The 288358-nt window shown below is 39.5% G+C and overlaps 11 protein-coding genes and 1 pseudogene across 24 annotated transcripts; 2 read left to right on the top strand and 10 right to left on the bottom strand.

Annotated features, from left to right (window-relative positions):
- Positions 1-23141: 23141 nt before the first annotated feature.
- LOC122824333 (C-C chemokine receptor type 1-like) lies at positions 23142-31597 on the bottom strand. Its single transcript, XM_044104805.1, has 3 exons — positions 31409-31597; positions 31090-31287; positions 23142-26259 (listed from the first exon to the last, which is right to left on the bottom strand). The coding sequence occupies exons 2-3, from the start codon at positions 31272-31274 to the stop codon at positions 25323-25325; spliced, it is 1122 nt and encodes a 373-aa protein (XP_043960740.1). The 5' UTR covers positions 31275-31287; positions 31409-31597; the 3' UTR covers positions 23142-25322.
- Positions 31598-61259: 29662 nt separating this feature from the next.
- Positions 61260-63454, bottom strand: LOC122824187 (C-C chemokine receptor type 8-like). Its single transcript, XM_044104482.1, has 3 exons — positions 63105-63454; positions 62829-63002; positions 61260-62130 (listed from the first exon to the last, which is right to left on the bottom strand). Exons 2-3 carry the CDS (start codon positions 62978-62980, stop codon positions 61260-61262), a joined length of 1023 nt encoding a protein of 340 aa, XP_043960417.1. The 5' UTR covers positions 62981-63002; positions 63105-63454.
- A 3623-nt stretch (positions 63455-67077) lies between these two features.
- Positions 67078-70816, bottom strand: LOC122824682 (annotated as a pseudogene).
- Positions 70817-71145: 329 nt separating this feature from the next.
- On the bottom strand, positions 71146-75793 carry LOC122824358 (C-C chemokine receptor type 3-like). Its single transcript, XM_044104866.1, has 3 exons — positions 75620-75793; positions 75284-75466; positions 71146-74333 (listed from the first exon to the last, which is right to left on the bottom strand). Exons 2-3 carry the CDS (start codon positions 75451-75453, stop codon positions 73466-73468), a joined length of 1038 nt encoding a protein of 345 aa, XP_043960801.1. The 5' UTR covers positions 75454-75466; positions 75620-75793; the 3' UTR covers positions 71146-73465.
- Positions 75794-78177: 2384 nt separating this feature from the next.
- On the bottom strand, positions 78178-83429 carry LOC122824360 (C-C chemokine receptor type 3-like). 3 transcript variants are annotated; one of them, XR_006369485.1, is made up of 3 exons: positions 82741-83071; positions 79687-81003; positions 78178-79616 (listed from the first exon to the last, which is right to left on the bottom strand). XR_006369485.1 is itself a non-coding variant. In XM_044104870.1 (3 exons), exons 2-3 carry the CDS (start codon positions 82908-82910, stop codon positions 80142-80144), a joined length of 1032 nt encoding a protein of 343 aa, XP_043960805.1. In that variant the 5' UTR covers positions 82911-82923; positions 83094-83429; the 3' UTR covers positions 78180-80141. The 3 variants fall into 3 exon arrangements, 2 of the variants coding, with proteins under 2 accessions (XP_043960805.1, XP_043960804.1); XM_044104870.1 differs by adding an exon at positions 83094-83429 and having other exon boundaries at positions 78180-81003; positions 82741-82923; XM_044104869.1 differs by having other exon boundaries at positions 78180-81003.
- A 2176-nt stretch (positions 83430-85605) lies between these two features.
- On the bottom strand, positions 85606-91283 carry LOC122824364 (C-C chemokine receptor type 1-like). Of its 3 annotated transcripts, none has more exons than XM_044104874.1 (3): positions 91111-91283; positions 89667-89839; positions 85606-85939 (listed from the first exon to the last, which is right to left on the bottom strand). In XM_044104874.1, the coding sequence occupies exons 1-3, from the start codon at positions 91278-91280 to the stop codon at positions 85893-85895; spliced, it is 390 nt and encodes a 129-aa protein (XP_043960809.1). In that variant the 5' UTR covers positions 91281-91283; the 3' UTR covers positions 85606-85892. The 3 variants fall into 3 exon arrangements, with proteins under 3 accessions (XP_043960809.1, XP_043960811.1, XP_043960808.1); XM_044104876.1 differs by having other exon boundaries at positions 89676-89839; XM_044104873.1 differs by lacking the exon at positions 85606-85939 and having other exon boundaries at positions 86313-89839.
- Positions 91284-99764: 8481 nt separating this feature from the next.
- On the bottom strand, positions 99765-105091 carry LOC122824257 (C-C chemokine receptor type 1-like). The gene is made up of 3 exons (XM_044104635.1): positions 104728-105091; positions 104396-104578; positions 99765-102585 (listed from the first exon to the last, which is right to left on the bottom strand). Exons 2-3 carry the CDS (start codon positions 104563-104565, stop codon positions 101682-101684), a joined length of 1074 nt encoding a protein of 357 aa, XP_043960570.1. The 5' UTR covers positions 104566-104578; positions 104728-105091; the 3' UTR covers positions 99765-101681.
- A 1525-nt stretch (positions 105092-106616) lies between these two features.
- si:dkey-225n22.4 (collagen alpha-1(XXI) chain) lies at positions 106617-158366 on the bottom strand. The gene is made up of 32 exons (XM_044103884.1): positions 158337-158366; positions 151148-151266; positions 150882-151018; positions 150589-150708; positions 149594-149710; positions 149311-149497; positions 148111-148276; positions 147810-148032; positions 144218-144391; positions 143331-143408; positions 143215-143226; positions 141780-141875; positions 140749-140802; positions 140581-140634; positions 139106-139159; positions 138970-139023; positions 137562-137615; positions 136907-136960; positions 128503-128556; positions 124970-125014; positions 124832-124885; positions 123064-123117; positions 121848-121901; positions 120689-120760; positions 119584-119619; positions 118484-118528; positions 117478-117510; positions 116771-116917; positions 115759-115813; positions 111782-111976; positions 109949-110026; positions 106617-108729 (listed from the first exon to the last, which is right to left on the bottom strand). Exons 2-32 carry the CDS (start codon positions 151224-151226, stop codon positions 108542-108544), a joined length of 2823 nt encoding a protein of 940 aa, XP_043959819.1. The 5' UTR covers positions 151227-151266; positions 158337-158366; the 3' UTR covers positions 106617-108541.
- A 4524-nt stretch (positions 158367-162890) lies between these two features.
- Positions 162891-178857, top strand: zcchc2 (zinc finger, CCHC domain containing 2). Of its 2 annotated transcripts, XR_006369421.1 has the most exons (15): positions 162891-163852; positions 165753-165873; positions 165994-166064; positions 166326-166397; positions 166474-166574; positions 168525-168610; positions 168930-168992; positions 169509-169563; positions 169639-169762; positions 171921-171988; positions 173237-173316; positions 173422-173538; positions 173846-175216; positions 175912-176023; positions 176831-178857. XR_006369421.1 is itself a non-coding variant. In XM_044103878.1 (14 exons), the coding sequence occupies exons 1-14, from the start codon at positions 163067-163069 to the stop codon at positions 175971-175973; spliced, it is 3177 nt and encodes a 1058-aa protein (XP_043959813.1). In that variant the 5' UTR covers positions 162891-163066; the 3' UTR covers positions 175974-178857. The 2 variants fall into 2 exon arrangements, 1 of the variants encoding a protein (XP_043959813.1); XM_044103878.1 differs by having other exon boundaries at positions 175912-178857.
- Positions 178787-190041, bottom strand: ift74 (intraflagellar transport 74). 3 transcript variants are annotated; one of them, XM_044103880.1, is made up of 21 exons: positions 189963-190041; positions 189796-189853; positions 189427-189560; positions 188891-189026; positions 188703-188751; positions 188469-188567; positions 188310-188370; positions 188143-188202; positions 187988-188049; positions 182770-182908; positions 182611-182673; positions 182399-182542; positions 181440-181480; positions 181239-181318; positions 181068-181121; positions 180724-180821; positions 180522-180648; positions 180281-180444; positions 180078-180203; positions 179899-179959; positions 178787-179091 (listed from the first exon to the last, which is right to left on the bottom strand). In XM_044103880.1, the coding sequence occupies exons 3-21, from the start codon at positions 189553-189555 to the stop codon at positions 178976-178978; spliced, it is 1809 nt and encodes a 602-aa protein (XP_043959815.1). In that variant the 5' UTR covers positions 189556-189560; positions 189796-189853; positions 189963-190041; the 3' UTR covers positions 178787-178975. The 3 variants fall into 3 exon arrangements, with proteins under 3 accessions (XP_043959815.1, XP_043959814.1, XP_043959816.1); XM_044103879.1 differs by having other exon boundaries at positions 189796-189980; XM_044103881.1 differs by lacking the exon at positions 188143-188202 and having other exon boundaries at positions 189796-189980.
- LOC122823886 (leucine-rich repeat-containing protein 19-like) lies at positions 184241-187625 on the top strand. Its single transcript, XM_044103882.1, is given in 6 exon segments — positions 184241-184354; positions 184828-185075; positions 185166-185277; positions 185680-185767; positions 185868-186074; positions 186267-187625. Coding segments are annotated over 6 exon segments (1092 nt in total). The 3' UTR covers positions 186590-187625.
- Positions 190042-190628: 587 nt separating the features above from the next.
- LOC122824689 (microtubule-associated protein 4) lies at positions 190629-287412 on the bottom strand. 7 transcript variants are annotated; one of them, XM_044105568.1, is made up of 16 exons: positions 287291-287412; positions 263964-264152; positions 260023-260079; positions 239414-239500; positions 236893-237081; positions 230819-232270; positions 211733-212751; positions 209655-209912; positions 207553-207745; positions 207390-207455; positions 204361-204659; positions 199900-199992; positions 198697-198778; positions 197788-197897; positions 196753-196942; positions 190629-195700 (listed from the first exon to the last, which is right to left on the bottom strand). In XM_044105568.1, exons 2-16 carry the CDS (start codon positions 264148-264150, stop codon positions 195693-195695), a joined length of 4290 nt encoding a protein of 1429 aa, XP_043961503.1. In that variant the 5' UTR covers positions 264151-264152; positions 287291-287412; the 3' UTR covers positions 190629-195692. The 7 variants fall into 7 exon arrangements, with proteins under 7 accessions (XP_043961503.1, XP_043961497.1, XP_043961498.1 ...); XM_044105562.1 differs by lacking the exons at positions 199900-199992; positions 287291-287412 and adding exons at positions 202303-202359; positions 287114-287249; XM_044105563.1 differs by lacking the exons at positions 199900-199992; positions 287291-287412 and adding exons at positions 202303-202359; positions 287114-287249 and having other exon boundaries at positions 190629-195514.
- Positions 287413-288358: the final 946 nt, after the last annotated feature.

Here is a 288358-nt window from a genome sequence, read left to right as displayed (position 1 = left end):
TCAGAAGATTTCAGAGTTTTGAAAGTTGAAAGTTTGCTAGGCAAAACTCAGAAATTTGTAGATTCATCTTAGAAATGTTCTACAAAGAAATTGGAAATTTCTGAGCTTCAAATGACATAAAATTTTGACTTCTAGACAATTTCTACGATTAATCTGAAGATTTCAGGGGGGGTTTCATGCAAAGTTTAAACTTTTGTACCTCAGAACAAAAGTCTTTTCTAGAAAATTTTTGAGATTTCCAAATTTTTTTGCAGAAATTTACTCGTACATGTTATGGTACAATGCTCTGTCCTCATAACAGGTAGCAAAAGAGTTCCTGTGGACTCATCCAGATCAAGTGTCTCCTTATTAGAACTTGTAGATAAGTAACTACATTAACCTCAAGCCAGATTTGTGGGAGAAAGTCTCCATCTGTCAGAGTTCTACGCAGTGAGGCAGCACTGTTTGTCGTCCTCAGTGTCTTCCAGGCGCTGCTGCATCTGTCATAGTTCTCACTAAAGGCCAGCATACCTTTAGTCTGTTGGTCTGCAGCATGGTTAAATTCCCTGTTGTCCTGGATGCGCTGCCTTCACCAGCCTGTCTGATCAGAACTGAGTCTATCAACATGAAGACGAAACTTAAGCCCCGAGCTTGAAAGCAATTTGTCTTCCTCCCTCCCTGCATCAGTGTATTACCAGCAGAGACTTTTGCTGCTGGAGCAGAGCGCTCCCCTTACAGTCATCATCATGTCTTATTTGGTTGTTCTACTGCAGTGAGAGATGTGACGACCCCACTGATCTGGGGTCAGTGCGGCCATTATGAATCCCCATTAAAGGTGTACTTCGTGAAATCCCAACAGAAGACAACGATACTTGATGACAAACCGAAGTGGCGAGCTAACAAAAGTGCAAAAATGGCTCCTTGGGCCAAACAGGCCGCATGCGAGCTTAATTATTGTTCCAGTCAAACACTCGTCCCACCACTTAATATTTGAAGGGTTCTATAAAAAAGTGTGTGGTAAATGGTGCTCTACACAACTTCTCCCATTCTGATGATAACAACATACTATTATCTGTAGTGGGGTTTAACTTCCTAACGGTCCAAAGTTTCCCTTTTATATTAGTTATAAAGATTTTAGGATCTAAATCTGAGGAGAAACAACATGAGCAGCACATAAATCTCCTCCAAAAAATACCAGGAAAGAAACTGCATTAGCTGCCACATAACGGTAAAAGTACTGCATGGAACTGGGGACCAGACTCTTGGGTAAGAGTTTAGCAACAATTAGCTTAAATTTGAAAGTTCACATGTAGGTGTGAACGAAACCTGCCAGTCACTCTGAGACAAGCATTGGCAAGAAATGTCACATAGCTCATTATATCGGCTGAGCCTTTCCATTACATTCAAAACAAAACAGAGATTGAGAGCATGTACTTTTGGACTAGTAGTGTGGTGTTTAAAATTATTAATAACCCTTGAAAACTCGAACGTTTTGTCATGTTGCAACCACAGTCCTCATTATATTTAGTTGGTTCTTTATGGAGCAATACATAGTAGTGCTTATGTGGGAAGTAGAATGAAAAGTTTCCACCTGCTCCCAGTGGTCCTACAGATCAGGAGCTGATTTTTTATTTTTTATTTTTTCCCCACACATTGTCTGTCTGATGCTTTACTATCACAGCATAGTGACAGTTTGAACAAATGTAAAAGAACGTATTGTTGTGTAAAAGTTTCACATTAATCATCCATTAATTGCAGCTTTAAGCTTTTGATTGTAGCATCGAACATGATTACCAAACTGCATCATGCTACACGCAAAGCAGATTCCATCAATTCATTTTGTAAAAAAAAAAGAAAGAAAGAATACTATAAATCAATAATGACTGTGGGATAAAATTCAAATAGAACCACAAGTTTTTATATATTTTTTATCTGTGTTTACATACTTTTTTAAATTTGTGATTGGATGCCCCACTGCTTCAGGCTATCAGGAGTTGATCCAGAACTTTGTCAGAGGCACCAAATAAGTTTTTGAAATTATAAAGCAATTTTTTTAACTGAAGTGCATACACTGGTGCATAACTCAGAGAGTAATCCTTGGTTTCCACACATCTAGGGAAATTACTTCTACTTGTGCTAATTATTATGAAGCTACAGCTAACATGAACAAAACGTTTATAAGCCATTAGCCAAGCCACCAATATGACTGGCTAATAATCCAGGACATCCTTTCACAATAAGACACACATCAGTTGTCAGAGTTGTGTTCTCTGTTGGCTTCCTTTCACTTTTGATTACATCAGGTAAAAACTGTTGAGTTAAAACTCAAACGTGGAGTCCAAGTAGAGTCTAAAGTCACTGCTTTTGTCTCCTTCTCTGTTACATGCTCATGTACAAACACTTGCATGGATTTCTTTTACAAGTATATGTTTAAATCCCAAAATCTTCTTATGCAGTCCCCATGAATAAAAGTGTGTGTAGGGAAGGATTTAGACACATTTCTTTTGTGCTGTATATCCGCCATGTTCACATGCGGGATTACCAGACACTTCCACCGACACGCCTCCATTTACATGATTAAATAGATGTAAAACAAAACCCTGCAGGTGTGACGCTCTTCTCTGTACAATTATGTCTGTGTGTGAGAAGAAAATGGCATTTATAATTCTAATTATTAGGCAGCCCGAGTATTTATTTGGTGACAGGTTTATCACTCCACCTGCTGTATTAATGCCCAGGTCAGACCCAGGAGCAGTGGACGAACTAGACTTCTGTACAAGTGACCTCATACTTACAGAACAGGCTTTCATCAAAAGTCTCTGACTCTACTCGGCATTGGATCATATGTCAAAGCATGACTTCCCCTACTCCCCTCATAGTCACGCTTTGAAATATGATCAAAACAATCAAGCAAACTATCGCTATTGTCAGTCACAGTTACCTGATATAAGTTTCAGTTAAACTTAGAACCTGTTCATTAGTTTATATGTGGCTTTGATTTAAATTAAATTCAATTTTGTCAATTCAATTTTTTCTACTCGCAAGTGGAGCACAACAAATTAAGAGTAATTTGTTCCTCTAGCAGGTCCTTTCTGTATTCACCCGAGGCATAAAGACTTTAATTATTTTTGCTTTGGTTATGCATCTGCTTGAGGCACTGCAGATAAAATCTGCTTGTACTCAACAACTAATAAGAAGAGTCTAAAGAGGAAGTGCATCTGTAGTACATTCACAGCTACAAGCCCTGGTATTCCAGCCATATTCTAGCAGTTTTAGAAAAGCATTTCAAACATTTAGCAGAAATCATTTTCTCTGGGTTTTATTTCAAACGTACAAATATTGGTAAAAACAGAGTTTGTTGAAATAAGAAGCATTCATTTGTCCAAATGAATGCTTCATATTTAAAAATTTTAAACTTTAAAACGGGTCAATTTTGACCCGGAACATAACAGGAGGGTTAAGTGTGTTTAAGTAGTGAAACAACACCAAACTGTTGGTGTGAACGCCTACTCTTCATTCAAGACTAGGAAAGTCCTGCAGTCTGTCTCCAGCTAAAGGCATTCATTTCCCCTCCAACCATGAGTCAGGTCATGGAACGTATCAAATCCACTCTCTCCTGTTGAAGTGAGGGAGGATTGGGTTTGTTAGAGCAGAGGGGAAAGTCCCCTGCAACCCAGTCAGGCCATAACCCACACCTAAGTAGCTTAGTATGCTATGATTGCTTAATGGGAATTCTCAATAGGGTTCTGCCCTTTAGCTCACTCTCTCCTCACCACAACAGATCAATGCAGCTTTTGGATTACGTCTGTCTGTCTACTCATCCGTCCTCCTGAAGAACCACCTCATAATGCACTGGATGAAGTCTTCTCTAAAGATCTGATCCATTGCTCCATTAACATATAAACATCCAAAGCATTTTTTTTTTCTTTAACAAAATAAAATATATGTTTTCACTGTGCTTGGATTCCAAAATACTCAATTTAAGACCTTGTTTTTAATCACTGCCATTTCAAGAATTTCAAGTGAATAAAGAAAAGCAAACAAAGACGGAAAAAAAAGAGACAAGTCAGCAATGCTCAACTACCTGTGAACTTAATGAGAGCATTGCTGAGGAAAAATAAAAAAGGGTTGGGTTGTTTATTTCAGTTCTAGTAAAGCAATAAATCCTGTGTGGTTTCAGCTTGACATGTTGGTTTTCACACCCTTTGACCTGCAGCTTCTGAAGAGCGTCACTGTGGTTAAAGCTTTATGAAATATTCAATACAGAGGTCATGCCCCTTATGAATTCTCAAAGGTTCACTTTTTTTTTTTTTTTACTGAAAAAGATGGTCAACAAGACAAAGAGCAGAAGTAAAAAATTCACTTTTATTATCTTACATATGAACAAGGAGTTCAGTGCAGTAAAAAAGTTATCTTGTAAATTTCTTCTGTTTTTGCTTATTTTATAAAGCAAGCTCATTTTAAAAACTTAAAGATGACAAAAGCCATCTGAATAGGTTTGAGTTTATGGTTTTATTTCTTAGTTTTATGAGTTTCTTTGGTGCATTTCTCATAACAGAGCTGAAAGTCTCAAAACTACTTGTTCAGTTTTCAAGTCATTGAGACCCCTGTGGACATCAAAGAAGCAGTGAAACCGCTGCCAACACTTTTGCACAGTCAAAAGCAATTATTGAACGAAGGAACCTTATGAGTTATTGCGGTGGACACGCACCTGAGGAGATCCTGTCAGTCTGGTGTGTGTGTTGTGTTAATTTCCCTCTCCTCATCTCTTTTTCTAAAACCGGCCTCCTCTGTGGAACTTGTGATATTTGCTGACGACACCACTGTCAGTCTGATCCAGGAGAACGATGTGTCTGCTCTCTGCATACAGACAGGAAGTAGTTTTTGACTGGTCTCAAGCTGTCACTGGCCCACAGATCAGTGAGCTGAAACAACCAGAGCCAAAACATTTAACCATAAAACCCGTCTGTACTTTCAATGTTACCAGAATATAAGGCTAACAATAACAATGCATCTCTCAGACAGGAAGTGACAAGCCATTGTCTATGGTGTAGATGTGAACCTTCTGACTGCTATCCAGTAGATTTCCAACATGGTCAACGTTAAACTGCATTACCACATCTTACACAATGAATGGAAACATGCAAGGCTTTATAAAATGAATTGCCTGGTGTGCGGATTTTTACAGTTCTGCATTAATAAACAGGGACTGTAGTGTATTTACGGCTCAATCCACGTCCCAGCTGAGTGTTAAAAACGTAGATGCCCAGTGGAAGTGCTCATTAGAAAACACAGAATTTCTAAGCAAGTACCATTAAATGGAAAAGAGGGGAAATGGGCCCATTTGCATCAACGAGCCAGCAGAAGGCCTGCCAAAGTAAATTTGGGGAGTACACAAAGCGTATTCCCCCCGTCTCTGCTTCCAGGAACACAAATGTCAGAATGCCTGCAGTTGATGCACTGAGAGCAATCAGGAGAGGTAGTCTGGGGAAAGGTGACAGAAATGTCCTTGTGAGTGGAGAGAAGTGTAGATATGAGCTTATGTGTCCCAAAAAATATCCTGCATTGCACAAACCTGTCATGATCCACACCCCAGCATCAACTTCCTGTTGTGAAAGGACTCTGACTTGTCCTCAGTGAAAAGTCAGCTCTCTATTCTGCTCACAGAACATGAGATTACCACACAACCTAAATTGCTGTGGCACCAAAGGGGCTTTTAGAAGTGGATCAGGACCATTTTTTGTGTTTCTTGTACTTCGTTATTATGAAATAAAGCCTATATAATGATTAAAAAAAAAATTAAAAATCCAACAAAATGTAAACACACAATGTACAATTTAATCATCTCTAGCAATATGGGCAAAACAGAATCCCAATACTGTTGAGGAAATGCAACACCTAGGTATGGTTTTATGTCCCTGTTAGGGTCACCCGCCTCAAGCAGATCCCAGATGTGAGGTTATGGTGAGAAATATGGATGGGAACTGTGTTCCCTCGCCGGAACCTGGTTCACTAGGGCCCGCTGGAGGTTGGGCAAACTGGTGAGCACATGGTGGCAACTGATCACCTCCTGGTGATGAGGAGGCTCTAGTGGTCAGACCTGGAGAAGCCAAAAGTATTGCGAGGGTCTGCTGGGAACATCTGGGAGAAGCTTTGACTCCCTCCTCAGGCAGAACTTGAGTCTGAAAGCGCGTTCCTCCATTCACCACCTTGCTACAGGAGCCAGCTCCTCAACCCTCCAAGCCACTAGTGGATACCTTCAGCCTCTCCAGAGTGACCAATGGCCCCTTGGTAGATACCAACTACTGTCATTGTGCAATCACTACTTATATATTTTATTGTTAATATTATTCTATGTTTCTGCATTTATTACCTTTTGCATTAAGTGTAAAGAAAAAACTATCTAAATCTGCCAGGGTTATGAATAGTTTAAGCCATAAATTTTGCTTAATATCCTGGTAAAAAAAAAAAAAATGTCCACAACTCCTGCTTCTGTTTGCTGATAGACCAGGATGTAATTCAGCTGGCGAAATCAAGCTTAATGAGAGAAATCCCAGATGGAGCACTGAAGGGAGATGAGAATCGAGCTGAAGAAGGCGATGGCCAGGCGCCATGGGTAGATAAAACTCCTTCACCTCCTACTGATAGCTAACTGTGTTAACCATCTGTTGACTGTTGTGTTGATGGCATTTTCTGAACTCGCGTGCAGAGATTACTCAGGAAGCACAACTGCAGCTTTTAAGAAAGGTTCTTTTCCCACAGTGAATGTTTAAGCTGGTCTAAGGCGGCTTCTATTAATAGTTTGGAGAAAGCAGCTCGGATGGGAAAAGGAGCAGAGAGGATACTGTTGAGCAGCTGGTGAGATTTAAGAGTGGTCGGGGTGACGAGGTGTCTTACCGGTCTGAGGATGATTATGGCTCAGAGGAGGGGAAGATGACGAGCGTTGGCGAACGGCAGGCAGGTGTAGGTGGAGGGAGCAGAGAGGAGCTGCTGAGGAGCAGTCATGGCAGTTGGTGAGTTTCCAGAGTACAGCAGCAGAGGTTTGATTCTTCATAGTGATTCATAGAAAAGGGATGGGGTGCCTTAAGAGAGTTCCCATGAGTGTTCCCTTACAGGAGACAGAGCAGAGACTACAACACACTGTGTCTTACAGAAAATGAGCTTGGAGAATGAGAATATCTTTTATTATTTAGTCCTCATTTCTTCACCGTTTGAAAATTCCTTTTTGGTAACACTTTAATAGGGGTGTGCATAAAACTGTCATAAACATGACATAATACCTGATATGAACGTGAAGGACACTTCATAAATATTTATCACTGTTGTCATGAAGTGTCTTTTGATAAATAATTACACTTAAAAGCATATTTTTTGCATTATTTGGTAAATGATGAAACGTTTTATTAAAAAGTACCATTAAAAGTTCAACTTTGTATTTACTGTCACTACTGAATGACCCTTCATGACAACAGTCATAAACATTCATGAAGATTCCTTCGCATTCATATATATAAAATTTATCTTGTGGGAGCTTCAAATTTTGTTCTAGATTCTTAGAACCAGTAGTTAAGCTGGTTATTCGGAATCAAGAACTAGTTCCTGTTAACGACGAACTGCCACAGTATTGTATTGATTATGAAATGTAGTTTCACATGCAGAAGGTTCTCTTACTATTCAGGTCTACATGGAAAAACTCTGCCTGGTGACAAATTACCATAAATATGTATCACCTTAAATCATTATGAAGCACGGCAGAGGAGTGAAAAGACTTTAAATCTAACTGAAAATCAAAGCATGACTTTAAAACTCCTGTTCAGAGACACTCAATCTCAATACTCAATCCATCCAATCTGAGGAGTGTTAGCTAAATTTTAAAGAAGAATGAGCAGTACATGAGTAAAGAGGTTTGTAGGTGCAGTTTTTACTCAGTGGGTTGAATAAAAATTATTTTCAGATGTTCATTTGTGAGAGAAACCACACATCAGTTTTCATCCATGTCACAATATATACTCTAGTTTGTGGTGATCTTTCACATAAAATCCTAATGAGTCCCATTGCGGCTTCAATACTTTAGCAAAGCGCTAGCTCTGATGTTGTTAAAATTCTCATCATGCAGTGCTATCAGGTCACATTAGGTCGTTCCTATTTTCATTCTGCAGAGGGAAAAAGCTCAATACCCAGCCAAATGCATGAAAGAGGAGCAACAGTTGGTCTGTTGCCCACAGAGCTGAGTGCGCTCATTTAGAAAGCAGTGCATACGATCCATAATAACACATCTACATTTGCCAGTAGAAATTCAGATTTGTAAAGCCGAGAACTTGACCACCTGCCGGCTGTGTTCCCTTTATGAATCACAGTCCACTTACAAATAAACACGGTTCATTTCCATTCTCTAAACACCAAAGAGGGACCATGAGAACATGGCCGATGGAGACCGACTTTGTGAAAGTTTCCAGAGTCGTCAAGAGGCACCGGGAATCATCCAGAGGAGGAGGAAGACGACAAAGCAAGGAAAGGAAGTTGTAGGGGAGGGGTCGCCTCAGAAACAATAGGAAACCGTAGAATGCTGTTAATGCAAAAGAGGACAATGTGAATTATAGAAATCTGAATTGTCTCTGAAAAAAGCTGGTGCTAGAACATAGGGAGAGAGTAAAAAAGACAAAGTCAAAGCAGCAGCTGCAAACTGAGTACAATATATTTCAGATAAGATAAACATGCACCTTGATTACTCATGTTGACTCAGTACATAAATAGCCTAGAAAAAACCTGCCGCTAGTTCTACACTTTGCTTTGTTCAGACACTCTGGACCCTCTGCAGTTGAGAAACCATTGCCTCCAGGAGGCGTGAACTCTGTTGAAGTTTCAAACAGTCGAATGTGATTTTATGTTTGATGTTTGGCTAATGAAGTTTTATTGCTGTGTTGATGGTTTCTTTTGGGACTTAAACCTCCAGAACGAGGATGAATCTTCCCAACGTAAAAATGCTTCCATACATGTTGCCATCCTGGAATAGTGGCCAAGAAGTACAAATGAGCTGCGATGGGAACAGAGTTAATGCTCTCCTTTTTTCATGGCTGCATGCAGCCTTCCACATAAAGCCAGAGTCAGCAGTGAGGAGAAGCAGCCCTGCAGACCCTACAGCCATGTTAGGAGTCAGGACAGGGTGCAGGGTGCATGTAGCTATAATCCTCCAATTAATTCTCATTCCCCACAAGTGGAGCACCCCTGAGAGCTGCTTGACACTTCTATTAAAAAGCAAAAATGAAACACAGCATGAAGGTGAAGCAAGACCGATCTCTTTCTGCAGCCCATCTCCACGGAGAGCAAAGTTTTCCAGCCTTTTGGGCAAACAGTTACATTTTCCTTTCCCTTCCCTGCTCAGAAGATGAAGAGTTCTTGTATCACTCTGAGAGACGAATGGTGCAGAAAGAGATTCAGTTCAGGTTTGCATCCTGAATGTGTTTGTTGCAGAAGAAATAATGCTGCTCGAACACAGTACAGCAGTGCAACAAAGCAGTGTTTCCATTAACCACAGAATTACACAAAGTGAAATTGTGGCAACAGTTTCACTTGATGGAAACAACAATTTTGAAAGGAAAAAAAAAAAACACAATTCGATAAAAGGCGTTTGAGCTTGAATGAGATGGTTTACTAGCTGTATTTTGCAAAACTGCACTGTAAATACTTTTTTGCACCCCACCAATCACATGCTCAACAACTGGATGTTACTACAGGTGGAAATGGTGAAGAAGTCGACTGGAAGTGGCAGCAGGATGATGGTTTGTGTTTGGGTTATTTGGACAATGTGCAGATGGCTCCAGCAGAGCTCTCACAGCATCACAGTTCATAAAAGGTTGTGTGTCATTCCAACGTGTTGAATTCATAAATCTTCTATAAAAATTCTCCCCATAAAAAATCCTCCCATATTCCCTTCCACATTGATAGTTAACCAATGCTTTTGTCTTTAGTCTATTCTTGAATTCCTTTAGATCGAGGTTTGAAATGTTGCTTTTTGAGCTCGTTATCCTTTCAAACTTCTTCTGTTTAAAGGATTTCTTGGTCATTTTTGTTGTCAGTACAATCAGATCTGTTGTTTTTATGTGTAATGTGTCAGTCTCAGCCACTAAGCACTTAATGCACAGATTAGCTTTTGCTATGACTTACTGACAGCATATTGTTTGTCACCTGCTCCTTCAACCCTTGGTGTGTTTCCAGCAGTGAACCGAAGGCTAACAGCCTGACGAGATCCCAGACCTCCTCCTCCTTCTCCTCTCTTATCTCTTCAGGCTCTGCCAGCATGACAGCCTGCAGATACAATCTCTCCAGTGTGTTCTCAGTGTGCCCCCATTGACTCCTCTAGGTGGGACATATCCCAAACCCCTTCCTGAGGAGACGTCTTTATCAGATGCTACAGCTAACCGGGCTGGCATTTAGCAAAGCAGCAGCAGCAGGAGTTTGCTTTCCACTCAGAGTCCATCTTCAGCAGCTGAGCTCCTCAGCTAGTAAAGCTAAAAGTCATTAAAGGCTGCTCTGAAAATCTAAATGTGTTTTCTTCCATTTGCCATCAAATGATCTGCTCAATATTTATAGCAAATAATCAAGTTAAGGGTTGGATGGCAATTTACTGTCCACGCTGCAGCATTTCAGATCTGCTTTATTTAGACTGATCAAAAGTAAGAACTGTATTGAGGTTTAATATGACACAGTTTTGTTAAAGTTCTAAGTTTTATTTTATTCTAGAACAATTTTGTTTTAATTGTTGAACACATTTGTATTCAGACTGAGTCTGAGGTTTATAATAAAATCCCGGAAGACTCACAGAGCCTCTATTAGTCTTTATCTTAACACATTTATCAGCAAAATAGACTGTTTTCAGATTTATATTGTGCTATAATATTATTCCTTCATCACATATCTGAAGTGTTTTGACTCTTTCATGTATGTTTGAGAAATCCTTGAATTTCCCAGTCCAGTCATTGAGGAATGCCTAAACACTTTCTCCAGTAATACGGTGCAGTTTCTTCACCATAGCAACAACCTTCCACCTGAGTGGAAGCACAGTCAGCTCCTTCAGACTAGCCAGCAGCAATTAGCAAACACCTGGAGGAACTGATATCATTATAGAAACTACTTCTAAGAATAGTTGTGAACCGCATAGTGAGGATTGTTGTGATGTTTCTTTTTTATTTACACAGCATTTTATAACCACTTATGCTAAGAAAGTTCCTGGTTTGTGCTACGAAATGTCACAATGTACAAGGAAAACCCATAATACTGCCCCTTTAAGGAAGAGTAGTAAGAATAAACCTTTGGTTGAAAGAAACTCATAACAAGTCTCCTTTACGGATCTCTTAAAAACAATGTGTGGCAGATCAAACATGTGGAAGAAGTTCCGTTCAGACAAGGCCAAAACGTTCTTGAATATCTATGACAAGATTTAAAGTTAGTGTTCACAAAATGCTTCCATCCATTTTTTACTGAAATTGAGCTGTTAGTAAAGTAAGGAATCAAAAAAGAGCAGAAAAAGGTTTCTGGAAAGTACTGTTTGAAGGATGAGGAATACACACTTCTCACTGATGTATTCATAAAAGAGTGAAAAACTACGTATTTCATGCACAATGTGTGTGCTGATCACATGAAATTCCAACTAAATACACTGGTTATATAACTTGAAGAAATATACTAAACCAAATACATGTGCAATAAACTTTGTTACAAAGCCAGGTTAAATAAAATAATTTAATTCATACTTTACCCCAAAACCCACCACCCAGATGCATTATGGGTCAACCATAAAGCTGTTAGGTGTGTTGTCCATAGCAAGAATCTCTGCTGCTGTTTGAGGAGATCGAACCCCGTTGTTTCTATGGACCTTTAGACTCCAAACAGAAGAGTCCGGTGGATCAGGGAGGGGTCACCTTCAGAGTTAATCAATGCTTCCATCATGAAAGAGCAGCTTGAGCAACTGCAGCAGCTCACAGGCTCCGACATATCCAGAGGCTTTTAGTTGCTGCAACAGCTTAACTCGGATCATTCAAACACGCACCAAGTTAATGCACTGTTAAAGCTCCAGGTTTTTACTTTATAGTCGGAGAAAAAGAACCTTATCTGAAAGGAGACTTTGGAAAAACCTTTACTGTTGTTTATTACATAAGAAACTGGCTGATTTGTGTGATTAGGACACTATGGGCAGAACTTGGAAAAAAAAAAAAAAAAAAATAAAAATATATATATATATATATATATATATATATATATATATATATATATATATATATACATCATATTTGAAAATAAGTTGGTCTGATTGATACAATGACGTAATATGGCCATTATAGATTGGAGGGGAAAAAAAGAAAATTTTTACAAAAAAAAAGTTTTCTAGAAAACACTTGGAAATTTCAAAATTTCAAAAACTGAACATTTTCTAGAATAAAATCAATTTTTTTTTTTAGAAAAAGACAAGGAAAACTCTCAGCTATAAAAGTCAATAGTTTGCTGGTGAAAACGTGAAAATTTTCAGCTTTTGAAACTAAGAGAATTTCCAAAAGTCGCACATGGAGCAGATCTGAACTCAAATATTTACCAAAGTTTTTATCATAATGATGATGATCGGTTATTGAAATGCTTTAATTAGAAGCTTATGTCGGCTGCTTTTGCTGTGGAGACACCCTGAATGTACTCAGGATTTATCTTTACAATAATTAATGTGAAATCTGCTGTCTGGTTAAGAACATTTGAACTCTAGCTCTGGTAAAAATCTGACAACTTTTAATATAAATTAACAAGTAAAAGTCTTAAACTGACAGATGGTGTTCTTTCTTTGCCGTGAACAAAACGTGAAAAGTCTCCTTCCAAAGCAGCCCACACTGTGACTCACCTCAGTGTGAATAATTATATTAAGAGAATGTATAGCTGATGCCAACTCATTAACAGCAGTTCTGCATGGTGGAGAGGGTCTTCTGATAATGAACACTTGATATTCAGTTGTTGATGGTTAAAAAAAAACAAGCAAAAAAAAAAAACCATTCATGCTGAAAATGAAGAGCAGCAGTTAGGAGGAGGAGCAAAGCAAGAGCCGGAATAAGAAAAGAGCTGTTTATATCTAAAAGTTGGATAAAAACACACTAATTGCTGTTGTAAACATAAAATTTCATCTTTCTCATCCTTTATATAATGATGACAAAAGTAGACTTATTTATTTTGAAAATCTAGTTCCAAGTGTGCTAATTTAATTTTTAGAGTAGGATTGTCAAATATCCCTGGTACGTTTGAAGGGGCAGTATCATGTATTTTCCAGTCACATAATGTCATTTTATAATGCAATCAGTTATTATAAAATACTATATATGTCACGGAGATGGAGATTAGACTTCCTAATTGAACACCTTGAAATTGGGTCTCTGTCTCTTTAAGAAGCTCTTGCTCTTTCTGAAACTCCTTCTTCAGGGAGTCATCATTGTCTCTGTGTTGCCCCTGTGTTGTCATGGAGATTAATTGTTTGTATCTTCCTACATATTTCTATTTTAATGTAAAGCAGGTTTTGAAATGTGCCATAGAAATAAAGTTGATGGATTGATAAAGATTTCTCAAACATCCATGAAAGAATGAAGGCAGCACTCCAGGAATGTTTTTAATGATAGAATAACATTATAACAGGATGTAAAGCTCAAAAAAGTAGACTTGACATAATACTGTCCCTTTAAAAAAAGAAGAAAAAATAATGTCTTGGTACCTTTTTGCACATAAAAAAAAACTTAAAATAAGTTATTAAAAATTTTATACATTCAAATAAATTGAAATTGGTAAATGACATTTTATGAAATAAATGTTAACGTCATGGATACTTAAGGCAAAAGATGACTTTAACTTTTTAACTCTTACCAAAGCCACAGCAGCCACAGCAGCTGTGTGCACACAGACTTGGCAGGCAGCCGGTGTGGTTCCCTTTCTAATGCAGCCCCAGTTTATCCCTGGAGAGGGAGACAGAACAGGAACAGTAAGATCTGGAGCCCCAATTTCAGGGACAGATAAACTGATTAAATACAGATACAGAAGTTTGAAAATGATCATTTCATTTGTTAATAATAATGATAGCTGGTTCAGAAATGGCAATCAGTTGACAAATCATAAATTAACAGCATTTGTTTTGTAAAGCTGAGTTCAGTCTCAGGCCAAAGCACAGTCTGGTTACTTCACAGAATCAAGAACCAACAAGAGAACTGAACGCAACTGACAACATGAAAGAGGAACAACGTCTCAGAAAGAAACACAACAAGTGTTACTACATCTGGTTTAGACCTAACAGAAAATGAACATCATGCTGCCACATGGTGGTGGTAGTGTAATGCACTGTATGGTTATCAGTTAGTGGACTTCAGTAAATCATATAAAGGAGGAAATACTTCATTGTAATATTTTATCTTCTAGCTGTAAGATTTTTTCTTTGGCCAACTGAGTGTATGGTAACTGTCATGATGTCAGTGTTTTGGGATGTGCTGTGGGGTTTTTTGTTTCATAGGTTTAGTTTTCTGTCTGATTTCAGGTTTTATTTCTTGTCTATATGGATCCAGGGATGTGTTGCTTCTTCAGCTCTATCTCCTCTGTTAATTTAGCTCATGTTTTTCACCTGTGTCTCCTTATTGGTTATTCCCTTCACCTGTTTCCAGTGGTATATAAGTTCAAGTAACGTTAATCTGTTGCTGGATTCTTGTGTGTCTCACCTTTTGTTTAGCCTATTCATGTCTGAAAAATCAGTAAATAAACTGCAAGATTCCACGGCGCCGTTCATCCTTTGGTTTGCCTTCACTTCCTACAACACCTTACCTGACAGTAACATGTGAAATAGATAACTGGCTCTGTCAGACACATGATTAAAATATTTTATATGGGAATATAACATTCAAGACAATAATAATAATAAAAAAATTGCCACATCCATTCCTTAAAAACAACCATAATGTCTCTAGTTTGTATAGATCCACTTAAGTTTGTATTATCATTTTAACTAGAAAATGTACGTGGGTGGGGGAAAAATCCACACAAAATAGCAGAAATCGAAAGTTCAAGAAACTGTTTAGTAATATTTCTCAGTTTCAGCTGTACGATAATCAGTGATTACAAAAATCCCTTTTATGGATTCAGATCTTGGGGAGTTATTGGCTTTCAGATTAATACAGTATGGTGTAAAATATGAGTGATGTTGTGCTGTTATCAACATTATGACGTCAGATTATCACTCTTGCCCTGCAGTCTTGTGGTATGTAATTTTCACACCCGCGTGGCTCTGTGATCTGCTGTGGTGGGTTAACTTCAACCCCCCGGTTTGTCAGCATGTGCAGAACACTTTACAGACTGAAAATATTCAGAAAGAAGATGAACCATGGGAATATGAGTTCAAACGGGCCATGCTGGTACCAGCTCAGGAGGGCGTGGCATCACCTTGTTGGGCCACAAATACTTTCACTAAGATTCAGTATGGTGGACTATTGTGAAAAGAGGGACACGTTTATTGTTCAAATGGAAACACTACCAAATACTAAAAAAACATTCCTCGATCATTCTCACATTAAGCAAAGTGAAATAATATTTATAATCCTATGAAATTGGATACATAAACTGAATTGAACAGAAGAACTTGACCCACAGTTGAAAAATTCAGCATGATTCAGACATGATGAAGTGTTATAAAAAAATGTGTTACAATGTGTTATGATAACATTTGTTTCAGTTGTATGGTTATGCTTTTTTCTTTTTCTTTATTCTTTTTTTTCTGCTTTATGGAAGAAAACAGAGGAAGTCAAAAAATTATAGTACTCTGATTTAATGATTGAAGCTTTTAAGACTTTCCTTCATTAAATAAATGTTATTTTCCACTGTAGGGAGTGTGTGTGTGTGTGTGTGTGTGAACCGCGGCGGCTGCAGTTTGCACACAGGTCCAGAATGTTTGTGCGTCTCAGATCATTAATCATATCAGTCACTTCCCATAGCACCGCTGCTGTTGCTGCTGTTTGTTAACATGCGGGTCACACACAGCAGCCGACCTTAGTTTGAGTCTTTATTTTTGCCAACAGCAAATAACATTTTAATAAAACCTTTACAGCGGAAACATATTGTATTGTTGTATGTCACTTAAAAAAGTCTGTTCAGGAAACAGCCTACTAAATCATTTCTTCTTTCCTCTTTTTCTGTGCACTTCTACCGGAACTGTTGTGTAAGATGCAGCTTCCTCTTTCCACCCTGCCATTTATAAAACATGTCTAATCTATGTGTGATCTTCATGTGAACCAGCAGCTGCAGTAATAACAGCACCCTCTTTAAACTTCTGCCTGGCCTTGACTTTTTCCCAATATGTTGGAGCAAAAACGGAGAAAAGACCTCTGAGCTAAAAGTATTGCTTCCTGCTGTCCCTGACAAGAAGATTTTTCTCCTCCTTCTTCTCCCCATCCTCCAGAAGAAAGAATGGCATAAATGTAAGACCGGGCAGCAATTTGTCACACATAGCAGCGTACGGGGAGAATTTTACAGGTGTCGGAGGAGGAAAAAATGAGGCACAGACAGGAAGGCAGTTTGGTGTTGTCACAGAGATTCTTAGCCCAGAGGACCACACTACTGGAAAACGTCACATTTTCCTCTGGATTGGGGAGAAGTACAAAAAGTTCCACTTTTTATACAAACAATTGATTTAAGTTCCAGAAGAAACACAAAGAGAGGGATGACAAGCAGAAAACAAAATCTGCTCCCCTGTTTCTACTCTGAGTTGTTGCTTCATAAATCAACATGTCCGGTCTCTGAATGCATTTAATTCAACATTTTCTTCCCTTACAGATTTGGGGTTTTTTTCTCTTTCTTTTGTCACACTTAAGTGTTTCAGATGAAACTGATTTTTGAAATCATCAAAGCAAATACAAAACACAGTGTTCAAATCATCCATTCATCCATCCATCTTCTATTCACCCTTGTCCCTGATGGGGTCGGGAGTGTTAGAGAATTTTCGGAATTATCATTTTGTTTTTACTTTAGGTGAAATTCAGTCTAATTAAAGTGTTCTCTTTCCTTATGTGTATTTTCTGACGTGGAGGTCAGGATGTCTGTTTATCTTCATGTGAGCAGTTGAGTAGTTTTCTAGTTGATTAGGTTACATGTTGATTAGGCTACACGTTTACAACCTCTGTTCTTTTTATGACCTCTGCCCCTTTGACTGTTTTGACTGTTTTTTGTTTGACAATAAAACAGGAGCTCGCGTAAAAGGAAATCAGAACTCTCTTTGTAAGCAGCTTGGAGAAGCTGTTTCGGAGACTTCTCCTTTTGCTAAAGCTTTGTCATAAAATTCATATTACGTGTCTGTAGTTCTTTTATTTAGGTATATAGGAAAAATACCCATCATTTTTTGGTGCCGAAACCCGGGATCTCTCCTCCCCCGCTGCCAGGCAGAGGAAGACGCGCTGAATCCGTGCACGACCAGAAGTCAACTGGACCTGGAAAGAAGGACCCAGGAAGCAAATTCTTCGCTGGGCCAGCGACGCATGTCCGACTTTGTCTGTCAACGGCGGAGAGACGAGATCCGACTGGACAACCAGACAACTACAGAAACGTAGGTGAATTTTAAAAAGCAAAAGAAGTTGTAAAGGTTTGAGTCCTTGTCAAATTTTAGTTTGACTAAATGAAGGTTTGAGTCCTTGTCATATTTTAGTTTGACTAAATGAAGGTTTGAGTCCTTGTCAAATTTTAGTTTGACTAAATGAAGGTTTGAGTCCTTGTCAAATTTTAGTTTGACTAAATGAAGGTTTGAGTCCTTGTCAAATTTTAGTTTGACTAAATGAAGGTTTGAGTCCTTGTCAAATTTTAGTTTGACTAAATGAAGGTTTGAGTCCTTGTCAACTTTTAGTTTGACTAAATGAAGGTTTGAGTCCTTGTCAACTTTTAGTTTGACTAAATGAAGGTTTGAGTCCTTGTCAAATATCAGTTTGACTAAAGAAAGGTTTGAGTCCTTGTCAAATATCATTTTGACTAAAGAAGTAGGGTTAGTTTCAACTAAAGGCAAAAGGTAAGGCTTTTAGAGCCTTCTTATTTACAGGACACTCTTTAAGAGTAAGTCCTCGCGTAGATAGGAAGTTCGTAATACTGTTTTGTTATTGCTGTGTTGATATTGGTGTTTTTGTCTGCTGCTTTGTTGATGTGTGTGTGTATGAAGGAGTGAATGGTGTTTCTCTCTCTGGGAGTAAAACTCTCTGCCTTCGGAATTAGGATCCAAAGTGAAAAACCGCTTGGAAGCTAGGCTCCAAGTAGAAGCCTGTTTTTCAGGAGGCACTGAGCGCTGATTTACAGCACTTTCTCTGAGGAAGCACAAAATACCAAAAATTTTCAAGCTAAAATTGCAAGTGATTTAAATAATGGGAAACAAAAATTCTTGTAATTCCTCACTCGCTGAGGGTCTCAACGGAGATGAGAAATACATGCTGTCCAGATTTCCTGGTAGCATTGTACACATAAAAAATGGAAAAAGAAATATAAAATAGATGGGAAGCTGAAAATTTATAAATGGCAAACAATTGTGGGAATTTTGGAGAGTAGTGTAGCAAGAAAAAAGGGGATGAAAAAGGCTAAAAAGGAGGATGAACTAAGATGTGCTAAACTATGGTTAAAAGCAGCCATAGACCGTAAAGAACAAATTAAAAAGGTTAAAGATAAAAAGCTAGTAGAATCAAATAACTTATTTGTAAGGTCAGAAGAAAATGAAATGGTGTTAACCAGATGGAATACTTCGGCGGGACAGAGAGAGCAGGTACGGCCGACTGCTCCTCCCCCGACCGCTGCAGCAGCTCTGCCTGCTTCTGTCTCAGTATCAACAGCTTCGACAAATACTTTGTTTGTAAAACCAGTAGATAATGAGCCCATATTAGCTGCAGTGCAGGACCCTCCCTTGCGTGCGCGAGCCACACTGCCCTCAGTTTCTCCAACTCTCATTCCTGCAAAATCCCCACCAGCTGATCTAACTACAGATCCACTGTCAGTTCATACTCCAACTAAACTTTACCCACCCCTGCCTGTCTCCCCACCACCGTTATATGAGGAGGAAGGTGCAGGTCCCAGCGATCAGGGACATTCATATAACCTGAGGCAGAACAGGAAGCCAAAAGTTTCGTACAGCCTTGAAGGGACGGAACAATATCCAATGATCCAGGTCCCAAACCCAAATCCTAGAGATGGCCAGCCGCCACACATTTATGTTTTCAGACCCTGGACCTTGAAAGAGGCCAGAAAGGCGGTAGAAGGAATAACTCCTGTATCAGAAGATCCTGATAAATGGATAGAAGACATGACGGGATTAATCCATTCATATAGATTAAATGGAGTGGAAGCAGGAGAAGCAGCCATGTCCTCATTAGGAAAGGATTGGGCAAAAGTGAGGGGAAGTTATACAGGGAAAGTAATTAATAATAATATTTTAATTCCAATCCCATACCCTCCAGGAGCGAACCCGCTCTCTCTGATGATTTTAAAGCACAATGGGATCCGTTGTGTGAGAGAGTTAGAACAAATTTTTAGTAAAAGGGCAAATTATAGTCATCTGTCAGGAATTAAACAAAAACTGGAGAAGATGTGGACGACTTTCGTCTACGATTTGAGAAGGAGTTCAAAGTTCACAGTGGGATCACTTATGATGAAGGACCAGAAAGCGTATATCAACAACAATTAAAAAACGCTTTAATGTCTAGTTTCCGCCCTGAAATTGAGGGCTGGATTAAAAAACACTTGGTTGAATATGATGTTGCCTCAGTCCCACAGCTGATGACGTGGGCACGTCATGCAGAAAAAGTAGTAAAAAAACCAAAAACAGGATCAGATGTTTTTCATCTGGAGGATTTTGGAGAAGTAGATACCTCTGTCTTGTTCCGTGGCTCCTCAAGAGGCCGAGAGAGAAATAGCGGCAGAGGAGGTCACTATGAGCAACCACTCCGAAGTTATACCTCAAATAAACCTCAACGCCCAGATGGATGTTGGCATTGTGGCCATCCTGACCACTGGGCAAGACATTGCCCAGAAAACAAAATAAATCATCGAAGGGGTGGCAGATGGGAGAAAAAACAAAAGCCTAACTCTTCAACATGACTAGACTCTGCCACACCCAAACAAAACATACCACCAGATAAAATTGATGAAATGGTGGATATATGTGCAGCTTGGGATATGTTAAATGCATTAAAAGAAAAACCCTACATTACACTGATTGTTTGTGGGGAAAAAGTTGAATTTCTATGCGACACTGGTGCATGTAAAACAGTTCTAAAAACTAAAATAGAAGGGATAAACCCTACAAATGAGTCCATTTGGGTGAAATCTGCCAATGGACAAATACATAGAGAACATATGTCAAAAAATACATCTTTTAAAGATCCTGAAACAGGAATTAAAGTAAAAGCTTCTGTTGTAATGTCGTTTCAATGTCCAATAAATCTGTTAGGTAGAGACCTAATGACAAAATTAGGGATAGCAGTAGTCCCTGTACAAGATGGCATGAGAGCTGTCAGACTAAAACATTCTGATCTGTATACAGTTCAAAAAGATGAAAAAATCTACTGTTCATATGATCTAAAGCCAGTTGACAATCCTCATGTTCCAGGAAAGCTTCTCAGAGAAGCTCGAGGACAACTGGACTTACCTGAAACAGAAATGAACTACAATCAGTTGCATGTAACAATGAACATCCTAAATGATCCACAGGATGATTATGTGCAAAAGTTTTTAGAAACAAATCCTGTGACACTTGCTGTGACTGAAATATTCACAGACCGTCGGTCTTATGCAGCTGTGACTGTGCTCCTTCCGACAAGTCAAACAGAGCTGTATAAGTTGCCTGCAAACCCACACATCTCGCTTTTTAAACCACATAATATTACATGGGCAGATGTGGGTAACAGAACCAAAATGGCTTCTGAAGCCACTGATTACAAAGAAAGTGAAGATGGCTGGAGCTACAGCCCCAGTTGTGATGTCTGGAAACAATCACTTTGTGAAGTTGTTACAGGCACAGCTCAAGTTCATGTATTTGAGTGACACATGAACATATTCTGAACTTTCTCAGCACAGACTGAAGGAGAACAACAAATGATAGACAAAGCAGTGATAAAAGACATGCAGGATAACGCACCGAAAGTTGAAAAAAGGATGTGGATAACTAAGGGTGCGAAAATTAATGATGAGAAAATTTTTGAAGTCAATAAGAAACCAGTCCTTCCTAAATCTTTATTTAAAGCTGCAGCAATTGTGACACACGGGCGCTGCCATGTGTCAACAGGGGGGATGGAAACCATAATACAACAGCATTTCACGACATATGGTTTAAATTCATACTTAAAAAATTTTTGTACTGCATGTCCAGTTTGTGTGAAATATAATTCTCAGGGAAACATAAGGCCAAAACGAGGCAGGTTCCCGAAACCATCTTATCCATTACAAGTTCCCGAAACCATCTTATCCATTTCAAACTATGCATATGGATTTTGTGTCCAGTGCAAGTTTACTGCCTTCTGATTCTCTTCCTATACAGGAGGCCACTCCAATCGAGCAAGGTGATTGGGTCTACATAAAGGTCATCAAACGAAAGAACTGGGCGAGTCCACGGTGGGAAGGACCGTTCCAGGTGCTGATGACCACACCAACAGCTGTAACGATTGCTGAAAGACCCACATGGATACATCTCAGTCACTGTAAGGTACAGAGAGTGTTAGACCCCTAAATCAGAGTGACGGGGAAGTCTGATTTACAAAGGGGTTCTGTCGTTTAGGACAGTTCGTCTCAAGGTCAGCAGAAGAATTCAACAGATCCTCACTCTGCTAGGCTGGGGGTCCTGACATCTCTGTATTCTGAGCAGCAATGGAAACTCCATATGCCAGATGGATTTTCTACTGTATTGTGACTGCTGTATGTTTGATGTTTGGAGAAGGAAACGAGCCTGAGCTTCATCCGCATGACTACAGTACGAATCTGTGGTGGAAGCTGATGAATAGAACCGCTTATGAGGGACATGCTGTGAACTGCTACGTGTGTGCGCAGATGCCGGTTTCCATACATAACTCAGGTCTACGACCAGGTAACATTACTGACGACAAACAGATGTGTCTCTACGTTCTAAGCACCAGACCACGGCGTATCCCACCCCTAAGAGGAGACAGACCACGTGAGGAGGACTATTCAGTTGACCTCCGGATGGGAGAGGCTGTGCAAAGCCTATTTCAATCTTTAAATTGTTCACTTGCAGATGATGTACTTCCTTTGCCGTCATCTCAACAAACTGTATGGAAAATACCAGAGATCATTTCGTTAGCAGGAGCTAAACCAGGATCTCTAGGGAACTGTGTTTATAATAATGGACATGTTGTTCTAGGGACGGTGCCCTGGAATTTGTGTAACAGAGTTTACACCTACTGCGAACCGACACAGGATTTCATCACCTGCACAGGGAGGGTTGCTGGTGTTTATCTCCAGCTACGTTCCGGGCGAGAGGCGGGGTTCACCCTGGACATTTCGCCAGTCTGCCGCAGGGCAGCATAGAGACATACAGGACAAACAACCATTCACACACACACTCACACCGAGGGAGAATTTAAAGAAACCAATTAACCTGACAGTCATGTTTTTGGACTGTGGGAGGAAGCCGGAGGACCCGGAGAGAACCCACCATGCACAGGGAGAACATACAAACTCCATGCAGAAAGATCCCCGGCCGGGAATCGAACCCAGGACCTTTTTGCTGCAGAGCAACAGCTCTACCAACTGCGCCACTGTGCAGCCCGTTCAAATCATTATTTTTCTTATTAAAGGAAAAAAAGCTGATTTTGCTATTGTTTCTGTTCATCATGTGAAAACGTTACATCTGTTCTGTATTTTGTTGATACCCATAAACTATATTTAAATTCTGTCCTAAATAATTTAAAAAAATTCAACAAAAATGCCTAACGGTCAGAAGTTTCACATATCTTAAATATTGTATCGTGATACTGACATAGTATTTATTTGATGTCAGATCAATATCAAAATATGCACATGTGTAGTATCCTCTTAAATGTCAGAAATTGAGTTCTAATTAAAGCATTTTACTGAAACTAATATTTTCATTTCACATTCAAATCTGACAAAATGATTTATCCACAATCAAAATATTTTGAGTTGTTTTTATTCCTGAGCACAAAACAATCAACTTTAAATGCAAAATCCAAACTGGATGGCAACTGACAACAAAAAAATGTTTTTTGGAAATACAACAAATTTTTGCACACAAAAAACAAGCTAAGTAAAAAAAACAATAATAAACAACACATTATAATCCACAACACTACAAACGTGTAAAAGATTCAACTTAATGTTGAACTGTTGACTGTTGAATTACAACTGAGTCATCAGACTCAATGTAAAAAGAAAAGCTCTACAACTACAATCACAAAGTACTTACAGATGTAGCACGTCTCAAAGTGCTTTACAAAATGAAACCAAAGAGTCAACTCAATCAAATCGGAGATGTCAAATATATACGTTCTAAATGGATCCTAGTTACCAAACAAGAAAGTCAAGATCAGTTTAATAAAGAGATCTCTCTACTGTCATTTCAGTCAGATCAAACCAAAACACTGAAAAAGAAACCAGAATCACAAACTATTTACAGATCTATTCACATATGTACATTCGGGATGTTAACCTTCATCGACTCATACTGGTATCGGTACAGCAGGTGTAATAATAAATGACAGTTTCTAAATTATCTCTTGAGTCATCAGCTTTTAAAGGTTGGCAATTTTTTGTCCCCGTGAACGTTGACATTTTGATTTGAGAACGAAACCCTGTGCTGTATCAATGGCGACGCCTTTTTTTTTTCAGACTATGTAGAGTCCCCCAATGATTGGCAAGTTGCCTCAATACGCAGAGGATGTAAACGGTCCATAACTTCTCATGTGAAATTTATCATAAACAAATCGACTGAAAAACAAATCTGTCAGAGGAAAAAACATAAAAACAAACTTTATATTTCTTCTTGTGAAACTTTTCTTGATACGGCTTCTTGGAGGGTTATTTTGAAACTAAAATCTTCTGACAAATTTAGGTGAAAACTGACAAATATTTACAACTGGTCATAATTTCATCCACTTTGGCAAAATGTTTAGCAACGTCGGAGAGAAGGTAACCCCCGAACAAGATGCCATGGTATTCTTTTAGTAGTATGCTGGTGTTTTTGAGCTAAACTTATTTTTTGTAAATAGGGCATAAAGTTAAAATTTGGTTTACTTGGACTTTAATACAGTCTTCTGAAAGACTTTTAAGTGATTTTTAGGAAGAAAGGGCTTCTTGCTACAATTTAGGGCCCAATTAACCCAACAGCAAAGTTTTTGGACTGTGGGAGTCAGTTGTAGTACCAGGTGGTAACCCACACACGGACTGATTCTGGTTTCATTATGAATCAGTGCTGCACTGAGTATAAACGTGCCTTTTCACTTTGAGGGTAATACCAGTGCTACAACAAAAACCCAAGCTTTCTCCATTGTCAAGTCTCAGTTAGTTCTCTAGCCGAGAACTAACCGGGCGGGTTATGCGGTAGAAGTTCTAATGACGTCGTCCGCTACCCTTGGACAGCCAGTGTCTGTGGAATCTCTCTGAATATTTTGTTTGTTGCAGGTTGCCCCGTCCAGTTGTCATACGCGCTCACGCAGTTGGCTGCATTTTGGATAAGCATCATAAGGCAGAGGGGCCAACGCAGATGGATGTATTTTGCAAGGGCATTTTACACGTAATATTACTTTAAATTTCTGCTGCATGTTTAGGACCATTTTGAATTATCCATCCATCCATCCATTTTCTGTTCACACTTGTCCCTAATGGGGTCAGGAGGGTTGCTGGTGTCTATCTCCAGCTATGTTCCGGGCGAGAGGCGGGGTTCACCCTGGACAGGTCGCCAGTCTGTTGCAGGGCAGCACAGGACACACAACAATTCACACACACACTCACACCTAGGGAGAATTTAGAGAGACCAATTAACCTGACAGTCATGTTTTTGGACTGTGGGAGGAAGCCGGAGAACCCGGAGAGAACCCACCATGCACAGGGAGAACATGCAAACTCCATGCAGAAAGACCCGGGGCCGGGAATCGAACCCAGGACTTTCTTGCTGCAAGGCAACAGCTCTGCCAACTGCGCCACTGTGCAGCCCTATCATTTTGAATTAATATAATTTATTTTCTGGAAGTTATTAATGAAAATCAACAGAAGGTCTAGAATTGCAAATTCATACCAAGACTGTATTATTACAGCCAAGGTTAGCAGATATTTTTTCTTATGCATACGCTTTCATCAAACTAATGCTTTTCATATACATTCTCATGTTTATTTGTCATATTATCTGTCTGATGTCTTAGTAAGCTCAAGCTTCCCCTCCCATCGCTAGTGTCAGTCCCTGTCACTTTAGTAGACATATTATTTCTGCTGATTTCAGTAACAGAAATGTACTTCTTCAAGCTTGGGAAACGAGTAACCACAAGATGTCTGAAGTAGTTCTGGAATTTTCTCCCTACGAATGTGTAAAAGATTGGACTGATGCAGAAGTAAAAGTATGCCATGTTCCGGGTTACCTGAAGAGCGAAATTGAGTTTCTGTTTAGCCTCACAGCTTTCGAGTTCACCGTGCAGGAGCTCTATTATGTTGAAAGGAGTCCAGCAGATAAAAAACAGCAGTACAATGACAAAGATCAGTCTGACCGTCTTGAATTTAGTAGCTATCTTGGATGATATGACTGTGATTGCGATCCTGATGTAACAGTAGATAATAACAGCCAGAGGGAGGATGAGGAATACAAAAAGTTGAATAAAAAATCCTGCATTTCTCAGCGTTATCACATCTATATTTGGGAGGATATGGGGATACTCTTCACAATATGTCTTGTTAAAGCTTTTAAATTTGGTCATGATGAGCATTGGCCTAATGCAAGCCAAACCACTCACCAGCCACACCACCATACAGGAAATGACTGCATAACGTCGATTCCTCACAGGAGTGGCAGTCAGCGAATACACAACAGCCAGGTGTCGGTCAAATGTCAGCAGAGCTAAAAAGAAAACTGAGCTGTAGAAGCCCAGGTAGTAGGCACTGAAGACAATCTTGCACATAGCTGAGCTGAAAATCCATTCAGAGAGCTGCATATAGACGGCCACAAAGGGAAGGCTGCTCATGAAGATGAGGGAGGACGCCACCAGGTTCAGCAGCAAGATGTTGGTCACAGTGGTCAGCCTCTCAAACCTGGAAGGACGTTGGATAGGAGAGAGTTAACATAAAAGTTAGAGAAGTCTAACATAAAAGTTAGACTTCTTATGTTTACTTTTTTTTGTCTATTCAGAAGCTAAAGGGAACTCTGTAACAACAAATCCATCACAGGAAGGAGGTAGGAGATTTAGGACTAGGCATTAAATTAGACAGCAGAAACATCAGGTTACACCAACATTCAACTGAGATCCTTCAGAGTTCCAAGGAACAAAATCAGTTAGCATGTAATACACTTGATACTCCCCCCAAAAAATTTAGAGAATCTATCTACGGCAACAACTGCAGGAACCTTGACACTGGAATTCAAACCAATACTTATGCAATACTTTGTATTGGTTTTGCAAAAAGCTATAATTTCACAAAAACAATGTTTTTTTAACATGATTAACGTGGTTATGAAACGTATGGGTGTGTGTGTGGGCGTTTGCATGTATACTGTATGTGTATGTATTTTTTTGAGTACACCCATGAAATTGAAACGTCTTTCAAGCTTGACTTTGCTGTTCTTTCTGTTTTGCAACATTTGTGGAAATGTTCATGACTAAACAAAGTCTCTGTTTCAAAACAAGTTGCACAGTTCAGCATTTAAAAAACAAATGCACTTATTGGAAACGCAATCTCTGAAAAACTAAATTTTTGATTGAAAGTTTGGGCACCAAGTTCAGGTGTGTTTTTTTTTTTTTTTTGCAGATCTAAATTGGTTTATTTTGCAGAACAGCTATGGAAACAGTTTTGTCCCATAACATGAATCACCTGATCGACAACCAGATATTGGCTCTGGCACAAACCACAAAGAAGACGGCAATAAGCAGTTGGAGGATGTTTTTTGAAGATTTATTCACTTGCATTTCTGCATTTACACACTGCATCAGTGACAATGTATTGTTCACATTAGTGAATGTTAAGGTTTTGCACACATTTGTAATGGAAATGCCGCTGATGACCTTCAGTAAACCGTCCTGCTGGATGAACATGTAGCGACATCGTATTGTTGACTTAACAGCAATCTCTCATACTGATCATGCATGTAGCGAGAGTGGAAAGGAAAATCCCCCATTTTGGTAAATAGTAAACTGTCTGTATTTGTAAAACACTTTATCAAGTCAAAGTGCTGTACATTGCATTCAATCATTCACACATAAGAGAATGTCATTAGAGAGCTGCGAAACCAGACTGAAAATAATTTATGTGCAGAGACTCACACACCTGATTAGAAACTATTTTCTCAAGAGTTTCATATAAGAAAGGAAGATGAATCTTAACTCTAAGAGATGGTATTTATATGCCATTGTCTGGGCTATTGCATTTTTTTTTTTTTTTGTAAGTGCTTGCAGTTCTTCAAATTTCTGTAAGTGAAAGGAGTCAGATAACTTTGGGCAAAATGGTCATTAGGACAACTTGAACGATTTAAAATGTACTGCATGAATCATTTTCAGTCCAAAGCCCACTGTGTCTTTTTTTTCTCCACTTGGTGTCTGTCATTGTCATTTGAGTTTCCATGAGAACAGAAAATATCCTCACACTCTTCTTCTGGAGGTAGAGCTGTTGAAGAGGCTTGGTGGAGCAGTGAAGACTCTTGGGGGTTGAGATAGAAGCCTTCAACCCACCCACTCCTCTCTACCTACTGTACTTCACTCTGTAGGAGTGAAAATAACAAGCTTCCACAGAACCATGACTTCATCTTACAGTCTCAGTGTTTCTTTTTTTCAGACAGCCTCATTACATCCCCTCACAAGTCTGTCTAAAATGTTCTCGTCTCTTGAGCCACACACACTCTGACTGTTTAAAATGGCAGAATAAAATGTTAATTTTTTTCTTTTTGTATAGAAGGGTGTTTTCTAACTCTTTCCCTTTGCAAATTTGTTGTCCAGTTTTTGATCAAACTTCAGAAAGGGCAGGTTTTTTTTTTTTTTTTCATTTGCTTCATCTAAAGTTGCAGTTTTTCTGCATCTCAATTAGTGAAATTAATGGGCTCCCTGATTTCCGCAGTTCTGTTCATTTCATTGCCTTCACACATTTGACTGTCTGAAAATAATTCATGTTTACATTGTACAAGGTATTCCATAGAAGAAATTTAGAAAAGGGGACCATGGTGACTGAAAAGCCCAACTAGGGACATGTGCGATAAATTAGCTTACGCTGTCAGTATTTCTCAAATATTTTTTTTTCCACAATAAATGTTAAAAACTTTATACTTTGTGAAAAACTAAACTGGGGCTGCACAGTAGCGCAGTTGGTAGAGCTGTTGCCTTGCAGCAAGAAGGTCCTGGGTTCGATTCCCGGCCCGGGGTCTTTCTGCATGGAGTTTGCATGTTCTCCTTGTGCATGTGTGGGTTCTCTCCGGGTTCTCCGGCTTCCTCCCACAGTCCAAAAACATGGCTGTCAGGTTAATTGGGCTCTCTAAATTCTCCCTAGGTGTGAGTGTGTGTGTAAATGGTTGTTTGTCCTGTCTGTTTCTGTGTTGCCCTGCGACAGACTGGTGACCTGTCCAGGGTGAACCCCGCCTCTCGCCCAGAATGTTAGCTGGAGAGGCACAAGCAACCCTCTCGACCCCACTAGGGACAAGGGTGTTAGAAAATGGATGGATGGAAAAACTAAACTGTAGAAGCTGGCAAGTAACCAATGCAGTTGTAAAAAGTTTTACTGTATCAAGTCTAAAAATGCACATCCCAGTGAATCATTTGCACTTTTTCTCTTTCAAACTGAGTAGGTTTGATTAAATGTTACTGATTCACTTAATAAACTGATTTTGGAAATTATTTTGAGACTTAGGACAATAAAACAGCAGTTTTGATAATAAGGTCATACAATACTGGAGCCAGTTGTTCGTACAGATAAATTATTAAATATGAACACATCCCCAACAGTGTTGAAATTCTCAGAAGGGAAGGACGCTGGAGGGGCGTGACAGAAAATAATTGAGAAATAGTGCACTATAAGCACCATGACACAGGCAATGGGACTGCTGTTTAAGTCAGTTTATCTATAACTCTGTGTCTGTTCCCATGAAATAATCCTGAGATAATTAAAATAGGACTCGTTGTGCTTTGGAAGAGATAAGACAAGTAGATATTTGTGGGTGGCGTCACCACAAGATCTAAGATAAGAGAGGTTGTTGACAACCTCAGCTCTTTGCAGTGTTAACAGTCTGTGTGTTTTCGCTAACAACCTTTCAACTTCAAACCAGGAAGTGATTGAAACATATCAAAGGTTTTGTTCTGGCCAAGGAAAACTCTGAGGAAATTCTAGTCTATGGAAATGAGACGATGTTGCTCTGCAGAGGTTTCGAGTGGCACAAGTGGTTCAAAGAGGTACGAACGAGAAAGACTGTTCCCCATGTTAAGTACACCAGATATCTGATGCCTCTATATCAACTGACTGATCCAAAGTGAAATCTGGAATATTTGGGCAGGTTCAGGGTCTGTGTAGAGATAATGTCAGTATTACTGAATGAGTCAATACGGGTGTGTCCGGGCATCCTGGAGTGATGATTCACACAAGCCGGAATCTTAAGAGAGAGAGTCATCACTATTGATGAGTAATGAATGTTTGAGGCTACCATAGAGACCAAGCACCACAGCTTTCAGTGGAACAGTCTGCTGTGAGGACAGCAAGATAGTCAAAGTCCAAAGTCATCCTCATGTTACTTGTGATTTCAATACCAGAGGCATCACCCATGCAGAGCTGACCACTAGCTGTGTTTCCATTGACCATCTAATGCAGTTAATGGAAACACAGCAATTCTTAAAAAGCTAATTATTTGATCAAACATTTTAGCGCAAGGAAGAAGTTTTTTTTTTTTTTTTTTTTTTTTTGTGTTGTTGTTGTTTGTTTTGTTGGCCGTATTGAAATTGGCTCATTTCACAAAACATTTTCACAAAACACTTTTTGCCTCATGATCAACAACCAGATGTTGCCATCATGAAGAAGAAGAGGACAGGAAGCCGTTAAAGGATGACAGTGCAGATGTTTTTAAGAACAAACTTATTCATGTGTTTTTTCAATTGCGTTTTTTATTTAATGGAAACACGCAACTGCAAAATTGGGTGGCGGGAGGGGTTACATTAGCTGACTATTGACAACATTTTGCCTAAATGTGTCTTGGAAATGCAGCTAGGAAGTCTGCAAAGAGGCGATATACTCTCTACTGCATGGATGTGCTAATACGAGTCAGAGTTGCATCAGGAAAATTTGTGTCCACTTTATGACACTATTGCAGAAGCTCACAATGTTCTGAGCATCGGACCGTTCCTGACCCACAGCATGGCTGTGCTGGACCAGCCTCTCTAATCATAACCTGGTATTGTTACCAGGGAGCTGTAGAGGAATGAGGACGTGTGTTAGACTGAACAGGAATTAATTGGAAGAGTAAAAAATGTGGTTTGTTTTATGTGAACACTTTGACCCCCAGTTCTGTTCTTTTTCTGACACATCTTGTGGTTCTGTGTGACTCTTCTATGATCCTGACTCAATGTAACTTTATGGATTTTGGACAAATCAGGTTTAATCAAGATCATGTACTGTAAAATCCGACATATGAGCTCAACTACAAACATATTGTTTTATCTTTAAAATTTATATTTAAAAAAAACTTCAAGAAATATCTACAGCCCACTTTTAAAATCGAGCATAAATGTTTTTGCTCAGCAGTGGGTAAACCTGCTGTTTTCTGCGTATGCTTTATTAATAAATAGAACTTAGAAATTACATCTCGGATTTGGATGAACATAGATTATTTATTTAAGATAATTTCGTATCTTATTTCATAAGAGGTCTGACTAGAACTTGGCTTTTATATGCACTTACCGATAGATGATGATCAGGACCAGCCCATTACCAAGGAGGCTGAAGACAAACATGAAGTAGTAGACGACTGATAGCTGAGCTCCCAGGAGGTTAGAACTGTCGTGGTTGCATGGTCCGACTGGTTCTTCTGTCCCATTAATTGAATAGATGTCATATTCATATTCAGGTGTTGTTGTGTTTTCCATCTTTGTGTAAATTCTGTCAAAAGCAGAAATAAAACACAAAACATTCTCAAGGTCATCCTGCAGTAAAGGACCTAGTAGCAATTACAAAGAAATCCAAGCAACTTAAAGGAATAAAAAGGAATAAGATGTCTTACTGCGGCTGAACAGCGCCAACTTTTCACTCTGAACTTTGGTCCCGCTACAAACCCACTTCAAGTCACTCACTTATAAGTCAGCAAGCCAGAGGAAGTTCCAAAGAAGTGTGGGGCTTCTCCGAATGTGTGTGCGTGCCTGTGTGTGTTGCAACAATGTCTCTGCATGCAACAACCACACAGCACTGTTCACCTTCTAAAGTCGCCTGCACTCAGACAGAAACCGCTCACATGTGCAGCATGTTAATATCACAGAGTCATCATCAAAGATAAACATCTCTGAACACTTTCAAAATGACTGCAGAATGAAGAGAAAAACAAAAACAAGAAATGGGCTGGATGCATAACTCAGATAGATAGATAGATAGATAGATAGATAGATAGATAGATAGATAGATAGATAGATAGATAGATAGATAGATAGATAGATAGATAGATAGATAGATAGATAGATAGATAGATAGATAGATAGATAGATAGATAGATAGATAGATAGATAGATAGATAGATAGATAGATAGATAGATAGATAGATAGATAGATAGATAGATAGATCAGGGTTAAAGTAGAAAGTAAAGTAGAAGAAACTGCTTCTACTTAAAAAAAATTTAAACTGGAAAAATGGCTTACTATTTTCTACACTTTCAGGGTATTACTGATGACAAAGCTACACTCAGTATTTCATAAAACATGAGGCTCAGTGCATCCAGACAGGAAAAAGCTTTGAGCCTGATGACGACAGCCTTTAACCACATTATTCTGGTAATTCTGCTGCATCATGTACATCAAACATTTACTAATGATATCAACAAGGCTGCTGTTGCTAACATTGATAAAGATGCACATACTCTTTGAGTGCCTCTTTATCACTAATCATTTTTTTTATTTGGCAGAATGCATTGTATTTTGTTGTACTGCTGGAAGGAAATTTTCTTTTTTTTGTTGGTATTGCCCTTTGCTAAACAATATGCTGTAAATTTCTCTCGAGGTGGAAGTCAGGGTAAGCAATTAGAAAACTGGAAAAAAGCTCATGGAAGAAATGTTCATTTCAGCTGCCTGGATCTGGGATCTAATTGTTTTGGTCATGACCAAAGTCTTATGACCAAATATGGGGAAGAGCCTGGAGGTGGACTGGGAAATCCGAAGATTTGCTGTTTTTGAAAGATCTGTATTACTGGAGATGAAATCCCAATCTGTTTGCCTATCGCCCCCTTCATTCTACCATCACTTAAACTTCTCCGCTGAACTCAAGCCCCAAAAAGAGAAGTCCACCAACAGAACCACATCATTTCAAAAAGCAAAATTAGGGCCTGAGTTTCTCACACTACCTGCCCACCAGTTCACCACTAAGTCTTGAGATTCTGTCCATAAACATCACAAACAAGCCAATAGGTACCTCTGGTGAGTTCACATGCACTGGGAACATGCTTGACTACATGTCAAGAATGAGGATGAGCTCTTTCTTTTATTCACTTGGCCACCCATGCAACACAGAAGAAGCCAGTAAACATCAGTGTCCAACGATTGCAGACTTCACGTTCCTCCTGGACACCTGATGCGAGTTTGTGATTAATTGTTTTCTGCAAACAAAATATTGTTGATATTGTTGGAGGAACGGAAAATGATGTTTTTAGGGTCAGGGTCACTAACCCTTTCCTTATTAAGTTAATCCTAAAAATATATAGTAAGTTTTACATCCTGAAATAAGATGGGTAGGATCTGACATGAAATGACTCTGTCAGTGTGAACAGAGGAGCATTAGTGGAGCGAGATATCAGAAACTGGAGTTGCTCAAAGTTGAGGACAAGTGTCATGGCAACCAAAACATTTCACCATATGGAGTATCCAAAAGCGATACATCATTCAACCGATAAAAATAACACTTCCATGTCAAACTTTTGATTAGTATGTTTTGTGGGGTGGGGGGTTGCAGAAGGAAGTGGGATGTTCAGAAAGTTGCAGAGTGTCAGGAAGTGGAGGTGAAATAGATAAGAAGTAATGAGCAGTCAGTCCCATCTGTCATAAACATGCTGACATTATGGCAGCACAGAAATGCTCAACTAGAGCAAAGAAAAGGAACATGTATGTTTGATATTGGCTTGAATGACATTTTTTTTGTGGAAAAAAAAGGGCATACATTAAATGTTTAGCTCTTTATTTAGGTGTTTTTAATCTTCTCTATTATATTTGTAGCCAACAGTTAACCAAGCCACTGTCACCTCAACATACAGCAACAAACTAACCTGAATGTTCAAACTTTCAACAGAACAGTCCTCCTTAAAAGATGCATAAAGATGACGTTCTAATGTTTTCACCAGATGTTACAGCTTTATGGACATTATTACCAATTTTTAGTAGCAATTAAAGTGGTGCTGCACTTCATTTTTCCTGAACTGACATTGCTTTAAATATAAATTTTTCTGAAAGTTTTTAAAAGTTAATTTACCAAGCTTTAGTTTTTATTTTATTACTTGACTTTGTTTATTAAATATAAATATCCATGTGTAGAAATAACACACTGGCTGTTGGAAGGGATCCTAATCCATTCATTTTTAAGTGACTTTATTAGATTTGAGCTGAAATGAAAGAGTTCATCTTCATTTTTGCCAGCATCACTGGCAGGAAAATAGAGCCTCAGCATGATGCAGCCACCACTGTGCCTGTCAGCGTTTGAAAGCTTCTGCTGTCAGGATCCTGGGCTGTTTGAGCTTTTAGTGTTTTCAGCTTTGATCACCTGTTCATGTGCACTCTGCCTCCCTTGCTTTATTATATATCAGTCTTTTTCGATCTGACTTTGGTGAGTCATTTGTTTGTATTTAGCTTTTTCTTTCTCACTGTTGGATTTGATTTGCTTGTCTCCTTTGTTACGATTACTCCCCTCTCTGCTCCTCTCCTGCCATCTGGTTGTCTCTCCCTCAGGAGGCTCTTACTGGAGAAAGACCCTCCTGCTCTTTCTCCAGTAATCAAACTCTAACATTTAAGCTCCACACTTCCTTTCACTTACTGATGTATCCTACTGTTGCCTGCCTTATGTTCCTGTGTGGTTTTCATATATCTCAGGTTCTGGTATTCCTCTGACTAGTTAATTGGAAGTCACTTTTTTTTTTTTTTTCCTCAAGGGGCTCTCCTTTATTTCCGCAGTCATTAATTATTACTAGCAAATGGTTTAGTCCTCATCATGTCTGACCATAAAACTTTTCTCAAGAAGACAAGAGGAAGTGAGCAGTGGCAATAGTTGGAAATTTGAATCATTCCTCAATGTGTGGATTCTGTAACGGGTTATTTTTGTGTCCAGTGCTCTCTCTTCCCTGAGAACAGTGACATTGGTGAACCAGTGACTTCCTGTTTATGAAAAGTGTTCCCATGCTTATAATATTTATACCATTTATGGATTTATATGACACTTCACAAAAAAGCAAACAGTAAAGTTCTGTTTTACAAAGCAGGCAAAAAAAAATAAAATAAAATAAAATCCTGCCTTTATTCCTAGAAGCAAACCAGACATTTTACTTCAGACATTTGTTTGAAATTCTAAGTAATATGTAAAAGTGTTACTGTGTATTAAAAGGAACTTAAAAAAGAAAGCTTATACTTAAATAGTCCCAGGTCAGAGATTGAAGCTGGTTCCAGAGTGTGGGTGCTCTGACAGAGAAAGCCCAATCACTTCAGTGTGCATACACTAGTTATTTCTGGAAACATAGAAAAAGAACAGGAACCATGAGCTCCGGGATTTGCAATGGACACAGAAACTCTATAAATCTGAAAGACGGGGTGGGGTTAAACATTGAGCTTTAAAGGTAATACAGGCAGCCTGAGGAGGAAGATCATGACAGATGTGATGTGCTGACATGTGGAGGTATCAGTTACTGTGGAAGGCAGGTAGCCACATTTTGAAGCAACTGAAACCGTTTGAAGGATAATGGTAATAATAAAGAGCATTATGATAATCAATTCATGACTTGATAAAAGCATGTGAAGCATTCTAAAGATTAGCACAGTTTTAAAAAGGTCTAACGTTAGCTAAAACACAAAGGTGGCAAAAGCTCAATTTTACAGCTTGTTTGCTAAATTCAAAATCCTTTTTAAAAACAATCGCATCCAGATTTGTTACAGTGGCACTAAGCTTAAAATTCAGAGCGCAGGCATCAATGGTGGCATTCTCACCGAACAGGATATAGTTGGTCTTCTGTTCAGTCAAAAAGACATTTAATACTTAACCGCTGTGGAGTTACAATCAGAGAGGAAGTTTTAAATGCAACCCAGACAGGTAAACCTGAAGAGTTGGAATGTATGTATACATTTCAGCCTATATGTATAATCATGAATAAGAGCAATATCACAATAAATAGAACATATTTACTTATTATGGCTTATCAGTCCACCATGGAAAAGCAATGGTTCATATGCATCCTTCAAAGCAGGAGTTCATCCTCTAATCTGTGGGTTGCTAGTTCAAACCCCTACTGTCTGTCTCTGTTGTGTCTTTGGGCAAGACCCTTCACTGGCTTTACCTGCTGCTGCTGGTCAGAGGGCCCTTTGGCTCCAATATGGCTGCCTCACTTCAGACAATTTAGCTTAGCACCATCAGTGTGTGAATGTGTATGAATGGCATGCTTTAGCATCCTCTGGACTAAATAAAGTGTTATCCAAGTACAGGCCATTTACCATATGGTTCAAAATGAACATGACATCCAAATGAATGTAATCTTCTGACTGATTCCAAACTTACTCAAGATCTTTATCAAGTCACTGTCATGAAATGGTGTTGTGGTGGTGGTGAGGCAAACGCAGCAGACCCAGATGATGTGAGATGAGGAGTTTAATGGAACCGAAAAAACAGAAAACACAGTCCACAGACCTGGCAGCACTGCTGAGCGGAAGGCTGAAGCTCACTACAGGTAGCAACAAGGCGTCTGAGGACTCGACATACACAGACGTACACAGACTGACGTAGACGTAGGACCCGACGAAGACAGACACACACAGGTGACGCTAAATACACAAGAGGAAATCAGGGAACGAGATACACCTGGGGACTAATCACGGGGAGACAGGACAACACAGAGACTCAGACACACAGGAAACTAGAAATAAACATACAGAAAAACACAGAACACAACAGTACCTCCCCTTAGCAGGCGGCTCCCAGACGCCCCAAAAACTGAAATACAACAGGGTGGGTGGAGGGGAGATGGACGGGGGGCCAGAGTCTATGGAAAACGAAAAACAACCTATCAAATAGGCGGAGACACGAGGGTCCAAAGTCCAAAAAACAAAAACAAAACAAACCCAACTCGGTGGGCGGAAACACAGGAAGGCGGGAACCAAGGAGACGGTCCGGCGGCCGTCCGCGGCGCAGGAGGCGGGAACCACGGAGGCTGTCCGGCGGCCGTCCGCGGCGCAGGAGGCGGGAACCACGGAGGCTGTCCGGCGGCCGTCCTCGGCGCAGGAGGCGGGAACCACGGAGGCGGTCCGGCGGCCGTCCGCGGCGCAGGAGGCGGGAACCACGGAGGCTGTCCGGCGGCCGTCCGCGGCGACGAGGAGCACAAGGAGTCTCTAGGGCCGCACGGGGGCGGCGACGAGGAGCACAAGGAGTCTCTAGGGCCGCACGGGGGCGGCGACGAGGAGCACAAGGTGTCTCGTGGGCCGCACGGGGGCGGCGACGAGGAGCACAAGGAGTCTCTAGGGCCGCACGGGCTGACGAGCGACAGGAGCACAAGGAGTCTCTAGGGCCGCACGGGGCGGCGAGGAGCACAAGGAGTCTCTAGGGCCGCACGGGGCGGGCTGAGAGCACAAGGAGTCTCTAGGGCCGCACGGGCGGCGTCGAGGAGCACAAGGAGTCTCGGGGGAAGCACTAGGAGTCTCGGGGGAAGCACTAGGAGTCTCGGGGGAAGCACTAGGAGTCTCGGGGGAAGCACTAGGAGTCTCGGGTCGCCCGGCTGGAGCGCGGCAGGAGCAGCTGGTGCGCCGGCTGGAGCGGCGCAGGAAGCAGGCTGGGTCGCGCCGGCTGGGCGGCAGGAACGGGCAGGCTCAGGCGCCCGGCTGGGAGCGGCGGAGCAGGCTCGGGCGCGCCGGCTGGAGCGGCGGCAGGAACGGGCTCGGGTGCGCCGGCTGGAGCGGCGGCAGGAACGGGCTCGGGTGGCGGAAGTGTTGCTGGCGGCTCCGGCTGCGGAGGGTCTGCTGCTGGCTCTTGAGACGGCGGAACGGGGGTGGTGGATCGGGAGGACAGAGTTTGGGGTCTGGGAGGCAGCGGTTCTCCAGCCATGACAGCTAGCGCTGCCTCACGCTCCCACTCTGCCTCCCTCTGCAATGCCACCAGCTCAGGAAGCGGAAAACGTGGAACCCAGTAATCCAGCAACAGACCCAACCGGATGGCGAATCAAGCCGTCTTGTGCTGGCTTTGGCCATGGCAGCCTCATACTCCCGTATGGTCTCCAGTAATTCCTGCGTTTCATCTGGGTCCATGGTGGTTTGTGCGTGCCTCACCGTTCAGCTTGGTCGGGTCCTTCTGTCATGAAATGGTGTTGTGGTGGTGGTGAGGCAAACGCAGCAGACCCAGATGATGTGAGATGAGGAGTTTAATGGAACCGAAAAAACAGAAAACACAGTCCACAGACCTGGCAGCACTGCTGAGCGGAAGGCTGAAGCTCACTACAGGTAGCAACAGGCGATACGAGGACTCGACATACACAGACGTACACAGACTGGCGTGAGCGTGGGACCCGGCGAAGACAGACACACACAGGTGACGCTAAATACACAAGAGGAAATCAGGGAACGAGATACACCTGGGGACTAATCACGGGGAGACAGGACAACACAGAGACTCAGACACACAGGAAACTAGAAATAAACATACAGAAAAACACAGAACACAACAGTCACATCTTCAACAAAAAAGGTTTTCCACACACTTTGCAAGCTATTAGTTTCAGCTGGACCCGGTCATGGCGCTACTTGTATCAGTTAACTAAATATTAAGTTAATCAGTAAGAAACAATGTGCTATTGGAGTCTCTTACTCCAACAGCTGACAATGATATTTCCCCACAGAAAGTTTATGGCTTTTAGAGGAAAAGGAGATTAACAAGATTAGGAAGATTCTGTTCAGGCTGAACTGAGCTAGTGAAGGATTTGCACACTAAGTATTGTTTGAAAGGTACATTTGCAGTCGCTAATGCAGGAGCAAAGACGCAAACGTTCACTTGCTAAATACCTCACTGATTTGTGTCAGTGAATTGAAACCAGAAGGCTTTCTCGTCTGTTCTTAATTGTAGCTCAGCATGTAGTCTGCTTATGGTGGAAATATTGAGAGAAATGTGTGCTCCTGCTGTTCTTCCAACTCTATATGCATATCCACATCAGGGGAAACCGGCTTATTCTCTGCTGCAAAAGACAAGAACAGAAAGTATTTACGGTTCTCTTCAATTAACATGGCAGAAGAAGAATAGATGGTGAATTGCACTTAAACAACTCAACAAATTGACTCAATGCAGACGCATAATTTAGACAGGTTCACCATAGGCGATGTGTGCCTGGAAGAATGAACCTGTCCGCTGGCTACAGTCACATGGACCTTTAACCTCCACAACACTGAATTTCAGTCACAGGAGCATCAAACTGCTTAGAAATGGTCTCATAGCCTTTACCCTTAACATCTAAAGGAAATTTTTGATTGCCAATTTATTAAAATCTAAAAACAGGCTTTGTCTTACTTTCAGCAGCCACAAACACGAAACAGGTGGCGGAAAATGACAGAGGAAGGAAAGGCAGGGGCCAGACGGGAAATCCCACTTCACCCAGCCGCCGAGCTTACCAACCAGAACGGTTTCTAAGCAAAGATCTGCTGCTCAGAAAACTCCACTGTGTAATTTCAAAGAAAGACACTGTTGATAAACTGACTGGTGAGATGAAATGTTTGATTTACTTTCTAGTTTGAAACATCTTGAAACTAATACACAGATGCAATATGGACGATTTAACCTCCCAAAACAGAACTAAATGCCTTGTCTGTCCCAGCCTATTTAGGGCATTAGCTTACTCGTTGTGATCAAATTTACTTTGTTCTTAACAGGAGAAATCCCCTTCCGGCCCACCACCTGAATTTCGCGCATCATCCGAGTCACCTGTCTGAAACCCAGCAATTGGTCAACATCGAGATCCAAGCTCTTTTAATTAAAAGTAAATTTATATGACAAACTAAACACCACAGTGGGTTTGATGTGTAACTTAATCCAAAGCTGTGCCAAATCTTCTTCACTATTTGTAGTCGAGGCCTAAGGCTTCCTTATATGGGTTTTGCTTAACCCCTGCACCACCACTATTATTTAATGAAGTATATTTTTAAGCTGTGTATATGTTAAATATATTTAACAGACTAAAGAAGTTGAAACAACTTTAATTATCATAAATATAGCTCTTACAACTAGACACTCTAATGCTATGCTATATACTTCAGCACTCACGTGGGCAATGACAATGAGAATTTAAGGGACGTGGTTGGGAGGACAATCTGAACTCAAGCGTTGTTCTGTTGTTGGACTTCTGTGCTCATCACGGATTGTCCATAACGAACACCATGTTCAGGCATAAGGGTGTCCATATGTGCCCTTGGCACCAGGACATCCTAGGCCGCAGTTCAATGATCAACTTTGTCATCGTTTCGCCGGATCTGCAGCCACATGTCTTGGACACTCGGGAGAAGAGAGGTGCGGAACCACTACCTGGAGATGAGTTAGCTCTGAGGGTGGGGGAGGATGCTGGTCAGACATGGACATCGACAGGTGGATTGGTGCAGCATATGCAGTGAAGTGGGCGCTGTACCTGTCCATCGTGGTGAAGAGAGAGCTGAGCTAAAAAGCGAATCTCTCGATTTACCAGTCAATCTACATACCTACCCTCATCCATGGTCATGAGCTTCGGGTCATGACTGAAAGAACAAGGTCGCGGATACAAGCGGCTGAAATGGGTTTTCTCCGTATGGTGTCTGGGCTCTCCCTTAGAGATAGGGTGAGAAGCTCAGTCATCGGGGAGGGACTCAGAGTAGAGCCGCTGCTCCTTTAGGGAGCCAGTTGAGGTGGCTCAGGCATCTGGTCAGGATGCCTCCTGGACGCCTCCCTGGTGAGGTGTTCTGGGCAGGTCCCACCGGGAGGAGGCCCCGGGGAAGACCCAGGACACAGCAATTGGCTGGCGTTGGGATTCCCCTGGAGGAGCTGGAACAAGCGGCTTGGGACAAGGAAGTCTCCCTTCTTAAGCTGTTACCCCCGCGACCCGATCCCGGATAAGCGGAAGAAAATGGATGGATGGATGGATATAAAAATTATATCACAAGTAAAATGGGGAAGCTCTGATGCACTTATCTATTTTTCTGCTTTTATTTTTAAGTTTGTCAGTTTCAGTCCTCCATAAACATGGGCCAGATTTTCTAAACACAATTTTCACAAATACACTTTGTTTTTTCTTTAAAAGTTTATAATGTATGTAGCCAAAAAAAATTATTTGCGGAAGCATATTTGAGCGCTTATTTCATCTCTCACTACCCCAGCCCTGGAGCCTGGCTGTGTTTTTTTTAACATTTTTAAATCCTGTTAATTTGATTGGTTGTGCTGCAGCTTACGCATTCATACATACGGAGTGTGGAAAAACAGAGGGACGGTCTGCGTCTGTTAATAAGGAATGAGTGAAATGAATTTATGGGGCCCACTTTATAAATAATATTTGGCTGCTAAGTTATTTGGAGTCGGTGTTTCTAGACTACTTATTACTCTGTTGTTCTGAATTAGCAGCTGACCAGTTGCTGTTAGGGTGGCAATAAATCATAAAACTCTCCTTCAGATGAGTTTGTTCTACCAACTCTCTCACCTTTGTTTTATTGTTTAACAATCTATATTATGTGGTACAGCAAACTAATTTGTGTTGCTTTGACTCTATTTTTTGAGAAATTAGCAGTAAAATTAGTCAGAACTCTTGTGTATGATGAAACATCGTAATTCACTACATTCCAAATAGTTTTAGAATTCTCTGTACAGCTGATTAGGCAACACTTCCTTGGGAGGTGATGGAGTTAAATCAGGAATGATTCATTTCCCTCACTGAATGTGGTTAAAAACTATACAGACCAAAAAAATTATTTCTGATGGGATGAGATAAGCATTTCTCAAACCGTAATGAAAATACAAGAGTATCAATTTTGGAAAAACTGCATTAATTTGTTTTCATTCGATTATTAAGAAACTGCCTTACTGAGAATAATTTATGATCTTCCATAAACTTTTTATTTACATTACAGCAATCAAGCTGTTCTTTTAAAAGCTATAAACTTGTTATATTGTATTTTGATGATTATTTCAACTTTCTCTAAGATGGCCATCAGTTACAGCTGACTAATGGCAACAGAAGCTAATCATCCCTTTTGTGTAGAGGACTTCATGCCTTTCTGTCTGTTACACAGGCATTCATCACATAATAGCTCCTTAGATTTTATCAGCAGTAATTGATTGAGGGTCCTAAATGCGTAGCCATGCTACAGCTGCTTTCCCTTCTAGATACGTGTAGCGAGGAACCAAAACAAAACCGATAGCAAAATGACACGGAGCTGGAGACGACGATCGTATGAGGAGGTTTTGCTCCGCAGCGCATGATTACACCCAGATTCAGCCGTATCCTCACTGGGACTGGGAATCCCGCCTTCCACTGAGTCCTGCCGTTTACAGGAACTTCTCCGTAGGCCTGCTCCATCTTCATGTAACCCCCACACACACACACTGACAGCCGCTTCACTCTGGAACATAAGTCATCCAGCGCTGCCACTAGATAAGTGACTGTAGTCAGCCCATTTGTCTTGCTTATTCCAACATCTATGGGAGCATGTATACAAGGATGAGTTTCAGCTAACGCTTTCTGGGTAACCCATCATGGCGAAGAAACGCAACTACGCCCATTAAGCTCATGTCCCGTCCATCATGTGGAGGCCCTGGAGGCTCCTTTCACTCCTACTCTGAAAAAAAGAATGAGTAAAAAATATATGGGATTCATAAAGATATCAGTTATGTTCAAAATTAAAAAAAATCCCATATTTGTCATATTTTGATATAGAAAGGGAGTGAGAATCATCCCCATTTCCATGTTTCAAAGTTAGATTTTTTTTTTTTTCCATTTTCCACTGAAACAGCAGAACACATCACAGCAGCCACGTCCAGCTTGAGGCCCGATGGCCACGTCCGACTCACAACTCGATTATAAATGGCCCAGCAGATAATTTCGTATATCTATTTTTAATGGCCTGCCAGTAGGTTATATAGTGCCTGCACCAATCACAGCGTATGTTCAATAATGCACAACAGCTACTCACGGCTCAGACTGTGTGCTCAAGCTGCACTTCAGGGTGAGATTCAACGCCGTCGCCAAGTAATGACAGAACTAAGAGAGCGCTGCCGGGTTCCCCTGTGGACATTTTGCTTAAATACAGAGTTTCTGGTTTTCACAAGCTGACATTTGATAATTTTAAAAAAATAAGTATTTTTCTTTTTCCTGGCAACATGCTCTAGCTCTTTGGAATCATTGCACTGTAGAGGTTTTTAAATTACCCACAGCTTAGTTTGGAAGACTAACAATGAACATTAGCACACTGCAAAAAAAACAAAATAAACTTCTCTAATATACTGTAAAATACCAGCAGCTGTGGATGCCAGTATTTTATCGAATTCATATGGTAAAATTTTAAATATTGCCATTATCACAAATATTCGGTCCTAGATTGATGCAAAAGTCCATTCAGTTTTCTCTACGCTGTATTTAACGTTGTTTAATGAACTTTGTGCTAACCTTGACCACTGCTTTCATTTATAAATAACTTTTAAGTCATTGGTATGTCATTTATAAAATAACTGAGTGTAATGGAATCCAGTCGATAACTTTACTAGATTATATTAACTTTACTGGACTGTAGTATAGTATATTGGTACATAGCCCCCTAAGTGAAAAATGTTTATTTTGCGTTCCTTACAATATTTTTACTGAAACATTTGCTTGTCTACTTTGTATACAGTCACAAATGTTAACTTAAAATTTAAATATATACACATTTAAAGAGCCTCAGTGAAAACATGTTTATTATTAACTCTTTGGTGCAAAACATTGATTGGAAATGTATTTATTCAATGAATTTTTATATAGGTTGGTGTAAAACTGAGGTTCAAAGGGATGTTTTCATGTGCAGTTCCATCTATCAAACCAACCCAAAAGAGACACAATCAGAACCTTCAGCTGACTTATTACCCCATGATAATAACTCAGAAATAATCCAAATGGTTTGGATGAATTTTCTTTTCTTTCTTTCCTACTTATGGAAAGTTTCTGTTGATATAATAGGTTTGTGGTGCATTCCTATCCTATAGACAAAAAATTATAAAACTTCAGCTATTTCACAACAAGATATTAACATACATGGAAAAACTTCGCAAACACCTTTTATAATAGCAGCTTACAGTATTCAATTATGCCGCATGAACGAAAGAAAAATCATCCATGTCCGCTAGGGGACCCCGTATACTGGAAATAACCAGAGCATGTAGACTTTTAACACTGTTCTACAGTAAATATGCAATTCAACAAAGTATGGAACAGTAGCACGAGCCACACAGGCTTAGCATACAGTCAACTAAGCATTATTCTGCTCTGCTGGTTTCTCACAAGAGATCAAAATAGTATGTTAAGTCAAGCAACACTTTTTTAACTTCCTTTAAATGGCAGCAACTTTGTGACTCTGCATTTCTATATGTTTCTGCAGACATTAAAGTCTTTGACATTTTAGATGTCTGCAAAAAAGGACGACTCTTGTGATGTACATTTTCTTTCTTTTTTTTTCTTTTTTTTTTACCCCCGGGGCCAGATTTCCCCAAGCATAGAGTATTGGCTCAATAAGTCTTCTATAGCAGCCATGCAGGCTTGACAGGGCTTCTCACTGCGGCACAGAATAAGACAGAATGGATTATATCTAATACCGCAAAGTCTAATTCGACAAACCTTTCCTTTCCATCCCCTGGGTCCCGCTTTGCCCTGACGAAAAAAGAAAAGAGAGCAGGAAGGAAGGGGGTGGGAGGAGAGGAAAGAGACTGTAAGAAACTTCTTACATATGAAAGGCTGAGACAGTATGTCAGAGGAGCTATTCTTGCTGCTCTGCATTGCTGGGGCTGAACCATTCTTTCAATCAAAACTGGTGACATTCAAAACATTTCAGTTTTTTTTTTTTAAGTGCATTCACTGATGCTTGTTTCCCTTTTCTCTCAAAAACACTGATGTGTCGCTCTCCTGCTCTCGTTTACGTGGGCACATTTACCAAAAGTTAATTGAAATAGTGAGAGTTATGTAAGGTTTAGAGTGTATTCCATTTTCAATAAAACATTTTCTCTTTTTTTTTTTTTTTTCTTCAAACGTCTTCCTTAACCTGGCAGCCTTTAACCGCTTTTAATCATTTCGGTGACGGAAACAAATGATGAGGGTCGAGACAGAGTTCTGCGTCTGGCTTTGTTTTGTACAAGCTGCTGTCACAGAATGGCATGTAAAATAATAAATCATTTGATAAGTCAGATAAACAGCAAAACTTAAATGATGTTATGCACATGGAATTGGATGGCTTGTTTAGTGCTCACATGCCACACTGTTAGAACACAAAAACTTTATCCTTCATGTTCTTATCAGCTTTAAAATCAGAAATTATAATTTCAGATATCTTCTTTTATTATCTAACATTCTTATATCAATCCTTGTGGATCAAACTGCCTCTGGAGGCGAAGATGGATGGGTGGAAGGAGTTTTTTCTTATCTATGTTACTTGATATTGTACTGAAGTTTAAATGTTAATTATTGTAATGAAATTCAGAACACATCAAAACTTTAAAAATGTAACATATAAATCGATGAGAGTCAGCTGTTTGATTTTTCAAAGCAGATAGTCATTTTAAATCACACTTGGCTCCCAAAAATATCAGTTAGAAACACAGTTATAGATGGATGATGACATGTCCTCTCGAATGGTTATGTATCCATCCTCCCTAAAACTATAGAACAGACAGTTACTCCCTAGGCTTTTTTCTAATTTTTCTTTTTGGGAAGCTTTTAAAAATTTGAAAACAGATGCCAAAAGTACTACTGTTGGTCCTGGACCTCCATTTAGCTCAAGCACCAATATGGCGATGTCCATTAAACAACCATTCCTTCCTGAAATATGGCAGTAACAGAGACTAACCAGATAAGAAAAGATATGAGCAGATGTGGACTTGGTGTAGCGGAGAAACACATAAATTCTTCTCTGCTCTTTCATGATAATTCCTTTGTTTGCTTATCACACTTTGCGATCACAAGACTGTCAAAATGACTAAATGCTTAATCTAATCTCTTTGTCTGTTTGCCACAGTTTACAAAGCTCCGATGGTATATGGTTAAAAAAAAACAAAAAACACCAGTTTTGTTGATCAACTAGCAAAGTCCAATTGTTGTTATATTACATCCTCCGGTGAAGCAAACAGGAAGTTAACCACTATAGTCTGCACTACTGCATAAACTCTTTGAAATACTGCACAAAAAATAATGTTACAAAATATTTTCACGCACTAGTTTATTTTTGACATTACACTACATTAAACTTTGTCAGACTCCTAAATAGGAAGGAATGTTATCATGTTCCTTTAGCGTGGCTAGGTTGTCTCCCTCACTTTTTTGAATAAACCAAGATGCAACTTATTATGTCCTACATTCTATAATCTCTAAGCAAATTGTTCTTAAAACAAAGACACATGCTGTAAAAAACAAAGACACATGTTAGTCACTATGTATTATTTCTCAACTGAGCTAGCCCTAGTTCTGAACGCTAGATGCTGCATGTAAGACAGTTATTACTTATAAATTCTTCATAGAACCGTGTAAGGATTCTCTGAAAGGTGAGTTTGAAGGACCTACATGTGAATAACTTATTACGTTACATGTGAATGTCTTATTACATTACATGTGAATAACTTATTACTTCCCATTGGAATACAAGTGGTGAAAAGGAAGCTGCAAGTGTAAACAAGCTGTCATCTGCACAAGCCAATAGATTGTTTTTGGGTTTTTTTGTTTTTCTCAGCAGGAATTGGGAAGTCAGTCTTTGGACAACATCTTGTCTAATTTATTTTGAGCGGTGACACACAGAATGAGTCGCTGCTGATGCCTTGAGCGCATGTCACATGGAGGCTGGGCTGCAGTCAACGCAGTGGAATTAAAGAGCGTGAACATTAAGCTGCATATTCAGAGATTTGATTGTTGTATCTGTCTTCAAGCAGCACATACAGGATGACAGGACACTCAGTTGTTATTATCATGCTGGCATGCAAACACACGAGACACACAACTCTTTTCGTCTAATGTCAGCCTAAGGATCTACACATCAAAACTCGGTGAAAGCCAAACGGCTGGTTCTATTCTGTTGGTACGGATAGTTCTGATAAAACAGTTTAAGAAGCTAACCGCAGAGGCTGCAAAATTAGTCTCACCTTCCTTCACACAGTTCCATCGAGTTCTGATCGAAAGCATCTATTCAGCATCATTTAGTTTCAAATTGAGCAGATTGTTGCTTCAATCATCTGAACATCAAAGTGAACACATTTGACCACATTTGTGTTGCAGAGCAGGTATCTGTCAAACTGACATAAACCATTCAGGATTGTCAAATACCCAATTCCACCCACTCATTCTTCATCTCTTTGAACTTTGACCCTAAAAAAAGTCATGGCATCTCAATTGTTTGTGTGATGTAGGGAGAGTAACACTACTTTACTTCCTTCAATGCCGGTGTGAGGCTGTTTCAGGGAAGACTTGTCTGACAATAGAGGATTTATTTCAAACAAGCCCCTCATGGATTCCCCACAACCTGGGGAGACTTCTCAAAGTCAAATTGTGAAAGAATCTCAAAAGGAACTTTGACCACAAGCTCTCTTCAGAACACACCCATTCAGTATCATTTTTGGTATTCCCCAACACATGGCCCTAGCTTTAGCATATTTTCCCCCTCAATCTGTCTTTGACCATCTTTAGGCACAGTTACACTGTGACTCTCTCAGCATGGCTTTGTCTTAGGAATGTACTCCAAGTCAAAGCTGAAACCTCAAGATCTTAATGTTAATCAAAAACAATACTTTGTTAGGTACTATAGTCAGTTATTTTACCAAGTCTCTGAAAATGCATTAAAAAATATTGCATTCCTACATTAATTGCCACAGAGTAAAGACCCCTTAATCTCTAACTTAATGTTCTCAGTATGTATTATTTCTTATGGGTTTTTTGTTGTTGTTGTTATTGTTGTTGTTCTATCCCTAATGAGCAACATAAAGCCTTGGTGACGACATCTTCTGCAAGACTGATGACTATATGCATGAGCTAAATGGGTGTGTTGATTTTGTGTATGCATTGCATGTACACACCTAATAAAACAGTAAAAAGGAGACCTTGATCAATGACTGTACAGTGATCAGAGAGCAGAGTTAGAAACACCTCAACTTCTGACAGTTTTTCTTCAGGCTTATTCTCAAAATTTTCTACCTTTCTGTTCCCTCCATGCTGAGATTTGGACTCATTGCCTTCAGCACGTTTCCTCAGGGTGCATTAAGGACTGGGAAGGCAAGCTCAGCATGGAATGACTTCTCAAGATGGTGGATGGTTGAGGTATGGGCCATTAGGCTTTCTAGTTAAGCTTAAAGTGAGGCTAAAAGGCTTTATCAGTATTTTAAAGTGAACACATTAGAAAACTGTGAAGCAGCATTTCAATTAAGAATGCACTTCAAGAGAAACTAAAGGCTCCCCAATAGGTTCACACATGCATAAAGCAGGCTAAAAGCAGACGTCCATGTTTTTGCATGCAACAGCAAACTAATAAACCTGTTGTATGCTTCATGTTCAGTTCAACATTGATGCCATTGTAACATATTTTGAACGGGATCTTCACACTAAAGAAGATACCGTTCTTTACTGTGAAGAAAGAACATTGCCACAGTAAATGCCTTTTGAGCAAGACTTGGACACATTTCACAGTTGCAGGATGATACTGACCATCATCTCTCCCTTTCTGCTTTTGAGCTTTCAAAAGCAAAACCTTTGTCACCACCTAGTGGAAGCACACACATACTCTCTCTCTGTTAAGGCCAGGAGTCCCTAGCTCTCCCTTAGTGCCTCACTCCCCCTGCAAAAAGACATCATGATTGCCTTGAGGTTTGTTTAAGCTTGTTTACACACATGCTGGCATGAATCCTGGTTTGTGTGCAAGGTTAGTCTGGTGTGTGTAGCGAATCTATGCGACTGGCCATCTTGTGTATTGGTCCATGTCTTCATTCTGTGTGTGTGTGTGTAAGTGGAGAAAAGGTCATGATTACTCTTTGCAGCCAATAAGAGAAACCCAAGGAGAGTGGGGATAGGAACTGGCCAGAAGTGACCTTTAACAAATCTGACGTTTTACCTTGTGTGTAAGGCTCTCCAGTCACATCCTGCAGCTCTGGATCGTACAAATTGTCTTTCTCTGCTCCTCTGGGCCTTCACACTGCCTCCAGTTTGTGGGAAGAGTAGCAATTGTAGCATGTTTCATTTGTGGCTAAAGTCGGCTTCGCAGAGGGAAATGTACAGCAGGTGTGCTCACACTGTGTTCATGGACTACTAGACAAAGTTAGACATAATCTAATACAGTTAATGTGGAATTTAGATGCTGAACACTATACTGTATACAGTTCAAACGAGATATTTACACAGACTGCATAAAAGGGCACATAAACATATTTTTTCTCAATGTCTAACATTAAATCATTCTGAATTTTTTCTGTTTTAGGTCAGTTAGCATTATTACAATTAGTTACATTTACCAAACACCAGCATATTTTTTTTTCAACTTTAATGCATTTAAACTTTTTTAAAAATAGTTTTTTATTTGTCTGATGTAATATTCCCATTTTAAATGTTATCTTTTTATCAGCTGTAAGATGAAAATTATCATAGTAGACAAAAATAAAGCCTTTCACACATCCATCTGCGAGTGTTTCTGTCTGTTGATCACAAACTACGGAAGAAAGTTCCAAAAATAAATGTGCCTTTACATAATATTCTAATTTGTTGAATGGCCCTACAAAAGCAAATTCCTATCCTTACCTCAGCGTCTAGATCACTTTACCTTATGTAACCTACCGTTATGTAAAGTGAAGTCTTTATTGTCATTGTACATTTCTCTTCAGTGTACACAAGCGCAACAAAATGTTACTGCCCACGTAGAAGCCACTATTGAAGTGCAGTAAGCCGGGGAAAGGAATAATCAGGATCTGGCCAGAGGGTGCATCCTCAGCACTTCAAGACTGTTTTATAAACACTGAATGGGAGTTTTCTAAGACTGCAGCCTCTCCAAGGGATCAAACAGCACTGAGGAGTTTGCTGAGGCAGGAACCAGAAAGTGTACAAAGGATGTTACTGTAGCTAAGATCCTTACTGCACACATGGTAACCACAAACCCTGGATGACTTCTCAGGTGTGCCTGCTGCTGATGGCCCAAAGTGAAGCCATCCAGTGGACTGATCAATGCTGTTTAACGTTCCTTTGAAGCGACATGTCTGAGACAGAGGAAACACCAGGAGGATGTGGTGGGGAGTCCGAGTGCCAATGGACTACAAGATTGAACAGAGGGTTGATGAAAAAGTTTCTCTTTTAGACAAGCTTTGCACCTTTGAGGCATCAAACCTGACAACCAGCGAGAGGATCAGTCCTGTCCCTCCATTAGTTGGGCCAGCCCTCATCACCATTAGAGCTGACATGTGGGTGACCTCAACCATGGTCAAACCACGAGAAGCTCCAGGTCCGGATGATATCCCAAGACGTGCTCAGAGACGGCGCAAGTGAGATGGCAGATGTTCTGACTGATATCAACTTCTCTTTCGGTCAGTCCATTGTCCCCAAATGTAGCTGTATCCTGTCTGAACGACTGCTGCCCTGAAGCACTGATGTCAATAGTGATGAAATGTTTTGAATGGCTTGTTACAACTCACCGCCAGCCTTCTTGCATCACAGGCCCCCTTCAGTTCCCTTATCGTCCCAACTGCTTCACTAAGGACACCATACCCACCCTACACTCAGTCATTTCCTACTTGAAGACAGAGACACTTACCGTACATTTATTTCAGTTCAGCGTTTAATACCATAATTCTCCAAAGCCTAATGAACTCCTACTGGGCTGAAACACCAACACATGTCTCTGGATCCTGGACTTTTTGACCCTCTCTGTTGCTAAAAAAATCTCCAACACCATTACTCTGAGTACTGGATCGCCTCAAATGTTACTGTGCAGTCAGATTATTAAGTTTAATGACAAACTTAGAAATGAGGAATCATTGTCAGGGGATAGGTTAAACTCTTAGAGGGTCAGTGAAACAACAACAACCTGCTATTCAACGAGGACCAAACACAGTAGGAGTAGGAGAGAGGGCAGAAGATCAAGTTCCTTTGTGTGCAAATTTTGCAGGAGGTGACCTGGAATAAGAACACTTAAGCAATTATCAAACGGTCCCGGCACAGACTACATTTCTTGAGGAGGCTGAAACAAGCCTCACATGTTGTCATGACCTTCTATAGAGGTGTGGTTGAGAGCATTATTGCATAATGTATCTCAGCATCATTCTCAGGCTGCATTTTGTCAAACAGAAGAGCATGGCAGAGGCTAGTCTGGGGTGCTGAAAGGGTCATGGAGTTTCCCTTTTCCCCTCACAAAGATCTTTTTCAAAACCATTGTAGGAGGACGGCACAGAACATTGTTAGGGGCTCTTCATACCCTCCCATAAACTATTTGAACTGCTGCCATCAGGCAAAGGTTACAGGATCATAACAGCTAGAACCACCAGACTGATCAACAGCTTCATCCCACAAGCTGTTAGAATGCTAAACTACTGATCTGGTTTTGCACCCTGGAGCATGTTGGGCTTGTATTTAGAGTAATTATTAATTTTTGGTAACTTTATCTGGCATGTTACATCACAGCTGGCTGTTGTCATGGTCACTTCAAATAACTAAATATCTGGGCAGTTTGTGCCTCCGGGATTAGGGAGCGTGTGTGAATGTGCTAGATTGTTTGTGTGGGTGTGTTTCAATATGTAGTCTTGCCACAGTTAAATGTTCTCCCATTAGCCCTCTGCTCATCTGAATGTCCCTAAACATCTGAGGGGAACTTTGGAAATGCTTTTGGGTGTGAACGAACCATTAGAATCTTGCTCACTCCAAACATTTTTTTTGTAATAGTTGTTCCAAAATTTCAGCACGGCTTTAGACATAAAAATATAAAACATATATATGAATTTATGATGAAGCCTTCTCTTAACATATCTTGCAAAGCGTTTTTTATAATGTAAGGTGAAAGAAAATCACCCTGTATGGTTTTCTGTTAAAAAAAAAAAAACATAAGAGATAATAGAAATATACAATTAGTCTCAAGATGTTATTATGATGCTGATAATCAGGAGTAAATATCAGAAAAAGCATCTTAAATAGGTCATTTATTTTAACTGTCAAGTGTACAAGTAAGCTCACATAATCCTGGGAGACATCAGTTAATCATAAAGTGTCAGATGCCATTTGAAAGGTGTGTTAAGTGCAGATCAGATCATGCAGGTCATGACATTTTCCCTTCGTTAATATGTCCAGGTTTATGAACTAACTCCAACTTCATAACCTTAAAAGCCCACCGCACAGAGCCTGGCTCCCCCACTGAGCCCTGGGACCATCAAAGGTTGCTGAACTTTAGAGAAAGAAAATAATTTTCAGGATGTCGAGTCTGTTTTACCGGAAAAAAACACAAAACCATCCTTTGAATCCATAAGGCTGGGTGTTTTTCTAAACTCTAACTGTATTCAAAAGTAAGTTAGGGTTAGTTGAAATGTTGTGAGGTTGAGTTTGACAAATGATGATGATTGCTGCATGTGTTGCTGATCGTCTGGTAGTTCTAGCATGGGAAAGGTGGTTAAATGTGAGCGCCACAGTAATGTAGCATGTCTGGGAAAAACAAAACCACCACAAGCAAACGTGCAAAGTTTTTTTGTGAAATTGAAGAAGTTATTTTGAATTTTGTTGTTTCCATCAGCCCTTTCTAATGTAACGTATCAAAACGTGTGCAGAAAATGTTTATGGAAACACGGCTAATGAGATTGATCATCTTTAATTAAGGTAGCCTCTCTCACCCTGAGAGGAAACCTGCAGCTCTACGTTAGGCAGCCCTGCAAACTCATGTCACCAACCACCAAAATTGTATTTAGGACTTTATCTGCGCCACTTTAACACAGGAGTATGGTTTGATATATTCTACACCATACCATTCTGACTCTTCCTGTATTTTTAGTCATCCTGTTGGAACCTCTGCCCCAGCGCCCAATCTTTTGTCGGCTCTAATGGTTTCTTCCTGGACTGCACTGAACTCAGCGCCATTCATCTTCCTGTCAGTTGTGACCAGCTTACACTTTACCAGCTAAAAGAAAAAAATCATGAACCTGTCACAGCCATGTTTCACAACAGCCATGTCTTGTCATTCAAACTTTGAGAAAACTTTTAAAATGAAGAATAAAAGGACAATGTGAATTAAGGGCATTTCCATCTGAAGGTTCAAAGCAAATCAGTCGTGATTCCATCAGACGTTGACACTATGTATGGCTGTAGTAGACAGGAAGTAATAATAATGATAACAAGATGGACTCAAACTTATACAGTGCCTTTTAGGACCCTCAAAGATGCTAAGTAGAGGTTCCATCAGCCTATTCTATTGCGATAATTCACAAAGAGAAACATGGTTATTGTCTTGTCGGTGTATTGATGGTGAATTGTGGTGTTAGTTTCCTGCTACATATTGTATAGAGGCCAGGTTTGATTGGGACCCCTATACACACAGATTTTCTTTCCATTTCTGGACGATGGATTGATCAGACCTATGATGTCGATGTTTTATTCTCCATAGCTTTGCTGCTGAAATGTCAGGTGTGATCCGTGGTCAGCTGATCTTCCTGACATGTATGAGTCCACTCTTAAGGCTGTACTTAAACATCTCACTGGGCAGTGTGCTGCTCCCTGAGACGGTTAAATACAGCCAACCTTAGCTCCATTAGCATTTATATGGATCCAGCCAGCACACACAAAGGAGGTAATTGGGAATATCATCACCTTCATTATCTTCTCAGTGTGTCCTAATGTCCGTGCCCTTATAGTCAGCCAGCTGTGCCCATCAAAACAGTTAATTAAGAGGACACAAATTATTTAAGCAAGAAAGCAATCAATGCTGGAGTCTGAAATTTAGAGTATTACATATTATAAATAGATCGCAAGCTGGGCTTAAATGCTGCAGCTATTAGGTTTTTAGATGATTTCTGATGTTTGGTTTTGTAAATCTTTGATCTGCCAATACCATTAGGCACATCACATCTCTATAAAATATAATTGTGATTTAGGAAATGTGAGAAAAGGGCCTCTTTTTCCCATGAAGCACACACTGCATTGGGAAGAAGTCATTTTCCCAGCTGGCAGAGTAAACAAACTGTGGTATAAATATTTGTCTATAAAGTTAATGACCGGTAAGAAGTCACTTTGCTCATGAAATGTGAACTGACTTAAATTTTACTGAGTTTTTCTTTCCTCTCAGTAATCTGCATTTATCTCCATCGATCTTCCCTTCAGTTACAACCAGCTTCCCAGTACAGTATGATGCACAAAACTGAGCGTACAATTTCCAAAGGCCCAGAAAATATACATTACAGAGTTAGAAAAACATCCTCAGAAACTCTGTTGGTGTGTGGAGGAAAAGTGGGATTAAAAAGAAGCACTTCTCTGTTTTCATACAAGGTCTACTTAATTATATTTGATAGAAAACCTTTATATCTGTTATTTTCTGTTAATCTCATTTGATAAAGCAAGAAAGAATCTCTTGTTTAATTGGTATCTTGCTGTTGATTAAAATAAAAAGTGTCAGACATTTTGAGTATAATTAATTCTACCTCTTTTGTTAAACAGAAGTTATTTAATTATGCTCCATGAACTATGAGCTATCCACTGCATAATGACATTTATCACATATTCAGGGACATCAACATATTGACTCCAAGCAAGCTGGAGCTCTCTGAGAACCATCGGAGGAAGGGAGAGGGAGTCTTAGTTAGCATAACGGCTAATTATAACGTTGAACAGAATGACCTTGGGAGCATCTTGGCTAATCGCTCCGAGTGGACCCGAGGGTCTCTGGACGGAGAGACGGAGAGAAGGAAGAAGAGAAGGGACGAGAGTGGGAAAGAAAGAGAGAGAGCGAGAGAATGAGATGAAAGAGGCAGACACATCGCTTTGGGCTTGGTGTGGCAGAGTGTGTGACGGCTCAGTCAGGAGGCACTGAGGGAGAAATGAGATGGCTCGGGTCCACTCACAGCAAAGTACACACACATAAACATACACAGATGCACACAGTTTGCATATCCAACAAAGCAGTCTGCTCCATGAAGGGTGTATTTTGAATGCTGTTTGTGTCCTCCCACATGCCTCAGTATTCCACACCAAATTTCATGTTAAAGACAGTAAAGTAAATTCAGAGACTGGATTGACCGGCTGTGTTTCCATTCACCATGCAATTGCACAAAAGTGGAATTACATAAATACATTTTGTTTAATGTAAAGATGGCAATTGTAAAAAATAAAATAAACTCACGTTGTTGGATATAAAGTTTTTATGCTAGGATGATGTGGTTTAAAATTGGTTTCTTTGGCAAAAGTGTTATGGAAACACTCTTTTTGCATCTCATGAGTCACATGATCAGCAACCAGAGGCTACTGCTGGCAATAAAACAAAGACGACAATGACAGTTGGAGGATCATGGCGGGCCGCATTTTTTATTGACTTATTGCTTGAGCAGAAGTATTCATGCAAAATTTGAATTGTGTTTCTTATTTAATGGAAAAAATGCAATTGCCAAAGTGTGTTATTTCAGGATTAGCAGGCATTTTGTGAACATTTGTTTCCTTCTCTCAATCATGTTAACACACACAGCAAATTATCTGCAGTGGAGCAGCTCTAAGAAGGAATGCTTGTTGAAGATGGTCGGCTGAAGTCAAAACTGAGAACAAAAAATGAAAGAGAAGACGTTAGTGCTGCAATGATTTTTTCGGGGGGATGATGGGCAGGGGGGTTGTTACTTGGAGTTTTCAGTTTCTTTTAAAAAATAATGACGTCACAATCTCTCTCCGTTAGGTTAGCGTTCCAAGCTTAAGTGTTGTGGATGTGTGTTTTGGAGTGAGGAATCATGCCTCTCTGTGAATATTAGACAACTCAAGGTTAGACAGGACGACGACTGTCTGGCTGTACTGTGTAAAGTATTGTGCAGTAACATGGATTATGGTAGGTGGCTATTTTTGGGGGGTTTAATCTCTTAATCATGCATCATACTAAAACATTTTTGGACCAGTCCAAAATTACCACACAGGTCCATCAGGACATGGAGAAACAGGTTCGGTGTGGAAGATCTTGGAACCGGGTTGAATGAAGGCAACAGAAGGATACAGTGAGGAAGGAGTGGGGAGAGGAGGTTAAGTACTGGGAGTTTGATGTCTACCAAATGGACTGGTACTAATTATGAGGCAGGGTTCAGCTGTGAGGGGTGAGCAGGAGGAGAGAGGGAGAGAGAAAGAGGTGACACAAGCCTCAACTTGAGCAGAAGTTTGTCAATAATCAACAAATGTCAAAAAACCAAAAAAAAAATGCAGGCGTTTCCATTAAGTAAGAAATGCATTTAAAATCACGTGAATAAATGTGTTCACACAATAAATTATTAAAAAACGTATCACGTCGTAATCCCCAACTACTTCCTGTCCTCTTCTTCATGGTTTGCGTCAGTGGAAACATCATGCTGCTGACGGTTCTTGATCATGTGCCAGAAAAATTCTGTTTTGAAAAAAAAAAAGAAAAAAAAAAACAATATTTCAAGCAATTATGACTAAATTATAAAATATTGATCGTCATGTCAAAGTTTAGGATTTTATTAGAAAAAAAATTGTGCATAATGTTTTGTGTGAATATTTTACCTTTGCATTTTATTTTAGTTTATCCAGAATAAGCTACCATAAGAGGTAAAAGAAGTCCAATAATAAATTCTGACATAGGTACAATTGAAATGCCACAGGTTCTAAAAGGTCAACAGACAGCCATTTTGAATCTTAGGTTTATGTATTTATCTTCCCAAAGCTGTATGTAGTTGCATTGATTCAGAGGGTGTAGACTGCCCACAGACAGACTGCCACGGGGATCTGTGTTATTTATACAAGCAGGCGTCTTTTTGGTGTTCACAGGAGTAATGCTCTCTGCTGTCAGCCGAGAACCGAAAGAGGAGGAAGGAGGTTGTATTTGCAGTGAACCTGAGTCCAACAGGTTCACAGAAAAAAACCGAGCTGATCTATGATCTCACTGATGTCATCAGAATGCCTAAGAGTGTTTCATCATTTTCTGTTTGTCTTTTTTCAAAATTCCTCCATCATACTGTTACACCTCGAAAAATGTGAAAATTACGTAGAAGTGCAAAATTTCACATTGAATAAAATGTTTAAACTTTTTTTGTCTTATTATGGCTTACAAGTATAGTAAACCCCGAAATTCAGTGTCTCAGAAAATTTAAATATCACATTAGACAAATCAAAAATGTTTGCTTTAAGCACAAATTTCAAGTATGTAAATTTTTATTTGGCTGGGGCTCCTCTTGCATGAATTGCTGCCTCAATGCTGCCTCGCTGCATTTGGAAATCAAATGAAATGGAGAATTTACTTTTGTGATTCTGGATCTTTGTGCCACAGTCCACTTCCTTTTATCCTTAGCCCTGATCAGACACCTCTGACATTGTCTCTGGTTCAGGACTGGATGAGTCTGTTTGCGGTGGCTCTTCTGGAATGGATTTCACTTGACAGTCCTCTCTAAGCTACTCCCGGCCCACTTCTCTTGAGCTCAACTTTCTGTTAACATGCTTGGATACAGAACTCTGTGAACAACTACAACCAGCATCTTGACCTTTTGTGAATTCCCCTCCGTGTGAACGATGTTGATGACTCTCTCTGACATCAGTCCAGTCAGGAGATTGTGTAGCCGACTGACCCAGAGGGAGAGACTGTTTAAAGGCCCAGGAAACCCCTGTAGCTATTTGGAGTTAATCAACTTATTAAGACACGACACCATGAGTTTCCATTAGTAACTTTTTTATATATAGTTTTCTGACACACTGAATTTTGCTTTTTCTGTAAGCTATAATTATTGACAAAGTATGTCAGGAATACTTTGTGTTCCTGACATTTTTCTTTGTGGGAAGATTTAAATTTGTCACTAAACATTTTGCTCTAAATGTACACAAAGTCTCCGTCTGCAACACTCCAAAACAATTTTGCACTATATCTTTAAGATGAATGACAAAAAGTATTGCACTTTTATGCAATAGACCATTTTTTTTAGATATTCTAGTACTCTCGTGTTGATGTCCCTTTATTATTGTAATCCACTGTTATAGCTGTAATGTTTCATTAGGACCACCAGAGGGCAGCAGAGCTCGCTGGTGTCTATAAGCTCCCTGACGTCTCTAAACTCTGTTGCAGATCGATTTATCCATGTGTGATTTGGTTCAGAGGGTTTCCCACCCTTGTGTACAGCCGTTATATTACCCTAACTCATACACACTGAACTGACCTTTGACCTGAATTAACAAACACCCATTAACTCGATGGCTCTCCAACATTAATCAGACGGACTCGTAAAGATGCTGGCCTTTAATAAATGATCTCATTACGCTCCTGCTGTGGTTAGTAAAATTTATGCATTCACACATAAAACTGTGCAAACAAGACAGCTGGATCTTGATGCTGTGCTATATTTCCAGCTTTTTATTATGTAAAAATTGCGAGGTCATGATAAATGGCTTCAAACCTGTGTTTAAAACACAACTTTTATCCAGTAAAATTTACCTAAAACAACGAACAGATCTTTTAAGGTGAAAATTTATATACATATAAAAGCAGATAATCTGGCTGCAGAAGTATGCTCTGCCTTAAATTAATACATTTGTTTCAGTTCAAGCATTCAGTATTTCTTTGACAGATTTCTATTATTCGACATCTTGACCAAATGTCTGCCCTATGAACTTTTGAAAATGATCAGAATCATCCAGACTCTTGAGACGTTTTTTGTCTGCAGATCTCCTCCGAAAATTTTCAGTCAAATTTTGTCGTAGGATCTAATCTTGTCTTTCCAAATTTTAATTTGACCTCTCATGAGGTCCATCAAGTCACATGATTTACTCCCAGTGAAAATGAGTAAAGAAGATTCTTAGAAGATGCCTAACGGTTCATCCACCTTTATAAAAATCCAGTAAACCAGAAAAGAAAAGCAGAAGATGTGAACAATGACATTGATTTTCTGCCTGTAGTTTTTACAAGGCCAGTGAAGGAAATGAACAAGGTCATTGAGTCCATTAATTCTAAATATTGAAGTAACTTTAACAGTCGCCTTGTTCGGCTCGGCACTTCTCTCTTCGGAATGGGGGATTGTCATTTACAGTAGTGTCCATTTCCTGTAAGCTTCACAGTGTTACATATGTCACACCACCAAACTTTAGTGATTGGGTAACAATTAAAACTTCAACAGAATCCACCCCTCCAGCAAGCAATCATTTCTCAATAGCTGAGGGTCCAGACCCTTTGGACGAAACAAAGGCTAGAACAGGCTGGTTTTCATCAGGCTAATTTGGTACTTCAGCCTTAAGAGGAACATTACCAATTTAATCCACCACTATGATGATAATAGTAGACAAACCACCAATAGTATGTAAAACATGCAACATAACAAGGCCTGATATAGCATTCCTGCTGCAATACATGGACTATAACAGCGTTTGTCCTCCTGGAGCTGCTGCCTGGTGGCTGGTTCGGAGTGAATGAAGGCAAAGTGCCTAGCGGGTGTAAGCAAACAGGTGGAGCAGATAGAACCATTGATTACTGGATTGGAAATCACGTGACTCAAAGTATGCCACACAGGCCCTTTTGCCATGAAGTTAGACATAAAATGATAAACGCCTGGTTATCGAAACAAAAATACTTTGTGTTTCTGACATTTTTCGTTGTGGGAAGATTTAAATTTGTCAATAAACATTTTGTTCCAAATGTACACAAAGTCTCCATCTGCAACACTCAAAAAGGATTTTGCTCAAATTTATTTGCAATGCACATTTAAAACAGCCGTTGACCATACTGCTTCACAATTTACACCATCATAAAACAAACATTAAAACAATAAAACAGTGTCAGAAAAACATCTATATCGATTATGTTGATAACTTTGTGAGATTTTTACAGCAGAGATACATGATGCCAACTCGCCTGCAGGTAGGGTGCACATGCATTTGCACCACATAAATTATATACATGCCAAAGGAAATGGCCATATGCTGATTAGAGATTGCACATAAATTAATTACATATTAAGTTAATTTACAACATCTGAGTTAAATGGAAGCACGCCTGAGGATGCCTTTTTAAGGCAACAAATAAAACCTACTTCTTAATCGTGGAACATTATGGAAAACGTTTTTATAAGTAAACTGAAAAACCACGTTTGGTTCATCGTTAGATGCAATTTCCAGACACCTGAAGGTGCCGTGTTTATCTGTGTCAACAGTTGCATGTAAGGCTATGTAACTAGAAGTAAAACACAGCATGGGAATGTCCAGCAATCAGGTTCTGTGTTTCAGAGATTAACATGTTTTGGAGTGAAATGTATGAATCATCCCCACAATCTAACCTAACAATCTGACTGCAGCTGGTAAGAGAGCTCTTTTTCACACTGAAACAAGTTCTGTAGCAAAACATGCTGAAAGGCCACTCGGCAATGAAGACAGTACTTTTAACTGGTCCTGCCATCATAACAAATTTTGCTGTATGATAAATCGCCCCAGGAATTATTGTAAGAAACGATAACATTGTTGTCTTGACCGTTTTAAAATAATATATTGATAATGTCAAAACAATGCAAGTTTGCTCTCTCAAGACCAATTAAGGATTAATTTTGTACAGAACGCTTAACACTCAAACTGGAAAAGGTTTTAAATAGGCAAAATAAAGCACAACCAGAAACAAAAAATAAATAGAAATAAGAACACAAACACACAACAGAAGCCATAAATAAAATAAATTACAACATCTGTGTAAACAAAATGTCCCTGCTAAAAAAACAGAATGAAAGTCACAGAGCTCATTTTAATTTGATTTGCTTCTTGTGATAGGCTTAGTTGTAACAATATAAACCAGGTCACAGATGAAAATGAACAAAAAGATTGAGTGATGAAAATAAAATAGAAAGGATAACGAGATAATAACATTCATTATACTTGGAAAATAAAAAGGCAAGCTTGCAAGCCTTGGATCATAAACCCGACTTTAAAGTACAGGCTTGGTAGCATTGTGTTTTGCTGCTGGAGAGACTGGTGCACTTTACAAAATAAGTGGCATCACACTCAAGATCAACCAGAAAGCAGGAGCTTGTCTTTGAAATCAGTGAAATAAAGCCTGATGACCATAACCTACTAAACTTTTACAGCAAACAAAACCACCGTATTTTCTAGACAGAAATTGAACAGATGTACAGTGATTAGGCATTTTTCCTGTCTACCATCTTGTTCTTGTGTACATTAGCTTTTTGCATTTGTTCTGGATACACTGCAGCTGAGCTGTGGCCATACAGGCTTCGAACTTTAGGAACCTGGTCAGAAACTCTCCTGTTATAGAGCTACTGATTGGTGGGACACAGTGGTTGACCCTAAAACCTAAGCATTGCTGTCCAAAGTTTTGTCTTTTGTTGGATGTTTTGTTGGCAGGGTAGCTGGGCTGCATTCAGCCAGAGAAATATCTGTCTTCAATCGTGGGAAACATTTCACCAACAACTGTCTGACATGATCTTGGAATTTGGCCCCGAGCAACGTGTAGAAGAAAGGACTGATGCAAAAGTAAAAGTATGCCATGTTACGAGTGATCTGAAGGGCGTAACCGAGTTTCTGTGATTCCTCACAGCTATTGGGTTCACGTTCCAAAAGCACTACAACAACACTGAATGGAGTACAGCAGATAAAACACAGCAGTATGATGACTAAGACCAGCCTGACTGTCTTGAATTTAGAAGCTATTCTTGTTGATAGGACAGTGATTGTGATCCTGACGTTGCAGTAGATAATAGCAGCCAGAGGGAGAATGAAGAACACAAAAAGCTGGATATAAAATCCAGCAGTTACCACTACATCCATATTCGGGAGTTCAATGGGATAATAATCACAATGCATTGAACTGTTTAAATACGTGAAAGTGTTGAGGGAAAGCATCGGCCTGATGCAAGCCAAACCACTCACCAGCCACACCACCACACAGGAAATGACTGCGTAACGTCGATTCCTCACATGAGCAGCAGGCAGCGAATACACAACAGCCAGATGTTGGTCAAACATCAGCAGAGTTAAAAAGAAAACTGAGCTGTAGAAGCCCAGGTAGTAGGCACTGAAGACGATCTTGCACATAGCTGAGCCAAAAATCCATTCAGAGAGCTGCATGTAGACGGCCACAAAGGGAAGGCTGCTCATGAAGATGAGGGAGGACGCCACCAGGTTCAGCAGCAAGATGTTGGTCACAGTGATCAGCCTCTCGATGCTGGGATGACAGACAGAGTGAGATAAACATTATTTATAAGTAGCTTTTTAACAGATTTGGTCTGATTTGTCCGTATATAAAAACATAGCTACGACTTCATCACCACACTACTGATGGGACTTCTGGCTCTTTGAAACGAAACAAATCTTCAGGATCCGTTCACTTCAAAGACCTGGTGATGTGACCCATTTTTAAAAATGTACATTTTTCTGAAAACAATACTATTTTACTGTCTTTCCTTCTTCCTTTGTATTAAATGTTTCTTCAAGTACACAATGGAAATGAGCTCTAAAGCATTTTTTGTGTGTTTATATATTTATGTGCCATGTTTTCCCTTTTTCCATTAAGACACAGATGTAATTCATTACATCTCGCCTGCTAGAATTCTGCTAAAGTATTTCTTAAAAGTGCAGCCAGTCTCCCTACAGGGATAGATCTGTGAAAGTCTTACAAATGTCAGACTCTGGACCTTTTTCTCAATTCACATCATGTCACAACCATTGCTGAAGAGTAACTTGAACTTGAAGTGTCCAACTTCTAGGCAAAATGTGTCAAACATATTCATTGCGTCAGGTCCTAGATTGCTTTTCAGTTGTTTTAAGGTTTGATGAATTGATTCTAGTTCCATTATTATTCTGTGTTCTTTAGACTCGTTATTTTGATGAGATCTGCTTTGTTTCTGTTTTACTTCGACTCACCGGTAGATGATGAACAGAACAAGCCCGTTGCCAAGCAGACTGAAGAGAAACATGAAGTAGTAGAGGATGGACAGCTGAGCTCCCAGCCTGTTGTCACCGTCTCTGCTGCATGGTGGAACCTCTTGACTTCCATCAGTACTGTTTGGTAACATTTCTATCTTTACCTAAAATCAGCTGCAAATAAAAACAAAAAGTTTGACATCCAGTGTCATACTTATAGGAAAATATGAAATGATTAAAAAAATATAAATGTTGGAAATTAAGTAGTTGACTTACGACTTGAAGAGTTGAGAAGCTTCAGATTCTGTCTGATAACTAAAACCCTCAGTAACAAGTTACCAAACTAGAGGAAGTTCATCACTTTTTATTGTATGCAGCTGAAACCTGATATTTACATGCGCTGAATAAAAAGACACACCTTTTTGTACTCACTGTCTGAAGTTAAGTCAGATCTGTGTTTTTAAATACGTGTTTTTAGATCAGTTGGAATTACTAAAATTATTTTTATTTATTTACATGCCAGAAAATTTGGCCAAAACATTTTTTCAGAATTTTTTTGTGACTTTCGTTGAATTTACAGTCTTACATACGTTTTTGTCAGCATCAGGGATAAATGTATTTTGAATTGTCTGACATAGTTATAAAAACATTTTCTAAAAAAAATGTTCCAAATGAGTTTTCAGTGTAAGTAAATATCTGGTTTCAGTTGTACTGTATGTACAAAAATGTTGAAAAACAGCAGAGCCTGTCAACACAGCTCCTTACAAGGAAATTATTGTTCTAATAGTTCACCTGCTCAGAGGTAAGCAGACTACTGGGGATAAATGTCAGTGATGAGGCTGTAGCTACAAAACTGACTGAAAAAACACAGAATTATCAATAAATTTACAATAACAAAAGCTTCTGGTGAGACTGTTAAGAGGACATCAGAGGGCTAAGTGTTCTTAAAACCACCATTTCTTGTGTCATACAGTTAACCATGAGATTGACCAATATCTGGTTGCGGATTTTGTAACCTTCTGATTTCTCAATACCAATTCTTGTCTTTCAAAATATACAACAACAGCAACAGCAAGTCAAAATTGTTTTTTTGTTTTTTTTCATTTATCATTTATCTCTCCGTTTTAAAAATGTACAAATCTGAAATCATCCAGGCTATAAAGCACGGGTATATGTGCAGATGAAACATGAAAAGTAAATGCCTAATTGATTATATTTGTTCAAAATATGACAGCTGTCCTCTTGTGAAAAGGGATCACCTCAGACATTTCAGTTCTGCAGGATCCTGGATGTCCCAAAGCACCTTTTACTTTCCTTCGGGAAAACTAGAAGCTCTGATTTTCTCTTTGGGGCCTGGTGCTCCAGGCTCACCTGAAGGTTCCTCTGTGCTTTTACTCACCCTTAGGTTGGAGCCGGGAGTTTTGTGTAGGACGCAGTCAATAGAGAATAATGAATATGTTTTGGTCTTAAATGAGTCAATCCGGACTCTTCACAGAATCTTCTGATAAGTTCTAGTTCACAGAACTCCTCACCAATTAGTGTGGTCTGTTTAAGCTCTGCATTATTCTGTATATTAAGTTTTGTTCCAGCTACTGCTGCTGCCTCACACACTGATATGTGTCTGGTTATACTATTTAACCACTCCATGTCTTCATTCTCTGTGTGGGTGTGTGCGTGTGTGTGAGAGAGAGACAGAGCCAGAGAGAGACTGAAAAGGTCATGATTACATCTTGCCTTCAATAAGAGAAACCCAAGGACATTGGGGAGAGGAACTGACCAGCAGTGACCTTTAGCAGTCCCATGATCCTCCATGTCTGTCCGGACCTACAGCCCCTTCATGCAGCAACTCAGCTGCTTCTATTACTGTAAGGAAAAGGAAGTGAATCTCATTGTGATTGACAGCAGCTCCTTGGCGATAATGAACTTTTAAAGTGCCAAATATGATTAGTCATTATGTTTCAGTCAACGTAGCATATGAACGCTACAGTAAACAACAGTCTACGCTGAAGTAGACTGTTGTTTACAATACAACACAGAGCCATCGCACTGCAAGTCTGGTATCTAACAATATTGTTCAAAAAGGTAAAAGAAAAAAAAAAGAATTTTCAAATCCTGTTCTTTTTAAAGATGCATCAAACTAATGCAATCTGTATCTAATCTGTATTGGGCCCAATATTGACAAAGATTAACACAAATAATTAATGGCGAGAGGGAAAAAATGAGAGAGAATGAGATGAAAGAGGCAGACAGAGTGGCAGACTGGATGACGGCTCAGTCAGAAGCCACTGACGGAGAAATGAGATGGTTCAGGTCCACTCACAACAAGCTTCATAAACCTACATGTTTCCCCCAGAATGCACCACTTAAATTCACTTTACATACATTCAACAAAGAAGTCTGCTGCAATGGAAAAAAAAAAATCTCCTGACTCTGCCTTCATGTCTGTCATATGTTGGTCTGTATGTCTTCATATTTGAAACACTTGGGTTGAACTAAAAGTTTTATATGCCAGTTTTATTTACCATTTTTGCTAGTTCCAGGAACAGGAGATAGAAGTCAATTTTTTATTTAAATATCAAACGCCATTACACACTTTAACTTTCATATTCAAGATTGTAACAGCTAAGTATGAGCACCAGGGGGCAGCAGAACTCTAAACACTGGCTCACCACCCTCTATTGGCTGTGCTGGAGTTGTATATCTTCATGGCTGATTCGGTGGTTAAAGGGCTATTCCACAATCTGTGTGACTCACCATAATGGTCTTGCTAACACAGTTAGGTGAATTCATAATAAAGTGAAGTTGAACTAACGATCTCATAATGCTCCTGCAGCAGGAAAAATACAGTCCTGCACACATGCACATAAAAAACAAGCTGGAGGTTGGAATGCAGACGTACCTGTATAAATCAAATATGACGTCAGATTAGATGAAAGTACTAATGGATTGTAGAGGGGAACTAAGAGCAGTAATATGACTGTTGTTGGAAGCCCTCATGTTTAAGATTTTGGAGCTAATTTAAGTTTTACTTCTAAGATTTGTTAAAAAAAAATGACAAAGCTAGTAAGATAAATAATTTAACCAAATATTTCAAAAGTATTTTTCAGTATTAACATGTGAAAATATGAAAAGTGGAACTGTAGGAACAATGTAAGGACATATCAGTTTTTTTCTAGAGTATTTTCTTAAAAACAGCCTCTTAAATTTTTTTAGAACCTTCCCAAGAATAAAATAAAAAATAAAAAAATCTTTATTGGCACCTTCTTGTTATTTCTGCAAGGTTCACACATGTCTCTGGTATTCTGATGTCTCATGTAGTGGTGAGCTCCAAACATGTTGGCAAAATTAAAAACCAATTTTTTTTCCTTGCTGTGAATCACTAACTTCTGGAAAAAGAAATCATCCTTCATAAAAGAAAAAAAATAAATGATTCGTGAGGAGAGAGTGCTATTTGGCTGTGGCTGTAGAGATTGTTCTATGCTGACTTTTTATCGCCGTTGTGTCCAGGATTCACAACAGAAATAAGACATACATGCTTGGCCTATGTAGAAAAGAACTATTCAAACGCCTTGACAGCAATTTAACATCCCAAACATGTTTTTCTGCTGCTTCTACCATCTGAAGGATGTCTTCTTCCAAGTTATCAGAAATCATCTTTTAGCTACAAAAACAACAGTCAGGTTGCAGTGCAATAAGTGGTCTGTATTGTAAAGCCACTCAGTGGTTTTTGTGACATGTGAACTAAAACCGAATACCTGAACTCATCAACAACAACAAAAAGAACACCAGCTGCAGAATGTTAGGCTTACACAGACAGTCTGGTGAAACCACAGTGACATGAGTTCACCTGAGCTGCTTCACATTTCTGATGAAATGGAAATAATAACCTTTGCTTTGCAGAAACGAGAAAGAGTTGCAATCAGCCGTTCAATATCAGCATTTCAAACCTGCTGGGAGAGCAGCAGACTCACCGAGCAGAAGGACAGGGCCGTAACGATTCATCGAATGTCTCCAGTACCTCAATTATTACAATTCAATTATGCCAAAGTTACATTTATTTCAATACTGAAATAAATGTAACCTCTTGTTGCTACTTGTATCACTAAGTAGCAACGATTATAAATGTACATAAATTTATCAAAACGTACTAACTTGTGATGCTCGATATGTTAGTAAATGTACCACAAATTTGTACCAGGATTGGTCGGTAGGCGATGTTCACCTTCATTTGTTGGCAAACAATACATTGTCATGCCTGAGATCAAAAAAGAACCATAAAACCAAAATAAACATATTTCTGTTCCCTCCTCTTCACAACATCGTAAGCATCTTTATGACCCTTTAACTGTCACCCCAAATACTGTCACATGCAGGTCAATGGGAACACCAGGGTCCTCATGGCAGTTAAAGGGATAAAGGCAAATTACAATGAAAGAAATAGGTAATAATAATCTGTTGTAAATTAAGTTGCCTGTAAAAATGGAATCTTGTGTCTTCCAGAAATCCATTAATATGAAAACAGTATTCTCTTAATGCTGTCACATGTAAACTTGAAATGTAACATTATTAACTTTCTGTTAGGATCTCAGTTTGTTTTGTAGCTGTATTTGATTCTAGTTACATTGTAATTTTGTGTTAATTTCTTGTTGAGTCTTGTTCCTGTTTTGTTCTGGGTGTCAGATGTTTGCAGCAGTTTTGAAAGCATTTTTTAAACTAGATTAAAAGGCAGCATCTTATTTGCAATTAAGCAAATTATCTTTCTGCGCGCTTTTTTGCATTTTGCGTTGTTTTTATCGATTAAACACTCGAGTGATTGTCAGTAAGATGGAGACAGGGGAAGTTGCAAGGAAACAAGTCAAAATGTTTGGATCTACCATATATTAACACACAGGATTCCTTACATTGTCCCCCAGGATCAAAGTGTTTGGACAAATGTTATTTCTGTTGTAAATGTACTCAGATCAGTGGGCAACGTCCCACTTGTTTGTATGAAGCACTTAAGGAGGAGAGCTTCAGCAACCTCCACCATTATGAAGAGGAATTTTCAGAAAGACTGACTGAAGCGTCGTTCCTTCTCTCCACAGAAACGAAGGACTCTGCAAAACTGTAAGCTGTTAATAACACTAAAATGACAATAGAGCTTATTTCAGACATAAATTTTGTGTGTTAATAATGGCGTCCTGGCCATTGGTTAGATAGAAACAATGGGGCCTTCTGCTTCTGTTAGCTCTATGTACTAGTTCTTGCTCTTTGGTTGTCGTCATGGACAAAAATAAGCTTAAACCTTGGAAACATTTCACCAGCAGCTGTCTTAAGAACTCCTGGAATTTTCTCCCCACAAGTGTGTAAAAGACGGGACTGATGCAGAAGTAAAAGTACACCATGCTACGGGTGATTTGCTACAGTTTCAGTGGAGCCTCACAGCTTGTGAACTCATAGTGCAGGAGATCGAGATCTACAATGTTAAGAGGTATATAGCAGCTAAGGAAGAGCAGTACAATGACAAACACCAGCTTGACTATTTTGAATTTAGAAGAAACTTTGGATGATTTGACAGTGACAGCCAGATGGAAGATCAAAGAAAGAAAAAACTGAATATAAAACCCATAATTTTTGAGCATCTTTACATTAATACCCTGAATATGAGCAAATTCTACACAGTGCTCACTGCTCAGTGCCAAAATGCCTGAAGGTGCCATGGAGGAGCATCGGTCTGATGCAAGCCAAACTGCTGATCAGCCACAACACTACGCAAGAAATGACTGCGTAACGTTGGTTTTTCTTAGTATCAGAGGGACTGAAAACACAACAACATAACAGCCAACAGTCTACCTTCATCTGCTGGGGATAATAATGACAATAATAATAATAAAAGAAAAACAGAGACTGGAGTAAACAGTAATGTGACCTTTACTGCTTAATTCAGACATGTAATGAATCATTCTTTATTCAAGCCCTCCAAAATGTGAAGTGAGTTAAAGAACTGAACAGCTCCTGCCAATAAATTACATCCCCAATCCAGATCAGATATTGAAAAGCGAACATGAGAGCTGCACAGACGAGTTGCTTAACAAGACGGAAGTCCACAGGGCAATGAGATGAGTTTTCAACTTGTGGCCTGCACAAACCAGGAGAGAATTCTGAAGAATGTGTGTTTACAAGAAACAGGGTCATTAATGAGCAGCTTCTTTCCCGCCACATGGGAGCAGAAATGACAAAACCAAAGTAAAGCTCATCAAATTTGGAGATGGGACGTGTCAGCTAGCCATCAAACCTGCGACGGCCACTTTGATCACTAAGGTCTCTTTATGTGAGTTGTGTTTAAGCCCTGAACCACCACAGGAGCGGTACAGGATCTGTCCCCGGTGAAGCTTGCATCATGACATCAAAACTAGGATACAAACACGGAATTGAATTTATTTGTTTCAAAAACACTTTTTAGAGGATTCTCTGTTTTTAGAGTACAACAACAGTAGTGTCACAGCATCATAACAATACAAGTGCAGCTAGTAAAATGAAAGCACAATTTCTGCAGAGGTGTCTGATTGGATGTGAAGTTGGAGAGGGAGTGGTGATGTGATGCACTTCACTGACACACACTTTACTTGAATTTCATTTTCTGGCTCAAGTTACTCAACAGGTTGTTGATAGGTAACTAAAGAGTGAGAGCGTAAGTTGATGCCATCAACATTGCTTGGTTGAGGCTCAGCGGCTAAAGCTCTTTCTCTGCCTACATCCTCCAGAATGCGGTGCACTTCTGGATCTGAGTTCAGTGAAATTACGGAATAGCTTGTCAGCTCTATTGATATTGATGACCTGTCTATCGTAGTACATATTGTTATTGATTTATTGCCCATGCAGTCATGCCTTGTTGTCGGTTTATGTATGATAGTTCTTGTCATATTCAGTTCATTTCTATGTGTTTGGGTTTATTTCTCTTTGAATAGTGTTCGTCTTTTCACCACAGGTTCCTTGAGTTTTAGTTCAGTTCCCTTTGTGTTAATTAGGCCACATTCACACTGCAGCCTGAAGTGACCCAATTCCGACTTTTTTGATGTAATGCAATATGTATCTGATCTTTTCATAACAGACTGAACAACACAGGACTGATTCTTTTTTTAATGCGACCCGGTACGTATCGGATTCACATGTGACCTAACATCCAGGTCGCATTCATCCCATCCTGAACGCCATTGATACTCGACAAACGTCACTATTCTCCATCCCGATATGCACAAGCGGGAAGAAAAACAACAACCATGGCGGACTATAACAAGGATTAAGTTGCTAATATACTGCACAACAACTTGGCAAAACACTGAGAACGGTGATGATATTGCGCCCTCTACACGTTCACACTGGAGAACAGTGTGAATGGGCATATATTTGGAAGTGTGAACAGCAGTGGCAAAAAAAGTCTGATTTGACAAAAAATTGGAACTGGGTCACTTCAGGCTGCAGTGTGAACACAGCCTTAGTCTTCCTCCCTCTGTTCCCATGCTCTCATTCTGCTAAAGCTGTTCCACTTCTCCTCTGATTAGTTCATCTGGTTCCTCTGTCAGTTTTTAAAGGTTTTTCTTTACACCTAACATTACTCTTGTTAGAATAATTATGTTTTGTTATCATTCTTACATAAGTAGTTACTAGTTTGCTTTTCATTTAAAGGTGTAGTATTCACACACCCCAGAGAGGAAGGATATGTTAAACCATGTAAAAGACAAAACTTCCTTTTTCCATAAACCTTGAAGCTGCCAATGCTTCTTATCTTGGGATACTCCTTAAACTGCTTGTGTTCTTCCTTGCTTCAGAATAGCCTGCAAATCATCAAAGGCAGCAAAGCCTTTAAGCAAACAAAGACATCCCTGCTCTTGTTCTCCACTCAGACATAACGTCTTCTCATGTCATAAAACTCCAGAACTCCCAGGATGTCAATCTTCTTTAGTTCTGTTTTTATAACTGTTGTTTTTATTAATTTCTCACTGCTCCATGTATAACACTGCTGCCCTTAGGAACCTGCTGTTAGAATGTTGTATGTTTCTTCCTAATAATTTTCACATTATTTACTGTTCTGCTTTGACCTCAAATGTAATGTCTGCTAAGATACACAGCTGTACTTTCAAAGAGTTTCAAGCTGAAATAACTGCATAAACATTGTGAGTCACCAGAATCTGATTTATTTTTAAGCGAGTTTATGTGGTTATGTGGTTATTTGACTGTGAAGCAGGTCAATGTGGTCTGTTCACCAGATCAGACCACATTGCTCAGGCAGCATGTTAATAAATATGTACAGAAATGCACTAAACTTTTAAATCTTCCCTAATTTCTTTATTGTGTTTATAATTCATTTTCAGTTTTTACATTTGAGCAACAGAATAATAGTAGTTATCTTCTCCTGGAATCCCCCATATGAATATGAAAAAGAAAGCAAGTCATGGTATAGGAATGTTTTAAAGCCATTCATTTAATGTTCAATTCTGAACATGAATTCTATCCTTACATATTAATACTTTTGCAGGATGTCAGGCCAGGTTTTGATATATTTACATGTTCATTTGTTATACACGGCATACAAAAAAAAATAATAAAAAATACAAATACAAGACTATGTAATGCCATGTTGCAAATTGTCCAGCACAGTAGAGAGAAAAAAACAAAAACAAAACAAAACTTGAAACATCCTGATCATCTGACAAATATTAGATTAAGTCTGTTAAATAATATACATAATAGCTGTTTTCCTAGAAAGACTTGTGATAGAATTGAATTTTAATTCAATAATTCAATCACAGATTCTCAGTAGCACCCATTCCGCTCAGTCGTGTTTCCTCTGCCTGTAAAGTCATCCCAGTAATTATGTAGCTTTACTTTTGCTTTTCTTTTTTTCAAGTGCAGAGGGCCCCAAGTCCATGTTCAATATCTAGCAAACTTTGAAATACATCCCTGGTCCAGCACACCTGAATCAAATGGCTGAACTCCCTCATCAGCAGTCATTCAGCTCCCTAATGACTGCTGATGAGTATAACACTGCTGCCCTTCGGAACAGCCCTGCAACAAAGACAACAAACTGACAAAAAAACGCACCGACTTCTCATCTGTGAATGAAAGGATGACAAACAATCGCTTCATTCACAGGCCTCATTACCAGGGGTAATGAGCCATTGATTTGATTCAGTTATGTTGGAGATGGGATGTATCTGAAAGTTGCAGGATGGTGGATCTCAAGAACTGGACTTGGGCACCCCTTATCTAGAGTGTTGGGTCTCCTCCACCACATCTTTAGTGAGAGACCTTTTGGGTTTTTTTTTTTTTTATTGTTGTCGTTGTTAGCTTATGCTGTCACCCTCTTCTCCAGAACCTCTAACAGATGTTGTACTACTTTAAATCCTTTTCAAATAACGATGTTAAAAAACTATTTTGATAGATTTGGCTAACATATTTACAGAGACTCTTTTTTTTTAAATACTGATTCTACTCTGTACCTATTCTACTCTACAGAATACATGTCACTCTACCAAGTGGATACACTTTTCTCTAAGCCATGCCATCATGTGGTGTAATAGCAGAAATACCTTTATGGAGTTGTTTCTAATCTGGCTCTCTTAAAGATCAATTTGACCTGAACACTCTTACCCCTGTTTATGTGCAAAGCACAAACCTGGACCAAATATGGCTTAGGAAGCAAGATGTTTGGATAGATAAGTATAACAATTGTGATGAGTTGGCTTATTTGGCAACCCTGAAATGAAGCAGATGTGAGGTCAAAAGGTTTGAACATTCCCAAAAAGGAACCCCATACACACTCAATTTAAAGACTGCCAGAAAACCTACGTAAGAGTATACGCAAAAAAATGAGCAGCAATATTGTTGGTCAAAACTTACCAAGCCACACCAATGGAATTGAAATTCTATAAAAATATATTGTACCTAGAATACTTTGAGATTTTTGGGGATTTGGGGAACTTTCGTTTTCGAGTTGATGTAATTGTAACATGATCTGTGGAAAAGTGTAATAAATCTCCACCCGCCGTGACCTGCAGTTAAGGGACTCGTCTCTGAGTATTATTTCTTATTTTATAAAGTATAATTAAGTGTTTAGACCCTTTCATTGCCCTCTGGAAGGTGAACTTGAGTCCTTTTGATTCTGTCCTCAAGTCTTCAAGAGCTCCTGTTCTCCAGATTTTAGACACATTGCTGCTCAAACACACCGGAGTCAAATAATTGAATTATGCCTTTAGAATGCTGTTACCTTTGACCAAGGCTTGGTACCGAACCATAGATTTGATTCAGTTGTGTATGAGCAGGGATGCATCTAAAACTTGTAGATGCAACTGTAGTCTTTCTTTTGAAGACTAAAATTGGAGTTCCTCACTCTAATAGGTTTTCCTCCGCAATCACCCAGCGTTTACCTTAATTCATCTTCCCATCCAAAATGTTTCCCTGTGGAAACCCCTCTTCAGGGTGTTAGTTGTTTTCCTCACAAACTGTTTTTGATGTGGGTAAAATAAATAATTTTATCCATCTTATTCCGTTCATTTGCTTTGTGTCCCACATGACATTTTTGGTAAACTGCATCTTTGGGGCTTCCTTTTACAGCCATCCACCTTGAAATTCAGGTAAAGCCTTGTGACTCGGTGGTCTTATAAGACACTGGGAAAAGCTATTTCATTTCTTGATATAGGTGTTGTTGTATTGTGTATGTTGGAAGAAATATGATTTTGTAATCTTGGGAAACATTTCACCAGCAGCTGTTTGAAATGGTTCTGGAATTTGTTTCCTACAAATGTATAAAAGATTGGACTGACGCAGAAGTAAATGTACGCCATGTTGCGGGTGACATGAAGAGTGTAACCGAGTTTCTTTTTATCTTCACAGCTCAAAACAGACTCATATTCATAATGCAGGAGTTCTACAATGTTAAAAGGGATCCAGCAGATGAAGAACAACACTACGATCATAAATATCACCCCGACTGCATGGAATTTAGAAGCTGATTGGGATTTTTTAATGGTGACCACAATCCTAGTATAACAACATATGATAACAGCCAGAGGGAGGATCAAGAAGACACAAAGCTGAATATAAAATCCAGATTTTTTGAGCTTCTCTCCATTCATACCATCAATATGAGCAAGTTCATCACAGTACTCAGTGCCCCAATGGCTATAGGTTCCATGGAGGATCATGGGCCTAATGCAAGCCAAACCACCGATCAACCACACCACTGCACAGGAAATGATAGCATTGCGTCGACTCCTTATATGTACTACTGACATAAAATGTACAAAAGTAAGGTAACGGTCAAATGTTAGCAGAGTTAAAAAGAAAACAGAACTGTAAAAACCCAGGTAGTAGACGCTGAAGACAATCTTGCACATTGCTGAGCCAAAAATCCATTCAGAGATCTGCATGTAGACGGCCAGGAAGGGAAGGCTGCTCATAAAGATCAGGGAGGACGCCACCAGGTTCAGCAGCAAGATGTTGATCACAGTGGTCAGTCTCTCGAACCTGGAGGGAAGCTTGGTTTAATTCAGTTTTGTTTAGGTTGATAGCAAAAACATGTTTATATGTTAAATCTTTAATACATTTAACACAAAGGTGTGTTTCTCCATAGTGACAAAATAGGTGCAAGTTTTGATATACCACATTACAATGAAATAAATGATTCCTTGGCTACCAGCTCCAAAATATTACAGGTAGTTGTCTCAAAGCAGTCTGCAGTTGGCATCAAGTTGTGGTTGGAAGAGCATATTTGTGGAGAATGGTGTCTTCAGGAATCATCAAATGTGCCTTTTATCATACGGATTGATGTCTTTTTGTAGTTTTAGAAGCAAAGCTATTAGAAATGTCTCAGCTGAAAATGCTGCTGATAGCTGAGGTTCCTTAGCAAGTGCAGATCTACTCAGGATAGTTCTCCGTATCAATTCTCCAGCAGGACATAACTGGTAACTCAGGCCAGCTTGGTGAAAGTAGCCATGATGCATAGCCCTAGATCCCAGTTAGTCACTACCAACTCATCTGTACATTTTTAACAGTTTTTTCTCCCTCAGCGACACAGCACAGGACATATGAAAGAGCAGCAACCATAGTGAAAAGCATTTATTGGCCAGACAAGTTAACGTTTACTCCTACTCCAAAACAGGATTGTGATAATTTATTATTAGGAATTCCAAAAGAAAATAAAAGTTTTCACTTTACAGATTTTCCAAAATGCTGGATGATCGGTAAGGTTAATCCTTCACTTAGCAACTAGAAATAAATTTGGTAACCCTAAGTGACACAAAACTGGAAATTTATAGTCTGATTTAAGATCACAGAGAGAGGAAAAAAATTATAGGTATTTTTTACCACGACATAAAAAAAATTACTCTGTTCTTTACATGTGAATGTGTATTCCTTAAAGATTTTTACAATTAATAACAATCAGATTCTCTGCTCTAACAAGTTGGTTTACTTACTGGTGGATGATAACAAGAACCAGCAGGTTGGTGATAACATTGAAGACAAACATGAAGTAGTAAATATAAGACAAATTTGCTCCCAGTTTGTTATCATCATCCCTGAAACACAGTTCAACCGGCTTGTCTGTGAAATTCCAGGAATCAGAAGTGGAGTTTGTTGGTGTCATCTTTGTGCAAAATCTGTCAAAAGCAGAATTCACAATGTCAAGTTGTCAGATGGAACTTAAAAAACAGTTTTTTATTTGTAGTGAAAATTAAAAACAAGTAGCTCAAGAAATATATGCCTTTAACAAATAAAAGGCATAAACAAAAAAATGGAATGATTCTCCTTACCGCTTGACCAGCTGAGGCACTTCAGGTTGTGTCCCCTCACACAGTGAACAGAGTCCTCAGAGTAAATGAAGTTTATGGATCACAACACAGTCTGGTCAAACAGGCTCAACAACACAGAACTGGTTTGGGGGAAGGATGTTTGCTCAAAAGCACAACCACCCAGCCAGGTAGTTATAATTAGATGAGGAAGGATGCCAGTGATCATAACATGTTTGTCTATAAAGAAAATGAACTGGGAAGAAATATTTTTTGTTTGGTTCCATTATTCTTGAATTTCACCTTAATTTCAAGTCAGTTCAACTCAGAGCAGCCATTTGCTTTCATCTGCTGGCGACAAGAGGACAGAAACACACGAGGTCAAAGCACGAAGATGTTGAATAAAAGGAGTCCCAGGATTGAACCTTGGGGTACCCCATATGCTGCTTTTGTCCACTAATACGAGACATTTCCTCATGAAAAACAAAGAAATCCCTGTTCTTTATGTAAGATTTGCACCAGGTGAGTACTGGACCGGAGAGTCTGACTCTACTCTCCAGTCTTTTCACTCAGTGTTAGGGCAGTCTCTGTACTGTGGTAGCCATGGAAACCATGGAAAGACATGAAAACAGTTGGCTAATTGTTTAAACACAGCTTTTTCAATAATTTTACTGATGAATGTGAGATCAGAGGTCGGCCTGTACTTCTGGAGCAGTGATTTGTCCAAATAGTATTTTTTGTCAGTGTTTTAATGATTGCTGTTTTTAAAGCTCCTGATGGAAGCGATGAGTTTACCATTTGAATCAGATCTGATACCATGACAGGCAGGACTTTCTTAAAGAAAACTGATATCAAGAGGGCATGAATGTGAGTTTAATTGATTTATAATTTCTTCCAGGCTTTTATAGTCATATTTTTCTGCATTTGTTATGCTTGGACATGGCATTGATATTGGATTTAGTGAGGATATTCAGCTTAACACTGTAATTATTTATTTATTTACTCTGCAAAGAAGAGGCAAATCCAAGAAGCAGTGGTTGAGTCACAGGAGGATTTTTGATCCTGTCAGCTGTGGTAAATAAAGCACGAGGATTAATGTTTTTGTTAATGACTGCCGCAAACAATAGAACCGAGGTTTTAGTGTTGCATGATCGCTACAGAACCTTTGAAGATTTCATAATAAACATGAAGTTGAGTTTCATGCCTTTTACAGTCAGCCCTATGACAAAGGTTTCTTGCAAATCTAACTGTTTGTTCATGTCTCCATGGAGACTTGTTCCTACCAGACATGACTTTCACTTTAACGGAAGCGTGGAATCAGTGAAATCTGAAATTGTAGCGTGGAAGTTATCTACTCACTCATCTACAAGGTTGCAACATAGAGGCAAGGTGTAAGAGTAGATTTGATCTTATCTTTCTGCTGTGTTGTCTGTGACATTTTGCAATGTCCTTTACATTACAAAATGTATGTAAAGGACATTACAAATTAGACATGGGATGAGACTGAGGTTTGATTTTAGACTAAGTGAGTCAACAGAGAAAGTATTTTCAAAGAAAATAGAGAAAAGATCCAACAGGGCGACATCAGTTAGAGACCACAGAAATGTTCACTGATAACCAGCTCAGCAATCGTGTCGTCGATTGTGTGTTGCTTGTTTGACATGTTGAGTGAGACCAAGGTTTTCAAGGATATCACACAACTTTTCTGCCCCTCTGTCGTCAAGCTTGTCAACATGGATGTTGAAATCTCCCACAATTATTAAACAGTCATAATCAATGCATATAGCAGATAAAAGATGATTAGAGTCAGTATAGAAATGGTCGACATATTTTGAGGTTTTGTAAAGGGTTAGTTTAAGTAACTTGGTGGCAGGTATTTCATGAATTAGACATGGGATGAGACTGAGGTTTGATTTTAGACTGCTGCATTTAGTATTTCTGTTTTTTGTTTATACTCTTTTAGTGATCCGGACAGGTACTGTCCTACTTGGCACTGCCGGAGAATCAGATGCATTCTAGAGGAAGACAGGTGTAAAGCTACTGCCTGGAGCCTGGCCTCAGACCTCTGAAACGGAGAGTGGAGGTTGCTTTGGGTAATCCCAGCCAGGTGGTTGTGATGAAGTAAAGTCTGCTTTGTGAGCACTAAGAAAAGAAGTGCCCAGCAGGACTTGGTCGTTCATTTTAGTCATCATTTTAAAAACCTCAGGTCTAGGAGAAGACATTTCTTCTGAGGTGTCTGGGGATTCTAATGAAGGGGACTCAGAGGGACCATATGGGATAAGACCCGGGGGACCAGTCACTCTGACTCCTGTTGATATTTTGAGCATTTTATACTTGGATTTATTTTTAAGGAAAATCTGAGGACAAATTTATTTTGTGATTACAGCATCGTATTTGTGAATGCAGTATATTGTTTGTGGTTGCAGCATGATCGGGTTGCATTTGTTTTGCTGATTGAAGGTTTTTGCTTCTATTTTCTGTCTATTGCAGCAATTTTTTGTTTGCAGCATTTTCTGTTGCATTTGTTTGCTTGTTTGTTTTTTAATGTGTTTGCGGCACCTGACAGCTAGCATAAATTTCTCCTGGAATCCCCAGTGATATTACTAAAAAGAAAGCAAGTCATGACAAAGACAGTTTTGAAGACATCCATTTAATGTACAGGATAGAAAAATAAATGAACATAACTTATATCCTTATATATTAATATTTGTATAATGTCAGGTCAGTTTCTGATTTAATTAGATCTTCATTTGCTATACATGGCATACCATGCAAAAAATAAACAAACTACACGATACAACGGGATGATATAATTTGTCCGGCACACACAAAAACAGAAAAACAGAAGCATCCTGATCACTGGACAAGTATTCTGGTGGTATCTATTTTTTGTTAATGATTTCAAATCTGTTAAATAATACAAGAGTATAGATTACAGTTGTCTGCTTATAAAGGATTTTGCTATGAATTTTTTTATAATACAGATGCAACAGACGTTTGTATCACTAATATTACATAAAGTGTGCACATGTACATAGCACAAGTAACATAATATACAAGATTTTTGTTCCTTAAGCTTTTTTTTGTTGCTGATTTCTTTGTGATTGTTGATGTCACTTAAAAAAAACACTCTAAACAATACATGAAAAGAAAAACACATAGATTCATAAGATTATATTAATGAATGAAATCATCACTGTACTGGTAATGTTACAAAGTAAGCATGTTAACTACAACAGTTATTGGAGTTTGTTGTTTTGATCAGATTTGAACTGGAGTTACAGCAGACTGTAAGCTGCCCATCTAAACCCCCAATCCAAAATGTCCCTGTGTGTAACATGGGGAACTTGACAACAGAGTTCAAAATCTAGCAAACTTTGAAATACATCTCAAGTTCAGCACACATGAATTAAAATGGCTGACCTCCCTCATCAGCAGTCATTCAGCTCTGTAGAAGCCTGGTAATGAGCCAGGAATTTGATTCGGTTGTGTTGGACATGCAATGTATCTGAGAGTTGTAGGATGGTGGATCTCAAGAAGTGGACTTGGGCACCCTTTATCTAGTGTGTTGGGTCCCCTCCACCACATGTTTACTGAGAGACTGCTTGTTTTTTTTTGTTTGTTTGGTTGGTTTTTACATTTTAGCTTGTGCTATTGCCCTCCTTTCCTCAACATCTGCTTTGCTAAATTTATCACCACATTAAAGTACTGTGGTGAAAAATTTGTCTGACATACGTCCACTGAAGCCTTTCAACTCTGTTTCATCTCATCGTACCTATTCACTCTGAAATTAGCTGGAAATTTGCAGCTAATTTGTGTTTGTCCATTTCTTTGCATTGTCGAAAATCACAATCTATTGTGCACTAACAATTAGACACATTTTGTTCTAAGCCATGCCATTGTAGCTATGGCTGTATTGCCCTCCTGGATTCAGTCTGTTTGCAGTCTCAGGTAGTCTCCAACTCCTGTGTTGGTCCTCAAGTCCTCAAGAGCTGCTGTCCTCCAGGTTTTAGATACTTTGCTGCTGAAACATACTGAAATCAAATGAATGGCTCTAATTATCGCTCTTCCTGTTGGTTTAAACTGATCACCTTGTCTTGTTAGGATTGCAGGTGTGCCACGTTCCTTTTTCAGATGATGGACTGAACAGTTCTTTTTGACATGCTCAAAGCTTGGAAAATTATACGGAACTGTGCAAAAAAAACAAAAAAAACACAGAAAACTGTCACTGGCTCGCCCAATGTAAAAAGTGTCCTTTCAGTTTTACTATAATAGAAATACTAACACAGGGTCTACAGCAACAGCTGAATGAAAAAATTCAAAAGGCAGCATCTGTGGATTTAGCTGTCCGATACTAGAATCTCTCACACTCAACAGCTTAAATAGTACGAATATCCACAAATATTTTTCAGCATGATGACAATACATTAGGTCAAAGTGAGGGTTGTTGTAGCATGAAAAGACGGCCTGAAGTTTAAAAAGCATGAATGAAGAATGAATTTGGTTTAACTCAGGGTGAATGATGACAAAACTCACAAAGATAAACTCAGTTCTTAAGACCAAGTTCAGTTCTTAAAGTGTGTGTTGTTGTAATGTTTGTGTTAAAAGAAATATGATCCCGTAATCTTGGGAAACATTTCACCAACAGCTGTTTGAAATGGTTCTGAAATTTTTTCCCTATAAATGTATAAAAGATTGGACTGATGCAGAAGTAAATGCACGCCATGTTGCGGGTGACATGAAGAGCGCAACCAAGTTTCTTTTTATCTTCACAGCTCAAACCAGACTCATATTCATAATGCAGGAGTTCTACAATGTTAAAAGGGATCCAGCAGATGAAGAACAACACTACGATCATAAATATCACCCTGACTGCATGGAATTTAGAAGCCGATCGGGACTTTTTGATAGTGATCACAATCCTAGTATAACAAAATACGATAACAACCAGAGGGAGGATCAAGAAGACACAAAGCTGAATATAAAATCCAGCTGTTTTGACCTTCTCTACATTCATACCATCAAGATAAGCAACCTCCTCACAGTGCATTTTGCCCATATGTTTAAAGGCATCATAGAGGATCATGGGCCTAATGCAAGCCAAACCACTGATCACCCACACCACTGCACAGGAAATGATAGCATTGCGTCGACTCCTTATATGTACTACTGGCATAAAATGTACAAAAGCAAGGTAACGGTCAAATGTTAGCAGAGTTAAAAAGAAAACAGAACTGTAAAAACCCAGGTAGTAGACGCTCATGACGATCTTGCACATAGCTGAGCCAAAAATCCAATCAGCTTTCTGCATGTAGATGGCCAGGAAGGGAAGGCTGCTCATTAAGCTCAGGGAGGACGCCACCAGGTTCAGCAGCAAGATGTTGATCACAGTGTACAGCTTCTCAAACCTGGAGGGATGAAGGAAAAGTATTATTTTAGTGTAAGTATAAATTCTCCAACAGTCAGAGCACAAATTGTTATCAGTAGCTTTAATTTTATGCAAGTCTGTGAAAGGTTTTTCAAAAAAGACTTGTGAGAGTGTTAGCCAGAAATTTTTGGTTTTTTTACTTTTAATATTAAACCAGCATATTAAAAGTTATGTACAGTACAGACCAAAAGTTTGGACACACCCTCTAATTGAACTCAGTTAGAAAGTGTGTCCAAACCTTTATAAGCAGACTTTTTCCAAGTCTCAGCTTCGGCCGGATGGATCTTTAGAATGCCCTCATTCATCATTCATCATTCCAACCGAATGAGCAGGAATGGTTCATGAGTCTGTCTTTGTCAAACACTACTCTACAGACTACTCTTTTCTGTAACCACATACCACCGTGCTCTCATCCATATCCACACTCTTTAGCAAGAAATAATTTTGGTAATCAAAAAAAGAAAAGATTGGGCTGATATCATGTCATAAAAACAAAATATTTTTTTTGTTTCTTCTTACACAGCATGTCTAATGCTGGACTGTCCAGCAAACATATTGCTGCAGGATGCTGCTGGCTGAAAACTGACAGTAGCATGTTTTCTTGATGACAACAGACCACTGTAAGTCATAATCTTCAGCCCGTTGTATCCTAATAATATTTGTTCGTTTGCTGCTGATGTTTTTTCCACTATAAGAGTTTTGTAATTTAGAGCCATTTCTGCCACTCAGTCTAATCTGGAAGCAACGCCCTTTCTTCCAATTAGCTTGCGAGCGAAGCCTGATTCAGTCATTGCTAAAATTGCTATTGTGCTTCCACACAGAATCATGTAAGAGGATTTCTTGGTGGCTACAAAAAAATGTGAGGTTGAGGTTTGATCTCATGTGGACTCCAGTGAGACTCCACTCTAAATTTCATCAAAGATTTTTCTCTACAAATATGCAACAAGCAAATAGGATATTTATTTGATCCACATCCAAAAAGTAGAATTATATCTATGCTCAATAGTAATGTTTTGATATTTGCATAATCAAGTCAGAAATAATGAGATAAAAGATTGAAATGTAAAAAAATATATATACCGTACTTACTTTGTTAACAAAACATCCTAAATGACAATATTTACTGCACATGTATTTAGAAAGCCATGCTGCTGTCGCAGTGTTAATAGTGTAGCAAAGCTTCTTTAGACAACCTGTTGCATTTTTCAGTGCAATACTCATCTGTTTGAATCAGAAACTGCACGGCATTTACCTTTGGCATCAGAAAATAAATACTTAAATGTTCACATTTTGCTAAAAATTGTGTTTCAGTTTTACTACTTCAGGTGCAGCAGCATTACTGGAAATTAGCTCATATTTCCTAAGAACCTTGCCTACCCTGAAGGAAGCATGCTCCTCTCTGCACCACAAAAGCTGAAAATACTATGTGGTTCCATTGAAAATAAAAAAATAAAAACTTATTTCAACTGCTTGCAACTGTGATTTGCAAGCAGAATGGCAAACATTCATTTAATTTCTTCTTTTGTAAAACTGCATTTTATATTTTGTCAGGCTGTCTTTATTGGATATTAACATTTATAAAATTTCTTAAATATTAGATGTAGCAAAATAATAATAAAAAAGAGTTTGTAAGGTTTTGCAGTAGTGTCTGACAAACTCATTTCAACATTTATGAAGGCCTCAAGTTCAACTCATTTTAATTTGGTGCTTTACTCACCGGCAGATGATGACCACAACCAGCAGGTTGGTGATAACACTGAAGACAAACATGAAGTAGTAAATGTAAGACAGATTTGCTCCCAGTTTGTTATCATCATCCCTTCTACACGGTTCAATCGGTTCTTCTGGGAAAATACTGGAATCAGAACTGGAGTTTGTTGATGTCATCTTTTGGCAGAATCTGTTAAAAGCAGAATACACAATACACAACAATGTCATGTTGTCAGTTAAAATACAGGTTTTACAATATGTCATGGTAATCTACAAAAAGCAGACCATATCTAAAACACCACTGTATGGAAGAAAATTTTATGTAAAGATAAAATCCAAATCCAGAAAGAGTTTTCTTACCTTGTGTTTGACAGCAGCTTCAGGCAGTGACTCTGAACGTCTCTCTGAGTCTAACGGAGCTCTGGTACTGAAATGAAGGCAGTTGGACTGAAGTGTCTGTTTTGTGTGATGTAAAAGCTATAATGAGATCAAGATAAGGGCATGTACAAACAGCTCAGAAGAGATCAGCTTTCATCAAAAATCCCCTGGGGCATTTAGTGAGGAGGACCAATCCTGCCATTACCATGCATATGTTCAGAAATAAATAGCCTAATAAATGAATTAATACAGCAATAAATAATTTAGCAACATTTTAATTTGCAATTTAATGTAGCAAGTAAAAACACAAAACCTTTACTCAAGATAAGATCAAAAGCTAATTTCTTTCTTTAGCTATTGTAATATATCCCTGGCACATTAAGATGTGAATTTGTTATTTTCTTCACCTTTTTATTGTTTTCATAAGTGTTCCTTCACAAATATATTTACGAAGAATACTTTTTTTTTCTTTGATTTTGTTCATCCCATTAAATCTTAAAAAGACATGTATTCTCTCTCCCAACATATGACCTTGTTATTTTTTTCTCCAATGTATTTCCCTGAGCCCATTTTTATATGTTGCACATTAAAGAAAGATTAGAGTGTGAATCTGGAATAGAAATTTCAGAAGAGGACTGGCAGAGTATATGCTGCTTTCACTGTTCCTCTACCAACTAGAGTGGTGAGAGCATTGTTGAAAAAACATTCTAATATATTTCAAGACTCACTGTATCAAGGCAAGCATAGGGAAGCAAACTCAGAGTGCTGGAAGCAATCTGGCTTGACCGACGCAAACCACCATCAAATTTTCTGGGATTGCCCCAAACTAAACAGTTACTGGGCTTGTTTAGGCAACATGTTAAATAAAGTGTTTAAAACCCAAATTAAATGCAATTTTCAAAATGTATATCTTAGTCAGGTAACAAAGTAGCAAAAAAGGAAGATATTTAACTTTTTCAGGCCAACTTAGCCAGCTAGTAAGAAAGCAATTACAAGAAGGTTGTTGAGCCCAACCCCACCACAAACAGAAGAATGTTTCCACATTATTATGGATCTCTATAAAATGGAAAAGAATCCAAAAACACCTGTGGCATTTAAGCTAATAGAGTACTCTATTTTATGCCGGAGCTCAACTGAGACAGTAGCTTAGTTAAAATTCAGCACATTGGAATCATGAAAATAAATGAAACAAGAACAATTTTGAGAAAATTCATGTTTTTTTTACAAAGAATACTTTTTTATTTTATATACATAATACAACAATGTAAAGGTTATTTTATTAAACATGATGTTGAAAAGCTATTTATAATTTTTTAATAATTACTGTTGTAATCGTTATTTTTACATTTGGTGATGAGCTCTAATGGTTTAATTGGAACTCAACACCCCAATCTTTCACGCTCTCCACAGATTCCCAATCCAATCCAAGTCGAGACTCCAAAATGTTCATATAATTTCCAGGCAGAAGAAACAGGCTGGAAAATAAAAATGAATTCATACCCAGCATGCACCTAGACGTGGCATCAGATAGAGATTTGAGTGCATGCAGGAAAAGATTGTTGTCTCAAGTACACCTCACTGCAGCAAACAGAAAGGAGCGGGACGGACCACTGTCAGTCTCATACCTTATTTGGAAATGGGACCATTGCATTCCAGAAGTGAAGGAGGCGCTATTTCCTGTACTAGGAAATAGCGGCCTCTCATTTTTATTTTCTTTTGAAATCTGTGATATGTCTTCACCTTTAGGAAGGATTTTCACTCTCATCATGTACTTGAACTTCTCTCTTTTATTTACTTCATCACAGCACACAGTTTATAACAAATTCTGTTGCTTTCGGTGCACTTCTAAGTCTGCTCCTTAGTCTCATCTTTTCGGGCCTGATACTGCCTTTAGTGGCGTGGGGGTGGTAACACAACTAATTACATTACTAAATCAGAATACCACAAAGTCTTTATTATTTATTATTAATTTTGGCATTACTTGACATGTAATTTATAAATTCCCTCACAAAAGAACATATCTTTTTATTTTCTTAAGGGTGTAGAGCTAATTAAATGAGATAAACAAGACCTGAAAGTGATTCTGGTTTCACTTGATGGCCACCCTGTTGAAACTGTGGCAAATTTTAAATTCCTTGTGTCATTCCTGGACAGTCAGCTCAACTTTGCTGAAAACACTGTATCTTTAAGAACTGCTAAACTCTATCTTTCAGAAAGATCTAGTGATCTTGCAGTTATCCATCTTGATGTTGGGTAACCCTCTACTTAACCTCTAGGTAGAAGAGCAGGTAAATAGTAATGAGACCACATAATTTCATCCAATAAGGCAAAAAATGTATCCAAACCAATCTAGATGAACAGCAAAAGAGTTTATTCTTTTCCCAGTGAATTTATTTGAGTGTTTTTGTCCAAAACAACACATTATACCTCATTTAGCCAATCCCCATTACCAAAGCCCTTTGTTTATCTATTGCATTAAGACTGAGGTCTGAGATCAAATGAACGTGGGTAGCAGCATAACACAGCACTGCTTCACATATGTACTTGTAAGGTCCATCATCCAACCCCAGGGCTTTAGTTTTGTATTGTATTACCTTTGGAAGGAAAGAGAGGTGAGGACTAGTGAAACCTCTGGTGGTTAGCTCTCCGATTCGCTAAAGTTGTCTCCCACTCCTTGGTCATCGGTCATCCCCAGCAGGAGAGCCATTCCTTCAGCCAGAGCAGACCGAAAAATACAACAATCATTTGTTGTATTTTTCACCCATGTAGGTCACCATCTGTTCACCTGCTGGGTTGATAACTCGTTTTGGTCCGTTCTGTACTGCAATCTACAAAGTAAACACAGGAAGGCTAACTTTACCTGACTTGCTGTTTATCATGTCGCATTTGACTGTAATTTTAGATAATGCCACACTGTCACTGTTGGCTGTTATTTAAAAAAAATAGCCAGTGGTGAGTCCAAGTCACTTTCCACATGAAAAGAAAATTAGAGCACAGTGGGATAGAGCTGAACACAACTTCCTAAAGATCTATTTGTCCCCTCAACATTTCTCTCCAGAAGACAGATTTGTATGAGAAAAACTGACAATGGATCTAACAGGTCATTGTTATGTTAATGAGCTAAAAACAAATGCAGTACTGACAGATTTTAAGGTGCCTAAACCCCAACAGTGGCCAGCGAGTGAAAAATGCTGGGAGAAATATCAGAGACAGGCAGCGCTGGGAGCTCTTTTAAATGTTAAAGGAACTATTGCCAATGCCGCCAGTACTGAATTTGAAACCACGAACCAACACTGAACTGAAGACCGGACCTTAAACAGCTGGTTTAGGGTCTGGTCTGTCTGGTGTGAGACCAGACCAGACACATAGGAGTGGTTTCCTATGTGTCTGTCTTATTTAACAGATAAGCAGCGCTGAGAGCTCATTTAGACGATTACGAAGCTTTTGCTACAGCCACTGGGTAGCGCAGACCATCAGAACACTGGTACTGAATGTGAAATCCCAGACCGACAATGGACAAAGACCAGACCCTAAACAGTTGTTACCGGACTAGACACAGAGCTAAAGAACTACTTTACAGATCACACAGTCCCACCAGAGGTAAGTGTCATTCATTGATTCATTTATGAAGCTGAAGGCAGCAGCAAAACACCAGAGCCTACTACCACCTCTCTCCTCTTCCTCCATTTGGTTCTCCTCATCTTCATCATTTTGTGATTTCTGCATTTCTTTTTTTTCTTTTTGCATTAGAAAAAGACCATGATAAAAGTTAATTTCTTTTGGAATCCCCAGTAAATTACGGAAAACAAAGCAAGTGATTATAAAAAACTGTTTTAAAGATATTTATATAATATCAGGAGCAAAACTAAATGAACAAATTACATTCATACATATTAATAGCTTAGGGCTAACGTTTATGATTTATTTATATCTTCATTTACTATTGAATGTATACCAAAAGAAAAATAATACATTATAGACCATCATGATACAACTTGTTCAGCACACGGCAGACAGAAAAAAAACAATAACAGAATATAACTATAGCTGGATGCCTGTAAATAATTTAGATTTTAATTTCATCATAATACAGATGCGACAGACATTTTTTCTCTTAGCTCTTTTTTGTGAATGTTATGACGTGACTGAACATAGCACCCTAAACAACACATGAAAACAAAATCACCTAGATTCATAAGATTATATTAGTGGATGAAGTCATTACTGTACTGTTAAGGTTACAAAGTAAGCATGTTGACTCGGTTATTGGAAATTAGCCTGGAGTTTGGTGTCTTGATCAGTTTTGAACTAGAATTACAGCAGACTGTAATCTTCCCATCTGAAGACCCAATCCAAAGATGTTCCTGTGTGTAACAGGGGGAACATGACAACAGAGGGACCCATGACTGTTGCTTGTTTAAATTCTTTTGCATTGAATCACAGATTCTCAGTAACACCCATGCAGCTCAGTCAAGTTTCCTCTGCCTGTAAACTCATCCCAGTAATTACGCAGCTTTGCTTTTGCTTTTCTTTTCTTCCAGTGCACAGAGCCCCAAGTCCATAACCAAGATCAAACAAACTTTGAAATACATCCCTGGTCCAGCACAGTTGAATCAAATGTCTAAACTCCCTCATCAGCAGTCATTTTTTCTTGTAACCAGGTTGTTATGTATTGCAATTTTTTTTGCCCAGGTCCCTCTTGAAAATGAGATCTAGATCTCAACGGGGTTTAAATAAAGGAAAATGAAAAATGAACTGAAAGAAAGTGCTAAATATCAGTAATAGATAAATAAGATTTAAAAAAAAAGCATAACAATGCAGTTGGACAAATAAGATAAACACCAATAAAAAAATGAGTGAGATCAGGTCTCAGTTGGGTTGGAGGCTAATGATTAAAAATACATTTTTAGATGGGTTTTAAAAAATGGATAGTGAGGGAGCCTGTCGGATGTTTAACGGTAGAGCATTCCCAAGCTTTGGGGCAGAAACAGAGAAGGCCCTTTCTCCTCTAAGCTTCTGCTTACAGGTGGGAATGACCAGGAGCAGCTGGTCAGTAGACCTGAGTGGCCGAGAGACAGTATAGCAGTAGAGAAGCTCTGTTAAATAAGGTGGAGCAAAAAGAACACAAAGGTTGTGAGTGTGAAATAAAATTAAAATAGAAAGATACCAGTACTCCATTTTGGCCACTTTAACTTTGTCCTGGTAATTGTGTATGTTCAGGGTTACTGCCCTCTGAAAGGTGAACACCAGTCCGTTTGCTTCCTCTATCACAGGGGTCTGAAAACACCCGTGATAGTCCCCAAGTCCTCAAGAGCTCCTGTCCTTCAGGTTTTAATGCTGCTCACACACATCAGAATCAAATGAATGGATCGTCACCAGGCCTTTGTCAAATGTAATCCTAAAGAAGTAATTATTCAATTGAGTTGTGCATGAGCAGGAATGCATCTAAAACTTATAAGACAGTTCCTTTCTAGACCTGTAAATAAATAATGGGTCTCTGCAGCTTATTTACAGGTACAATGAGTCTCTTTTCCTGCTGCTATGATTAATTCTCAATCAGATTAATTCTTAAAGTGTCCTTTCAGCATAATTAGAAATTAGAAATACTAACTCAAGGTCTACTGAAACAGCCGGATGAAACGATTCTAAAGGCACCATCTTTGGGTATAGCTGTATGATATAAGCACTCACACTCATGAGTTTAAGTAGTACTAATATCCTCAAATATTTTTCAGTATGATGACAATACATTAGGTCAAAGTGAGGGTTGTTGTTGTAGCATGAAAAGACAGCCTGACGTTTAACAAGCATGAATGTGGTCGCCAGGTACTGCATTTGGTTTAACTCAGGGTGAATGATGACAAACTCACAGAGATAAACTCAGTTCTTAAGACTAAGTTCTTGTTGTTGTGGTGCTTGCGTTGACAGAAATATGATCTTGTAATCTTGGGAAACATTTCACCAGCAGCTGTTTGAAATGGTTCTGGAATTTTTTTCCTACAAATGTATAAAAGATTGGACTGACGCAGAAGTAAATGTACGCCATGTTGCGGGTGACATGAAGAGCGTAACCAAGTTTCTTTTTATCTTCACAGCCCAAAGCAGACACATATTCATAATGCAGGAGTTCTACAATGTTAAAAGGGATCCAGCAGATGAAGAACAACACTACAATCATAAATATCACCCTAACTGCATGAAATTTAGTACCTGATTGGGATTTTTTAATGGTGACCACAATCCTAGCATAACAAAATATGATAACAACCAGAGGGAGGATCAAGAAGACAAAAAGCTGAATATAAAATCCAGATTTTTTGAGCTTCTCTCCATTCATATGACCAGTATGAGCAAACTCCTCACAGTGCTTAGTGCCATTATGATCAAAGGCACCATGGAGAGTCATTGGCTGGACACAAGCCAAACCACTGATCACCCACACCACTGCACAGGAAATGATAGCATTGCGTCGACTCCTTATATGTACTACTGGCATAAAATGTACGAAAGTAAGGTAACGGTCAAATGTTAGCAGAGTTAAAAAGAAAACAGAACTGTAAAAACCCAGGTAGTAGACGCTCATGACGATCTTGCACATAGCTGAGCCAAAAATCCATTCAGCTTTCTGCATGTAGACGGCCAGGAAGGGAAGGCTGCTCATAAAGATCAAGGAGGACGCCACCAGGTTCAGCAGCAAGATGTTGATCACAGTGTACAGCTTCTCAAACCTGGAGGGAAGATGGAAAAGTATTATTTTGGTGTAAGCATAAATTCTCCAACAGTCAGAGCACAAATATCAGTGGGTTTAATTTTGCACAAGTCTGAAGTACATTTCACAGAAGGTCTGTATGAATGTTGGCCATAAATTTAAAGTAAGTTTTGGATTGTTTGGGACTCAGAATTTTGGTTATGATGAATAAATAAAAGTTTTTCTTTATCTCATTTTGTCAAATGTTTTGAGACAAATTATGGTAATTTTCACCCACTGATACAACAATAGCACAAACTTCCTGAAATTAAATTGTTCCAAACCCCAGGAAAATTGAAACTGCAAGCAGCACTGGGTGGCCCTTGCAACTCAGAGCCACTCCAGCCACGTGGTGACTGTCAGAGCTCCATACCTGAAAGACTCTCAGAACAGGAGAAATAAGATTCTCCAGTCTGATGAGACAAAGATTTAACTTTTTGAAAAGTTGCTCCAGAGCATCTTGACCAAAGACTGGAGTCAGTTCCATTTAACAGTCAGACAACAACACAAAGCATATGGCCAAAAATGAAAAGTTTTTCAGAACCACTGAATTTGAATGAACATCTTTGGAGAGATCTGAAAATGGCTGACTGATGTCTCCATCCAGTCTGATGGAGCTGAAGAAGAACTGCAGAGAAGAATGGGCCAAACTGCCGAAAGACGGGAGAGGAAAGCTGAAGGCATCATGTTCAAAAGGCTACAGGCAGGAATTGCTTTTGAAGGCGGGTCAACAAAGTATTAAGCCAAGGCTTATACTTATGTAAATGTGATGTCTTGGTTTTCTATTTTTAATACAGTTGCAAAACACTCCAAAAAATTCTAATGGGTATTTATGTGTAGACTTCTGTGATTAATTACAATTAATCACAGCACCAGATGTTAAAAGGGATCCAGCAGATGATCCAGATTTCAATTGCATTATTTCAATGTAATACGATTTGTTACATCGTATTACATTGATACGATGTAATACGTACATCGTATCAATGTACGATGTATTAATTACAATTAATGCATTGTATTTCAATGTAAGCTTGAAATATAAATATGCATGCCAATTGTGGTTTTTGCAGGAATGTGGTTCCATACAAAATGAATGCTTATTTCTATTGAAAGCAAGAAATACACCCAAAAAGGAAGATCTAGCATTCATTTAATTGAATTCTTTTCCTTCTGAGGTTTTTACAGCAGTGTCTGGCAAATTTATGAAGGCCTCAAGTTCAACTGATTTTAATTTGGTGGTTTACTCACCAGTAGATGATGACCACAACCAGCAGGTTGGTGATAACACTGAAGACAAACATGAAGTAGTAAATGTAAGACAGATTTGCTCGCACTTTGTTATCATCATCCCTTCTACACAGTTCAACAGGCACTCCTGTGAAATTCCTGGAATCAGAACTGGAGTTTATTGATGTCATCTTTTTGCAGAATCTGTTAAAAGCAGAATACACAATACACAACAATACCATGTTGTCAGTTAAAACACAGATTTTACAATATTTTATGGTAATCTACAAAAAGCAGACCATATCTAAAACACCACTGTATGGAAGAAAATTTTATGTAAAGATAAAATCCAAATCCAGAAAGAGTTTTCTTACCTTGTGTTTGACAGCAGCTTCAGGCAGTGACTCTGAAAGTCTCTCTGAGTCTAACGGAGCTCTGGTACTGAAATGAAGGCAGTTGGACTGAAGCGTGTGTGAGCTGGTCTGAGTCTGTTTTGTGTGAAAAGAAAACTGTTATGACATAACCATAAGGAAACATGGAAACAGCTTCAGAGAGATCAGCTTTCATAAAAACAATTGTCTGGGGTATTTCTGTACAGAGCACCAATCCTGTCATCATCAAAGATAGATACAGAAATAAACAGCCTAATAAACGAATTACTCCAGCAATAAATAATTTAGCAAACATCTTAATTTGTCATTAAAAAGTTAAAATGCAGCAAAATAAAACTAGTATCTCTGGCACATTATTCTTGTTTTGTTTTTCTAGAGTCACTCTAGTTTTCTTTTAAGTTTTGACATATGTGAATTTATTATTATTTTTTGCCCTTTTGTTTTCAAATGTATTCCTCCACAAAAAATATTTACAAAGACATGTACATAACACATATATATATATATATATATATATATTAGAGTTTAGCTGCCCCATTAAATCTTAAGCTTTGATGTATTTTCTCTTCTAACATGTGACCTTATTTTTTTCTTAAATGGATTTGTCTGAGAGAGATGGGTACCAGCAACCCTCCTAGGGTTGCAACCCCACTAGGGACAAGGGTGTCAGAAAATGGATGGATGGACTGATTTTCCCTAGTCCATTTTTTATGCCGTCTTTCTTTTTATGTTCCTTGACCGCAATTTATGTCTGATTTTTTGGACCAGTTATTGACTATCACATCTCCTGGGATTGCCAGATGCATGGACACAGGCTCTGAATTGCAGCTGATAGCAAAAGATTTTCCTTTTCCAGCAGCCTTTATGCAGCAATAGCTTAATGTCTTGAATGAAGTAGGTGGAGCTCCACTTGGCTTGCCTGGTGGACTTGTCTTGAAGCTGCTAAGTAATAAATTGTGACGTAACAATCTAGACTTGCAGGGGTGTCAAGACAGTCCTCAAGGGCCGCTGTCCTGCAGTTTTTAGATGTGCCACAGGTACAAAATACTGGAATGAAATGGCTTAAGTGGCTTAAGTTCTTGTGTAGATAAGTTATCCAGAGCCTTGCTAAGGACCTAATTATTCTATTCAAGTGCAGCACCTCAAGGCAGTGGGCCTCCAGGACTGGAGTTTGACACTTGTGATCTAGAGGCTTGTGAAACAGGTTCTTTTTCAAACACCAGCAGAACATTTACATATTCCAAAAAAAGGCAGGGTGCATTTTTTTTTTCTTTTTTTACTTTTGGACTAGAAGTACTAGACTAGAAGACAAAAGATTAGACAAAAAGACGAGAAGTTTCTAGAAGTAGGAGATACTAAAACAAAAAAAAGCAAAAAGTGAATTTGGCACAATAGTGAACATTTGATGGAAACACACTAACTTTTAAGAAACACGTTTTTCAATAAAATGTTTAAACCAAAATGTGCCAGTAGTTTGAATAATTTGGGGTCTAACAATAGATGTGGTATCAGAGATTTGAGTGTGTGCATGAAAAGATTGTCTATGCATGAAGCTGAAGAGCAAATATGTATCTCCATGTTCCAGGCAATATCTGTTGATTCAGACTGTTAGGCTTTGAGTTTCCTAGAATGATTTGATTTTGATGTTGAAAACATGATGGCTCCTGTCATGCAAAATGGTGCCCACAGCTACAAAGTAACTGTCACAAACAACAATCTACTTTCAAAAAATGGACTATACAGAGTCATAGTTTAGGCAGCAGTTGACATAAGTTTGAATAAAGGACCCACGTACAATAATCTAATTGTGCCCAGACAACTTTCAGCAGGCTGATAGCAGGTTTCCAGTTCAGAAATGCCACATTTACCCATCAAAACTATTGAAAACAAATGCCTGGTATCTGACATAATATTGTGGAGGAAAGAGCTGAAGGACGTTGTGTGCAAAGACTTTTTATAATCATTGCAGCACGAAAAATTATAATTAACTTCCGCGTTCAGAACTTTTGCATGAATTTTGTGTTAATGTTTCCTTCTATATATGTCCACTAAGTATTTTTGAGAGAGTACTGCACCAGATTAAATTTATTACACTAAATGGTGGACTCAGAGGACGTAAGGCTCTGCACAGACAACCCATTCAGTCATGGTCTTTGGTAGAACTTCTCTTATGCACCCCCAAAGCCATCACAGGCCAGCTGGAGCAGGAGTGCCATTCCTTCAGCGAGAGCAGACCGGAAAATTGGCAAAAAGACTGAGACTCATTCCACCAACTGTGCAGGACCCACAGACTCAACAGACCAAGCTTACCCAAGGAGCCAGCATGCCTGGTAGATGCACTAAATTCTACCAATTTCTAAACAAAGACAGGCTGAACCCACTCCCCCATTCAATCACCTGACCCACCCCTGTTCCCTAACTTCCCCGTCTGCCCTCACCAGTTTTCCACCTGCTGCTGGTCTGAGAACCATGACAGAAGATTTCTGGCATTTGAAATCAATTCTGTACTTTATTTTCCATTGCAGTTTATGCTAATATTTTACGCCTTCCGAAGTGTGAAGTATTGCAGCACAAAAATCAATAACATTTATTTTTACTGGGATTGTAATGAGGATTTTTTTATTTTTTTTTTGTATTTTATCACTGTGCCATGCAATCACTATGCCCAGCCAGAGGAGGAAATATATGTCCCTAAAGAAAACATGTTTCAGTGTAAGATGCATATACGTATATGTCTTCTTTCCACTGAAAAACTGTTTTCTATGGGACATCTTGTTAGAAAATGCAACCTTTTATACAACCTTTTACTGCAAACACTGGGAACGTGTTTGCAGTGCACTCTCAGAAAAGGGTGCTGAGATTTTTGCTTTGATTGCTGGGAAGATTCTGTCTTTGCATCTGCTTTCAGTTCCCGTCTACATCCATTTAATTGCAAAGGTAAGCAATCACTAGATGAAAGGTTAAGTTAGGGGCTTTAGGGCAAGACAGAGAACATTATTGTATTCATTTATGCATTCCTTCATTCTTCACACTGGAATAAGTCTATCACTGTCTCCCTGATCTCCACTACCCACAGAGGTCCAGCAGCATCTTTAACATCCTTTTGAGTAATAGTAACCTGGACATTGTTGTGCTCTATGGGTCAAGTTTTTCACTGTTAAATTCAACACCCAAAGATTCCGTCCCTACAGTCTCAACACAGCCCGTTCTTCAGGCCCCACTTCACCACAATGTTCCTGGCATCAGACTTTCTGATCCCACCACGGTGTAGGTACAGCGTTGTGGAAAAAGTGTTTCCCCCCTTAAAAATTTCTTAGATTTGTGCATTTTTTCAACAGGTCATGGGATTACCACATCGTGTTCTGTACCACTAAGTCAGGGGAACGCAAGTCCTGAGCTCCAGAGCTACCATCCTGCAACTTTCAGATGCTTCCCTGCTCCAACACACCTCAATCAAATGAATGACAGGTCTGTTCAGAGCTGATCCTGGTATGTCGGAGTAAGGATGAGTCTAACAGTTGCAGGATTGTAGCTCTCGAGAATTGGACTTGAGCACCCTTGCACCAAGTCCATTTATAGTCAATTTGTGGGCACTGACAGCTTTCCCACCATTGCTACTTCTCATTTCCCCTGACTATGAGAACACGCAAACCTAATAACACTTCCAGTCTTGTCCATACTCTAATTGCTTGTTGAAATCATGAATGTTGTAAGTTAATGGATGACAAATGCTTCCTGCAGTCCCCAGTGTTGTAAACAAAACGGTACTGAACAAGTGGAAAATAAACTGAATTTGAGAGAACGAGCGCAAGAGAGAAAGACAGAGAGGGAGAAAAGTTTCTTCATCCAAAGATGGAAATTCACATAATACTCCACAAAGACCTTCCAGAAGTACGGTAATTCAAACTACTAACTAGGAAATGGTCTCTAAACAAAACTAGTATTTGTGAAGTATATGCATCATCAGGCACTTTGACTGCATCAACAGTTAAAGCAGTTTCAGGTACATTAAAAGTCCAACAATCGACGGCTAGACTCATTCTAAACATCAATAACTGACAATAACTAGTTTTAGCTAAGACATTCATGGAGGAAAGACTCGTAACAGATTCTGATATTAGTTCTAAAGCACCTACAACCAATCAGATGGACTTTTACACCTGAAGAACAGATAAAACATCCAATTGTAAATGTTGTATTCTGCTTGTGTTTGCTCTGTTTTATGACATGCCATCTAGTCATTCTAAAGACATAGAGCAGCTGTTTGCATCAAACATTGATGAGGGTTTACTCCATAATGGGCATAATCCCCTAAGTGAATTTCTCAGCAGTGTTGTGAATTTCTCCCCATTACCAGCAGTCCCACCAGAGCTCAACCGTTTGGAGTTTTGGTTCATCCTTGTGGAGTCAGAAGTCTCACAAACATACAGCATACACACACAGAACATTCTCTGACTAAAATTGGGCAGACATCACTTAGCAACATTACTGGGTCATTTGGGAAGTTAATGAGCATAATGGTTGTAAGATCTTGTTTTCCTAACATCGCACAGAACACTTGGAAAAACAGAAACAGGAAATTTCTGCCCAACACTTCATCATCTTTAAGCATGAAAAAAATCATAGTATCCATTAAAGCAATAAAAATGTTGCTGGGGGGCGTGCTCCGGTGGCGTAGAGGTTAGTGCGCCCCACTTTTGGAGGCCTTCAGTCCTCGACGCGGCCGTCGCGGGTTCGATTCCCGGACCCGACGACATTTGCCGCATGTCTTCCTCCCTCTCCTTCCCCCCTTCCTGTCAGCCTACTATGATAAAAAGGGACACTAGAGCCCACAAAAAGGACCCCCTGGTGGGGAAAAAAATAAATAAATATATGTTGCTGGCAATGAAACAAAAAACCCCACTCATAGTATTGTGTGATTGAATTCAACAATATTCACTTAACAATATCCATGAAAACAAGGTGATACTGTCAACGCTACTACACCTAATGACTTAACATCCAGCATCATTCAAACTGAGATCTTTCAGAGTGCAGATGGTGCTCCTCAAGGCCTTTTTTAAACTTAGAGTACAGTTTAAAAAAGCTTATCTACAGCCAACAGGAATTGGTAAGTTAAGCATACTGGGCAGGCCCACTCAAGGGTGACCCCACATGATGCATGAACCTGTCGCTGAACTTTACTGTTTCCTTTGACCTCAAAAATGTGCAAATTGGAAGTACAAAAATAAATTTGCTCAATGGAAACGTCCCAATTTTGAAAAAACTTGTTTTGTTTCAATAAAACGTTTTTGAGCTAGGATGAGTTGTTTTTTTGTTGTTGTTTTTTTCCTTTCCTGCCACTTTGAAGTCAATGTATTTTCTACCATCAGATGAGTCACATGATCAAAAACCAGACGCTGCTACTGACAAAAAAGACGAAGACGACAGAAAGTGGTGCGAAGAGGATGCAGGTCCAGGTCTTTTGACTTCTTCATGTGCAATTTTAATTGCATTTCTTATTTACTGGAAACACTAGTTATTAGCAGAATATTGAGCATATTTTCATACATTTGTAATAGAAATGCAGTTACTCACAAACTGCTGCCTCCTACATGCACAAAGTTGCATTATCATAGATACTTCCTTACAGCAGCTTCTAGACTCTATAACCACATAATTATGTTATTAATAGTTTTATTGCTAACTATAAAGTCACAAAAATGGTAAACACAAGGTAATTAAGATAAGATATGACGAGAAATGTTTGCACTTCAGTTAAATCCTAATAAAGAAATCGGTCATCGGATCTTAAAGTAAACGATGCAATGTTGGTCACATTTAAAAGAAAAATAACTTTGATAAGAAATCTTACCTAAAATGGACATGGAATAATGACATTGCTGTGCTTATCTTATGGTATCAAATTGTGTTAAGTGTCCTTGTGTTTACCTAAATCCTGCCGTTTTGCTTAGTAATGTCCGAAGCTCGGTGCAGTGTTTTGGTTTGCTGGTTGTGGCTGGTTGTTTTTTCTTTATTTTTTTCTAATGCAGGATTATCAAACTCTGAGACTGTCTGGTGCTGTTGGTCATTTATTTTAACTGTCAAGTTACAAGTTCACATTGAGAGAGGTGTGTGAGAAGTAAACACACACGCCACAAGTGACTCTTTGTTCACAGACTTACATGCACTTATATCAGTCTCACTGCATGCTCAACATAAACCTCGCAACTCTAACCTGCCTTGATAATTGATGAGTATGTTGGTGTGTGTGTCCCAAAACACACCCTTCATAAAGGGATCAGACCAAAGCCGGTGAAGAACCTGCTCTGCAAGAACTTCTTCCACATAAAACATTTTGAATGAAAGCTGCCGCACCGAGTTCAGAGCCTCAATTATAAACCGAGCTTAAACTTTTTGTGCTGCCCAACCCTAACGCCCTAATCCTGATGTACACAAACAACATATTTAAAATAAATACCACACAATGCTTAATCCCGGCCAGGAAAAAGCCTGGCAGCCTGTCATGCTTATGAGACACAGGGGGGACTCTGAAATGGAAAGCAATTGATATGGCAATAATAGTATTTTATAGCTAAGATGACATGTCTGTTGTTAAAAGATTAAAATAATTCAATGGAAAGGTGACTCACCCACTCAATTACAGTAACAGTGTTTTCTCAAGAGATGTGTGCTTTCTACATGAGTCACTAAAAAACTCTTTAGCTCCACCGTACGGGGCAGGAGCTGCAGCTTAAGTTCACTCAGAGATGTTGATTGTCAGATATTGTGTTCTTTGAAAATGCTGCAGCGATGTTTATGAAAAGAATCTTAGTTCTGATTCAAGGATCATCAGTAGAAAGAGGTGGAGATTAAAGGTGTGCTTATTAAATGCTATGTTAAGACTTGTTGTTTTCAAAAGGTGTTGTTATCTGACAAAGAAGCTGCTTCTCCTGATTTACTACGATGTCAAGGGAATCAGCGACACAACATGTAGAGTAGAAAGATTTGACGGTCTCTCCTCTGTGATTACGCTGCAGCCGTTACGTCCTCAGGGGCACGGTGCATGTTGGCGTGTGCGCGTGTGATTGTTTCCTCCCTTGCCTTCCAGCTGTTCCTAAGTAGGCAACAATCAAGAGCAGTTTGAAGGAACAGTGGATTCCTGGTTGACTCAGACTGGCTGTCAAGGTCATTTTAAGGTCATTTCCATTGACCTTAAAATGGTTCAAAGTGAAATCAAAATAAATTTGCTTAATGGAGACGCTGCAATTTAAAAAAAAATAATAAAAAATTGCTTTTCAATGAAAAGCTTTTGCACTAGGATGAGACGCTTTTTCATTTGTAACAAAATTGGTTTATTCCACAAATCTGCAATGGAAACACTTTTCAAATAACAAGATGATCAACAACGGAATGTTGCCACTGGAGGAAACCATGAAGAAGATGACGACAGGAAGCAGTTAGAGGATGATGGTGCCGCATAATTTATGATGATTTATTGGATGAACAAGCTTATTCATGTTTGATTTTAATTGTGTTACTAATGTCTTATTCAATGGAAACACTGCAATTGTAAAATAGATTTTTTATTTTTTATTTTTACATTAGTGGAATACCAACAAAGTTTCATAAATTTTTGTAATGGAAGCGCAGCTGCTGTGTGGTAATTAGGCCTTTCAGTTCTTTATTTTTCCTCTTCACAGTCCGTATTCAGATGATGGGCTCCTGGTTGACACCAGGTGGATTCTCAGTTCAGCTTCTTGAGTAATAATTAAATTGAATTGAAAATTAATTTTTTTTCATTTAAACGTAAACGTAAATTATGGTGGAATTTTTTTGACTCCGTCAATGAAAAAGTCTAACGCGACCTCTGGTGTAGAGAAATGTTTCAGAAGACAAAGTGTGCAACTCAGTCTGTGAAGTCATGGATCTGACAGAAGTGGTGAGACTCGTCATGATCAGACTTGAAAATTATCCTGAAGTGTTTTGTTTTCTGTGCAAAGATTTGCATGTTAAACTAAAAGCAGCTTACATGGGTGGAGAGAGAGAAAAAATTATCTTCAACAAGAAGCAAGTTTAGCAGCAATAAATATGAACACAGTTTTCCTTTGAATTATTATTTTAATTTAAATTAATCAGTTAATTAAATATATCCCCCCTGTTAGTCTATAAAAAAAAAATAAAGTGATGGACAAGTTATTTTTGTAAAGGGCTGAGCAGCCTGACTCTGTCATAAGCCCAGTATTTGGTCAGTCAATATGAAAGATTCATTTCAATAATAACATGTAAGATGAAACAGAGGACTTATTTTTTAAAGCAATACATTTATTGTGCATGAGTAAAATATATGAACAACATAAGGAATATAATGACAAATTATTATCATGTGGCTTTTTATGGTGCTGGATCAATCTTACTTCTAGATGTCAAAGAAAAAAACAGAATTAAAACATAACGAGTTTGAAGTTATTACATTTTTAACTTCAAACTCCAGATTCTCTGCAACCAATATTCCAGCAGCATAAAACAAAAGCAAATACATGCAGGGTGGTATCCAGTTATATACTGTTATGTACGCAAATACACTAGTAAGCTTTGATTAAATAATATCAGGGTATACAGTAATATTATCTGCTGAGTAATGCTCTACATAGAAGACTGCATGTCATTTTGTGCAGTAAAGTAATCCTGGTAACTCTAAAGTAAGACTTACATTGCCCTCATATCATAGGAAAAGAAAAACCTAAGAATAATATGCATATAAAAACAGACATAAGTTATAACTGCAGCAGATTTACAGCACAAACATGTCAGCTCTGACAAAGTTTTTTGCTCATTTGTGTTTCCTCTGCCTGAAAACTCAGTCAGCTTTGCTTGATTTCTTTTTGTGTCTGATTCTGTAGTAAGGATTTAATGGGGGAGGAGAGGCTGGTGTGTCTTTAATTTGTAAAAGTTGTTCATTATTTAAAAATTAAAATAAAGATGATCTATTTTTTTATTTTTTTATTTTTTTTATTTTTTTGTACAGCTTTGGTTAGCATATTTACAAAATACCTTCAAAGTCACAAAATGCTGACAGGGCAAGCTGACGTTGTGCAATAATCCCCCATTGACATCTGCTTCTCACGCAGTTGCAACATATCTGAATCTGATACTAAGTTTGGTATTCCGATCAATATCTTTGTTGTTTCCCAGCACCCTGAACAAATCATATTAACACATTACTGCCCAAATCGACCTCTTATAGGTTCTGGAAGAAAGCATACACAATCACAGGATTTGAAATGGCATGTTGTCACTTTTCAGCAGGATTTTTAAGACCAGATCTAATGATTCATCACTCGACCAAAACCACAGTACGGTAATTTGGCCACAGTGACTGGAAATGTCTCCGGACTTTTCAGTGGAACGTTACTCCAATTTTTTGGGAGGAAAATTCACCTGTTAGCGGACTGTTTTTGGAGTCCATATCTAAAACATTTGCAAGAAAATGGAGTTTAGGAAACTGACACAAGATCTTATTTAAAAATGACACATCTGTTCAAAACAAGCTAACATCGCCTATGTCATAATACATAAGGCATCGCATTGGCTGTATCAAAACGTCAAAAGTTGAAATATAAAAGTGAAACTAATACTACTAATCCTATGATATCAGTATTGATCTTATATGCATAGCAACAATTCCATCTGAATTTCAGGACAAGCAATTTCTACACAATGCAAAGCTTTTGTACAAATTTACATCATAATGATTAGATGATTATTAAATTTTTTTAACTTCAACTTTTGGAGAATTTCTCATTTTTCAGTGCTTCCTTATTTGAAAAGAAACACAGGACAAGGATGCTTCTTTTATCATACAAAATGAGAAAAAAGGGAAAATAACGAAATTCAAAGGAATATCAAATTGAACAATTTCGTTGTTCTCCTTTTTCTTCCCTTTTTACTTGAAACTGAAATTGACCCGTGTTTTATCAGTCTTGTAGAGGGAGGGGAAAAAAGCTGCAGTTTTTTTCCTGTAAAGATGCTATCAGTCTGAACAGTCTGACAACTTATGCTCTGTTTAAAGAATTTATTGAGGCGGTTACTATGTCAAAATGAAATGCCATTACCATGAAACCTTTTCTTGCACGTACCGATCACGGGGTGGTTTTTTAGCATGAAAGCCTTCCCCCCACGTTTACTCCTTCCTTTGACTCAGTGGAAACAAAAGTAAACTCAGAGAGCGTTTTCAGGAGTGTTTAAGAAAGACACGCTTTGCTTCCCATCACTGTATTCAGTTCCTGCTGTGGGAATTGCTGTTCTGTTGTCTTTGTTGACCAAAATGTGCTTCTTTAGGCCTGGGAAACATTTGACCAGCAGCTGTTTGAAGTGCTCCTGGAATTTCCTTTCCATAAACGTATAAAAGATTGGACTGATGCAGAAGTAAAAGTACGCCATGTTGCGGGTGACATGAAGAGCGTAACCGAGTCTCTTTTTATCTTCACAGCTCAAACCAGACTCATATTCATAATGCAGGAGTTCTACAATGTTAAGAGGGATCCAGCAGATGAAGAACAACACTAAGATCATGAGCATCACCCTGACTGCGTGGTATTTAGAACCTGATTGGGACTTTTTGATGGTGATCACAATCCTAGTATAACAAAATATGATAACAACCAGAGGAAGGATCAAGAAGACAAAAAGCTGAATATAAAATCCAGCCGTGTTGAGCTTCTCTACATTCATCCCATCAATAAAGGCCAACTCCTCACAGTGCATTTTGCCCCAATGCCTAAAGGTTCCATGGAGGATCATGGGCCTAATGCAAGCCAAACCACTGATCACCCACACCACTCCACAGGAAATGACTGCGTAACATTGACTCCTAACATTTGTTGAGGTCAGTGAAAACACAACATAAACATAGCGATCAATAGTCAGCAGAGTTAAAAAGAAAACAGAACTGTAAAAACCCAGGTAGTAGACGCTGAAGACGATCTTGCACATAGCTGAGCCAAAAATCCAATCAGATTTCTGCATGTAGACACCCACGAAGGGAAGGCTGCTCATTAAGATCAGGGAGGACGCCACCAGGTTGACCAGCAAGATGTTGATCACAGTGGCCAGCCTCTCGAACCTGGAGGGAAGATGGCAAAGCTAATAAGTTATTTTGGAAGCATAGTTAGATCTGTGGTTTGATTTCATGCAGGTCAGCAAAAGGTGAAACTCCTGGTTCAGTTTCCTAAGTCACAATTTTTTGGAATGTTGCTAAAAAGCAGAAAACGTTTCAGCTTGGTCACCATTCCAAGTTTATCTATTGTTTCCAAAGATTTTCTGCCCCAATCCCCCCACCCCCCCACCCCCCACTCCACCTTAGGGGTTCAAGTACAACCCCTAAACTTGATTGTCTACATGTCCAAATGTTGGGAAAAACAACAACCTTGATTATATTTGAATGGTTTAAATGTCTGACAAAAATTTTCTTAAAGACAAATGAGCTTCTATATGTTAGAATCAAATAAAACGGATAATTGCTAAGGTATTCTCAGAACAGGGCAGCATGCTCTGTTTTTGTCCTTTCATTGCTGCCCACCATGGGGTTGCGCATGGACATGGCAGATATCTTGCGACATCCTTTCTGTCGCAATGCCTCTGATTATTAGCTATGGGGAAGTTCATAGATTTTTATTTTTCTCTTGATGAAAACTTGTTTTTGTGTGTGTGTGTGCGTGTGTGTGTGTGTGTGTGTGCCAACACATCTCCAGTTGCAAAACAAAGTCACACCTGAGGAATGGGACTCCTTGAGGAAATTTTCCTGTTATTCCAATGTTTTATCCATAATTTGTGTTGAATATTAATTTGTCGTGGAACGCTGGGGTTGTTCCCATCGTCTGCTGTGAACTTTGTGTCAGTCTCCTCCTTTGGAAATGTTTAAATGGTGAAAACAACACAGCGCTCACCACTTATTTTACCCACAGTTGAGTTTGTGAAATTGTTTGAGGATTTCACAATACGAGCTTTGAGTTAATAATGTAAAAATCAGCTCTTTTTTGAAAATCAGCTCTTTTTTCAACTTGTGGTCTTCATAACCGGATGTGAGATTTAAAAAAAAGGCTTTTTATTTGCTGAGTTGTGTTATTTGCATTTGCGTAAATAAAACAAAAGATTTTCAAGAGAATCCTTATAAGGGAAGAACTGAGACATTTCACTGGATTTTGTTGGCATTTATAAAGGCCAACCAAACATTTATAATCCTGCCCTCTGGTTTGTGCTGCTTTGTTGTATTGTTTGGTTTTTATAAAAATGTATTCACCCCCTTGGACAGGTTGCCCTTCTTGCTGCTTTTATTAATCAATCACGAACAAGTTGACTTTTTTTGATAAAACAAAGAAAAACTCTGAAGTTGATGTAAAAGCTTGTTTCTATAGAATAATGACAAATAAATAAAAATGAGGAAAAAATAAGAGATTGTATCAATATGATTGTCAACTAGTGGCATCACTAGTTCCATGCTGCTCTTGGACATAGAGTGTTGACGTATCCACCCTCTAAGAACTTTGCACTTCTAATTGAAAAATCCGCACACGTACATGCCCACCTCTTGCCCTATAATCGCTGAAGATAGGAACTTCTCCCCTCCATTCAACCCAACCCCACCAAACACCCACCCACCCCATGACCTTCCATTGAAAACTGGGTATAGCCAAAGGATGGATGGATTCTGTACATGAAATCTAAGCAGAAAATAATTTGAACAGCAAGGGATTCATGCAAGACGTTGAGCTAGCACATTCATCTACAATGAGTCTGTAAGGGCTTAAAATTTATATATATAGATATATATGGTGATGTGTGTGTGTGTGTGTGTGTGTGGGTGGGGGTGGTATAAACACACACAAAAAAATTTTTAACTAGATCTTTTTTAAACAATTTGGTGGTTTACTCACCGGTAGATGATAACCACAACCAGCAGGTTGGTGAAAACACTGAAGACAAACATGAAGTAGTAAATGTAAGACAGATTTGCTCCCAGTTTGTTATCATCATCCCTTCTACACAGTTCAATCGGCTCTTCTGCAAAATTCCAGAAATCAAAGCTGGAGTTTGTTGGTGTCATCTTTGTGCAGAATCTGTTAAAAGCAGAATACACAGTTTCATGCCATGTGTTAAGACTTGGAAATCATCATTTTAAAAACCATGTTACAGTATGTAAATAGAAAATAGAGCAAGAAATGTATGTATTTAAGAACAAAGGGCAATATTTAAAAGCAGAAATTACCTTTCTCGCCACTGATCCGACCAAGAAGCTTCAGGCTGTGATTGTGAAAGTCCGTCTTATACTGAGCAATTTGTATCATGAAAAGAAAGGAGGTTTCAACAAAGCCCCTGTGTGCATGTCTCTGCCTGATTTCAGTATATGATAACTGGAGCCTGTCACAAGCTGTACACACAGTTTCAAACACAACATCTTATATAACAAACTCTTAAGTTGCAGCTGCAGCTAGAGTTACATCATATCACTATGGTTTGTGAGCAGTTTGATAATTCTACGAAAGGAAATGCTCAAGATATTCTACTGACAGGAGTTGTGTTAGAGCATTTTATCTATCCTCCAACCAGATAAAGATTACCAAGATATCCTCAGGAAGGAGCCTTTCCGCTCAGCAGCGGAAAAGCTTGCAGAGATGAGTCTGACCATATCAATTTGTGGTTTTCCTTGACGTGTTTATTATTGACACCATGCCAGACAGAATCGCACTGACGAACATGTGACATTGCCTGAACAGTGGGAATCATTTCATTTATTTCAAAGAATGCTTGTAAGCTTGACAGGAATGTGGACACATCATATAGAGAAATGCATTTGCATTTTATGATAGCAGAACATTTGTATTTGCACTTTTAGGTGAGAGTGCCTATGAAACATGTTAGAATAATTATATTTTGTTATCATTCTTATATATGTAGTTACCAGTTTGCTTTTCATTTAAAGGTTTAGTATTCACACCCCAGAGAGGAAAAAATTGTTAAACCGTGTGAAAGACAAAACTTGCTTTTTCCCTAAACCTTGAAGCTGCAGCTGCTTCTTATCTTGGTATACTCATTAAACTGCGAGTGTGTAGAATGAAGTTCTTCCTTGTTTCAGAATAGCCCCCTTCTTTTTATTTATCACTCTCCCACATTTCACTCCCGATTCCTTTCTTTCCTCCTGCTTAATAAAAAGACAGGCTCTGCTACAGGGAGTCAGAACGCATGGTAAACACCTTGGAGAAGTGGTTTGATGTGTCTTCTCCTTCTGCAGAAGCTTGGTTGAAAACTCATAAACGTTGTCTGTGGTTCTCTTTTTATATAGGTTTAGAAAATACCTATCAAAACGCATTCAGGATGTTTTACCCTTTTTATTGTTTTCACAAGTCAGTTAGGATCAACAAAATTGAGCTTCTCTGACGAGTACACAAAAAAACCTTAAATGTCAAACTGAAAAATGACCAAGAAATAAAAATATTTGCCATAAAATGATTGTAGTATTTTGTAGATGCACCTTTGGCTGCATGGAGTCTGTGTGGATGAATCTCAATCAGGTTCCACATTTGGACACAGCCTGACTGAGACCGGTGTTGCTGTTTGTGGGGAGAACTGTTTTTGTTGTTACTTTTTTATTTTTTTTTTATTTTTGGGGTGTGGGGCAGTGGGGGATTGAAATAAATAACATGTTCACATTTCAGTTTTATGCTGAAGTTTTTTACAGGTGTTGTAGAGGTTTTGTAGCAGAGTGATTTTACATGTCAACACATCGTCACATGGTTACATCAAGTTACATGGTTCTGTAAAAGCACTCAGAAAACAACACAATAATGCACTATTAGAAAATATTTTCTTTCTTTTGAATACTTGAGTATTTTCAGAAATAAGCACTTCAGTACTTCAAATTGAGCAAACCTTTGACTAAGCAACTTTTCCTTGAAGCCTAATAAGATTTGACCATAAGTATGAATACTTTTACTCAGTTGCTACACCTTGGTTGGCATGCTGGTTGGTATGATGTTCTTGGCCTTGAAAGCTTCAACTGCACTCCTCCAAGTAAATCTTCTATAGTCATACACGTTCCCCTTTATCTTGCTTGCCACCATCTTACTCGCTGGTCACATCAACACTAACACCACATGGTTTGGTCCTCTGCTTGTTTATTTACACAGATACATGCATCAGAAACAAAAATCCTCCATTATGGTCAACAGTGTAAAATGCAGCATTAGTAGATTGAATAATAATTATGGACAAGGATAAAACTGAACATAAATACTTCTAACCACATAATACTTTTAACTATGAATGGATGATACAAAGGCAATTAAAGCCCACTTAGATTGTTGCCGCAAAGTTACACATGACTATTTATAAAATTTTTAATAACATTAGCTGAGAGTTAGCCTAGACTTGTGGTCTAGATTTTTCAAATGAAATGCGTTCCGATTAACACAATAATCAGGCACAACTCTGTAACCATGGATACATGAAAAGAATAGCACTGTCTCTTTATTATAGCATCTGTTCGCAAGTGAATGACAGAGAAGATAGGATTGAGTAAGTTTGATATAGCATCTTCAAAAGCAGTCAGTATCTATCGAAAGCAAAAGAAGAGCAGCGAATGGGTGATATGTCCATCAGATGAGCTGCTATAGTTCAAATTACAGACAGAAAATGTCAGAATACACAAAAGTAGATTTTTTTTTTTTTTTTGTTGTTGTTGCTTATAGAAGTACATATACCTAGAAAGCACCCTGACACAAAGCCTATATTATTCAGGAACGTTTTGATAGTGTTGACTTGGCCTCCAAAACCCTCAGATCTCTACCCAGTCCAATATGTGAAGAATGAATTGGAAAAACAAGTCTAATTCCTACAGAGTCCACCTCCCACTCGGCCAAACCACAGACACAGTGCCACCAGATACCACAGCACATCTGCAGGGTTCTGGTGGAGTCCTTACCAAGACAAGTCAGGGCTGGGTTGGCACCAAAAGGGGAGACAGGATTCTATTGGGCCGGTGGTCATAATGTTTTGCCTCATCAAAAATAACAGCATATTCCATTCAGGTTATCAACATCAAGCCCCTAATACACCAGGGTGTGACTGCTGCAATGAAAGTGAAAATACAGATAAAATGCCATGACATAAATGCTGGATGGTTTCCATGACAACATTTCCAAATGAATCTGAATCAGATATTAAGAGAAACAACAAAACACAAAGCAGGTAATAGTCCCTCCAGGATTTCACGACTGTTTTTGTGATTTTTTTATTTAATTATTTTTTATTCAAAATCACTCATTGTATGGGGATCCTCAAGAAATATTTGTAAGGAATTTTGCAAAACCCTTTCCTCATTGAGCCTCTTCCATAATTCATATCTATAACAGAAAAATATTAGAAATAAAAAAAATAAACATCAAATAAGCAGGCAAATTGAACAAAAACTTCTTTAATCTTTAAAGAATTTAAATAACTTGATTTCTGCTACTGCCCATATTGATCACGGATTATAACTTGGCATCAAGTAAGGCTGAGGAGGCAGTGCAGTAGAAGTAGGATGTACTGCCACCTGCAGGGGGGAGTTAGCATCTCGAAAAGTTCTAATAAACGCACAGTTATGCATTAGTGTGGGAATGTGGCATAAAAATGTGGGAATCTGTTGAGTGTGAGTAAATTTCTGCAGTCGTGGAATGGCAAAATCTGGAGAGACTCAAAATGTTTCTGTTGAGGATTTTGACAAAATAATCGTCAGAGAAAAGCAGAGGTAGATCTTTTTATGGACCAAAATATCAGTCTTTCCATCGATGGATTAAAAACGCCCCCTACTTTTCAGTTCAGGAATTTGGAATCATCCGGGACGGTATTTGGAAGAGGCTTGGCTTCTGGACTATTGGCCGCGCTTCATGGTGAACATCTGGTCTTTGACCGCCTTTCCGACGTACTGAGCTTCCGACTGCCTCCAGTGCAATAATTCCCACATGGTCTCTTTTGAGGGAGTCAGCAGTGATACAGTGAATGACTTCCTTCAAACATCTGGATGCAGAGCTAAAACCAGTTTTTCAGACATCCGGCCCTTTATTGTAATGTTGCCTGTGGTTGTAGGTCCGATAACACATGGACACATCGCAAACTCCTGGAAGACCTGGGATGCCCTGTTTACCAGGATCTCCTTGTAGTCCAGGTTTTCCTTGAATTCCCTGACTTCCTGGATAGCCAATACCGTCAAAGCCTCGAGGACCTTGCATCCCTACAGTAATAAGAAGAGATAATTAAAAAAAACTTAGCGGTAAGACTTTCAGGAAGTACTCAGCCTGATACTCTTTTAGAATTGAAAAGAAGCTAGATCGTATGGTTTTTCATAAGACAAGATAAACTGAACACTTTGCTAAGAAGGAATAAATAATTTTGTTTTCCATCCATCCATCCATTTTCTTACACCCTTCTTCCCTAATGGGGTCGGGAGGGTTGCTGGTGCCTATCTCCAGCTGCGTTCCGGGCGAGAGGCGGGGTTCACCCTGGACAGGTCGCCAGTCTGTTGAGCAACACAAAGACATACAAGACAAACGACCATGCACACACACTCACACCTAGGGAGAATTTAGAGAGACCAATCAACCTGACAGTCATGTTTTTGGACTGTGGGAGGAAGCCGGAGAACCCGGAGAGAACCCACGCATGCACAGGGAGAACATGCAAACTCCATGCAGAAAGACCCCGGCTGGGAATCGAACCCAGGACCTTCTTGCTGCAAGGCAACAGCTCTACCAACTGCGCCACTGTGCAGCCCTAATTTTGTTTTGTTAATTTAAATTTTAAGTATTGTCAAATGTTGATGGTCAACTTTACTCAATTGAATAATGTCTTTTTAGAAAAATAGCTGTCTAAAATAACCACTTTGCAGTATTACATCTACTGAAATACCTTGTTGAAAATGTCACTCAAAGTGTTAAGAAGGGTCTTCAAAAAAAAATAAAGAGTAATTTTTATCATAGATTTCTTAGGCTACTGGCTTGAGTTTTGGGAACTGACGGTCTGATGGGACAATGCCCCAGCTTTCCCGCTGTGTGACCGTGACATCTGCCTGGTTCCTCCCGAGCGTTGCACTAAAACTGCAGAAGGGCTAAATCTGTAGTTGTAGAGTAGAATCTTTGTTTTGCTGTTGACTTCTATATTCTCTTTCTTTGTTATTAATTCATCATTTGTAATTAAATCGTAGGTCAAGTAATAGTAAACGTTAGAATGGTTTGGAATGGTTTGATTTGTGAACTTCAATGTACTTTAATGCACAACTTAATAATGCAACACAGCTGCCAGAGAAACATATGTTACTTTTGTAATCATGTCCTGAACGTTTACATTCATTAAACCAGCAGCGGACACGGTAACCTCTATGTCTAAACTACAAATGTTCTCGAGCATATTTCTAAAATCTCAGAAAAATGACTTTGGTTAGGATGACAGCATACCTGGCTGTCCAGGAGGTCCTGGAGGTCCTTTGTAACCTTCTCCTTTGCTGCCTTTGGCCCCTCTCTCTCCAATGTCCCCTGTGAACATAAACATTTTCTTTAAAAAAGAAAAGAAAAACACTTTCATCTTATGCTTCACTAACAGTACAAAAACGTTCCCAGCCCTCAGCCCTCTGGGCTTTCTATTTGCCCATTTTAGTGACGATAATAACAAAAATAACAAAATAAATTTTCTCACTCAGGATTTGTTTAGGATGTTTCCATTTTCATCTTGGTTGTTTAAAATTTACTTTACATCCTGTCCACCCGTTAAAGCTACATTTCTTGGGCAGGGCCACTTTGGCCCCGCGCCAGCCAAATGGATAATGCTTTTGAATAAAGCAAGTGGGATAGATGCATTCATTAGTGTGCACACAAAGTCATTTGCAGCAATTTATTGATGATTATTCTCTCAAATACGTTTCATCTTTTTTTTTTCTTCAGCATTCATTTGATTGCACCGGATCTCACTGGTAATGGACCATAGCTTAACCACAGACTTGTTCAAATTCGAAGAACCTCTAAAATGCCCCCCTACTCCTCCTCCTCACTGGATTAAAATTAAGCATCAAACATATCAAGGTTGATCTTTTCAGGGTCATGGCATAGACACCTGGGCCGCAGTTGTTTGATCAAGTAAAAAGCTTCACCGTGCATTTTGAGCCTGAAAATAACTTCCATAAGGAGGCAAATCATCGACATATTGCCAGCATCCTGGAAGCTGTGGTTTTCTTCCCAGATCAAGACCAAGAATTCCACAGATCATAATCTGGTCAGTTTCAGGAAACCATGGTTGACGTCAGGCCCTCGCACCTTGAAGGGAATTAGCTGAGTTATACCAGTCTAGGGTCGGGATTCGATGTGTTCATGAGAATATACGTGTAGTTCTGTAGTTTCACGTGTCAAACAGGCAACCTGCCCAAGTTCTAACCTGCCAACAAGTTCAGTTGTCACAACTAATTTCTTGATAATATCTTATATGCATTCAAAGCATAACTCTTATCAGTACATTCCCTCTTAAGATTCACATTTTTTTCCAAGTGAATGCATATCTATACAAATGGTTGGTCGCTTACCAACTCCTCCCAGCGGCTGAGTGGGAGGAGTTGCTTCAGGATACTAAAGTAATAAAGTGCAGTGAAGGATGTATAATTAAGATTTTAAACTGCATTTTTCCCAGTGATGGTGATGGAAACTTTCAACATAATCTGCAATATACTTTAAGATGTATATAGATCTGCTTTTGTTCTGGTTTGATTGGCCATTATTTTGAGAAACAACCTCTGTTTTGTCAAAGATAGCAGAAGAGTTATTTACAGAAGGTCAGATATTTACCTTTCTGGAAATCTGCTATCCACAGAGTAGAACTGATAAATGCATTAACTTTATATCAATACAATTAAGGCTATTATTCAAAATATATTCTACTATAATAGATTAAATCAACTAACGGCTGAAGAATCACCCCTTATTTAGGTGGGGCTCCAGTCCCCAGGGGGGCCACCAGGTAGCACAAGGGAGGCCTCAGAAGAAAATGAGTGGAAAAAAAATGTAAAAAAAAAAAAAAAAAATTTATACAGTGTTTAAATCAGATTTTGCATTATTGACAGATAACATAACTTAAAATAATTTGCTTGGTGTCTGTGAGTGTTTAAAGGGGCCCTTCAACCAGAAACCAATGCTGTTTGTTCACATTGTTTTTCACCTCCATGAAATAAGCAATGCCAATTGAGATAAATCTGTTCTTAAGTGTTGGCTGGTTTTCCTCCAAATTTAAAATGCGTCATGTCAAACCTTTGATGCCTGCTGGACCCTGCATTCCAGGAGGTCCTGGGTAACCTGGAGCACCACTTCTTCCAGGGTAGCCTGCAGCTCCCATGGACCCTTTGGGACCTGGTGCTCCAGGCTCACCTGGGGGTCCCTTCACGGTGTTGCAGCTCTCGCACGTTGCTTGAAGGGCGAGGCTCTGGAGGAGCGCTGGGAGCTGGTCTGCAGGTACAGTCACAATATAAATATAAGTGTTTGATCTAATGACCTAATAAGAAAAAGTTTTGTTGTTAATTCTGAAAACCAACAGCCACTGAAATCATTAAACCCATTGCTACACCGTATGACCTAGTTTAAGGAAAGGTTGTTGTTGTTTGTCTTACACCTGTTTGTCTAGCAGCCATTTTGATGTTGGCTATCTTTGTATAAAGGTCTTGTTGTACATATGGTGCCTTCTATATGTTTTACTGCATCTTGTCACATCACAACCATAGACTTTATATTATAGACCTGTTGCTTACGCATTCAGCCATCTCTTAGCCAATATTTTACAGAAACCCCTTTTGTTTCAGGTACATCTGTCCGTCTTTCGAGGTGACATCTCTTGATTCAAACGAAGTAGTTCAAGAAATGTACCTTAAATTGACAAAATTCACTTTACACCTCTACACACCTAAGTTTTTGCCTGTTCTGTTCAAAACAGCTTAAAATCAGTCGGATCAGATGGAGGGCGTTTCTGAACAGCAATTTTCATGTTTTGGTCATAAATGTTCAGTCAGATTAAGGTTTGGTCTTTGACTGGACCTTCTTATTCATGAGCATGAACGAGAACTCATGGAAAATGCTGGATTTAATTAGTCAGGATTTAATGTTTTTTAGTCTTTCTCGACATCGAACATCCTTCAACCCTCCCTCAGTCTTAAGAGTCATTTGGGCTCCATGAGCTTTTTACCCTCAAGTATTAATCAGTTTAAAATAAATTAATATCTGAGCTACAACCCAATAGGAGTTGAAAAGGAGGTTTCATGGAGGGAGAGTAGAACCGAAGAGCAGAAAGAGAAGGAAGAAGTTCAAACTGTCTCTCCCATCAACCGTAACGGCTGAGGATTACGCCCCCTTGTCCAGCATCTCTAACCGTACAACCAGAAAGGGATTTGAAGAGGAGCGTCAAAAGCAAATGAGCTGGACTAGCAGGGCTTCCCAACATCAGATGATGTCATCCAGAACATGTTGCAGTGGAATATCATCTTCAGTCAGAGGCTTCATCAGATTTACTGCAACACTGACTGCTACCAGAGATCTGTCTTCCCTACAGCATCACAGTCCACCACTGTTTGAAGATACTTTGATGATATGAGTTTCAACAATATTTGATTTTCTCTTTGGGATAAATAAAGTATTTTTGAACTGAACTGAACATGCTTTCATTGGTCCATTATAACTCTGGCTGTATGTTTTGGGTTATTGCCCTGTATGAACCTTCATCCCGACCTCAAGGATTTTGCAAATTGTCACAGGTTTTCCTGTACTCTGTATTTTCTTCCATCTATGTTCCAATGTACTCTGTGGCTGGAAGAAAAGAATGCCGAAAGTTTGCCCACCAGTCTGGGCCCTAAGAGAGCAGAGAGTTGTGCTCTATTCTCTGAATGAGAATGATGACTCATTTCCCAATGCTACAATTACCAGCATAATTTATCAGCTAATGTGCTGCATTGCATTAGGATAGGAGGAAACTGGTGATTAACTTCTAAAGTACATTTAGAAACTAAAATGTATTTCCGACAGACAGACAGACAGACAGACAGACAGACAGACAGACAGACAGACAGACAGACAGACAGACAGACAGACAGACAGACAGACAGACAGACAGACAGACAGACAGACAGACAGACAGACAGACAGACAGACAGACAGACAGATAGATAGATAGATAGATAGATAGATAGATAGATAGATAGATAGATAGATAGATAGATAGATAGATAGATAGATAGATAGATAGATAGATAGATAGATAGATAGATAGATAGATAGATAGATAGATAGATAGATAGATAGATAGATAGACTGACAGACAGACAGATATATACAGTGGGGCAAAAAAGTATTTAGTCAGCCACCAATTGTGCAAGTTCTCCCACTTAAAAAGATGAGAGGCCTGTAATTTTCATCATAGATATACCTCAACTATGAGAGACAAAATGAGAAAAAAAATCCAGAAAATCACATTGTCTGATTTTTAAAGAATTTATTTGCTAAATATGGTGGAAAATAAGTATTTGGTCAATAACAAAAGTTCATCTCAATACTTTGTTATATACCCTTTGTTGGCAATGACAGAGATCAAACATTTTCTGTAAGTCTTCACAAGGTTTTCACACACTGTTGCTGGTATTTTGACCCATTCCTCCATGCAGATCTCCTCTAGAGCAGTGATGTTCTGGGGCTGTTGCTGGGCAACACGGACTTTCAACTCCCTCCAAAGATTTTCTATGGGGTTGAGATCTGGAGACTGGCTAGACCATTCCAGGACCTTGAAATGCTTCTTACGAAGCCAGTCCTTTGTTACCTGGGCAGTGTGTTTGGGATCATTGTCATGCTGAAAGACCCAGGCACATTTCATCTTCAATGCACTTGCTGATGGAAGGAGGTTTTCACTCAAAATTTGATGATACATGGCCCCATTTATTCTTTCCTTCACACGGATCAGTCGTCCTGGTCCCTTAGCAGAAAAACAGCCCCCAAGCATGATGTTTCCACCCCCATGCTTCACAGTAGGTGGTGTTCTTTGGAGGAGAGAGAATGCTGAGTTGCATCCAAACACGACGAGTAGAGTTTTTACCAAAAAGTTCTATTTTGGTTTCATCTGACCATATATTATTCTCCCAGTCATCTTCTGGATCAACCAAATGCTCTCTAACAAACTTGAGACGGGTCTTGACATGTACTGGCTTAAGCAGGGGGACACGTCTGGCACTGCAGGATTTGAGTCCCTGGTGGTGTAGTGTGTTACAGATGGTACCCTTTGTTACTTTGGTCCCAGCTCTCTGCAGGTCATTCACCAGGTCCCCCCGTGTGGTTCTGGGATTTTTGCTCACCGTTCTTGTGATCATTTTGACCCCATGGGGTGAGATCTTGCGTGGAGCCCCAAATCGAGGGAGATTATCAGTGGTCTTGTTTGTGTTCCATTTTCTAATAATTGATCCCACAGTTGATTTCTTCACACCAATCTGTTTACCTATTGCAGATTCAGACTTCCCAGCCTGGTGCAGGTCTATAATTTTGTTTCGGGTGTCCTTTGACAGCTCTCTAGTTTTGGCCATGGTGGAGTTAGAGTGTGACTGTTAGAGGTTGTGGACAGGTGTCTTTTATATTGATGACAGGTTCAAACAGGTGCCATTAATACAGGTAATGAGTGGAGGATAGAGGAGCCTCTTACAGAAGAAGTTACAGGTCTGTGAGAGCCAGAAATCTTGCTTGTTTGTAACTGACCAAATACTTATTTTCCACCATAATTTGCAAATAAATTCTTTAAAAATCAGACAATGTGATTTTCTGGATTTCTTTTCTCATTTTATCTCTCATAGTTGAGGCAAATCTATGATGAAAATTACAAGCCTCTCTCATCTTTTTAAGTGGGAGAACTTGCACTATTGGTGGCTGACTAAATACTTTTTTGCCCCACTGTAGATAAAAACTTTATTAATCTCTGTGAGATTTTCTCTCAGGCAAATAGTAGTTCCCTTTCAGTTGGAGTTCCACCACTAAATTAAACAGATTGTGTTGCGACAAAACCTGAAAAAGTTACCTGAATACGTCTGCAAGCACTGTGTGGAAACCTTTAATGGACTTTCTTGAATGTTAAAACATTTTTCTAATTGTTTCATTTGGGGGGGCTGAAGCTGCACTTTTCAGTATTTGTTTTTTAAAGTGATATTTTAAGCTTAAACACTCGTTTGTGTTTTTAGTTTGGCGGGAAAGAGGATTAAAACCATACGTACTGCGCAAAACATCCGCACACATCTTAAGAAGATGTTCATCTGAAGGAGATTTGCCCTGAAACACAAGAGAATGATGCTGGAAACAGGAATACACACATCTTGTCTCCAAATATGCCTGCACATGGATCGCCTACTTGACTCTGCTCTACTCTACACGGTTCTTGTGGTTTTCCAGTTCTATGTGAGAAGGGTAACAATAGCAGGTGGTCAAAGTGTCTGAAAAGTAACATGACATGATCTTTGCGCGACACAAAAACATCTTCACCTCGTCATTAGACCTCAGTCTCATTTCCAGTATTACGGTTTTACTTAAATCTCAAAATACTTTCAGTTGTTGTGCCAGTCGTACTTGTGACTTTTTCCACAGATTCTCAACCTTACCAACTCAGAAAGTTGTGTTTCCATTGACGTTTCAAAAATAAATTTGCTCAATGGGAACAGTGAATTTTGAAAAAAAACTCTTGTTTTCTATTAAAAGTTTTGGGGCTAGAATGAGGTGTTTATTTTTTTTTAATAGTTTTCAAATTGGTTTATCACACAAAACTGCAATGGAAACACTTTTTCCGTACCACATGAGTCACATGATGAACAACCAGATGTTACCACTGGCACAAACTAAGGAAAATACGATGACAGGAAGTAGTTGGAGGATGATGGCGTGGAATGTTCTTTTAATGTGATTTTAATGCCGTTTCGTATTTAATGGGAACACTGCAATTGCAAAATTTTGTTTTTTTTCCAACACTCGTTGAATACTGTAAAAGTTTTGCAAACATTTGTAATGGAATAGCATACAAAACAGTTTGAGTTTTTGTATGCGGCCATTAAAACTGACTTTGATGGGGACAAGTCCAGTAGATGTCTGCCTTGAATACCTCTGCGGAGTGAAGTGCAACTAAGTATGTAGGGTCCTTCAAACATCAATCAGGTTGTTCAGCCATTAGAGAAGTGCCGGTACCGTTAAGCTTGTTGTATCCAGCTGAGCATCGAAGTCTGAAGGGTTTTTACTTACAGGTTTTCCAGGATATCCAGGTTGGCCGGGCTGACCAGGAAGTCCGTCTTGGCCAGGAAATCCACGGGGACCAACAATACCCAAATGGCCTGTATCACCCTTCTTCCCTTCTGGCCCTCTTGGCCCACTTTCACCTTTCAATCCCCTCTGAAGGAAAACGCACAAAGTGTCACAATAGTATAAAAGTTGGAACTGAGAGCAAACCCAATTTTTTTATTTTTTCTTTGTTATTATTGTCCTATTATTGTGCAAACTAGTACAATGCCTTACAAAAGTATTTACACCCCTACAGTTCATAGAAATATAAATATAAATCTATGCCACTTTGCAACTTATTTGCCAAAAACAGAAAGATGTTAAAAGAAGTAACATTTACATAGAACCAGCTGGAGGAGTTCTGCATGAAGGATATCATGCTTTTCAGTCCATTACTGGTTTTTCATTACAAAGCTTGCTACATAATTTAGCACTTAGTAATCTATTTCCTACTCTGCCATTGTGGGAAGCTGCATTTTCATAAATTGTGAGTTTACACACAGTGCAGTAGGTACTTGACATTAAGTGCTTTTTAGATGTAAATGTTTCACAAAGTGGTGGGAAATTTCCCTCAGGAATGAGGAATTAGCTCTAAGTCTTCTCCCAGACACTTGATGGAGCTACTTATTGGGCTCCAAAATAAGACATACTGGAAGCCTAACTTTACAAACCTCTCCTTTCCATCCTTTGGGTCCCACATCACCCTGGCAGGAGACAGAAAATTGGAAAGGAGGAAGGGTGAGGGAAGTAGAAGAGAAGAGAGAGAAAGACAGGAACAATTAAAATAAGGAATTATGTGTGTTCTTAGAGAGAGCCTCAAGTATTTGTATATTTTAGGTATTAGCTATTCCACTATAAATGAAGATAGGCACACAGATAACAGACATTAAAGCTAACTGTTTTTAGCAGCACCTAAATTAGCAAGCCTCTCAGCTCTCCTCTCTTATTGGATGAGCCTAGAGGTCAATGATCACTTCCTGTTGTTGCTGTCTGCACAAACCCCATTAAAAAGATATCCAGCTAAAGTAGGTGAACCATGATATATGTGGTGCAATGCAAATGTTTTTACACCACAGTCTAATTTAGTAGATGCAAAAGAAAGAAATATGGCTGCAGCTAGGAGTGGGTGATGTGGACTTAAAATCTCGTCACAATATTTTGTGGTATTGAGGAAACAAGTGGTGATAATTTATTACTTGCCACCTTTTTTTGTTAATAGTATGGCTGTACCCCACAAACAAATGCTGCTCTTGAAAAACATCACAGGTCAGCCATATTTTTGGATCATACTTACTGATCCAAAAATATGGCTTTACTGAATCATACAGCAAAGAAAACAATAAAAATAACAATACTGATACGCCAACCAGTTTTTGTAGTTTCTGATATCATTAATTTCAATTTATTACAATGATGGATCCAAATTCTTCCCATAATAAGAAGCTTTTCACAATAACCATACGATATGATAAATTCACACCCCAAACTGTGATGACTGTTTGGTAATTTCAGCAGAAAATGTGACTTATAATGGTAACCATCACAATTATCTGCTGGAGGTTTTCCATGTCAGATCATGCTTGTGCTGCTATCAGGAGCTTCATATTCATAAATACGCACACGGGATTTAAAAATACAAAGACGTTGCTGCCCCCCAGTGGAAGAACAGACACTCACAGGTAGGCCGGGAGTTCCTGGTTCTCCGTCTTCTCCTCGCTGCCCCTGTAAACAGACAAAACATGACTGTCTGTCTCCTGCTACAGTCTGTGTGTGAGGGAGTATATGTAGTTGTGTACTTTTATGTATTATATATAGAGGATAGCAGTACTATAATAGAGGGTTATAAGTTCTTAGCTACAAAGGGAGGTCATTTGGGAGGAAGCTTTGTGAGCGGAGATTCAGTGTCAGCTTCTCTGCTATTGGTCAACATCAAGATCAAAATAAGGTTAGTGACACTAAATAAATATTTGCATTAAATAAAGACAAAACATGAACAAATAAATATTGAAATTAAAAATGAATCTGATTAAAAAAATAACAATGAAAATTAAATAATAGTGATAATTTTTAATTAATACTGCTAAAATCAATAAGTACTAATTGATGTCACAACATATAATCAAATAAGTTGGGAAAGGTCCTAGTTAATTTAGCACATTATTTTGTCAAGCCATTTTTCTGCTCCTATGTTAATTGCCAATTCCAGTTTTTTTTTAAAGATATTACAATCTGAAATGCTGGGATTTGTTCAGTTAGTTAGAGATGCAGACAACTACAAAAATCTACCCAGAAGGTTTAGGGGAAGTCAAAAGCTGCCGTTTTTCGACAAAACTCTAAAATAATCATTTCCTATAAACAGATGTTGTGGTTGAAATACACTTTTCAGAGGACCACAGTAATCCTCTTTAAAGGTGATACTCATTTAATCCTAGCTGATAGTTTTTTTGAGAATTTAGTGAAAGGCCCATCTTGTGTAAAAAATATATATATATATATATATATATATATATATATATATATATATATATATATAAAATATATATATATTTTATATATATATATATATATATATATATATATATATATATATATATATATATTTTTTATATATATATATATATATATATATATAAAATAGTAATTGTTTTTCTATATATATAGAAAAACATATATAGAAAAACAATTACTATTTTCTTTGTTTCATTTTATCTGAAATATTTGATTTGGGATGATTGTGTTTTGTAGCTGTGGTCAGAGGTGAAGATTCTCCACCGTACCCGGTTTCCTTTGGAGCCGCTCTCTCCCCTGTCCCCCTAAAAACACAACACAGAACTTTAGACTCCATGAAAACATACAGCCAGGTGATAACACGCAAAATAAATGAGAACCTGATGTTAGAAATAACTGCATTTATAAACTGTGACAAAGATGTTCTTCCTTTACAAGTGTGCAAAAATTGTGGTGTTTCCATTAAATAATAATTTAAATTAAAATCACACATGAATAGGCTTGTTCATACAATAAGTCATTCAAAATATTATGGCATCAGCGGATGAAAAAATGATATATATTCATAATACAGCCATGGTGCTAGCTCTCTCCATCTATCCGCCAATCAGAGGAGACATCACGTCTTGGATTGGATTGTCATTGGAGCAACAAGCCCCGCCTACTTGGGAGTGGCTATGTATGAGACATTTTGGGAAAAACTGAAGTTGGCTGTTTTACTAAAGCTATGGATTCAACACGATGGAATGACACACAACCTTTTACAAACTGCGTGATGCTGTGAGAGCTCCAGCTGCACACTGTCCAAAAAACAAAAACAAACTATCATCCTGCAGCTACTTCCTGTTGTTTATTAATTCATTGTATACACTAGTACGAACCTCCAGCTGTTGATCATCTGACTTGTGTGATGCGAGAAAACATATATTTTGATACTACAAACAGCAAAACGACCTCATCATGACACAAAATCTTTTGTTGGAAGCCATGAGTTTTTTTTTTTTTTTTTAAACTGGCATGTTTCCATCAGGCAAATTTATTTTTATCATTTCAATCTTATGGTTAATGGGAACACAGTATTGTTTCTGTTCTTGATGAACAGAATCAATACCCAGTACAAACAGGAGAGAAAACTTAACACCTACTGCCAAAGAAGTGTGAAGGAAATTTTTACACACTTAAAATTAATCATGTCATTATTGCACAAAATCAATAAGCATATTATGCTGTAAACATTTTCAGAGTACAACATGGGCATCATAAAGATTTCCAAAAGCCCTGGAGCAAATATTTACTCTAAAAACGGTTGTCATCTGAAGACCTCACTCAGTGTGGACCGATTTGTCTATACGTCTTGCTGATATTGGTTCTCACCTTATGACCTTTCAAGCCTGGCCGCCCTGCAACGCCCGCTGGGCCCGGAAAGCCTGGCTCCCCTGCCAAACCCTGGAGAGGTCAAAGGTTATAGATCTCTGGTGAAGTAAATCTTTTTTTTTAAAAGGTTTTTCATTAAATTGGTCTACAAAGCAAAACATCTATGAAGTCATTTTAATTCATATGAGGTTCTTTATCAAATGGTCATTTCAGTCTCAAGCTTTTTTGGTGGTTTTGGATGCTGTGCAGCTGGAATGTTTTTGCTCTTCCTTCCTTTTTTTTTTTGCTTTTGGACAATTATGGTGCATAACCATGTCAACAAGGAATTTTTTTTGCAGCTAATTTTTTGAACCTAAAAGGTTCAAAAGCTGCTACCCTCATATTGAGCTGTTAGCATTTCATGAAATACAGCAACGATCGTCAGTCAGAAGCATTATCTGATTTGTTGTAAGACCGGCTGCTACCATCTAAAAGGCCTCTTTGAAGATACTTGGATCATATGAAGAACAGGAGAAACTTTGTTACAACATTTCATTTCCCTTTCGCATAAATGAATATTGAATTGAGTTAAAATTGTCAGTCAGGTCATAAAATCTTTGCTAGTGTACCTTTAAATTAAATTGCTTAATATACTAACATTTTAATACGGTTTTGCTTCTAATGTGGTTATTTTAAGATGCTAACATGTGCTTTATGTTTCTCTTCTTTCCATGACTTTTTTTTTTTTTTTTTACATAACTGAAGGATAAAAATGAGATTTCCAGCTGCACTTATTAAAAAGGAGTCTGCAAAAACACTTAGTTTTGGTAATGAACGTTGTCCTTCAAATAATTTGTGTTTTTTTTTAAATACGGGCAGTGAATATGTTTCCAACATGTTAACTTACTGACTCTAACTCAAAAAGTATTTTTTATGTGTTCAAAATATTAAAATGTAAAAGTAAATGCAATCAGATGTCTGTTTCCAATGGATGTTACTGTTTAATAGAAGAAACTGAGTTTTTGAAAGATGCCTGCTCAGGCTGCCACTGGGTGTTCTACCTGGATGTCAACACATTGTTGAAATATTTGTTATTATCACCAAGATAAAATGAGCCAAAACACATGAACTACATTTAGCAGGTTACTTTTCTAAAACCCACAAGCAAATCTTCACTCACTTTTAGTCCTGGAAGACCAGGGGGGCCGACAACTCCTGGTTCACCACATGAACCCTGCGGGCAGGAAAAAGAGAAAATGTGATGACCTCATCCATAGCTCTGAAACAAACTGTAAACCTGCATTTAACCATCTCAGTCACCAGCACACTGGTATCACAATATATACCGGTATGTGAGTTACTGGGTTTTTCACAGAAGGCTTCCTGGAGGAAATTTGAATATTCTGATCGGTTATACTCATCATCTTCACTGTTTAACTTGCTGTGATGATCACAACAGGTCAGTCAGAGGCCACATGGCTTTTCTTAAGAAGAAAATGGCATCACTCTTGGTAGAATTTGAAGACTTACTGGTTTGATATTTTTCTCAAAGCTACAGAGTGTGGTGTGTTTCATAGTGGCACTATTACTGCCACATCATCTGCCTCCTCCTCTCACCCTCCAGAAACAAATGGCAAGAAGATGGAAATAAATATCAGTTGCTAAAATTTGTTGTGCTTTCTTTCTTGAACAATGACAATCGAAGGAATTCTGATAAATCTTTCTGATAAATATGGGTCTAGTTTTATTTAATGGGTCAATACCGATATATAAAGAAATGACTATCAACCAATACGGATGTTAGTGCCAATATGTCATACATCCTGAAGTGTGTTGCTCAACTGAATTTGCCAACATAAAACTTTGTCAATATTCCGCTAATGTCAAAAAAAAAAAAAAAAAATTTGTAACTGAGGTGTTTCCATTATATAAGGAACATAAATCAACATGAACAAGTTTATTCACGCGATAAGGGATGAAAAAACAGGCTGCACCATCATCCTCCTGCTATTTCATTGTGGTCTGCATCTGCCTGCGGCAACATCCTGTTGTTGGTCCCGTGACTCATAGGATGTGGAAAAGTGCTTCCAGTTGTAGTTTTGCTAAATGAACCAATTTCAATATGGCCAAAAATCCATCTCATCCGCTCGGCAAAACTTTCAATCGACAAATGAAAGTTTTTTTTCAAAATTGTTGTGTTTCCATTAAGCAATTTTATTTTCAAAATATCAAATTGCACAATTATGCAATGGTTAATGGAAATGTAGCTACTGTTGATAAAAATCTGCTACCGCCTGAGCTGGATGAAGATGACAATAAAAACCCTGCTACTGGGTGTGAACATGAATGTTGGATGGCCATGTTATATAACTACTTATAATGCTCAATACACTAACCTTGGGACCAGCTCTGCCACTTTCTCCGGGGGGCCCCTGGGGTCCCTGAACTCCCTGGAAAGGCAGATAGAAAGGAGACACAGGGCTGGTTTTCAACCAACAAAACTACACGATACTCACATTATCTGTGGTTGTCACACATTACTTCAATAAAATAAGAAAAACATAACAATGTATAGTCATATGATAAAATAAAGAGGCAATACACTATCAAATACAGTTGACATATTGAGCAAAACAGTCCGCTGCATCAAGAGCCTGGCTTTGTTATTGTTTGTATGTTTTCCAACCATAAAATATATAGACTTATAAATAGACTGGTTTTTATATGGGTTTTGAATGCAAAAGTATTTATAAGCCTCATACATTTCTGCATTTTGTCACATTAAAGCTACAAACCTCATTGTGTTTTATTGGGATTCATGTGACTGGTGAAAACAAAGGGGAAGATAATTGTGAAGTGGAAGGAATATGAATAAAAATCTGACGTGTGTCATGCATTTGGCTTGGCTTGTGGTTTTGTTTTTTTTTTATGGTTTTTCTTTTTGCCACTCTTGTCCAAATTCATTATTTACCATATGTATCATGAAAATTCCCAATAAAATACAACAAAAGTTGGTGGTTGTAACATGGCAAAAATCTGAAACAGTTTAAGTGAAGTGAATATTTCTCACAAGGCACTCTATTTGTAACCTTCAGTGGCTAATGCAGAGCTCTCCAGCAGGCTGTGAGACACAAATCCAGGCACTTGTTACTGCAAGACATATTTGTGTGCTGACTGATTCAGACTGATTTCCTAAAACAGGAAGCTCTTCACTGTCTTCACAGTTGATCCACTGAGTTCACCCAGGTCATGCTGGGTCAGATTGCATCATCACAGTAATTTGTATTGCTTAGGCCTGAACACCAGAGGGCAGCATACATTAAAAAACAAAAAACAGAAACGGTTCTGATTTGTCTGAGTTCTCCAAGAATCAGTGTGTGACTGAGTTAAGATTCTCCTGACACTATAAGGAGTGTTTGGTCTATCCAAACAGACCAATGTTTGGATACTGTGGCATTTTCCATCACTGTTGATAACAATGATGGAAAATGTTTTCTGTCATACATTCCCTCTCAGAAGTCTTCACACTCGTGTTATAATGCTAAGGGTTTTGGTTTTTTTATTGTTATTGTTTTCTTTTTTTTGGGGTGGGGGGGTGGGGGGCGTAGACGTTTTCCAAATGTTATATAAATCCTGTACAATTACAGTGACAAATAAATAAATTTATCTCATAAAATCAGAAATAATCTGCTAAAATCTCACAAGAGAATGTGTTCAAATTGGACTGGACTGTCTGTTGTTTTTTTCGAATGGAACTACAGTTTTTATTAAGGAAGAGGAAGTTTTGAGGATTTCCAACACTCCAAGACTAAATCTAGTCATTAACCAGAGATTAATCTCTCTGTCTGCACCACCCTTGAGAAATGTTACAGAGGAAGACTGATTGTTGTCCTACTGGCCAAAGTATTGACAATAGTAGCAATAAATGTGTCACTGGTGATTTTATGTTTTTTATTTATTGCAGGTGGAAAGGTGACTGATTATCAAAAAGTGTTTACAACTGTCACTCCCATGGCGAGGATCAAACCCGTCCTCCTCTACCAGCTTTAATGCTGACTTTTTATTATGTTACATTTCTAATACATACAAATTGGGGAAAACAGTATGTCTGACCTTACTAATTGAGTGCTGACAAAGCATTTTAAAACTTGAAAGAATACTAACCAGGTTTCCTTTTGGACCAGGTGGCCCCTGAAGCCCAGCTAAGCCTTGTTCGCCCTAACAATGGATTCAGAAGCATAGGGAATGTGTTACGGACGTTAAACCGACAAGAATGCCAACACAAGTCAGTTCATACATTACCGGAGATCCCTGTGGGCCCTTTTGACCAGGAGGTCCGATGGGACCCTGTGGATGACAGAAGAACAGAAGGTTGAGATGAAATTTACTTCCTGTTCAGTCACGTTAGAGAAGGGTTTTGATAAATATCGCTTTATATTTATGAATGGAAAGCATTACATGTAGCTTTTTGCAGTACTTGGAAAAAATTATTATAGAATGAGAATTTCTTCACAGTCTCCATCATGTTCATGCTAACATTTTCTGTTATTCTGAAAGAGTTTGAATATTTTTTCAAAATTCCTTCTTAAAGTACAGTACAGACCAAAAGTTTGGACACACTTTCTAATTGAATTCTATGAGAAGGCATGTCCAAACTTTTGGTCTGTACATCTTGACAAATGACTCCCAAGAAAAGCAAGAGTAACTTTATTTGCTTTCTTGGAGCTTTATGATTTGAAAAACAATCTTTGAAACATTGGAGTTGTGTTGGATCAAATCTTTTTATAGAGGTATGAATAGGAGGTGATAGCTTGCATTTTCTTGTTTAGCCAGGCATTTTTTTCATAGGTAAAGGTGATGATTTTGAGCATGTTAAAAAAACAGAAATCTTAAAGTCAACTAAAAGCCAAAGCCCCAAGGCCTGCCTGCTGAATGACACAAAGAGTTAAGGGTTCAAACTTTGAAAACAGGCTTTAGTGCCAAGTTCTAACATGTTCTTAAACACATGTTTATAATTGAATATGGAGCGCTAAAGATGGTCCTCAGCGGTGTGTTTGGATAAGTCTGGAATCAACAGGTTTTTGCATGGCAAGATGAGTTCAATCATAAATTCTGGAACGACGGCCGTAAAAACAACATCACCTGTGCTCTATCATTTTTAGCATGTCTACAATTATGTTTACTACCACACTGAACCACACAGACAGATGAAAGAACCCTTACACAATGATGTAATATTTTACATCAATTTTATTTTAGTAGAAAGACACTGAAATAAGACACTGGAGTTAAATCGATAACATTTAATAAAAGTTGCTTTCTCAAGTTAGTTAATCTAGTTGTCAACATAATTTCTGACATTTTGGTTGTCCTCCTAAATTAAAAGGAAAATAATTAATAACTGGTTGGTCATTTACATTTTCCTAACAACTAAAGGGTAAAGAACTACCTCAGAGTTCAGCAGCACATTTTGATAACAAATTTGAATCAAGCATTAGCACTGGCGCCAAACAAGCTAAGGCTGAGTACAATCTTAGCATTACCTGCATAGAAATTCTTTCCCCAATATTTAATAATTTCTCAGATCCCCTTGAGAACACTTTAAAAAAAAAGACTACATGGTTACTGTTGGAGATAGTAACCATTTAGTTACTGTGAAACTAAATAGTTTTAGTTTCCCCAAGTGCGTAGATAAAGATTGTGATATGCTTTCACAATCAATGATATATGTGAAAGCATATCTTATTGATTTATTTTATTTTCAGCTTCTTGTTGTCTACTTTTGGCTCAACCAGTATCTTTCAGCTGTTATTAAGACTGTGGATGGATGAGAATACATGATCTATGTGAAGCTCAACCTGCTCATCAAAACCAAATTGTACGACCACTGTGAGGAGAGCAGACAGTAAGCACTAAATTAACCAAGCGGAAGGAGGAGTTGAGCTTTTCTTTGTGATGGTTACAACTTTGACATCCAGTAAGTCCAGTTTGTAACCAAATTCCAGGAGTTCTGTTTTCTTTTTTAAGATAGTAGTGTTATTAGAACCTATCTCATTATTGAGAGCATCCCAAAGAAGTGTGTAGCTACTGTCAGCATGAGACTTCGAGAAGTAAAGGCAAACCGTTATTGAGAGCCTTTATCAGAAGGTGACTGCTTCAAGCTAGGTTCCTGCTACTAGGCTAGAATTTCCAGAGCGCTAATTAGCTGTATCCCCAAGTGCGTAGATAAGGAAGAGTCTAGATGTTATCTTCTGCAGTAGGGCTAAAATGGATTCCAGTGTGTGTATTAATGCTTATTAATGTACATTTGGAAGTTGAACTATTAATGAACAGTTATCTTTTGAGGGAATTTCAAGTATTTGCAAATACAGCCTCCAAATACTTAGGTATTTGGAGGCTCCAAATACTTAGGTACTTAGGTATTCAGCCTCCAAATACTTAGGTATTTGGAGGCTGCTGTGGTTCCTAACCTACCCTAGCTAATAGCTGCTATCGACACCACAGTTAGCATCTGCTTGACATCTTCCTTTTGTCTCTAAATGAAAGGACTCTTTCACATTATTCTAAAGTCTGGGTCACATGTAATGATCTACAACACTTAGTTTGAGACATAATAAAATCTTAATTTTAACAACTAAAAGATGAATTTTCACAACTTTATTGGTAGTAGGAACCACTTTAGAGGTAGACAAGATGTTCTACAGTGGTTGCAGACATTTTAAAACCTAATTTATGATTTTAAAAAAATATTTAATCTATATATGAAAACATGTAAAACATTAAAAAAAATTGCAAAAATATTACTATGAATCCTGAGCTGGAACCTTGAGCTGCATCCAAATTTTATATAAAATTATAACTCCAGTTTAAATTTTTACTGCTCAAACTCAAAATGAAAGCTTAAAAAAGAGGAACTTGCTTAAATTGTTAATATACTTTTTATATAGTCTTCAGCTTTTTTGTTGTTTAAACAGACATTTTATGCATGGGTCTTCATTTACAAACAGGGTTTGCGTGTCTGTGAGTAGAACAGTAAATCTTCAACTCAATGGAATGAACATGGAAACAGTTTTATGATGATTGTGTTACAAGACAATAAGACAATATACAGTACAGTAAAAGTGTATGGAACCATAAAACTAACTGCATTCAGAGTTGGAGATTCCTGTGAGCCTGAATAGGGGGGGGAGTTTGGCTTTACGTTCCAGCGGGGAGTCTGCTCAGCACGCAATACTGCAAGCAGTGTGCGTGTACAGAGGTGTGTGTGCTTTGACCAGTGTGTAAATGTGGGTTTCACCTACAAAATAGAATGATCAGGCAATGCAAAATATATGGTAGGGAATATCTGGATTTCACTAACCAAAAGGGGACAATGAGCAAAGGACAGAAAAATAATGTTGCTTTGTGTATGTATTTGAATGTGCAGCCATAACTGTTTTCTATAAATTGAGAGTGTGGTTGTGGTTGTGGGTGTGACTGTGATGAGTTTTCCACTCAGATATTAAATTGTGGACATTTAGAGTCTTGGTGTGTACATTAGTTTCAAAGGGTAGAGTTTTAGCTTGAGGATTTAAAACAGTTAATGTTTAAGGGCTTTTTCACATATAGTTGTATGATGTCTTTGTCTGAATCGCTGTTCACCAATCAGCTCACATTTTTTAGCACCAAAACAAGTCTGACTTCAGTATAAAGTATCTCTGCAATGTCTCCTGTGGCATTAGGCTTGTCTGGGGTTGAGCTTCAATGGTTCTAGCAGGTTGGTACCAGATACAGACCTTGTGATAAAGACCATGGCCATACATGTTCTCACAAATGTAATATTTATGTCAACTCACCAGGGCACCTTTAGGTCCGACATCACCAGCTGGTCCAACATCACCCGCTTCCCCCTGAGGAGACAAGAACCATGGCAGTGCATTCCACATCAAAAACAATGGTGGTATAGTGGTATAGTCACTGTACATTTTTTGTTTGTTCGTTTTGTTTTGATGAGGTAGCCTAGAAGCTAAATGCTACATTATTCTGGTTGGTTGTAGGAATGGAAAGTGAAGAGGAGCTATATGCTCCTGACCTGAAATGTAGTTAGGTCCAAGACCATCCGATTATATTATATTTTCCTTTTGTGCTGCTGAGATTAATCAATCCAGTTGGAAATTAATTAGTCTGGATTGTTTTTGCATGTTGTTGCTCTTTAACATCTGTTTATCTGTTAATCCAGATAAGTAGAATGCAGGTCCGGTAGAACCAAGACAGGAGACACGGATTTACTGCCATACATCAACCTTATTATTTTTCCCTTTCAGTACAGAAAGTATCAGAAGAGAAACCCTAAAAATTTTTTAATTCCACACTGGCACAGAACATAAATGAAAGTGCCGCTGTTACTCATAGTGTGGTCTTGTTTTATGCTACTGTGGCACTTTAAGACGTTTGACAGAGGAAGTTCATAACATCCTTTCTCTCCTTGCCACAAAAAGTACTTTAGGGTAAACTGTTCTGATATTTTCAAAGATTTATTCAACTGATGCTGTTTTTATTTTTATTGGTGAGGTGGGGATATTAATTTTCCTTCTTATGCTTAAACAACTGGCAAGCTTACACAAGCCTTGTAGCTGAGAAATCTAGTGAGAGGAATTAGTGGCAAATAGTAAAAGAAGGTGGTGCCATGTTGCGCCGTTGGACTTTTTCTGGCAAAACGAGTTAAATCAGCTATGTCCAGATAAAAAGTTCTAAAATCCTTATGTCCTTGTTAAGTGAAACACCTATTTAAATTTACGACTATAAGTCCAGAAATGCTATCTTGGGCAATACAATATACACTGTAAAAAACAAATTCAGTAGGGCACTTTTTATCCAGACGAAAAAGGGCAGATGCTCATGCACCAGCAGGTATGTACAGTTTAGTCTTTATGTCAGAAATAACATTTTGGACATAGGGGAGTAAGTCATAGTTTGATCTTCAAATCAATTCAGCGGCTTTCATCTAGCCATTATTTAATTTGAATGAATGAATGATATCCTCCCACTTCACACTTATGCACTTCTGAGACATGGTCTGTCACATGTAATCTCAATTCAGCACTTAAGGCCTGAACATACCTGAGTGTACTTCAGTCTGTGGAGGTCCTCGTATACTCAATGCGGACTTAACGTGGACTCAAAGTGGAAATCCGCGCAAAGAACAATTTTTATGACCACATACGCGCACCCTGTGTCGCCCAGTAAACTACTCAGCAGGCAACAGTGTTCGCATCAAACTGTTTTGCATGTGACACTGCGCTGATAACGCTGATAGTCAACACAACCAGTCGCAAGGACGCTCAATGTGACTGCCACTCTGTCTTGTGCAGACAGAGAGTGCTGTGAGGAGGCTGTCGTTATAGACACCTAACTAGCTCACCAAACTTGCGAGTATCCACTTGGATTGTGAGAAATAAAGGAATACACTCTGTCACGATAACTGCAGGCAATTGGTACACTTGACAGTGAAATTCCAACTGTGTGTAGAAAGTGCATGTGCAGTCTGCATGGCTCACAGTACGCCTGAGCATGCAGGAGCCTTTGGAGTTTGGTGGGTGGAATATAGCAAAATATGGAACCAGGTAAGAGGCATGAAGACTTCCAACATTGTGTTATGTTCTTTTGTACACCTTCTTTAACATTAACACAGACTAGGTGAGCAAGCAGCAAGCAACGTTCACGGTGAGCAGAAGAGCCATGAAAAAGGACTATCTGACATTTGCATGCTGCATTTTCATTCTGGAAAGGAGGTGTGTTTCCATCAGTGTGTAAGCACACCTACATACAGAAACCAGAAGCTACTCTCTGAACATTGGTTCAGACATTGCTTTTAGTGTCAATCAAAACCACATGGCTATACTGAAAATCTAATGGACTTTCTGGATTTTTTACACTGTTATGTAATGAGTTCATATCTGGCAGCAGTTTTTACTTTTGCATGGGCACAGCTTGTGTGGTGAGTCATGTGGTCAGAGCTCTCGCAGCAAGTGAGTGGACATGCAGGCGGCTTGTAAAAACAAAAGAACTAAAGACCACAAACAAACATATTCAAATAACACCTCAGCAATTTGTCAGACGCCAGAGGCTGCTCAAAGCAAGTTATACTGCTCAGCTATATTTGCTGACTGTTACAATGACAGAGGTATTTGAAATGGTCACAGAGTGAACCACAGCATTTCACTGGCACTGGCAATGACCATGTAAAACAAGCTATAAAATGTATTCTGGAACAACAGGCTTGGAATTCATTTGTCACATGAGTCACATGCCCTCTAGATTCCTTCAATGTTCTTGCAACCAGATTAGCAGAGATGCGGATTCAGAGAACATTTATTTTCCACCAAGACAATGACCCGAAGCATCCAGGTAAAGTTACATAAGGGCAGGAGGAAAACATTTGAGCAATTGCTTTATGTTAAATACTTCTATTAATTGTGACATTAAAACAGTTTTTGGGAGGGGAAATGTTGCAAAAGCAATACAAAGTGAAAAATATCCAAGGGGTTGAGTATATTTTGTAGGAACTGTATGTAGTAAAAAACCAAAAGCTCTCCTGCAACATGTCTAAGTCACAGCCACTAGATCCTCCTCGGTGATTCCTAAGCTTTCTCTCACCATAGTGTTGTGGTTATGCCCCGTGGTCACCTACAAATTATATGTGCCCAGAAAAGCCACTTCATGGAAGCCAGAAATAAGCCTTATCAGATTCCACAACCAGTTCAACTGGATCCCACAGACATTAAAGAACAGCAGCTCACCCTCACCATCAACATCATTCCAAGATGATGGTTTGGTCCCTTAGTCATTCATAATTGTCCCCGGCTGCTTATCCACAAATTGATCTTGGAAGGAAAAGCCACAGCAAATCTTCACACGTGCTAATCACTGATGTAAAGCAAAGTTTATTATGAAGTGAATGACTTTTAAAAATGTTACCAAAACTGTAATACAAATCTGAAAAAGTCTAGCTTGCATTTGTATTCAAAAATCTCTACAATGAAACTTGGTGGTAGAAGGATTATGCTATCAGGGAATCTTTTTTGTGGGCACTGGGAAGCTTGTCAGAGGTACTGGGAAGACGGACGGAAATAAATACAAAGCAATCCTGGAAGAAAATCTGTTAGGGACTCCAAAAGGCTTCAGACTTGTGCAGAGGTTTACCTTCTAGCACAGGGGTCTCCAACTCTAGTACTCTAGGACCGGTATCCTGCAACTATTAGATGCGTCTCTGCTTCCACACACCTGAGTGAAATAATCAGGGCATTAGCAGGAATTTGGTGAACATGACTGAATACTAAGGATGTAATTAAGCCATTTGATTCAGGACTGTTTGATCAGGGGCACATCTAAAAGTTGTAGGACACTTACCCTCGAGGACTGAAGTTAAATACCCCGGTTCTACTAGAACAACCATGAACAAACAGCCAAAAACACAAAAGAACGGATTACATCAGGAAAGTTAAAGTTTCCTTTTGACCATTGTATTAGTTTTAACTTTTGTGTTGAAGTTATAATGCATTGTTTTGAATTATCTCCATGTGTTTGTCCTAGGTGTCATTTCTTGTAGGTTAACCTTTGTGTATATAATCACTTAATTGCTGGCTCTGTTTTATGTGTTATCCTTAGCCACATTTGTCTTGGTTGACATGATTTCCTTTTTCCAAATTTTTGAAAAATTTGCTTTTCCATGGATTTTTGTAAACTACGGTATTTTGTGCTAAATTTAAACTGATTTTTTAAATTTCTGTGCCTTTGTCCTTGGGCCTTACCATTTGTTTGCTTTACTGACAGTTTACTGACAGTCACACTACCATTTAAAAATTATGTCATTCCCCTCTTCCTGTTGTTCTATCACATAAAATCTTAAGAAAGTGCTTGTGATTGTTATGTGACAAAATGTGGAAAGGGTCAAAGGGTATTAACACTTTTGCAAGGCTTTATTTTATTGGAAGCAAGTTAGCAACAATAAAGCACAAGTAGCAGGAATTGTAGTCAGACGCACTACTTTTTTTTCTCTGAAGAGTTTTTGCGGCGCTAGTGGCTCGTATTTTTGTGACAGTAGGCAGACAGGAAAGCAGGTGAGGAGAGGGGGGAAGACATGCGGCAAAGGTCGTTGGGACCTGGAGTCGAACCTGCGACATCCGCGTCGAGGACTAAGGCCTCCAAATGTGGGGCATGGTAACCCCCTGCGCCACCACAGCAAGCCCACAGATACACTACTTTGTGTTCCTTGGGTTGACCTGTATTCTTCATTGATTGCTGTGTCCAACTTGTCTTGTCAGGCTAATGCTGTGTTCAAGCTCTATTTATTTATTTATGGAAAGAAACCAGAACTCGACTGCGACATCGTAGAGCTTGTAGTGAATTAATTACTGCCTTGCTTGATCCTTGCTTTGAAACAATGTTCCAGTCACAAAATATATTCACTTGTGGTTCCCTGTGTTTTTTTTAGAAGCCTCTATTTTTTTTTATTGACATTTGTTTTTAGAACTTAAGCTCCCAGATGTGATGATGTTCCAGTTTTTAAGAGGACATAACCGTGGTCGGGGATTAGTCTGCCTTCACACAACGACAGCATCACACCAACTTCTCTGGACTTGTCTATTTTCTCCTGTTCTAGACGTCCCGAGATTTATGTCCTGTTGTCATTTATTGGGCGGTGGTGGGCGTCTCGGCTGTGTAATTGTGAGGTCTGCCGCTCGCAGGGCTTTATATGTGCGCAGTGCGGTGAGACACTTCAAAAGAAAGCAGACTCTAATTCAGTTGTTTCCCTCTAACAAACATACTGAACGCTGCATTTAACATTACAGAAAAAGAAAATTTGTGTCTGTGCAGAAGGTTTAAACAGAGACACAACGTACAGAGAATACAGATTAGTTCACATCGGCAATGTCAAAAAAAAAAAAGCCATCATTGAATAAATTGCGAGTTTTGTCTGACTGATCAATCCAAAACCTCCTTTTCTGGTGAAGGAATAGTTTTTTGGTTAATCAGTAAGTGGATTCATGCTTCCATAATACTTATTCTGAATTTTGATCTAAATGCTGCATCTGAAATCAAGACTAAAAGGATCAGACAGGAAGATTAGTGACCAGCACCCCTCCCGACCCCACGAGGGACAAGGGTGTACCGAAAATGGATGGATGGATAAGGAAGATCAGTGGTGATTATGGTGTGAAGCCAAACCCTGAACACAACATATAGACCTCCTTTTTGCTTCTTAAAGATGCTAAAGTTTGGTGGTCTAACAGCAGCTTAGAGTTAAGCTGAGTTTTATTTTTAGGTGGCCTCTGAAGTCTCTCGTAAATTGAAAACGCAGAGGTTAAAGATAACCCAACATTGACTTTCACTTGCTTTGTTTTGATTTCCATCGTTTGTCTGCACAAGTTGGTAATTTTCTTGATAGTAGGTCATCATTCAGGGGTTCAAAAGCAAGTTTCTAATTTTAAACACCGAAACCACTTACTATTCTCGCAGATGACAATTATGCATTTCTTGATTATAGAGAAGAGATGCGAAACGGTATCTTTGTCACATCAAACTTCACACCTCCCCAGTTAAGCTTCTCCTAATCACAATTAGAAACTCTGATAATAACAGGCCTAATCATTCATCAAAGTTATGTTTCAATCTTCACTGCCACATCATTCTCTTGTTTGCCGGAAATTTGCCTTATTGTGTGGATGCTAAAATGGATCAGCACAGTGATTAGAGGCCACAGTGACAGCCTGGAGCCTAGCACAGTTTATCTAACTGTAGGCCTCATTAACATGCAATGGAGCTGTCACGGATGACAGAGAAGTAATCTTTTACGGTAGGCCAGCGATGTTTCCCCCGGGCGACCACACCGCATGCTAATTTGGTTCACATGTGGATCTTTATTTTGTTGCCTTATTATCACAAGCTGCTCACTCACTGCAGGCTCTGTGAGAATTGCATTTCTGCACTGCAGCATGAGCAGGACTGTAGACGTCTCTTGGTTAATTCAAATATTTAACTCTGTGCTACCTGGGGAGTGTAGAAAAGCTTCCTTGGGTCATTAGAATACCCAGATTTCCAGAAAAAAAACAGCCTACTGAGAATATGAGCTGTTTGTTGTGCTGGCAGGAGAGACGCGTGAACGCAATCTGACTGTTTAGCCGCTGATTGGGGAAGGCAGGAGAAGTCTATGTTCTGCTAATGTTGAAAAAACACAATTTCACAAATGTGGTGTTCCCATTGAATAAGAAATAGTTAAAATCACGTCATTAAAAACCTGCTGTGTCTTCTTCCTCGCACCACTTCCTGTCATTTTGTCTTTTCCGCCAGTGGAAAAGAGATCAACCAGTTGTTGATCTCATAACAATACAAGTATTATAATGTAATATATTATTTTATTGACTTAAAACAATCTCCTGCATCTTCCTGAAAAAAATAGTTTCAGTTTTTCAATTGTACTTACATATTTGCACTAGAAACTAAGCCAAAAATACTTTTAGTTTTTATCCAGAAATAAGATTTTCTGTTTTTACAGTGTGGGACATTTTAATGTAACTTAGTGTTTGATTCGAAAAATGAAATACCACGTACTGTTTCTTTTTTGTTGTTTTTATTCTAACACACAGTTAGCAGCAGTTAGTTGTCATTCTATATTAACTTCACTTCATAGAAACATACACACACAAACGCAGAGAACAACATCACGCAGCTGTTGGAGCAGAACACTTCCAGATTCTTGGGGAAAACAGTTTATCATGATAACAGGAAGAATCTAAAATTACTAAGAGAAAGTTGAGTTCAGAGAGGTCTGTAAATAGCATCAGACACTTGTTTGTTGATGGCCGTGGTCATATGCTTGCAGCTGTGTGCTTGTGCTCTCTCATTTAGCTCGGGCGACGTTACCACAGGAGGACTTCTCATGTAACCTGTAGTTCAGTGTCACTCTGATCATGTGGTATTAATGAGTGCGAAGCTCGTTTTTTACACGATCACACTGGTGTTTTGTTCTTCCGTTGTTTTTTTAAGAATATAATATTGTTAACTTGTAAGAGTTTATCTACTAATAATGGTAAATTTTGTTTCCCCCTGAACCCAAAGTACAAAAATATAATTAGCAGGATAAAGTATTTTGCAGAAGCTCTAATTTTGGGTCGAACTACATAATTGTCAAACAATTTTTAAAGATGTACAGATGCATTCAAAGTGTCATGACACGTGTAAGATCCCGCCATCCCGCTCCCTGATGGAGGTTAAAAAAATCTGCTTGTTGACGATAGCTAGCATCGGTTTTAGCTGTCAGGTTGTCAACGTGAAGCTCTAAATCTTAAATGTACATGTGATGCAAAAGAAAGAGAGATGTAGTTCTTTGCTACTATTTGTCACCATTATGGCAACTAGATGATGAGGTCCAAGAGTGTCACATTTCACAGGTTCAAAAGTTCAAATTGGGGGTTAAAAAAGCGAGGAAGAGGGAAATAGGTCAGTTATGCTAGCTTGACTATGACAAACGTAACTGAGATGTTTGGCTAATCAACCATTGCTGTGTTCAATCACTTATTAATAATTGGAAAATAAACATTATGCCTGGAAACATAAAATTGTAATGGACTGAATGTTCTGGTCTTTGTGTGGGAAAGGTTAATGCACTTTTTGGTGTTGAATCTTGATACACTAGTGGAGCTGTGTAGTTGCTGTTGCAATTTATTCTTATAGCAACAGATTCCTACGGCAATAAGTTGCAATTTATTTTTTGTGTGTAGCATAGTCAACACAGAGCGCAAGAAAAGAAAAAAAAAGAATACGAGTGGTTTTGAGTTGTTCTTCAATGGTTTTTCTGCATTATTTTTCTTTTTGCTGTGGGGTGCTGCACTAAATTAATAATCCATACATTTCCAGGTTTTGTTTTGTCATTGGAATTGTTCTACCGTGACATATGCCATCCATATTTTTTAAATGGACGGCAAGTGAAAGAATCCTCTTTTGCCCTCCGACATTCTTTGCATGCACAAAATTGTAAACTATAAAATGCAGCATGTCTATGCATTCACATATCTGTTTATATGTTTTTATTTGTGCATCTCACATTTCTTCTGAAATAATTTTTTTAATGGATAACATATCATTGTCTGACTAAATTTGCGTAGCCCTGTGAAAAGAATTGCAAGCCAAAATAATCTGTCACTAGAATAAACATGGTACACTCTATATTGTCTCCAATCTAGACAATTTTTCTATACTGACCTTCTGTCCTGTTAGCCCTTCCACTCCGTCCATGCCTGGTGATCCTGGTTCCCCCTGGTTGAAGAACAAAAACACTGTTAAATACATCCAGTTCTGTGAAACCGGTCTAGACATATGAAGAGCTAAATGAGACAAAATTGAAAAAAATACATCAATAAATCAAGGATTGAATGTACCATGAAACAAATTTAAATCAAGTTGATTTAAATTTAATTTATATCCAATTTAAAACATTTGATTTAAATCTAAGGTTTAAATAATAGGCAATTAAATGATTAAATGTGATATTAACTGATTAAAATAAAAAAAATGTAATAACCGATGTAGACAATTAAATATGTATTTACTTATCTTATGGTTCTTGTTTCTGCACTATCACCATAAAATAATTTTATCTCTCGACTTCAGACATTAAAGTTGAGTGGCGGGGCTACAATAATGACAAACTCCACTTAGCCTGATTTTCTCAGAGCTATGGATATAATGTAAGATTACATCCATCTTATATTATTTGTCAACACTATGTAAGATTTTCGGACCATACCAGTTAACGCTGCTTTTCGGTTTATTTTTTTTTTTTTTTTTTTTTTTTTCAGAAAATGCAATTTTGTTCGGTTTAGTTTCCTTTTTTTTATATAGAATTATTTAATCTTACCTTAAGACCAGTTTGTCCTACAGGTCCTGGCTCACCTCTCTCTCCAGGAAGTCCCTGGTCAAAAGGAATTAAAAAAGAAATACAGAAACTAACAGACTTTTATGGTGAAAGCTGTATGAAATGTATCTTGCAATTAGCTAAAGTTTTACAGTTCTGAAATGCTGTCAATTTTGTCTTTTTTAATTATATATATATATATATATATATATATATATATATATATATATATATATATATATATATATATATATATATATATATATATATCATAATAATAATCAGCAAATTTAAGAACATGAGCTACAATATGGTTTTAAAGCAGCAATCAGAATATGTCCTCAAATGCCATCATCAAAATCATTGACATCAAATATGCGAATGAATACTCCAGTTATTATTAATCAAAGGCAATTCTGAACAGAACTTGATTAGGATTGATTGACCTGTGAAGGCACCACTGCAGCAATTGACTAAAGGTAAACATGTGCTGGTGTTGGATGTGTGTTTTGCTTTTGGCAGAGAAGTTTTTGTGAATAATTTCCACCCACATAATCCATCCAGTGTGTTCAGCAGGTGATTTCAGAATTTCATAATTTTGTTTGGCGATATCATTCACTCCAGCATGAATGATTAAATTCTCGATTGTTGGGTGATCATTAATAATTGATGGCACTATTCCTAATATATCAAACATAACATCATGGGGAAAGCAGAGTGTTTTATCCTCTTTGTTTTACATCTACGATTCCGTTATTTTCTGGTTTCTGGTTCACTTTAGGAGGAACCTGTCTGGATTCTCAAACCTCTTGTTGATGTTTGAAGTTGAAGTTTCCCTCGTAAATTCCTGCTGAATTGCAGCAAACCTGTTTTTCAGTGAAATTCCACCTTGATATCTCCTGTTGTTTGTTTTGTACTCGGTTCCGAGGTCGAAGAAGGGACATCTGGGCTCTGATGTGGCCACGCTGTTTTGTCTAAGTGCAGGGTTCATCCTGTAAAGGTTCCCTCAGATCTAAAGAATGGTTTGTCATGGTGCCGAGTCATTGTCTGTCAGTCCTTTCATTGCTTTGAATCATGCGTAGGGTTGTCTCATTTCCAAATCCTGCATCGACCTTAACATTAACCTCAACTCTGTGAGTCTTTGCTTCTATCACTTCAGTTCTCTGGAGAAGTTTGGCGTTCTTTGATTTGGTCAGAAGATAAGACTTTAAATTTGAAGTAATACAGTTATGAGGGTAGAAAGTGTAAATGTATCTACAATACCTGGGTATGTTAAATAACGTTTTGAAAGGCAAAAACTATCAAAGGCAGAAATGAGGACGAGGCCACGAGAAGTTCAACGTCCTTTAAGAGTGTTACAAAAGCAGAAAGACTTTCCTATAAAACCTTTTCCTGACTCTTCCAGTCTCACCTGTGGTCCTATTGGTCCAGGTTCTCCAGTTAGACCTGGTTCCCCTTGGTCTCCCTGGACGCAAAGTGAAACAAAGCATTGTCAGATCTATATGAAAAATTCAACAAGAAAAAGAACTCCAGTGTCATGTACTTGCCTTGTTACCTTTAACACCAGGCTCTCCTCTTAGTCCTTGGGGGCCTTCTTCACCCTGCCCAGTGACGAACAATCATTCAGACCGGAAACTTCAGTTAGAGGGGTGCCACACTAGTGGTGCTTTATGTTTGTATGCATATACATGTGTATGCATAGATGGATGGATACACACTATATTATTATTTCCTTGAAACAAATACAACTATTTTCAAATGTAAGCAAAGATAACACAGTCAGTTTGGATTACCAAATATATCCTCTTAATATGCTAAATATATTCATAAAATGTCAGCAACTTGTTTTTGTTTTTTTTGTCAAATTTGCATAGTAACAAATATGGTTAAAAAGTCAGAATCCAGCAGCAGTAACGGATTTGGTTCATTAGAATATAACTAGCTATCCAACAAAAAGGTAATTCTGTTGTCAGATGGTTTATCATTCAACATTGTACAGTATTTTAAAAATCATAAGTAGGCCACCTGTTTCACTTTAGAGCTTTTTGACTGTAGACAAATTTAGAAATATACTTTGGCTGCTTTTTCCAGGAACGTTTCAGCTCTCTCTATTTGGCAGTTATTATGTTTTTCTATGTGTTTTTGATGGTGCAACAACAGTTTAAAGGGCACAAGAAAAAAACTCATGCCACACAGTACTAAGAGGGTCGAAGTTACTGCGTTTACAAACTCAACCAAAATGGAACATTTTCATTCCACTTTTTCTTTGATATTCTAATGACAAAACTATTCCAATTTGGGAAAGAAATCAACTGTCTTGAGAATTCAGTCAATATAGAGTATAGCTTACATAAGCAAAGACAAAAAAGAGAATAGGGATTAACAATCAACATGCTAATTTGTGAATTAGCATATTGTTTGTTATTTTTCTAATCATAATAAACACATGAGACCTTCATGTTGGGGCTGCTAAGTTAGTCGAGGATCTTTCAGTGTTGTGAACATAAATTCATTAATCTTATCCTGGCTAAATTTAAAGACAGGTTTTTTTCTAGAATACACTGGCAACAACTAGCATTAGCATTACACTTTAGCTACCTGATGCAGGATGACAAGCAGTGGTTTAACATTTATATGTTTAGCACAGTTTTATTATTCTTATTGTTTTGCTAACAAGTTTGGATAATTACTGTAGCTTGTTCAGTAATTCACAATAATGGTGATGCTGAGGATTTTATTTTAACTTTGAAGCAACCACCAAAGATTTCTTCAGCATCGGTCCTTTAAAGGTACATCAGAATGTGGAACGTGTACTAATTTTTGTAATGAAAGTCAACAATCTACATCAACATACATTGAACAGGGCAATATCCTCTATTGCTGACATTTATTTTGGATTACTTTATTAGCTATGACTTATAGCAAATTTAGATACAGGCTGAGTATGCTATGTCCATATGTTTGCAAAGAATCTCAACAAACCACAATCAAAACTCATAAACATAAAGTAGAATAGCATTACTTTTATTCCTGGAAATCCAGGAGGGCCGGCGTTGCCAGGTTTACCTTCTTTACCCTGAGAACAAAAACAAGTTGATATAATTTCCATCACATTCATTCAGTATGTGTCCTACAGAATGGATGGAGCAACCTGAGGAAGACAATTGTGACGAAAGTGATCAGCACTTACAGGCTTACCATCAGGTCCTGGTGGTCCTTCCCTCCCTTTCTCACCTCTGAAACCCTGTCGCATTAAAAAATATCATGTGATTGGCAGAAATACTCATCGAACACAGCTTTATTTTGCCAGCTACGCTATGAGCTTGCCTTTAGGAACCTACCATTTGCCTGTTGGTCAGTCATTCACTGTTGTTGTATGTTAGTCTAACAACATTTTCAATTAAATCACTGACATTAAGCTTTGGCTAAAATTCTTCTCCATAATTACTATTACTTGATTTTCTTTCTTGGTGTTTTTATGCTAAAGAAATCAAAGCAACATTGTGTGTTCAGAAAGGAAACCCTATATTGGAAAATGCATATTTCTTTACCAATATAGTTGAATAAAGCTGTTCCAGTTACTTCCATTGCCACATCAAAAACATGCGGGCTGTCATAGCATGCCGTTATTTTTTGATATCTGCATTAAACAATGAAATCAAAAACTGAGAAAACTCAACCGCCTGTTTCTTGGCGTAAGTTTGAAAAAGGTACAAATAAGTGTGAGGAATCTGCGTGGGCTGCTCTCATTTTCACTGCATGAACAAAGAATCATCAGGAGAGACTCATTACAGCCGAACCTCATCACAGATCATTAGTGGAAAGCAAAAGAACGCCTTTAAACTTGATAGTTTTATTTTTGTTGCATGATGCACTAAAGCCACATCAACAGCCACTGTACATTTCCCCATTTCCTGGTTTTCATGTGCTGTGGGGTTTTTTTGTTTTGTTTTGTTTTTTTTTTGTTTGTTTTTTGGGGGTGGGAGGGAGTTCTGCCCGTTTTCATACAGCACACAACAGAAAATTAGCATCCACCATATATGCTTCATGATGTGGGGAGACTATAATTGCTTAATCAAAAAAGTGGAAAAGAAACAGCACTCTCAGAGCCTGATCTCTTTGTTTATACAGCCTACACACGCACACATGCCCATTTGATTTCGTTAGAAGGGTAAATGTGGGGTCATTCATCAAGCGCCTCTGTATTTGTTTGTGTATTACCATGCGTCCCGGTGGGCCACGCTGCCCTGGTGGGCCGAGTGCACAGTTGCAGTCTTCTTCTTCTTGTTCAACGGTGGCTGTTCGATTCAGCGGACACTGGAGGACAAGGAAACGTTCAGACAAATCCGCTGCATTTCAGCGGCTAAGCATTCTGACACTCTTGCTCTTGAAATGTCTTTGTTGGAAATTTGATGAAAGTTTTTAATCATCATATTTTACAAGTGTAAATACCCATTTTGATCTTTTAATTATTTATTCAAAGGTGCCATTCTGTAGAGTGATAATACAAAAGTCCCAGATTTAAAGGCAGCACATAATCACCTTTTCCCACAATTAAAATAGGATTCATTTTTATTTTTTGGTCATTTATTTAAACCTTTCTAAATGTAAGTCAAGAAAGAAAGAAAAAAATTAGCAGTGAAATAGATAAACATCCCTGCCAATGACAAGAACACAAAGTGTAGGAAAAAGCTTATACCTTCACTTTGCTATACATAAAGCATCATCGGAAGAATTGGAGAAAGTTTCTATTACTGCATGTTTTTAAATTAAACTATTGACCACTTTCCATGTTTTCTGGATATTATTTTTGTGCTGCTTCAAATGATTGTGGTAGATCTCCATTTTGTTTTGTCTAATAATATTAGATTTTTATACTGTATCTTTTACTTATTTTCAGCAAATTTTTTTCTGTTTTAAAAATTGTTGGTGCTTTTTTACTTAGTGAATTTGTCTCTTGCGCCACCACTTGAGATTTGAAGTATTATGTGTCTTCCACTCACATGATGTAATTTTATAGCACAATTAAGTATATATATTACCTTTAGTTATAGAAATGTTATAGAGCTTTGGAAATCATAAAGAGCCCGCTGCACTGAACCCCACTGAAATCCTGGTTATTCCACCAAATATTGATTTCTGAACTCTTTCTGAGTTCAAACGTCAGTATAAATAAAAATGAACTTATTTTCTTTGCATTATTTGAGGTCCAAAATGGTTGCCACCGGATGCTCAGAAACATAGCAGATTTTCATTTTTACTTGCTCTTGCTTTTCCTTGTGATTTTTGCAGTGGACAAGTTTTATCATAAAGCTTTCTTATTATTCATTTAAAAAGTATCAATGCCTCCAGCAGCATATACTTCACTCCAATTCTGTGCTGCTAAGTCTCCTTTGATTACATAACCAACAGCCCTAACCTGTAAAAGAATATATTGGGTCAAACAGAAAATTTGTTCTTAACTTGTATTTTTCCAAATAATATGTGCAGAAACCAAGACTTAAATGACCAAAATGGAAATTCGAGGCTTCAGAACAGAAGTCAACAAACCAATAAGTGATGTCACCATAGCGACGTCCAAGTCTCAGTGGTGCTCAGTTATGAAGAAAAGCCCAATTAAAATGCATGAGGAACGGAAAAAAAAAATCTGCCTTACCCTTTCATCATCCTGTGGATAAAAGAAAAAGAGAAAAACACACGCATTTTATATATTCAAACTTCCTGTGTGCAACTTTCATATATTTTAGGGATGAAAATGCCAAAGAAGCTCACCACAGAGTAGATTTCACAAGCAGTTTCTCTCTCGCTCTGGTGAGGATCACAGTACAGACGCAACTTCTGGATCTCCACCTGGACCAGCAGAACAGGAGAAAGACTCAGAGAAAACCAGACTGAGCCAAATAACTGAACGGAGGAACAAAAATTACTGCTTAATAGAAAAGACAAATAAAAATGATACGTGGTTAGGCCTGTCACAATAACAAATGTTGCTGTACGTTAAATAGTCCCTGAAATAAACAATACAATTTGTTGTTTTGAGAAAATTTTCAAGTAATATATTGATAATTTCGTAATACTGTAAGTTCAGACTCTCTGCGACCAACAAACTTAGACTTTTTACAGAAAACCTAAAACAGGAACTAAATATCCAGGATACAACACAGTGGCCAGAAGCAGTAATTAAAACAGGAATGAAAACCACACAAAACCCAAACGGATGAATCATGAAGTCTCTGTAAACTGTCAAGTGGGCCAAAATCAGACAAGAGGATTATTGGTATAAAATTGTGCTTTTTTTAAATTGCAAATCCAAAAATTATAAATGATTTTGCACATTTGCTGTATGAAAAAAAGGCATTTGCTTTTCTAATGTTTTTGGGGCACAATTGAACAAATTTATTTCCGGGTATAACAACAGTAAAAATCTTTGGTCAAATGTTCTTCTACTTACTATAAAACTTTGTTTGTAAAACAAGGAATACTGACTGTAAGAAAATGATGTTGGAAATAATAAAAAGTCTCCGTCTTCTTGAAGCAGCTATGCTGATGGGTCAAATCACTTTTGATTCAATTTTGAAACAGTTGGGGTCCGCACAAAGTCCAACAAAGGGCCAATATCCTTCAATGGGATTTAAAGTTAATTAGAATTTGTCGCATACCGGCACAGTGATCTGTGACGCTCGCTTCTTAGCAATCTGCGTCTTTCCGTTGATGTAAATGGGCTCCACGGGCTTCAGCGTGATCTCTTGGATCAGTTCGTCGTCGAGGAAACTGATGACATGCTGAGGGCTCACCAGAATCTTCAGCTGGTGCCATTTCCCATCATACAGCGTCTGTGAAAGAATAGGAGTCAGACCAGTACCGCCATTATTTCAAAATTATCCCTTATGGCGCATTAAAGGTGTATAAACCGAGCAGCTGAAACGCAGCTTTGTACGGCCATCTGCTCATTAACACAGTCGAATGTGGAAACATTTTGGTTTGTGTTCATTTTTCTTTCACTCAGCCTTCCGTTGGCTGTCCGTCTGTTGGCTGTGTGCACATGGGTTTCATCTCATGTAATTTTGCTCACAAATCCACAAACATGTATTCCCAAAATGATCCGCAAATAGCGAGCCATTAGGAGTGAAAAAGTTCTTCCTTTTTCCATCACAAACCATTTTTAAAACGCAGAGAGCAAGGAAAAAACAGAGTCTCTGTTGTTTCAATGGATTATAAGCCACCATTTCCACAGTGACTAATGACAGGCTTCTCCATTGTGTCTCACAAAAACAAAATTAGATCCAACATGAGCAAATACAAACAGCGTATGAGTGCCACCGTTTTCCTCACCTCACTCTGAGGTGTGGGAGTGCCGGGTTGGAAAAAAATCAACCTTTAGCAGGCCTTTCATAAACAGAGTCACGCTCCCACTGCTGCACAGCCGCAGACCTCTTTCCACTGCGGAAGTGGTCCAGGAGACGAAACATTTTCTTTAAGCATCTTCCCAGCTGCTGTCACATCCCATCTTCCCCGGTTCAATGGAGGATTTAAAATAGCAGCACAACGTGTGTAAATAACTGATATTTTTACCTTTCTGGAAGTCGGACCCGGGAGGCTTGTTTATAGCAGGTACAGGGAAGGAAGATTGAACTTTGGAGAAACCGCTTTCTGACACAACATGTTTTCTTGAACAGTAGAGCAGCACATTAGATTCTGCAGAGCCATTTTAGACAAACACACTTTTTATACTTTGTGAAATGTCTCTTGTTCTACCTCTTGAGATTTAAAGGGGCAGTATTATGTGTTTTCCTGTCACATAGTGTAATTTTATAGCACAATCAAGTATACATGTTGCCTTCAGTTACAGAAATGCCATATATATTAAAACTGACTTAAAAGAAATTTGACTATGTAATTTACGCTTTGAATTTGGGCCTCTGTTGCTTTAAGAAACTCCTGCATACAGCAAGTCTTCACAACATGGCTCCTGCATTAACCAATTAGCAATTTTTTGATCAGCATCGCTCTGACAAGTAGCTCCTCCAATGAACTCAGCAGATGTGCAGTTCCACCAGGTGTTTGCTATTTGCTGTTGGCTAGTCTGAGGAAGTACAGGAGCGCTGCTCTGTGAGGTTGAAGCTTAGAAACTGCGGCTCAGTGGAGGAGCTTCGTCTCAAAGGAGGGCCAAAGTTCACCCAGACTAACAGAAATTAATCACAGCAACTGTGTCACCATCTTTCTGCAGTCATAGCTACTGATATCCAAACTTGATGTGCCTTTCAAATTAGCATGGGTAGATAGCTTAATGAAATGGGTTTCCATGACCTAGTAGCTGCATCCTAGCCTTACACTACTAACTAAAGCTCCAGATGTAGTGATGTAAAATTTACGGCTACTGGACTCCAGAACAATGTCAAACCATCCCTGCATCTGGTTTTCTAAGAGTCAGTACGGGTTTAGCAGAAAACAGGTGGACAATACTTAACAGACTGCATTATTTCAAAGGCAAAGCATGGTGTAAAGAGAATTATGATGTGGGGTTGTTGTTTTTTCTATGGAGTTGGGCTTGGTCGCTTAGTCACATGAAAGTTCTAATGCTTCCACACGCCAATAGACTTTGGTCAGTTTTCTGACATCAACCAGATAGAGCACCTTCGGAGTGAATTGGAGCAGAGTCTGCAAACCACCAGGCCTTTCTGTCCAACATCAGTGTCTGAGTACGAAAACATATTTTTGGAAGAACAGCCAAAACTTCCTGTCAACACACCTGTAATAACGTTGTGGAAAACCTTATTGGAAGAGTTGGAGCTGTTACAGCTGCGATGAGAGGAGGTATTAATGGGATGTCGCTTATGTTCGTTCGTGTGAGGGAAAACAAACAAAATCTTTTGGCTGTATAGTGCGTGGTGTTTCTCTCCCCCTGAGGAGCTTAAATTGCTGAGTCAGCGTATGCTGTTGTATTTGCTAAATCTACAAGCTCTGCAAGTTTTGGATCTGATAAAAGTTTTGTCCAAGGGATGGTGTTTGACTCCCCAAACAAATTGAGCACAGCTGGAAGTGATTTTTCTGAAGATTTAGAACATCTGATGTTGTGCAGGCAGCTCTTAGACCTCCTTATTAGACTTGCTCACACATTTTCTCTTGTTGGAAGTCAGAAAGACAATCATTGGATTTCTGCATTAAAAGCATTCATAAAGTGTGAGCGACCAAGTCAAACCCCCAGCAAGAATGGTACAATTTGGATGTATTTTTAGTATTTGAAGATAAAAACAGATTTTTTTTAATGAATAGGCCAGTGTACTAAACAGTGTACTTTATATAACACTCAGAACCATTATATAATAATATACTATTTTGTGAATTTAAGCAATGTTCAAGTATTTGGAAAGGATGACATAATAGTCAATTTCTTTGGGAATAATTGGCTTGGAGAAGAATTCAAATTATCATCCATCACTTCATACTTTATATATCAGAATACCAACTAATGTTTTGTAATTTGCATTAGCAGAATTTTTTTTTAGAGAATAAAGCACCAAAACTGGCCCCTGTTCAGGGGCCCACATCTTTCCGGCTCTGAAAAGGACAAATATTGGTGTGAACAATGTTCAAAATATTATAAATAACTGCTTAGATTATTAATTCTGGATTGCCATCTGGTTAAATAAATATTAAATGATTAAAAGATTATCATTTAATAATAATCTTAAAAGATCAAAAGCTCATTATTAAAGGTTCATAAGGTAATTTAGGCCTGAGGACAACAGGCCTCAGTTATGGTCAAAGGAACCATAACTGATTTAATTAGCCATTCGCAGTTCCACTGTACCACCCGTGTGTACTTAGACTTTCATGGCTTAATCTTTGAGACAAGCATGTGCTACTGGCAGGATCAACCAGGTAGACCCCCAGGTGAGCGTGCGTGCGTCGCCGCTGCGGATCGGGTTGCTGTATGTTAGGTTGGAATCCTAACATACAGCAATGGAGGATTAGACGTGAACTAGATATTGTGGATTTCATTAGAAAATATTTATTTGAGTCTTTAAAAGACATGACGTGGACTTGGAAAAAATCAATTGTGAACATCTCCATAAGAACCACCTGCTCAGACTATCACTCTGTTAACCCAATTTATTCTCAGCATCTGGAGAATCTACAACCAAGTCATTTAAATATAAATCACTAAATTGTTTTCAAAATAACATTCATATCCATTCATTCTTCCTGATTTAACGCACGGTGCTCATGTAATACGCTCTTTATACCTACCTTGAAGCCTTTTTTAAAGATGGCTTTTTGCTCTACTTCTGTCACACTGGTGGTGGTGAAGATGACAGACTGATCTTTTCCGTTGAGCGTCACCGCAGCTTGGATTTCCTTACTCTTGGACACAATCCTCCAAAGGTCAAAGATCGACTGGCTAGAGTTCCCCTTCAGACGTACAGTGGCCACAAATACGTATGAAGGTGGAAGACCTTCTGGGAAAATTTCTCTATGAAGAAATGGGTTAAAGATAATTAAATTGTTACATGATTAATTAAATAAAAAGGTGATTTAAACGTCTTGGTACCTGGTGTTCTCGGTAATGTCTGTGGAGGAAGTGAGAGCGTAGGCTGCCTCTGAAGCAAGAGAGCCAGAAATCTTCTTGGCCTTCTTCTGAATGTTCATGCCCAACATCAGCTCAAAGCCCTTCTCATCACGAGAGGCCACTGGGATCCTTGTGGGGCAAACCGATTCTGAAGAGACAAGTTATTCATAAGTGGAACAAATTGAAATAGTTACAACCACCAGCATGTTGTCTTTTTGAAAGGCTAGCTAGTGTGTGCTAGCTAGTTAGCATGACAAGAGTAGAGTTCCCACCATTTCTACAATAATAATGTAGTTGTAGCCAAAAGTAGAATAAAACCATGCAACTTAAACTTGTCAAATTTGCTTACTGAAGGGCATGGCTGTTCACTATAGTAGAGTTTTACAGATTTGTTTTGGTTTAACTAAGGGCTCAATAGAGCAAACTGTGACATGATTACCTAGTATCTACTAGCTAGTTAGCATGACAAGAGTAGAGTTCACACCATTTCTACAATAATAAATTATTTGTAACCGAGAATAGGGTAAAACTTGTCAAATGTTAAAAAGAAGAAAATGTGCAACTTCAACTTGTCAAATTAGCTTGTTTAACATTATATTGAAGGACAAGCCTGTCCATCACCATGATAGAGTTTTACAGATTTGCTTTGGTTTAGTTTAGAGCTAAACATAAACTGAATAAATAGTATCATTACAACAATATTCTCATGGTATTTTGACTTTACTGTTGTAAAGCTTTATTCTCGTAATTGAAATAAAAAGTATCCTTAACCAGGTCTTGTCCATAGTTTCCTCATCTTGTTGGCATTAGACGTTGGTCTACATTTGTTACTAAATAATGTTTAATACTAAACAAGTTACATTTGGCTTCCAGTTATTTTTTTACATTTAATACAACCAATAGATGTTTGACAGTTATATTTTAATAATGTTGATATTATTGCCACCTACTGCCCTGAAATGGGTATTACATTTTTTATTCTGGATCGTCATCTTGACAAAAGAGTGTTTCTTTAAAGAAAGGGAAAATATTAAAGAAAAAAACACACACATACACATGTTTACACTGAAATTTTGATGCTGCTTGAAAAAATGCCCTTAACTCTTACAAATCTGAATATCAAAAAGACCAATTACATTCTACTAATAAAGCAATGCACTTCAAATAACTTAATTTGCTGACCTTCACATAGTTTCTGCTCCATTGAGTCTCGGATCCGGTCGATGTTGGTGTAATCTTGGGCATACAGGACATATGTAGATGACGGCTTATTGGCAATAGAAATCAGTTCTGAGGTGGTGATCTCGCTGCCAACTCCCACTGCAAACATCGTAATACCCTGAGCTCGAGCCTCCGTGCTTGCATCCACCTGAGGGAGAAAATGTAAAAACGACGAAGATAACCACTTCAGATAATTTTCCGAGTCATTTAATATGTTCATAAAAGGAGGTAGGACTGCATTTACCACATCATCCTGAGATTTTCCATCTGTGACAACCACCGCTATACGGTTCTTGACCTGGCTGACCCGCTGAGAGGCAGAGAACACATGATCCACTGCAAATTTGATGGCCCTGCCAGTCTGCAGAAACAATCAGAAAATACTTTTAAAGCAACTTAGTTTACCAATAAAATGCAAAAAAAAAAAAAAAGAAAGAAATGTGTTTATGAGCCAGTTCCACATGGACTTTACTGTACAACCAATTTATATTGCTAAAATATTAACATTTTATGTAATACAGCAAGAAAAAGTGGTGCATAAAGTTAATAAGGCATTGAGATAATTTGTGGTTTTCAGTTTTTTGTGTTTAAAAATATTAAATGTGTGGGATGTGGCACTTTGCAGAAAAATAATTTCCAATTGATCCTAGTTATCAAACAATACAGTGTGACCAATTCATTATCCAAAGTATTTATCTGTTTGTTGTAGAATACAGACTGTATACAAATACACACCGTGCTGTAAGATGTTTAAATCTCAAACATTGTAAAAACATATGACTACCTCAAGTTGGCTTGTCACATAAAACTCCAAATATTTGTGGTTCAATGTAAAATTTAATCAAGGAGAGTGTTTTGCACCTTAGGCATTGATTTTCTGTTTCACTAAACTGTCAGCAGACTAGAACAATATCAACTTGCTAAGCTCAAAATCCTATTTGTCCATTTATAGGAAGTTTGTTAAAGTTAAAAAAAAAACCTTTTTACTTTTCTGTTTGTTTTTTGGTTTACTTAGGGACACTGCAGCATAAACTCCTGTCTGAATGGAATTTTTGTTTCCACAACCACTAGCCATTTATGGAGTGTGTGAAGATTCTTGCAATGAGATTCTTTGACCACAATAAAAGACTTGTATATTTTAAAGCTGTGCATACATCTTTACCAGGGATGCCAATGGGATTGGATGGCGCTATAAGTCAGGACACACTTTGCGGTAAAAAACACCCCCTGCTGTTTTACCTGCGTATTCCCTCCCAGGTAGTTGATGTTTTGTATGGCCTGGATGAGTTGTACTCCACTATGGTGCGTCCCCAGGGGTATTTCCAGTCTGGGTGTGTCACTATACTGGACCACAGCCACCTACAGCAGAAACACGTGGAGTTGGGAAGAAGCATCATACACCATGATTTGTCTTTGTAAATTCTCAAAGTAGTCGACTTCTATGGTCTCCACTGGTTTGACGTTAAGAATATGACACTTAGAATTCCAGACAACAACATGAAAAGTGTTTTTACTTTTCATGATGGTGTTACCTGCGTATAATGAAGGCTGATGTCAAACTGGCTGCTGATGTTGATGAGCCATAGCTTGGCGGTTTCAAAGTCATCTGGGCCGACACTCCAAGAACCGTCAACAATGTACACCAGGTCATTTACAGCTGTACTGCACCCTGGGCACACAAAGAAATACATGCAAAAAAAGCGTCCAAATCAATTCAAAGCTTCCTTCATGTCATACTACTTTAGTAGTCCAGTGTGTCTGTTTCTTGAATAGTACAGTGTAACAACTGCATCCATACCGGCTCGGACGTCTTCATTCTCCACAGCTTCTACTGCTGCCAGAAGCAACATCACATTCCATACTGACCACAGCAACATGTTTCTGTGGAGAGGAGTTTGTCTTCTGCTCAATCACAACCTGTTGTAAAAACACAGGTAAAAAAGTATTATAGCAAACACTTTGGTAGAGCACAAATTGACATGCACTTTGAAGTTCATCCTCATACGTTTTGTTAAATCCTAACAAAACTTATGTATTATTATGTATTATACAGCTGTATTATTTCGCTTGTGAGATGTTTCCCCTCTTGTCCAAAAGGGTTCTTCAGTTCTGAACATGGTTGAAAGTAACAGGCTTACAAATTGTGGTCTGAACAACCACATCATTAGGGACATTAAGGTCATTTAAAGGTTCAATTCAGACATACGAGTCCTGGCTGTACCCTTTGTTCGGCTTAGTGTTTGAGTTGTTGCTGCTTGATGATTCCAACGTGTCCCAAATGATACCATGTTAGTTATTTTGGTCACATGTCCCAAGGGAGATGAGTCGAGGCTGCAGAGGAGGAGTTAGAAAGATGAAATCTCAGTTGCTTAGTGTTGGTTTTTCATAGCTAATATAGATGTTTTATTCACAAACACGGAGAAGCGGGATTTGGCTTCTATGCTCTACAAATCTGGAACAAACTTCCAGAAAACTGCAAAACAGCTGAAACACTGAGTTCCTTTAAATCAAGTGTAAAACCCCACCTGGTCAGAGTTGCTTTTGAACCATAATAAATGGAACTTATTTGATGTGATTCTAACAAAGGCACTTTACAAAATGTCATGTCTGTTAACAGTTTCACAATTGGTGACTGTATGATCTGTTTATGCTGTTTTTATGGTTTTAACATGAAAAAGACTTTGAACCGTTGACAAAATGTGCCATACAAATAAGATTGATTGATTGATTGATTGATTGATTGATTGATTGATTGATTGATTGATTGATTGATTGATTGATTGATTGATTGATTGATTGATTGATTGATTGATTGATTGATTGATTGATTGATTGATTGATTGATTGATTGATTGATTGATTGATTTCTATCCCAAACCACCTATGAAAATGTGAATACCGCTGTCTCCCTTGACTTTGACAGCCGCTGACTGTTGACCCGACGTTTTTGTTGTTCTTTCTTGAGTCATCCACTTCTGTTTAGTTTGTCCAATGTAGAGGTCTGAGCTGGACTCAATGTACCTTTCCACGGGGCTTGTGTTGAGTTGTTTCATCCTTGGGATGAGCCAGTTTCTGTCTAAGACTGTTGTTGGGTGTCTTGACTGAGCTAATAGAATAACTGAGTAAGAGAGAACAAACTGAGGCACTTAGAGAGCCTGCAACAGAAGCATAATGAAGCTGAAAATATACCCATAAATATCCATAAATCACAAAAATAAATTATTTTGACCTTTCAATTTTTTTCCCTCTCTGAAGTCAAAGTAGGTTATTGTTCACAGGACTTGAGATGAAGCCAGCAGAAGAATAAACATGAATTGATGCCTTCTTGCCTTCCCTGGCATCATATTCATAAAGTGACATATAAAACTGCCTTTGATATGCTTGTCACATTTTTTTTAATTATACAACAAACTAGAAATATAACTGTTTTCATTTTGCCGCTTGTAGACACCTGCAGCGGCACCTGTGCTCTTCTTCCATGGCAACTGTACAGGAAGAAATGTGGTTTTAGCAGTCTGTGTCTGCAGATGTTCCAGAAGAGGCTGAATGAGGCTCTTCGTGTTTTTAACAACATGTGTTTCTGGACACAGATCAGTGCCCTCATAACCAAACTCTGCTGTAATCATGAGTTAACACATACACTATAAAATATATGGCCTGAGCATCCAGACCTCCTTGTAAAATGGTCAGTCTTTTCTTCCTTGCCGTCCACCCTTTTTTAAACTGCTTCCATGACTTTTCGACCTGTTCCATCTGGTGCGCACACAGCGCAGCAGAGCGTTTATTGCACGGCTCTTTCCATGTTCATTTCTTCAGAGGACACACGGTTCCGCCGACCGCAAAGCACCGGCCAAAGAAAATAACAGTGCGGGCGTCGCGCTGGACAGGGAAGGCACAAACACAAACAAGGCCGCGAGGGCTGCAGGGAACCCAACGCCAACGAGCTGACGAGAGTTGGAACCCAGTAATCCCTGTTGTGTGTCCACCCTGCCATGTGCTGCTAAAGAAAAACGCACACCGCGTCAAGACACATCTGAGATTTTTTACGAGCTGAAAAAAAAGTCTAAATTTGACGCTGTTATGTTCTTTTACGAAGGACATTGGATCTAAAACAGTATGTCCCTCTCCCTGTAAAAAATGGGAAAAAATGGAAAGCTTTGATTTCAATCTTTTTCACACGAGCCAACTTGAAAACAAACAAAACCAACAAAAGGATTTGTTAGTATGTCAGTAAAATTGTGAAATTCTCTCTTACTGTTTTTACGTTGGGTTGATTCCATTGATTATTTTCTAAAGAAGCTAAAAATCTATTAGATCTTATGTTTAATGTGTGTTACTTGTGTGTTTTGTGAAGTACTTTCTGATTTTGCCTGTTAAATGTGATATATAAGGAAAATTTTACTTCCTAAAAGAAAATGCTGGGTGGAAACAAAATAATTTTAAAGTGCGCAACAGCTTGGTTCATGCAAACAATTTTCATTCAGTTTTAGAGCCCAGTGTTCTTCGGTAGGCGTCAATCAGCATCATCTATCTGTCCATCTATCTCAGATGTTTTGTTGTGACTTAGTAATACTGACTCTACCTTGCAAAACTTTTTCAAATTTATCAGATTATGAGGACATTCCCACAGATTTTCTGACTTCTTTTCCTTTAAAGTGATTCTCTTGTTGACTTTTTAAGGCAAACTCTGACTTATCACAAACCTAGAAAATAGAAACCCCTCTTCCTCTTCAGATTTCTCGCAGACACCTAAATGGTTGAGCCGAAGTGATGGAATTGGTTCTCATGGTCACAGTTGCGTGACAAAAATCGTCTCCTTTTGTTCTCAGACTCGTGTCGTCCACCTCTTCTTATTCCTCTTATTGCTCCTCTCTGAATGCGAACCCATTGTGTGACTGACTGAATTCTGTGAGTGTGTTCGTTTGTGTGGAAAACAGCTCAGCTCAACTTCCAAAAGTTGGTTTTTCAGCAAACTTTGGTCCAACTATGATGGGTTCTTAGAGGTGTGGGATCAAATATGACCCTATTCCTTGATCAAAAATCTAATTTCCTTCTGTTCAAAAACGACCCCTGAGCATCCTGTCTTTAGGTGGCTATGGTGTCATCCCAAGTGATCCTCAGTGTTGTTCTGGTGCCTAATAGGATTTTGTCCACAAAGCTCAACCTTGTTTTTGTCTGACCACAACATATTGGCCCACAATGATTTGGAAGTCTGAATAATTTCATTTGAATTAAAGACTTTTGTCTTTTGATCTCACTCCTTAGTCAACACATACAATACATGTAGGACCAGCAAACTGCTGATCAGTCCATCAGCAACCTCTTACTTGGCCTCTTCAGACCTACGTAAGCAAGCTTAAAATGTCACCTCTGTAATAATTTTATCATTACTTTAGAATAAAATCCTTATTTTACAGCAACTGGTCCGTCACACACTCTGGTGCTGTAAAGAGAAGGGAAAAAAACTAGAGAAACATTGAGCCTGTTTATGGTATGCTGATCTCTATTTAAAGCATCAAAAACTCCACACACACACACACACACACACACACATACACACACCCCTCACTCCAATATCCACCTTTCTGACTCCAGCGCGGTGCCTCAGACCTTCATTATTCATTAGGGGCACATATGTGTGGCTAGGTGGCTTCTGAAACGGGATTCCTCCAAAACCCAACCCGACATCTGGAAAACCATGAAGTGCAGCACGCTGACCACATCAGCTGCCTCTGCCGGCTCTGCAGGATCACACAGCATTCCTTATGTGCAGATGCTGTTGGGGTTGCTGTCCACCATTACGATAAAAAAAAAAAAAGAAAGAAACACGGACTAAAATTAGCTGTTCTGGAATTGCTGTGCACATTTACTGGCTTGTTTGGCTGTATGGAGTGCTTAAATGTACCTGTGCTTGCTTATTGCAAAACTTGAGTTCATTTCGCAAAATTTCATCTTCAAAAAACCAGGAAACAAGTAAAAGGATGGACAGGACAGAACTGCACACATACACACACACACACACCCACGCCCACACAAAGACCTTGGGGTACATATATGGCAATCCTGTAAGAAACTTTGTTAGATGAGGTAAAACCCTCTGGAGTGAAGTAACTTGAAACATCTAGCCCAGCTGTCAACCTGTGGCTCCAGAGCCATAAGCAACTCTGTTCACCTTCCACAATGGCTCTAAGTAACAAGGTTTTTTTGTTTGTTTTTTTTTTTAATTAAGACTCATCTAATATTTTAAAATATAGACATAATAACAAAATGCCCACAACATCCCATTCATCTTCCTTTTGCCAAAGGTGTGCTTTTGTTTATTTGAAATCCAGAAAATTGTAATTTAATGGTCGTTCTTTAAGAACATCAATGTATTTCCTGTAGTAAATATTTATCAAAATTATAAATCATCAAATCATGTAACATTAATGGCTCTAAATAAGTTTGTTTTTTTTTTCTGGACTGAAGGCAAAAATGGCTCTTTGGATTGTAAAGGTTGCAGACCCCTGATCTAATCAAAGCTACAAGAATGGTTTAGATCAGAGGTTTCCAAAGTAGGGCCTGAGGGCCATTTGTGACCCCTAGATAGATTTTGTGAGACACACAACTCCAGTACAAGAATGAAAAAAAGTTCAAGAATGACACAAAAAAAAATTGGCCCATCAGTATTGTTGGTTGATGCAAATACATTCTCATTTTATTTTTAATCTGGGCAAACGTTTTTTTTGCAACAAATTCAAGTCTTCCTACAGTGAAAAATGGTAGGAACAACCAGGGCAGAATTTAGCAGAACAAGAGCCCATGACTTAGAGCCTGTTATGGTGCTCAAAAAAAATATTAAATTATGACAAATAAACAAATCTTTCACTCAAAAAAATTGCACAACATTGATAAGAAAGGCCTAACCATTAGGGTAGGTGTCAACAGCTGGATGGTTGATTTAAAATGTCTGGCATTTTGGAATGTTGCTCTCAAAATGATGTGATGTAGCTTCAAAATTTTCCAATATTTGAGTGTTGCTTAAAATAATAAAAGTCCAGCAATATTTAAACTACACACTATATATGAGTTTAATATGTGGTCAAAGTGCACAAAAAAAATAAAAACTTGAGGGCCCTGAGCTGTTGCCCCTATAAACTCGATCTAAAGTCTGGCCCCGGTTTCTACACAGTATTTACCTTTATTAACCAGGCATTTTGCATTATCTTTGAGTTCATAAATGCATCTATCCAATTTCTTTTAGTCAAAACCAGACTTTGGTGCATCCATATTTGCTTTTTATTCCTGTATTAAACTCGGCTAAATACAGCAACCTTCGTCAAAGGAAGCATAACCCAAAATACTGTTGTTGACAATAGATTACAAATGTTTCCTCTTTTCTTTTTTAAATTTACCTCAAAGCAATCTGCAAACTGGATGCCTTAATTTTACTGCAGCAAACATTGCTCTAAAAATTAGCTTGACATACCTTTATAACAAAAACAATTTGACAACTTTAATTGTTTAATAAAAATATTAAATGCTCAGCTTGTTGTTGAGCAGATAAAAAAAAATTACAATGTAAAGTTTTGTTACTTTTGATTTTGTCACACATCAGAAAACAATTGGACACCCCTGGTTTAAATGAGGGATGCACAATAAATCGGTATTAACATCGTTATCAGCCAATGTTAGCATATTAACATATCTGTATCGGTTCGATAAGTAAAAATGTGTTGATATTAATAGCTGATGCTTCTTACTGTTTGAAGAGCAGAGGTGGTTGGTCATGTGATCTTTGCTTAGTCATGTGACAGTTATGGTGATGCAGGACAGGATTTGTGGGTGTTTATTTGGTCATTTTTTCATGATGTTGAAGGGGTAGAGAAACATGTATAAGTAAACATCGGTTATTGACCATAACAACAACATCCATATTGGATATCGATATTGGCCCAAATGTTTTATATCAGTTCATCCTCAGTTTAGATCAAAGTATATTTATGTGTTATAGTGGTCCAGTCAAAGTCCAATCCAACACATGTTTCCTGTCGAAAGGAGCTCTTTTACAAAGGACAATGAGGGAACAATTTAATCTCTAGTTGTCTAAAGCTGGTAGAAACAGATACCAAAAGACTTACAAATGTAGCGATAGTGAAAAATGGCTCTGCAAAGCATTGGTTCTCTCAAGAAGAATAGAAATCCATGCTACACAAAACCTGCCTCCCATTTCATTATATGTTGGTTTAACAAATAAACCTGTAGGAAAATACATTGAAGGTTTGTAGTTGTAACATGAATTGTACAAAACAAAGGGTAGGGTGTCAATACTTTCACAATGCCCTGAATGTATATACACATATATGACAAATGTCCAGCTCCCTGCCAGAATGAAACTAACATTCAGCCCTGTGTTTCTACAGTTTTGCCCAGTTTGCCACAGTTTACACAGGTATCATTACAAAGACACAGTGGATGTCTCAAGAGGATCCCCAAAAACCACTGAATGACTGATGACTGTACACATTTGAGGATGAGAGAAGACATATGCATATGAACAGACTCTTCCTTATCCACTGACCATGTTAGAAAGTATTCCTGGAGACTTCTCCATCATTTCTGCACATGTTCCCGCTGTAATTAGATGTTATTTCAGGAAACAGATTCAACTACCAGGATAGGTTTTGAGTGCCAAAAGACACAGACAGAAATCGTTGCCTTTTTCTCCAAAAGTCAAAGACTTCTCTGAGCCATAATCATAGCGCTTCATGCACTCTGGTACACAATATATTTAGCTTGTCCTGTTGTCCTGGTTGCTGCTGGAATCCTATGGCCGAACATAAACTCTAAACGTAGAAAAGTCTCATTCGAAAGTAGACAAAAATGACACATTTGAGGAGTTCATCGAAGCACCACCATACCCAAACATTGTTTCTAAAAGCTGAATGGAAAGACATCCATTGCATGGAGTCCACAAGGTAATACACCAACGTATCACGGGGCCTTACCTTCTCTCTTCCAGCTGCTGGAAGCCAGTGATGAATGCCACTGTGGAAGCAGAAGGTGAAAAGAAAGGAGTCCTGACTCGCCAGTGGCAGCCCTCTCTCTGGTTGGCAGAGGGAGCGGTGGGAGTGTCAGGGCCGCCTTTGTAAACTGTGGCGGACTCCACCGCACAAAGTGACACAACATAGACCAGTGTGGATCCAATGTGGAAACCTGCACACGCTCACATGGGACATGTGGAGAAACCACAGTGTGAAAATGACAGAATGTAGAGTATGTGGAGTTCTCAATGTTTAGTGTGGAGGAAAGATGGAAAAGGTTGTTAAGATTTTTCAGTCATCAGCTGGATAAGAAATGATTAGCAGGTAGTCACTCTGGGCTTCTCTATAGAGATAACAGGATCATGTGTGAGGAGTTAACTACTTCAGCAGGAGTTGTGTGATGGCATGTGTCAGTTGTGTGGTTTAGAGTCTTTTCTCTGCAGTTGCTCAGGGGCTGAAGTAAATTACAGGGTTCATAAGCTCTATGGCAAGAGATGAAGAAGAATCAGGACTACATCCTGGATCAGAGTGAATGTCACACTTACTGATTACAAAGAAACAACTTGTTGAAGAAATTAAAAAAAAAAAGTGTACACTTTTGCTACCTGAATGTTGCAAGAGCTAATCCTGCAGTAGATCTCCCATAGGAGAGTCTAACTGCTGTCTGTTGAGTCTGTTGCTCTGATTGTCCGTAGCAACAATAAGCAGTACTTGTTTTCTACCCACGCTTTTTGGCCTCTTTTCCAACGTCAGCTTTTATGGTCCAGGGCTCTGCATAACTGCTGGCCATCAGATTCAGAAGGAACAGCCTCTGGATTTTTCCCAGGTCTTGGAACACCGTAACAGGTCTTTACATTTGCGAATTTGTTGAGGAGAGTTATGGAAGTCTAATTGTCTGCTCCATATATTTTATGGCTGTGGAAAAGGCTTGCAATTGTGCTTTTAGTGGCATTGTGTTGAGTGCCAGTGTTGTTTTTACAAGGCCATCTGGTATAACCAAACCAAGTATTCTGGCTTCAGTGTGTTGAACACAATTCTTTTGGACTATGCACTGGGGAAACGTCCTGTACCCATCCTGTTTATGGTGTTCATGGACGAAATTTCAAGGACATTTCCAGAACTTTTGGGCTAAAAATCCAAGAACTCCAGAACCCATTGGAAGAACCCACCCTCAGGTGTATATGCCTGGGAACACCTTGGAATCTCTCTTTAGGAGTTGCAGTGTCAACGAGAAAAAGAATGTCCGGTACTCCCTCCTGGATGTGTTATCTCTGCAGACAGGCCTCACATCAGTGGAAATTTAATGGTGACAAGAAGCTACCCAGGGTTTCATGCAACCCTGATATGCAGATGTATGAAGTGAAGATACTTAAGGATGTACTTTCTATGGAACACATCTTTTATAAACAGCACAATTCTTATCATGCAGAAACCTGCTAATTCTAAAACTTCATGTTATGAAGTTATGAACCAGTCTCATTCTGTTATGATGACATATATATAATATATATATATATATATATATATATATATATATATATATATATATATATATATATAATAGCAGTGAGGAGGGTTTAAAAAGTCCCGTGCAAGATGTAGAAGCAAATTGTGTATTCTGTGAAATACTTTCTAAATAAATCAAAAGCTTTGAAAGACGAAATCATCCATCTTGGAGGAGACCTGGTGTGTCACTGCCCCCTATTGGAGCATAGTGGTAAAATCAATCTCTCCTCTAATTCAATTTGGGGACGTATATCAATGTTACGTCCACAAAGGGCACAACGTATTTGAGGACAAGAAGGCAAAAATGAGGATTCAAAAAGTAATTTTTATTTCAAAACTCTCTTGACCTTTTCTTTTGGTTCAGCTTCTTTTGATTTCCCGTGAAGGAAAAGAGAGTATTAAATCCTCAATTCCTCGTGTCCCAAAAATAAAAGAAAACAAAAAAAATCCCAAAGTAGAAACAGAAAGTTGGACCTCATGAGCCGATCAAAAAGAATTAAACGGTACAGCAGGGGGCCAACCCTATACAGGGCCGTCGAAGCCCCTGCTAGTACCGGACTACAGGAAAAAAAAAACTACTGCAAAGGAAAAATCGAAAACAGGACAACCGGTCCCACCAGGTCAAAATCACAACGAAAGAAAAAAAAACCGCAAACAAATAAATGGCTAACAAAAATACCGTATGGCAGGCAGGAGACGTGCGCACCGCGGCAGAACGCATCCTCGGTGGTTGGTGGGAGTGGGCGTCGCTCTTTACCTGGCGCAACCCGGCCTATTTATAGGCGGTCCAACAGTGTCACAAATTAACGGGACCAAATTACAAAAAGAAAGAATTATCCAAACTCCAAAGTATATTAAACAACAAAAAAAATCATACAACTAAAGTCAATACAAAACGATCCAAGAGAAAAAACAGACAAAAATAAATACAATGTGCCGAAAGCACATAACAATGAACAAGACCCAATGCTCTTATCTCTCAGTTTTGGGACGAGATTGAGAACTGTCCACGGAGTTAGAATCTAATACACTGAATGTGTATGTTGTTCATGTTTCTTAATGGTTACTGTACCAAATGTTGCATATTATCACCTTCCCAAAATAATGTCTTTGGTCATTTTATGCCAAAAGTGATTTTTTTTTTTTTTTTTTTTTTTTTTTTTAATATCACATTTAACAAAAATGTGTTGTTGTTGTTTTTGTTTTGTTTTTTGTTGGGGGTTTTTGTGTGTGTGTGTGTGGGGGGGGGGGGGGGTGCGGGGGGGCTATATTTTAATAAGGTGACGGTATTCATTATTTTTGGCTTGATTTGACTTTTAATTAACACAACTTTCCACTAGAGGGCAGCATTAACTACAACAAATGACATCCATGAGTTTCAGTAAATTTCCTTGAGTAAAACAAAAGCTAGGTTCTCGTCCACACATTTAACTTGCCTACAGTCCGACTCCATCTTATTTATGATAGCATAATTATCACTTCATACCCATTGAACTTTTTCAGATTTTGTTACCGCAAACTACATGTTTTCCTAAATCTTTGCAAATAAAAACTAAAGTATTAAGAAAATAGCTCACAGAATCATCTTTTCACTCAATTTTGACTACCACCCCTATCCAATTTAAATGCTTCCAGACCCATGCTTAACTTGCAGCTGTGTTAAACTTTTTCTGTTTTCATGTGATGGATTTAGAGGAGCTCTGTGAGATGCTTAACGCTTCAGATCTTCTTTTTTAAAACCTAACTTCTGTTTAAATGTCTCCACATTTTTATTCTCCACATGCTGTGTTCCTTGGACTTTGTGGTGGTGTTTTACCACTAATGTTCTCCTGGCCAAGATTTTCTGCATAAACAAGGAATCTGACTTTGGTTTTTGAGCGGTCACAACATAGATGTCAGCTGCCCTTTTCCTGATACTTTTACAACTCCTGCATGGATAGATGGTCATCTCACTCTTCATTAGAGACTTTCTCCTGCAGACTCAGTATTTCCATCACAACTTGTTGTCCTGACAATTATCTACCAGTACCATTCTCTCAGTGGCCTACTTGATGGAGAACAATAGAATGTGTTCCATTGTCATTTCCTGAAAAACCCATGTTCTTGTGCCATCTTTCACTAATGCAAATGATGTGTCATTTAATCCTGTATTACCAATCTGTAATCTGGATATAGATTTTGTGTTCCTTCTCTTTTATTGTTTGAATGCTGATATAATTTTATTTTTCCCCACCTGTCATAGTCACAATCACTCCAGTCCCACTCCATTCTTAAAACTTTCAAACATTTCAATAATAATAGAAAAAAAAACTGTGAGTTTACTGTACTTCCCTGAGGTCCAACATTCTCATTGAAAACTTTTTCTATACTTATTTCTTTAGGTCGATCGTTTTAAAACATGTATCCATCACACTTTATTTTGTTAACTCCTGCCTTTCTAATTTCATACTCCCAGCATTGCACATCTTGACAAATGATATTCCTGCCTTTTCTGAAGCCAATTTTTTCATAGAAATACTTTCAAAGGAAGTCTGTCTACATTCGTCATTCTCGCCATTATTTTACATATGTAAGGATACACTCTCCAAGGGCTTCACAAAACTGAGAATAGATTCTTCTTCTTGGCATTGTAACATGAAGAGATGTACTGTTTATAAATTACTTTTTTACACTTGCTCTGATTTGTTTGAAATCTATGTTCGAAGTTAGATTCTCTTTAGAAGAAATTAAAAACAAGTTAATCATTTTTGACCTCTGAAGATAATTCATAGCAGTTTTATTTAGGATAATTCGAGCAAAGATATGGAATTCTTTTTATTTGTAGGAAAAAAGCACGTTTTTGTAGTTGCAATGTGACAAAATGTGCAAAAATTAAGAAGGGATACTTTCACAAGGAACTTTTGTAACTATGATCTTCCCGTAGTATTTCTAATTTTACGGTAATTGGTGTTGTCTGGACTAAATCCAACAGGTGGCAGCAGTCACTGAGAAGACTGAAGCACCCTGCCCGAAATTATGAGTCGAAGAAGAAGGCAGGTCTGGAAAAAAGGACCGAGTCCTGTGGCAGTGTCTGATGATTAGCTAACAGTAAAAACATAGTCGTGTTAGTGTTACTAAACGGTGGTATTGCTCTATAATGCATATGGTTATTTTGTTTACGCTCTGAAGTCTGTCCTTTATCGCTGATAATGATAACAATGAAGCTACCGATGAAAACTGGCGAGAAAGGAGGCGACGAGACGGCGGAGGACGATTCGTTGGATCCATCCGAGAGGCAGCATATCCCCAGGGCGGCATCTTCTCCTTCGGTGTACGAGAGGCTGCAGGAGCCGCCGAGACCCCGCGTCCGCGCATCGCTTTTGGACAGAGAGAGCGTGTTCGAGTGGTTCGGCCACCATCTGAACCCCGCCAAGCGGATCGAGTTTATGTGCGGGCTGCTGCATATGTGCCAACCCCTGGAGCTCCGCTTTCTGGGATCATACCTGGAGGACCTCGCTAGAAAAGATTACCATGTTTTAAGGGACTTTGAGTGCAGGGCGAATAACCCGAACGACTTGGGAGTTTTAACGGACGTGGTCGACCCGGTGATTCGGTCCAAACTCATCGTCTGCCTGTCCCTGCTCGGCTCTGACAGGAGGGAATGTGCTGGAATACTCTCTCGGATACTCAGCAGCGTGGACTTGGCCTTGTCGTATAGGAACTATGACTACTCCCTGCCTCCTTTCAGGGACCCTCAGCATCACCTCCACCCGTTCTATCCACAGTGCCAGGACGGTTCTGTGTGTGAGCAGAACCGGGACGAAGCAACGGCAGGGGCTCTGGAGCAGTTGGCGCTGCTCTATACCATGGCCTCGCTACACCCAGCTTTCCATTTTCACCAACGGGAAGTTATCCGGGGACAACTGGACAAAATCGAGCTTTCCTTGGAGGAGGAAAAGCGTCAGAGGCAGCTCAGGATAAACGCCCAGTCGACGGTAATAAACAGTTTACTGATATCGGGGCCTTTTCTTGTTGCTACAGTGGTGTTTTTTTCATGCTAGCCGAGGAAAACCCACTAAAGATGTGAAATGTAAAATTGTAAATACAAAACTTAAATATATAACTTGTTTTAAAAAGGACCCAAGTCTAGCGGTGAATTCTGTAGTCACCGAGTAAGCTAAAGTCTCTTTTAACATCGTAGTTTAGCTTTAGCATTAGCTGTTTATACTGGTACAGCTAATGATGCTAACCGATTTAGCTAACAGGTTAGCCAGCCGAAAGCAGCTAAAAGCAGCTCAAGCTGGACAGATGGTGCTAAGATAAGGAGGGCCGGAAGTAAATAATAATAATATATGTAAAAGAAAAAAAAAATAAGGCGTATTTTTTAACAACATACATGGACATTACTTAAGCCAAAATTTGGAAGGCTTATGGCAAAAGTTGTATTTGTTTATTGATTCTATTAAGGAAATATAAGTATGTTTTATATTTGGTCATCGAGTTTAGAAAGTACAATTCAAGACAATAAAATAGTTTAAAAAAAAATGGATTACAGTTGTAAAATCAAGAAACAACAGATTCTGGCTGATTGGTGCTTTTTTTTAGTTGATGCTTCACTTACAGATTCATTACATAAACTGACATTTATTAAAAATAAATCACAATTTGACTTATTTTCATTTACCAAACATTTTACTGTGTTTTATGGCTGAACATCTGGACTTTACCCGTCTATCTTAAGGCCATAATATCAGATGTATTGTTGTTCAGTCAGAAGCTGCTTTGGAAACTGTAGTCATGCTGCCGTTTTATTTATCAAATTAACAAAAACTTGCATGCATTACCTCTTCTTAACCCCAACACTGTATTACTTCAGCATTGTGCTGCTTAAATTAGTTCTCCCATTCATTTAATAAGAGGATGTTCTTAGTTTTGCCACGCACAACGTTTTACCCTGAAGAGAAACTGTAGTTGACTAAAGAGAAATCTTACTGGATCATTTGCAGTGTTGTTGCCTGGTAGCCAGAGATCCACATGTGGAGAATGGGGGGCTGGTGCTGGGTGGAGGGAGATAAGGAAGTGGAAAGCTATTTGAGGCAGAAAAAGACGCCTACCGGTCAAGATAAGGACAGCTTCATGCTCAGATTAGATCCAGAAATGCCTTATGAAATCATGACCTCAACCTCTAGCAGATGTTCAACTTAATATTTAAGAGGAGGAATTCCTGGCTTTCTCCTCTTCATAGGAACTCATAAATTTGTCTTAAAGAGCCTTTTAGTCAAACTTAGCATGTCAGACTAATTGAAATTGTGTGCGGTAAACAGTAGTCCCCCCAACTTTTTTGCTAGTTAGAGCCTTTTCAGACAAAATTGATGACAATTATTATTTTTCTGTCAACAAAGTGACCAGCGACAGATCTGGTGACTTCTTTCTATGTTATTTAAGACTTTTCGTGTTATAAAAAATCAGAGTCGGTCAGAAAACTGCACTGCTGTTGGAAACACTTTACTGAAATTGTAAACAGCTAACTGAGTTGGCTCACTCAATAACGTCCACACTGAAGAGTGTTGTCGTCAGCGAAACCTGTAACTGTTCTGTTTTGGTGCATTTACTGACTGGAAAAGAGACCGGATTTGTAGTTTTTGGGTCAATTGCTGGTCAGTGCTGGTCAGTGGCACATTTTAATCTGTTGCTGATTCTATGTTGCATCTCAAGTTGAGAGTTGATATCAGTATTCCCAGTTTTTTTTTTTTTTTTTTTTTTTTTTTAAGGAAAATAACATCAAAAGAACCCCGTCCTTCTTTTATTTTTAATCAGCTGCAGGAGAATGACTGGAACTAAACTTAACATGTCCGTTTGATGTGATGCACTGACTGAGCTGTTCATGTCCTCCAGGAGATGCTGGGCCAGCAGCTGGACTTCACGGCCTCCTCAGTGCAGGACTTTGGAGAGTGTCCAGCCTCTCATCCCCCTTGCCAGAGCCGGCGCTCCGGTCGCTGGGCAACACAGAGAGAAGGTAAAAAAAAACGGGGAGGATGGACGTTCACAGGATGGGATGTTTAAATTCCTCCAGATGTCAGGAACAATTTTCTAAACGCGTATTAGAGGAGAAGTAATTTTTTTTGTCCTTTTGCAGCCGTTCACATCGAGAGGATCGTGCTCAGGGGGATCTCTCGGACGGCAACAGATAAGGAATACAGCTTTGAGGTAAATCATGGCACCAAGAGTTCCAGGAAGTGTGCTCTAATTGGTTAACGTGCAATGTGGGATTTGGCTTTGATTTTGTGGCATGAATTTATTAATGTTGGAACTGGGCCGTTCCGACTGTGGTGAAAAAGTCAGATATGGGTCGGATATGGGCAGAAAAATCCGGATTTGTGTCAGGGTTGCCACCAGAGCTTTTTTGACCAGAACCAGTGTTTATTGTTGTCCTGCATGGATGACAGAGTTCTGTCTGCTGGCTTCCAGGTGAAGTGGTCGGACTCTTCCTCCAGCAGTGTGACCAAAACCCACCAGGAACTGGAGAACTTCCTGCTGAAGGTGAGCACTCTGCTCCTAGAACTTGACGTCAGATCAAACAGTCAGAGATCATATCAGTGTGATTGTTTCTGTCCAGCTTCCAAAGGATCGGTGCACGGACTCTTTTGAGAAAAGCATCCTGAGGCTCCTGAGCCAGGGGGACCAGTACGAGAGCAGGGAGGTGGAGAAGAACCTCAGGTAACGGCTAGCTAGCAGCTAGCTCAACGCACGCAGACAGTTTTAGCCTCGTTATCGGTTTGTTTAGGACGACATTCTACAGTCATTCTACTGTTTTTTTTACATCTTGTCTCAATTCACATTGTCATGTCGTAGATTCCACATTTAGAACTCGTATTACCAGATCATGTGAGAATCAGTCAACCAGTTCTATGAAAAAAAAAAAATCCCCAACTGATGACAATATAAAGCAAAAACATTTTAAAGGTTTTTTTACAGTATGTAACTGCATACTACACTGCATACTACATACCACAAGTGTTTGCTATATTGTGGGAGCGTGCTATAATCGTTTTTCAGAAGGAAAGTCAAGCCCAAATAAGTAACTTCACGCTTAAAAATAAGCCCAAAAAACCACAACCTGCAACCTGTTTAATCTGTAGGTGACTTTAGAAAAAAAAAAGTTCAAAGTCGCTGATAACAAACAGACTTGGCAACGGTGGTTACAGCCAAAGCAATGCAGAAGGAACATTCTTCCACTTTTTTTAGATATAGACAAACTATAGCTGTTCATTTAAAATGTACATATTGAGCCAAATTCTGTTACAAGGCTCCGATAATAATAAAATAAGTAAATAAAAATAATAGAAAGTATCAGAATAAATATATACAATAAAAAAAAAAAAAATTCTGTTCTTCATATGGCATTGGAAATTAGGGGTGTACTGATCAATCTACTCTGTTTTCCTTAATACTGGGAGTTTGGCGATATTTGTATGTGAAACTGATCATACCCATCGTTTTATATATATATTTTTTAATTAATGAATTTATTTACCTCTGAAAATCAGCCACTGTCACTAACTTAGAGAATTTGTCAACAAAAACAAATGAGCAAATGACCCGATAAAAGGGTCGATATGATCACTCTGAGGCTGTTTGCGGTCTGTCGGGATGATTCAGGTGGAGGCTCCTGAATCAGACTGGGACCACTGGAAGTCATGGCTGCCGACAGCTGAGCTGGAGCTGCTGGTTTCAGGAACCTGTAGGTTTTGGTTTCCAGCTCCCTCAGTCCTCCTGTCTGTAACTTTCATTTCCTGTGAAGTGAAACTTTGGAAAATGAAACCAGCCTGGCTGCCTCCACTTGCTCCTCTTCCTCCTCTTTCTTCTCCTCTCACACATCTCATACTTTTCCCTCTGGTTTTAACTCTAGAGTTTGTTGGCTTCATGCTGGTAGAAGATTCTCTCAGTAGGAAACTAGAGAGGTTTGGATGAAATGCTCTTACAGTTTTATCATAGTTTTTGTTTTTTATTGTGCCAGTGTGATAACAATTAAAGTGATAATAAAACAATTTCATTTTTAGGTATCTGTATATGACTGCATAACGCACAAGTCACTAGTCGCATAAAGTTATTACATCACTAAACTGCACACAGTCACTGCATTGAATTATATTTTCTAACTTGTTGGTAGTTACTGCTGTTCTCACAGAGGAAATAGTGGGGAAAAAAGCTGACAATGTGGACATTTTTTTTATTTTATTAATGATAACTTTGGATTTATTGTGATGAGAAATCAACATTCTTATCGTGAAAAGAAATTTATTACAATAAATGATAAACAATACAATGAAATACCCACCCTGGAGAGGGATGACGATATTTACATCATTTTTTAAAACAAAAATGTTCACAATCGGTACGTTTCTGTGAATGAAACCAGAAAAAAAAGTTCTTTATCTCCTCTTTAAAATGTATTCCTTCTTGCTGTGATATGTTTAAGTGAAAGCTGCCACATATCAGGAAAACGTCACACTGTGATATTATTGATGAATATTTCATTCATCATGATGAGCAAACATTTTTCCCGGTGTCTCCAGCTGCCTCCCTGAACTGTTTAAATCCAGATAAAATGAATGTAAAGCGGTTCAGTTCTGACATCGTGGTAACAGCGTCTGTGTCCGCCTGCAGGGAAAGGTTTCTGTCTGCCCCGCCTCTCTTCAGGCAGACCAGGAAGGTCTGCAGCTTCTTCAGCTCCTCCAGGCCGGCCTGCAGATGTGAGTGGGAACCTTTGACGGACGCTGAGTAAAGGCTTTAACTAGACACTTCAGTTGAAACATGGACAACACTGAATTTCCTCCATTTTTCCGTTTGTTACTGATTTACTGTCCAGCCAGACGCTTTTCTATTGAACCTTCTTAATATTCCCGACTGATGCAGAATTGAACTCTCAGTGAGATCACAAGTAAAACTATTCAAATTTTTCAGCTAAATCTTTCTAAGATTCAAATGCCAGCTGTGTGATGAACTGCTGCTGCGGCTGCTGCTCTAGAACCAGCCATGACTGGTTTTTGATGATTTTCTGTCTTCCAACAGGTACCTTACATCCTGGGACGACGTACCAGCCAGACTGCTCTGACGCCTCCAGTCAGGATGAAGGTGGGAGGAGCCCTGATTGTTTCTGTTTGTGACAGTAAGGAGGGAACCTGCAGGTTAAATGAGAATCTTACAGCTGCTGCCCAGACGCCTGTCCTTCATGCTGAGCACAGCCACGGTGGTGGGGGGTGGGGCGGTGGCTTTATTTTTGGACAGGCCCTGTCATCATATTTCAAGGCTATATTTGCCGCTCGTCGTTGCCGGCCTCCGGTCAGCGTCGCCACAGCAACAGCAGCTCCAACTGCTCCAACTGTAACACTGACGTAGATGAGGTCACAGGTCAAACAGGCCTCCAAAACTGATTTTCCAATCACATATCTGTAATCTGATTTAGGTCCAGACTTTGACTGGGCCATTCTGACTCTGGAATGTGCTCCACACTGGACCAGTGGACATGTTTAGGGTTTATCTGTGTAGCACAAAATCCCAGCAGAATACAGTGAGATCAGCGAGTGTAAGGCGGATATAAGCTGTATGAATGTGAATGTTGGTGTGTTTCTTAATATACTCTCTGCGCAGACTCGTATGTTCAGGGACACAAGAAGAAACACGCGTCCAAGAGTCCATGTCAGCTGTGAGTAGGACGGCATTTTTGCTCGTCAGAATGGCTCTCTGGATGCACATAGTGACAATTCTTCTTCTGTGCCAGATTGTCACGGGCCAAAAGCCCCCAGGGGGACACATGGAGAGGGAGCCACGCAGCAGAGCACAACGGGCCTGCAGACAGGAGGAAGAAGAGCAGCGTGGCGAGGAGCAGCCAGGACGCTGAGCAGGTAGGACAACAGGAAACAAAGCAACCGTTCATTGATAAATCCCTGTCAGTGTGGGATAGTAACTGTTGACGTGTAGATGTCAGTAAAAGTCTAAACGTTCAGACTGTAAAGGTTTTTCATGCTTTACTAGCCCCACTGCCAGGCTAAGCCTTTTTGATTTATGTTTTAAGGAAAGAAAAAAAAAAAAGCTTTATTGCAAGTGGTTGCTCTGAGCGTTTCACTGGTGGAGCAGATTTATTCCTAAAAGTTAAAAGATTTGTTTATAGAAGATAGGTTTATAATTTGTGCATTTAAAGCCGGACCAATCGCACCGCTGGCACCTCTGATCACCTCAATAAACAAAGTTACATTTATGTATCTGAGGTCTGCCCATTTATGGGCCCCTGATGCCCTGGGGGGCCTTACGGAGCCGCTGACTTAATTTGGATTAAACAGAAGTACAAATAATTGATATTCAGTTTATTTGTATTTTTTGATTTGTTGTTTTCAAGACTAGTTGTTGGTTAAAATAGCATTTCAGTGGCTTTTTCCCTGAACCCAGCAATATTTTTACATTTCCTGTCTACTTAACATCTTTTAATACTAAAACACGGTGGACCGCCTGGGCGGCCCGACCACTGAGCTGAGCAAGTTTTCTGTTTTCTATTTGCTGATTATTTCATGTTATACCAGTGTGGGGCTGGAATTTTATTGCAATATTTTGTGGTACTGTGGTGGTAATAGCGCCACAAATAAAAAAAATCTGTTTATCATTTATATTTTATGTATTTGTGTTGCTGTGCCAGCATTCACAGGCCCACAAACACAAATATTGTTGCTGAAAAATATTTTCATTTGAAACAGGCTTCTTCAGAATCCTGTTTCTGGATTTCTGAAGAATCCTGCTTAAAAACGTCTGATTTATATTACTAAGCTGCACACAGCAACTGCATTTAAACATACTTTCAAATGTATTAATATGTGTTGATACTCTTGTGGAAAAAGCAGTTTAGAAAATAGCAAAAAGAAAATTTTCAACCATACTGTCAGTTTTGCTTTTTAAATTATCAGCAATAACTGAAATTTATTGTTATGATAAATCAAAATTCTTGTCATAAGAATTTTTTTTCTCTGTAAACGACACACTGGGATAGATGGAAATTTATTGTGTTTTAGTTCAGGAGGATGGGAAGACCTAGATGCTTCACCTTCATGGAATTTTGCTGATGATGGTTCTGTTTTATTATTTCTGATTTGTTCTTTTGCTCATCTTTCTGCTTTGTTGGTCAGTTACTCTCTGGTTCTGGACAATGTGCAGCTGCAAGGATTTTACTCTTATTGTGTCACTTTCAGGCAGTTATGTGTAACCATGACAATGAGGTTGTTTCTTTTTTCTTGTTTTTTTTTTTTTTTTTTTTTACAACTGGGAGTAGCTGATCAGCATCTCAAAAGCTCAAATAATATCTGAACTTTGACCCCAAATCCCAGAGAAATAGAAAGGCAGGCTTCATGGAGGGAGGAGGAAGTTCAGCTCCCCTACTCCAACATCTAACCAAACGGCCAGACAGAGGCTTAAAGAGGGGCGGCTAAAGCTAATGAGCTGGATTAGCAGAGCTTCCCAGCAACTGATGATGTCATCCAGGACGGGTTACTGTAGAATATAATCTCTGCTGATATTGAGCTGTTAGCGCATCATGAAGGTCATGAGAGCCGAGCCACCGTCCACAACCACTCTGAAGAAACTGATATCAGAACGTTTCCATTTCCCTTCGGGACACATAAAGCATTGTTGAGCTGAGTTGTTGCAGTTTAAAGCAGAATCAGGAAAGCTGCCTGTCCTGTGGAGGAATGCCCAGGAGCTGCTTCCTGATTGGCTGTCACATGCAGCTGCTGTAATGATTTACTCCGCCTTCATGGAGCTAACCATGAAGACAGGTTAATGATTGCAGGCGGCAAACATGTGGAGGAATTTGGTAAGGCTAGGAGTGACACAGCAGTGTGTGTGTGTGTGTGTGTGTGTGTGTGTGTGATTGCCACGTGAACGGGATGTGTGAGAGAGCATGTTGCTGACGGAGAACATCCACCATGGAGCTGCTGGACGCCGCTCCACAGTCATTTGTTGTCTTCTCATGCTAAATGCCGTATGCCTCTTCATTCTGACCTCTGACCTTCCTTCCAGCATCTGGATCCCGACAGAAGGAGCCACCCAGCATCTAAAAGCAAGAGCAGATTTTTGCCCGGAGACAGGTAGGTTCTGCAGAAAAGGAAGAAAAAGATAAGCAAGGTAGACTGGAAAAAAACTGCGTAGAAATTAGTGAACCACTAGGGGGAGCCATCTGAGCCTTGGACCTGACTGAGGCCTAGTTTACAGCTGCTCTCATAGGGGCCATAATGTGTTTCCTTTGGACAAAAATCCAAAACCAAAGAATAAAAGCATTTCTCATCAAATTATTAATGCAATTTCAGTGATTTATGATACTTATGTATCCAACTGAAAGAATATGGAGCACTCTTCCTAAAAGAAAAAAAAGTAATTGTGAGTGTTTTCCTTCTGCTCTATATTATTCCTGCTCATCCTTTCATTGTGACAGGCAGTGTTGTCAAACAAATACGGGGCAGCAAATTTATGTCACGCAGTAGCTATGTTGTTATGTGAATTTTGAGGTAACTTTTGAAATGTAAAAAATGGGAAAAAAAAAGAATGAGGCATGTTTTTATTGACTGGTTTAGAGTGAATCAACTGGCCTACGTAAAGCGGGGTTTTGACAGATTTTGACATCATGCTTGGCTGTAATAATCAGGATGGAAACAGATTTGTGGAACAAGCCTCATTGTAGTGAATGCATCCATCCACTGGTGGGTGTGTGCCTTACCAGAGGCACAAGATTCAGAAAAATATCAAAAGTCAAATTCTCGCCGTGATCCATGCTAGTTAGCAGCCTCTATTTCCTGTTATCACAGCTTTGCATAAACGTCACAATCTGACAAAATTCAACTTCACGGAGTCTGGTAGATTTGCTCCAAATCAGTATATGGAAACGCACTGAATTCACTTTATTTTTCTTATTTGCAGCATTTTAAATGTTAGCTAAAAATTTGCACGACAATTGGATGTAAATGTGGCTACTAGCACACAGCAGGAAGAAGTGAGAGAGATATAACGAACAATCACCTCTTAACCCTAATCAGTTGATTTTCAGCTTGTCTGCCCATAAAATATCTGACTTGTTTTACCTTACTAGGCCGAGAAAAACACTCTTTATTGTGCACGCTGTTACCGAGTGAAGGACAATCAAATTGAAATATCTCCACTGTTAGCAGAGACATAAAAAGCTGTCTTAAAAGTATCTTCAACTACAGAGTGGATGTTTGCAGTTCTTACATTCTGTAGAAACTGTACACACACTGTTATTCTCTAGTGTTGGCCTTATCAGTAATCCCAGTGTAGAGATGTTTCACATCCAGCTGATGTTCTGGAACGTTTTCTGTCTGCAGGGACAAGGTGACTGTGAAGGGCAGAGGCGCTGCCTTTCTGACTAATGGCACTTTACCGGCCCTGTCGCCGCAGAGGAAAGGTGAGGAACTGCAGAAGTTGTTAGAGCAACAGGAAAACCCAAATGAATGAGAAGATTGAAGCTGCTGAGGGAAATGTTGTGACTGACACGACATTGTTGTTTCAGTCGGACCTTCTCATGCGGATACATTTGGGGAAACGTCGTCCGAGAGCTGCAGCTCTCCCTCCAGCCCCCAGTACAGGAGACGCCAGAGTCTGGAGAGCGACGACGACAACAACAAAGGTGAAACACACACACACCCACACACACACCGCTCCACGTAAAACACAGCAGCTTCTGAAATTTTCAGTAAAATGTAAGAACATCCTACGGATTTTCAAAGTATGTTTTCCTTCCACTCAACTTTTTATCACTATGCTTGGATGTAGCACTGTGTGAGCAAACAGCTTCTTTCTGTAACATTTAAGAAATAAAAAAGAAGATTTTTAAAGATTTTCTGAAACATTCCAACATTTTCAGGAAGTGATTATTGGCAATAATCCATATTCATGTTTGATCTCTAACAGATATCTGTTATTGTCTCTGTCAGACTCAGACAGCCACTCTGATGACGGCAGTAAGGGTGTGGCCCCTGACCTGTTCTTCATGCGGCAGGCGGACTCCGCCGGTTTGGCAGACGGCCCTCCCCAGGGCCCAGACTTCGCCTCACCTCCCTACCTGCCCCCCTTGGCCTGCTTGCTCCCCAATGGGGCCCCTGACCCCGTAGCCCCAGATGGGAACCCCCACCCAGCGGGGCCGCTGTCGGTGGTCCCAACCCCAGGGATTGTGGGTGATCCGGAGAAGAGGGAGGTGCTGACGACCTTCGGGGGCCCCCCACTGGCCCTGCACCACTCAGTGGGTGGGGGGGTCCAGCCTCTAGTCCAGAGGTTTAAGACGGCTCTGCCCCACAGCCAAGGGCCCGTGGAGGGGGAGGCCCCTCTCAGAGCGCTGGGCTCCATGTCACCGGGGCCACCTGTGTACTCGTCCCCTTCCCTGCCCTGCCAGGAGCCCGGCCTGGCCCCACCCTTGCCCCACATGGAGCCCCCCCATCCCAAGCTGCATGGCATCCTGCCATCTGGGATGCCCTCTCCCTACGCCCTGGCCTCAGTGGCTCCTGTGCCCCCCTCTGTGATGCCCACCCTGGGGGCCCCTGGAGCGGCTGTTCCTCCGGTCGTCCCCTCTAACTCTCCCGGGCCCCCGCCCAGCCTCAGCCCGGCGCTCGGCCTCAGCACGCCGCAGAACGACTCAGCGTCCTACAGCAACAGCAGTGCTTCCGGTGGAAGCGGCCCCGTCGCCCCTGGCAACCCCGTAGCTGTCCAGCAAACCCAGCAGCAGATGCCACCGCAGCAGCAAACGCCACCCCTCCAGCAGCAGCAGCCCCCTGTGGGATGTGGGACCTGCGGTTGCCATAACAATTGTGGTAACCGAGGCAGCGGCAGTGCGGTGGGGGGCTCCTCTGGCTGCCAGCCCCCCCTTTACTTCCATCACCAGATGGCAGCAGTAGCGAGGCAGATGTTCAGCGTTCCTCAGTCCCTCCTCTACCTCACCCAGACCCAGGCCCCCCACCAGCCCAACGGCCCCCCCACTATGCCCCCTTTCTTCCCTGCTGCCCCACCCCCTGTCCACCCATCCCCGTATCTGCACCCCCACAGCCAAGCGGAGGGCCCATCCCACATGATGGGCAACCAGGCAGTGGCAGCCGCCAACTACAGCCTCCAGCAGCAGATGGCGCCAGCGGCATCGTTTTCTCAGCGTGTCTACCAGCCCGTCTACCCGGGTCACCTGGGGATGCTGCCAGCTGCCATGCTGGGGGGCGGCGGGGTCAACAAGAAGAACGGCACAGTGTCCTGCCACAACTGTGGAGTGAACGGACACTTTGCTCAGGACTGCAACCAACCCAGCATGGACTCCACCCAGCCGGGTAAGGAAGGAGCAGCGCTCCACCACTTTCTGTCACATTTCACTCGTTTTGTTGGGATTTGATGGGACTGATCAACTCAAAGTAAAGAATCATTGTGATTTGTGATTCTTCACAAACAAGAATCAGGGTGTGGCATGTGTATGTTTGTTTAGTTTCTAAACTAACAACATTGAGAACAAAAATTTACTGTAAACTGAAAAAATCTTGAAATTTGAAAAACATATTTAATACTAAAAAAAAAAATGAAATTGACGAAAAAAATCTTTTCACAATGCGGGTAACATTTTAGAAACAGAAAAAAACATTTTCAAACTGAAAAAAATCCCCTTCAAAAATCTTTTTTAATTTTCAAAAATTCTTTTTATTCAATTTGACAAAAAAAGTACATTTAAAAAGTTTTTATTTTTCAATTTAGTTAGAAAATTACCTTTTCACACGAGTATAACAATTTTTTGGGATTGTGTAATAAATTCAGTTTAAAAAAATTTTTCATCTAAAACTTAAAACTTGGTTTGAGTTTAGGTTTGTTTTTTTTGGTTTTTTTAGATTGAAATTTTTTTTCAGTTTCAAAATATATATTTTTGTGAGTGGACTTTATGGCCCCAGTTTAGCGCTATACATGTGTGTCAAAACTTCCATGAAAATAATACTGTTGTGTATGTGTGTGTGTGTGTGTGTGTATGTGTGTGCTGCAGGAGGCTTCAGGATAAAGTATGCAGCATCCAACATTTCAGAAGCACTTGATAATGCCGACTGAAGACGAAGGACGATGATGACCAGTTCCTCCTGTCGTCATGACTACGACAGGTATGGCAGCAGTGAAGCGTTCCTCTATAGGGCAGAGAGCTGCCCTGGCTCAGCAGACAGAGCCTCAGCACAGTGCCTCACAAACACCTGGTTACCATGGAGACGACTCACCTAAAGTCATGTGATTCCCACTCTCTTCCCTTTCAGTTTCTTTTGGACTTTTTTGCACTGAGGGTTGGAAAATATTAAATTATTATTACTTTCTAGGAAGATTTTTTTTTTTTTTTTAACTCAAAAATGAAGACTTGAGTCTCGGCTTAAATGTTCTGATCCACTTATTTCTTAAGGTGTCTATGCTTTCTTCTCGTGGTTTTGTTCATCTCTGAATTTAATTGTTTGGAAGAACTGTACAGCGGCTTTCTAAGATCAATAATCGGTAAGCAGGAGTTGTACCTGTAGGTTCTCTGCACAATTGTGAATGTACACCTTCAGACAGGAATCTGTGTATATTTGAGGGTTTTGCTGGTTTTGTGGTTGCTGTGTGGACGGACGGCCTCCGGCCGTTCAAATCCGGGGAATCTTGTTTGACGCAAGGAGCGCCACAACAGTTCATGTTGGGATTTTCTTTTCTTTTGACCTCAAGTCCACATGAGATGGTCAGTTTTTTGCTTTATTAGAGTGTACAAAAGTATTCCTTTTTAAAATATATATATATAGTTAATATTTTAGATAGGAGACGTCTGTTTTAATTCAAACAAATGAAACCTGCTGCCCGACATTATGTTTTTAGCGTTTAAGGCTGGAGGTGTCCGGTAGAGATAAAAATTGGAAATTCCGACCGAACTTTTCCGTCTCGAACCCCCACAGGTGTTTCATCTGCGACAACGGTGGCAGTTTATTACAGACTTTTTACCTCTGGACAAGATTTCTGTCAGAATCCTCACAAGCATGACAGCTTCACTGGAAGATGGGAAGCAGCCGCGCGATCCGAGGAGCTGAATGTACCGACAGAACCGAGAACTCGCTCCCTGATGAAACGTCCACATGCTGGGCAAGGCCTCTTAATACTTCAAGTGGTTTTTTTTTTTTTTGTTTGTTTTGTTTTTTTAAACACTTTTAAGATGAAGAGGGGGACGCAGCCTTCTGATCAAACTAGCACACTGAGAGGGAACACCAGGATGGAATCTAATCTTAACTTCTTGTACTTTATTATTATTATTTTTTTTTTTTTCATATGTATACCAGTCTTGTTAACTGACTCTTGATTACATATTTGTTGATAAACTTGAAAGTTCTTCAAAGCCCTCTTTGAGTTGAAGCAGTGGCATCTTTTAATGTTTTTATTCTTATTTTTATTTTATTTTTTTGAAGGTGTTAGGCAGTGTTGGAGAGTTGAGCCCAAATGTGGAAGCAAATTACTGGAGATGCACCAAGAGAAAATTTGTTGTTAAAACTTTAAGTACTTAATTGGACATCAAATATTAGATCTCTCTAAAAAGACTTTTTATAACTACATAAAATGCATAGTAGCTGTTTGAAATACAGAAGTGTCTGTTAAAGCTAGTAAATTTCTCAATAATGGAGTTCAATGTCGTTTAAATGAATTTCTCCTTATAGAGATTTCACTTCAATGCAGACGTGGTTGAAAGCAAGAGTTACAATTTTGATTTTGTTTAAATGTTTTTTGGTTAAACCTAATTTAAAACGGCATTCTTATAACATGAAGCACGTAGTGTCACCCCATAGTGGGGGATTTATCTTGTAAAAAAAAATAAAAAAATCTCCTTTTAATGTTTACAGTTTTACATCTTGATTAGAAGAGTTTCTCATATCTGATAACATCATTTAAGACGTGAATGTTTCTTGTTATAATGAGCTGCTCCTGTTTTTATTTCCTAGCTCTAGAAATCTGTCATAGATTGGTGCATCTCTAGAATGAACTTAGCTTTCCCATAAAAAAAAAAAAAAAGAACCTCAATTTGTCATGTGTTTGACTAAACCAAGTGGCTACTAAGAGCTACGAAGCTGAGAAGTTTCTTCGTGGGCGTCGGTTCAAACCTTTTCCTGCTTGTGTTCATTGTTCGGCGTAGTGATTCTAAACCTGGACAGGTCAGGGCTCAGAAAGTGTTCAATCCTACAACCACCTCGTTTTCAGGGCTTCGTCAACATGCTGCTTTTATTTTTATTTTTTTTTAATTTGTTTGTGTTTGTATTTGTCAGCCTACTGTCACTGCAACTGATCTATGCATTCACGCCTGTTATTCCTGAATGTGACTGTCAGGAGATTCCAGTGGTGGAAATTGTTCTCCGATCCAGAAACACCGTCCCCCCCCACCTGCTGCTGATCTGTTTCCAGCAGTTCAGGTCGAACGTCCTTCCTCCCACCTGAAGGTCGTGTTGAGCTCCAGATCAGAAGCGCTCAGACTGCCGGTGTGGGTCAAGAAGGAAGTCCGGTGTACATACTGAGGACTCGCCTCTCCAAACGGCCCGTTTGAGCGATGCCGTACTGTCCCTCTGCTGCCACCCTCAGCCGTTATGTTTACTGTACTTTGGAAAGGTCAAAAATATATTTCTAGAGTGGAATTTGGATTTTATGCAAATTGTTGATATTTTTTTTTTTCTTTAATTATAAGCAATAAATGCAAACAAAAAAATGGAAGTTGTTCTGAGTGACTTTATTATCGCAGCAGTGGCTGTGTTGGGATTGATATATATATATATATATATATATATATATATATAACATATTTCTATTCAAGAGTCACCAGAACATGAACTTATAAATGGAAATATTCTGTTAAGCGTCACATCATCTTAGTCCAATACATGTCACGTGTCCGGCTTTATTGACAAAGAACAAGTGAAGCTTCTACTGATTTGGGAAAAGAATCTGACCAATCAGAAGTGACATTAACAATTTAAATGCTGCCAGAAGGCTAACCTTAACTAGTAGTTTCCACTTTAACTATATTGCTAACCTCATACTGAACACAAAATTAATGAGAAGACAGGTCAGGTCCGGTTGTTCTGTAACGCCTCTATAAGGCTCTTGTTGTAGTCTGCCACCTGCTGGTAGACGACCTTAGCAACCGACTCGTAGTCATTCTCCTGAGTCTTGGAAGCGATGACTGAAGGGAAAGTTAAAGAAAGCTTATTAATACAACATATCTGGAAGATTCAATCAATCAATCAAATTTTATTTGTATAGCACATTTCAGCTGCAAGGCATTTCAGAGTGCTTTATTCCTTAGCAATAAACTCAGATGGCCACAATTATAGTTCATACTGCTAATTTTTTTTTTTTACTTTTATACATATTTTGAAGTGTGTTTGAAGAAATATGAAAGTACTTGGAATTCAGTGGTGAACACATAACAAAAAGTTAATTGTGTTAACCTTAAAATACTAAAAAGTTTAGCTAACGCTACCAATACGGTATTTAGCAGTAGCTAATACTAATGCTACAACTAACTATATCTGACCTTGAAAGACTCCAACTCTTGGGCACCGATTTAATGTTAATATAATTCACGCACTTTATAAACATCTGTTTGAATTTGTGACAAACAAAATTTTAGAGATGTTGAAAGTTTACAAAACAACCAAGCAGAACTGAAAGATTAATCAGATTAATTATGATGATTGAAAAAAAAAAAAAACTGGATTGTATGTTCAAGAGGCTAAATGAAAAATCTGCAGATTGTGACATTTTTATATGATTAATCAATAAATGGTAATTAATTACTAATATAGTTGCTGCTCTAATGACTAATAAGTTAGTCGTTTAAAAAAATAAATTTGGAGGAGGCTAAGTGTGCCAATTATTTTCAAAGCTATCAAAAATGCTAACTTTTTGCTAATTTAGCTTTGCTATTAAGTCGTTAGTGGAAATATTATTTTAACTTGAACTGTTTGGTGCGTTCTGTGAAGGATACACTCTTTCATCACAAAGTTGTTCTGCTCCAAGTGCTGCCATTTCCTCTCCAGGTTGGTTAGCTGAGACACCAAAGAGACACACACACACACACACGCACACACACACACACAAACCGCTGAGTTCCTGAAAGAAACAAACGTGCTGAGAGCGTTCGGTTGGACGTGTTGTCGCTCTAACCTGAGCGTGCGTCTCGTTCTCCTGCAGCTTGGTCTTGAGGGCTTCGTGTTTCTGGTTCATCTCCTGCAGCAGCTGGAGGAAGGAGTCTCTGCGCTGACTCAGGGTCAGCCGCTCCTCCTGGAGCCTCTGCAGCAGCAGAACAAAGCAGGCGCTCAGCGTTTGGTGAGGGGCTGCTGCTGCGTCCCAGGAGCAGCCAGTCCTACCTTCCTCTTGTCGTCAGCGCTCCGCCTTAGGGCGTCCAGGTCTCTGTAGGTTAGCAGCTCCGTTTCCATGGTGCTGACCTGCTCCTTCAGGGTGCTGAGCTCGGCGCCGATCTTCCCCTCCAGCTGCTGGACCTTCTCCAGGTCCTGCTGCAGCCGGTGGGACTCTGCAGGAGGACAACGCCAGGTCAACAGGTAAAATCTTTTGCTTTCCTCTGAGTTTGGGAGCATTTGAGTTAAGGACCTGTGGTCAGGCCTCTGGCAGTGCTCTCTGATCGGACCACCTCCGTCTCCTTGCTGACCAGCACTTCCTGCATGTTCTTCAGCTCGCTGGCGGTCACCGTGTCGACGTGGCGCAGCCGCAACATGTTCTGGACACACAGAGCACACCTGCAGTTTTAATCGTCCTCCTCCTCATCATCCTCATCATCATCAGTCTTTCTCACCCTGCTGCAGTGCTCCAGCAGAGAGACAATGTCCTCCTGGCTTCTGGTCAGTTTCTTCTGCTCCTCGGCTCTGGACTCCTCAAACGAGTCCAGGAACCCTGAAACAGTCCTCCATTAGAGCACAGTGTCCTTCATGTTTTACCCTTTTAATGCTTTTATAAACCAATCATCAGCAACAAGATGTAGCTTTGAAAGGGGCAGTATTATGTCTATAGTATCATTTTATAGCACAGTGTCACCATCAGTTGTTATAAAAATGCTAAAAAAAAAAAAAAAGGTCACATTTTGTTGATCATGATGGATTTGTCAACGTCCATCTTTCTCCCTCTCTGACTGGAACTCACTGTCTATTTCCTCCTCCTTCCTCTTCAGCTCCTTGTACTTCTGTTGGCACTCGCCTGATGACAGAAAAAAAAAGGCTAAACATTAATTTACACATTTAATAAAAAAAAAAATTCTAAATAAGAATGGTCCAAGACACATAGAGAGCATAGAGCATCATGCAGCAGCGTTACCCTGAGCTGCCTCTGAGTCCTGGTCCAGGTTCCGGATGTCCTCTGAAATTTGTCTCTTCCTGTCTCTGATCTCAGTAAGCCTGTGTATACATATACACACACACACACACACACACACACACACACACACACACACACACACACACACGATTACATCCAGCTGACTCTAAGCTTTTAAATTAACAAAGTGTGAATACACACTGTCTCTCCATGCTGGCTATTTCCTGGTTGTCCTCCTTCACCTGAAAAGAAAAAAAAAAAACAGACAAAAATGAATCAAACTATTTGGGATTCAAAAAAATTCGTCTACTTTTTCAAATGATTGGTCAATTTAATATCAAAATCATATTTTTAATTTAATAAATGCAGATAGTTTTCGAAGTTTGTTGATATATTCCCTGTTTGGCCTGCTGGAGGTGCTGTTTCCTCCCTGAAGATGTCTACTTTAATTCCTGGTGATACAAAATGTTTCTCATTTTGGAGCGAGACCAGTTTGAACGTTTCCTCCAGCAGTGAGGATGATGTCATATCCTGCTCTCTCCATGTTTCCTGTGTGTTTGTTGTTTCTGGATAAAAGGTTTTAGCAGACTGCTTTGAGTTTGGAACAAAAGCTGCAGGTTTTAGAAATAAATCTTCCTTATTGCAGTGTCAAAAGCTTCGTTTCTGTTGTAAATGTGAGCAAAGCTTTGTTGATATTCCACTGGAGTCGAAACAATTTCACAGTGACAGTGTGAAATTATTTAATGAATAAGTCATTAAAAAACATGCCAAGCTGTCATCCTCCAGTCACTTCCGGTTGTTTTTGTCTTTTCCGCTGGTAGTAACATCCTGTTATTGACCACATGACAGGAAGTTTAAGTGATGCGAAAAAAGTGTTTCCATTGCAGTTTTGCAAAATACAGGAATAATTTTTGTTACAGCTGAAAAACCACCTCATTCAAAAATGCAAAAACTCCATATAGACAGATTAGTTTTATAAATTGCAGTTTTTCCATTGAGCAAAAGTCAAATAACGCAATGTTACGTATAATAGGAACGACGCAACAGAGAAGAAAGACCATCGATTTGCTTCAGAAGTAGAAAGATGTTCTGGTTTGGTCAGATGGGACCAAACCAGAACCTTCCGCCCCATAACCCTAAACGTCCCATAGAGGCTCCACCTGCTTCAGCAGCTTCTCCCTCTCCTCCTGCGGGGAGCCCAGGCTCCTGTCCTCGTCCTCCATGGCGTTGCGCTTCCCCTCCAGCGATGCCAAACTCTCGTGAAGCCGAACCATTTCCTGTTTTATCTGTGAGTGGGACAGCTCCTGCAGAGGGAAGATGCATGATGGACCTGGACCTGCTTCAGCGCTGCGTTCTTTTGGCCCAAACTCACTGTTTCATAGTTTTCCTTCCTGGTTACCAGGACGTCCAACTCTTCCTGGAGGACCGCAAGTTCCTGTAGAAAACAAAAAACAAAAAACAGAAACATAGAGGCCAGGTTATCTCAGATCATTTCTTGGAAGTTTTTGTTGTTTTTTTTTTCAAGACGTGCCTGCAGCAGTTCTTCATTGGTTGTTGTCATGGCGAAATATTTGTCCCGCTTTGCTGAAGGCATTGCCTGGACGACTTCCTCAGCCACCTGCCTCTCTCTTCCGATCTCCTCCTCGATCGCCCGGACGACCTCTTCTCTCCTGCAGGTCAAACACAAACATATCACCATGTCTCTGGAATTATTTAGGCATGACAAAGCTAAAGGAGGACATCAGAGATCATCTGCAGATCAGCCATTGAGAATTTAGCTCTAAAAGTTAGAGGCAATAAAGGGAAGCCCCAAACCAACTCTGGCCCAATGAACAGAGACAACGAATTCCTCTATGAACAAAAGTAGTCGAGCATCAAGTGCCAGACAGCTGAAGACTTGGTCCAACAGCCTTCAACAGGACAAAGATTCCAAACTAAGAACGTCTGTCACTGATTGGCTGAAAAAAACAAACGTTCCAAGTCACAGTCACACCCTAAAATCAAATGAAATGCTGTGGTGGGACTTCAAAAGAGTCCCGGGTTGTCGTTTCAAATATCTCCATAACATTTGAAATCATACAGAGATTACTGGTGTTAAAGGAGATACTGGATAAAACTGGATAGTTGAGGTTTTATTTACCACTGAATCAAATTCAAAGCAAACGACGTGTAATAAGAGATGAATAGTCGGCTTCTATTTTTGAAAACTTTCATTTCATTGAAAATTTCACCCTATGTTTAGTTCTTTTTTTAAGGCGTTTATAAATCAGCCGCTTGGGCTGGAGAACCACATTAGTATCATTATCCAATTGAAAGCCGTACATTTCTGATCCATTCCATATCAGTAATCCTTGAGGATTCCCAATGTAACTACAATCTCTCCTCAGCGCATGTTCAGCCTCAACTGAGGAAGTAAACCAATGAGGAAGTCCAGTCAAGAGGACTGACTTGATTGATTTGCTAGCAGGAACTGAGGGTAGCACAATCTAAGTTATACAGGGAGCTACAGAGAGCAAGGGTCACTAGGTGTGCTGGCTGCTTCTGGACAACGGGTGAAGGAGTGCGGAAACCCAGGTAAGTGTCTTTTTAAGTACGGCTAAACTCTCAGAGTGTGTGTTCGGTTAAATAAACAGCTTATATCAGCTTTTCAGTGTTGCATTGAAGTTCATTTCCAAGCAACTTCTGGTTCTGTGTGTCAGCTGATCTTTATGAGTCTGTCATATCCTTGTGCAAGACACTATTAGCCACAAGTCCAGGCAGTTATTGCCACAAATACGTTTTGTCCATTCAGCCTTTTTGGATTTAGTTTCTATGCTATACGGAAAGCAGAATCCTTAGAATTGTGCCCAGGCAACAGAGGAGCAGTTAAAGAAGACAAATCTGATGATGAAGCTTTAAGCTAGTAAAAATTGCTTTCTGTACTCATATGAAGATCTAAATCCCACTTTAGATGTTTTTCTCCATTAGAATGACGGCATAATTATTTTCTACTTCAGTAAACTATGAATCTTGGTTTTTTTTCTCTCTAGAGTAAAACAATGGACAGATGTTGGCAGTTTCTCCTCCTGATGTGCCTTTCTGCAGTGGCTGAATTCGGCGAAGCAAACGATGCTCTGGTATGAAACGTTTTAGGGCCTGTCTGTGTGGGAACGCTTTTTCTAAAACAGGTTGTTGTTTCAAAAACACCCGCATCCACCCAGGACTGTTTCCACAAACGGTTTCATCCATACAGGAACAGTCGCCAAAAAAACACAGCCGTCAAAAACGCGCCAGGTATGGCCTCCACACAAGGTCAGCGATAAACACTACAAGAAAACAAGAATGACAAACAACATGTATATTGAATTAGGCGTTATAGGTCGGGTTAGAGGCTGGCTAATAAGTTGGTGTTTTCACAAAACAGGCGCTACATGAGGACAGTTTTCACTCTGTAACCTGTTTTAAAGAAAAAAGTTGATTCCGTGTTGATGCAGATCGTTCCAGTTTTAGAAACAAAAGATGTTCCAGTATAGACAGGTCTCCAACATATTTGATGTCCATGTTTCATTTCCTTCTGATTATGGTTCTCTAATTATTGTTCATCCTTCAGCTGGTCAAAAACTTGACAGATGAGCTACTACAAGTCATCCCTCCTAATGACAAGTCAAATGTTTCCATTCTGGTGATCAAAGGCAACCAGATCACTTTGAATGAGACGGACCAACAAGCCCTGACTACTTATCCAACACTAGTTGAACTGTATGTAGGTGAGAACCTTGTCACTACTGTGCCAGCCAACTTCTTCTCTGGGCTATCACACCTGAGAGTCCTATCTCTAAGCAGAAACAACATCAGCAGGTAACTAAGAAAGCTAAATGCAGTGGGTATGATATCCAGTTCTATAAAAAAAATTGATGACTCTTGGTTTCTTTATGGTTCTTGCTCCAGTCTGGACCCTGAGGCTTTCTCTGGACTGGATGTTCTAGAAGAGCTGGACCTTTCCGACAACAAGTTGACAGATCTCTGTGACAAGACATTCACTAAGTTAAAAAGTCTAAAGGTAAGCTTTGCAAAGGCAAAAATAATACCCAACCTGTACAGATTTACTTAATATCCTCAAGAATCTTGAAAGAATGGCCTCATGTGTTTGGGATTTACTGCACACGCAGACAGGTTTTGGTGATAAATATGATTCTTGGCCACAGATGTTTGCAGAAGTGTGTAATAGACCTTACCGACATTGGTGACTGTCACATTATAATGGAGGATGCTTTGTAGACATAAAAGAGGACTCTGGCACTAGAGGTATACACTTCCCAAGGTGTAGGTCCAATGACTGCTTTCCATTGATGTTAATGGATGGCAACAACTTGAATTGTTTATCTTAAGTAAGCTAAACTGATTCAAATTTGATAAAGTGTTTCCTGGCATCTACCAACCTTAACATGGGTGTTCTCATCAGATCCTGCATCTACAAGAAAACCCCTGGAACTGTTCCTGTCCTCTGCTTGACACCATTGGAAGGATAAAAGAAGCAAATATCCCTTTTGGTACCAAGATTCCTTTGCAAAAACATAGAGACTCTCAGTAGTTGTTACTAAGAAATCTAAATAAAACATGCATGGCTACTATCTATGTATTGGTCTTTAGGGGGGCCAAATGTCACCTGTGCATCTCCAGCAGAGCAGAAAGGAAGAAATCTCCTGGATTCTATAAATCTTTGTTCTACATCATCACCAGTCACTGCGCATACGGACCATAAATCTCCAACACCACCAGTCACCTCTCAACATTCTAAAGAAATCAACAGTACGCCAACAACCACTTCAACAAGTCAGAATTGTACCGTCAGCAAAAGTAAGACATACTCTATGATGCAATTTTCTTCTATGCCAATCATTCTTCCCTTTGACGTGGCACCCAAAACTTCTTAGAGGTCATACTGATACAGAAACCCTACCTTAGTTGGGTCACAACATTTCCTAAGCCTCTAAAAACCAACTAGTTAAACTGACAATTTTATTATCTTTATTTCCACTCCGCAACCAGGTCAGAAACCTTTGTCTGGACACACATGGAAGTTCACAGCCTGTGTTGCCGCCTTGGCCCTGACCACCTGCATACTCATCCTCACTGCCATCAAAGGACCTTCCTGGTACAAAAGCTTCCACAACTACAGACATCGGACACTGGTTGAAGACGATGAAGAAGGGGACCAGGACACCATGACAACTGAGACAGGAGGGTGCGACAGACAGCAGACGTTCACTTTTGAGGAACTGAGTCATCGGATACAGGAACAAGAGGAGGACGGATATTTTGAGGATCCATACATCAAAAGGATGGAGGATTCAGAGGAAGAGATACAATGAGGAACAAAATCTCACTGAGGGGCTGGTATCAAATTAGACTGAATCTATACATTTTAGATCTATATATGATTGTATGTAGTTGTTTACATAAGCTAAAGAACTAGCTTATGTAAACTAAGCTTGTTGTTTAGCTTTAATATACTGTGAAGAATTATTGTTTGAGGTTTACTGATCCTTCTCCATGTCACCGTGTCTGATTAAATGAGCAGTGTAGTCATGTTAAGAACAGGGTATCTGCAGGTTTAGGCAAATCAAATTCAAGACTTTTAAAAACCTTTTTAATGCAACATTGAATAATATTTAAGACCAAAATAACTAGAAATATATTTTGCTTGGGGGATCCTGGTGTATTATAATCAAACGTAGCAAAAATAATGACATTTCTGGGGTTTGTTTGTGTTTCTTGGTAGCAGCTTTGTGCTTCTCACGCTGCTTATGGCTCTCTACAGCTTTAACCCCCTTAATGCCAAGCTTCAATATTTCTTTGGCACAAAATGCACTGACACTCGTGTGAGTTAGCAACAGAAGTGAGCCAGTGGCAAAAATGAACATCATCCATCCAACTGATTATAAATTTGCACTTATATGTGACTGATACTGAAATGCTAGAGCTTGGTAAGCAAGGGTAAATTAACAGATAGTTAGTGGTAGCCTCAAATTAAGTAGGACTGCCATGACAAAATTTAAGACTTCTAATTAATGTCTTTAATTCATAAAACATTTATTTTATGGATTAAAATCTATTTCCTATCAACTATCAGCACATGCTTGCTTTGAAGAAATCAGCTGGGCTTTCTTAACCTTGATGTAACTTTATTCTATTAGTTATGACTGAATAAGAATGCATGTATCCAATCTGAATGTATGTATGTATATAATTAGAATTGCATAAATCATGTTTATTTTTTTATATATTTCTATATGATGCGATATGAATTTGACCCATATGTCTTGAAAGTGGCTTTAGATGACTTAAACAGTGCTGTGGCTATGATTGTCCACTCCTGCAATTCATTAAAACATCTAACTACCAGGAGTAATATTATGTTCAGAGTTTTAGTATTAAATGAAGCTCGGTAGGGACAATATGCAGGCACAAATTGACTCCATTAATGACAGATTCCAGTTGTCACTATCAAAGACAAAAGTTAAAAGATGGAAATGAAAACCGAGCCTGGGTGTACCTTTTTTCCTTCAAGTGTGCCCAACAATTTTTTGCTGACCTGATTCTGAATATTTGATGAAAAAGTTGCGGTTTCCCTGATTGGAGCAAGTTCTTATGGTGAATATGGGAACCTGCATGGTTACTATGATATTTTGCCTTGAGGGACCTCAGTCAGTTCCCGTGTTACACCACTGCCTGCTAAAACATTGTGAAATGAGCTGAATGATCCATACTCTCTCCTCTCTGTGAAAATGCTGTCGATGCTTCGTGCCTCGATGTCGTTCTGCGCTTTCAGCTGGGAAAACACAAAGTAAAACGGGAAGTGATGAGGAACAATGCTGAATGTTTCCTCTGTCAACTTTTCTAACCAATTCCAGGTCATGCTCACCATGTTGTAGTCATTGATCATCTCCTCCATCTCTGTGTTGGTGTTGAGCTTGTCCACCAGCTGACAACAGATTTGACATAATTAAGAATAGAAAACAAAAACTCCCAGATCATCACTAAGACTGTAGCGTCAGTCTTGGTGACAGCAGCCAGGTACTTCCTGTTTACCATGTTGTAGTCAGCAAGCTGGCCCTGCAGGTCCTTAATCTCTGCAGCCAGACCCTCTGCCCTGCAACACACAAACAACAAAAGGTTTATAACACGAACAGATTTGATCTCAAACTCACTGATTGCATCTTTATAAAAGTGGCTAAATCCATCACAGACCGTTTCTCGTAGGAGACATAGACGGAGTTCTCCTGGTTGTAGTTCTCTATCTCTTTGTGCAGTTTGCTGGTCTCTGTGGTCAGCTCGTTGATTTTACTCCTAAATGGTGAAAACAACAGAAACATTCACTTTCACGTCATAATGTCGCCTAAAAGTTGAAATATGGAATTTCTTCTTATTAGAAGAAATGACGGTGTTGGTGAATGTCACACAATCTGCTGGTTATTAAGTTACCTGAGGAGACCCAGGTAGTAGGATTTATCCAGAATCTGTCTCTGAGGCCCTTCAGGAAGGGAAGCCAGGAGGGACAAAGTTAAGAGAGAGACGGTGACTTTGTTACTTTTAGTCATATAAAAGGAACCCGTCCACAAACAGCAGTTTATTTAGAAACAAAGACAAGCCTGGTGGCACTTTAGCTATACCTTTCATTCCTGTCTTCATCCCACTGAGACCCTGCTGGGTGACGGGCCTGTTAGCCACTTTAATGGCTGCTGACAGGACTCCAGGAGAGGGGATGGTCCCTCTCATACCTGGGTGCCCGCTACTAGCTGGAACCATCTGGAAAACAGCACTATAAGAATGACTCTTGGATTAAAAACCGACAGTTCTGCATCAGTAGTTGTCCTGTAAGGACAGCGTTGGTATCTTTCCTGTTTGGCATTTTCTTATTTTTATACAAATACAGCAGCTCATAAATTTGATTTTTTATATATAAATCATATTATATACATTTATTTGACAGATGAAGAGTATTGCTTTTTCTTAAGCTAATGACAAAAAATTCATATCGTCACACATGAATCTGAGTCTTTTTGCTAGTTATTCAACAGGTTCCCTCGGTGGATCGAGCTTAATGAAGGTGTGTATTGCACTGTAGAAGTGTGAAAGTTCAGTCGCCATATCTGGCTTGCTATTAAGCAATGAGAACTAAGACTCCGGGATGCCGCGGAGCTTTTACCCCGGTTGGCACTCGTAAAGCGGTGGGAGGAGGTCGCACTGCTGTCGGGGGTCTTCCGGCACCAGGAACTGCAGATCCACTCCGGCTCATCGGCCTAGAAATGCCGGAAGGTGGTCTCTGGCTCGCCATGATGCCTGAAACCAAGGGATGGATAACTGACAACAAGCGAACATTCACATTGAAATTAGTTACGTTTTTAGACCAGCGGAGCAGTTATCCTTTTAACGTCCTTATTAGTCCTGAAGCTCTTTGCTCCTGTAATCTAAACATTTTCTAATCCTGCGAATATTCATGTCAAAATGACGTTTATTTCAGCCTTAACATTACCACTTTAGCTTTAAACTCGGACTATGTAGCTCAGTTCCGAACCTTTAATTAGTTTCCTTTGACGATTTTCGTTGGTCACTGAAGCTGCTCCGGTCTACGTCTGTTGTAATTTGGTCAAAAAAATATGTAGAACCCGTTAAGAGAAAACAGAAAAGCTACATCATTCTAACTGAAGCTAACATTCAGCAGCTTGAGCATGTTGACGTTACCCCGGTAACCGTCGTCTTCTTCTTGATTTTCTTTCCTCTCGACTGTTGGCAAGGAACGTTAGAACATTACCGCCACCTACTGGTATGGGAGTGTCTTCTCCTTCCTTCTTAAATATCAGTGAAAACATGCTTGCCCCCTAGCGTCTAACAGAAGTAATGCAAAAATACACGAAACAATGTGCAGGAATGTGCGTGTAGGGACGCGCGCGCGCGCGTGTGGGTAGGGTGGTCGATATAAGGGAAATGGTGGAAAAAAGTTAAAACGGAAAGAGGTAAACAGCACTCCTCTTCCTGTTACGTGAAGTCATCCTGATTCTCAGTGGGGCTAAAAGGTTTCCTACAGGTCTAAAATTTCAATATTCTGCCTTGAGAGATACACTTATCAGTGCACCCACACTCACCTGCTATTGATGTTGCGCAAGCTCTGCACTGGCAGCTACAGAAATCTGCAGTCAGGGGAAGATTGTTCTAGTGCTAGGACTCAGCAGGACTCTTTCCCAACTTCACATGTGCTCATATGAAGTTAGATGATCATTTGAGCTGGACTAAAATAGGCTATTTGTCATAAATTTCTCCATATATATATTGTAGTCATTAGTAAAAACTGGAACTGGTCACTGTGCATGTTTGAGCCCCAACGTCAAAAAATACAATTTAACACAAGTATGAAATTTAGTCCAATTTATTTTATGTTTAATAATCACATCACTAATTAACAAGTAATCACAATAAACACTTCTTTTTTCAAAACCAAAGCTAGAACTCAAAATATTGAGAAAAACATAATCCCACGCAAAAAAAACAAAAACAACAAAAAGAACCCAACAACAAAACAACGAGGAAGTTCTGTAAATGAGAGAAAGTCTACCTAACACAAGCCATTGTTGGTTTTCAGCATGCTCTGCAGGAATAGCAGTTAGCGAGTGTTAAATGTTTATTTGAAGCTCTGCGACGCTCCTCGGCGAGGTTTCAGGTGCTACAGTGAGTTGTCTAGCTCTAACTGTGTGTTAGGCTCTCTCTAGGACAGGCTGCTGCTCTGTAAGTGCCATTCTTACCCAATATTAACTTGTCAGCCTCATTTACATCAGTTTTTCTTCAGCTCCATTTAACTTTATCCTTAAACCAGCAGGGGTCGCTGCATTCTTACTTTTTGAGCTATTCTCTCCATTATTTTCATCTCTTAAGACTGGGCTTCTTGTGGCAGCACACATAAGAAAATATGTTAGAAAAATCGTAATTAATTAGGTTCTATAATACCACTTCAGTATTTATGTATAAAGCCGTGACAGCACTTCAAATGAAATCAAATACAGATTTGTGTTGACAGGTGTCTTGTCCGATGCTAACTGTAAAACTGAAGCAAGAAAAAAAAAGAAAATCACTCCCCGATCCCCTTCAATCATGAGAGCAAAACCGCCACGAGGCTACAGGAACACAACGATAAATACATGTACAAAAGTGTTGCGTCTTTAGCACAATTTATCTCGACAGACATTCTTTCACTTCAGTGGCCCCCTTTCGAAAAACAAAATAAAACAAAACAAAAAACAGGCCAAAGCTTACCATGTTGTCACAAGTATTCAGAATAACAGCCATAACAGTCATGATAAAAACGCTTCCTCCCATAAAAACTAGCAAAGCTACGTGGAAATAAAAGCAGCGTTCCCGCCCACAGACCAATAACTGCAGCTGTACGTTGTTTGTTCGTAGTTTTCAGGGCGAGTAACAGTGCATCAATGAACAATCTCAGAAGAAGAGGTGAATAGAAACTTGTGGCTAGAAGCAAAGCTGGGTTTTAGTTACGGACAGGCACGTGGAAGAGCTCAGCTAGAAAACAGCTGCGAGATCAAAGCTACACCTTTAGCAACAACTTTTTGTATATGAAGTTACAACCTATAAGTGTCAGAATGTGTACAATTTATTACTAGACTTACAGGAACTGTAATGGGAACAATCTGAAAAAATCCGGTAAAACTGACAAACAGGTTACTGTTACCAAGTGAAAGCTCATTCATGTTCGAGTTACTATTCATAAAAAGTGGATTTACCACTACATCACAGTTAATCCTCTTTGATATATGATTAAAAGCATTAAGGTGCAGTTTAGTTTCATCAAAGCAATAGCAAAATATCAACTTGATAAAAAACATTTCCTTTACATAAAGATTCTGAAGTGTGACTTTGAATTCTGACATAACCTCTTGACACAAAGCTTTATTGATCAATCACAACTGTATGAAGTTATTTTGACTTCAGGATCTGAAAGGCTAATCCAAGATAAGCATGTGAAGTCAGCATAGAGATTAAAGACATGCCCTTTTTAACAGATTTAGAGATAAGCGATAAGGACAGGTTTGTCATATATTTTGTATAACATATTCTCTTTTAAAAGATTTTGCAGGTAGAACTAAATCTGTCTTCAATAAATTTGAGTTTATTAAATTATAGTGACCATTGTAGGCCTGTTATTAGAAATTCTGAGCCCACGACTATGTAAAAAAGAATAAAACTAGGATTTAAGTACAAGTGAGTACCTGCCTTTAGTTTTGCACCACTTACCGTAGTAAAATGAACTTGATCTGTTATTTCTAAGTGAGATTATACACAGTTAATAAGAACAATTTTGTTCAAGTGAGGATTTGCTTTTGCAAGAGGTTCAAGCATTCTCTGGCATTCTCAGAGTTTTCATAAACTACAGTGGCATTTCTGAGAGTGAAACAGTCTTAAGATGGTAAATTTACTCTGATCTAAAAATTGCTGACTCGCTTTGGGCTCATGAAAAGGAGTAAGACAACAAGAGGGTTAAGGGCCCTTAATGGTCGAACCGCTGAGTAGCACTGTTTTCCGAGTAAACACACCCATAAAGTTAAGGCCAATCACATGATAGTTTTCCACAGAGAGAGGAGTGAAAAGTTTGCCAAGGGGGTTGTGGCAAGAAGGGGCTGATGACATAAAGCTGTGAACAAAATGACTAGGTTTTTGTCATGCGGCAGCAGCAACACTGAGGATCGATTTCGACAGTTCGATGCGACCATGCAGAGCCCTTTGCCAACTGTCATTTTAGTCTATTACATACATTACATTTTAAATTTAATCCAAAAACAGTTTTATAGTTTTCTTATAATATTTAAGCATTTTACTTGAACAGAAAAAATATCCAGTAATTGGTTCAACATTTTAAAATGTTGCACTTTGGTGCCATTTCATGAACTCAGTGCCAGTTTGGTTACTAGTACATACATTAGTAAACCACATTTAGAACCAAATTATATTGACAATGACATTTTTTAGGGTGTACTAGCAAAAACATGTCAACTCATGCTCAAATTAGATGAGCTAAGTGTCGCTAGCTGGTAGGTGGTGCTGTTAGCTAGTAGGTGACCATGGTAAAGCCTGTATTAAATATTAATAGTTCCTAAGAAGACGAATAGTTTATGAAAAGCTGGTTATAAGTAAAATGGTAAGCTTAAAATTGTTTGCTTGACATGTTGAAAAAATTGCTAATGTAGCACTGTTTGCTAACAAGCGCCATGTAATAACCACATATTGTGATATGTATGTATTAGCTAAACAGAATAATATATATTTCCTATAATATCCTGGATATATCAAAGCAACATATTAAAAGTATTGATAGACATATTTTACAAATCAAATGACCACTGATAACCTACTAAAATATCTTTTGGCTAAAAGATTTTCAACAATAGTTAAGTGGCGTAATGAGTATGTACAATGTTGGAGCAGCATGATTAAATCGTAACACCAAACCATCACAAGAACCTCCTGTTAATTTCTAATTTTTAAATTATGCAAGCAATACCAGAACAGAACACCTGGAGTAAAACCCATGAGCTTTGATTTTGGGGTTGAGTTTCTATTTTCTAGCCATGCATTAGAAAGGCATCAGGAGGCAACAGGTTGCTACAAGAAAAGAGAAGAAAGTAAGACCACGTCCCAATGGAAGTACGCCAACAAGAAGAGCACTGAACACTCAGGACTGTAAATGATTTCTAAATTTAACTGAATCTTGAGCGAACTCCCAAAACCACACTAACCTGACCCGCACAGAAACACCTAAAAATAGAACAACAGTCAACCAGGGCAACACCAAAACCATACTGTTCAGAACAGAAAAACTCTTCATCTGCCACCATACGTATTCGCTCTCTCTCTCTGAGCTGTTTTAGGCGTGAAACTGCATCACTCTTATCTATTGGGATTCTTTTTTTTTTTTAAGGTAAGACAAATAGGAGGCACATATGAGACACTCAGTTCCTTTCGTTTCAGAAGCAATCTGAACTGCATCTCCCTCTTCTCCCTCTGGACTCAGTGAAAGCTCCTCTGCTTCAGCAAACGTCCTATTTTATATTATTTAAAACCTGTTCAGTCACAACACTGACCACGTATCTGATATTTAACCACGACTCTGAAATTCCTTTTGTATTTCATCTATCAACCTTTTCCTCAAAGTTCAGCGACATTCTTCATCTCCTTCACACTGTGTGTCTTAGTTTGCAAGAACATGTGCGTGTTTCATAGATTTTCTGAGCACTACTTGATGAAAATAAAATAAAATAGTATAGAATTGATATATTAAATACAACCTAGTTCTATTGTCAAGGAACATGATGGAAAGAAGGAAATAAAGAGGATCCAAACAGAACACAGATGCTCATTTCTATATATAATCTTTTCAATCAAACACCTCATCACAAACACAGAGAATAAAGAGTTAAATTGGCTAAAATGATTCAAACAGCCTTCTTTTTTGTTAAGTCAGATTGCATATGGTTGCATGATGACGAAGGAAGAGGAAGCCATGATGAAATGGATACTGAATTACTACGACGTTACAGAAGCAGAGATTATGTGGCTACTTGGGGGAAAAACAGCTCCTAAAATCACAAGGAAAAAGAGATGGCAATCCAATAGGAGAGCCAAATTGTTCTGGTCACTACTGAAGAGACTGTTGCTGCCATCTGGTGGGTGTGCAGGGGGAATGATGGTGGTTTTTCTAGAAGGTCCCACCACTGGGTTTCCACGTGAAAGCGGGCAATTCCAAGATGCCGGACTCGGAGAGATCATTGCCGTCCTGGAATTTTCCTTCACATAAAGTACCGGTCAGGACCAGTCAGAGTCTAAAGTTACTTCAGGTAAATACATGAAAGTGGTGGTGATGATGAAGGCAATGACGCATGACGAGGTGAAAGAAGCACTACTGCACGATGATTCTAATTTTCCAATAACTGATGTGAGATTAAATGGGGTTAAAGAGGTTGGGATCCCTTCACGGAAACGCCGCTGGCATCCCCCCGGACCTCCACCTGTAGGTGTAGTAAGGAGGGGGGAGAGGGGAAGTCGAGACTCAATGGGGTAACACTGCAAGAATCTGGGTGGTGGCTTTGGTTGGCCATGCGGGGAGAACGAGGAACCATGTGGGCGGGAACTGTTGCCGTTGTCCTGTGGGGGGCTGGCCAGATGGTGATGTCAGCGCTGTGGTCCGTGCGAGAGCGAGCATTCTCGCGGAAGTTGAGCTCGATAGACTCAATCTGCAGCAGAGGGGTTAGGAGAAAAGGGAACAGGGGGTTTGGGTGGGATTGGAGGGGGAGTAAAAGTGAGGCAAGGAGAAGGAAAAAAAAAACATATTTACAGTGAGGAAAAAGGGGAGGGAGAGGCGGTGATATTATAGGGGGTAGTTGAAATGAGGAGGGCAGAGGGATAGCAGAATTAGATGCCTGTAAGATAAAAAGTCAAAATATAATCAGATGGACTGCAGACATGAGAAATACAGATGCATTCAGACACAGCACACGCAGAGATGATACTGTATGATGGCTAAAGGCTCCCACGTACTCCGGCAAACGTCACCCCCTCGTAATCAAGGCAAACTCAATGTCTGCGCAAAGGTCAGTTTTTCCATACTTGGTGCCTCAAAGTAAATTGCTCAGAGGTAACAAGGTTCACATTCAACTGTTTTGTATGCTGCACAGAGCTGTTGATGTTGAGTCAGCGCCATCTTGTGGAAGTTCTTTTAATCCACTTATCTGGGACCTGACTGAGGGAGATCTTCATACGTCCAGACTTCAGTCTCCCCTACTACCTCTGCATAGGAAAACCCGAGACAGATCCGGAAGACGCCTGAGTCATGTCAGCTGGCTTCTTTCGAATTCGACATATAAAAGGAATTTGTCATGAGAAATATGGGAAATCGGTATGCTTGACAATGAATTCTCAACTGTAAGCAGACAATGTGTGTGGCTCACAGAATACGCATAGTATGCCTGAGTATGTGGGAGCTTTAAGACTGTGGTAAAGTCAACATGAGGCTTTCAAACCTATGAACACTACTAATTGCAAAGCACAGTTTGAGTGTCATCACGGTGTGAGTCTGTTTTGGGGCTTCAGAATTGGTGGAATCATGAAGGAGGACCAATCATCAGTTTACAAAACGGCAAGAGTCGGGAAAATAGTTACCCAGTACACATTAAACTACTTTTGGATGGAATAGCAGGCTAACATTGACCTCCTGGAATGTCCTCTGTCTCAATCCTGCTGAAATGCTGTGGACTGTCCTTAAAGTAAAATGAGTTCAACTGAGAGCTGCACCAATAAGAGCAGCTCTCATCTGACCCTCAGCTCTGGGAACCCCTGGTCTTGGGGGATGGTTCCTGGCAAAAGAACTTTTGTGAGCATCGTTGACTTCTTCTGTCAGTCTCTTTGAACATCTGAATTTCCAATGAGGTCATCAAACCTAAAATGGAAACTTGGAGCGCATATAGAAACTTACTTGTCTCTGGCATTAGAGAGTCCAGAGCCTGGGGCTCTTGGACACCCTCACCATCACTGGGAGCCCCGTCCTTCAGCCCGTTCTCCTGGGCATTAGGGGTCCCTGCAGGTCCCATCTTGGGGTCTGGAGCCGGGGCCAGGCTGCTAGTCATGGGAGTTGCATTTCCCTCTGTCTCCTGCGGTCCCTCAGCCTAGAAACACACAAAGAGGCATGTCAGTTGGTGTGGATGGAACAAACTGGCAAGAAAATCCCAGTCAGACAAGTTAGCCTCTGACTGTGAATACTTAAGGCTCGTGGAAAGAGATGGAATGACACAAAGCCAAAAGAGCTAAGGTTTTAGCATCAAATGACCAAACAGACATAAAGAATAGGACACTATGGAAAAGCTGGAGTAAAATACTGAGTATGAACCGTGAACCAACACAGCTTTGAACAATAAAATACAAGACGCACTTTATATAAAATACAAGAAGCACTTTAAGATTTTTAATACCTTTTTGGCTTTAAAAATGAAAGTTAAGCTCACAAATTCTTTAAAACACAGTTTGTAGCTGAGTTATGTATTATAAAAAAATAGGAATTATTAGTTTCCTCATCTCAATTCATCCTCCTAAACCTAATATCGCCTTTTCTCAAGAACTGGATGTGTACAATTTACTAATTACCCAAAAAGGCACCTTTACAATTTTTGGTCTCAGTAAACAATGAATGGATTCTATCAAAAGTCTCTATGTACTCAAAGGGTGCAACATACCTGTGTAGTTAGGGATATAGTAGTGAGATCTCCAAAATATATATTTTGCATTTTATTAAAATCGGTTGATTTAATTGTATGACTCTTTTTTGATCTCATGAACCTGGGTAAAGATGTAAATTCATCATAAAGTCAGCAGGGCTAACCATGTGCCACATCAGTTAGTATTTACATGCAGATATACAGGGAATGAAGAACTTAGCTTTTGGCTTTGTTCAGATATCAGCAGTGTAAAAACAGCAGTTTCTGCCCTACAGGCCAACTCTCCATTCTAGCCTCACCTTGACGTTCCCTCCTCCAGGAGAATGGCTCACGTTGTCCACTGACCCCACTTTGGGCTGAGCCTTTTCCCTAGTGTTCACTTTGTTGGGCTCGATCTTCACGCCTCCGCCTGCAGGGCACAATAACAATCAGTCTGATAATCAGACGTCAGGAGAACATGCGAAGCAAACAACTTCACCAGGGTCTCGTAAATTTATACCTGGTCATTAAATAAATACATGCATTTTCTGGTCAACGCATACAAGAGAAGATTATTAATACATCACAAAAACGAGAGAATATCTCAATTTAACTAGCCCATTTCACCAACCGTCTTGGCATCATTTTCCTGTTGATGACCTAATTCCAACATACCCTGTGGTTTTTATTTTGTCTCCCACCCAGGGGGTCTTTTTGTGGGCTCTAGTGTCCCTTATATGAAAGTAGGCTGACAAAAAAGGTGGAAAAGGACGGAGGAAGACATGCGGCACATATCGCCGGGTCCGGGAATCGAACCCGAGACGGCCGCGTCGAGGACTCGAAGCCTCCAAATGTGGGTCGCGCTATATCCTGTGTTTTGTTCACTTCCAACATGGTACTGACCTTTCCTGCCAAATAGCTCTACATGCAGGTTTCTGGAGACTTTAGATGTATTAAAAGTCTTAAAACCTTACCTCAATTTTGGCTCCTAAAAATAATTAAAAAGCCCAAAATTCCCATTCAAGGTCTTAAATTTCCTTCAGTTATGTTTTAAAATGACACATTTCTTCTTTATCCATTGTTTCTACCAATGACTGGCCAATTAAAACTTTAGGGAAACGTTTGGTATCTTAAATGACTTCACAGGCTTCAGAAGTATACGCTCAAAAGAGGAAATGCTATTTATAAAGATAACCAACACAACAGGATCAGAGCAAGTCTTGGCTCACCAGGTTTGTGCTTGATGTTGTCCTTGGATCCACATTTTGAAGTCACCTTACTTACATCCACCTTCTTGTTGAGTATCTGCACCTGTTGAAGTTGATAAAAAAAATTTTTTAAGTCAGTTGTTATTCTGAAAGCACAGACTGATGTTAGGGTCCTTTGCCAGGTTTACTTCATCTCAGGAAGAAAAACTAGAAAGAGTAAGTGTTTCAAGGTTGAGAAAACATTATAAAAATGAGAGCTTCATTTAAAAAGCCACAGAAAGACCTATTCTACCCATTCATCTTTGTGTTTCAGGAACTCCTGATCATTCATGGACCGTGGAAGCTGATGTTAGCGCTGGGGATGTCTGTGCTGCTGCTGCATGTTTAGAATCGCGATATTTTAAGCTTGAATAGCTTCACTGACGAGCTAACTCCTTTTAGCACAGCTTTAACACAACAGGAACCAATCAGATTGTTTTTTTGAAGTAAATTCGTCAGATATCGCTGTCCTCTGCAAATGCTGCATGTGCATCAGATCTATGAGTGTACCAAAAACTCACAGATACAACGGTTCTGGCCAGAACTTTTCTTAAAACAAACAAATGAAAAAAACAAAAAAAAATTAACATGTTAAAATCTATGTAATTAATCAAAATGAAAGCATTAAAGCCCCGGTCTTAGAAGATACTGTATTTGAAAACAAGTCCAGAAAAGCATCCCATAATAGGACCATACATCCAGTGCTGCCTAAAACACCTGAGTGAATGTGACACATTGGAAAAAAAACAAAAAAAAAACAGTCACAGCCAATCAGAGTTAGTGGCAGAACAGGGTGACAGAGGGGAAGTTTAAGGAAGCATGGGGAAGGTGAAGCAGGTTCACTTGGGGTGAGGGTAGCTGGTGCCATAGGGTGTGTAGTTCTGCTTTGAGCCTCAGTGACGTCACCTACTGGTTCTCTGAATGGACTTGAAACTTGGAGTCCTGCTTTGGCTTTTTTGAAAGCGGAAGGGACCTCATCTGGTGAGGAAATTCTTAAGAACCTGGATCCCTTAAAATGACTGTTCAAGGAACCACCAACTGACTTAGAAAAGTGAGCGAATTAACTTAATTAAATTTGATTAGAAGATTAAAATCTAATTTGTCATCTTTGTTCTGGTTTGAGTCGAGTTGTTGACTTCCTGACTGGAGCTTCCTAGCAGGGCTAGTGGGCCAGACAGTACTTACATTCCCTCCACCAGGAACATGCTTCATATTGTCCTTGGAGCCCAAGCGTGAGGTGACGTGGCTGAAGTCCAGCTTTTTGGAGACTATTTGAACCTATATGAGTACAGCACAGCGGCAAGAATGGAGAGGGCAGAGAAGGGCCAAGGAGGGGATTGGGAGCACATGGGGAGGAAGTTAGACAGGAGAGATGAAGCAGAGGGTGAGGAAGACAGGATAGGAGAGGCAACCACCACAGCTGAGGTTAGAAAGGACAAGACAGCAGGACAGAGCAAGGTTCAACAGAGCAAATCCTACCGTGGCTGCTAATTCACATTTAAAAATGTTACATAAAGAGTAACTAAATGTTGATATAACTCATGTAGTCAGAGTTGTTATAAATGGTGATGCTGTGGACAGAAAAGACCTCTGGTAGAAGTTAAATATGAAAAAGCCTCTGACTGAAGACTGTACTGTGTAATAGTCTTATGACATGCTAATAGTTCAATATCTGGGCAGCAGAGATGACATTTTACACAAATGTGCCCTGGATGACACCAGTAGTTGTTGGTGAGCACTGCTAATCCACCTCATTTGATTTTCCCGCCAGTCTTTAAACCTTTTTCTGGCCGTTTAGATAGAAAGCCGGGCAGGAAGACGTTGGAGTTGGGGATATGAACATTGCCCATTACGATGGGTGGATGGATGGAAGAGAGGATATGAACTTCCTCTTCCTCTCTCTGCTCTGCATCCAGGAAGCCAGTGAGCATCAAGAGTCTGGGATCAGGTTACCAACATGGCAGAGCTTGGTGTGAATGCATAGTGAGGTAAAGACTTTAGGACAACAACGGTGTGACACCAAGGACCACAAAGAGAAACTCTCCATCTAGGAAAAAACAGCTACTATGGGTTAGCTGTTATGGATATGGTGCCAATAGCAAAGCATTCTGATCCTATTCATGTTAAAGTTGCTTATCATCCAAAGTGAAGTGGGCTTCCTCAATGTTCCAGTCAAGAACACTGGTATACATAAAGTGGGATGATTCCACAACAACTTTGTGATGACCTGCACATTTTTCAGTATTGTGGGAAATATATTATAAGGCAAAAGTGATAAACGCTGAAATTCGGGACTTATGTTGTAAAGCACACACTGACATCATGTGGTCCGTTCTTAAAAAGCAGGTGAAGAAGCAGAGGCCGGTGAACTGTGATTAATTCTAACCAAGTGATGACAAGAAGTTGACACTGAGGTTGATACACGCTATGTCAAAGCAACTCTATGTCAACTTTTTTTTTTTTTTAAGTATTTGTTTTTTTAATTTTAAAAAAGCGTTAAAACATTAAATCTTTGCAATTATTTACTGTTTAGACACACAAAAAAAGATCCCAAAATACCACAATATCTTTGTCCCCTCCAAAGGTTTGGCAATGATTGCAAACACTGGACGTGGACACTGGACTCAATAAGACACAGAATACTTGTTTAAAGTGCTGAAATAATACTGGGTTCTATTTTGACCCCCTTTAAAGCATGATAATTATTGTGAATTAGAGACAAAGAACGGCAGAATATATAAAATGGAAAAAAGAAACTGTTCGCTATTGGCTGATACTTAATTCATTCCTCAGTTCACTCTACTGTTGGCTCAGCTGAGCCTTCATGAAGAAAATATGTGCCTCTGCATGAATGTCAATATGCCTCAATAGGAAATTCTGATTTTTGAAACTGCCATAGGTGACAATGTAACTCTCAGTCAGCAGATGGCACCAAACACATTTCCTTGTTTGAAATAAAATGATTGGGGAAAAAAAAGAGAGAACAGGAGGAAACAGAACATTTTGTGTAAACAGTCTTTACACATTTCAAAATAAGAGCATTACCTACTAGAGTTCTTAGCAATTAATAACAAAAACTTCAATACAGATCTTTTTTTTTTTTTTTCCAGCTGAAATTTTACAAAATTGCCAAGTGAATTAGTGCTTTTCAAATTCTCTAAAAAAATATTTAGGGGAAGCTAAGTGTGCTAAATGTTTCCAAAATTATCAAAAGCGGCAAATGAAAAATTAGCTTTGATGTTAGTGCGTTATTAGATGTGCACTCGTCACTGAAAACAGCATTATGTTTGCTTCTCATTATTTTCCAAAACGTTAACAGACTGAAAGCACATAAAACGAAATGCTGTAAAAGTAAATAATATAAAAGAACCAAACATTGGAGCACTTACTGAATAGGAATAAAAAAACAACAACATCCGGTTAATCGACCTCCTGACCATTCTAGAACCATGACAATAAGATTTCAGACTGACTGATTTGTGAAGCTTCTGACATGTAGATGTGCTATCAAAAATCAGCTGATGAATGAATGAATGAATGAATAGAGTATAAGAAAGAGCGTGTTGGGGAGGATGGAGGGCGACTCACTTTGCCCTGGCTGCTTTCTTTGGTGGTGACGCCCCTTTTCTGAGAAGCAGAGGCCACCTGGGAAGAGAAGCCGGCCCCCGATCAATGAGAGCCACTTGCAACAACAAACTGAGAGGAGGCGGCCGGCGTGCACAAAGACATTTGTGGATGTCAGTGGGTTAAAAGAGTGAGAGAGGTTCAGAAACTTTCCAAAAAGCCCAGATAGGGGGAAACAAGAGAAGAAGAACAACGTACGTTTGTTTGTGCTTTTTTAAGTATCAGATGACAAAAGGTTGATGAAAATGACAACATCCAGAAAAACCTCCTGAATTTCACAAGAAAAGTTTTTGTGATTTCTTGAAGTGGTTTATAGCTTTTCCAAAAATATCTCGGCACAATGCTACTGACACACAATACTAATTTATATGCAACTGGCTGGGATTAGCCAATCCAGGAGCGTCATTCATTTTTCTAGCTGCTGATTGGCTGTAACCCCAAAAGTACCAATAAAAAAAAGCTTGTAGATATTATCTTTGGTGGCAGAGTTTAGGATGGTGTAATTTTTTTGTTTGAGCAATTAAAATAGACATTTATAAGCGTTCTTAGAGCGGGTCTAAAATATTCCTGGATTTTAGCCATTTCCTGGGCAGCTGTGGTCCGTTCCAAAGATGGGGGCCGACGGATCTCAAAAACAAGGAAAGCTCAAAAACATCGATCTAGGAAGTTAGCTCAACCTTTGGGGGTGGCTCATGTGTGCCATGGCATAATGGATGAAGATGGAGTGTTTATTGCAATTAGTTAACATGCAGAAGAAAAGGTGAGTAGTGAGAAGATGATGACGATAGAGACCATTTCTACTTGTGTTGGGTGCTGGTCATTTTGGCCCTTCACTACTTCTGCTCTTGTAGAAGTAGTGTCTGATTCAGACTCAATGTTTCCTTCATAAGTTTGTAGCAGCTGGGGGCATATTTTATATTTTTTATTGTTTAAATTAGTTGTAGATATTCTATTTGTGGTCTACCTTACTGAAATCCCCGTTTTATATTTATTAATTAACATTAATTAAGATGTGATGTTTGATCAGAGCTCAGACTGTAAGTTTTAAATTCACACACACAAAAAATTATCAAGCTTTTCCTGCAGCTTAAAATCTCATGGAAAATCTTTTTAAATCAGAGAGGGAGAGGTTTGCAGTACCATCCCTGCCCCGCCTGCTTCTTGTTCACTGCTGGTCAGCTGGCTGAAACAACAAATGTTTTTCTCAAGACTACAGAGAAGACTTGCTTAGCTATTTAAATGTTTTCATTACACAAAAAAGCCTAAGAAACTAAAAGATTATCTATTTTAACTCTATGTAAAGATGTTCTCAAACAACAGTTGGCTTTCTGTTTAAACTAAAAGCAAGTAGACCATCCATCAGATGTGGGGGTGTGGCCATTCCCATGGACACACCTCTTACATATGAGGGCTATTTAGCATAACATATATTTTTGGACTTTGAGAGGAAGCCAGAGTACCAGGAGAGGACTCATGCCTCCTGTGGTAAAACATGCAAACTAGCAATAGAGCTAACATTCAGCTTCATTAGGTCCTGTACATTTTTCTGTTAATGTAGACACCAACTGTCATATTCTTAATTAAGATGATCAAACCATGAGGAAGGCATGATGGCTTCTCATAACACTTACAAAATGCTATGAGATTTAAGCATTTTTATGACTATTCACAATTCATAGTTGAATTCTTTGTTTCATTCGACTACGAACAAAAATAACCAGAAACAAAATGGTTTTAGTGTGCAAGTAAGAAATGGTTTGTTTACGGGTACGAATCCACGAAGGGCTGAATCGACCAGGAGCCAACATGTTTAGAACTGGCTGCACATGAAGACACTTTTGCTCAAAGAGAAGAGCCTTAGAAGAAACAAAAGTAAAGAAGCAACTCTGGGAGACACTGCACCATTTTAATCATAGACCCTGCAGTCTGAGAACAGTTCCAGTTAGTCTGGGAGGATTTGGAATCGGAATCAGAAACTGCATGCTGTTGCACGAGAAGTCCATCAGACACAGCAGGACCTACCTTCCCGCCGCCAGGCTGGTGCTTTATGTTATCAGTGGAGCCGATCTTTGAGCGGACGTTACGGATGTCGGGGTCAGGCGCTGTGCCGGGTCGAGCCGTGGGCCTTGGGGTGGCGCTCGCCGTCGTGGTTGCAGTGGGTCGCTGGGTGCGGGGCCCCAGGGGCTTCTTCTCTGCTGCTGTGGCCGTAGCGGAGGACAGCGTAGCCGGTTTGGTTGCTGTTGTTCGAGTGCGAGATGCAGCGGTGGTGGAAGTCGTGCTCCTTGAGGTGGTGGAAGTGGTCTTGGGCTTGGTAGAGTTGGCTGGAGGGAAAGTTTACACAGTGCATTCAAAAGTCTCTCCTTAATATAGTCATATATTTTTTTTAACAAGTTTAGAAATTTGCAATCTCATTGTTTCTCTATGTTGCAACCTGCCCCACCAACTCCTTCATGGAGGGCCAATAATAAGTACCAGCGGTTTTAGCTGCCACGCTGCTAACATTACGTGCTAAATCTTAAATGTACGCGTGATGTATAGAAGAAAAAAGGATGCAGTGTTTGGCTACCAATTGTCAGCACAGTGATAACTAGATAACAAGAAACAATGACCACATTTTGCAGCTTAGTAAAAAGTTTTAGTTTAAAAAAAATAGCGAGGGAAATAAAAGTAAGTTAATTATGCTAGCTTGACTTTGACAACTTTAACATGTAGATGTGCTGCAGAATTTGGAGTGATTTGGCAACCTACACACCAATTTTCTGAGAGACCATCAGTAGAGCAGGTGTTTAAATGAGATAATCAATCATCAATGTGATAATATGATCACTTATTGCAAAAATAAACATCAAGTCTGAAAACAGAATACTGTAACAGACTGATTGTTATGTTTTTTTGCGAAATGTTTTTATTGTTTTTAGTGTTGAATCCTGATACACAAGTGGAGCTGTTGTCAATCAGTTCCTATGGCAACGGCTGTGTGCAGTCAGAGCAGGCTTACATAAAAGCAAGTTTGAACTGAGAAATTATTATAAAAATGATTCGGCACATTCTTTAAATGTATCAACAATCAAAAACAAATGAGCATGATAGCACATCACATCCTTTATGATATTTGTCTCTGAATAGAAACATTCTAAATCTACTTTGTGTGTCAATAATAGCTTCACAAAATCTACTTTATGGGGAAGAAAATTACATTTAAGACAAACATCAACACTATTAAAAGAAATAATTTCTTAAAGAACTTCAAAGTTAATCCGAAGGTGACCAGATAACTGCATAAAACAAGGCTGAATTATTCATGTCACCAAACATAGAAGAGGAGAAAAACAAGAAGGGGATTCTCTGTCTCTCAACTCTGACAGATAATGACAAAGAAGACGGAAGTTGTGAAATGAAAAATGGAGAAAGCTGAGAAACAAGCTGGAAAGCAAACAGGACAGACAAAAAGAAGCAGAAGGATGTTGGAATCACCATTATTAAAGGAAAATATTCAGGGCTTGACTTTAAAATCTTCTTTGTGTGGGTAAAGCCGATTTAACATAATATCTTTGACTTCAGCATCCACAGGCAAGAAGCACTCAGGCACTACATTTGTGCCAAAGAAAATCTGCCATCCATATTTATTTGGCCCCTCTTGTCAGCTATTCCTTCATACTGCTGAGCCATGCTGAATCACATGTTGTGCTATCAATCCTCCCTGCAAGCTTAGGGAATATCTCTGTCTCTTTTTCGGGACATCTTTAATTGAGGAAATCCGCCCCTGTTGCTTTGACGGAGCTTAAGAGTAATTTGACTTTCTATATACGAACCCTGGCAGATTAGACAACTTGAGGCTGCATCAGCAAGAGCTGCAAACTCCTGTCAACAGCAAGCAGCTGGTAATCCACAGGCTGCTGTGCTGGAGGTTTTTAAAAGTCTACGGAGCTTTTCAGCAGCAAAGTCTTTCTCTGCTAGACCCACAGTCACGGTTGGACTGTCTGTCTGACTCGGTTACCCCACTCTGCTGGGGTCCATCGTCCATCAATGAAAGTAAAGAAAGTTTATCTGATTTGCAAGAACATTCAAAGTCGATCTTATGATACCTTTTTAAAATGCGTCATTTTAAAAACAAAAATGGTGGTCAAATGGGAGCTTGGCAGTGAGTCTGCTTTTTGAACCCATTTTAGAAGGAGGTGTGAAGTGCTCAGTAAGGCTTTAACCAGTTCTTTCCATCACCAGACTCCTCCCTAGTCCAGCTTCTACCACTCCAGTTGTGGTACATGAGGCAGGTATTGCACACAATATGAGTGACAGCAGACAGTATTTATTAACTGAGCCAACTTCTACAGTCTTTTATTGTAGAAGTAGGCAAGCTACAAACCTTGAGGTCCAAACCTTTTAATCAGTTATGATAGAAGAGCATTTACAGAGTCAACTGGATGGAAAAACCAAAAACAAACGACATAAACTGGTAGATTTTGGAGAAACTGACCACCTGAGAGTCACTTTCTCCATAAATGATGTCATGGGAGAGTCAACCACAGCCCCGGCACAAACACAGTCCATCCAGATGTCCAAGTTCCTCCACATATTCAAGTCAACATAGAGAGGAACACACTCACAATGGAGACACACCAATCTTGGCTAGAACTGAATCAAACATTAGATGGCTAAAGTCAGACTTGACAATGGAGATGGGTTTTAACTGAAACGTGGTGACAGCTAAGGTTAGCATGCAAACACTAATTAATTTTTAGTCACTCAGACTTAAAACTGCTGTCTAAAGTATCCCTGAGATGTATGACATTAAAATATAACTGAAAAGATAGAAAAGGAGAATACAAGATTAAAGATGTTGGAAATAAAGAATTAATATATTTAAACCAAAAGCTGGCGTAAAAACATAGCAGTAAAAAAATGTGGCGCATTCAAGTCTGACCTTAAAATTTCAAGGGTCGTTTTGAAGGAAATCAATTGATATCACTTATTATTTTTATGAATCAGGATGTGTGATGTCATAAAGATGAGTCCATAATTTATAAATACAAAATGGAGGCATTTTGTGATACCTGTTGAAATCCTAACAGTGGTGGGCTTCTTCTCTTCTCCTGGTTTGATGCTGTCAGTTTTAGAGGCTGAAACACACATTGTGAGAAAATATGTATATGAATCAATGAGAAAGATGCCGACGTGCAATAACTATTATGGTTATGTCATCCAAACTGGACGTACCCAGAGGCTTTTTGGCTGCAGTAGTAGTAGTAGTAGTAGTAGTTGTGCGAGTGGACGCGGCTGTGCGCACCGATGAAGTGGTTTTGCTGGCTGCAGTGCTCACCGTTCCGTTTTTGGTAGCAGGGCCGGAGGCAGGGTGACTCGTGGTTCCACTGCCGGCCTTCGGCACCAGGGGGCGCTTCTCTGTGGTGGTCTGTGACGGGAGAAAAGAGAGCAGAGAAGTGGTGATTCAAAGGCTGCTGACTGACTGAAATTCGGGTCAGACTTTTTCATCCGTTTTTACATTAGATTCTTTGCAAACCCCCCACTGTCTCAGGGCTTTCAAAGTTGATGAAAATGTAAATGCATCCTTTTTAAAATCTATGATTTTACATCATGAGGAAAGAGGATTTCATTCTGTTAAACATGATTGCATCACCATGTGGCCCGTTGGATGATGCCATGCTCCAAATCCAGCCCAGTCATCCTGACCTGAGTCACCCTGCACTTCAGGGTGCCAGGGGCTAAATAAAGGCCAACAGAGCCTGGGTTACCGTCATACTGGCTGCATTTAAGAAGGTCACCAACAGATGGGGACAGAGAGGTGGATTTCAAGAAACTTCATCAACCTTGATACAACTGAAACCTACTGTACAAAGTAAAGAAAGTTTTTAAATGCTTCTAGAAATGTGCCATTTTAATTGAGAAATCGTAAAATAACCAGTGCCAGTTGCGCAACTGAAGCTGATATATTTCCCTAGATTGAACATCTGAATAGACTCCACTGGGTCATGCTGTGAAAATGACAGATGTCAATCAATAAACTGTCAATGGTTTTATGAAACCTGGGCAAACAGTTATAAAAGAAAATGATTTGTGATTTTCTAATTTTGTTTTTCCACATAAAAAATGAAAAGTGTAATGTGCATCTTAGTCAGCCCCTTTTACCGTAGTGTGAAATGAGTCCACATCTACGTAATTTGATCAAGCCGCAAATCCAGAATAAGTATTAAAGTCCATTAGTGAGCTCATAACATCACGATGACCTTCAACACATAACTCAGGCCAGAAGTGGATTTTTTAAAGCAGGGTTAGGTTAGAGATCCCTGCCCCATGCTCGCAGAGCGTTGTTCAATCCATCGTCTCAAAACGGAACAACTCCAAATATGTATGATTGGGACAAATAGACAAAAGACATGTCCCACTCCAGGGCGGGAGTCCTGCAGGTTTTAGATGTGTCCTTGTTTCCACCTCTGATAGTTCAGTAGATTAGGTTCAGTTCGGTAAAAGTTGCCACATTTGTTCCATTTTCAGCTGCTCCTGTTCTCTTTCACAATGCACTGTCAAAATAACCAAAAAGGAGTGGCATCATATTTTAGCATTTGTAGCATTTCTCTTTCATCTTTGGCTAAAGACCATGAGCTATTTCTCCAACTAGCACTAAACTCTCCTGTTTGTTTTGGTTGTATTTACCCAGAATACACTGCGGCGTAGTCCGCTTCCTACTTTTGGAGCACTCTCTGGAACATTTGGCGTTCACAAGTTCCTAAAAAAGTTCACTTTAACCAAAAAGAAACCGAGGTTTTCAGGCGGACCAGAGTTTACTGTTTTCGATCGGCATCAGAGTTCCATCACGCATTCACTCCTCCCCAAATGAAGCGAACTTTCAAATCCAACAAACTAGAGATCTATTAAAGAGCCCAAAACAGGGCTGGTGTGCATGTGTCCTAAAATGGCTAGATGACTTCCTCAAAATAGCAGGAGAATCTGCTGAAGTTCTCCAGAGGCATGGGGATTAACCGATCATTGAATTCTGGTGTGTTGACCAAAGGTGACATCTAAGACATGTGAGCCATCGGCCTTTGAACCCTTGAACCTTTGAGTGCCCTATGTTAACTCTGGACAAACTGCAGAGAGTCAAAACTCAGGGAGGAGAATGTGTTGATAAATGAGCTATTGGTTGTGTGTTCCATAAATGTGGTCTTTATGGAAGTGTGCCAAAGAAACTTGTCATGTATGAGAGACAGCAGAAATGTCATATGTATCTAGTTGTATCCTGTGTGAAGTAAACTTTGAGATTGTTCCTGCAGAGCTTTTTGCAAACCTTCATCCTCCATGCTTACCTTCGGTTTAACATCTCGTGTGCCTGTGCTTGTGGTGGAAGGTTGGGATGATGGGCGACTAGTGGAACTGGCAGGAGGTCGTTTAGGCCCAGCAGTGCTTGTAGAAGCTGTCTTGAGTGTGGTTGTTTTTCTATCTGTGGCAGTGCTGGTGGAGGGGGGTGTGGGGCGTTTGGCGGTGGCTGCGGCTGAGCCACCGGCAGGAGCGGTGGCTGGTCGCGTTTTGGCACCACCGACCGGTTTGGTCACCCCTGTGGCGGGCTGCCACAACAGGTCAATGATGGAAGGCAAAATAAAGAGAAGAAGCAAACAGAAAAAAAAAAAATAAAACATCAAATCATAGGTAGCAGCAGCAGGGCTAAGAAGTGCAAGCAGCAATTCAAGCAAAAAAAAATGTCAAGATAATATGCTGTGAAGGATAAAAGCTTCAAATAAAGAGAAACCAAACTGATTCTGAAGCTTACACAATGCATACTGTAAATGCTTGATGACTGATGAGTTACAAATTAAATATTCAACCTTTTTTCCGATCGCGAGAACCCTCCTTTGCATACATGCTACATGTTGTTAGCGCTCAGCTATATTCAGGATCAGACAACTGATCAGGTAAAACGCAAAAGATGTGTTAAATGTTCATTCAAGCTGCTACTCAACTAAAACAAGCAGGGAGAATTTAGCAAAATTCAGGAAGGCTGAATGTAGCTTGGCTAAGTTGCTGTTTCTTATCCTTTAGAAAAGTCCAATTTAATCTCATCTAGAAGATGCTGAATTAGAAAAAGTTGGCGGTCTTATTGAAATCTCACATTTAAGGTAGAAGATTGCAGCTAGCATAGCCGAGTGTGCAAAATGTGCCAAGTTGCTAGTTATTCATGTAAGATTCTAAAGATGTTGATTTGTAACCCCCTGTGAAAAATTAGGTTAACAACCAAAATTTAATGACTTAATTTATTTAACAACACTTCAGAACTTTGTGCATCCAAACAGTCCTTTGCAAGTATTCATTTTGAGAAAAATATAAAAATATTTTCATAGGGTATTACATTCCATGCATGCAAATTCTGGATGCCGGTAATATGTCTGCCTTCCTGGATAGAATTTCACTGTGTCCAATTCCCAGGCATGGTGCATAATTTGTAATGGTTGTGAGGCTAAAGCTAATAAATTGATAGAGACATTGTGGTGGAAAAAACAGTACAAGTCTAATGATTATGTTAGGTTTTATTCCCAAGTAGCTCTGTACTCTGAACCTGGAGGATTTTACTGTATTTAGAGATCTTTAGTGATGCAAGACACAGCGTGTTCTCCAGCTGTGGGCTGTTTTTGACAGAGATACTGATTTAGCTTAAGCATTTCATTTTAAGGTAGTTAAAACTTCAATTTATTGTGGTTACTGGAACAATATTTTGTAGGGGTGCACTGATAAGAGATTTCTGGCCTATCACTGATCATGTTCTTTAAATGGTCTCACCTGCCAAATCCGATTTTGGTCAACGCCACGTTTTTGTTTTTTTTTTGTCTGAAAAGTCACTAAATATAGTGACAAAGAGACTAAGTTGGCAATAGTGGGATGATTATTGTTAACCGCACATGTGCAGACATGACCTGGTGGGTGGGTCAATCAGTCCTCCCTCAAGGCAGAGAGAAAGGAGACAGTAAGATTGGTTTCAAAAGTGTCAACCAATCATTGTTACCCCAAAATTAAGGAAATCGGGTCTGATTTATACGTGCACTCCTGTTGTAGTCCTTAAAGAGAATTAATAATTGTATAAAACCAGTATCAGCAGGGGGAAATTTGTCACAAAATGTTTGATTGGTGCATCAAGATTTCCTGGTGAAGCTCAGCTCAGAGGCAATAACCTCCAAATGTTTCAAGAATTTCTAATTCTTTGTTTGTGATGAATCATAACTACATCTAGTTTTTGGTGCAAGTCAGACTTCCTTTGTTTAGAACTGGACTGATGGATTATATGTGAATCTGTATCTGCATTGCAGTCTTCTGAAAACATGACTGTGACTCGTTTTGATGGATTATGTGGGGCTAAGATGTGCTGTAGATCGCCTCTGCATGGAATAAGTCCTACCTTGGTCTTCCTGTCTCCAGCAGAAAGGTCCTTGCTTGCTGTTGCGCTGCTTCCGTTGGTCACAGTTTTCACAGGTTTCTTTGCCTTGTCTCCATCTGCTTTGACAGCCTTTTCCTTCTTACTGTCTTTCTTCTCTACTGTCTTTTTATCTGCCTTCTCCTCCTTTTCTGTCTTCTGTGCCTCTTTTTCAACAGGCTTCTCCGGAGGAGTGGTTGCATTGTCCTTTTTCTCCACCGTCTTGGCTTCCCCGGCGTCGGCCTTTTCTTTCTCTGCTGCCGCCTCGGTTTTCAGCTCCACGTCAGCCTTCGTCTCTGTCTTATCGTCAGCGGGGTGAAGCTGCTGCTCTGAAGTCGTTTCCACTTTGTGCTGGCCTTTGTCATCCTTTATCTCTGATTTTTCTGCCATCTCACTTGTTTTGTTTTCTGCTTTTTCTTCCACCTTGCTATCCTGGTTCTTATCCAGCTTTTCTGCATCTTGCACTTTCTTCTCCTCTTTAGACTTCTCGTTTTCGTCCACCTTTTCGGCTTTCTCGCTGTGTTTGTTCTCCACTTTCTCTTCCTTTTTCAGTTTCTCGTTGTTGGTGATCTTCTCTACATTATCATCCTTGTTCTCCATCTTGTCGATCATCTCCACCTTCTCTTTCTTTTCCACTTTGAAAGGAGATTCTTCCACCTTTGGCTTTTTCTCCTCCTCCTCTTCCTTCAGTTGGGCGGTTTCCACTTTCTCCATCTCCTTGTCTTTTAGCTTCTCCATTTCCTTTTGATCTTCCACTCTTTTTGCCTGCTTCTCCATCTCCTTTTTTTTATCTGCTTGTTGTTCCTCTTTGACCTTTTCTGCCTCCTGTGCATTTGCTTTCTCCTTGCCCTTTTCTACCTCATTCGCCACTTTGACCAAACTTTCATTAGTGCTGAATTCAACCTTCACGCTCCCTTGCTCAGCTTTGTTCAACACATCTAAAGCCTCCACCTTCTGCACGCCATCCTCCTGTTTGTCCTTCTTCTCTGTCTTGTCAGATGAAACTGCAGACAAAGGAAAGGGAAAAAAGGTTATTAAATAATAGAGCCAGATAACCTTGAAAATCTTTTAAGTGTAAAAAGCAATTAATAACAGTTACTTTTTGTTGTGTGGTAAGAAAACAATTTGAATCTCTGCTTTAAGCAACAGAAAACCAAAAAGGTGCTGCTCAGAACAGGAGAAGAAATTGTATCAATCTGAATGCTGACAAAATATTTATTATCAGCTCCTAATTCATGTCCATTAAGTTAAAAAAAAAAACATACAAAAACATTTGTGCAACAATCACTTGTCACAGTTTCATGTAAAGAAGATCTGAAATGGCTGAGTACTATTTAACACACTATTGGCATGAGTTTTTCATTTTCTTTGGCGGTAAGCTCACCATACAGGAAAAAACTAAATCAGAATGAGAATGTAAACAATCAGAGGAGGGCCAAGACAAAGAGATAAAGACAGGACTGGTCTTTGATCGTGGTGGCTGAGAGACAGAGAAACATCTATTGATAATCACATATAAAAAAATGGGAGTGGCGAGGAGAATATACAACAGATGAAAAGTGAAACAAAGGAAGAAAAACCAGGAACAGCACATTTCTGAATAAATTTGTTTTTTCAGGTACAATTGAATATTTGATATAATCCCAGCCTGGAAATAAATGGTTCTTCCTTTTATTTGCACCCTTGCTAACACAACCGGTGTTTTTGACGACTGTCTTGAACATAAAGTGGCCAAAACCTCAAACTGCGACATCTGACCCTTTCCAGAAAACACAAACAGGTACCTCGCTGTAAAATGCAGCTGCTTAAACAAAGACTTCACTTTATGTGCTGTAAACATGGAGTGAGATAGCAGACCAACCGGATCTTTTAATTAGGGCAGAAACCCGATACGTGTCACAGCTGTGAAAAGCCTGCAGAAAATAGCTTCATTAAAACTGCCAGCGGGAGTTTCCCCCCAGGCTACTTTACTCCCTCTAACACTTTTCCTCCTGCGAGCATCTCATTTCCACAAACTGGATTTCTGCATTTTATTTCTTCATATCATCTAACCTTACATCCAGTCACATTTTAACTAATATATCAATTCTTCTTCTCAAAGTAACCTAGCCAAACAGAAACAGCTAGCCAGGTTTGTTTAGTAAACTTGGTTTAGCCAACAGTTAGCAACAATGCTAAACCAAGTTTATCAACTAACTTGGCTAGCTGTAATTAGGCAGCTAACAAAGGTTAGCTAACTAGCTAAAACAAGTTTAACTAACTCGGTTTAGCTAACTGTTGATAGTCTGAGGCTAGAAGCATCCAGCATAGAGAAAGGAGGTCTTCAGAAGATGATTTCATAGAAACAGGGTAATATAATCATTGCTCTGAAGGTTCTGTAAAGTCTAACAGTGTGGTGTTTTTACAGGACATGGCTGATAATCCTCTACATTTGGCACTGAAGAACAATGAGCATCTGGGTGCAGGAGCCAATTCATTTCAAGGTTTCATTAGCATAACGAGAACATTTAAAGCTCATTTAGGGCTGTTACAGCTTAAACTCTCCCAGAGAGCTCTGCTTCCACTCAGTGGTTTTTGTTCTTGTTGTTTCACATTAAAATATGCAGACTCTGCTCTTCTATTCAAGCTCTGCTTAAGGCTGTCTCTAATAAAAATCCATGCTGGGAACTTGGATATTTATGCTGCTCTATTCCATTGTCCCATCATGAAGCACAACTTATTGTTTGGTAAACAATTGCAGACTAGTTTCTAAAGCACTTTTTAGCGGCCCTGAGAGGATTATATAATCAGCCCATGCAAGACACTGCCCTTACAAAACCTGTCACTGTTTAGTGGAAGAAAAAAAAACACTTTAAAGTGATGGGATAAAAAGGTGATACAGCTACATTTGGTAGACATATTAAGGAGCTGTTGATGGATGGATTTTCTGTTTTTTCTGAAAAAAAAAAGAAATTATTTTCACAATAAAATAAATGCATTTGCAAAAACAATGAAATGGTCTTTTTTCTGCTCCTTTAAACAACAGATGACCAGTTTTAGAGTGATTACTCTTAATGACTCAGAGGTTAACACAAAGCCCCTTCAAAAGCATTTCAACATCATCTAGGTCAAGTCACAAGTAACGAGTGAATTTAGCACACCTCTAACACTGAATGCAGTAATTCTGTTTTAAAATATGAAGATTAAACATTTGACTTTTTTTAAATTTGAGTTTTTTAAAATTAGTCATCTTAACATGCAAAAATTACATGTGATGCTTTAAAATATTGTACTATATGTAGCTGATATAAGAATTAAGAATAAGAAATAAGTATTTGTGTAAAAAATAATGCAAGAAAATAGAGATTATAGCCTGTTAATATCAATTTTCAGGGTGTATGAAACATGAAATGTTTTTTACCTTGCCTTTGGTGAGTTTTCATCTAGTCAGTCAAACTACTTTAAAATTATTATATTTAACTGTAACAACGAGTAATATGCTGTATAGCACAGGTGTCAAACTCCAGTCCTGGAGGGCCACTGCCCAGCAACTTTTAGATGTGCCTCTGCTGCACCACACCTGAATAGAATAACTAGGTCATTAGCAAGACTCTGGAGAACTGATCTACACAAGAAAGAGGTAATTAAGCCATTTCATTCCAGTGTTTTTTACCTGTGGCACATCTAAAAACTGCAGGACAGTGACCCTCCAGGACTGGAGTTTGACAACCCTACTGTATAGTCTGAAGTGAACAGCTCAGAATGCTGTACTAACTCCCCCAGACCTGTAAGTGGCGCTAAATATTAAATGTGGGACATGACCAGAAAGCCTCTTTAAGAGCTTAGTGGTAATCACAACAAGACATCAAGATTGGCAAACAACAGTGTGAGTGGAGTTTTTTTGTAAAACTTTATGCATCGAGAGAACCTTTAGCATGTTTCTTTAACATATTCTCTTATTGTTGTTAACTATGAGTATGTAAAGACTTTCTTTGCATGTTCTGGACATTTAATTTGTGTAGATATAGGTTGTCACTAAAGTTACACGGTGCCAGGGGTATGGCTAGTGTGTCTCCAAATAAAATGGTCAAGACTGGTCCTTCGAAACATTTTCAGACCAATTCCAGCAATTAGCACCATTCTGTCCAGAAAACCCTAAGTCCTACTCAGTTATGGTATTAGAGGAGACAATTTCAATATGGAGGCTGATGGAGGTTGGCAGAAATCAAGAAGTTCTTAGGTAGGTTTTTCTGTCATTGCATTGAGATGGCAGGTGATCTTCACGGTCTGACGTGTTACAAGTGGATGAAAATATGATCTTCTGGACAAAAGAAACAATTTTCTAAGATGTTACTGCACAAGCTACACTTTGTAATGTCATAGTTTCGCTGACAGTTACTGCCTGGACAACAATTGTCAGACAAACCTTATGGTAGAAGATAAAACCAGGGTGTTGTAAAGAGTAAAATATCATTATCCAGATTGCAGGGCCTCTTCTGAAACAGATTGGGACAAACGTCTCTTGGTGCGGTCTGCCTCAAGGGACCAAGTTATCAAGAAGTTAATTATGGACCTCACATCCCCGTTAGTTCTAACAACCTCGCTGTGGAAAAAAAAATTATCCTACATGCAAATCCACAGCGCAACCTATCTTCAAGGCAACCTGTAAGTCTGGTGACCTTCAGTCACAGTTTGACTGACCTTCAGACATTCTTATACTAAAACTCTACACTAGACAGAACCACCTTTGACCTCTAGTGGCTGCTATAAACATACCAGCTTTTTTGCCAGGTAAGATATTTTTATTCCTGTGAAAGTATTTCACATTTCTTCATCTTAAAACTTTATTTTTCTAATTCATTCCATCTGTTAAAATTGTCCACCAAATTTATTGATGCCTTATGCTACACTTCATTTCATTATCATCATCGGTACATCTGCACTCACATGTACTGCTAATGCGTTTTAACAGTGTCTGGAAACCCCACCCCTCCATTTCTTTGTTTTTCTTCCCATTATCCATTCTGGAGACACAGGGCAAAGACAAAGCCAGCACTACAGATCCATACGCTGCTTTTGTTGGATAACAGCTTAAGAAAACCAGACTGAAAATGCTTGAGCTTGTAAGACTGACACACATCAGCAGCTACAGATATCTACCAATGACCTTCCAAAGAATGCAAGCAGATCAGTGCAGCACAACACAACCTCGGGCTAGATGACTCTGCCACGCTTCTGTTGAAACTTTACGGTAGTAGAAAATAAAGAATGATGCCCCTTTAATCCTCTAGTGGTCAGGCTGGCCATCTCTCCCAGACTCAGCCTTGTGTCTGGTTGTGAAAACAACCTCAGCATGCTAACAGAAAAGGAGGAGGCAGTGAGACAGAGAGCCGGCATGATATGAGTGAAAATGGTGTGGGATCGAGACAATTTTATAGAGAAAATGTTGAGGCAATTTTCAATGACAGTAACTTCCTTTTTAAACTGAACCGTCATCATCTGATGCAACAGTCAACTGCATTCAGCTTTCCTGATCTGCCTGTCTTCACTGGGAAACTGAGGAGCATTCAGAGCAACAAGAAAACAAGAAAAAAAGATCTAGCGCAACGTATCAGTGTGGAAAATGGGTTTTGACGAAGACTCACATTCATTCCATCTATCACAATGAGCTAGGCTGACCCCGAGTCCCAGTGTTACCTGGAGGGGATTGGTTGTATAGCAACTACACGATCGATCACTGCAGTCTCCTATGCTCTTCAAAGGAGGAAAACAGACAGAAAACCCTAACCCCTTACTATTCACAATCTGACCAGTGATTATGTTTGCTCAGTTTGTGCAAACCTGAGCCTTAAAGCATCACATATAAGCAAAGTACAACTGAATATCCTCAATTATCAGGCTTTATAGCAGGTGGCTGATTTTGACTCCCAACTGGCCTTTATGGTATTTTCTGCCTTAGTAGTTATTTGACATTTTTTGTTTTGAATTGAAATGCATTCAAAATTACATATCATCCTGAGTTCAGACACCCAGATCTGATATAAAATTTCTCTGTGACAATAAAAAATGCATTTATAACATTACCAACACTACGTGCACAAGGAATATTGATTTGGCTCTTAAATCCTTGGATAGGAAAGGTCCCAATTCATCTATATAACAAGTCATTTCATAAATATGCAAGAAAGCCCCCTCAAACTGAAGAGCTAAAACACTAGTGCAGACTCCACCTACCATCTATGAAGGGGTTTGAGTTGTAGTTGAAATCCAGGTCAATGCAGCCACCAGTTGCAAGGTCATCAATGCGACCTGTCACAGTCCCTACGTTTGCAGCATCAAAATCTTGTTTGGCATTTGTGCTCAGTTCCTGTTCAACTTCAATCCCATAAAACTCTACATCTTTGGGGTCATCAGGTTTAGAAGCAGTCTTCTCTTCAGTTAATGAGTCAACAATTAGTGTAGGATAGATGTCTTCACAACTCAACCCTTTGGGGCACAGGGGCACTGGAAGCACAATTTCTCCCGGTTCCTTCTCTTCTTTAAGGCCCTCTACTGTGACCTCTAATGACGAGAAAGGAGAGCCAACACTTTGGTCCTTCAGGGGGAGTAATGGTGACAGGCAGAGCTGGGGCTCGGGTGCGGCTTGACGCAAATCAAGATGTGTGGCACCAGCTGCTGAAAGGGTAGGCGGTGGTGTTGGTGGTTGATCTTCTGCAACAGTCAGTGAGCGCTTCATGGAGTGCGGTGAGCGGCGGGGGCCACCCATAGATGATGGCAGTTGGGTAGATTCTGGCTCATCTCCGACTGTATACTTATCAGGCACCTCTAGACTTGAGGGTACCGACAAGTGGGAACACTCAGACATTGCTCGCCTCATTGCCTTCCTCTGTTGCTGAGCTCGCCCCATATAACAGGGTTCCAACTCCTCATCTTCCTCAACCTCCTCTTCTTCACTGTTATTGTCTGACAAGCCCTCAATTAACCTTTCGTCTCCGAGGTCAGACGCTGCTCCTGTCGCATTCTTTTCACCCTTCTGCAGGTGGTTATCATTCAGTTCTCCACTGATCGGATAATTAGGGGCCACCTGGGGCATGGCAAACCTTGGGCTGGATTCAGAAAATGTCTCAGGCAGAGGGTCTTGGCATACTGTAGCCCCTGTTAAAGAGATTTCAACTGAGTCTGGAGGTGATGCACTTGTGGATGATGACAGCTCCATATGTATGGTTGGAGATCCAGGAACTGGTGACAGGGAGATCCTGGTGCTGCCTATAGCAGTAGGTAATCGACCTGGGGATGCTGGGGAAGGAGATGGGGAAGAGGAGACAGGGCTGTCTGGGCTTTCCCCTGCACTGCCCAGTGAGGTGTTACCCATAGAGATGCTGCTTGAGATGCCGCCACCTCTACCAGGCATCTTCAGTGCTCTATCCATGCTGCCCGTGCCTGGCTGTTCAAAGAAGCACAGTTTATCTTCATCTGTGAGTCCGGCTGACATAGGTCCACTACTCATCACCATGCCCTGTGGGGTGCCCATTTCCATGCCTGAAGGTTTCTGCCAATCCCAGCCCTGAACCGGCATTGAGGGTGGTACCTTGCACAGCTCACTGTACTCTGAGAAGGGAGAGCCCGGCTGCTGGTCGGAGAGAGAAGACATGCTGTCTCTCCTTTCTGTTCAATTTGGACCTCTTCCTATGTTCCCAAGTCTGTCTCTTTCCAAGTCTTGGATGATAAAAAGAAATCTTCACCACTTTTCTGCCTAAATCCTTTGTTGTCCTCCAGTGTTCTTTTGCGTTTGGTCACTCAGGTGTGGTCCGCTTCCTGTGTCAGTGTGGCTCTCTGTTCTGAACTCAATCACACGCTGATATGAACTGAACCAGTCGGCTGCTTCTCTCTCTCTTTCTCCCTCTCTGGTCCTCATGGCTTATTGCAGTCATCATGTGACCTAGTTGTGGATTTCAATTGGTCACAGTCAGTTCCTAGATTCCGCCTTCTGTGGTGGAGTGAGTGAGCCCCCTCCTCTTTCTTTCCCCCTCTCTGTTTTCCTGCTCTCCCAACCAGTCCTTTCTTTCTATTGCTGTGGCTCTTGGCAAAATGTAAATCGTACACACAAAACTTTGCCTTCCCCTTGGGGAACCTTGAGTGTGGGTCAAGAAGTGGTACAGTAGAGAAAACTGTATACGAACTTCAGAAATGTCTGAATCATACATTCCACAAATTTGCACCTAACTTGTATGAACACAGCTCTCACAACCAATTCAACCGCCTTATGCAGACAGCCGTCTAGCTATATACTCAATTCACACTGGGGTTCATAGTTTCTTAATTTTTCTATACTTTAATTTTCTCAGTCTGACCCAAAGATAAAGTAAATGTCAAATCAAAGTTATTTCAGGTTTCTTTCTTAACTCTGCTAAACAAAGATTAGCACACAACCTATTGCATGGGTCTACTATGTGAGGATTTATTTTTTATATTTGAATAGCTCAGTAGACTTCACTTTATTAGCCTTATAATGTTTAAATTTTGTGGATTTATTTGCTTTGGATGAAAATTAGGAACAGTTTAGGAGAATAGTAACTGAGAAAATTTAAGAGTATGGCTGGAAAGACAGATACGTACTATTATGCTAAGTCTGAACAACCTTCCTTCTGTACTAAAATACAGTACATACATTTAGTTCATACATGTATGTGTTGTCTGTTACTGAGTAATCATTCTGACAAGAAGCCTGGAGAACATTTCTGAGAGACAGACATGCTTATGCATGCACAAATACAGTCATACAGGCACTCTTCAGGCTGAATCAGAAAAAAATGTCATGTCATGGCACTTAGTGTTTGACAGGATTTTAACTTTACCCTCCTGCAAACATTTACTCTTATGTCCTTTTTTTTAAATCTACAACTCTAAATCTGAATGTGTTTAAATGAATTCTTCTGTTGGGAGGTTTTTGATTCAGATTCTAGGGTGAAACAGTCTCTCCTTAGCCAACAACAATGAAGCAAATAAATCTAAGTGATCATGCTTGATTATTTTGGTTAATTTTGTGTAGTATATTTAATATCTACCAATGCAAAGACAAACCCAGTGGTAGGTCACTGGGGCAGTCCACCAGTTGCCCCTCTTTGTTTCTTTTGTTAAAAATGTTAAAAGTTGACAGGAAATTTTTGAAATAAAACAACACAAAAGAAAATACAGCAGTGGATTGAATAAAACTAGTCTTTCTATAGGTTATAATACACTGAGGGAAACCCTGAATATATTTACATTTTTCTGCTAAGCTATGTGTACATTGTATTGCATAACCCAGACTCGACAACATTCATAATTACTTCCAGTTAAAGACATGAAACAATGGAGCCCAATTTAGCAATGAATCTGATGATAGAGGCAAAAATGAACAAGGGATTGACATGATGGTCCAGTGCAGAACCCCAGTTTCAAATAGAAGGGTGTCCTTTATCTGACATATATCAAAGTTTCTTGTGCAAAGATAAGTATTTTAGCTTTTTCTATTCTAACGGAAGAAAAACATCAACAAAAAGAAAACAAATGGTATTGAAAATGACAGAATCAGCATGTTTGTAAAGATCTGTGATTGGTCAGAAAAATGCTATCAGGGAATCCTTATGTTTTAGGGTAAGAGGGCTCGATATTCAAAAATATATTGAGTCACAGCACAGCAGTGATGAGACGTCTTTTAAATTAGACAGAATCTTTACAAAAAGGAGAAGATGCAACAAAACAAAACGGACCCCAAAACACAGACTTCGGAAACACCAAATGGGGACTAAAAGAGGAGGATATTTCTATCCTGAACCAACCACAAATTGATCAGTCAAATATCTGATATATTGACAAGCAGAATGTGATCTATCATCAAGCGAAACAAACAACACTCTTTATGGTTTCCTGCCTTTATATTAAGTAACTGTCCCATTAATCCAAACACAGAGTTTGAGAAACAGAATGCATTTCAGCGTAAAGGTCAGTGTGGTGGAAACACAAGGGTTATCTGAGGGCAGAGAGTGACAGGCTTCTGCTAGGCTGAGTTTAACATCCATTGCCACTCAATCCAGCCAGCAGTTCTGGGGCTCCTGCGGCTGTTGGATTACACCGAGGGCTAAATGTCAGCACAAAACAACAATTTATGAAAAGTCAGATGGGCACATAGGGACACAGCAGGATAAGGAGTGGGAGGCAGATAGACAAGGGCAGACAGATGGAGTCACGAGGCGAAAAATTGAGGGGGATAAGTGGCAACAATGGATGACAGGAAAAACGGGAGTGAATATTTCTGTGTAGGCTCACAACACAAGATGCCATCAAAGAACCAACAAGCAAGGCTAACAGGTGTTAGCAATATCTAATGCATATTGGGTTTTTGCCCAAAATGTCAAGGACTACCATAAAAGTAGAGGCTGTGTCACAAATTTGAGATGTTATAATGAGGTTAGACCAGATTCCGCTTGAGAAAAGCTCTATGCTGTGCCATTGTAGTGACTGACTCAGTTACCTGCAAAAGGCCATCACAATGTTGTTCTTAACTGTGAAAGGGAAGGACAAAATTATGCCTGGCTTTTAAAATGTTTACAAAAAATATGCTGGTTGTACATCTGTACTCAGTTCTTTTGAGGAAATATTTTGTAAAACCCCACTTCAGGTCAGTTTAGTAACTTTTCAGTCAAAAAAATAATAATAAAAAATCGGTATCAGCCAAAGTAGGAATTGGCAGGTCAGGCTTTTAAATATCTATGATTGACCAGAGAACTCCAATCGGTGTAAAGTAAAATAATTTCTCATTTTACTTTGCAAAATAAGTCAGTCTAAGCCAGATTGGATAGAAGGCATATGAGAAGAATCATTTTTGAGACTGACAAAAGAAGAGCCTCCCTGCCCCTGATTAAGAAAATGCATCTCCACAAAATGAGTCAGATACCAGTTTTTCACAATGGGGCTGCTGCGTTCCTGACTGCAACATCTTCACTACACAGTTTTTATGCCAAATGGCCATAACTGACCCATCTGACCCAAATTCTTCCTCCATATTTACTGAGTCTTTGACAGCAAATTGGGCCTGTTCTGGGTTTATTAAAGCAACATAGACAGCTACTGGTGACATGTTTTTCTCTAAAGATCATTGGTTCTGAAACCTGGGTTGATTCTCACTGGTATTAATATTCATTGATAAACATATGACAGAGCAGTCCGTGCTCCACTGATGATGTAACGGCAGCCAGCGGACGGTGGGACTGTGCTTCAGGGAGGTGGCATTTTCAGCACAACACAGGCAGATTTGGTATTTTGGTGACCCAGCATGAGTTTGACTTCAAAGAAGCGTGAGGAAATACACGACAGGGGTTGTGTCACTAACAATCAGGCATCAGGGAGCACTGACACAGCTCCAGGGTTTCCCTCAGTGCATCATAAGCCTGGCAGGCCACCAGGCTTTACTTGCGCCCCCACCAGACTAAGCATTGTTTGATTGTTTATTATAGGTATTTTTATACATTTGCAAAGACAGGTTAAAGAATCTCTTGGGTGAAAAGGTTGGAAGCACAATGGTGATGTAGTACAGTCAGTATATATAGGGAGGTACTCTATAAACAGAACTCCATTAACACTGCCTATTTTAACTGGTCTAAAATAGGCAGTGTTAAGCTAAAGATTTCAGCTAATAAAGTGACAAGTCACAGACCAAGAATCAAAAAATTGTTGAACACTTTAATTAGGATGAAACAACTGAAATTCAAAAAATGTATAATTATTTTAATTGTATTTTATATGTTTCCCTTTTCTAAGAGTCTGTAGTTTAGTTAGTGGTAATAATGTCTTCCAATAACATAATTACCTTGTCATGTTTAAACATTTTCTGTTAACTTTAATCATTTTTCAACTCAAAAAGGCCACTGGTTGACTTTCTTAGTGCAAATTGTCTGGAAGAAAACCTGCAGCTCACACATTTACAAAAGAATTTACAAATTGATTGTATAGCTAAATAAATTGTGGCCACTGGATATTGAATTTGACCGGATTTGGGCAAATTCCCAGTGTGTATGCCAACCGGTTCTTATGGGACTAAATGGTTAATATCTCTAGTCCAGCCAGCCATTAATCAGCTTCAAGCAGCTTCCAACTGACACCTACACATAAAGGCAGAGTGTCACCACACTGGGAAGGCGAACAGCGACAGACATACTCATTCATCAGCTCCAACCAACTGCCTGGCCGTCTGACACTTTTTACTGAAACTCTTACGAGGCAGGCGGGGTGGCTGCGGACACACAGGTAGTTTGGACAAACTGGCACCCATGACGTCCCACATACATCCAAATAAAGAGTGATGGCTTCACCCAGTCTGACTCAGAGACACACTCAACAGCCAGTTTTATATTAGTAGCAATTAGCTTCAGTTATCCAGGAGCTGTCCTTTGAAAGAAAACAGAAAAAAGAAAAAAAAAAAAATCACTTAGTGTGCAGAAATACAGAAAAGAGAGCTGATCACAGGTGTAGCAGGAGATGAAGAGGAGGATAAGACAGGCAGTCTTCAGCTGGATCTATTTATAGCTTGGCTCCATCCCGTTTGCTGCCCGTCACAACATCCCCCACTCTCACTAAACATCTATTGTTTCCCTAGGTAGCCCCTGTTCCCGTTAGTCGCCGAAGCAACTGCCTCCTGTTGCTATGGCAACAGGCTCTTGGTAAGGGGGGAGTCAAGCTGAGGTGGGCTGGGGGATGGATAATGGCAACTAAAGCCAGTTGTGTCAACATGTAAGAGTATGAAGACTGTAGACGTTTTCAGGCCCATGTTCCCCCTGCCTGTTGCGTCAGGCGCCATGGGTGTGTTTGTGTAAACGTTAAAACGGATAATTAATCTGAATAGGATTTTTATTCTTCTGGTAGAACCTCCATGGGTTGTAGTTATTGCTGAAGTTCCTCTGGGTCTTTGGGATATAAGGTCACACCTGTCGCCACGGTAATGAAGCTAGAACACTTGCAAGCATCTAACCGAGTTTTTACTGTCATTCATTCGTGGTTATGGGTTCCCGGTTGTTTTTACTCCCTTTGTCTACTGACAAGCTTTCTGCCACTTTAAAATAACTGTTTACATGACACTCCTACAGAAACACACCAATGCTTGTTGATGTACATAATTACGGTGCTAAAAGTGGATTCTTTGCTGTTTTTGACTTCGTCCCACTGGCGTTTTTGTCCTCCTCTAACAAACACCAACTGTTTTTTAACAACTTATCTGAACTCATCCACATGTGATTTAACTGTGTTTCTTCTTTAATGTAAACACTGCAGTGCAACATTGTGTTTTTTCAACATTAGCAGAGTACTGACAAAGTTTTGAGCACATTGAGCAAATCTCATTCATGAAAATGCAGCTACTGTGTTTTGTTACCTCAGATTGTGGTCCTAATTAATCCTAATGGGCTTCTATTAAAACGATGGGCCAGTTAAAAAACAAACCCCATATGTACTACATTCACTTGGAATTCAAAATCAGAACGCAAGAGCTATGGTCTACAAATACTGCAGATGGTAGATGCAGTGGTTTGTCTCCTACATGTCACCATACCGCCTATTTTGCTGTCTCCAATATCTGTTGCTGCTCCTACAGATAGGTTAGCTGATCCTTAGTCTCTATGGCAACCCCTTGCTCCTTGTTCTCTTTTTCCCCAAAGCCACATCATGTCTCAGCCCATCACCGTCTGTAAAGAAAGCCTAGGCAGGAAAACTTAAAAACAACAACTTGTTGACCTTTAGTGACATTTTACATCCTTTTCATCCCCTTATATCGTGATCTTTCAAACTCGTTCATGTAAATGCTTCACAGTGAGGAAGCTAAGTAAAAAGCACCAAGGGGACAAACTGTGATACTGAAAATGGTTTCTATAGAACCTTGGGACATTCACCAACAGTATGCATATTTAACTGTCCTGCTGAAGCTTTCAGGGCAAGTTGTTCACAATGCCACCTGCTCATCTGCCTTGTCGGATCATCATTAGGGCTTCATGCCCTCTAAAGTAGCAAAGATAGTAGCTGTTTGACCTCATGCTGCCACAGACGAGCCAAACAAATAAGAATGTTCTCAAACAAACTGTCTTCTCTAATCATAAGCTCAACAGAAGGCTGGAAAAGCCAACAATTATTGCTAGCAAAATGGTTGCTTGCTCCTAACAAAACACTGCAATTGCCTTGTTTAAAAAATAAAATAAATAATGTCAAGAATATTGTGTTTTGGGTGAGGCAAACGTGACGTTTTTGGGTCAAACAAAGCCAACTGTTAACCTTACACACTTGTTTCCTGTACTGTGGATGTATCTTAGTTTTTGTTTGAGCTTCCAGACCAATAAAGAAATTCATATTTAATGTAGAAACAGTATCTTAATCTACACCTTGATTAAGAATCTTATCTTGATTCCAGAATTAGACAGCTCATGCTGGCAGCTGATGCTGTCATCCGATATAATCTCTGCTCCCTGAATATTGTGCTGTCTGCGTGTAACTACAGTCATGAGACCATCATACAGTCTTCAATAAGAGGCCTCTGCAAATGTGTTGAAAGACTGACTGCTACTGGAGATTCTTCCAGTCCACAGCATCACCCATCCATGATGACACTTTGAATGAAATGACCAACAACAACTAACTTCCCTTCAGGATAAATACAGTATTTATAAACTGAATCAGTCAATGACACTAGGTAAAATTATTCCAAAAACAATCTGTATCTTTCAGCCAGCACCTCAGTTGAGAATACATGTGAAATGTTCTGAAATACGCTTTTGCCATTTCCTCCCTATCATTTTATTGTAGCAGTGGTATGTACCAATGTGTCCATGACTGCCAGACCTTTATGCTATGAAAGCTGTCTAATATTATCAAATCAGAAGGTGGTTCTGCCTAAACTTTTCAGCCATCTGTTTGCCTGTCAGCCATTTGTCTTGTCTCAGATCCTGGACAGTCCTCTGCCTGTTGTCTGTTTACTGTCGTTTTCTTCTCTTATCTCATTTCTTTTGACATATTCCTTTCAGCGTTCTCCCATTTTCATTCTTCCTCAAATTTAAAGTTCGAAACATTATCAGAAAAACATGTTATTTTCGAACCGACGCAGCTAACGTTTAGATAGCAAAAATGTTTCACATGAGGTTACATATAGCCAATTAGCTAAATGTAATGTGAAACAGTTAGCTAACGAACTGTTAGAGTGACATGAGGCACAACATGTTTCTTGTGGCAGACTGAAACACTAATCTAATGTAATGTCTAATGTAAAACTGTGTTGAATCTGGCAGAAATCCGACAAACATCAACATTATTACTTCACTTTATCATTTTATTGTATTTACGGTACTGTTGATCTTTACTTTTTATTTAAACCGTATGTGTATATATCTTTATATATATATATATATATACATGTCAAAGTTCGAAAAGATTTCTGCTCACTGAACTCATAAAACTTCCTCTTTTAAATGTCAGCTTTAAAATTAATCAAATCTAAAGTACTGCTGGCCCGAAGCCATCTCAGGACGAATCTCTGTAACATGTTGTTTAGGAATCTTTAGAAAAACAATCCCTGAATGACTCATGCTCTGCTCTTGGAGTTAGCTCTTGGCTCCTAAAATGGCCCCAACGAGTGAAAAAACCCCTGACATTTCCCCCAAAGCCGTCAAAAGACATTAGTTCACCACAGCTCTGGGTGGTGCCATACTGTACATGTGCCCCTTCCAGGCTAACATCGAGTAGCCTGTTGTGAAGGTTCAGAAAAGAACACTATGTGGTAAAAATGGACCGCTGATACAGTGTATTTACGCCTGTCTGCCTCGTCCTCAAATAGCTTGGGTGACTCAGTTGTGTACTGTGTGCGTTTCCTTCGTAGGTATCTGTGTCTCTGTGCAGAAAAACAACGACTACAAAATCAAACACTTGCAGTTTTTTTTAAGAGCTAATACATATTTTAGCTTCGTTTAATAAAAAAAAAAAACAACAAAAAAAAACAAAAAACATTGCTTTGGAAGAGAATCTCCAGTAATAGCAAATGCACATTTGTAATTCAAATTAATGACACAAAATCTCAATAAATAATTGAAGACCACAGTCTATGTTGACCAAGCACCATTTAGCTGCAGTATCATTAAGTACAAACAATTTATAAATTATGCTAGAATACTGTGACAAGCTAACTGTTAGCCTCTAAGGACACTGAAGTTAGCATCTGCATTGGAAGTTTCCAATCAGTGTCAATCACAGTTTGTGAAAAATATGTAAACTTCACAATTAACAAAATAATGGTAAGCTGAGATGGCTATAGTGGTATTAGCTTACATTTGGTTGACTGTTTCTTCAAAAGGTTTAGTGATCCATCTCTGGCTTCTGTTGTGAAAACTTTTTAGAATTTCTTGATGGAAATTTGTTGTTAAGTGTGTTTATATCTTTTCTATTCTTTTCACTAATATGTATGAAAAATCTCCAAGCTATTATTACAGTAATTATACAGAGAATAAGCAGAGTATACAATACTATGTGCTAGCACCTGCTACCTAACTTCTATATACTTTTTTTTCAGCATATGAAAGGAATATAGCTGAATGTTAACAAACTGAAATAATTTAATACCGTCTGATCTCTTGACAGAATATATCATTCTACATATGATAAAATTGTGTTGGCCAATTTTAAGACCTGCACAATAAGTGCTACATGTTAACATCAGTCTTCTCTTGTTTGCCCTTTAACAGTGTGGCAAGCAGACCAAAAAATTAAATTGAAACATTTTGATTTTTGTGCTTTGCTAACTTTAAATAAAATGCTAAGCTTTATCCTCTCTTTCCTTTCTTCCCTTGCTCTTATTCAGCGCTCCTTTTACCTCAGATTTATCTGAATCCCTTCCTCTCTAACCCTGCACAGTCTTTATTCTTGTTCCTTATCTTGCCCAACACACCCTATCCTTTCTGCAGGGCTTAACTACCACTTTTAGTGAAACAGACGCACACTTAGACACTGACACAAGTTCTCATTAAAGAGAAAACCCAGCCAGCTGCAGTGCTGTACACTTTCCCTTTTCTTAATCACACAAATATTTGTCAGGCAGACTATATTCATCAAATGTAAAACATGTGACTAAGGCACCTCTAGAGAAAAAAATACAGCAAATAGGTAATCAAGGTTTTTATAGCAATAAATATAGATTCAGGACCGTTTCATAGTAATCACAGGACAAAAACTGGAAAGATTAGGAGGTATTGATCGAGGCAACTTAATAGCCAGGTTCAGGATGCCACTGATCTGATGGCAAGCCTGGTTCGGTTCTTATTACAGCCACCAAAGGGAGGCAAAGACAGGAAGTGTTGAAAGGAAGGACGAGGAAATGAGTCCCCCCAGAACTCTGCACTTCTATAAATCACAGCAGGACACACATGCAAAACACTTCTGCTGTCAGAAAGGACAAAAACACACAGTCACACCGATACACACGTACATGCACACAAACCAGGACATTCAGAAATGTAAAGAGGCTATGATGAACCTCAGCTGATATGTCATGAGATCATGTAGGACTGCGTAGAAAATGTTCTTTGATATATCTCAAAAATAAAGAACCTCTAAGCAATGCTCAGGCATTATATTCATACCCCATAACATTGTCCATTTTAGTGAAGAAAATGATGCAGTGGACCGGCAGATTTTGTGGGGGTTAAAGTTCTATGCTGCGCCCAAATACCTAAAATCTGCAAATACCTGAAACCCTCTCTAAAAAGTATCAGAACCGCCTATTTTAATCATTCAAACACCAAATGCACCTTAAAATGGGCTAATATACAAAGTGGAACCTGTGTTAGAACTACGAAGAAGCTAACAATTACAGACAACTTTATCTTTGTTCTTGGGGCACAACCAATAGGAGATAAGGAAAATGAATGGTATTCATGGATTGGTGGCTTCACAAATGGCAGCATGTCAAGTAGTGTTCCACATATTGAAAGTATTTCAGCTTCCAAAGCCACATCTTCTTTCCAATATTTCTAATACATTCCAAAAAAAATACCCATGAATAGGTAATTTGCCTAAGAGCATCTAAGTTGGCCCCAAATTCCCTAATTTTACTAAAATGATAAAGATCTGTGAATGAAAAGCTGCAATTGGTGCACCCCTTAAATCAGCAATGGGACCATGAAAAGGTGAGAGTCCAGGGAAGACTTGGCTTTATATTGACCCTTAAGATTGACGTCCGTGCACATTATGTAAATATTCCAACAATACATGAACAAAATCTGTGATTTAACAAGTATAGTGTTGATTAAGGACAAAAAATACAGAATAAAGGCAAACGAAGCCAACAGAAGAACTCAAATAGGACTTACCTATAGTAGAGAGACGGCCAGGTCAAGAGTTGTGACATGGGAAAAAAAAAGCAAAAAAAAAAAAAAAAAAAGGCAATTAGAATTTTTAATTGTATTTTCTAACAAAAAAGGTTTTTTTCTGTGTACGGTTCAGGTAAAGATGGAAAGGAACAAATGGGAACAGCAAGCAGGAATACCAGAATTAATTGAACAGAGAAGACAGACAACATTTAACTCCTGGATGGAAAGTAAGGGGGAACATAATTATTGTGTTAATACACATCTCGACTGGAGAAGAAAACAAAACAAAACAGAGATTCAGAGTTGGTGCCGATATCTACCGATGTGTCTAAAGAGAGAGATTTTGTGATCGGTTAGAGGTTGCACACCCATCAACAGGAAAAGAGTTAATAATGGGAGAATCGCGGCAGTGCATCTTTGGAAAGATAGGTTAGCATCAAGGCAATTCAGAGTGTCAATTGGTCAACAGTTGAGTTAGTCACCCCAAAAACAGTCCAAACCAGACATGCTAGTGAAGGTTTTTAGAGGTGATCATACAAGGAATGGCACAAGCGGCTGCAATTCCTACCATAATCCCTTGATTAGTAAAAGACACACAAGCAATCAATCCAGCCCAATACCGGAACTATTCAAGCTGGTTGGAAGCGCCATGCAATGGCAACCATTTGCTTCTATCTATAAGTTGACTTCGGTACCTCTACTAGGGCTGACTACAACCAACCTTCCACGATGGGGACAACTGGAGGAACCACAGCTGTGTCTTCCACTGGATCAGCAAAGCTGGGAAAGAAAGGCTTTGCAGCAGGATTGAGGCCAGATCCTGGTACTCCAGCAGGACCCACTGAAGGAGGAGATGAGGGTGAAGCGACAGGGGATGCCAGTGGGGAGAGCTTTGCCTCTGGGGAGGTGGGACTCCTGACAGATGAGGTCGAAGAGGAAGGAGATGACTTTCTGGATTGCTTCTGGACAGAATTCCCATCTTTGTGCTTGGACTGGAATTCTTGTGCAGTGGTTTTGGGTGAGCGGAGAGGTGCTGGACTTGGTGTGTTGAAGGACAGGCCCAGGGGTAAAGAATGGCCTGCAGTGCTCGTGTCACTGAAGACAAATAAATCACTGTTGCTGCTCAGTTGGGAGTTGTTTAGCATCCATGAAGCGTCAGAGGGTGATAGGGGTGGGGCTGAAGCCAACACGTCACCTTTAGGTGAAACGGCTTGGCTTGTCTGTGAAGCAGAGCTGAAAGCTGAGGTGTCTCCATCTGAAACAGCTTGCATGGAAGACTCTTGAAAGGAATTTGAGATGTCAAACATCCCACTGTCTACTAAGTCAGCTACAACTCCTGCATTCTCTGAAGAGACAAGAGGATAAATGGTTTGATTGCTTTGACCCAAACCGGCATTTTCGGTGTCCATCAGGACATCCACCGCCTCAGGGAAGGAGTCGGGGATTGTTTTGTTGGTGGAAGACGGCATGGTGAATGGAGTTGCTGTAGCATTCAGCTCACTGTTTAGGGCTAGAGGACTGATGGTTGCAGCCGTTGGAGAGAACAAACCCTGAGGCAAAGGGGAAGGGTCTTCCTCCGGGTAAAACTCTTTCTTCCAGGTGTGTTGGCTAGTGTCCATGTCTGCAAAAGAGCTCTCCATTGTTTCATTCATTGAACTTCCAAGATCCACCAATGCTTCCACTTTCATTTCTGAGGCAGTCACTGAAGAGGGAACAAATGGCTCTGCTGTCACTGCCCATTCATCTGGAAGCTTCTTCCTGTTTTTACTCTTCTTGCCACGGCCTCCGCTCTTCCCAAGTTGCTCTTCCCAGCCGCATTCTGCTCTGTCTCTTCTTGGGCCAATCCTGTGATAAAACTCCTCAGTCGGAGGAGTGTTTTCTCCTGCTTCCTGTGTCTCCGCCTGACCCCTGCTCTCAATGTGTTCGTAGGATCCCTCATCTTTTTGTCGCCTTTTCTTCTTCTTCTTCTGTTTTCTGTCAGATCCGTCTGTGTCCCTTTCATCACCCCCAGCGTAGGCGGTGCTCTCACGGCCTGGCCAGTTTTCGGGCGTATCTTCTGGGCTGGCTGCAAGCTGATCGGCTTGGTCGGAAAACGTCACAGAAACGCTTGGAACAAAAGGTACGTCTGTTGATGGGGAGCCAATCTGGTCTTGCCAAGAGTCGTCTAAGGAACCTTGTTGTGGGTGAAGCGGAAAAATTTAAGGTTGGGGATATGGATTTTGACAACAGCACTGGTTCCCTAGGTCTACCTCAAAAAACATAAGCAGACAATTCAGAACATATAGAAAGACAGAAAAGGACAATGGTAAGCAATGACAGGAACGAATATTTAAGGAAGCAAACTTTCTAAGAATAAACATAGTAGCCACTTCTATTGAAAAAAGATGTTTAGGGAGATGAAACATTGAACCAAGAAGCAAAAAATGCTCAGACTGGGTTTCTTTGAATTGTCGTCTCCTGATGATTGAGAATTTACACCAGTTTGTAATAGATTGGGATCAAAGAAAGAAAGATTCATTATTATTATCACAGCTCATAAGACTGTACATGCTTTTGTGTTACATCATGCTGAAAATGGAAACACTTCATTTTCTTAATGTTCAAATAGACCAATTCAATTAATACTCACAGTTGCGAGGGTTGAAATTCTGTATTTGAGGTTGAATGTAAAAATGAATGCTGCAAAATTAGTGAGGATTGTCAAAAGTCTGTGAAAAGTACTTGCCCAAACTACAAATAATAATTAGCTGTAAGTCCAGTTTAAAGATTGTCTTTAGGGATATTTCCCCCATTTGGATCCTGATGTTACAATTTGTATTAACAAATCAACAGAAAGCCTCACTAATGTCTGACTTGGAAAACACATTTTCAGATTTATTTTATTACGTCGATCACACTAATACTTACATCCTTACCAGTTCATATGTACTTTTAGATCTAGTATGAAAATGTTCCTTTTTGTTTAATCTCATAGCTAAAGTGGCTATGGTCAGAGGCCTCACAGTGCTACTTTCTCCTACTATTCTCCAATATTGCATTATATCTTATATTGCTAAGCATTGGCTGAAATACTGCAGCCAGCAGCTTATTGTCTTCCTTCTGCAGTTAATACTCTTGACCGTTTCTCAAAATGTAACCTCTCTCTCCTAGAGATACTCATTGGCCGAGCTCTTACCACTGCTAATTGTGGTTTCTTCCTGTGAAAAGGGAGTTTTTTTCTCCCCACTGTCAATATATCATTCTGGATGAAGGAGTGCTGGAAGTCAGTGACTTGATACCATCTACGGCACATATGTCAGAGTCAAGGCCCGAGAAGATTTTCTACGGCCCCTGGGATGATCTTGATTTATTATTAGAACCGGCCCGCAGACCGCAGCAAGCCGGCACCCCGTCTGAAAAAATGCGAGATGCACGCACCCTGGTTCCCTAGGCCTCCCGCTTCCGTCCCGCTCTGACCCCTGCTCAGAAATATAGAAAGTTGAAAAATGAACTAAACTTGATGCATTGTTCTTTCCTCTTGGAATGTATGTATTTGACTTGAAATCTGTCTGCATACTGGAATAAATAGACCATATTCCCGTGAAGTGCCTTGGTATGACGATGTAAATAATGTTGGAAATAGGGGACATATAAATAAACTGAATTGGAATGCGCTAACCGTCCCACAGAAACAAGGTCATTCCAGGCGACTCTGCTAAAACTACATAGGTTTTTTAAGGTAATGGCATAATTATGATGGATGACAGTAAAAAATATCTCCTTAAAAGTTACAAGGTAAGGAAGGCAGCAAGACGAAACGGTAAATGAGCAGCAACACAACCGAAGAAGAAATTGCTCACTGAAGCGGGTTTGCTCTTCCTACTTTGGCCCAGTTTCTCTCGGATCTCTCTTTATACCCACACATGGATGGGGAAGAAGAGTTAAAGTAGAGCAGCTGTCAGGGTCCATACCGCACAGTGGCTCTCTGGAGGGCCATATTTCATGTTAACAAGGCAATGACAGAACTGTGCTCTCTATAGTGTGCGTGCTAAAGTTGGAGGAAGCAGAAGAAGCACATCAGTCAAATGGACCAGACTCGGGTTGGGATGTGTGGCCTCCAGTCAGCATTTTCTGAACAATAACTTACTGCATGTGCACCGCTAAACCCAACTGACTGACTGGGGTCAGAAGTATAGACTAGGTTAGGTGAGGTAGGCCTCCTGATGTGTGTTGAGCCATGCTAGTCAGAGAGAAGTCAGCAGCAGTCAAAGCAGGAAGTTTGTTTCACTTGATGTTACTCACATCTACAGCTGGGAGTCTTCCAGTTTGTGCCTTAGAGTATAAATTCCCCCTCTCTACTCTTAACTCTGTTTAAAGCAGCATTCGAAATATGAATAAGAACTTTCAGTTACATTATAACCTTTGTGTATTTTGATTGGGACTTTAATGTGATAAACCAACACAATTATAGTGCCCAACTGTGAATTGTGAAACATATTCTGTCACCTGGTCAGAAACAGAGAAAATGATGGTGAGTTCCGGAAAACTCGGATAGACTCTGTCCCATAAAAGTCCTTTATACATTGAGGTTTGAGTACGCAAAATATTTGAGGTATGTGAATTAAACACTGACTCAGCACTTCAGTTTCCGACCCGAAGCTGGATGACTGTACAACTACAACCACATTATTGAAGGTTTCTGTGGTATTAACAAACAAAACGGTAAATGAGTTTGGTACCTGCTTTCTAAAAGTGTTTTGGAAAGATTGTTTTTTTGTAAAAAAAAAAAAAAAAAGAACAGCAGATCCCCTGGTGTTGACGGGATTAGGGACCACAGCCGCTCGTTTATAGCTAAAATCTCTGAATACTTGAGATCTCTCTAAAAATTTTTATATCTGCCTATTTTAACAGTTAATACATCAAATATACCTCAATATACTTTGGTGAAAACTGTCTTAACACTACTCCATAAGACAACATCTGCAGTCTTCCTTATTTAAATTCCTGAGGTAGAGCCAATCAGCTAAATGAACGATGCGCCTGGATTTTGTTGCTTTACAAAAGCAATCAAATAGCATGACAAGTAGCATTATGTTAAGATATTTTAGCTTCTCAAGCTGCATTTTCTGTCAGATATTTTATATATCTTTTACAAACAAATCTGTGAATAGTTCGAATTCCACGTGAAATCTGTGGTTAAGTTCTTATTCTCTCTCTTGAGCATCAGGAGATTTAGCATCAACTCATTCGACTGTTTTTTTTTTTTTCCTGAAGAAATAATGTTCCTTTCTCAGTGAAGATTGGACGAAAAGTTTTCATCCAAACATTTCCAGGCCGGAGTGGATGTGTGAGTGAGTGGATGGAGAGAGGACAGGGAAGCGTGATCTGCGGACACCCCCAGCTCAGTGACAGGAAGTCAGCACATGCAGACAGTATGTGACTGGAAGCCAGGCCATGACAGCACTCACATTACATGTCAGCATCAGATGAGAATTGACCTTCATCCCATCCGAATGGGAGGATGTGAGACAGGAAGTAGTGGACGGACAGACAGCCGATTGTTACGGCTGTGAGGAGGGGCGACCGTGTACAGTCTGAACTGATTTCACGTTCCTAATTCTGCAGTTTCTGCAGAGTCAGCACATACATGGTCCTAAACATTAAAAGCCGTACCATGTATATGTAATTAGAATTTAGATGCTCATTTATGATGCTCTTTTATTAAAACACCTCAACAGTAGTGAAAATTGCTCACTTGAAGCATTCGTCTTTCAGTAAAACTTAACAGTGTCGTGACTAATCCAGATGCTTTGAGCTCAGCATTGTGGCTCCACCATTTGAAAAAAAAAAAAAGTTATTTGACATTTTGACAGATGGGTAAGACACGCCAATAAAGACGAGAATTAATGAACCCAGTTCATATCCACGTATATGGTAAGTATTGTTACCATATACTTACTATCTAGCTGAAAAAAAACGCTTAAACGCAGAAATAATCCACTACGGAAACGATTGAATGCTAAAGCTCAGAAATAAATTTAGTAGAAGTATCTTATGTCGTTCTGACAAAATGAAAATATGTTATTCTGTCCTCTCTCATTTAAAAAAGAGCATATTTTAGTTTTAATGAGATATTAATCTCACTAAAACCAGAAACTTTTCTTGTTTTTTTTTTAGTGCTCCTGTAGTTTCTCGTGTTTCCTGACAGTTAAAAGTTTCCATAGAATACAAAAAACTAAATAGCTCCTCGATTCCACTGCTTGCAGAACCATCTTTATGATCTAAATTACTTTATCAGTCTCTAAGCCTGTTGTGAGGAAATTCTTCAACACATTCAGTGCATATAAAACTCAGTGAAACAGAATCAACAACTAAACCTTCAACAAGGAAGTAAAGTATTATTCACCTAAAAGTTTACAAAACAGCCAAGTACATTAGTGCTTTAGAATTTATCATAAATAAAAAAATTATTTAGAGGACGCTCAGTGAGCTAAACATTTTCAAAGTTAAGAAAAACGCTACATGAAAAATTTGCTTTGCTAATAGCACATTAGTGGATTAACAGAAGTGTGCCCATCACTGCATCTACTGTTATTAGATAATGTAGAAAAAGCCTCAACTAGAGCTAGAAATCCTAAAAACATCAAACTCAGATTGGATGTTGAGTGTCTATAAACAGCAGTTTTCAAGCACAAACACTTTAAATTTGACACTTGACGTAATATGACTACGCTTTCATCTAAACCTCTCAATTGCAGTTGGTTGGTTGTGAAGACTCTCGGTGCTCAGAGTGGGAATGACATCTTTAAGTTTTACCTGCTGAAACATCCAGGGGGCTTCCAGGGGCCTTGGGTTCTGGCAGCATGGCGCTGTGATCCTTTGGGACTTCTGACCCAGCTTGGGGAGTAGGATACTGCAACTCTGATATACTCGGGGGTTTCTGTGGTTGCAGAGGTGCAGCTCCCACCTCCACATTCATTCCGATCCCTCCTGGCTGAGAGAACCCTAAAAAACCCCATCAAAACAGAGTGATGGAGTTAATGTTAAGACTTTCTGTCTTTCCCCTGTGCATGGAAATAGATAAATATTAACAGTGAATCACTCTGTCGTTCCTAATGTGTGATCAGTATGATGCTCATCTCATTTACTGAAATACATCTGTGTTACTTTTTAAGAGCATAGTGGGTGGCAGTATTTCCTGCCCATGAAGATTTATTTCTGATTTTGCTTTTATTTCACACTTAAATGTTTTAGATAAGGGCAGAGCAAAATAAACACTGGCTGATTTTCAGATGTTTGCGGAAGTAGATAAGATCGGTTTATCATGCAATTATCAGCTGATCGCCCAAAATTAAGGAAATCGGGGCGGATCTACCCATGCACCGCCAGTTTAGATGATCAAATACATTTAAATTGGAACAAAAGAACCTGAGATATGAGGGGAAAAAACTCAGTCTGTCAACATGAAAAACACCAAAAGATCTCAAAAAAGATTTTTTTTTTTAGCTTGCCACATGCTAAAAAAATTCAGGAACAGATGAGAAGTCATAAACTCGACCACTCTGGTGTTAGTATAGTGATAGGGATCTGGTAGGGATTTCTTTTTGGATGAAAAAAACTAAATCTGGAAAAATCTTTAAAGGAGCAGACACTTTTCACAACAGTGTGTGTCTTTCTATAGGCCTGCAGAACACATTGAATTGTGATCATCAAAATATTTATGTGTGCAAACTTGCATCTAGCCTCATATGGTTTAGCAAGAGAGATGAGCCAGTGGCAAAAAAGAACATCATCCAACTAACTGGTGGTAAGTCTGGTCTTAGAGGGCTCAACAAATGAGAGGCGATGTTGCTCCCTCTACATTTATCTCTTATAGATAGAGCTACACCATGAGGCTAAAATCACTAGCACTCCTCCAGCCAAGCAACTGCTGACATTAGTGTATGTAAAATGTTTCTTGTTTTACGTGTAAATGTTCAGCTTTTGTCGCCATCATTCGTCACGCCCCATGTATTAAGCCCATCAGCCATGATAGGGTTAGCTGCAAAAAAGCTAACTAGCTAGCAGTGGTATATTAGCAGCTAGTAAGCGATATCCTCAACTGCCTTGAGTCACAGAATGCAACTAAGATAATAAAGATTTCTGAGCGCAGATCAAAAATGAGCCTGACAGAAAAGAGCCGCGTCATCACCCATGATGGGGTGAGACACAAAACAGGATATATTAGCAGCTAATTAACAGTTCCCTGATAACTAGGACTTGAGTCACAGAACATAATTAAGATCTCTGAATGAGACTCAATTTTGTGCTTTACAGAAAAGTGTCACAAGAAAAAAAAATACCTATACAAGAATAAATAATCCCTTCACGGTAAAAATTTAAGACGTGGCTTTAATTTTAGCAACATAGATTTAAGATGTTTTGAAGGATTTGCAGCCATCCTGTTATCAGTAATGTGGACTAACTGTCCTTAAGGAACATAACTGAAGTCTAAATTTAGAGACTTAATGACACAGAGAGCTGTGAGGCCAAAATGGTAAAGATGGGGAAGCTTTACTAAAAAGTGTGTTAATCACAGTCGATGTCATCATAGCAATGAACTCAGCAGGTCTAGCATGCTGTGTAAAAGTGAACATGTGTGTCCAAGGTTACGGCAGTGTCTCATTAAAGACAGCGCTCAGTGTGTGTGGGTGTGTGTGCGTGTGTGTGTGTGTGCGTATGTGTGTGCGTGAATGAGTCCATCTCTCTGCAGAAGCACAGCCGGACAGTTTTGCTTCTGCATGTGCCTAACAAGCCAACCTTTCATCCAAGCGGCTTTACAGCCACAACACTGAACTCAAACGCTGCTAAAGAGTAGAAAAGCCATTAGCAGAGAGATGTCAGTGTAGCATTTGGCATAATCTACTGTATGTGTTTGTTTATTTACTAACATGTGGGCTTCAGTTACGTTCGCGTTGCTTTCTTTTGATTTTCATATGATTTTTCTTTTCCAAAATGTGGAACGCTAAGAGAAACTGCAGAACACTAAAAACGGACTTGAAAAATAAGTGTCCAATGCTTTCTGGAGAGATTCGGCCAAAGTGGAGCTATTTGGATATAACCAAACAGAACAACGATTTTAAATGCAACCAAGTAAATCACGGTGCCCAAGGTGTTACAATATGTCAAAAAAGCCAAATGTTTAACTCTAACAAAGATACAATAACGAACACCACTACAGCGAGTTCAGGTTGAACTGAATTACAGCTAGTGTCATTAGTCTTCCAGAAGTGGCAGCTGTATAAATGAGAATGCAGAGAGTGTTGTGTGGCAGCCTGAAGAATGTTTGGGGGTATACCTGGGAAAGGACCCAGCATGCCAGAATCCATCATTTGGACAGAGCTGGAGTGAGAGGCCAGGGAATCAGAATGAGCTGCCATGGAGGCTGGCAAGATGGAGAGACGGAACAAGGAAGGAGAAAGAGGCGCTGTTAGACATGTGGACATTAATAATTTAGTATACCAAAGGAATCGCAGAAAACAAATCAAGCAGGAGACAAGTTGTTAAAGGCAACAACTTGTCTACTGTTGTTGACAAGTTCTGTAAGAAAAGAATCAGTTCTTTATTACGGAACAATCTTGAACATTTTTTTAGCAGACATCCTAACAATCCACATGTTGATGGATCTAAAATAAGAAGTTTTCAGCTTTGTGGTTCTTAAGTTGGAGTGATAATCTGAACAGACCAAAAGGTAAACCAATGCTAGCAACAGCATATGTTGACTGTAGAAGTAGTCTTCAACAAAGACTCAAACTGATTTGGTTTTTAAATTTCAGTAGAATGCTTAAAAATAAACTCAGGGAATCCTAAAAAAGTACAACAGGAAGTTGCATTTACTGTACATTTACATCTGATGTTTTTGTGGGCAGCCGCTTCAAAAAGTGGCGATAAAGAAAAAGATGTAAGTTTGCAGACTGCATGATCCTTATTGATCAGTTTCATAGTTTTTCAATTTTCAATCACTGTCTGTCATCGATACAGGAAGAGAAAATGTTTCTAACTTGTGGGAAAAGCTGAAATACACACTGTGTTTACAGATACCAAAGCTAACCGTGCTAACAGCGCTAATTGCTAAAAATAGAAGTTCAAGAAGTTTGCTTCCATTTACAGTAGTGCTAGCTTACAATGAATCTCCCCTCATATACGATGTAAGCATTTAAATACAATTATAAAAAAGTTAGATTTTTAACAGAAATTAAGAGAACATTTTGAATGCAGTCACTTGTACTTCTACAGAAATGAATCATTTTAAAAATCATGAAATTGGGTGCTCAATTTCTTCATTTTGTTGGTATGAAACATTTTTCAAACTCATTTTGCAGTTTTATTTTATAAAATACTGTTTAACATAAAAAACAGTATTTCTAAATTGTGCAAGGAAAAAAAATGAGTTTACAGCATCATTAATGAACAGTGACCGACAATAAAATTCAATTCAAACTCAAAAATACTTTATCAATCCCCAAGGGAAATTAAATAAATTAAGTGAGCAGAGTGAGGAGCATTGAAAAACACCAAACTAACTAAATGATGTACACCAACAGCAGATTAAGATTTAAAATTATTTTTAATTAAACCCTTCCTTATAATTCTTGAGCAGCTTTCTGCATGTTTTGAATTAGAATGAATCAATAGCTTTGTTTTTTCTCATCTAACCTTGATCTCATTAATGAATCTTTCTCGGAAACAAAAAATGAATCAATAAATGCATGAAAAAGAAACATTTCCTGGCTGATCGTCTTTTCATTCATGGTTCAATTTCTTCAGTTGACATTTTCCCTGAACTGAGTCTGAAAATTTGACATGAGTTTTAAATCACACGAAGAGGAACACCAGAAGTCATTTATTTATTCAGTTTTTGTCTTTTATATCAGAAATGAACATGTAGCATCTAAACTCTGCAGCTCTGGAGTTCCTATTCCTCATTTAGTTCTAAAGAACTTTAAACTCCAATAAGACCAAAGAGCTGTGCACAAAAATAACAAAACAGAAGTCACATAATACAAATAAAATGCTAATGTAAAAACTATTGGAGCCAAGCTCCAATAGTCGACCAATTGGAGCTCGACTTTGGCAAGCTCCAAAAGGTCCTTTGGGGTTGGAAGGCCTCCTTGCCATCACCCTGATCTTTAGCTCCCTATAGATTCTCTTTCAGTTTCAAACTGGGCCACTCCAAAACATTAACACACTACCTAGCCCACACAAAAGTTGCCACCTTAATTTAACAAAGCACACAGGTACAAGTCTCACTGCATGGGAGATTGTCTTTCAGCTATCAACAAGTTGCTCATCAACAACTCCAAATGATGCAGTTAGTAGCTTCTTATTTCTTGTATTTGAGCTCCGAAAGTATTCCTATCCTTGGCAGGTTTAGATTTAAAGTCATTTTAATTACCAACGTGTTTCATGTATGTGAAACTGGAAGTAGTACACGCCTTCGCCCAAAAACAAGCGGCCCATTGGACCGTCTCAGCATCCATGCTGAAAACCAAATCCTGTGGTCATATGAAAAATGTTTGTACAGAAAATATCAAAGAAGAAACACAAACTAATTTAATGAGGTTGAAAACTAACCAACACATTATTAAAAACTGGAATGAGAAGTGGGGAACCATCGTCTTTAAGGAAGAATTGTGGTCGGAAAAACAATTCTGAAAGATTGTAATTGGCGGCCACTGAAACACTTGCTAAAGCCCATCAAAGAAAAACATGAAGGAAACTGAATTTACAAGTCAGCATAAATACTGGGCTCTGGAGCAAAGGCAGAAGGTCATGTGATCTGATTATTTACACTCTTCCACAGATTTATTGGGCTCATGGTGATGGAGTAGATCAGGCAGCATTACACATTTTCACACATGGATTGGCCTCCACAAAATTCAGACGGTTGAGAATCTTCAGAATGAGCTGGAGAAGACATCAGCAGTGGTCACACTCTCACTGAATCAATACGCCAAGAAACATGAATGCAAAACTGGATGCAAATAAATCTTGTAATTATGCAGAAGCTCACCAAAAACAATATGAATGTGCGACATCCCCAAAGACGACCCAATGGACATCTTGTTTTTGGGCTAGGGAGACTGCTACTTCCAGTTTCACTTATAAGAAACGTGTTGGTAATTAAAATGACTTTAAATCTAAACTTGTCGAGGAGCTTAAATATATCTAGAGAAGTTAGAGCAAAAGGCAGTTCCAGTTGTTTACAGGCTCTGGTACAAGGTCTGAACCAAAGGAACTCTTGTGTCTGGCATGAGTTAGACATAAGACATATCAAACTTTTTTTTTTTTTTACTTGAACTATTTATAAAGTTTTAGATCATTTTAAGGAGATACCAGAGGGAACAGCAGAGTAACCAGCGTTATACTCAGTCTAACCCTGGCCATGATGTGGAAACTAAAGCAATTAGTTACCAGATAGTTAACTAACTACCCTTGGTGAGCTACTATCTGCTAAGCAGCTACCTGAACACTCATAAGGCAGCTCACATGGACTTGTAGACTTGCGCTACTCTACAAAAAGTACTTCAAAAAAATTTACAACTGTACTATGTAAATATGTGGTGGGATTTTTTCTAAAAGTTATCATCATAGCAGGTTTCCTGAGACTCAAAACTAGCCAATCTGCAGCTATATCTGAATTACAGCTGCTATAGGTCCTGGAAAACTGCAAAACAGGAGAAACTTTTTCAGAATTTTGGTTACTTCCATTGAAGCAACCGAGGAAATCAATCAACCACAGGTCACATTTCCAACACCAACACTGATTTTTTTAATTCTCTTTAGTTTCCACTTCTTACAGCTGAGTATTCCTGACATTCCTACCTGGCAGGTCTGAACCTGAGGCTTGATGCAGGTCAGGCGAATACAAACGCACCGCTCCCTGAGGCTTCAGGAGCCGAACTACCCGTCCCCTAGAGGTCAACTCGCAAGCTGCAGCTTTTGCAACATTTACCAAACAACCATGATCACTCTCCATCCATGATCACGTCCTGTCATGCAACTCAGACTCAATGACATATTACTATGCACAAACACGCAACCTGATTTTCTTAAACCCCCCCCCAAAAAAACAAAAAACAACATAAAAACTTGTCCAGGATCAATCGCTCCAATAGACACGTGCAACTGTGCTCACCTCTCCGGTCTCCTCATGAAGCAGACATGTGAGTCCCAGACAAGCCACTATCCAGCTGCAGAGAGCTGCTCACAGCCTCAGTCTCTGGCTGTCTGCACTGCAGCCTCAGCTGGCTTTGAGCTACTAACACTGTGAACCCTCACACACACACACACACACACATACATCGCCATGCCATCACAATTGTGTAGTCTGGCTCTGGAGTGGTGACGTTTCACTGTCTGTCTGGTTCAGGTCCCGGGCCCCCCGGCAGCCACCCAGCCCCTCCCCTTGCCCCTCGTCTGTTGCTGTCGCCACCCTTCAGTTCCTGTCCAAGAGGTCCGGCCTGAACCGATGGGGCCACGGTCAAGATCAGGAGTCGGAGTGTGAAACAAAAGCACAACTGGACGTGGGGAGGGAAAGACAGCAGGACATTACTTGTCTTTGATCAGGAGTGACAACCAGGAGAACCTGATGAAGGGAAAGGGGGACGGGTAAAGAATAGGAGGGAGGTGAAGTCGAGGAGGACAGAAGACGCAGAGGGAGGCACCGATGGTAACCCTTACCACCCCCCCACCTCCCCCGCCTCTAGCAGCGTACACACAGGGTGACAGTGAGGCGAACAGACAGGATGCTACCCACAGTCACAAACGCTTCCATGTATACAACACGCCAGGGCCTCGGTACGTTCCGCTGGCGGTCTCCATAGAACGCACAAGCCCATCTATCAGAAGAACCTCGGACCAATTCCAGAACAAATCCCACGGTCAGAGTTTCCGGGTCTCCAACGTCAGGATTCAGAAGGTCAAATGCGAAAGGACAGGCGACGCACGGCGGAGAGGTGGAACCCAAACAAACAAACTTGCTCTTTGTTGAAAATCGGTGAAGCTCAAAAGGTTACAGCAAAACAGGCGGAAGCATCGCTCCCTTCCTCCTCCTCTCACCCCCTGCTGAGCAGAGGCGCTGTCCAAGGTGCTGAGATCAGGCCGAGCAGTTTCACTGAGGATGGTCAGGAGCACTGGCACGGAAAACAGCTAACACAGCCTGGCTGTTTGCATGTTTACCCCAAACTGAACCCTGTGGGCTGTCTCAGCTCGAGTCCCAAAGACAAATGTCTTTTTAGCAGCTGGGGAGGGAGAGAAACACTCAATGACCTCTGAGCTGGTAACACGAAACATCAGTTTGGCGAAAGAATAAGTGAAAGGAGACGGGTCAGAACTGATGTCCTTTACAAGCCTTTCTACTGCAGCCACAAAATCCAACACTGGAAAGCCTTCTGAGTTTAGTTGTCAATAACTTCCTGTTTAGTCGCCATAACATCAATTTGATGGCATCTAAGCTAGTCTTCATACAGATGGTCTGGATCCTCAGTTACAGAGAAACAATTTCTTGCCGGAGGGGTGGGCTTTGTAGAAGTTTGAAATTACAGGATCTGATTTTAACCAATCGCTCATGTTCAAATTGCGCGTGCTGTAAACTACCATCCCCCACTTTGAAGAGAGAAGCGCCAAGCCGACTGCCATCTTTGCCAGCCACAAAATGTCGTAAAGATTTCCTGTGTTCCAACTTTGCCTCCTCAATATTTGGAAGTGTGGCCAACCAGTAGAGAAACCAATAAACATTACATTTTCTGGACTGCCATCATCCATGGTCCAGTGGTTATGGGTTGAAAGCAGCTTTAAACAGGTGGCTTTTTAGCCGTCCACTTGCAATGTTGACCATTACGTACCCAACAGTTTTTTTAAGTACAGCAGGATGTTTCGTACAGACCGTGTCAGTTTGTGACCACCTGGGGATGTTTTGTGTACACTTTGAATTAGAGTGAATATTTATAATCTACTCATGGTGTACATGGTGTCAAACTCCTGCCACGCTAAATCTGTAAAAGAAAATTATCAGAGCAATTTTGACTGAATTAGAGGTCAAAATCTTTAACTTTTCAATGAGTCAAGCAGACCAAACGAGGATCAAAACGATAAAGAAAATAAACGGAAAAGTCATGGTGTAAGTACGCAGGCCCGTTTAAAGGCACAAAATGGAGGGGACGTATTGGCAATACGCAAACTTATCCTCCACTGAGCCAAAGCATTCTACTGATGCTTCATGTCTGTTGTGACGATGTGAACTCGGTAAAAATCATGGAATGGAATTTCACTGGTGGTCTTCTTGAAGCCCAGGCAGATTCTCCACCGTCTGCCCCGGAGGGGAGATTTCCTGACGGAGCTGCGCTGGGGTTAATGTACCAGCAGTGAGCACATGGCTGTGTGTGTTTCCCTGGATAACGACATAAGAACCGATGTGAACAGGTGTGTCAGTGCACAACAGGAGACTCATTACGCTCCAGCTGTATGACCTTTCATAACGCACTCACTTCCAGACTGTTACACCTGCAACGTGGAGGAGCTGCTAATTGTCTTTGGGTTAAATTTAGTTTGTCTCTCCCCATCAGTGTATGGGCTACGGTGCATAAACATTGAAGAAACTGACTAGTCACTATTAGTTAAGAACTCCACTAAACATCCTCCATGGTAGAGTGATGAGAAAAACGCCACCGGTCTAACAGACCAAAACAATGTTATGTAGAGGAGAAAAACCAACACTGCACATCACCCTGAACACACCGTCACATGACTGAAGCTAAACACTGACAGCAGAGAAATGTGAAATTGGGTTAAGATTTACCTTCCAGCTAAACATACAGAGAGCAAGGATGAATAAAAATGGCGTAAAGTCCAGGCCTGAATCAAACCCTATAGCTCTGAAAATACTCCTGAGGTGCTCTTCATAGTCTTTTTATCTGGTATTTTTTACTCCCTAGATGTGCCACACAACACTTTCTGTGACGGCAGTTAAAAGCAGTTCTAAAACTTAACAGGGGCAGAATCCAAACGCTCATCATACTTATGACATTTTTATCTATAAAGAGAAGGAGGCACAGATAAATCGGTCCCAATTTCCTTCACTTTAGGAGATTGCATGCATGTGTCACCCCGCTCTTGCCAACTAAAGAGACTTTGTTGCTATGTTTAGCGACTTTCAAACAAACAAACAAACAAACAAAAAAATTGTTATCGGCCTAAATCGTAATTGGTGGGTCAGGCTTTTTAAATACTGGTGATCGGCCAGAAAACTGCAATTATTGCACTGGAGGTAAAAACTATTGTTTTCATTCTTTTGTAGAATTATGCAGAGGCTGATGCTGGTCAATCACACTTAAATTACACTTTTCTTTTTTTTGTTTTGTTTTTTTTTGTTTGCAATGTGAAACTATGCTAAGTTTAAGTGGGGTGAACAGTTTTTCAAAGCTCTGATGTTAGAAGTCACTGCAGAGCAGCAATGATGTTGTAAAGAGAAAAAAAGACTCAAAACTAGATTTGTTAAACGGTGTGATGCATGGTGGTGACCGCTGCTCCCTCACTGACACCATTTGATTTTATGTCTATGAACACAAACATTTGTATTTCTTATGAGTTTCTTTCACATTTCTGTTCTGAGGTAGAGCATCTTAAAGTGCCTCTTTGCCCCTTTTGTTCCTCCTGGTTACATCAGACGCTGTTGCTTAGCAATCGTACACAAGTGCTAAATGAACACAGGAACATGTTTGTGGGTCAAACATGCATAGCTAATTGAGAACAACAGGCTGCCCTCACCAGCTAAGAGAGATGTCTGCCACAAGCAGAGAGATAAATGCCATCCTGCGATTATGGTGAACTACATTTCTAAATTATGTAAGAACTGACCTCAGAGGGCTGGAAACACATGGCAGGGAGATTTGGACAGCTACCAGTTTCACATATAAGCTTATTCATCCATGGGGGGACATGAGGACATCCACTAAGAAGCATCTTCCATTGACAAATAAGAACGCAGAGTGACATGTGGGCTCACGTTTAAAGATGCAACCAAGACAGGAAAAAGGCTGAGAAATGAAAGTGAAGAACCCAAACAGGCTCCTTAGCCCTGCTCCTACACAGATATGTTTAAAAAATGGCTCCTGAAGGCCAGTGATGGCTGTTCTGAAGACAGCAAGCAGATTGATGAGGCCGGCTGCCAGTCGCACGTAGTCACAGTCAAACTCCTGCCACGCTAAATCTGACTCACATCATGATCACATCTGGTATTACAGCAAGCTGGAGTTACAGCTATTCTGAGAAAGTCAAACACTGCTAGCTACAAACGGCGCCCAGGTTATTCAGAAGTATCTTTACAAGGGGTCTAACATTTAAACTGAACATATTTAAAGATCAAACCCTAAATCAACTTTTTTTGGCAGATAAATTGTCTAAATTGTTCCTAAAGAGCAACAATTTTAAAATGCTTCTCGGACAATGTAAAATCTGTAATATTTGGCCTAGCTATTACATTAGCTAAATACATATTGGAGCCATAAACTAGATTGATAGTAAATCAACATATTTGATGATGGCTTTTGGCAAAATGTAATGTTCATTACTCATTTCATGATTGGTGATTGTATGATGTTTTTATAATGCAAAACACTTTAAACATAAACTTATTTTACTAACAAGGAGACATATTTTAAGGTGCTGATGAGGCTATTATTCTAACTGCTGAATGGCAGTCTAACAAAACTCTGTAATTTCTATAAGAGATCCTCAATAAACCAACAGGGTCCAATAGATTATGACAATTAGTCGAGTACCCCAGAAAGATATAGGACAGAATGAATAAGTTAGCACCAAGCTGAACTAAGGGGTGATAGCGTGGTTGTTCTGTTTGCTCTCGTGTGGCTGCAGCCTGCGGGTCAGTCTCCGTCCTCCAGCCGACCCAGTCTCAACCTCAGCCTCAGTCTGCTCTCCTGCTCTTCTCCCCTTGTTGCAAACCAAGAGAACTGAACCGTGCCAGCTGGGTCAGGATACAACAGGGCCAGCGGCAAAGAAACGCAACACACTGGTTTTGCGCTGCAAAGCCACGGTAGCCAAGCAGTGGAACCCAAGCAGCCGTGTCAACAGTTCTGACTGGGTTGGACAGGGAAGTGAGCGCGAAATATGACGTGTTCCTTTCATTTGGCTCTGACCTATACAGAGGAGCTTCAATTTGGTAGCTTAGATGAACCGTTGAAATTCTGCAGTGTTTTTGGAAAACTATTATTGCAGATTTAAAGGCGCATGAACGTATGGCTGGGCTGTGAATTCATTTTATTCATTGATTAATTTATTAAATCACATTTTTGGGGTTTTTGAAGATTTAATTTGTGGAAGATCTGGATTTATACCATGTTGAGCATTCCTGTAAGCAATAAGAGTTGGAAACACCAGAGCATTCCTTCAGTTTCCACAGTTCAGAGAGATGTCAGTGTGCCATGGGCGGCCATTTTGTCTGGCAAGCATGTTTTACTGCTTCTATTTATTGGAACTTTTAATTCAGGTCAGCTTTATGATGGAATATTAGGGCCAGGCTATGACTTTTTCATTTACTAATAACGAGAATAAAGTTACAATATTACATAAATACGGACACAGTAATAAACAGTTATGCAATGATAAATTCAAAATAATGTGAGAATAAACATCAATATTGACAGAATAATGTGGAAGTAAAGAAAAAATAAGTAGTAATTAAATAAAGACTTCTACACAAAAGAATAAAAAAATAAAACGAGGAATATTAAGCATATAGCAAAGTCATAATTTGGAATTGGTTTTAAAGATAAGGTAATGCTTCATTTTTTAACACATCAGCATCAAATTATTTTCAGCATTAAAAGTTTGAAAGTTTTTCTTGAAGAAACAAACAAACTGAGCTGGTTATTTCTCATTAAAACAAAACAGATTTGTTTCCTTTAAATCTTAAGACATTCTGGTAAAATTATGTCTTTATTCTGCCAATATTATAACTATATTCTTGTAATTGAACAAAAACATTCTCATAGTTTTGGCAACAATACTATGTCGTCCAACTCATAAAAGGGATGATTGAAATACAAACATTTGTAATTTCTTTTTTAGAAAAAAAGTCCGGAAAAAAAATCTTTTAAAATCTGATCTACTTTCAGATTTGATTTTTGAGGTTGTATCACCCAGCTGTAGATGACAACCAATGAGCAGACATGTCCATTTAAAAGTCCAAGTGAAGCCATCCTATCAGCTTCCAGTTCATGGAAACTTAATACCAAAACTGTCCCCAACCCACCATGCCAGACTCATCCCAGACTGTGTAATCTGGGATTGGCTGGCAGGATGGACAGACGTCCTGCAGATTGTCCTGAAGCCGACTCTTATGTGTTCCTGTTGCTCTGCAGCAGCAGGAACACCGACTCCGTCTGGGTTTCGATGGCGCTGTGGCGACGGTTCACAGAGAGGACAGAGCGGCTTTTCCCAACGTCAACAGTTCCACGTTGATTCAGCACAGCATTAATCATGAAAACAGCTGAGTCATGGTTGCAGAGCTGCTGAGATGAATTGGAAGAGTCTTCTCTACATTTTTATAATCAATCCAATTGCACTTATATATGACAAAAAGGTATTATTCCCATATCTTTTGAGTAAAATTTTTAGGAAGGCTCAAAACAAACAAACCAAAAACATATAAGGCTTAAACTTACAGTCATAACCAAAGGTTTTATAGTAACTAATGTGTTTTGTAAACTCTGTGGCACTTCACAGTCTTGTTCAAACTCAGTGTGGAATGATTAGCTGCATATTAATTTATCGGAAAAAACTTTAATAGCTATAAATGAGTGACAACAAAAGCCTATGATCATTTTTTTATTCATGTATTTTTTAACAAGACAGATGTTCTAGCTTTGGATATTTATTGTTAATCATATAGTTACCATTGTACCAGCCAGCTGAACATTGCTCAGAACAACCACAATAAAAAAATTGTTTGCTTCTTATTTATTTGAATATGAAGTTAACAGTAGATATATGCCACCTTTAAATCAGTGGGTTTCAATTATTTTCTATCAAGTTGCTGCTGGAGAAAACAGATTTTTTCAACCTTTAAATACCATTCAGAACCTCATTTGTCTGTGCAAACTACCCACATCAGCATTCTGAATTAATCTGTTTGGGTTATCAGAACAGATGAATCAAATAAGCTGCAACAACTAAAATGTTACGTTTTAGTTGTAACATTTTACAACTAAAATGTACAACAATAGCTCATTTTATTCTTTTAAGTCTTAAAACAGTAAAAGAAAAAGTACAGTTTCTTTTACTGGGCTGAGCAGTCAGCCTGTTGATTACTGCCACCTAGTGACTGGAGGCTTGTTGGTCGCTCAAGCATGAATAAATACACTAAAACTAAAGCCCTCCTGTCGGACATAAACTCTGACTTTGGAGGTTTTTCATAAACTGATCATTTCTGTTGTTGCAAATGTTTCGGTTTGTGACAATTAATGGAAAAATAACATCTACTCTTTTCCCTGTTGTACCAAATGATGACCCAGAAACTGAGGTACATACCAAACAAATATTATTTTTCTATCCTGTTACAGAATTAGCCTGTAACATCACAACTACTCTTAATGCAATAATGTCATATCCTTGCACTCCAGATAAATCAATTAGCAATGTTAATTAGCAGAAAAACAAATACCATCTAAGTCCTGAACTAGACTAATATGAAGTAGAAGAGAAGGAAGGTGCATTGGATGTGTCAGCGTTGCCGCATTAAGTCTGTGTCTTCCTGCGAGAAGCAGGTGGTTGATAAGAGCTGCAGGCATCGTGTGCTGACACAGATCCAGCTGTGGAACCCTTCCTCTCTCCATCTTGGCTTTCATTCCTTGAAAGCAAACCTACTTTGTCAGTGTGTCCTGCACACCTCCCTGTTGTAGCCTGGAAACAAGCTTTGGTCTGTCATAGAAGAAGAAGCAGAGAAAGCAGAAGCAGCCGCTCTGTCCTCCTTGTGAACTCAACGTCTTCATTATATTTTCTACTTTGGTCCAACTGAGTCCTGCCTAAGGATTTTTGACCAAACATTTATTCTACTTTCCATTTCCAACATTCATGTTTCAACTACATATTTAGTGTCATTAATTAGCTCTATTTAGCAGATTTAAGGGGGTCTACATTACGACACTGTCTGTCCAATCAACAGATGGAGTTCTACAGTGCAGTAAGGACAACAGGAATCACCTGAGCTGATTCCTCCAAAAAAAATCAGCTCAGGTTGAGTTTACCTAAATTGGGGTTTACTTGTTTAATGTCAAGCAGGCAGAAAGATTACACTCCTGAGTTTAGAGTCACGGTGGGGGGAGGGAAGTTCTTTCAATCACAGCCAAACACACGTCTTCAAATATAAAACGCTCAGATGAAAAGCTCTCCGTCTTCAGTAAGAGAGGAATTAGGTTTATTTTCTCGCTCATGGATTAAAGCTGCATCATGAATATTAAAGAGGATTTATCCTAGATTCCTCCTAAACTAAGTACAACTATGTGACAGCAGGAGTCTATCAAGCTATCCAAACATAGGCTTGGCTAAAAGTTTCTGAGTTACAGCGTGGAAATCATATAAAACAAAATAAAAGTTCCTTGAGCGTGCCTTTTCACTCAGCTCGGTTGCAGATATGTCCCCAAGAAAGGCTAGGAAGTCTTTAAGCTGTTTGCCAACAACCATTAACCATGACCAAAGGGTTAAGGGGGTGTGTCCCTGCAGGGGTTGATTCAGGTTAGGGATAAGGCCTGAGTACTTGATTTTATCGCGTGTTCATGTCATGAATTTAGTTCAATGAATGTCTCAAGGCAGGAAGAACACAGGTTTTCAGTGAGTGTCATATCCTTCATTTGACCTTTTCCAGAGACTGCTCACTCTGGTGTATGTAAATGTGGCTTTGGTTGATTAAAGACTTTGATGCTTTCCTGAGGGAAAGCTACAGTAGATCCCTAACCTCCCTCTTTGACACAGGCCAAAGAGGGCCTGAGTGAATTTCCTTCTTCACTACACAATGAACTATCAGCACAGTTTATTAGTTCAAACACCATGTATCTTTATATGCATTTATGCTCATAGTGGGAACCGCTGTGACATCACAGCAGAATCCAACATTGATAGACTTCAGTATCTCCACTCCTGGGTTACAGCCAATCAGGAAGGAAAATGAATGGCACTCTTAGATTGGCTGCTTTTGTTAACAACAATCAATAGCTTCTCAGGTAGCATCGCACCAAAGTATGAAGCAAATTCTTTCCGAGAATAGGATTCCATTTTCTCTCTGTTTAGCTCATAATGTCAAACCTTATAGTCTACTGAACGTACATCACCACTGCAAAGTCATAGATTACCACACCTTGAACCAATTTTATTTCTTTAATGTATTTAGTTATATTGCACTTTTTTTTATCAGTCTCAACCTTTTTGCTACCGTAATAAAAAGTGAAATTGGTGTCTAAATCTTACTTATATTGGTTCATTATATATCTTTTTTGGATTAACACACCCTTTTTTGTAATTATTGTAAGAGCCAACCAAATAAAATAGCTACAGGCTTTAACTGTAGCTTTAGATACATGCTTAATTCATCAAAAAAACGTTGAGAGCATTTTTCAGAAAAGTCGTAAGAGCTGCTCAATAATTCAAAGAAATCTATTCCAGCAGAACATCTCCATTAGATCAACAATAGATAGAACTTAACAGAGGATCAATGAAAAGGGCTCGTGTTCCTCCAGTAATGCATGTCTCTACTGTCCGTCAGCACACACAACATCCATAACACGGTGATGCTAACGATGGAACTCTCCTCAAGATTAGGGTCTCCTGGTTGTGATGCTGTCCTCCAACTCTAATACTATCACAGCAGAAAAAACTGCCAACACAGAGGAGACGCCCACGTTCTTCTAACCTCTCCGCCTTTTCATCCTTCACTCACAGAACAAGAGCTGCAGCCTAAGCAGAGCAGAGAGCCTTACAGAGACGCTCACAGGCAGAAATATCCATGCTGACAGAGAGGTTTATACAGGTCACCTTTGATGACCAAAGGTCACCACAAAATGAATGTAATACTGTCACATATATCGCCCGGGGAGTAAATTGCACAACCGTGCAGTATCAATACCTGAAAAATAATTATTAAACCTGCTTTCAAGCATAAAAAATGAAAGGAGATTCTAGGAGATGCATCTTATTAAGAGTATTCTCTAAATCAACTAATATTGTGAATCCAACTGCTTATTGAACTTTTAACTGAATTCTTTGTTGATGGAACACAAATACTGATACCATACTATTTAAACACTTTCCTTGATTTAGATCAAAAACATAAGTACAATAACATATGTATTTTTTTAATTTTCAACAACATAGCAGGTGCTGTAGCTCCTTTATTGTCACAAAGCAAATCCTAGTTTGAAAAATCTGTTTACAACCCCAACCTACTCAACAGATGTGACTAACAGGTGTTAAGAGTTTTCTGGCTCTATAAAACCTCGAGGCTTCCTTCAACAGTCTCTGTAAAAATGATCGTCACACAACAAAAAAACTGCTGACGACAGACTTAACGCATCTCTTCGTTCACAAATCAGCAAGCTTGTGTGGGAAGACCCCTGGCTAGAAAACGTCCTGGACAGCAGAGGGTTGGGAAGCAGCCCAGACATGGGCAGAGATGTGTTTAGTCACAAAGGAAGAACTCCAATGTTTATTTCCTGATGCAAGGAGGCTCGGAAGCCTAAAGTCTCACTGAAACTAATCATCATGGCATTCGGTTTGATTAAACATGAAAACTCTAAACTTGCCAATCTCTTAGGGTTTTATGAAGCCCCACCCCTGTTTTTTTCTATTAATCAGTAAATGTAATGTCAGAGTTTTGTTTTGATAGCCTGACAGTATGAGCCTGAGACAATATGAGAAACTCATAGCTTCCCTGTATTTAGCAGCTGCCAGCAAAAAAATGTGTAGGTGCAATTTGGAGGTGTGCACACTTCTTCTTTATTCTGAGCCCCAATCGAGCTGTGAATGTAGTGTGTCCCGCTTAGCATGAGAAAGCAAGAAACATCTGGGTTGAACAAAAACTTTAACTCTAACTAAAACACAATTACTCTAAAAAGGTTTAATCGTTTACTTTAATATGCGTCTTATTTGAATATTATGTACGTCACTCCCAATTTGGATGTAGTCCTTTATTACATACTGGCTATACCTAAAGAAAATTCATTTTCTTTTCCTCTTAACTCTAAAAGGGTAAAAAAAATTTTTTTGGAAGAACAGAACCAACATAACTGTATTTTCCTATTTTATTTCTCAATATTCATGCTTCATAAAGTCAAAAATATTCTTCTGTTTGATGTCATCATTTTTTCTTACGAAGCAAGATACACCAAAAGGCATATGTTAAGAAAGATCTACAGAAATGTAAAAGGTTATTCAGTGACAAGAAAGGAGTCAATGAGAGAATAAATGTAGTTCATACAGGATGTTTAGTACAGTTCAGTTAGAAGACATAGAAACCAAAAGCCAAAAAGGTGTGGGTTATATCTCCATTTATTAGCAGAAGGTGCAGGCCGAGGACACAGACAGACATGTCTATAAAAAGGGTCAGTTTGATAATATGGATCATAAAAATACTGGAAATAAACTTTTAAAGTACACATACAAACTTATACCACTTTCATACCAAATGATCAAAATTGTGCAAATGTGACACATGTGGCAGTAGCATCTTGTAAGCATGGCCAGTAGCTTAAGTTTCAGGGAAATGAAAAACCGTGTGGAAAAACCTACTTCCTAAACATGGGGAGTGTACCAGAATCATTGTCTTCCCTCATACAGACGTTCTTCTAGATTTTATGCACTCCAGAGATGTTTGAATTGATTAAAGCAAAGTAAAAAAAAAAAAACATTTATAACGGACACAAAACCAAAGTTCTTCTTTAGTTGTGTGATTGTACCGTGACCTCTGCAAACATCTCAGTGAATTTAAGCGCATAGTCATTTCCTGATCATGCAAAACCACAGCAATATTAGAGATGTGAGTACACTGAAAATGGAGGGGAAATATCAAGTTTCTGCTTAGCTAGCTATTAAAGCTAAGTAAGTGAAGGTGTAACGATAATAAAAAAAACATGGTATAATTTGTAAAAGTGTCTCAAAAAGGGCTAACCAGTTGCTATCAGCATGGGATATTGTCTGGTAAAGGCTTTGTGAGTATTATGTGAGAATGATGCTACTAGCAAACTGCTAACAAGCTAAAGTTAGCATGTGCTTCAGAGTACTAACTCTGAAGCACATGCTTCATTTCCACAAGCGTCTAGCATCACAGCTCAACTTAGCTCAACTTTTTAGAGTTCAAGTGATTTGTTGAACATTTTGTTGAGTCTGCCATTGTCCTTAAAAACGCCAGACATGCTCGTTCACGGTTATTTCTGACTCATAACGACTGTTGTAAAGAACTCTACATTACTAGCCTCAACTAGCCTAGTGAGCCCTAGTGAAGTATGTTCTAAAAGGGGGCTGGTACCACAAAATCGTTACTAGTGAAAAATCCTTACAACCATACAGACCTGAGTCGAGCCATGTTAGTTGTAGGCACTACTGTACCATAAAGTACTGAAAACCTTTATTATGTTTGTGAAAACTAGGAAACGAGAATTCAAGTCAACCCTTGGATTATTCTACACTGAACACAGATTTTTTGGGGGGAATTTCTGAAAGACTTCCCCAACTTGTAAAAATAAAACCTGGTTGTTTGTAGCTTTTGAAAAAAAATTATGCTAAAAATGTCATGTTGCCTCAATCTTGTGAACCTGATACTGTGTATTGTCCTGTTTTATGAAATGGACGCATCGTTCTACCCCAAGATGTTAGTCATACACCTTGTTCCAAATAATTATGCAAATTGGATTTAAGTGTCATAAAAATTACATTTTTTGTTGTGCTATTAAATTTATAGATGGTATTGTGTGTCGGGGCTCTTTGAATCACTATAATTATTTTCAGAGAGCTGGTTGATTAGTTTGTCCGGTGCGCTCAATTAAAGGAAATCTACTTAAGAAGGATGTTCCACATTATTAAGCAGGCCACAAGTTTCAAGCAATATGCTTTTAGAGAAACAATCTCTCTGCTGACGGAAATCATCAGATAGTATAGTGCCGTATGACAAGGTATGAAAACAATAGATATTTAACGAAAACTGAAGTGTTATTGTACTGTGAAGAGATTTGGAACACGGTGTATATTAATATTGTATGATCCAATATCCAAATCCAACTCACCCTGAGTAATAGACAAAGAACACATGAGTTTAAGGAAGACTTCTCATCTCCTCAAAGGGAACACCCTGAATCCTTTGGATTACCCTTAATCTGTGCTGGTGTTTTTTTCAGAGAAAAGGACAAAGTAGTTTTTATTTAAAGCGTACGGCGCCACCAGACCAGATTACGTGTCCATCTAATGTATGAAGCTGATTCTGTCTGGGGTCTACTACCTATAGTCTGCATAAAATGTTTTGAGGGAAACAAGATAAACATTTATTTGTTACGATTATTTTTAAACGAGACCAGTTAAAAACCTGAAGTGGTGCTTCCTCTGGGTTAAAACCAGTCTAAGTGGGACGCATCACTCATGGGTGAAATGGAGGAAGAGACGGAAGAAAAACAAACAGTCCTTAGGTGAGTGAACATATCGTCATGTTGGTGTGTGAGCGTGTGTGTGCTGGTGTTGGCGTGTTGACAGACTGGCCTTGCGGCGCCGGCGACTCACTTTGATCTGTATCAGACAGAGAGAGAGCGCTGCATGGTGTGTGTCTGCTCCTCGGAGACGGGGTGTGTGAGGACGTGAACTTCTGAACTCGATGTCTGCCTGATCTTTATTTCTTTCTGCCACATTAAGCTTTGAAGCCAAACTGAACAAAGTGGATGTTTTTGGGGTTTTTTATTATTATTTCTTTTTAGCTCAGACTTACGATGTAAAAAGTGACAATATTGTAATAATTGTTTTAAATGAACGCGATTCTGCACACATCCCCTAATCAGCAGAGTGCCGAGGGCTGATTAGTTTGGCCCAGCGGAGGGGACCGGATTGTGTCACAGCAGTATTTGGTGGAACTCAGCGTACAGAACTCAGTCCAACTGTGAAATCCTGTCCCTCATCCTCAGACCTCTGTTCTGCAGGATGAAGGAAGCATGTATCAGACAACTAGTGTGTGTGTGGGTCTGTTCTGCACAGGAAGAGAGGAGGGGAGGTGCACAGAAGCAGAAGCGGAGCCGACAGGCAGTCATCGGGACGATGGAGAAGAGTTTTAGTCCTCTGAAGCATGGTGTCGAGGAAGGAGCACAAGAAGAGAAAATAATGTGATGGGGGGAGGAGGGAGGGATGTGAATGATGTTGAGGGAATAAAATGGAAGCAGTTCAGACAAAAATATGATGTGGAAGGAAGAAATCAGGAGTAAGCGGGGGAAAAAAAAGTACAATGAGAAGAAGGAACAAGAGGGAAAGGAAGACAGTAGGTTAGTAGCAGAATCAAACATAAACAGCTCATTTCTTGTTCATAAACACAAATCCATACTTTGAAAGAAGCATTAAAAGCCATGCAGAAACACAGCGCTTGCTGCACCCATGCACAGGAAACACTCATGCATGCCCATGCATCTACGTATATTTGCTCCGTCAGGATTGGGTTTATGCTCTCGATTCCGTGACCCAGTTACTACTTATAACTTTTGCCGCCCAACCGCATTCCGTCTTTGGGGACGGCTGCAGCTACAGTGATGAATGGATCCAGCGCACCTATAGGCCAGATCTTCCTATCTAGTCAAGGAGAAGAAAAAGGAGGAGGCAAAGACACGCAGCCCTTCTCCTGTTCTTCAGAACCCAGATGGAGCTTCAGCTGGATGCATGCAAAGGAACTAAATGACCTAGCAAAGCCATGCAAACATGCAGATGACTTCCAGCTGATCCACAGAGATGCTGGCTCCTCCCTTCGTCAACAGCATTCACCCACAGAAAGGATTCTGGTCATCTCACATCCTCTGGATCTGGATGCGGTGATCAGGTTCGGAAAAAGTTTTGATCTAATCTCGAAGTCTAAGGGAACTGATCCTGAGTCAGAAAACATTTCAACAAGGACAAAGTCAAAATGAAAAAGCCGAGTTGGGAAAAGCTAAGAGTGTTTCCGCTCCTTATAGTCCAGTAGCCTTGATTTGACTGGGGACCAAAAATTGCTACATTGTTACATTTTCAGCTGGTGCGATTCTTTTTCACACTGCACTGAGCCAAACAAACAAAACCCTTTGAAAATCTGTTTTCCCTCCTTGTAAACCAGAACCACTGAAGGAAACGACATGAAAACCTCTAAAGAAGACGGAGTGCAACATCGTTCTTCACCAAATGGAAGCAGAAATGGAGTGGCACCAGTGTTTGTGGTTGGAGGATTTCTCTTCTGCCTTTGGTAAAAGACGAGTCATCCTCCTGCTAGCGTTAAAGATGCACATTTGTTACTGCTGAATTTACCCAGAATGCCTAAAGTGCAAGAAGCAGCTCTTTAGGCTGCTTCCCGGAGACCACTTCCTTCTTGGAGTGGTCTCCAGTTCACTTGGTGTTCTCTTCAACAGAACCCAGACCTTGGTTTGAAAGCAGAGCAGAGTTCAATTTTTTTGGTCTACATCAGAGTTTGATTCCAAATCCAAACCTCCCCAAACGAACCGAACATTTTAGGTAAACAGACTGGAGTTTGACTAAAGCAGACAAAGCAGGGTTGGTGTGAATGCAGCGTGAGTTAAAGGGCTAAAGATATTTGGATAGTTTGCTATCTGAATTAATCTAAGGCATGGGAATATATTGACCATTATTATTACCATACCAAGATTTTCCAGTCCAGGCCTAAATCCAACTCTGATCCTATGGTGAGATCGATGTTTTCAGTCCTTATTTATATAATCTTTCTAGGATAGTTTGCAAAACCTGTGTCTAAATGAGCAAAACTGACAAAAATAGGCCCTACAAGACTAAAAGTCAACATTTTTCAGACTTTCTGTTTAGGTATGATCATGAAAACCATTTTTTCCTTCCAGCTCACAATGACACAATCACTAGTTTATGTTAGTTTTTCACAAAAAGATATCCCAATGACAAACACTCATGTCTCTGGGTTTAATTTAAGAAAACACGTAGAAGCTTCAGGAGTGAAGATGTTTCATGGCCAAATGTGGTAATCAAAACGTCGCTTTCTTCACATGTTGAAGTTCCATTGGACAACACATGAGATGAATGCAGTTTTCTGACTGATAAGTCTGCCCTGCTGATTCTGATTATGGCTGATATATTCCATACAAATATGAGACTCGTTTGCGAATCACATCGACATAAGATGCAATCGGTTTCTCATGTAAGTATTGGCCAATCACTGATCTCCCAAAAGTAAGAAAATTAGAACAGGTTCATCAGTATATCCTTCCCTTTGAGTACCAATGTTTGAATGTCATGTGCTGTAAAAGTCTAAAAGCATTAACAGATATTTAAAAAAGATATATCAGCCAAATTAAATGGAAATCAAATAGAAACATCAGCCAGCGTGTGCAGGACTTTATTTTCAGCCTTATTCTTGCTCAGATGGGTTGCCCAATTCCCAAAGGTTCGAAAACTTAAAGAGGAGACTTTAGAGGATGCTGGGAGACACTGAGAGCAGCTCACACTCTGTTCTGAATGGAAACTCCAAAACAAAGGAAACAAATACACTAAAAAGCATGCAAAAATCAAACTGAGGTTACAGATGAGAAGAGAACAAAGAAAAGAAAAGAAGAAAATACTAAAAATTCAGGACCAGTCAATGAGGAGAACCAGGCAGCTCTAGCAAAGTGACCGACAGCAGATGGAATTGTGGGAATTGTTGTTTCTTACCAGGCTTTTGCACCCCATGAGCCTCCTGCTCTCCATTCTCCAAAGCAGCCCCAGCGTCTGCACACACAGTCACATACACACACAGAAACAAGCAAGCTCATTACTGTCCTTCTGGCTGCTAATGGCTTCCCCGAACACATAATGGAACCGCACATGATTCGTTCAGCGCGAGAGCAAGCAGGAGGATTTTCCTGTTCGTGCAGCAGCTGTTCGGACCGCACCAACTTTGAGCTCCAATTTGTCAGCTCCCACGTATCAACAATAGCAAGCTGTGATGGAAACATTATTTTAAGACTCTCTCGAAAGAGTAAAATTAATGGTACTTATACTGGTGTTGAAGGTGGAAAGTACAGCTTAAGACGAAGTTGTGAACGATGACATTGGTCCGCCTGCAGTTTTAGCAATGGCAACGGAGGAAGGGTGAAGCCGTTCAGTCCGTGTATTGACACGTCTCCCTTTGAAATGGGGGGGTGGTTGTTTACAACACTGGCAATTTCCGATAACCTTCATAGCCTCCACAAGGTTTGCCCGTACATCACGGGCAAATGTTAGATATTAGGTAAAGTTTAAAGCTTCAACAGAGTCCACACCTCCAGAGAAACAATATTGAGAAACGTTTCTGAATGTCGTCTCTCAATATTGAGAAACTACATTGAGAGTTATAATTTTTCAACAGCCAAGATTTTACCTAGTAATTAGTGTTACTTAAAAAAAAGAACCAACATGAGAATAGCAACTCAAATCATCTCTGACTGTGTGAACTCCACACATACTTCAAGCAACCAGGATCCTGCACCTCTCTTCTGTTGCTCCAATCGCAGTAAGAAGGTCCTGGGTTCGATTCCCGGCCCGGGGTCTTTCCGCATGGAGTTTGCATGTTCTCCCTGTGCATGGTGGGTTCTCTCCGGGTTCTCCGGCTTCCTCCCACAGTCCAAAAACATGACTGTCAGGTTAATTGGTCTCTCTAAATTCTTTCTAGGTGTGAGTGTGTGTGTGAATGGTTGTTTGTCCTGTATGTCTCTGTGTTGCCCTGCGACAGACTGGCGACCTGTCCAGGGTGAATCCCGCTTCTCGCCCGGAACGTAGCTGGAGATAGACACCAGCAACCCTCCTGACCCCATCAGGGACAAGGGTGAACAGAAAATGGATGGATGGATTCAAAATCACTTCATTGATCCCAAAGGGAAATTAAATGCTGTAACTAATTAATTCAGATTCTTCAGAGTTATTGTAAATTGCGATGTCACTAGAGAGTTGGTTGGGTGAAAAAAATCCTGTCTAAGCTCAGTAGATGTTAGCAATCAGTAGCACACTGTTAGCAGATGTTTGGTGTACTATGGAGCAGAAAGCTGATGTTGTTGTTTCTTCTTACATCCAGTGGGTGGCGTAGGTTGCTACTATCAATAGTAGCCACACAGGGACATCTGCTAGAAGGAAACAAACGCACCCAGTACAACACTTTCATTCTACTGGCTGAGAGGTTACCAAGCGAGCAGAGAGTCCGAGCAGAGACTATGTCTGAGCGTGAGGAGAAGTTTTGAGTACAAGCGTTACAAGTTTTGAAAAGAAAGACATGAAGTCCTGCTTTCAAAATGAAAATGTAAGCAAAAGTATTAAAAGTTTTGAGAACAAGAGACATAAAATCCTGTTTTCAGACTGGAAATGCTCTTTTATTATGAAAAATTCAACCAAGCGAGAAAAGAGTTGATTTTCAGACCTTTTCTGAGGTAGATAAGATGAGGGTATAAGATTGGGGTCACATGTAAGTATCAGCCGACCACAGATCTCCAAAAATTAAGGACACTGGTGCTAAATCGGTGCATTCCTAGTAACCACACATTTTATATACATGAATGGGGAGTGTGAAAAAATAAGTTTGTCTTCTTCCCACTCTGAGCTAAATGCATTCTTGTTTATGTCTAAAGACAGTATCATCATATAAACCATGATACTGATGATTCAACATCTTGTTCTTCGTATATATATATATATATATATATATATATATATATATATATATATATATATATATATATATATATATATATATATATATGTGTGTGTGTGTGTGTGTGTGCGTGTAAAAGTAGAAATATATATATTGTAGTGTGTTCCTTTTTCACCTACTAAAGGGTATAATATGCATTTTCTTTTATGTGGCTCAAAGTAAAACAATAAATCATAAAAATTATCCATATTATACTGAGAAACTTTTTTAAAAATGCCCATAAAGACAAATATGAGACTCATTTGCAAATCACACTCACATAAATCACGATTCACTTTACTGTTCAAGTGCAGGAGTCTGAAAAACAACAACAACCCCCCCACCCTGCGCCCCACCGTCCCCTCGGCTCCTGCTGACAGAGGACAATGACTTGCGGACTGCCTCGCCCTGCTGTTTGGCACTCGTCGCGTCAGCATGTCTGCGTCCGTCCCGACGCGTGCGCTGGACGCCACAGTTGATCACTGGCAACGCCACCCACGGCCCGTCCCGCAGCCGGCTGTCACAGGCGAGTGCCCACACACGGTCTGACTGTCTGAGCGAAGCGTCTGGGTAACCAAAACTGGCCCGAGAGCCGAGTCATCCCCGGTTAGCTGTCACTTCCTCTCATCGGGCCGCTCACTCACGGCTTTATTTGATCTGCGTGTGCACCGACCGCCTGACTCTTCCCCAGCTCGGCGCGGCCGCCCCTTTCGCTGCTCTGCGCCACATTAAGCAGCGCGAATGAGGTCGCATTCCTGCACAAACTGGGGGTGACATTAAGATAAGCAGAGGCAGAAAACAATACTAGTGGAAGCAACACAACTCTTTCAGGGCCAGCTTGATGCTTTACAATCTCAGGATGAAATTACAACAAACTGTTTTTTTCTCGTTTGATAGAAAGCACAATTGGACAAGCAAGCAGGACGTTGGGCAGCTTCTTCTTCTTGAAACGTTGTTGATGGAGCATCCACTCTGCAGCAGAGTGAGGATCCGATATCCGTGGTTTACCAGCCAGTCGACCTGTTCCAAAGCGTATCTGCAAGCTAATGCTGTCCCTGCGGCTGAATGACACGCCCGCTGATCCAAAATGGCATCTAGTGTCTCGCATCGCCTAACACTACCAGTCATTTAGGAACAGCTGCAGCTCCTGTAACCAGGCTGGCTCTTCGCTTCATTATCGGCAAGGAATATTTTATTAGACAAGTGTAATCGGGTTACTCGTAAAGTTTACAATTTAAGTTTTTCTTTTTTTTTTTTTTCTTGTAGAAAGTCACAATGAAAACAATTCTGCTTTTACCCCTAAGGCCAGTCAGGGGGTGATAGTAATCTGGTTGAATTTAAATGTGACGGAAGTTGAAAATATCCTGAGCAATACAGAAATTAAGTGACTTTCACACTGTACTGGACATGCACCGATCCACTCTTTTCACTTCCGATACCGATATCTAAGGGTCAGTATCGGCTGATTCTGATCTGATGCAAAAATCGCTAAAATGACTTAAAACGGATCTATTTTTAAGTCATTTTATTATTTGATGACTCAGTACCAGCGCAGCAGACTTTAAAACAGCAACAGCTTCACAAGCTTGGTCAAACATGAAAAAACAACAATTTAGTTTGTTCAGTCAGTGTCATTAGTGTAACAGCCAATCGGAAATAAATGATAAAGAAACTGAAACTGACAAAAACAACAGATTGACTACATTGGTCAAAGATATAAAAAAAATAAACTGCAGCAAACCTTTCAAATGGTTCAGAAAGTGCAATTAGGTATTCTAAACATAATATAAAATAAATAATAAAGCATGATGTCACTCAGAGCACTAAGCATAGAATTAGACAGAATGGATCAATGACCAGGTACATTGTCACTGATACCCGATCTAGAATAGTTTTCAATATCGGCACCAATACATATATCAATATTGGATCGGTGTGTCTCTCGGCTCCTCACCTGCCCGGGTGTCATCGTTGTCCAGCAGGGGGATGTAGTCTGTCTTCCCCACCATCTCCTTCACCTGGTCGTCGAACTCCTCGGCCTCCAGCTGGGCCACGAAGTCCCTCTCCACCTTGCTCTCCAGGCCAGGCTGCGGGGGGCTGTCGGTCAGCGCGTCGCTCAGACTCAGGTCTAACTCTGCCATAGCTGGAGGACAAGGGGACACAGGCAAACAGGTCAGAAAGTCACGCAAATGAGAAAATGATCAAATAAGTAAGAGGGCTTGAGGAAACACAGTGGTGTTGTTATGAAGCCGGGACTGAAGAGGATCAAACCAAGGAGACAAACTGAGGTTGATAAGCTAAAGGGAACGCAGGCTGTTGGGCCTGGCACGCTAGTTGGTGAACTGCAATAACACATTCCTCCACCAGGGGGAACATATTCACCTGGGATTCTAAACAGAAACATCACATGAAACAACCTGTATGGAAGTACGGAAGCCCATTTCTGCCACTTTGATGAAAGAAATAAAAGTTGTATATCATAATTATGAGATAGTGACTCATTATTATGACTTGGTTCTAAATTAGGAGGAAATGGCTTTTCATATAGAGGTGAGTGTTCATTGTTATTAAGAATAATATAGATAGCAAAACACCATACAATTATATAAGATTAGTTGTTGGATTTGTGCATTTCTATCCATATTTATCTTCATATTTCATCAAATATACATTACTACTAAGATAAATAACCTGATATCGAACGGTTAAGTGTATAGCTACAAAATGGCAACATAAGGACATGAAACAGAGGAACAAATTGGCCCATACTGGCCTGTCTTCACATTTAGACAATCACAGCTCATCAGGGAGGTCACCGACTGCTGAACGCACGAGCAGATCACACACATGTGATGTTCTAACTAATATCTAATTATCATTAGATACTGCTGAATGCTACCAGTATCACACCATGTTTGAAGTTCTGCTTCCTTTCCCTTTGCTTTCATCAAATCATAAAACTCACAGCTACTTTTGGATTTAGAACAATATCAGAGCTTTTCGGTCCTAAATCCACCGTAAAGCTCAGGTGTGTTCAAAATGCTGCAGTTAAATCTACTGGAAGAGAAACAAAAATACAACTCTCTGCTGCCCTCTGCTGGAGTCTACACTTACTACAGAAATATCAGATTTCTTGCCTCAAATTTGATCTCACAACATGCATCCAGTGCCTGTAACGTTCGTTGGTGTGACTATGTCAGTGTGAATGTTGCATAAAAAAAAAAATCACTTTGAATGTTTCATTCATTTAACTTTCCCTGAAGATTTGACATCCAAAAGCTGATTTAACTGATGTTTCCCAAACCAACATGTTGCTCAGCGAACAATAGGAAGTCCTTAAATCAGTATATAAATAAACACAAGCACACACACGAACAGAGCATCAGCTGCTGTAAATAACTGCTTGGAGAGAGCAGGGTGTGTCTGCTGCCTCCACCACAAAGCCATGCTGGTCAGCGAAAGAAAAAAAAAAACCTTGCTGCCATTTTTAGCCCCACCTCATCTGCACGTATGTGTACTACAGTACCCAGCGTATGCCAACTGCATCGTGTTTCTGTGTGCAAAGTGGACGGGTTGGAAATGTAGAACCAGTCGCCATGGAGTGTGTCTGTTGTGTTCAGCTGCTTCTATTTGCCTTGCGGTTTACCCACATGACAGCAAGAGCCGAGGCTTTTCATTATCGCCGGACCCCATCCCACTATTCAGTGCCAGAAAGTACCATTCTTGTTTTTAGTCCCTTTTTGCTTCTTTTTGACTCCAGTCGGACACCGTAGTTGATGCAGAGCTCAACGTTTCCTGAATTTCCTAAACTGTGCTCGATTAAAACATTAAATATTTTTGGGTTGAACCTATAAGTTTCAATTTCAAAGCAATTGTAATTTGGAAGTATAAATTTTGCTAGAAAAAGTATTTAAAACTTCTTGAGACCAAATGGGAGTTCAGAGTAAACAATAGCAGTTGCACCTGCAAATTAGACCCTAATCCATTTCCTGCTCCATTCATTCAATCAGACACCAAGATACTTTGGCTCTTCCCCTCTGAGGAGGATTCTGACCTCTGACTTGTTTTTATCTGGAGAACCACAGCCTCATACTTTGAAACAAAAATCCTTCAACCGCAATCATGGTGAATGTGGCCCTCTATAAGCTTAGCGTCGGCGTTGCTGCTGCAGCTGTCAGGGTAATAGGTGACGCAACGCATATGAGTGACATAACGCTTAGCATAATTCATAAATCCCTTTTCCCTGAAGAGAATTGAAAGCCAAGCGTGTACCATCAGTTTCCTAAAGAGATGAGCCAGCATTGTTCTGGAGAACAACTCAACCAAATAATTATCAGGTCAACATTAACAGTCCAGGCAAAAAGAATGATTTGAAGTGCTTTACAAATCAGATATGTACAGATCTTGTACTTATCTGAGATCTACCAAGGTCAGTCAAATTGTTCCCAAACTCCTCCTTTCCTTTCTGGCTTAGAAATAATAATCACTACTCCAGGGCGCTGTTTTCACAGAACACAACATATAATTAGCAAGCTGGAGTTAACAATCGCATAGTCGGGTTAGTCTGAACCAGGAAGACCTTGAATACCTTTTGTTCACGGTTCATCGTTCAAAGCAATGAATTGAGTTGATTTAAAATGGCACTTTGAGCATTTTGGTCTCTGCTCCTCTCCAATTAGCCGTTAGCTTCAGCCACTGGTACAATCCAATATGGATTAATACTAAATAAAAACACCAGGAGGCTTATGTACTATGTGGCTATTTCACATATTTTAACAAAGCCTCTCAAAAAGTATTCAACTTTAAACTCCCTCTAATACTGGATATTTTCCGTTGCTATTTGCCCAATTCCTGTATCTGGAACATCTTCCACAGCAGCGGAAACAAAAACACATACAGTATGTTCAAGTCTTTCTGAGATCTTTGGACTTGAAGTCTTTTATACAGTAACCAAAACCATCAGTGATTTTTTACAATCTGGCTTCCTGTATTCACTGATTTTCACTTCTCTAGAACAAACATAAATCCTCTGAATCTTGCTTTTCAGCATTTTCTACAGTTTCTCTTCTTCATGCAACTCCCTAATAAGAATCTGTAAAAAAAAAAAAAAAAAGAAGGAAAAAACCAAATGTGGCACGAATTGGATAAAAACAATGAAACTTAACTACCACTTGGTCCAGTGTTCCTGCACTTTTCCAGGCTCATGTTTAAATGCTTTCTTTGAACATCTGAGTACAGAGTAAATTTATCTAGAACATTCACATTCTGAATGTTCTATAAATCAGTAAAGAAGGTGATGCTGAGGTCGCGTTCCATTTGTGCAGTCGCCCGAAGCACAATTCCTCATTATTAATATTTTTGGAAACGTTAAATAACCTCCACTTTAGAATTTACAACACCTAAATGTGAAAAACCTGGACTGAGTCATCGTTTTAAACCCACTTTGTGTGCTTTTGATACTTTCAACCTGTCTTTTTTTGTTTGACTCTTAAACCAGACCCAGTTTTAAAACCACATCAGGTCTGAAACCATCTAAGTTCTAAACGCCAAAATAGTAGGAAAATGGTCCTTGTAAAACAGTTTTAATGAGGGTTTAAATTCGGGTTATCTCACAGAATAAGGCCCTATAAAATCCATTTTGTTCTTTTTAATAGTCTCTTTTTGGACCTAAATTCTTTCTTTTTTTCAGTTTTAATGTTCCGAAACACAGAAGCAAGAAAAAAATAGAAAAAAAAAAACATTGAAGGGAAATGACATTATGGTTTCATAAGACCCAATTAAATCGGAAAGACTAATTTGAAAAATGAATGTCTTGAGAAAGCAACATCAATAAATAAATATTTAGCAAAATTTTCAGTGAACTCCAATCCAGAACCGTGCAGCATTCTGGGGAATGTAGTCAGAGGAAAGACTTTAGCTGCTCAACCTTGAACGTCCAGCTAACCAAGGTTGGTACCCTCAACTAACTCATTCAATGTTTGGGTACTTAGCAACAAACTGTGACTTGTGCAGCAGCAGCTTAAAGTTTCACCACTGTGTCTCATAACTGCTTAAAAATAATGAACAGCGTGGAGCGAAAACTGTGGATAAAACAGGAAAGGACACACCTCATCAGTTTGGAAGAAAAATGATTACCATCAATATCGACTGATATGAAATGCTTACATAGAGATATATTTTTCACTCATATCGTCCAGGCCTTTTCTAATAAAACAAGATGAAACGTTTTAACTCTATGTTAAAGATATATAACAATAAAAAAGTCACTTTCTCTTTCAAAAACATATTTGTTCAATAGAAAACAGAAAAAAAGTCTGGAAACGGAAACATTTGTCCGTCTTTACGTTCTCCCCATTCACCCCCTCCCATACTTATCTAGATGTAGAAAAGGAAGGACATTCTGTGTAGGAACCCTGTCCTCTACGGACATTCTCTGACAGTCTGAGTTCTTTAGCTTTAGCCAGCAGACAGTGCAGCTACACGGTGACATGTGACTGGAAGACATGAAAACAATCACAGTCCCAACAGCCAGGAGAGATCCAATGAACAGAGGTCAGTGATGTCACTCACTGAGGTGGGACACTTCCTCTAAACTCTGGCCTTCCCTACTGAGAAGCTGGGTGTGTACTCTGGGACTGAGTGTGTGTGTCGGATATAAACAGAGTTGGCTCGTGTTGCGGCTTAAACGGGTCTGGCTCTCTGCGGCGGTTGCTACAGGCTTCTCCTGTTACTATCACATTGAGTCAGACTCTAACTGAGAGAAACACTGAATACTTCCTCCATTCTGATCATATATTTCGTGATTACAAAGGTTTGTTCTAATGCCCTAGGTGAGAAGCTGCAATGCCTGGCAAAAAAACCCCTGAAGTATTCCTCTTGAAGGTACTATGGTAACATTAGACCAAAATTGAAGATAATACAACATCCCACTCAGGATGGCTTAGCTTCAGCTAGGGAAGCTAGTCTGATGGATAGACCTATATACATGACAGGCTGGACCTACACCCAGGTCCAGATTACCTGGACCAGCTTATCTGGACCTGGGTTTAGAGAGAAAGCATACCATAAGTACAGTCTTGTCTGTCTGTCTGTCTTATGAAGACGGTTTGGTCGTTGTGGTTGTGCTTGACATTATTCCAACTTTTTTCTTTGCTCTGCTTAGTTCCATCTGATGGGACAGCTGATGAGGGACTTTCAGTCCCAGCTCAGTTTCTCTTTCTCTTTCTCCCTTTCAAAACACTGGAACTGACCAATGGTATACTTTCTGTTTGCCCAACAGACGACTACCTTTATGTTTTTTTTGCAAAGTCAAATGTTTAGCTGAGACATTTTGTGTTTTACACACCTCAATGCCATTTTTGCTTTTGACCTTAAAATATTGTTGGATTATAGTGGAACCTCTGCAGCCCTTGGTAGAGAATATCTAAAATATTCAAAAATGCATCTTGAGAGGATTAATCACCTTAGTGCATACTACTTGGCAGGCTATTGGCTAGCATTTGTAAAGCAGCCAATCCAGAGTCACTATTTATTTTTCATGGAGCTGATTGGCTGTACTCCAAGAGCAGACCGTTGATGTTAGCTTCTGTGGTAGTGCCAAGATTTTTCCATTGTGTGGATTAATGGATGTTTTGGTACATTTGTTGTTTGAACTATTAAAATCGGTGAAACAAGCGTTTTTTTTTTGTTTTTTTTTTGTTTTTTTTTTGTGTTAAATATTTGCTGACAACTGTGGTCACTAGCATTGCGAACACCAGGGAATGAGTGTATTCTGCAGTTAACAACCTAACGAGGGTGAGATGAACTTCATTTACCTTCTTGCCTTAGCAATGGTTACCTCCAAAGAAAAGTGTGCAGCCTGATGGCTATTGCCCAACAGACGTCCAAATAGATGATTATTTGGAAGGAAATATAGCAGTGTGATGAATTAGTGCTTCCTAACTCATCACACTTTGAAGGAGAGACGTTGGGTTACAGCGAAGACGCCTTAGAATCCCAATCAAGGAATTAAAAACATTGGCAGAAATGTCAGGATTGAGCTCAACTTCAGGCCCAAAGTTACTTAGGTTTCATTTTAAAATGTTAGCAACTTCTCTCAAACAGAGAGAAGTTAAGGTTCCCTCTGATTCCACCTGTTGAACATCTTTACTTTGTACGTCTAGTTTTCAACAGCATGGACGGCCAGAGGAAGATTAAAACAATCAAAACAAGTTTATGTCATGCAAGTGACAGCAGCAGATCAGTGTTGTTGGTGTCAACTTGTTTTCATAAGGAGGGAGTGGAATCGTCCTCGGAGATTTAAATGTTCCTGATTCTTTCACTACTGTCGTCAATGACATTCAAATCATACATTGCTGACATACAGACATACAGATGCTGTCAGTAAACTTCCACTGAAACCACACAAACACAGGACTTTCATTGTGTCCTGACACACACCTCCATGAATCCAAGATATTTAAACTGATTGAAAATGGGAAAATCTGTTCTTCTCACATTTCTACTTCAGGCGTTTTATTCAAATGATCCTGGCGCACCCGGCCAAGTGAAGTGAGACACACCTAGGCCTTCAGCACATTCCCAGTCTGGGAATTTCGCTGGTTAAAGAAAAAACAAACTGAAATTCACAACTGGAAGGGGGGTTTACCAGTTGGTAAACTGGTAACTCCGGCTGCATGGCAACAGTGGAAGGGACATCTTCTTGTTCAACGCAGTCATTCATTCATCTTAACACTTAATAGCAAGGTGTTATCTTGCTTTCTGAAATACAGATAACACAATTCTTTGATCATCTGCATGCATCTTCATGTAAACATTGCAGTTCTTCCTCTTTCAAGTGACACATTTTATCACGGTTCATTTCCTCCTTTACAAGAAGAACAGCGCCGGTGTGCATATTCCCAGACACACCCAACACCAACACACCCACATGCACGGGCACACACACCCACACACACACACACACACACCCACGTGTTTGTGTAAGAGGATGCTGGCATGTCCTCCATCAGGCTCTGCGGCCACCAGGAATAAGACGGGTGTAGAGATGCTGATGACAGAGCTGGTGGCCAGGAGTCCTACTGAGCGGAGCTGGTTTAGGACTCACTACTGACACACACATTTCTTGATTTGGTTTTAGATTTTACTTCTATATGGAAACAATAAAAAAAATTAAAAAAAAGTTCTTTAATGTAAAAGTGTTCAAATCTTCAATAAATAGCACTTTAGTATAATGGAACCTGAGTCAAGTTGTTCCCCCCACCTTCTCCATTTGAATAAACATTGGTGTCAACCATGCTCTAAGTATGTGCAGCAAAAAAAATAATTAAAATTGTGCTGCTATTATTTTGAAGATGTTAATAAATGCTTCCAGAGGTCATCTTTCTCCCCACTGCCAGACGTAAAATTTGTTTCTGCACAAACGTAGCACCAACGTTTGACACCACATGTTGATTGATTTTGTAAATGCGGAGGGGTTGGTGGACCCTTCTTGGGTTCTGGAAACATTTAATATCTTTAAAATGACAGTGGTACAAACATAGCACAAACATTTGACACCAATCTGAGTGAGGTGGATGGGGCAAACTTCACTGTAGTCGTAACAACAAGAGTGGAGTGCCACCCTGTTGTATTTTCTTATGATCCTTTACACAATTAGAATTTGAGGATTTTTGAAGTGAGGTTCTCATAACAGGTTGAAAACAATTAATATTTTATAGATGCTAACTCTCTTTGCATCTTTATTTAGCATAAATCCATATTAGTCAGTCAATTAAGGCAGCAAGAACAAAGCAGACTAAGAACTCCAGTCTCAAAAAGTGCTTCATACAGGAACATCAATGGTGGCTCACCACCTCCAGCATCAATTTTCTGTACAAATAATCATTGGCTTCTTTGTAATTAACCATGTAATGCAAATACAAGAATGATTTCAGGTTGATAAAACAAGTGTTTCTGTATGCCCCCAAGAACATTTTGAAATTGGAAGGATTTATTTTATTTTTATTACTGAGAGGCCACACGGAGACGTGTTGGACGTGTTCAGAGGAGAGGATGATGCTGAGGCTGGAGCCACCAGGACAAGAGGTCCAGCAGCATCACCTGCTTAAACTGACTCCCTTCTTTTCTGCAAGTACAAACTGGATGTCTTTTTTTTCCCCCGATTCAACACACATATTTGGTTTCTCTACCACAAACCTTGGAATTGTTTGTTTACAACACCTTAACCGCTCTACATGTTAGTAAGAATGAGTAAGCACCACCGCATAAATCTGCTGAGTCACAGATGATTCAATGACACTGTGCTCCCTGTTACATTATGGATGATGTCAGACACTAAAAGGCCAAAAAGAGGAAGTTAACTAATGTGGTCATCATGCTATAAGGTCAGCTTGTGACATTGCTCCCAAAAACATTTGGCTTTCATTTTCTATTTCGGCTTTCATTTTAATTTCTAGGGCTACAACTAATCATTATATTAGTAATCGATTATTCTAATGATTAAGGAATCAATCATTAGCTTAATTCAACAGATTCAAAATCTGTTGAATTTGCACATTCAACAGATTTTACTGTAGAATGTGTGTAGAATGTCTTCAGTCTTTTTAAATAGAATATTGGAAATACCTTAAAAATTCAAATACTACAATTCCTTTTCTTAAATACAAAAATAAACATGCAACAATGCAACACAGCATTCCTTTATTGAGTTTGAACCAGCTGAAACTTTTTGAATTTTGAATGACATATTTAAAGGTGTATTTATTCTTAAACTAAAGATACGCTGATATCTTGTATTGTTTTGACCTGATTACTGCTCTGAGCATGTTTTTCAGCAAATGACCTTGTTTGGAATCTAAATACTTGATCGATTTCTAAATTAGTTGATTATTTCAATAATCGATTCATCACGATTAATCCGATCAGTCATTTCAACCGCTCCTGCCAGTCACATCCAACAATAATCCAACAGTATAATTTGAAGAAAACAGCACAGAGTCCAGATGAGTGTGTGTAACCAGACTTTTGCTTAGAGTGTAATTAAAGATGCTGATGAGTGTGTTAAAGAGGAAATACCACTGGGTTTGCTTTGCATGGAAACAGGTTGCTTTATTAGAATGAGGGGGCACATCTCTGTTAACCTCTCCCCATATGCAGCAGTCATGTGGGCCTGTGAGCGGTTTCCCGCGTAACCAGCAGCTCCATGGGAAAACCCTGGAGCGCAGTAGGATGGATGTGATTGGATCGCAGGGCGCTAAAACTTATCAGTAAACCAACAGGAGAGGAGAACAATGAGCTACTGTTCAATCTTCTGACTGAGGACCAAAAAAAAGGTTGCATTCAGGTGAAATGAGAGCAGTACATTGGGAAAGAATTAAGTTTTGTTTTTTTTGTTTTTTTAATGAGGCGGTTCAATAGATTTTTCTAAATCAGGGTGTCCAAAGTCCAAAATGTTCAAAGAGAGGTTTAGACATCTCAGCAGATTATTCAGGCATCAGAGCACGTTAAGAGTTATTTTAATGCACTGCAAATCCACTTGTGTATGAACCATATCCACAAAATACTTTTTTTTTTTCAATTCATATGTGTACTTTGACCTTTAAGTGTATTTCCCACTGAGTTGAATAACAACACTTGAAGGGTTTGCTCAGCACACAGAAGGAAACACAGGTACTTCAGATTGTGCATTCAGTCAAAATGCATCTAAAGCAACTTACATTAGTAAAGAGGTATCCATATTAACATCAATATTTATAAAGCTAAATCATTTATTTAAATATAGTAAAATGCTTTTGAAGTTCACTGCTAACTTACTTCAGGGAGTATTGCTAACTTACTCTGCTGCCAACTTACGGACATAAACTTTGGAAGTTTAACGAAAACTAGCAGCCAATGTCCAAAGCGTCGTACTTTTTTTTAACCGGTTGTTAAATTGAATTCAAAATTGAAAACTACTTTATAGATCCCAAAGGGAACTTAAACAAATTTAAAGCTCAAACACACAAATATATGCACATCTCATAGTGTGTGTTCTCCTGATTTGTTCTCATCAGCCAAAGTGTGTTTGAAGTTTTGCTACCTTCTCAGAACTCCACTGTGTGTACTCGTGTGTGTGTGTGTGGGTGTGTGTGTGTAGGTGTGTGTGTGTGTGTGGGTATGTGTGTGTTTGGTGCTGGAGTGTACCCTGATGAAGCCCACAGAGGGCCCGGTCCAGTCAAAGAGCCAGTGTTTACTGTCTGACCAGGAGGCTGCATGGTGTAACAGAATTACTCAAGCCTCTCAGGACTTGAAGTTTTTATAATTCAGCACTTGTTGGAGCCCATTAGAGGTTGAGAGAGAGACAGGTAATGTTGCCCATATGCCACACCGTGCCTCTCTCTTTCTCTCTCATACACACACACACACTGAACATCAACATGAATGGACTCCCTGTAAGTCCTTGTTTTCTCGCCTACACACACACTGAGCATTTCTTTGCCCTATTGTTGCAAATGTGAGGCTGTACACATTGCGATGGAATGCAAAGCAGCACGAACACACACTCACACACTGAGGTCAAACTCTAATCCCAAAACAGACAGTAGTGGACACACTCTTGCATGGTGAACGCAGCAGACTGGTCTGCCACAACAACACCAAACTCCATACAAAAAAAAATATTTGAAGTTGAAAAACCACACATCCATGATACATGAACACTGCTCCCTTCAGTGTGATAAATTACTAAATGGGTTCTGGCTAAAGGGCATGCATTATACATGATGCAAAGAGCAGTGATTGATTAGGAGAAGACTGCTTTTAGAGCTGATGCTAATGCTAGTAGAGATCTTCAACCAGGTGGATCTGTATTAGCGAACCAAAGTCCCAGCCTTTGTAAAATTCCCCTAAAAGTCATCTGATCGTTGTGTTTTACGGAGATACAAGATTCAACTGACAGATATGAATCCAAAGGCTTTGCAAGATTATGTTTCCAGTGAATATGAGGGAATAAAAAAGGCAAAGCATGCCTTACAAAGGACTGAGCGATAACAGAGAGCTGACGGTGGATGGTTCACTCCCTTCAGTCTTGCGTTTATCACAGACATGTCTGAACTGTGACTGACCCCTCCACCCACTCCTCCTATGCCTCCTCAGAGCAGAAATGTTTAGCCTGCAAATATCCAGAATGGATTTCTTTATTAAAATAGCCCAATTTTCTAAAAAGACATGCAACTATTGACAGAAAACCCCTTAAGCTAACTTTATACCAACAGAAATCCCACGCATTTCAACTATGAATACTTTATTCATACTGAAACGAGAAGGATCTCTGGTAGCAGTCAGTCTTTCAACGAATCTGAAGAAACCTCTAACACTGAAGATGTTGCTCTGCTAATCCACCTCGTTAAATCTTAAATCCATCTGGACGTGTGGTTTAGAAAGTTATTTGAGCGTATTTTTTATTTGAGCTTTGGGGATGCTAATCATGTGCTGCTAATACAAAAACGACAACAACAAAAAAAAAAACCTGTTGCTATGGTTACACTTCCTAACAACTGTCTGGTAGGAAAGTGGCAAAAGAATAATCCTTCTAGCAGCACAGGATCTAAAACCAGATGACATACCAATATAAACATACATATGAACTAAAGTCTTCAAAAAGAACAAATCCAAACAGAGATCCTCCCACAAGGATTGTGCAGCCATTAGATCTGGCTTCCATTAGTTTCTAAATCCGTCAGTGACATCTTGCTACCAATAAATAAAGACCACAGCTCTGACAGAGACATGCATACTCTACTGCCGAAGGGTGCATTTGATTTATTAATTGGGGGACATTGGTGAACTGTGGTGTGTTAATGATTCATAACGACCAGCAGCATCGCAACAAAGACCACATTTATGTCTGCAAAACAGAACTTTGTCAGGAAAAGCTTTAGACACTTCTGCTTCCTTAAAACAAGATTTCTATTTGATTCAATCAGAAACTGGACTATTTGAACACAACTGCAGATTTCTGCTTTAGAACAGTAACTATTCTACCTTACTCATTTTCAAATCAGCTGTTTGCATTTTGAAGTGAACAGTCTGAAGGGGACAAATGTTTGTGAGTTCTAATAAAGGAGAAAGATTTGAAGTCGTAGGAGAAACCCAGGTTTCAGCAGAAACTTGTTATAGGTAGACTAACTGTATGATGTTAACTAGTCAATCATAAAAGAATTTGGATAAATGACCCCCTACAGTTCACAGTTTCCATTGGAACATAATTGCAAACTATTCAAGGAAAGTTTGCCCATTAGTTTATTTTCATACAGCATATCTAAAATATTTAAAGAAAACGCAGCTTAGGAAGCTGAAATACCTTGGTGTAATGCTACTTAACACAATATTGCAAAGCAGCCAATCCAGGAGTGTCATTTCTTTTCCCCTTGGCACTGATTGGATGTATTGGAGACATGAGATACCCTCTGCAGCTGTGGTTCCACTGTACAGGACATCAAGGTATATGAGGTATTTAAAATACCTCATGTTTTTAAGTGGGTTTATCAAGTATTTGTGGATTTTGGCTATTCGTGAGCAGATATGAGAATTTTTTTATTTTTTTTATTTGCTTTTATGCATATGATGTCTCCATTGATGTTTAAAGCATCCATAAGCCTACCTATACATCCCTGTGTGTGACGTCCTGGTGTCTGTCCTGTTGTGTAATTCCCTGCAGGCTGATTGACAGCGGTAAAGCCTGGCTGCTGCCACACGGGTCCAGCTGCTGCTGCCACAGGGGATTACAGCGGATGGTTCACTCTGTACCGACCCATCCTTCCTCTCCGCATCCCTCCATCATTCCATTCACAATCACAATTCAATCAGCTGCTGACATGAAATCTCACCCCCAACTCCTCCCATCCACCTAATGCAAACACATAAAGTGTTAACCCACGCACATTAATGAGAGGGTCAGGCATGTTCAGAGAACTGACCAAATGATAGGCAACAAACTTAAAGGCAGTCCTTTAGCAGGGGAGTCAAAATAACTGATATCTTGATATAATAGGTACTAGAAAAATGAATTATTCAAAGACACAAAATCGTTACAGACCATTCACTAGAGATGGGTCAAACAACACCGATGCATTAGCGCCACACCTGTCAAGTTTTCTGCAACAACCCTATTCCTGACATTATTGGGGCCTGCCCATAGCAATGCATAAGGAGAGCAGTGACTGACTTGCGAAGCAAGTCAGTCACTGCCTCCATGCATTGCATGGCAGGCACCTATTGTTCTACACCCAATAGAATGTCTCTTTAAGTATTATTATTTATTATTCTTCCGTCACCCGGAATGCGGCTCGTACCGCTGCGAGCCCACCCACAAAAGTGGTATCAAAACGTGCGGCTCGATCCCGGGAGGTGTGCTATTACTTCTGGTGGGATTTGGAGTTACCATGGCGACGTAAAAAGCAAAAAACGACCCCAAAATCACTAACGAGCTCACCAGGTGAAATCTCGTCGTCAAGGGGACGAAGCAACCTCTAAATCTTAAAAATACCCTATTTTTGAGGATTTTCTGTGTCGTCATAACTTCATGTAGAAACGCCATTCAAACTTCATTTTGTAGATACGTCCGTGATCTCTTTTAAAGTGAAGACAGCACGTCAATATGTATTATGGTTTGTCCACAACTTCTTTCTAAGCGACCCAAAGTTTTTGATTTTTGGAAAAATCAGAGTGTGAAGGCCGCTCCGCTAGAGTGAGAGTCAGAGCGACATTTTGACCCCAAATCATTTTTTAACTCGCCCTCACGCTCACAAATATTGCATGATTGGTATCAAACTTGGTCATGACATTGATACGCGTGCCTGCTCCGGTCAAATGTTTTCAAAAATTATCTAGCGCTTACAGTTTTCTCTCCAGGTGCTTCAGAGCAAAGTCATGCGCCAGGGTAGCAGACAGATCTCACTGATTCACTTCCATGTATTTCTGAAAAATTTCAGACCTTGGCACACACTTTTTTTATCTCATCGCTGTTAATACTGTGAGTGAGGTAGAGATATGAATGGCGGGACTATGTGAGACGACAAATAGCCCTCTCATATGCTTCAAACGGTTTTCGAATATGTATTACGGTTCAACGGAAACAGTTTTTGCAATGCTTTTTTAGTCAAACTGGCTGGCTCAAACAGAGAATTGTCTCCCCTGGATGTCTCACTCACAGCTGGCAGAGAGGATTATTTACCATGGCAACGGAACCCAGAGCAGGGAGAGCTGCTGAGGACTACAACACGCATCACTGTAGTTCGAACTACTAGTTCAGTTAAAACAGAGGAGGACTGAGCTGGCCTTTAGAAAAACTTGCTGCTATGGGCTGTATATAACTAATTTAACCCTGTCACTGTTACACATGGGATGAGTCTAGCCCTTTGAAATGAAGCTTACTGAAAATTTCAAAATAAAAGCCCTTGAAAATTTTTACATCAGGTCATTGCTTTTTTGAGCGTTATATGACTGATTTAATCCAATGACTGTTACACATGGGATGACTTTGACCCTTTCAAATGAAGCTTAACAAAAATTTCAAAATAAAAGCCTTGGGAATTTTTACATCATGTAATTGCTCTTTTTGGCTTTATGTGACTGGTTTATCCAAAGCACTCTTACACATTGGATTAGTGTGGGCATTTAATATGAAGCTTACTGCAAATTTCAAAATAAAAGTGATATCATTCTGCATTATCTGTTTATCCGAGGTTAGGGAACTGCTTGGCGCAGCAAGGCAGTTGATTAGCATTAGCTTTTTAGCTTAAATAAGCTATTTTCTATTTTTCAGACTTATTAGCCATGTTTAGTATACTTAATGGAGTAAGTAAATGACAGTAAACATTCTAATGATACCCCACATGCTACTGAAAGTATTTATGCTTACATTAGCATATTTGCTCATTTTAGCTAATACACTTACTTTATCATACTGAATGTTGCATGTCCAGCTTACTTAACATTCTTGTGATTCTCCACATGCTATTGATTACATTGCAGCTTTCTTTAGCATTGATGCTAATTCTTAGCATCACAACGCTGGGTCCAAACCGACGGGCACACTTTGGCAGGCCCCAGTTAAATTTCTTCAGGAATTTTCTAGTTCTTAACTTCTTCTTCCGCGGACATTAATGCGGCTCGTACCGCTGCGAGCCCACCCACAAAAGTGGTATCAAAACGTGCGGCTCGATCCCGGGAGGGGAGCTATTACTTTTGGTGGGATTTGGAGTTACCATGGCTACTAAAAAACAAAAACACGACCCCAAAATCACTAACGAGCTCACCAGGTGCAAGTCTCGTCGTCAAGGGGACGAGGCAACCAGTAAATCCTGAAAATACCCTATTTTTGAGGATTTTCTGTGTCGTCATAACTTTATGTAGAAACGCCATTCAAACTTCATTTTGTAGATACGTCCGTGATCTCTTTTAAAGTGAAGACAGCACGTCAATATGTATTATGGTTTGTTCACAACTTCTTTCTAAGCAACCCAAAGTTTTTGATTTTTGGAAAAATCAGAGTGTGAAGGTCAGCCCGCTAGAGTGAGAGTCAGAGCATTTACATTTTGACCCCAAATCATTTTTTAACTCGCCTCACGCCACAAATATTGCATGATTGGTATCAAACTTGGTCATGACATTGATACGCTGCCTGCTCCGGTCAAATGTTTTCAAAAATTATCTAGCGCTTACAGTTTTCTCCAGGTGCTTCAGAGCAAAGTCATGCGCCAGGGTAGCAGACAGATCTCACTGATTCACTTCCATGTATTTCTGAAAAATTTCAGACCTTGGCACACACTTTTTTTTATCTCATCGCTGTTAATACTGTGAGTGAGGTAGAGATATGAATGGCGGGACTATGTGAGACGACAAATAGCCGTCTCATACGCTTCAAACGGTTTTCGAATATGTATTACGGTTCCCGAACGGGAAACAGTTGTTTGCAATGCTTTTTTTAGTCAAACTGGCTGGCTCAAACAGAGAATTGTCTCCCCCTGGATGTCTCACTCACAGCTGGCAGAGAGGATTATTTACCATGGCAACGGAACCCAGAGCAGGGAGAGCTGCTGAGGACTACAAATACGCATCACTGTAGTTCGAACTACTAGTTCAGTTAAAACAGAGGAGGACTGAGCTGGCCTTTAGAAAAACTTGCTGCTATGGGCTGTATATAACTAATTTAACCCTGTCACTGTTACACATGGGATGAGTCTAGCCCTTTGAAATGAAGCTTACTGAAAATTTCAAAATAAAAGCCCTTGAAAATTTTTACATCAGGTCATTGCTTTTTTGAGCGTTATATGACTGATTTAATCCAATGACTGTTACACATGGGATGACTTTGACCCTTTCAAATGAAGCTTAAAAATTTCAAAATAAAAGCCTTGGGAATTTTTACATCATGTAATTGCTCATTTTTGCTTGACGTGATTGGTTTATCCAAAGCACTCTTAGACACTGGATTAGTGTGGGCATTTAATATGAAGCTTACTGCAAATTTCAAAATAAAAGCCTCAATATGCCCTTAAGCATATCACGGCGGTGCAATGATATCATTCTGCATTATCTGTTTATCCGAGCTTAGGGAACTGCGTTGCACAGCAAGGCAGTTCATTAGCATTAGCCTTTTAGCTTAAATAAGCTATTTTCTATTTTTCAGACTTATTAGCCATGTTTAGTATACTTAATGGAGTAAGTAAATGACAGTAAACATTCTAATGATACCCCACATGCTACTGAAAGTATTTATGCTTATATTAGCATATTTGCTCATTTTAGCTAATACACTTATTATCATACTGAATGTTGCATGTCCAGCTTACTTAACATTCTTGTGATTCTCCACATGCTATTGATTACATTGCAGCTTTCTTTAGCATTGATGCAAATTGTTAGCATCACAACGCTGGGTCCAAACCGACGGGCACACTTTGGCAGGCCCCAGTTAAATTTCTTCAGGAATTTTCTAGTTATATTACTTTATTTCACACTCGTCCCCAAATAAAAAAAATGTCAATATGAGTGTCAAAGGTCAGACGGTCTGTCAGAGGTAAAGTGATGTCACACATCAGATAACAGTTGTGTTTGTCAAAGTGGGGGATTCTCCAAGCAACCACTCCTTTAATTGTGCATTCAAACTCTTACGGCTTCCAGCCTGACGACAGGATCAATAGTGATCAACTATTGGCTGAAAGAACAGAAGTGAAACCAGACCGAGTGATTAGTGAACCTTGTCTCCTTCGTGAAGAAAATGAGGGCAGTTAAAACAGAAAAACAGTAACAGAGCCTGATGTAATTAGATCGGTTCCCTTCACATCTGATTGTAAGGGACATAGTGAGAAACCAAACTCTACTCCTCCCCAATCTATCAACATGGACTGAATCAACATGCGGTCCACTACGAAGCTCCGACAGAGAGACTACAGACTAAACGCTTTAAATACTGGTTGTATAAAACATATCCATGGAAGGTTGAGTGGAAGGAAAGAAAGTTGACACACAAACAAATCCGGAATATGGTTAACAACTGTAGCACTTCTGGTTCTAACCCACGTTTGAATCATTTTCTATACTCCTGTGCTGTTTCTGTGTTGTGAACTTGTCACTGGAGAAACCCACAGAGATACTAAAAACAACAGAAACATTGACAACCCTAGCAGTTAAATATCAATCAAATGTAGCAAACAAACAGAATTATCTCAGCACGTTTTATTGATAATAATCCTGTTTCGGTATAAAAGACAGAAAAAAACAGCTTCATATTTTAGTGACTCTCCAAAGATCCCAGTAATGGAACATGAGCGTCTAAACCAGAGCTATTTGCCACATTGCTGCAGCATGCTGATCAGCTCCGATCAGATACACCGTTCCTGAGCCGAGCTCCGGTCCACACAGCCTCTCTAATTAAATGACAGTCAAAGAGCTCCGATCAAACTGGACCCAGTTTATCACCAGTGACAAGACTGAAAAGTCTGGATAGATAACAGACCCGCTGTGGGCTTCCTGAAGTCCAAAAGTTGTTTCTGAGCGATCAGTTGATTGTCTAAATACAGATTGTTAAACAGGACACTTATAAGTGCAGGATAATACCTTGTAACTAGGACTGCACTGATTGCAGTTTTCTGCGTGACATCGGCGATCAGTGCAGCCCTACTAATATCTAAACGAGCACACCACAGAAAAACTGAGTAACAAACAAACAGGTTTTATCTGCTTTAGGTTTCTGAGTCGCTAGTAGCGATTCTGATTCTGCTGATTCAGTGAGGAGGGGAGCAGTCCTTGTCAGACTGAGCTGCCCTCTGGGAAACTAATCAATGGTGGATTTCCTGAGCTTCCCAGTTCCTAGACAGAGACCGGGAGGAAGCCTCCTGCTGCCCTTGAAGGGAACATCCTGCTGCGGCGAGGACGACCCTGAAAGCAGCATGAACCTGCAGACGACAGGAAGCCTGCGACCTTAAGGAGGGCGGGGTTACTTCAGGTCAGTACAATGACATTCCACAGCTGGGGAACAATTCAGAATCTCTCTAAAGTAACTCTGGGAACCTTATTATTTGTTTAAATACTTCCTCACTCCTTTCCTCATTAGACTCCCCTTCCTACCAGTCTTACTTCCCTCCTAAAGACTCAGTTTTATGAACCTGACAACCAGTTGCTGTGCTCCAGAAAATATTTTCATTCAGAAATCCGTCTTTAGTTTTAAACTCAGATAACCCGTCTCCTGACAGAAACCCATGGACTACACAGTCTTTTTTTTTCATTTAGCAAAAAGAAAAGTTATTTTCCACAGCAGTTCCTCTGTGGGTCATCTTCCCACTATGAACTACCACAGTTCCCAGTGTGAAAAACAACAGATGTAAACATGGAATAACTCTCCTTCCACTTGGTCCTGACTCTAACCGGCTCTTAGCTTTAGCGTCCGTACCTATACATCATTAGTTTAGTAAAAATAACTAACCTCATGATGAAACATTTATCTAAGTTATTTTTAGTTATATCTAGTTATATTTTTCTGGCCTGATCAGGACCTGATGACGTTGGATTTTCTTTTGTTGCGATAAATCATAAAAGCGGGAACACACGTCAGACGAAGACCAACAAATCATACCCAAAGACGTGACGTCTGTATCTTAACATCCTTCTCTTTAAAGCTTTGTTCATTTATTTCTCTGGACTTCCTGGAAGAGAACACCAAGTCCGCCCTGGGCTGCTTACTAAAAAATAGATTAAAAAAAAAAAGACTAATAAATCCGCAGAAAGTAGATGGAAATACAATTGCTACATTATGAAAGTCTGATTTGAACAAACTGATTTTTTTATGTCACACACTGAGTCCTAAACCCAAGTAAAACTTTAACTAAGATTTGGCGGGGGGGTCAAATGTCAGCTGCTGCTTTGATTCCAATGAGTAACACAGTTACAGAGCTGGGTCCACTCAGTTCCACACTGAACTCTTTTCTTTGAACACTTTCTGTGTGGATTTTGTATCCATTTCTGGACTTCTCTTATTTTACGACATCCAAAAAGCTGCCAGTTCTTCGGCACGGGAGGCCGAGTGTGTGAACACAAGCCAGAGCGCTTCTCAGGAGTTAAGGAACCAGTTCACCATGACAACAAGCCACGACAAGCCCACAGGCTCATTACTCCCCAACACAAAGGCTAGCATTAAGGCTAATTTGTCCCATTAAGGATGAGCCATTTATCTCTGCAGTGTAAGCCGCTGGCACACGTGCGCGGAGGTGTTGCCGTGGTGACACTTGCAGGCTGAATGCAGGTGAACTGGTTCTCCTGATCTGGTTTAGCTTCACACAATGGTTGAGATGCTAGGAATTTCCTTTTTTTTTTTTTTTTTTTTAATCCACATCTGTTTTGGATCTAAATTCACCATTAAGTCACTAGGCAAAGAAGCGTGTATTTTTGCCTTTATTCATGGCTTGCAAAAAGAATCATCAAACTCCTGACCTGTTTGAAGATTAACTCGATTTGGGGTGGATGTGGGTGTGTTGGGCCTTATCAGGAGGCTTTATGCAAAGGCAGGCTTGCTTTAATTAGGACACTGACAGGAAAACTTCAGAGTCTGGCTTTGCATGTCGCATTGGTCATGGCCACGCAGAGCCGTTTCCACAGAAGCCAAAATAATAACCACAGCAGGCGGTTGGTTGGTGTTGGCAGCAGAGTGAGTCGGGAACGTAGACTCATAAACGTAAAGAGTCAAACAGCACCAAAAAAAATAAATAAAATTAAAACTGAATTCTTCTGTAAATATCCCACATGACTTGTGGATTCTGTTAAAATCCACCAGTTTTAACAGAATCTTATGTTAAAACAAAGATTAACACAAGATTCTGTGTTATTAGTTGAATAGTACTATTCAACTAGTATCCAATTAGTTGAATTGGGTTGGATTTTATCGCATTTAAGTGAAGTTTATTAGGACTGGATGTGATTTTCCAACATGAACCAGGGTAGAAACTGAAGCGGAGTTGAAAGGATTTATAATTTCCAACACTTTTTTACAGAATATTTCCATCGGCCTGCATCCCAAAGCGTCCCCATATCATGATGCATCCAACACCATGTGCTACTGCGACCAATATAACATGTTGTATAGATTCATCACACAAGTTAAATATTTCAAGTCTTTATCTTGTCAATTTATTGTCATTTTGATGGCCTGGTGGGTTTTTGGTTTAATGAAAAAAATAAATCAGTGTCTCAGACAATTAGAAGTAAAAATGTTCAATATTGGGTCCTCCAGGTGTCACACTAATTGGCTCATTCACTGAAAAATACTTCACACTCCACTCAATATAAAAGGTTAGATGGAAGGAGAAAGAGTGGTGGGAAAAGCAGCAGCTTAAGCAGGGAGAATCATCAAGTTAAATCCATTCGGAAATTTAGTGGAGTTTCACATGGATTCAGAAAATTAAAAGCCACTTTGGCCCAGGTGAATCCTACAAAAACCTAAAGGAGTGTGAATATTTTTTGAAAGTGCTATACATACACACTATGCATTTGGATATTTCCCAGGAATTTTCTCAACTTCCCAAAAGGCAAAGTTCTGATCTTTCCAATCCAACATGAAAACTCTGACCCTGGGTTTTGCTGCTGCCGCTGCAAAAACATCTTCAGCGTTCATCAACAGCAGTACAATCCTGATAGTGATGTGCAAACCTTTCAAAATGGGAGCAATGACAACCAGGTTTTAATCCAAGCTGCTTCATTTCCACTTTCAGTTTGGATTTCATACAAACACTCTGCTGCTGCTGCTGTTCACTGGTAACTCTGGGGTTTGTCACCAACGGAAGCCTGGCCAGGCCTAAAAACCTGATTGCTGCAGTGGAGTTGCATTAGTGCGAGCATCAAAGTGATTTAGGGATGTGACTGGACCGGGTCCATAATGAATTCCCAGACTCGCATCAGTCCCACCTCTTATTTCCTCTGCTGTAATCTGGCTGCTGGAGGATTGGGGGAGTAATCTGGATGGGAGGGAGGGCAATCCTCTCTGCTGTAATTCCTCTTTAGATCAATTCCTGTAGATGAGTGCAGCGGTGCCATCCTGCAGGTGGAAACTGGCCAGTTTTAAGCTGGGCAGAACTAAGGTCAAACAGCCAGATAACTACCAAAATAAAAGAAACTATGAGGCTAAGAGAAATGAAGTTACAATGGCTTTTTGAATTTGATTTTATGTCCAAACAATGAGAAAACATTTTGATCCACCCTTTCCATGTTTTTATATTTGACTGACTCGCCGTAGTTCCCTTTCCACACAGTAGGCGTCACCACTAATTACCACTCCACGCAGAAGAAGACTATTACAGGAGTTGATTCAAAAGAAAGCATCTTTCATCAGAATGAACTGAATTTTACCCGTTCAAATGCGTGAAAGCTGACTCATTTAGAGAACGAGAACGTTTTTTTTCTAAAACATTTTCAAAACCACTCGTGTCCACATGGGGGCGTTTTCAGAAATATTTTAGCTCCTCCCTCAGAGCTGCAAGTGGCACTAAACATGGAGTGTAGTAGATGCACATAAAATGATCACATGAGGTTAGCGGTAAACGCAACAAACAAACAAACAAAAAGAACAGCGAACAAAGACAAAAGTGCAAAGTCAACCTTCTTCTTCAGGTCATGTTGGACTAATGAGGTTCTGTACCGAAAACACGAACATGTAATCCGCCATTGTTATTTTAATGCATCAGTAGCACAACACGTCTGATGCATTTGGGGTTATAGACCAGTAGACAGCATTTCTTGCAACATGAACACGAGACATTTTTATTTTTTATGCATTCAGTTAATGCTAACATGTTAAAACCCCTAAATTGGCACAAGTGTGAAAAGGGCAATACATAAACTAGTCAAACCAGCACTTATTTATTCTACATCAATCACAGATATTTTTGAAACAGTTTCTGATTTGTGAAATCGCTACTTTGTAAGTGGGAAAGTTTTCTAAAAGAGATATTAATGGAATATCAATATCACTCATTATAAGACACAATCTTTCTACTTAGTAAAATGTCAATAATGAGCGTAATAAAACGAGTTTCTATTGCTTTGTTTGTGGAATAGATATGTACATGGTGAGCTGAAGGAGGAGGAGCTTGCCCACGGCGCCATTCATGCAGGAACCGCTACTGGTGTGGCACAAAAAGCTGCCAATGATTACAGTTCAGACAATAGTGAACGCATCTCTTCAGACACCACAGCACAAACTACAGAACGCACGTGGAACTGCTGTATCTGTTCAGCAATGCTACATCACACATACTTTTACTTTTTATGTCAGAATTCCTCCTCACAGACTGTAAAGAATCCCTCTTTTTTATATAGACTGGCTACTAACTTGCACAACTTTGCTTCCTACTCTAACTTCACTTTGCCGCTTCTACTGAAGTCGGAAATTTCGGCCAACGTGCTTATATCCTACCCAGAGAGAGAGAGGAAGAAAAACCGTGAAGACCTTATCAGAAGCGACACTTTTACAAAAAGTCACCTAGCTAGGCGGGGCTCGCCCTCTGCTTCGGTATCTTTGTTCAGGGCCTGTCAGAAAGTAAAAGTTTCCGTGCAGCACACGAATGCAGCACTAACCTACACCCATCCACGGCCGCTGTGATGCATGCTGTGAGATCACACGGCACAAAATCACCGTCATTTCACTGCTGCAAACAGCCCAGCTGTCCGCGCGAGGCCTACCCACTCCGCGAAAGGCGCTTGCTCACAGGCACGAGGAGAAAACACCAGTTTGTACATTTGAATCGGACTCACCGTTAGTTGTCTGTTTTCTGACAGCTTTGTTAGGAAGTCTCCAAGCGTCGCTGTCACAGCTAACGATCCGCCCACCCCGGAGAGTGCACGCATACTGCAGGCCCGCAGACTCAGCCCGCCCCGCCCCAGAAACGTTACGCCTCCAATCACAAACCCCGTACACTGACTGGCTCTGGTTTCACCCAATCACGTCCCAATTCAACTCTGAGTGACCACACCGCTGTCCAGCCACAGCTCCTGAGTCCGAGGTCATTTCTTCCTTCTTGCCAAATGGACCTTTGACAGACACCGTGCGCGATCAATGAAGAACTTTGACTCCTTCTACGGCACGGTGCCGGTCCAATCGCCGGGAGGAACGCCTTTGGAAGCGGCCGCTGCCCAAGAACACGCCCTAAGCCCGCACTGACACAGGAATGTCAACCGGGTTGAAGGGAATTACATCTAGTGCAGTAAACAGAGACAATATTGTACCTCACTGCTGAATGGCGGAAACTTAAAGGCTTTCGTGTTTTCAGCTCGCTGTGAAACCAAGTTTTGTTTCATGGAACAAAGCATCAAATAAAACCAGCGGAGTTTCTCTTTTTATTAAATGGATTAAATGCAGACGCTTTCTTATTACTCTAGACAGCAAGCCTGAGGGTAACTGAAATATGTAGGGCTATTTCTCATGCCAATGCTGCTAAAGTTCTGATACTTAAATAAAGACATAAAAGTTGGAGAAAGTGAAGAAGCTTGGTCAATTTTAAAGTGATTCTATACTGACATCTAGTGGTGAGAATGGTAAACATCAATATTTCAGGATGAGACAGCATATTTCGCTAATGTCTGTGGGTAGCTGGCACATTTAATAGATCTGTATGGCCGAGTTAAAATGTAACGAAACAACTTCAAGAATTAAGTAGCAGCAGGGAGACATTTTAATAGCTCAGCGTCACAATATGATGGTGATTAATCATGAGTTGAGTAAATTTTTTTCTTCTTTTTTTTTTTTTTTTTTGCTTTTTGTTTGGTAATCTGTGATATTACATTTTGTTTGACTATCTGACACGCAGAGGAATAAATACCCAA

The sequence above is a fragment of the Gambusia affinis genome, linkage group LG21 (assembly GCF_019740435.1).
Source record: "Gambusia affinis linkage group LG21, SWU_Gaff_1.0, whole genome shotgun sequence".
Lineage (NCBI taxonomy): Eukaryota > Metazoa > Chordata > Actinopteri > Cyprinodontiformes > Poeciliidae > Gambusia > Gambusia affinis.
The sequence above is the reverse complement of the archived record's forward strand: the minus strand, read 5'-3'. Positions and strand labels throughout refer to the sequence as shown.

Coding starts and splice junctions, on each gene's coding strand:
- LOC122824358 (XM_044104866.1), bottom strand. CDS start 75,453: ATGACACCAACAAACTCCACTTCTGATTCCTGGAATTTCACAGACAAG. Junction 74,334..75,283: donor GTTCTTGTTATCATCCACCA/GTAAGTAAACCA, acceptor GCTTCCCTCCAG/GTTCGAGAGACTGACCACTG.
- LOC122824187 (XM_044104482.1), bottom strand. CDS start 62,980: ATGTTACCAAACAGTACTGATGGAAGTCAAGAGGTTCCACCATGCAGC. Junction 62,131..62,828: donor GTTCTGTTCATCATCTACCG/GTGAGTCGAAGT, acceptor CTGTCATCCCAG/CATCGAGAGGCTGATCACTG.
- LOC122824257 (XM_044104635.1), bottom strand. CDS start 104,565: ATGACACCAACAAACTCCAGCTTTGATTTCTGGAATTTTGCAGAAGAG. Junction 102,586..104,395: donor GTTGTGGTTATCATCTACCG/GTGAGTAAACCA, acceptor TCTTCCCTCCAG/GTTCGAGAGGCTGGCCACTG.
- zcchc2 (XM_044103878.1), top strand. CDS start 163,067: ATGATAACAATGAAGCTACCGATGAAAACTGGCGAGAAAGGAGGCGAC. Junction 169,763..171,920: donor GCAGCCAGGACGCTGAGCAG/GTAGGACAACAG, acceptor CCTTCCTTCCAG/CATCTGGATCCCGACAGAAG. Junction 173,539..173,845: donor CGACGACGACAACAACAAAG/GTGAAACACACA, acceptor TGTCTCTGTCAG/ACTCAGACAGCCACTCTGAT.
- LOC122824333 (XM_044104805.1), bottom strand. CDS start 31,274: ATGGAAAACACAACAACACCTGAATATGAATATGACATCTATTCAATT. Junction 26,260..31,089: donor GTCCTGATCATCATCTATCG/GTAAGTGCATAT, acceptor ACGTCCTTCCAG/GTTTGAGAGGCTGACCACTG.
- LOC122824360 (XM_044104869.1), bottom strand. CDS start 82,997: ATGACATATTGTAAAACCTGTATTTTAACTGACAACATGACATTGTTG. Junction 81,004..82,740: donor GTTGTGGTCATCATCTGCCG/GTGAGTAAAGCA, acceptor TCATCCCTCCAG/GTTTGAGAAGCTGTACACTG.
- si:dkey-225n22.4 (XM_044103884.1), bottom strand. CDS start 151,226: ATGTTGCTGTGGTCAGTATGGAATGTGATGTTGCTTCTGGCAGCAGTA. Junction 140,635..140,748: donor CAGGACCTGATGGTAAGCCT/GTAAGTGCTGAT, acceptor TTTTGTTCTCAG/GGTAAAGAAGGTAAACCTGG. Junction 111,977..115,758: donor GTGTGCGGATGTTTTGCGCA/GTACGTATGGTT, acceptor CTGTACCTGCAG/ACCAGCTCCCAGCGCTCCTC.
- LOC122824364 (XM_044104873.1), bottom strand. CDS start 91,280: ATGACATCAATAAACTCCAGTTCTGATTCCAGGAATTTCACAGGAGTG. Junction 89,840..91,110: donor GTTGTGGTCATCATCTACTG/GTGAGTAAACCA, acceptor TCTTCCCTCCAG/GTTTGAGAAGCTGTACACTG.
- ift74 (XM_044103880.1), bottom strand. CDS start 189,555: ATGGCGAGCCAGAGACCACCTTCCGGCATTTCTAGGCCGATGAGCCGG. Junction 188,050..188,142: donor TGATCAATGACTACAACATG/GTGAGCATGACC, acceptor GTGTTTTCCCAG/CTGAAAGCGCAGAACGACAT. Junction 181,481..182,398: donor GGGAGAAGCTGCTGAAGCAG/GTGGAGCCTCTA, acceptor TTTTCTTTTCAG/GTGAAGGAGGACAACCAGGA.
- LOC122824689 (XM_044105562.1), bottom strand. CDS start 287,177: ATGACGGTGATTTTGTGCCGTGTGATCTCACAGCATGCATCACAGCGG. Junction 204,660..207,389: donor CACTGTTAGGATTTCAACAG/GTATCACAAAAT, acceptor CTTTCCCTCCAG/CCAACTCTACCAAGCCCAAG. Junction 197,898..198,696: donor CAACATCAAGCACAAACCTG/GTGAGCCAAGAC, acceptor TGTGCCCTGCAG/GCGGAGGCGTGAAGATCGAG.